The 288,358-nt window shown below is 39.7% G+C and overlaps 1 protein-coding gene across 3 annotated transcripts; it reads right to left on the reverse strand.

Annotated features, from left to right (window-relative positions):
* Positions 1-17,997: 17,997 nt before the first annotated feature.
* On the reverse strand, positions 17,998-240,768 carry ntrk3a (neurotrophic tyrosine kinase, receptor, type 3a). Of its 3 annotated transcripts, XR_013196618.1 has the most exons (18): positions 240,209-240,768; positions 199,173-199,247; positions 196,260-196,331; positions 167,499-167,567; positions 144,566-144,720; positions 143,663-143,805; positions 143,130-143,271; positions 139,503-139,799; positions 137,251-137,265; positions 135,520-135,581; positions 133,526-133,628; positions 83,398-83,586; positions 44,604-44,734; positions 39,887-40,059; positions 32,814-33,057; positions 21,497-21,673; positions 18,541-19,543; positions 17,998-18,386 (listed from the first exon to the last, which is right to left on the reverse strand). XR_013196618.1 is itself a non-coding variant. In XM_077210425.1 (17 exons), the coding sequence occupies exons 1-17, from the start codon at positions 240,451-240,453 to the stop codon at positions 19,358-19,360; spliced, it is 2,460 nt and encodes an 819-aa protein (XP_077066540.1). In that variant the 5' UTR covers positions 240,454-240,768; the 3' UTR covers positions 18,414-19,357. The 3 variants fall into 3 exon arrangements, 2 of the variants coding, with proteins under 2 accessions (XP_077066540.1, XP_077066539.1); XM_077210425.1 differs by lacking the exon at positions 17,998-18,386 and having other exon boundaries at positions 18,414-19,543; positions 21,497-21,655; XM_077210424.1 differs by lacking the exon at positions 17,998-18,386 and having other exon boundaries at positions 18,414-19,543.
* Positions 240,769-288,358: the final 47,590 nt, after the last annotated feature.

Raw genomic sequence — 288,358 nt, forward strand, 5'->3', positions numbered from 1 at the left:
TTTAAAAAAAACTGTGAGTCTGTATGTAAAAAGGGTCACCAGCATCTGTTTTGCCTCAGAAAGCTGTCCAGATTTCATAATGATAAATCTATGATGATCCTTTTCTACCATGCTTTTGTTGAATCGGTCTTGTCGTTTTCCCTTGTATCTTGGTTTGGAAATTTGTCTTTGAAGAACAAAAATTCTTTGAACCAAATTGTTAGGTGGCCGAGTAAGATCATAGGTGAATCTCAACTCAACCTTGTAGGTCTTTATTCCAATCAGGTACAGCATAAGGCAAGTTTCATTATCGGAGACTGTTCTCACCCTTTACATGCTGAGTTTCAGCTTCTCCCCTCTGGACGTCGGTTTGCTGCCACTAGGTGTAGAACCAAACGATATGGGAATACTTTTGTTCCCGCTGCCATAGAATTAATGAATAAAAATAGCAGTAGATGACACTCTTTGCTATGTATGGCACCTTATGTGTTTTAACCAGGGGGGGTCGGGCGGGTGGGTGGGTGCATAGGGAGAGTGGGGGGTAGGGGGTGGTGGTGTAGTGGTACACTGCCATGTTCCTCATAGAAGTTTTAGGCTGTGGATACTTTATTATCTTTTATGCTTATTGTTTGTTTGATGTTTTTATTTATGGATTGCCGAAATTCTCCTGTCTGCACAAAAATTTTACCCTCGGGTACTAATAAAGACACCTTGACCTTGACCTTGACCTTGACCTTGACCTTGACACACACACACACACACACACACACACACACACACACACACACACACACACACACACACACATACACACACACACACACACACACACACACACACACACACACACACACACACACACGCTCACTCACACACACAAAGGATCTCCTGAGTTGCTATTCAAAGTTTTGCACTTCTTACTGTCCTAGAAATATTTTTTTCCACAACACATGCAAGTTACTATTTTTAATATTAATAATACACATATTGCATTTCCCACAAATATAGCAAGTAAGAACTAGTGCCTGATATGAAATGGAGTTCGGGGCAGCATAAAGTTAAATCAACATTAGGAAAGAGCGTAGGAACGGGAGTCTTGGGAGAACAGCACAGAAGTCTTGCTGAGAGTCTTAATTAAAGATTGGTGTACTCAGGTGTGAGGCATCAACAGCTCAAGGAGAGTAAACAGCAAGCTAATACAGGCAAGGATTAAGAAGATCAGTTTCTTTATGGGAAAATGTCAGATATTTGCTATTTGGACCATCACCGGTTGCAAATCGCTCACACTTTGTAGTTTAGTTTCAGCTTGAAGGCGTATCGTATTGCTGGAGGCGAGCCAAACATACGAGGAATGAGTCCTCCACACCTGTTCGCTCCTGCTAAAACATACAAACAGATTTAGAGCAATATGTATCCACGTTGTACCTAGTGCAAATGTCTCTAGCAGAAGATCAATAAAGATTAACAATGTAGAGAGGTTGAAACAGCAAGTGTCCTCTTGGGAATAAAACACAGCCGTGCTCTCTTTGCCAACGGACATGAGTTTAACAAGCTGGCGCCGTCATGCCAATGGGTTGTCGATACTCAGGGTATTGAGGCCAGCCAGGATGACCTCCTATGAGTTTTCCTTACATCATCTCGCTCTCTCACCTGGTTCACTGTCCATTCCGGCAATGAAACCGGACACAGCAACAAGGACTCGAAAAATAACTACAGAGGAACCTCTCCAACCATATCAACTAATAGGGCTGGAGGAGAACAGAGGGCTCTGCTGTCTGATGAGTTCATATCAGACTGAAGCCGACACGCACTTGTGACATATCAAGAGACATCCAGATCAAAAGCAGAGATCTGAGATGAGAGGTCTGCTCTGAAGCCACCAGTCTTCAATCTCGAGGGTTGTTTCAGGCAAAGCTGCTGGTTTGGCAAAGATGAGAAATGAAATTTCGGGAGGAGGTGTTTATCATTGTAAGCACATTTTAATCACATTTCAAATCTGCTATCGACCATGTTTCCCTGCTACATTATGTGTGTGGGCTTTGAGTTTACTCTCTCTATCTATATTTCATCAGATCCCTCTCCTGGCCTTCTGGGCCATAAAGTGGAGTTTATATATTACCCATGATGCACATCACTAGAACCCTGTTATTAGATTTATGCCGTTTGAAGTGGCCTCAGGGAATGTAAATTAATAGAGTGAAGGGTGGTTTGCGTCTTATATCATACTTTTTCTTCAAGACCTCCTTGACATTCAGATATTCCACTTGCATTTCTAAGATGCCACCCTGTTCCTCCATGAAACACATTGTGTCTAAACACATAATCCATAATCATCTAAAAATATCCACTTCAATTCTAGCAACTAAGGTGGAAGCTAGCAAAATAGCTTTTTTGAATTGTCAGCGTGGAAGATCACATTGTGCTCTTATCCCAGAGTCAGCAATAAGTAATTTGAGAGTAAATTTCCCTCCAAAAATGTAAATATTGTGACATTCCGGACCAGCTACAAGCAACACTGGCTCATCCAATAGCATGCGTTGGGGGTGTGGCTATCTGTTTGTCGCAACCAGTAGTAATCAAGGTGAGTAAAGCCTGTTATATATATGGGGGGGGGGGGGGGGGGGGGTGGCTTACAGGTTTCTAACAACATGAGGGAAAGTCATTTTGACAGAATTTTCTTTTTTGGCTGAACTATCCTATTGATAGATCTTTATTTATTTATTTATTTATTTAATTTTATTTTTTTACTGGAAATCAAATAGAAAATACAAATTCCCAAAGTCGTTCCTTTGCAGGGTAGGAACTCTGTAAATTTACATGTAGGCCTAAACAACACACTACCTCAGTGTAGCATTATGTAAGTTGTGAAGTGTCCCACCTTAGGAGGTAGAAATCCATGGTTTACCTTTGACTGCACCATCGCTAACAGTAAAAAGTACTTTGTTTTCCCGTTGATACCATGTGCCATGAGCCCTTGGGGGACGTGCTGAAAAGGGACTGCTTTATAGTGGATGAGAAACGACAGCATCCCTAAGCGTATGCCGGGGGTCCATAACCAGATGCATTATGGTGCGGCTGTATTATTTTCCTGATATAAAAGCGTGGAGGACCCATATTGATCATGGCACTCAGACAAGCCTGCTCTCTCCCCCTGGGGAACTCCAGCGTCTCTCTTTTTCATCGCTTCTGATAAGGGGAAGATGCTCTCACTTGTGAAACACAAGAAAGCCTAGAAACACAACAGCACTGAGTAAGTGGCCACAGTTATACGCCCCATTTAGGTGTTGGACGCAATCCTGGCATGAAGGAACAATAAACGGAGAAGACGATGAGTCGTCTGGAGATGAAACCAGAGCCTGCATTATTGGTGAGACCACTGTTTGATCAATTCACTGTGGTAATGCCATTGCATCCCTCATTAGTAAAACTAAGTGACCACTTGATTGAGTCAAAGACAATAATGAGGTTCTGTGTTACATCTTTAAATAATTTTCACTTGTTTGAATGGGAAACCAATCAATGCAGCAGTAGGTCATGGCACTTGCAATTTTGAAATGTACACCAAACATGAGTTGCATAGTCTTGCACAGAGAATCCAGTTATTGAGCTAATCCATTGATCTTATTAGTCTATCCAGTCTTATTCGTAACTCCGGAATTTGTCCCCCATATAAACGCAAGTGTTTTTGATACGCTTGTAATTTTAGTCGTCAAGCTACCCATGTTTCATTCTCAGCCAATTGAGAAAGCCTATAGATTTTATGGGGTTCAGCATGCTGTTTATAACACAAAAGCATAATGCGAGATTAAGCAGCACAAGGGCCTAAATCAATCCAAAATCACAATGCAACTTAAGCACCACAGTAGCCTCCATTCAATTAAAGTCCTTTCTCCATGCTAGATGAATGCTAAGAAAGCGCAATGAGCTAAAATCACACAGAAAAGAAAATGTGTCAATACTATTACCCTCACGCAGACATGGAACTTTGGTTTTCATTATAGTTTGACTGAATGAGGGCTGCCGTTCAAACCCATAACACTTTTTATGTACCCAAAGGATATTGCAGACTACATGCCCAGGAGCAATATCCAACAATCCTGACACATTTCTAGCAGCCTGGTCTTATAGTGTCGGCAGATGTGTGAACGTCATGATGTGCCTGATCTCCGCCAGCACCTGGTACTCCCATGGATAAATGCGGTGCATTAAAAGGTACATTAAAGGAGTGGAGAAAATAGCTCACTTTCTGAAATGTTAATGGGACCTCAGGTTATGCGTTTTTAATAAATCATAAAGCAGCCGTGGTTTCGGCAAGAAAGCGAGCGCTAGGAATTGCCCTGGCCACCTTAATATATAATTTAATTCTTGAAAAATAGCCTCTTTACTAACCGAAACCTGTCAGTGTACTGTTAATTGAATGCTTTGATGCTGGCATTTCATAAATGAGGAGGGATTGAATGGAGGAAAAACATTTACAGACTTTTATTTTATCTAGGCCATGAGAAATATTTGTCATGAACAGCCTTTTTCTTATCAGGGAAACTTCCAAATACAAGTCTTTCAGAACATGTATTAAAGGAATAGTTCATGAATAGTCATTATTTACTCACCATCATGTTGTTCTTTACCTGTATGACACTATTTCTACTGTGGAACACTGCAGAACTATTTCCATGCAATTACAATGAATAAGGACTAATGGTTAATGATTAACTATAGTTCATGAAAGAAGTAGCAATGCCAGATTTATGAACGAATCATTCTTTTGAGTCAAAACTTTCCACTGAATCGGTTGATCCAAACTGTACGGTTCGTTCACAAATGGGACTGATATGGTTCCTAATGAAGTGCAAGACTAGCAGTGAATACAAGCTTAATGATTTGTGTATGATTTGTTCTGAAAAAATCTGAAAAACTGATCCGGTTCCATTGGAGAGCAAGATTAGCTGTGAATAAAGACTTGAATTGGATCCATTCACATAAAGATGTCGTATCACTTCAGAAGACCTCCTATAATGCTTTTGCATTGTTTTTTTAAATTTGAAAGTTGCTAATTCATATCCTTCTGTGTTTTGTGGAAGAACCGAAGTCATAAAGGTTAGTGACAATAGGATGGGTTAATAAGACTGGGCTGTTGGGTGAACTGTACCTTTAAGAAAAGAAATAGTGTTGTTTGTTTTTTTTTTGTCTGTTGATTTTTTAATACAAAGTAAACATGTCTGGTTTTCAACAAGGGGCAATGTAAATTACCCTCCTAAAGATTGCCACAGATATTTTAAACAAAAACTATAATATGCTGTGGTAATAGATGTAATAATGCAGTAATCATTGGGGGAATAATGCGTTAAATTAAACCATCATTGATGCTCTGCACATGCCTCCCCTGTCGCTCGCACACAACACCTCAGTATCAATTGAGCAGTGTGTACCCGGGAGAAAGCCGACTTTCACCCTCCTTTCCAACCTTCAAAGACTTGTCAACACACCCTGTCTGCAAAATTCATTACCAGTTTGACTTGCATGGTGTTTGTAATGTCTGATCTGTAAATTGCACCGACGCAGGTCTGGTCTGATTCACAGTTGCCTGTCATTGCACTGGGAATTCCATGGTGAGATGAATTACCCGAAGTCTTGTTGGGAATCAGAAGAAGTGGCTGTGAATAAAGAGAGTAAATTGAAAAAACAGCAAAGGAAACAACAACAAACTAAATATAAATACCATGCAAAATTAACCTTTCTGATTAACAACACTTTATAAAGACCTTTATTATGTTAAAGCTGTTTATTTATCACTGGTACCACCAAACATAATTGCAATGCATTAACTTGAGTAGTCTGACTTTGTTGTATCTTTGTTCATGCTACAAGTGAAGCTTAGCAAATATGCTCCATAAATGATCTCTTTTCCACCACAGACTACTTTCAAGAGGTGAAAGTGAGGAACGGGGTCATTATGGATTTAGACTGGCAGGTCGGCTTTATCTTATCTTCAGTCGCCTGGTGTGCAGCAAGAGAGAAGTGTCATGTTCATTCCTCAGGACGATCTCACACTGTCTTAATTAAAGACGAAGGGCTCCACGGCCTGCATGTAAATTAGAGATCTATTAAACTGCTGTCTCTCACTTTATGTTGGGTCAGAACGATGGCAGGAGATACTCAAAAAAAGATTTACAGCTATCAATCATGCCATAAGGCTTCGGATCAGAGGACTGCAAGCAGAGGTGGAGATGAGAAGGGCGACCTCATTAACAAGGAACTAATCAAGATTTGACAGGTACCATATTTTGGATGATTCATTAAAAAAAAATGTTTAACATTTTTTAGCATTTTGTTCCTTTCGCAACACACAGTTCAGCAGTGATTCTGCCACTGCGCTCTGGCTGCAATGACCCCTGGGAAGAGAATATGGTGATGCAGTGCTGGATCATGGTGGATAATTTACTGTCCTGGTTTTATTATTATCGATTTGGATCCACAGTAAATACATTTAAACTTCTAGATACAATTAGCAACACTCAATCATACTAATAATTGCATCTTTGAGCTACGATTATCACTCTAGTCTTCCTATCTTGTTCGGGAAGCAGACACTCTCTGTCAGTTTAAATCTAGACTAAAAACACATCTCTTTAACCTGGCATACACATAACACATTATCAATTTATATTGTTAAAATCAGTTAAATAATTGTTAGGCTGCATACATTTGGTCAACTGGAACCGGGAACACTTCCTATAACATCTGATGTACTTGTTACATTATAAGAAGAATGGCATCTATGCTAATTTTAGTCTGTCTGTCTCATCCATATCCCGAGGTTACCGGCAGTCAGACAGATGTGGTCTATATCCAGATCAGATGGTGGACCTGCACCTAGACACGTCCAAAACGCAGCCCTGCATGTCAGCAGAGATCCTGTCAATTAGACAGTACCCTGTGAAGGCCTCGTCAACATGACAGCCATTAGCACAGATCCTCAGCAAAGACCACAAGAACCAGACAGGTCCTCCGCACAGACCCTATGGCCAGTTTCGGCTCCATACTGGCATGATGAATCAATCTTCAAGGAAACGGAACTGGAGGAATATTTGAATGCTACCGATCCCAAACTGAATTCTGACTTGTGATGCAGCCTGAATCATAATCACGTGTTCGTTTGTTGGCCAAAGGAGAACTGGTCCCCTGACTGAACCTGGTTTCTCCCAAGGTTTTTTCTCCATTCTGTCACCTGATGGAGTTTGGGTTGCTTGCCACTGTCGCCTCTGGCTTCCTTAGCTGGGGACACTTCATTTTCACCAATATTATTGATCTGACTGTACTGTTGCTGTAATTTGAGAACTGAACTGAGCTGGACGATGACATCATTTTTCTGGAACTGAATCAACACTGAACTGACTTCACTGAATAGAACAACAGCCGAAATTGATCATTTTTCTGTTATCACTGTAGAGCTGCTTTGAAACAATCTGTATTGTATAAAGTGCTAAATGAATAAAGGGGACTTGACTTGACACCCAACACAGCAAACAAAATGAAATCACATTAAGCACCTGGGTAGGGTTGCATCAGCCATTAATACATTCTTACTTATATTGGAACGTAAAGTCCACATTAGATGCTTTGTAACTACTAGCTATACTTTATTCGGTTATTATTTTGGAAACGCTTCATTTTACAGTACAGTACTTACAGTGTACTTACGTAGAAAGTAGTGGGTAATATAAGGTTAGTACATGGGTTAAGGGTAGGTTTAGGGGTAGGTTCAGAGTTAATACCCAGTTATTGTAATTACTATAATAAGTAAATAGTATGTACATGGGAAACTGGACTGTAAAATGAAGCGTTACCATTATTTTTAAAGCAGTACATAGCTATTAAGCTATTAAATAACAGCCTTCAAATACATGAGCAGAAGTTGTGTTTAAATACTGTGAATTTCAGTTTATTCTTCATTACTTCATACTTCTTTTGCCTCATGTAACTAACTGTTAAAAAAGTGGTAATGCTTCCTTTTACAATACGTCAATTTATGTGTAGGTTACTTTCAGTGTACCTACCTAAGAAAGTACTGGGTAATAATGCTTAATTTTACAGTGCGTTAACTTAAGTTTACTTACAGTGTACTTACCTAAGAAAGTACTAGGTAATGTAAGGTAAGTACATGGGTTAAGGTTAGGGTAGGTTCAGGGTTAGTACCTAGTTATTACCCAGTTATTGTAATTACTATAATAAGTAGCCTACATAGTATGCACATGGGGAACAGGACTGTAAAAGGAAGCGTTACCAAAAAAGTTTCCATTAAATACAATACTTAATCATGAATAACATAGGCTAATGGGTATTTTTATATGTATGTAAATAACATCCAGAAACTGTATTTAAAATGAACTCCTTACTGCACACCCCTCGTTTTGGCAAGTGGGGCATACATTACATACCTAAAATAAAAAGGTTTCTGCTCATAAGTCATTCTGAATAGACACATAACCAACATGTTTTTTAGAAAGCCAACACTTGAGAGTTTACAGTTCAAGACTCAGAATTATGCAGACTGTTATTAATATGGAGATATAAGCTCAAACATAAAAAAACAAACAAAAGTTTTGTCAGTGCAAAATGCTTGTGGTTACCAGGGTGTTGCTAAGGTGTTCTGATTGGCTCTTACATTTTATGCAGTTGCTTGCCTGTTCTGGGTCTTTGACAGGGCATTAGTTTTCTAAGTGGATTTTAATGCATTGCTCACTTGGGTGGTTGCCAGGGCATTGCTAAGATGTTGTTAGTGTGTTTTAGCACATTACTAAGTGTTTTTAGCACATTGCTTTGGTGTTTTGAAGAAATAAGGGAATATTTCAGTACAAATCTTAATTTTTTCCTCTAGTATGCAGTGCTCCAATGCAGCCCATATAAATAATTATGAAAAATAGGTCCCAGGGTTACCAGGGCATCAAATAAGGTCTAATTTGCTATTGTCTCTTAACCATGCTACTGCAGAGGGTTAAAAGAGGACGGTGCTTTACACTGCGTTCTCTGGAAAGGTCACGACTAAAGAGGTTATCGCCACACTGCAGGTAGAAGCCCTTAATGCCTCCTCCTTCCCACCCTGGAGACAGGCTGTCGGGATGCAGAGTGATTTGGGTGCATATAATATATGGCTGTGATGGCAGCAGTGGCTATATCATGTTCTCCGGCCCACTGTGTGTGAATGAGGAGACAGTTATTTCTCTCAAGGTCAGATGGCAAAGCAGCTAAAGGGGTTTGAGGATCCAGAAAAGGTGCCCTGTTTGCTCACATGACTTCAGGCCGTAATTCAGGTAGTGCACAGCTTCAAGAGTGATATTAAAATAAAAATATTGCCAAGAATCGGTGACAAAATGATGGTGTCAGCTTTTTCCCAACCCCCAAATTCCCACTACCAATTTCAAGTAACATTTTCAAATGATAAAAAAAAAATATCAATGAAATTAATACTTTTATTCTGCAAGGGTGCATTAAATTGATCAAAGTATCGTTAACATTTTTTCAAATAAATGCTATTCTTTTGAACATTCTATTTTCATCAAACATTGATAACATCAACAAAATCAACACTGATAAAATAAGAAATATTTTTGAGCAGCAAATCAGCATATTAGAATTATTTCTGAAGGATCATGTGACACTAAGATTAGAGTAATTATGCTGAAAATTCAGCTTTGCAATCACAAGAATGAATTGGATTTCAAAATATACTGAAAAGTGTGACATATTATTACAATCTGAAATAAGATTTTTCACAGTTTTTTTGATCAAATAAATGCAGCCTTGGTGATTATAAGAGATTTCTCTCCAAAACATCCTCTTAATGAAATAAACTAATTCTGAAACCTAATAAACCTAAAAAAAAATCACACAAATGGAAGTGTATTTCTTATTTTATTTATAGAATAAGTCTACATAAATCATCATAGGATACATAGTTAGTTACAGCTGTTTTTAGTTTATAGATGGATCAGTAAACGGAACACAGGTGGATTAACGATGAGTTACAAATAGAGGAACCATGAGTTTTTTTCACACCTCGTTCCTTCGTCATTCTAACGAGGGTTTGGACAAGATGATAGAAATACTCAAGAGAAATCGTAAAGTCAGCACTTCAGCTAGGACCTCTCAGATGGAAAATACATTACTGTGAATGCCAGAGGGTGTCACAAAGTTATTATATTGAAACCATACACAGCTCAATGGCAATGAAAACGCAAAATATCTGCACTCATCACACATAAATATTCAGACATTTGTACTCGACATTGCCCGACTGCTGTTCTTGCATTTGCCCAGATGAAAAAGACCACATATATAAACAGATGCGTTGCTTAAATGTCTCCCATAGTTGAATATTGCAATGGAATTTTCCGACACACAATTCACAGGAAGAGAAATATATTAGGTTGAAAGATGAATACTACAATGATAGTGACACACAAACACACATATATTGCTAATGAGTAATATGAGTTTCATTGGTTTTATGAATCACTTAGCTTTGTTTACTGTATATACTGCCCATGTGACATCAATACCAAAGGCGCCAATGAACAAGCTGTTGAACAAAGTTTTCACGTTAAAAAGACATGAAAAACTATGAAAACTTGTTGACATGGATTTGAGGCTACTGCAATACAGCCTCCCTGTAATATATTTCTCTTCCACCAATATCTACCAGTGTTGTGATTGTTACTGGAAATAGTCCAATCACATACATGATAAGGATTCTATCTGCTCTCCCTGCATTCCAGATCCCTGCCCGGCCTTTCCTCTAGAGCCTAAGCACCATGACAAAAAGATCAGTTCAGACATCTACTTTTCAAGTGCACGTCCACTACCTGGAGGGCCAGGATGTTTGAGAGATGAAAAGATGGTCAAAACAATACATGGTGAGCCATATTGTTTGGACGAGAATCCTGTTGCCTGCAGAGTTTAATATAGCTGAGGTTGGCTTTTAAAACAAGGTTGGAAATGTCAGTTCCTGCCGTGGCTTTTTAGGCATTGATTGTATTTAGCACTGCAAGAGTAGGGGGACATCATTTCCTTTGCTTCCACTGCAGTGTTTATCTGTATTATATCCATTCCAGACCCACACAATTTTCCTAATCATTTTTCCCTGTTTCACAAACAATAAAGCTAACTGGTCCGATAATAATTTAAGCATGTGCATATACTTCTAACGTGATTCCTATAACATACTTCCTCATATGGCTTAAAATACCAAATAGACAATCTATCTATGGCTTTCATTACAAGATTTACATTATTTAGCAAAAAAAAATGTTTTGATCTAAATGGTTTACACTGCTGTCTCTTCATATTATAATGGATTCTAAGATTTTGTAAGAAGGGCAGAAATTATTAATAATATAAGATTTTAGACAACATTTCCAGACCTTTTGAGAGAAAGAAAGTGTAACTTTACAGCTTTGTCACATTTCCAATTTCCATCAAAAACATCTTAAACTAGTCTAGTATGCAAAACAATAAACTTGTCTGATCAAAACACACAAAGCTTGAAACTTGATGCTAACATCTTAGCTTACCTAGCTACAGTTAAAAAAGTCAAATCCCAGTGAGTCTTAAGCTAAAATTGTTTGGTCCTGAGCAGCATCTATAACCTGAATATAGCGTCCGAAATACGTACTATGATGTTCGCTTAATATTTAAAGTTTATATTATCCCACTTTTATGAACAGAGCTATCCACATACCAACTCTTCAACATACTGTAAAAAAACCCTTGACTGATAAAATTGTCAGTTTCTAAAAGCATTTGATCTCTAAAAACATCCCTGTGCATGGTAATGATTGTTACGCCGCCACAGAAAATAAAGCAAATGTGTCCTACATTGCTACTACTTTGACCTAAGCCCGATAATTATTAATTCTGACCTTCTTCTATTGCAGTCGTCCAGCTATCAAACACTCTCTGATAGCAATGGCCTAAAAATGTTAGTCTCTAGGGTCCGCTTGTAGTAATAACTAACTGTTTGCATAATGACATTAGCATTACGTGCATCAATAAAAGAATACGAGGAGACACTGACACAGATTTCACCACATTCCTGTTTAGGTTGTGTCCTGTTCTCATGAAAATACGCTAAATGTGTCATGACCTATTTTGTCAGCTCTATCATGATAGGTTTCATTGAAACTGATAGGCCAGATGTCACACTATAACTGTGACTCAAACATGTTCTTGTTACACTGCAGTCAGAGGCTAGTTTGCAGTATTCTGATTTAAATGTATGGTGTAGTGGGTGGCAGTGCTGGTGCAGGCGAGCTGTGATCTGAAATGTCACCCAAGTTCTGAGGCAAACGTAGGCAGCATGGAGTGAGTCACAAACCTGCCACCCCACTTCTGCTCTATTCATCCTTCTCACTATTTTTAGTCAGGTTAATGTATGGGAGGAACCCTGCTAGCACCCTCTTAACTATACTGTTAGCCATGCAGTTAAGGAAGACATTTAAAGCAATCTCACAGCAGTTGCTCCTAGATTCAGAGAGCCCTGATTTGTTCATTGTTGGGTTATGGGCTCCATTAGTTAAAGGCAGTGTTTTGAACGGTGCTTTTACAATTACAACCATGCAGTAAAAAATAGCTTGCAACAACCTAAAGTTGGTATGCTGGTCTTAGTTGATCTCCCAGTTAAACTGGACCAGCTGATCGAAGAGCAGTCTGGTTTAAGCTGTTGTTTTTAGCAGGACAATCTGCTAAACAACATCTTGGCAAAGCTGGGACTAGCTAAGACCAATTTTTTTCAGCAGCAAAACCCTTATACACAAGCATACTGCATCAAAGGGTTTGGAAAGACTACAGCTAGAAAGAAAAAGTGACTTATTGGCTCCTTATTGAGTTGACAACTGGCAGTTTATTTTACAAACTTGGCCAACAAAAGGGTAACGACTAATCGTCATGCTGTTTAGAAATTGAGCTTTGACCAACAAGGTTACAGTCATTATCTGGCACAAATGAAAAGAAACAATTACAAGCGAAATAACTTTTCACTCAGAGTTGGAACTGCCTTGTAGTAATCACCTCGGTAAAACATCTTTCTCCCACAGTTTGACCAGAGAGTGGAACGAGGTTGAATAATACATTTAAGAGACTGAGCAAAGAGCTCAAAAGGAGTCCAATCCTTTTTTGTTCTGATTGACAAGTATTCTTCTGTGGAACAAAGGGCTGTAGTCTCTATTAGGAAATAAAACAGTTCTGTACAAAAAGACATGAGAGAGAGAGAGAGAGAGAGAGAGAGAGAGAGAGAGAGAGAGAGAGAGAGAGAGAGAGAGTTACATGAGAGAGAGTCACATGAGAGAGTGTTACACAAGATAGTTACGAGAGAGAGAGAGAGTGAGTGAGTGAGTGAGTGAGTGAGTGAGAGAGAGAGAGAGAGAGAGAGAGAGAGAGAGAGAGAGAGAGAGAGAGAGAGAGAGAGAGAGAGAGAGAGAGAGAGAGAGAGAGAGAGAGAGAGAGAGAGAGAGAGAGAGAGAGAGAGAGAGAGAGAGAGAGAGAGAGAGAGAGAGAGACCTAGATGTCCACCTAGACCCTTTGGCATAGCTACACTTGCTGGTGGACTAGTAAACTCGGGGAAGGGTGGCAAGGCAGGGACAGATCGCCATTCCAAAAAATATAGCATCCCCTCCCACACAGACACACATACCTCCCTTGGATCAGTGTGTATGTGCTGGCTCATGCTTCCCACTTTCCTTTTCACACAGGGAAAGAGGGGGCCAAAGTACCTTTGGAATAGAAGATCTGAGATGCTTCTTGCATCCTAATGAGAGCCGTCAGCACGCTCACAGCAGCAAGGTTAATCTAGATGTCAAAGTCTGCTGACAGTGCAGGAGATTGCTCTGGGGTGACATCCCCATCTGAAGTCTTAATGCCGCAGTCAATTTTAACATCCCTTTTAAAGAAAACCGGAGTTGCATTTGGCCAGGCTTTTCCCGAGTTAAATGCACAACTATCCTTGGAAGCAGGTTCAGCTTTTCCCACAGCTCAGGAGATCTGCCGGCCTAAACTATAGATCACTTTAGGTTCTAAGTAACAAGATTCACATGCTTGTCCATGTGCCAGGAGTGTACAGCAACTGCAGCGTGAGCTGAGTCAGGCTCTCAAAATGCAGCTGGCCCTTTCTCAGGGATATCGCTACTTCAGATGTATAAAAACACTGCCATTGTTATTTTCGTATCATCAGCTGAGTGTGACATAAATCGACCACAAGTTTGGAACGTCTTCTTTCCACAGTACATTAAGAGTATTTAAGCCGCAATGCACTGGAGGTAGATAAGGACTTGTTCTGGTAGTCTCATTTGTAATTTAGGAGTGGGGTTTCAAATCAGATAAGAATCTTTAATTAAATGTTTTGAAGGCAATGAAAATGAGTTTTATCCAGCAGGCAAAAAACGAATAGCATATTTTATGTGAGTCACAGTAGCAGCAGAAGATCTGCAGCGACAACAATTTGGGATAACAGATTCAATCAGTAAGATATTCAGCGTGACTGCATCTCTTGAAGATTAATGCTCCAGGTGGCCACATCAAGTTTCGGGGGGCCAAATGAGTTCTAAAAGCTGGTCGGCTAATTTGATGGGGTTGTTATTGGTTTTGAAAGAAGCAAAGCTTGGATTATTATTGCCTCCAAGTGCTCAAAACAGAATATATTAAAGGCAGTAATTCCAGTAAAAAAGTTAACACATGACGTCTTAAAACGTTTTGCAGGCAAATCTAGACATTGGATTTGAGCAACATTGCCGGTGATTGGCCAATTACAATTTTTCTTCTTCACTTTGCCCTAGGAAAGCAGTCTTGCATGCGCTAAATGCTTTGGTAAATCAGGCCCACAGAAGGTAGGATAAATGGATGAGGAGAGAGCTGATCTGAGATCAGCAGCGAAGCGTGACAGTGCCAAGGTTTCTGCAGCTCTTCTGCAGGGTTATGAAGTGCTGAAAGAGAGCTCATTCCAGACGTAATGTTCCAGCTTCCTGCCTCGCTTCTTCTCCTCATGATTAAGGTCTTAAACCTCTCATCAATCGCCCTGCGCCTGCTCGCTGCCATGGCGGCGGTAAGCGAGAGAGGGAGATTCTGCTTGCCTCACAGCTCTGAATGCTTAACTTAACTCTGTTAGCCTGCCAACAGACAGCGCTGTGGCACTTCTATCCACTCTGTTAGTGTGTGACCTTCACTGATTCATCTCTCCTACCCCTCTCTTTCTCACACACACCGATACAACCACACACACCTCTCTTCTCTGCCTCAGGGGGATTACCGAAAGACTGGCCATCATATTTAAGGGATATCTAAAAGCCTGGGCCAAAAACTCATTTCATTGGTAATTTCCACCCATTTCTGCAAGGTGAAGTCATTAGAGTCGCGGCAACCCCTGGAGCTGCCATATCGTCACCCTGCTGTCACAATCCCCCTCTTCTGATCCCCCTCTCCAAACCAGCTGTGGCTTACACACTCGCGTCCTTTCGTTTACAGAAACTACTAATTCATTTCGCACCTTAGTTCTCCGACGGCTTCAGGTGATAAAGATACAGCCTCCCCACTCCCCGCAGCTAATACCGCACGACCCCTTTCTCGCTGCGTCTGTATAATCCACATTTCACAGTTTGTTGAGCCACGATCGGTCTCACCAAGTAAACCACAGATAAATGTTTTACTCTTTCAACCCTGTTAGTCACAGTTATGTACCCAATGACTCAAATAATCTTCAGTAACCACTGCCGCAACAGTGAGCCACAACCTTTAGTCCTCTTCAGGAAACAGGTAGGAACTAAGTGCAGTTTATTTGTAAGAGATATATAGAATGATTTGGTTTCAGAAGTGGAAAATGCTAGCCAGTCATAAAACAAATGCCAATGTTCTAATGCATCATGATTAAATGATACATTTAATATCGATTGTTAGCATTTAAAGGAATAGTTCACTTAAAATTCTGTCATCATTTACTCACCCTCAATTCTTTCAAACCTGTATGAATTTATTTCTTCTGTGGAACACAAAGAAAGATATTTTGAAGAATATCAGTAACCAGACAGTTGATGGGCCCCATTGACTTCCATAGTAGGAAAAAAAATACTATAGAAGTCAATAAGGTACATCAACTGTTTGGTTATTAACATTCTTCAAAATACCTTGTTTGTGTTCAGCAGAAGAAAGACATTCATACAGGTTTGAAACAACTTGAGGGTGAGTAAATGATAACAGAATTTTCATTTTTAAGTAAAGTATTCCTTTAATAATATTGCTAAAAACTGCCAAAGTGGAGATTAAGCATGCTAGTGCTGATAGCATTTTCTTTTTTTAAATAAACCAGCAATGTATTAAAGGGTAAATAAACCCTAAGTTTATTATGCCATTTTTAGTTAATGGTCTGCAAGACTGGGGCTTTATTAATGCTGTTCATTGACTGAATAAATTTTTTGGCATTTGGGTATAAAGTGTTTTAATTCTACAATATATGGTGTAAAAACGTCTGAGTGCTGGCTGCTGCAGTTGAATTTTCCTATTGGATGTTGAGGTACTGCGTGACGTAAGCAGGCACCAGCTCAACACGTCCTTGCCTACAGAGAGACGCGGGTCTCAGGTGCACCAGTGGGTGGAGTCAGGCTCTGACAAGGGATTGAGTTACCCTTTAAAGAGAAATGTGAGGTGGGCAGCAGTGCTTTTTCCCCCATAAAATGACCCAAACAGAAAAAGGGGTTGACCAAGGAAGAAATAATAGCCTGTTCATGTTAACACATCATTTTCATATTTTGAACTCAGCCCTACGTGCATTCTCTAAGTCTTGTCTATTTACGGGAAAGCTGGGAATTGCTTTCATTGGCAAAAAATAAAAAAAATAAAAAATGTTTCCTTCCAAAATTAGAACCTAATTCAGCATGAATTCTCACTGCGTACTACATTTGACATGTAAAATCTGGTATGCCACATCAATGAGACATTTGCAGAAATTACAATGAGTAAAGAGGACTGTGTTTAAAATGCAGTCCCAAACTGAGGGCTCATCCAGTATGCAGGTGCTGGAGGAAAGCAGGCCTGTTAACTTAATAAAACTCAAGTCTTTTCGAGCAAGCAGTTGGGTCCACTGTTACTTTTCTACACAAAAGCTTGGTGTGCAAAATTGCAAAGTCAGTGGATATCTGCAGCAGGGCCCCGTAGCTGACGAGAATATCAAAATGAGGAGCATCTTATCACACATAAGCACATCGCTGACGGTGTTAGTGAAAGACTTTTGCAATTTCCCCCTTGTCATAGATGTGGAGAGAATTATATGGCCACTGTGGGAAGCAGAAAGAAACAACACAACAAGATCAACAAATGTTCAAGTCACTTCCTCTGAGCCAGGAACTTTTCCTGATGTGAAGGGTGAGATTATGGTTAAGTGCAAATGTGTTCTGTCGAACTGTGATGGGCAGGTTGCCTCGAACAGCAATTTAAGTCACGGTTCCTGATAGAGACCTGTGAAAAGCAGGAAAGTTTTTGACATTTTTTACTTTTGGAAATGGTTTAGTTGGGATAAAGTTGCGAGAATCAAAGTGAGCACTCGCACATAGAACACATGAAATGTTCCGCTGTTGATATATGTAAGGGTTAAGCTAAATTCAGGATGAAGTTCTAAATCGTCACTTATTGTGTGGTCAAGAACCGTTTGCACAGATAGACACACAGCTGCTGCAGCTGAACTAAAGATTACTTGGCTGATTTATTCTACGTGTAATGATTATAGCTTTATCATTAGACAAATACTGAGCCACAGATCACCTTGAATGAAAAGCATGAGCCAGCAAAACTGAGAGAATATATTACAATAAAATTCAAATGTCACTTCAGAATAAATGAAGAATTTTTCAAAGAAGCCCTTTAGTATTAGGAAAGCTCCATCTCGATTATGCAATTATCGCATTATTGTGTTTACAAGAAAAGAAGAATATTACTTGACTGAATCTACAATGCTGTTATGGATTCTCTTCCATTATATTTTGATGACTCTATTAGCAGCAACAATATTTACTAGAGGAAACTGGTTGCAGAACTAGGAATGGACAGTGTTTCTTATGGAATTTAGCGCAGACAAAAAACGTTGCTCATGCTAGTTCTTCCAGTTAGCGTAACATCTCTCTTTTATTAATCAAACTATGGGAAAGGACTATATATTATGTTTGTAAAGAGGCATAAATCACAGTTCATAAAAGCAATGAGAGCTAATGAATGGAATATGAGTATTTTCTGAGCATGATCTCACTTGGGAAACAATTCTACTGTTCCTGTTACATTCATTTCAGAAGCAAATGGTCTCTGGAATACAAGGAGCGAGGCAACATCTCATGATTTTCCTTTTGTGGTGCTTGAAAAACCCTAACCGTTCTTGAGCTCTAGGTCACATCCAAAACAAAAGAGGGGGAAAACCAAAAAAAAAAAAAAAAAAAAAAAAAAACAAGTTCATTTAGAAATATCAACATACATTCTATGGACATGTGAAAAAAAAAACATTAAAATATTATCAAAATATTTATAGAATTCACTCACCGTAACAGCACGCCAAGGAACTAAAATCATCTAATCAGGAAATGAAATAAGTTAACATACTGTTGCTTGTGACATAAATTTACATTATATACATTCTTTTTTTTAAATAAACTCCTTTGTATTGATTGGTGGTTCCTTCAAGTTATTCCATTCACTAAAAAGCTCCTCAGAATATTTAAAAGCCCTGTTGGATACTTCCTGTAGAGTCAAAGAGAAGATCCGGCCAATCAGGGCGCAGTAAGGCTTTTTTCGAAAAAAAAGTCCTTGCCAATTATCTGACATGGCAACGGTGAGCAGTCATATCCGAAAGGCGACCCTCAGCAAGAAACATGGCATACATCCACATTCGGAAGTGAAAGAAAAATAAATAAAAAATATATATATTTATAAAAAGAAAAACAAGTAACCACTGGGAGAATTGTCAGGCAGTCAGGAAACAACAACAACAAAACAAAAACAAATTTTTTCTTCATATTTAGGGGGAAATAAATGGTTTCCTTTGCTCCTTTTTTAGAGTTTAAAAGTAGGCTGTTCTTACCAAAATGAAAAGAAAAAAAAAAAGACATAAAGAAAGGAGACTCCTCTTCTTGCAGTAGAACTGTACATCTTTATATGCAGGTAAACAAAATGTAAAAGTGCTTTTTAAAGACTGTTATCCAGTGTATCGAAAGGAGTAGCAGGCACTTAAGTCCATCCCATGTTGTAGTTGTCTGACAGTGGCGTAGTAAGGTACATGTTGTTTTGGGTAAATCCCAGGTTTTTCCGTTCCTCCGTTAGATAGACGCAGACAGACATCCAAACATATTCCCAACAAACATTAGCCCAGGATATCCAGGTAGACAGGTGTGGCTTTACCCAAGGCATAAAGAATTTTCTGGATGTCTTTGATGTTCAACCTCTGCTGCGGTTCCCTCTGCCAGCATCCCAGCATAATGTCGTACACTTCCTTGGGACAAAGCCGTGGCCGCTCCAGCACACGTCCTTGTGTGATGCATTCGATTACCTGTAAAGACAGGGAGAAAGGAATAGGGAATTACTTGTTGATAAATATTTTATTGCAGGGGTCTTTAACCTTTTCCAGGCCAATGGCTCCTGTTACATATTGTATAAAATTGAGCATTGCATTTTAAGCCTGGTTTTTAAGTATTTACATACTTTATGATACCAACAATATTACAAAATCAAAAAATACTTATTAATGTAGGAGGGACAATAAAAGATTTAGCTAAAAAATTTTTTTTCAGTAATGTTAGTTTTTCAAAAGGATTTTTTGTAAAATTTCAATTCATTTCTGCAGCAGTCAGATGCGGCGAGAGGAATTGCTGACAGTCCTGACAACACAAGAACTGTCTGATGTGGGTTTTTTTTGTACAACAGACTTAATCTATCATTTAACAGTTCTCTGTTTCTGTAGAGAAACCATCTATGGCCTTTGTGATACGCAAAATAGGACCATCTCATGAAACTGAAGACATTTGCCTCTGTGGATGGCTTCGTATCGACTTTTAGAAAAGACAGATGATTGTTCGTGGTCCCTTGTGTCCACCGCGCTGACTCCAGCTTGTGGATGTCTGTGTTCTATCGACTGAAAGTTTGATTTAGTTTCTTCCAGTGGCAGAAATGACAGCATAAGTTCTGATGCAATACAGTAGCCACCAGCCCTCTGGCCCTGAATATGGAGCAGTGCATGTGATTAGCATTCAAGCCCCTTCCGTGCATAATACAAACACACATCTTTCTTGCATAAATCGCACAGCACCTATAGATTATGGTTCGCTGAGTTGTTATTGATAATCTCAGTGTGAAGTAGTGCTCAAACCCGCTGCAAATAGAAGCTTCAAGAGAATCGCTGTTGCTTTTTCACTTTTCACAGCTTGGGAATCTGAAGTGGGGAATGAAGTATTTTCAGCACATCCAGCTGTGTTTGGTCAGCAGAGAAAACATTAACACTTTCTCACAACGACTCTGCTTTAGTTTGTATTTGTCCAAGTCATGGCTGATTATATACAGTATATATAATACGACAAATACATTTATTGAAAACAAATTTCTTTTGATTTATGGGGGAGAAATATGGCCTATATGCATTATAAGGTTTCATGAGATTCATCCTTAAACTTAAATTATAAAAATCTACATTCACTCATAATCTACCTTCTTTTTAATCGTACAGAGAATCCCATTAAACATATGTGGATATTTGTTTGCAACATTTTTGTTATGAATGCATAAATTAATGCATAAAGCCCAGTTTAGTATCAGTACTGAAAACAAACATTATAAGGCTCTTGTCTAACATTTATTTCAATAGTGGTAATTATGAGATTTGTGTGAAAAGGTAAATAATAATCTTTGCTATTCAGACACAATGGAATAGTTTGGGAGCTGCATCTTATGTGTGTGTGGTTTCTGGAGTTCATCCAAACCTTAGCTGTGAAACGTTACATGGCGAACAACAATAGCCGAAAATTAAGTAGCAATGTTCCTCATTAACTCGACACACGAGGGAATATGTGTGAGACAAAAAATCCAACAACATGACATTTCAACATGTGTACTCCCTGTTCATTTCATAGGCAGAAGTCATGTTCAAGATGAGCTTGAGTTGCAGTCTATACCTATCAAAAGCCTCATGACAACCGCGAGTGATTATGTTGTTTAATTTCGCCCCTTAGTCATCCTGTCTCAAGACTGAATGAGTCTCATAATGCTACATCATTTTCACAATCCAGTATCAGTTTTTTTCGTCCAATATAGACTTTCTGTCTCCATTAAGCTTTTTATTATCATTTCATCTGGGCAAAGAGTCTTTACACCTTGCTTTCACCTACGCAGTCATACAGTTTACTAATAACGCGTGACCAAAGCTAGCCAGAGGGCTAGCAAACAGCTTAAAAAGAAGACTTCTTTCTGTCTGAGAGATTTGTTCTTATGGAATCCAATAAAACGAACATACCTCATTATTTGCCAGCTGAAACCATGGCTGCTTGCCATAGGTGAAGATTTCCCAGAGGATGACGCCGAAGCTCCAAACATCACTCTCCGTCGTGAACTTCCTGTACATGATGCTTTCTGGTGGCATCCAGCGAATGGGTAGCATGGTGTGTCCACCCACCTGTTGGAGCACCATATCCTGATTATCAAAGACAGTCAGAGACTAGTGAACTTCACAAACTCGTATTACTAAAGACACTTTATGTTAAAATACAGAGCTCTATGGGGAAGAAATTATTAAAAGACTTGTAGATGCATTTTGAGATTTTTCTTTTTTTACGAAAAGAAAATAATTTTTCATAGTATTTTGTCATTTCTTAAGTACGTCACTAAGGATGATACTATAAAGTTTCAATAATGACATTTCAATAACGTTTCAAATCTATGAGAATGGAGATGTCCACACCACAACTATAGACACATAATTTCATAATTTATTATGCCCTAATTCACACAAAGGTCAATAACTATAATGATAACGATACAAAGTTTTAATAATTACCCAATTCTTTAAAAATAGAAACAATGACACCACAAGTATACCAGAGAAACGATATCTTCAGAATCAATTTCAGATTTTTTTTTTCCAGCTGATGAACAATAAACTGACAGCCAATGAGAATCCCTTCTGACTTTAGATCATTTAAAGTGGCAGAGTATACAGAACGTTATCGTGCACTGAAGATAACGTGGAAGCTAATATAGTTATCATTATAGTCATTGCTATTCTTTATTCTTAATTTCTGCTGGTAAATTGACCTTCCTGGTTGCTGTGAAAAATAACAATATGATATACAATTATGGCTGGGCGATATGACCAAAATCTTATATCTAATATCACAATACGAGCACTAAAATGTACCTCGGTATAGTTATTCTGCATTAAATAAGGTTTTTATGACAAAGGTTTTGATACCATTGATATTTCATAATTCTCATCACCAATCTTAATATAACAAAAACTAATACTAGCAAAAAAAAAAAAAAAAGAACAAAATAACAAATACTGGCTCATGAAATGTAACAAAATAAAATACAAAATACTGATGTGAAAAATGTATTTAAATAAAATACAAGTAATTAGTATTTTGAAAATACAAAAATACTACCACAATAATCTTAAGTCTTTTTTTTTTATTACTGAAAGATCAATAACACAAATAGTAGCAATAACACAAATATGAGAAATGTGTAAATTCAAAAGAGCAAAGTAGCAAAATAAAAAAGTATGGGGATTTCACTAAAACTCTACAGGGCCTGAAATAGCTCCCTCTGACGTAAATGTCATGTATAGCTAAGTTCACATCAATGGTGTGGTAGGCTGCCCTTAATAGCAAAACGTGTTTGATGTAGGCTACGTAGCCATATTATCACTGTTACTCTACTCGTGCCTTAAAGGACAAGTTCTGTATTTTACACTTAAAGTCCTGTTTTAAGATCGTTTCTGATGAAATAGAACGCTTAAGATTGAAATTTGGACAAATGCTGCTGTACCGAGAATTTTCGGTTTCTGTATTAGCACCCCCCACCTCCACAATGGTTTCATAGGGGCACTGGAACAATCATTAATAAAACACGTTAAACTTTAGTTTACAAAGACGTGAAACTCACCGAGTGATCTGGGGTGTTCACTGATATGCTCGCACAAAAATCGCTGCAGAAGATGCTTTCCAACATGTGTTTTACCGTTCGTTGTAAAACTGTGGACCTATTTTTCCAAACGCCTCACAACCGGACATTCTTCCGTTGAGAGCTTGAATAATAGACACTCCAGGCCAGTTAGTGGCGATAATGCACCTTTGCCAATGTTTGGATGGCGTAGCCTACGATACCACGACTGGAAGACTACAGAAAGAATACAAACAACCCCATTTCCGTCTCCCGCAGCGGAGTAATAACGTACCTCACAGAACATCCTATACAAGTCAATGGAGTTGGACAAAAACTACGATAAAACCTGTTGGAAAGCATCTTTTGCAGCGATTTTTGTGTAAAAATAACAGACCGAGATTTTTCGTCACAAAATATAAATTCCATTTTAATCATAATATATATGATTAATCATATTGATCATAATATGTGTGGGCTTGTTTTACACACGAGACTCTAACTGCCCTGACCGCGTATGCCTTTTCAATAGTAGAATCGCGTTGCGTGCGCAATAACTGAAAAACAATAGGATTGCTGATTATTTTATACAAAATCAATATCAATATTTCTCATATGTAATACGTTTAAAAACGTGTAAAAACTGCAGATGGATGTTATATTGTGAACGCTTGCTTAGCATGGAGATTTCAGTGGAAATATGACCGACACGCTGTTTCATAATAGGTAGGGCCTATGATGTCCTTTTATGAATGACAACAGTGCATTGATCTCATAAAGCACAATTATTTTCTCTATAATGCCGTTCAGTGTGCAATAAGTGTGTGTGTGGACTGTATATTTTTCACAAAACAGTTTACCTTAATGCTGTTTTTAAGAGTTCAAAACTCATTCACTTCTTGGAGGGAGCCCTGTCTACAGGGTGTATTTTGAAATACTCTAAATACACTCCCTCAAAATATTTTGTTACAAACTACATTTTATTTTTTCCACACCTGCAAAATACAAATTAACAAAATACACTAAAGTAATTAAAATTGTATTTAAAATACATTTAATTGAAATACTGCCCATGTCTGCACACTGACCCACTCTGTAGTCACCTCCCTGGTCAGAGTTTTGGCTGCTGGAAGTTTTTCAAGAAAGTACTCCCGGTTACTTTCCGGGGCCTCACAACTGTGCGTTTTTATGTGAAAAAATTATTTGCGTTTCAAAGCTTGATTAATTTACCAAACAAAAAACACGCCAGACTAAATTTATACCTCAGTTTTAATCGGCACTATTTTCTTTCCATTTCTATCAATCCGTGCTGCTGTCAACGTCAACAGTGCGCACGTTCCAATCAGCTGTTCCATAGTGTTTACACAATCGATTGACAACGACGTAAAAAGTAGAAAATGAACAATGGTGCGAACTTGTAAATTCCCAGGCTGTGACCACAAGAATTTGCCGGGATCACCGTTCAGATTCCATTGTTTTCCTGTTTCGGATATAGCTACGAGACAGCTTTGGCTGGTTGCCATCAGCTACTCTGCGGGAGCTAAAATATCCAGAATCAAGGATTATCGTGTGTGCAGTGCTCACTTCAGCGAAGACGATTACATCCCCAACCAAGAAGGAAAAAGAAAAAAACAGATTTTAAAGAGTTTTGCTGTACCAGTACCACGGGTAAGCTCTATTTACTAACTTTATAATCCCATGTCTAAACTGTACGGTAAAGAAGCTGATGTTTAGACTCCAGTGGAAAACACGTGAAAAGATGTCTAATATTTAAAAAAAAAAATTAGGGATATAGATACAATTTGCTGAGAAAAGTATTTGATTGAACACACACACAATTGAGGTACTGTTGATGTTGACAGCAGCGCGGATTGATAGAAATGGAAAGAAAAGAGTGCCGATTAAAACTGAGGTATGAATTTTGTCTGGCGTGTTTTTTGTGTGGTAAATTAATCAAGCTTTGAAACGCAGATAATCTTTTCACGTAAAAACTCACAGTTTTGAGGCCCCGGAAAGTAACCGGGAGTACTTTCTTGAAAAACTTCCAGCGGCCAGAACTCTGACCAGGGAGGTGACTACAGAGTGGGTCAGTGTGTATGCACTATAGTGCTGGTAAGGATTGCATACAACTTCATGTCTTAAATGGGCGAACTAACCCTTTAACATTCAAACTGCAGGTTTATTAGGCTACTGTCACTTTAAGACTGAATAGACTGATAGAATATTGAAACACATGCGATTTCTAAACTGTTTGCATTGACTTAAGACATAAATGACTGTGTTTATGAGAATATTCACTGGCCATTTTGACACATAAGTGTGTGTTTTGACCATTCAAATCCAATAAGGCGGCAAAAAGAACTCATTCTGGTATTCGCGCTGCATGAGTATCGGCTTCATGCACAGCATGTGCATATACTGAAATTAGTTCTCTTTCAGCTGCTTATTGTGCTGCAATGGTTTAAATTCACTTGATTTTAAATAGCAATGGTTAAAAACTTATGCAAATCATAAGCTTTTGTGATTGCGTGGAGATGCATTTTGAGATGTTTCTTTTTTTACGTCCACATTTCATGACTACCGGTGCATAACCGCGATAGAGACGATACATTTTGGTAAATACCAGTTAATTTGTGTCTATTGGTATATCTCCCACCCCTACTTACAATATTTAAAGAGCTTTGACAAGGAAAACTGAGAAACCAGAAAAGATGGAGGAAGGGAAAACAAATGTATCCATTAAGGGTTTTTGACAGCTCCAAATCATCAAAGGCCATAAATAAAGTCTCCCTCCAGGCCTTCCCAATGTTAAGCGAGATATTAATCGATTAAAACAACAAGATATTAATCATCTCTGCCCTGGGCCGGCACCGGACTGGATTGGTTTAGAATCTATTTCCTCTTCGTGTCTGTTGCTTGTGTTAATTACAGCCAACCCCGGACAACTGAGAGTGACGTTTCAATGGCAGTTGCGTGGTTATTGCGGCTTTCAACTCGTAAGTGGCGACTACGTATTAATTACAAGGCTCATTAGTGGTTTGCTCACATGGGGGTAAGGCTATTGACTGTGTGCAGGAATACAAAGCAGTCTGCGGCGTACTGTACATCCACAGACTGCCTATTTTTTTCTTTTGTAGGATGCTTATTTTGCTTTTATTTTTATCATAAATGCATTTAGGTACAAAATAGTTGTGTGTTAAAAAAAATCAGAAGAAAAACAACTATAAATGAGATTATGGTAAAATGTTCTTTGGCTCTCATCCCACATTGCTTTGTCAAGAGTGTATCCTTGGCAACAGGACGTGTCTCTAAGCTCTGAGCACAACAACGACAATTTAAGAATTAGGAAAAAACGTCACAGTTTTCGATGCTCGACGATGAATAAATCTCTGTTTATCAATAAACAACAAACAACAAAAAAATGTAGGTTGCACATCCGCGTAGCTCACAACTCATTTCAATTTGCGAACGGCATATGACTCAGAATAATGAGTGCAAAAATATGAACGTCTTCGTGATTAGGAAACTATAGAGGCATTGAGATGTACTATAATTAAAGTCTGGGAGGTTTTTTCCTGGTGTAATGTCTTTAATTTGGGGAACGATAAGGCAGTAGAAGGCTGTGTATGTTAATCAACTACGCTTCTGTGGTTCTCATTCGCAGCCAGTTCCTCACAGAAGAGGAAGCTGTCCCACAGGCTCCAGTGATGTGTGGCAAATATCCCTCCCCTCGCTGGCTCGCTCTTTCCCTCCCGCCTCTGCCCTTTAGGAGGTGTAAGCAATATGCCAGTCCTGCTGCGGTCAAACAACACTCCTCTTGTTCCGTGAGATGGAGTTCAGGGTACTACTGGGCCGCTGCTAACGCTCTCCATGCGTGGGCAGGAACTGCTCCCTATGGCCATACTGAGCTGCTCGCCTGGCTAACTCAGCCCACTTTAGCGTTAGCGCACAACATCCTTGCCAGGAAAAGTCAGCCAAGGATGAAGGTAATGAAGGTATGATCACCATAATGGACATAGATAGAGGGGAGAGAGACATAACAATGTTTGGAGAGCTTGAAACAGTCAAATATGGCGCTAACTGTGTTAGCTGCAATGCTAGCGACTTTCTGCTGCCTTTCCCCCACAGCCTGACTAGAAATTAGATAGAAAATAGCTTATGAAAACATGTTAATGTCTTTTAAATGACATGTCACAAGCTAAAAATGGTGAATTGAAAGATTTATTTTCTTTGTGTTTTCAATAAGCCTTTGATTAAAAAGCTAAGAGCTTAGTCTATTAGCTTAGCATAGCACTAACTGCTTATGACTGGTTAACTAAATCTTTTGATTAGCTAGAACAAGATATCGCAATAACAGGCTATGTTTTGGATCAGGCATTGAGAGGAATAGTATCTTGTATGATACAGTTAAATATAGAATACAATATTAGCATACTATTCTTTCTATCTCTGCCATTTTGGAGAAATAGTTGTAGAATTTTCCGAATTTAGCTGTCAAAATAGCATACTATTTTTAGCATAGCCTACATTACTATTATAATAGAGTTCATTAGTGTCTAGATATATAAAGAAAGAATATATTTTACATCCCACAATTCTGACTTTATAACACAATTCTGACTTCATATCACATAATTCTGACTTAATAACTCACAATTCTGGCTTTTTTTCTTGCAATTGCGTGTTTATATTTCACAGTTATGACTTTCTCACATGCAATTATAACTTTATAACTCGCAATTGCAAGTATATATCACGCAATTTTTACTTGATAATTTGTAATGGTGAGTTTATCTCACAATTCTGACTATATTTCGCAATTGCAAGTTTATATCACGCAATTAAAAAAAAACTGCAAATGCAAGTAGAAAAACAGAATTCTAAGAATGTCGCAAGTACCTTTTTTATCTTTTATTCTGTGGTGGAAACAAGCTTCCATTGTACACAGCTTGCTTTTTCTTTATATAAAGTAAGTGAAACAGTATGCTAAATTGCATGAATTCATTACATTGCATGTGGGTGTTATTGCATGTAACTTTTTTTCCCCCATTTTTTATTCAACATTTACAAGTCAGATCAAATGATTTAAAAAAGATTACGGCTATAAGTAACAGTTAAATCGTCACATTGGAAATGTAAGGTCAAGTAAGGTGCACTGCACTGTGAGATAAAGTGTACTCTGTTTTATACTGCAATGTATCTATAGAGAAAAGTGCACTAAGTAGACTACAGTACATTTAAGTATGTTAGGATGCCTGTCCAAACACGTACATATTTAGTGTTTTTGTTTAGTGAAACTATTTGTGCTCGAGTGTTTGGGAAATTGAATCGATTGTATTGATTGAACTTCCATTCATCTGAATAGCTTCCCCCAGATTGCTCCCCCCATCTTATCTGAGGTGGAACGACGAGACTGCAGATGCATGTAAATCAGTCTGCGGGGCTTCGTTGAGATCGGAATGAGAACTGGCAGGGTGGTGACAAAAATGCCAACGCAATCTGAAAGGGCACCGATGAAAGGCAACACAATTAGCGACTGGAGAGGGGAAGAATCATAGACGAGGAGGATGGGAATCACATAGCGGTAATTAATGAATATTAAAATCAATAGCATGGTTGTTTCAATGAACAGCTGACGAGAGATGATGTCATTAAATGAGTTAAAGAGCGTTGAGGAAATAGACATATGCGGTTGGAATTGCCAGCAGTTTTCTGTCTCACTTAGCTAGTTTCAGAAGAGATGTACAATGAACCAAACAAATGTGCATTAACAGATGTAAAAAGTAACACAGTGCGTAATGCAGAGTAAAGGTTTTCTGTTCTGGGACTATTAACTTGGTTACCCATCAGTTAATGGAGTATTCAACCCCAACAAGTCCTTCATCCACATTATAGAACTGTCTAGCACCAGACATGGGTGGGTTTGAACCAATTTAACTCTACTTTGCTTTGCCAGGTCTTGCTGGCAGGAAGTTGAGGTGTTTGGTTCCTACTGTACATCATGGCCCTCAATGCAAATTTACACTGACAAACAAAACCTGAGCAACTAGAAATCGACTCCAGCTTCTCTTCCTTCTGCAAGTGAGATTATACGTCACAATCATTATATGGATGAGGAAGCCAAGCTGTTGATGAATACTGACTCTAGGCCAACTGACTGCGTTCAATCCCAGGAGACTTGTAGAGCTTCTTTCTGGAGAATGAACACGTCAGAATGTCACCGGTGTCAGAGAAGATGGGCTGTTGGATGCCATTTTGGTTTACATCTGCTCTGAGATGAGAGGCGTATGTACCTATTGCGGTAAGGAGCTACTAAGAGAGACCTTTTCAGATCAGGTTTAGCTTTATATATTATATCAATATGTGGAAATCAAGGATACTAAACTCTGAAAGGTGATAAAGGCTTTGTTTCTGAAACCTACATTAGTAATATTCTTCCTACATAGATAGCAAACTTCTAAGGCTACATGCTAAATGATATCAAAGTGTCTGATTTGAAATGCTCTACAATGGCGCATAAACAGAATTCTGCATAGCAGATTTGACTCAAAGGAATACAATAGAGCTTAACGATAATCCTTAACATACATAATACACAAACAGTGGACGAAATAGCCCATTTTATTTGTTCATCAATAGTATTCTGTATTGAATTAAATGTTTAAATAGATCTCATGCTGCTTATCTTTAGGCATCAATGCTAACTGCCTCGCAGATGCATGGACATTGAGGTTTGCTTTTGCAAAACAGACATGGTTTGGGTCACTTCCTGTTTGTAAGGAACAGTAAATTGATCGCTGACTCTTTTGTGCTGCAGAGTGCAATCAGCCATTTCACAGTGCCATTAAAATAAAGTAAGCCACAGAATATATTAAGTGAGATGAGATGCAATGGTCTATTTGACATTTACTGTTAATGTAACATATTTCCTCCACTGCATTTAGGACTGATTCTCTGGGAACAGCAACAACCAGTGTCTACTGAAGGATCTGCATTTAGAAATAAATGCTTCTGATTTTTGGTCATCAGGTTTATTTTTTTCTTTCAGTGTATTCAAAAAAATGTCTTGCTTCCGGTCACTTTTACATTGTCCACCTTGAGGTAAGCAAGGTTAGGCATTGTTTTAAGCATGAAATACGTAATTTTAAATATTATATTACTATATATTAATAAACATCACAAAATAAATGTAAAATAAATAAATACAAATATAACAGGTTTATATTAATAATACTATATTATTAACATTATTATAGCAAAAAGGTTCATAATAAAAACAAAAACAAACAAAACAACTTTTTTCTATGTATGCAGTGATGTTAGCCAATCATAACAGTGGACGTTTAGTGACAAGCCTTAAAGGAGCCGCCCCTTAAAATGGATAATTTCCAACAGAGTTTCAGAATGAGCATTAAAAATATTTTTTTTTTATGCATTTGCCTTTGTGCGAAACACGTTGTCATTATTAGTAAGTGAACCTCAAAGAACATATTAAAATAGATATATTCCATGTCATTACCCCTTTAAAAACATTAAAGCACACTTATGGCGCTTTTCCACTGCATGGTACGGTACGGCACGCTTTGGCGCTTTTCCACTGCATGGTACGGTACGGCTCGACTCGGTACGGTTCACTTGTGGCGCTTTTCCACTGCATGGTACGGTTCGGCTCGGCACGGCTAACTTGTGGCGCTTGTCCACTGCATGGTACGGTACGGTACGGCTCGTTTTAAATGGTACCACCTCTGTGGAGGTTCCAAGCGTACCGTACCGATACTAAAATGTGACGTGAAAACACTGCAGATCACTGATTGGTCAGACAGACAGAATCTTCACTACCAGCGTCATTGTATTTGTGAGACATCAAACCCGCTAGATTTAAATAGCCAGTAACAGCCCCCGCTGTAGCACCTGTTGTAAAACTACTTGCTCTACTTGCTTGAAGAAAAAAAACTTCCAAAATAATAAATGGCTAAATCGTGGTCAGTGGACGAGAGGTGCAGACATTCCTCTCGTTGGTTGACGAGGAGCGGATAAACTATAACGATCAGTCATATAAATCCCACCCACTTTGAAGCGGTACTAACTGCAGTGGAAAAGCAACCAGGCTAAAGCGAACCGAGCCATGCCGCGACGCGCCGAGTCGTACCACGCAGTGGAAAAGCGAAGCGAGCCGAACCTTGCTGCGCAGAGACGAACCGTACTGAGCCGTACCATGCAGTGGAAAAGCGTCATTACACTAAAACACAAAAGCATTAAAAACACTTTAAAAAACAAAGAAAACACCTAAATAAACCAAACTAGATATTTGATGTGGCTTGTTTGAAATGCATTGTATGGCATTTGTCTCCTCAGTTCAAAAGTCCACCACAAGCCACTGATAGAATCGGTACGAATGCTGATTGAGCTGTTTGCTTGTTTCTCATTTCACTTCAGTGCCCTAAAAATGGGAGTCACATTCAAAGCAGCGAGATGAACAATCATGTTCAAATTAACTTAATCTAGTCGAGCGATAGAGGAGCTCTGTAAATTCTGCGTTACCTCATTCATCCTCTTGTTGAGCACTAAGTGAAGACATACATTTTAATTCATTTAGGGCCCTCATCTTGCAAATTGAGCCCTCTGTCATCTAGACCAAATCTACAGAGAGGCCCATGTCTGTGTCAGGCAAAGACAAGATTTTGATTGAGGATCTTCTGTAGAAGCACAAACGAGTGTGGAGCATGCAATTGAGCCAACCAGCTTAACCAGTCAGAATTGTCTGATTCATACTTGAAATTTTAAGAAATAGTTCATCCAAAAATTCAAATTTCTACAATCATTTACTCACCCTTGTGTGCTTCCAATATCTAGCAGAGTGTCCAAGCTGTTATTTTCCCTACACTATTTTCCCTTCTCTGCATGGTCCCCTTTCATTTTCAGAACATATTCAAACAGCAGCTTGCACGTTTCTAAATCTCTCTGTTTCATGCAAGAATAAATAAAAGTCATATGAATTTGGATTGACAGGTAAGTAAATGATCACAGAATTTACATTTTTGGTGAAGTACTGTATCACTTTTAAAATATACTCCTTTAATTTAAATCTAAAATGGTTGTGAATCCACAAATTATGAATGTAAATCTACAGAATTATCTTTGCAAAACATGCATATATATTTGTGCTTTTTACATCTCAAATGTAATTTTAAAATACCCAATAAATGGTCATATATCATCAAGGCTTGTATTCAGAGCTCTGTGTATGATTTAGATGTTTAATGGGCTTTGTTTGTATTTATGTCAGTAATTTTAATACCAAATACCAAATATGATGATTTTTTAACCTTGTCCTTAACACTCAGTATGACTAATCTAATGACTGTAAATAAACAAATTGATTAAGGTCTTTTTAAATAAAAGCAGCTGGATATATCAATATTACAACTTTGCAAAAGTCATTCAAAATGAGTAATTATGCATTTAATTATGGATCTATAATACGCCAGAATTGACAAAGGGTTAATTTGTGTTTTGTGGATATTTGATGACTAATCAATGAGCTACATAGAGGTTCAGATTGTCTCGGAGCTGAATAATTAAAGACCTTATGAATGTTTTTTCCACCGACTTGCAATTTTTTTCAAACATTTATTTTGCTGAAGCATTTATGAATACAAAACTGCTCTTACCCGATAATAGTCAGTGCTGTAGATGTCTCTTGACATTCCGAAATCTCCAATTTTCACTAGCAGCCCGTTGCCCACCAGGCAGTTGCGTGTTGCCAGGTCACGGTGCACAAAGTGCTGAGACGCCAGGTAGACCATCCCTGATGCGATCTGAGTGGCTATGTGAAGCATCTGAGACAAACCCAGTTCCCCATTGGTCTGCAGTGGCTGTCCGTCAACCAGGATCATTGCATCTGGACCATGAGCTCTGTAAGTATAAAATAGACAGAATGACCCAACTGATTTCAGTTCTGTCAATTTGGACCCAAAAACTATTTGGATGCTTACAACACGCTTAAAGGGATAGTTCACCCAAAAATAAAAATTCTGTCATCATTTACACACACTCAAGTTGTTCCAAACCTGTTTGAATTTCTTTCTTCTCCTGAACACAAACAAAGATATTTTGAAGAATGTCGGTAACCAATCAGTTGATGGGGGCCCATAGACTTCCATAGTATTTGTTTTCCAACTATGGAAGTCAATGGGGCCCGTCAACTGTTTGGAACAACTTGAGTGTGTGTAAATGATGACATCATTTTTATTTTTTGGTTGAACTATCCCTTTTAAAAAGTAAATGAATTCTGCAGTGCATTAGATTAGAATTAAAGTTATATTCATGAATGCAAAAGAAAACAAATCAATGAAAAATTAAACTAATGTGGCTATTCAAGTCAATGCAAATTATCAATAGAGTACTTTCCTCTTCAAAGGAAACAAATACTGTATGATGCAATTTACATCCCTGTCAGTTTTCTCTTCCATTTCATGAATCTTTCGCCTTATAGTGTCATTACATATGAAGCAGTTTTGACAAAACCTGTTATCCCCTGTAATCCTGCTAGCAGGAAAAAGAAAGCAATTTCTGCTCTTTCGACAGAGCCCTGTCAGAAACCATGTACACCTATGTATTCACCTTGTTCAATACCTTTGTGGAAGGTTGTAAGCTATCATTCACAGTCAGATGGGCTCTGGGTTTACCCAACATTCTAATGCAGGGGTTCCCAACCATTTTGTCATCTGAACTTAAACTCTCATTTAAACTAAAATATTACCAAATTTATTTATTATACAAATTTAAAAAATGAATCTTTTTGTGAATGAATTAATTTATTTTGCAAATTATTTCATATTTGTGTATGTATGCAATTTTATGACCATATTAATTAAGAAACTATATGGAAAAATACAGTTGGTCCCACTGCAAGACCATTAAAAAAAAGGAAAAAGTCATTATAACATTAACAAACCTAAATGAAAGGGATCAGCTAATCAGTTATAGGAGCTGAAATATTCATGTTAAGCATCAAGACTTTAGATACACAAAAAATTGTGCACTCATATTACTATGAATGGGAGAAATTTTAAAGCGCAATAAAGCAGAATAGACCCATCTTCTAAAAATAAAGAGCCGATCTCCAATTGGTAAAGACATTGTGTCACTGCAGTGTAGCTATAGAAACAGCCAGCATTCTGAGACACGTGCTTATGACTGCACATGCGTATTGGCTGGTCTAGCCTGAAAAAATGCATGGGTTTTTTGTCATGATTGAGCATCTAGAAACAAAATTTATTCAAAGAGATAGGAGCTGAACTTGCACGACTGAAATAGCTGCCCAATAGGTGTTTCAAAGATGGCTGTTTAGTGAAATATCTTGCCTTTAAGGGGCTATTTGTAAGAATTTCCATGTATTAATCGCTTTTTTTTTTCATATTGCCAATGTATTTTCAGATTGTAGTGAAAAATAGAGACCTTCCCCAACTTCCTAGGTTATCTATGAAAGCCTGTAGACTAAGTTTTATGTGAAGTCCTTGGATCGATTTCGCCGGGAAAATACAAAGGATCTGAAGGTTACGCTCGCTCCTGAAAGCCTCTCTTCCGAATGTCACATGGAATGAATGCTAATACAAATGTTTATGATAAAGCCGAAAGGGATATTCTGTATTGTACATTTCTATTTATTAACATCAAGTATAAATTTCATCAAGATAGTGTTTTTATGCATATTTACATTTATTAATAACTAAAGGTACTAACAATTTAAACAATGTATATTACTTGTGAACTAATGTTCAGATTTCTTTTAATAGTCAACTTATTTTCATCAGTCATCAACCTTGTACACACTGGTCACAGACACAATGTACCTTTAATTTCACCAAGCTGATTGATCACTAAAAAAAAACACACAGTCATCATGTGTTTAGCCCCTTTCAAGTTTGATTTACTTACTTTTTAATTAGTCTTCCCCCTAGACAGCAACATAGTATTGGCCCAGATTTGGAACGGATAAGGGCCAACACTATGTTGCTCTCTGGGCCATTAATGCCATCATTACCTTCATTCAGGCTAATGTGAATGCGCACAAAAACAAGAGGTAGAATTTATCACATCAACCAATCATAACCAATCATAACAGATCATATCCAATCAAAGCACGATGGAGGCAATTTCTCCTCTCATGTGACATTCCCCAGTTCATTCTCAATTACCCCCTTCTAAACCTTATCTGTCGACACAATGCTAGTGAATCGCAGATCTGGTGGAAACATATCCGCTATTACTAAATGCTTTCTTAACCACTGCTTTCACACGCTGTTATTTTTGTTGCGTGTTTGTTTTGTTATTGGGACGAAAGTGCACAGCACATATTTACATATTCATCTAAAAGCTGCTCTCAGCAGCATGTGTCATTCATGTGTCGATGATGTGTCGGGATGTTTATTGCAAAGGTATTTCCAACTTTTTACTTCTAAGCGAAGAACAAAAAGAACTTCGCTGTGAGGGGCCTTACATGTTCAGATTAAGTGTGCAGGAGTGCGAGCACGTTGTTGGCTGCAGTTCACTTAATGGCCACAGGTGTCGCTAATTCAGGGTTTCTGAATTCCACATATGTGACCCGTCACAGAAACCAGGGACACAAGTCGGCAGCACAACTTTCGAGCAAAATGAGAAAGAAGAGTTTTTTTTCAAAATTGGTGATTTTCAATTTTTTGGAGAATCTGTTAATTGAAATCACGAAGAAGCCTCTCCATGTTTGAGATAGCAGTATTGGTATATTTAAAAGCTTACATTTTGAGGTTGAAATCGGCTTGTTTTCGGAGATTCTAGCATGCAGTAGGGGCGTGGCGTGTCATTGTCTGTGTGTATTTCCATACTGAATAACCCGGCGCTTTTGCCCCCGCCCTCCAAGTCAACCACATGGCTACTTATTATGCTGTGCTCTGGCCAGCTCTCTCTGATATCAAAATTCAATGAAGATGGATGCCGCAAAGATTGTCGCAGACGAGATGAACCGTCTGGCAGTTACACCGAAAATGTTTTCGCCGCACTTCGTGGGCTCGGGAAACTGAACCGGAGGTATGGGCGCAGCGCGCTCGCCCTCAGTGCTTCAATACGGCGGCTCGGCTCGCTGACAGCGGTGGCTGGCTGTTTCATATGTGACGGAGAATCGAAATAGAGGATGCAGTTAAGACCTTTGCTGCTGCGATGAAGGCCTGCCGTGCGTGTTTCTGAAATGTAAGTTAAGCTTCATTTGCTCTTTAGTCGTTATTTAAGATGCTGAACCTGCTGATGATATAATGTGCTTGCGGACATTTCATTTGTGTGTGTATACGCACATAAGAAAGTGGTGTAAAGAGATTTGCAACAGTAATTTGAGGAGGTGAAATGTGATTATTTGGAAAATTGCAGAAATGACTGCTTAAAGAAAAATGCCAGCAGGCATTTGCCTCCTACATAAACTTTAATATTGTTGACATTTTGGGCACACGAGCGTTGCGTACTATTTGCGCTATATGTAGGCCTATGGCTTATTGGTCTTTGTTTGTTGTTGTTGGTTTTGCGTTATATGTATATGGCATATTGGTCTTTGTGTGTTGTTGCTGGTTTTGCGTTATACTGTATGTATATGGCATATTGGCCTTTGTGTGTTGTTGCTGGTTTTGCGTTATATGCAGGCTATATGGCATATTGGTCTTTGTGTGCTGTTGCTGGTTTTGCGTTATATGTATATGGCATATTGGTCTTTATGTGTTGTTGCTGGTTTCGCGTTATATGCAGGCTATATGGCATTATTGGTCTTTGTGTGTTGTTGCTGGTACCTTGCAAATAGAGGGGCAGCACAATTGTTTTTCGCCTAGTGCGGCAGAAGTGCACTCATTCGAAGTGTAAAAAAAGCTGTAAAGCACATGGAGGAGCTTTACAGGGGGTATGGCTTATCTAAATGAGATGTAAATGAGCCCTATTGTCACCCCCAGCAGCAGAGACAGGTGAGAACTGCACAATCTTTAGCTCGTTTTCTCCTCTTTGAGCTTTTTTAAGTGCCTACTTTAAAATGGCCACAACTTCTCCAAATATAATCAGATTTCCACATGTTACACATCGTTGGAAAGCTTGGATATTACACTCTCAGAATCTATGAATAACTCAAAATGCCCCAGAACCGACTTGTGTCCCTAGTTTCCGTGACTGGTCACATATACAGTTGTGGTCAGATTTATTGGCACCCCTGGTAAATATGATCAAAGATGGCTGTAAAAATAAATCTGCATTGTTTATCCTTTTGATCTTTCATTTAAAAAAAAAGCAAAACTCCAACCTTTTATTGAAGCAAATGAATTGAAAGTGGGGGGAAAATCACATTATGAAATAAATGTTTTTCTCCAAAACACGTTGGCCATAATTATTGGCACCCTTTTATTAATTATTGCCTTTTTGCAACCTCCTTTTACCAAGATAACAAGATAACATACATTGTCTCCTATGCCTGATAAGTTTGGAGAACACCTGACAAGAGATCAGAGACCATTCCTCCATACAGAATCTCTCCAGATCCTTCAGATTCCCAGATCCATGTTGGTGCGTCTCCTCTTCAGTTCAGCCTCCTCATTTTCTATTGGGTTAAGGTCAGGGACTGGGATGGTCATGGCTGAAGCTTCCCTTTGTGCTCAGTGACACATTTTTGTGTTGATTTTGATGTTTGTTTTGGATTGTTGTCCTGATGGAATATCCAAGCATGGCCCATTATACGATTTCTAGCAGAGGCCGTCAGGTTTTGATTTTTTATCTGTTGGTATTTGCTAGAATCCATATACCATGTATCTGAACAAGATGTCCAGGACCTCCAGCAAAAAAAAAAAAAAATAGGCCAAAAACATTAATAATCCAGCAGTGTATTTAACCCTTGGCATGGGGTACTTTTTATCCCTGTTAGCACCAAACCCATCTGGTGGGTTTGCTGCCAAAAAGCTCTTTTTAAAGTTTCATGTGACCACAGAACCTCATCCCATTTGAAGTTCCAGTCGTGTCTGACAACTGAATTTGCTGGAGTTTGTTTTTGGATGAGCGAGGAGGATTTTTCTTGAAACCCTCCGAAACAACATGTGGGGATGTAGGTGTTGTTTGATTTTTTTAAGGCTTTTTGACCCCAAGGCTCAACTAATCTCTGCAATTCTCCATCTGTGATCCTTGGAGAGTCTTTGCTCACTCTAACTCTCCTCCTCACCATGCATTAAGACAATATAGACACAAGTTCTCTTCCAGGAAGATTCATAACATCTTTAGTTAATTGGAACTTCTTAATTTTTGACCTGATGGTGGAAATTGGGGATTTTAAATTCTTTAGCTATTTTCTTACAGCCACTGTTTATTTTGTGAAGCTCAACAATCTTTTCTTGCACATCAGAACTATATTCTTTGGTTTTACTCATTGTGATGGATGATTAAGGGAATTTGGCCTTTGAGTTTCCTCATATTTATACTCCTGCGAAACAAACAAGTCACAGCTAGACAATTTCATGTTCAGATTCTCTGGTTCAATGAAAGGTTAGAGTTTTATGTTTTTTTTTAATCAAAGATCAAAAGGATAAAAAATGCAGATTTATTTTTACAGCCATCTTTCATATTTACCAGGGGTGCCAATAATTCTGACCACAACTGTACCTGTAGCCCCTTTAATGGGACTTTGGCATCAATTACCCATACAATATCACAGTCAAGTGGTATATTTTGTTTTTATTTAAAATATATATTTAAAAGAAAAAAAAATGTTTTAAAAATAATTTGGCATTTCTATCATAACCCTGGCCCACTGCAACTCCTGAGGATGATTTGTATCATAAGACTCTGAAATTCCAAGAGCATCACAGTTACCCCTTTTCCACCAAAGCGTTTTGAGAGCCGGTTCGGAGCCGGTGCCTGCGCGCGAACCAGTTCTTTGTGTTTCGACAGCCAAAGAACCGGTTCTCGGCCAGGAAAACTGGTTCCAAAGCGGCACCAACTCTTTGCTGGACTAGAACCAGAGAACCGTTCTTTTACCACGTCATGCTTACGTCGGGGGCTGGGGGCGGGTTTAGATGTGCTCTAAACATCTTTTCTGACCGCAAAGCCAGGAGAAACATTTGCAGAAACACGATGTAGTCCGCCATTGTAATTGTTATGCTTGAAGTTGGCGCAAGCGTTTCTAACTTTTATTTAAATTTTTTTTATTGAAAACATTATGTAAGCAAAGAAGAAAACAGTCACAAAATAGAACAAATAAATGGAGAGAAAAAAAAGACAAGACAGGTGTACATAACTAATCAGAAAATATTACATATCAAAGGAAAAGATTAAAAGACTTACATATTTCAATTGTTTTTAAAGCCTTCTTGGTTCACGAGTTAGAGATAATCCCAAAGTAATGTTGTACTTGCAAGCGTTTCTAGCTGAGACGTAAAGCGACGTACACAGTGACGTAACGACGTCGTTCGCTGGGCGCTCTAGAAGTGGAAAAACAAACAGGTTCTGAGGAGGTTCGCAAGTTGAACCAACTCCGAACCAACTTTGAACCAGCACCAGTTCCGAACCCGTTCTTTTTTGGTGGAAAAGGGGTAATTGGTATTCAGTGGCTGTATAATTATGTTCAACAATGGTCTGTGACCTCAATCAATAATAACTGATTCCCTTTGTATTTGAGATCATTTTACAAGCAAAGCATAACGATTACTGCATCATGACATAATGTGTGTGTAGTGTGTTGATTCCATCCACACACCTGAGGAACTTGTTGAGGTCTCCGTGTTTCATGTACTCGAAGACCATAATAAGCGGGTCACCGTCCACGCAGACGCCGTAGAACTTCACGATGTGGTCGTGCTGAAGGTTGGTCAGCAGCTCGGCCTCCCGCTGGAAGTCTTTCCTCGCCGCAAGGGTGGGGTCCTTCAGGGTCTGAAGGAAGAAACAGAAGACAGACCGTTTATTTTCTAACAATCACAAAATTAGCTACTCAGCCAGGCACTTTTTTATGCATTGTGGGCAACAACAAAAAAAGGGTAAAGTTAAATTAAAATCCATATTTCAAAGACAAAACATTAATATTAGAGGATATCCAGGAATGAAATGTGCCTTTGTTTTTCGATCAAAAATTAATGTGGATTGCATAAGTCAAACTCATCTGCATAGTTTAGGACTTGGAGGAACCTAAAGAGAAATGAGTTTGAGATCTCTGGAGACTCTAGCATCTTGACTAATCAGAGACAATTTTGGGATTTATTCTGAAACATCAGACATTTTTTGACAAATAAACATGTTAATGCATGTTTAAAATGTTCAATTACAAACAAATATATATATATATATATATATATATATATTAATTTTTTTTAAACAAATCATTAATATCAGAGTTGTAGATTTAGAAATTATCCTTTCCCCCTGTTGTTGTTTCATTCATGGGACCAGACACCAGTTATTTTGCCAAGACCCATCATTTTGATCATTATATGAAGACATAGGAGAGATTGACAATGGACCAAACAAAGGTCTTCATTCCAGCATCTCGGTTATCTCTGTCCTCTGGACAAAGAGGTCCGGTCTTATATGCCACTGACCAAAAAACCTGCATTACCAGAGGTACATATGGTTTCTATTAACATGGAATGTATATCTAATCCCTATGCTTCAGAGAAATCTACATGGACTGCACACACATTTCATGTCTCTAACTCTTCAGCACAAACTCTCTCACCCCCTGTTCATGCAGTCTAGCTTGTCCCAAAGTCTCTCTCACACATATATATTCAAGAACACTATGATTCACAATATACAATGATTACAAATGACAATGGATATTAATAAGAAGTAATATTAATGCTGAAAACAATATTAAATGATGAAATTTTATTCTTCAAGAGGATATATTGTGTATATACAGAAATGAAATGTGACTTTGCTATTATTTTTTCCTTTATCAAAATGTACATGAGTTGACAGATATTATTTTGTAGACATCTAAAGTGCTTTAAATCATTCAGGTAACATCAGACTTTTTCACAACATTTAAATGCATGGACTAAACCTAGGGATGCTAAGGAAGATGCACAAATTGACCAGCATGACGTCTCTGATTTGCCCGTGCCCTTCTTTGTCTTTTCTGGAAGATTAAATAGTCGCCTGTACACATCCGTCTTTTTGTCATTTTATATCCCATCATTCAAAGAAAAATAACCCCCTTTGTGGCCTTGGCCGTGATATGTCAATTGGTTTCCCAGACACTCTTGCAGCCAGATGCAGCATCACGTTGTGTTTGTGAGGAATCGCTCCTTCAATTATGTTATAATTGCATTTCGCCCTCAGAGCTCGCAGTTTAATTTTAATTAGAGCTACCGTGGGTTAATCCATATCAGGAATTGCAGAGAGGTTCATGCATTCAAGATGGATGAGGAAACCAATTCGCAGATGGCGAGGTATCTATCCCTATCCATAATGCTTTATTACCTCTGTGTTGCAAAATTGGCCACCTGCACAGGCTGGAGAGAGCAGAGGGACGAATCCAGCACCACCTGGGGGGCTGTCACTCGTAATAAGGGTCTGGAGGTCTTGGGCATCAGGTGGAGATGAGGGAGAGCAAAGGTATGAGAGAGACGCTGGCAGCTCTTTGGCCAAAATACAAGGAAAAACTTGACCTCTCTGAATTTGAGTTGGATGGCTTTCAAACAACAGCTGCTGTGATGGAGCTCCATGAAGCAGACGAAGCCAAGCATCTTCCCAGAGGAACGTTTTATTGCTCCGAGGTTGTTCTGTCAAAGCTGAAGAGACTCATTTAGATTTCATTTAAGTATCAACTTTGCCTCAGACTAGATGTTTCTCCTACAATTCCTAGATAAAAACTACACAATTTCTGAAATACAGTGGGGGTATAGAGCTATAAAATGAAAGTGGGTTGTATAGCTCAAACTCGTGTCTCATTAGATTCTTCAAAAGAACAGCATGGTTTGCTCTTGGAGGAACCTAATGAGAAAAGAGTTTATTGAGATCTCTGGCTTTTGATTGAATACTATAATATCTTGACTAATCAGAGACATTTTTTGTGGTTAATTCTAAAATCAGACAATTGTAGAGTCTTTTTAATGGTGGTCTTGGACTGCAAAATCGACAAATAAATAGACATTAAAAATAAAATAAAGCTAAATTTAATAAAAACAAGCATTGATCAGCTGGTTTTCTTGATGGCCATCTCCGTGAACTTTGTGTGTCAAAGTTAATTGGCTGCTCCCATGTGAATAGTCCAATTGACAAATGGATTAAAAAATGGATAAACATTAATTAAATATAGTTTTTAATTTCTATTTATGCCACAGTTTGGAAAGGGAGTTATTCATCTATATCATAGTTACATATAACTGTTTTAAACATGATTTAAATAAACAAATGTATCAATAAATTTTATTTAGATTTCTTTTTAGATTCCTTAATTTTAAGTAGCCCTCTATTCTTTTTCTCTATTTGCTCTCCAAGTAATTGCATTTCTGTTTAAAAGAAAACAAATTAGATATCAGAGAGATCATTTTTGATGTTCTTCCAATGGGTTGGTGGTAAAACAGGGCATGTGGCTGCTTGTGTTGTTCTTCACATGAGAATCTTCTTCAGACACCATTACAAGATTCTAAAAGAAACAGTCAGCTCCATCACTCTTGATCACAGCATCTCCAGAATGATGTGCTTTGCTGGATGATAAACCATGACTAGCAGACAGTGTTATTGCCCCAGATTTATTTCTCCAACCATCCCGGACTAAAGCGCAACACCATGAAAGCCAACAAGATCTCATAGATGATGAAAAAAAATAAAAATAAAAAAATAAATAAATATATATATATATATATATATATATATATATATATATATATATATATATATATATATATATATATATATATATATATACGTATTTACGTGGCTTGATTCATGCGTCTTCACAAAGACAAATCTGCCTGATTGCAGCCTTGCTGAAGCACCCCCAGATTTGTCTTTGTGAAGGACGCATGAACCAAACCACATACAAGGTTGTCCTGTAAGAAAACTTGCTTCTTTCTGCTCTGACAATGTTCCCCAACTCTGAGGATTTATTTTTCCAGCAGGGCAATGCTCCATGCCACACAGCCAGGTCAATCAAGGTGTGGATGGCCAGCCCGATCTCCAGACCTGAACCCCATTGAAAACCTCTGGAATGTGATCAAGAGGAAGATGGATGGTCACAAGCCGTCAAACAAATCTGAGCTGCTTATATTTTTGCACCAGGATTGGAATAAAGTCACCCAAAAGACTGGTGGAGAGATGTGATTGAAAATCAGAGTTATTCCACCAAATATTAATTTCTGAACTCCTCCTAAGATAAAACATTAGTATTGTGTTGTTTAAAAGTGAATATGAACTTATTTTCTTTCCATTATTCGAGGTCTGACAACACTGCATCTTTTTCGTTATTTTGACCAGTTGTCGTTTTCTGCAAATATTTTTTTTTTGTATGCTCTAAATGACAATATTTTTATTTGGAATTTGGGAGAAATGTTGTCAGTAGTTTATAGAATAAAACAAAAATGTTAATTTTACCCAAACACATACCTATAAATAGTAAAACTGATAATTTTGGGTGGCTGATTAAAAATAGGTGGGTCGGGCAGGTAGGTAGGTGGGTGGGTGGATGGGTTAGGTGGTTTAGGTAGTTAGATGGGTGGGTGGGTAGGTAGGTAGTTCGGTGTGGTGGATGGGTTAGGTGGTTTAGGTAATTTAGATAGTTATGTGGGTGGGTGGTTTGGTAGGTTTATAATATTATTTCTTAAAATTATTAATATTATAAAATAAAAAAGCTGATAATTCTTCTAAATTTTTCCTCATGTAAAAAACTCCATATACCAAGTATATGTTTGACTTCATACTTCAACATGTCAGCATCTGTGAAACCTTGAAACTTTGACATTTCTAAACCGACAGACAAACTGACACACTTATAGATCAGCACTGATCTGAAGACCTCCTTAAATAGACTGCCTCAACTCACTGGATGGTGAGTTCCTTGACCTGGGTGAATAGTCCCATGTGGTAAACCATGTTAAGGCATTATCCAGGAACTGTCTGCCCACCGCGATGACTCATTCCACTCCGTCTATGCCATGAAGACAAAACCACAGCACTGCAATATCTTAATATCCCCTCAAACCTTATATCAGTGCCAAATATTAAACACCATTGTAGCTGATCTCCCCTCGGAGCACAGCAGAGCTCTTTCCATCATTGATCTTAGTCAACAAATCCTCCACCACCAAGACGTCTAGCGATTGTTCCCTGAAAGAAACCCTGCTTTAGCAGGCACAGGAGGATCAACTTTATATGTCATTTGAGGGGGGCTGGGAAAAGGGGCTTGACCTTTCAGATGAGTCCTGTGTAACTGGAGAGCGCTACGGCCCTGCTGGAATGGAGGGATCATCTCTTACCTTGACAGCCACCAGCATCTTGTCCTTAGTGGGGCTTAGGTTATAGCACTCTGCCAGGAACACCTTCCCAAAGGCCCCTTCGCCCAGTTCCCTCTTGAGCACGATGTCTCTGCGCTTAATGTGCTGTACATCTGGAGGGGGAAAGAGAGAGAGAGAGAGAGATTGAAAGGATTGCATAACAGTCTTCCTGCGGGCGGTGCTGCAAAACAGAGATTGAGAAATGTTTGAATTTCCTAAGTCGGATTGCTGTCACTCAGGCTGATCAGGTAACTTAAAGGAATGTGGCACCAAAAACCAAGTCTTTTATGACATATGGAGTGAAAGAAAAATGAATTAAAATAAACCAGAGGAAATGAAGAACAATTTGTAAAAATGGTACAACACATACATTTTGGGGAATATATACATATATATATATACACACACACACACACACACACACACACACACACACACACACACACACACACACACACACACACACACACACACACACACACACACACACACACACACACACACACACACACACACACACACACACACACACACACACACACACACTAATTATAATCATTACAAATATATTTATTATCATTGTTATAATAATATTTATAATAATAAAATAATATTAAATATAAATTAAATAAAATTAATAATAATAAAATAATAATATATTTATTTAAAAATTAATTATGAATATTCCAATCAATTAAAAACCACCAATTACACCATTTCCTAAATATGTCACATAGAAGGCAAATGTATTGTATATACTATTTGATTTTGCATTTACATTATAAAGGTTAATGCGAGGTAATGTAACCATGCAAAACATGATGCACTGAGGCAACCTTTCGATGTAATTTTGTTTTTGAGCATTCATAAACTTATCACTTTTAACCTAAAATGTTTCTGTGATCTCTGAAACCATTTCATTTAACCTGACTTCTAAAACGTGTGCCTGTGTGTATATTTACGTAAAATACACACACATTTGCATTGTTTTACACCAAAATCTTTGTGCGAGCTCGTATTGGGAACCTCAGTATGAAACAATCTAAACCCAAGAGATCAGGTGGATTTGCCACTGAAACAGAGATGAATGAAGTCACGCTTGGTCCACTGGGCAGGGTAATGGAGCAGATACCAGTATGCTGCCGGTTCATGTCCCCGCTGAGCCTTACTGCGTCTCTGCCCTTGAGAGAGGAATGTAACCTCAAACACCCTAATAAATATCGCCGCAACATTAAAGACGGCAGGTGATAATCTGCAGATCATCTCCTGTCTGATTTTGATGTACAGATAATCACTGGATGTTATAAAGAAATTGATCTATAGAACAACATATAATGGGTCACCATGAGAAATAAAAGCAAGAAAAGCTTTCCAGAATGTGGTTGTTTTTAGAGCACTGTCAATGGTGCTGTATGTTTGAGGAAACTCAAACAGGTACAGCTGTTGCATACAAACTAGATCAGGAAGACAAAATTGTCCACAGCAAAAGTAACCACTTTAGATATGCAAAATAAATACATGTATAAAGAAATTGCAAGCTTCCATTCTGGAACCATTAGAGCCTTGGCAACCTGACAATAATACAAAAGTAACTACTACTTTTACTTACAATAGGCTTCATTCATGAAACACAAGCAGAACCAAGTGTAAAAAAAAACACATTCTTATGTAGATGGTCTGAATTGAATGTGACAACTTGTGAACGAATATCTTTACAAACAATTCACACATAAATTCTTTAGTATGTGAAATTTGTGTGAACATGTTTTCCAAATACACTGAAATAAATGAGTAAATAATATTTATCATTATAGTTTATTTGTATAGTAAAATCGTACCTGCAAGAATAACAAAAATGCATTGTACATAGACATTACAGCACAAGCAATTTGAGACAATGATTTTTGTACTGTACAAACTTTATATTATATCCTCTTACCCTGCCCCCATCACAGAAAACATTCTGCATTATTTTATTTTCAAAAAATATAATTTAGTATTATTAATAAGCTGTTTTCCTCATGGGAGCAAAAAATAACCCCACAAGGACAAGGATTTCGGATATTTCCATCTCTGTGGGGGGACAAACCTTTGGGGGCTAACCTTTCCTAAAGTTGACCCATTTACAATACGAATAGAAACGTCAAAATGAGCAGATTTAAATGTGGCTACCAAAGCGCAAGTCACCATAATATAAGGCAGCCTGAGCAGGTCTTTAATCTCTGTACTTTCCACCTGTTTCCATTCCCAGCTCCGAGTCTGCTGCGAGGCAGTGAGCTCCATATGGCCGACCAAGACAGCATCTGGTATTTACTCCAAACAAGAGTTTTGGATAAGCCACCGTCCAACATCAACACTTACTGCCCAAAGTTACGAGTCATTCTATTTTTTTTTTCAAATATTGATGAATGGACAGCACTCAAGTATAGGCTTTTAATACAAAAGCAGGCAAACACCGCATTCTTCGTCTAAGCAGAGCACCTAATCAGCAGAAACATATTAGGGACAATTTCATTAGGGATGACGAGCCAATTGCACTTTGTGGCAGGCATCCAACGACGATGGTAAATATTTCAGCACACTCGATTGTACGAGTCTCCGTCGCAGAAGGTTTTTTCCACAATGGCATTGGTGGAGATTAAGACAAAGGACGGCGAACACATGCATTACTTCCAAACTAATTATAAAGCATTTATTTAATCAGGACAGAAAAAGACGATGGGAGAGAGGTTGAGACAAAGATGGAGAGAGAGAAAAGGCTTTGTTTTCTCCATTTCCTGTCCTCCATTTTCTTGTGAGCGATAGGTTCACAATTAGCAGGTGATGGACGCACTGGAAACGTTTGCAGCTTACAGCGCAATTAAGAAAGTTACAAATTGCGCGGGCTAATTGTCTTATTACACCAACTGTTGTGTTGCGTTCACCTCACAGGCTGCATTGTGAGAGGGCACTCAGGAGAAGAGGTTACCCGCGCTAGACGTCGTCTGTCTAAACATAGCGAGCAGCTGGGAATACAGGACATCGACTTCATCCTAATTAGGCCGCCCCCCCTCACCCCCCACCGCTTTCCTGCAGATGTTTACTTGGTGTCGCTGAAATTGACACAACAGACCAAACCAAAGCTGATTTGGGTTCAAATGCATGTAAATCGCTGCAAGAAAACAAAAACAGGATTATGCTGGACTTTCCTGAAAGCAACGCTAAATGAATCTGAGAGAGCACCTGTTCATTTCCAGTCAGCCACAAAGTCATTTCCTCCTGCGTGATGACTTGATGCACTTACAACCGTTTTGTAAATGGCTCCTTTTTAAGATACTACACTCTCTGAAGTCTGAGGAAAAAAAATGATGAACAAACAGACCAAAATAAAAATAGTTGAGTACAGGGAAATGGGAAATCTGGAGCATTGTTGGTGAGAACCTGAGATGTTTTAAGAATATATTTTTTAAATTGAATATTAAATTCAAATTCAATCAAATTCAAAATGAATCTTGAGGCACCTGAATAATCCATTCTTAATTCCTGCTGGACATTTTCGGTTTAAATCAACATTTTGGGCCTATTTACACCTGATAGCTTTATTTCTGTCATGACAACAACTCACAGGAGATTGGTATGGTAATGGATATGGCAATGCTAATGTATTTGGTCTGGGTAGAATAGATCTGCTACGCTGCTGCAGAGCCTTGCTATTGCCAATACATTCAGAGATTCACATTGATGTGAGCATGTAAGACATGCTGCTGCTGCACATGTAACATACATGATTTATCCCTAGAAGATCTATACAGGTGGAGCTGGGGAAGGTGGAGGGTTTCTGAAAGCGAGCTGCATACTGCTAACAGCAACACTACTGGTATTTATTTGAATGTTGAGCCGTAGCTCATTGGCCACTGATGCAACTCCAGCAACCAATCAACTGAGCTATGTAGATAATGACGTGATTGCTATCAATTAGTTAAAGACCTATCAGCCTGCATCATCTAGAGCCGGGCTATTCAATTGGCGGCCAGCGGGCCAGGTCCGGCCCGCCAATCATCTCCATATGGCCCGAGGCCACCCCCTCCCTCCTCTTCTTTTCCTGGTGGTGCGGCTAAATTTGGTTAGAGATGCGCGAGACCGCAGTGGCGCCTGCAGCTGTAGCTATACGCACTATGTGTGTACCATGAGCGTTCCGATTGACCTGAGAAACACTTTTTTCAGTCCGAATATTTCAGCAGTTATTATGTGTGTGTCCCGTATTTCTGTCGACTGAACCAGCGCAGCAGAATTCTCTCTGCACACGACTGGCCCACCAGACTAGCGTATTGCTCCACTTCTTTCTCGTCGTTCGAACCCTTCCGATCAATCATTTCTGGTTTAATCATTTGGTTCGATTATTTCCTTTCCATGAAAAGGCCAAAGGAGTTGTTTACTCCCGGTCCCGGACACTATTATTAAACATTGCTGCGACATCCAGTGAGAAGCGTTTCAGTCTGACACATCTCTCTGTTACAAACCAAAAATCACTCAATGATTTTAACTTTTAAATCGGATGAAACAGCCTCAACATTCCCAACACGACTGATGAGGTAAATAGCAGAAACATTCCATGAACGAAGTTAGAAGACTAAATCCCTAATCACAACCCTTACAAACATTTACCATGAATGTACTGTAGTAATTTACCATGGTTTGGGGAGAAATGTGGAATATTTATATTGAATACTATGTTATAGTCATTTATATTTTATTAGCTTTATTAGGGGGCTAGAGAAATGTATAATTAATTGTGTGTATAGTTTTTACCTGTTTAGGCATTTTTTATTCAGTGGTAGTGAGTGAGTAGCCATGCATGGTTTTACCTTTAAATATTCTATGGTTACGAAGTCTCACTGTCAGAATATTTTAATTTATAAATATATATTAATAAAATAATTCTAACGAATAGAATATATGATCTTGTATAATTCATATATTTGTACATAGCTGTAAATAAGTTATTTATTATGGTCTGATAAATCTGCATACTGTTGGCTACCACATTTCCAAGTAAATAGCCTACAATACTTTTATGTTTACTTTAGCTTACTTATTGATACTGTTATATTTCAATAAATAAGCTAAACCCATCAGCCCACCTCAAATTTTCGCTTTAATAATCCGGCCCTCGAATTAAACTAGTTGAATAGCCCTGATCTAGAGTTTCATGACAGAACTAGGTATGTGTTTTTACTGATTTGTAAAAATGGTTCCATTTACACTTGACCACATAAATGTGTCTCCACAAAACAAATATAAATCCAATCTTCAATTCCTGCACAACATCCCGCTTGCTGGAGAGATACTCATCTACTCATCTACTCATCTACGGCGGTGTGTGTTGCAGTAGCGCTGTCATATCTGGCTATAAGGATATCTGGCATGTCATATAGCCTATAACATGCTTTTGCACAGATATTTGTTTTTACATTTTGGGAGGTAAAATTGACATGTGTGGCTTCAACAACCAGATGCATTTACATTTAAATCCATCTCAAAAGTGTTTTGGAGGGTATTTACACCTGATGATCAGACAGATAAATAAAAAAAATAAAATAATGAAACCTATTTTTAAAATCCTAATTTTAAAATAATCAATATTTATTTATGCTATAATCTGACCCATACATTGTGGTAACATTTGGATAAATTATAACCCAGATATTATTATTTGTTCTGAGACTTACCAGAGTCTTTTACTTTTGAATAAAAGAAATAATTGGCTAATTGATTTATAACAAAATAAAACAAATAAACATGAAAGCAAAAAAGTAATGCATCAAGAGATATTGTTCGCCCAATATTTTAACCTAATTAAAAATAACTTGTGCCTTGAGAGCAACACACCCACATTAAATAGATCCCCTGCATGTGACAAGGCCACATTGTGTTTGAAAAGATATCCAAGTGTTATTTTTTCACAGTCTCTGTTAAACGAGCACATGTGCTATAGCACCCTCAAGATACTATTAATAAAGCATGGGGGTGTGCAGCCATTTACAGGCAAGGTTAATGCGAGCCTGTCTTCTGCGGTGTCCCTGGTTGCATGTTTACATCCTTTGCTTACTATCGGGACTGTCTGTCAGAAGAAGGCCCGCTAGGATTGTCGGAAGGGGCCGTGGGACGTGTTCCTGTCTGTAAATGCACACACACACCCTCTCCCTGTCCATCAGAAGACAGACTGCAGTGCATAGACACGCCCACTTGACAACCATGTGTCCTACATACACACGACTGTGCCACATGCCTCACTCTCCTTCAAGAACACATAACAAAGCATCTCTAGTTCATGAATCAGGCCTATTGTGAAAAAGAACATCTCAGATGACTAAATGCAGGTAGGTGTATGCAATTGCCACAACTAAAGTATATGAAAAGCTATATAAATATAAAGTATATAAATATAACAATTTAATGAAGATTTGTATACATAGGATAAGAAAGTGGATAGATAGATAGATAGATAGATAGATAGATAGATAGATAGATAGATAGATAGATAGATAGATAGATAGATAGATAGATAGATAGTCAAGTCAAGTCAAATATATTTATATAGCGCTTTTCACAATACAGATTGTATCAAAGCTGCTTCACAGTATCAATCAAAACAACTTAATGTTTGTTTATTACTGGAAAAAAGACATCCAAGTTTGGTAGAGCTGATCGATAGATGATAGATAGATAGATAGATAGATAGATAGATAGATAGATAGATAGATAGATAGATAGATAGATAGATAGATAGATAGATAGATAGATAGATAGATAGATAGATAGATAGATAGATAGATAGATAGATAGATAGATAGATAGATAGATAGATAGATAGATAGATAGATAGATAGATACTGTAGTATAAGTACAGCGTATAAGGATACATTTTTCTCATTTTTGACTCCTGGCACATTTTTAATCTAAAATGTAATCTATATGTAATCTAAAATATAGCAGACATATGTAGGAAAAAATATATGGCTCATGACTGTTAAAATCCGTGTGGAAGGCATGCTCCATGTGGCTATTCGCTGGCACAATACCACATATATCAGGTATGCATTATTATGATAAATATCTTTCCCCAGGTCTTTCCTACAGGGGCATTTCAAATACAACATGGTACGATAGATCTAAATACCATTTTAAAGGCCTACATGTCCAATGAATTAAAAAAAAATGCCTGCAAGATGAATTACCTGCTTCCTCTGTTCTAATGAGAATACAATTGTAATGCATAATGATTATATTGTCTCATACAATAAAAAGGCAATAAAGGCAATAAAAAGGCATCATTGTTTCATATATATATATATATATATATATATATATATATATATATATATATATATATATAGATATATATATATATATATATAGTTGTGGTCAGAATTATTGGCACCCATGGTAAATATGATCCAAAATGGCTGTAAAAAATAAATATGCATTGTTTATCCTTTTGATCTTTCATTCAAAACATCTAAAATGTAATCTTTCATTGAAGTAAAAGAATGGAAAGTGCGGGGGAAATCATATTATGAAATTAATGTTTTTCTCCAAAACACGTTGGCCACAAATATTGGCACCCTTTTATTAAATACTTTTTGCAATCTCCTTTTGCCAAGATAACAGCTCTGAGTTTTCTCCTATGCCTGATGAGTTTGGAGAACAACTGACAAGAGATCAGAGACCATTCCTCCATACAGAATCTCTCCAGATCCTTCAGATTCCCAGATCCATGTTGGTGTTTCATCTCTTAAGTTCAACCCACTCATTTTCTATTGGGTTCATGTCAGGGAACTGGGACAGCCATGGCAGAAGATTCATTTTGCGCTAATTGACACATTTTTGTGCTGATTTTGCATTTGGTTTGGATCATTGTCCCGATGAAAGATCCAACCACGGCCCATCATAAGATTTCTAGCAGAAGCCGTCAGGTTTTGATTTTTTATCTGTTGATGTTTGATAGAATCCACCATGCCATGTATCTGAACAAGATGTCTACGACCTCCAGCAGAAAAATAGGCCCACAACATTAAAGGTTAAATTGTACACATGGGTACTTTTTATCCCTGTTAGCACCAAACCCATATGCGTGTTTGTTGCCAAAAAGCTCTTATTTTAGTTTCATGTGACCACAGAACCCTGTGCCGTTTGAAGTTCCAGTCGTGTCGGACAACTGAATTTGCTGAAGTTCGTTTTTGGATAAGCAAGGAGGATTTTTCTTGAAACCCTCCTAAAAAAACATGTGGTGATGCAGGGGTTGTTTGATTTTTTTTTTTTTTTAGGCTTCCGACCCCAAGACTCAACTAATCTCTGCAATTTTCCATCTGTGATCCTTGAAGAGTCTTTGGCCACTCAAACTCTCCTCCTCACCATGCATTAAGACAATAAATCCTCTTCCACATCCTCTTCCAATCCACACGTCCTCTTCCTGGCAGATTCGTAACATCTTTAGATTATTGGAACTTCTTAATTTTTTCCCTGATGGTCAACATGGGGATTATGGAATGCCAAAACTGACCAAAAAATAAATAAATACATAAATAAATATACGAATAAATGTAAAAAAGCAAAAATACATAAATAAATACATAAATAAATATACAAAGAAATTTAAAAAAGTACAAATAAATGAGTATTTATACTTTTATTTCCTTTTTTATGTATAATTGTATTTTTTCACACATTTTTTTATTTATACATTTATTCATTTATTTATTTCCACTTTTATTTATTTCCACATTAATTTATGTGTATATGTTTTTATGTCTACATTTATTTATTTTCACATTTATTTATTTCTACATTTATGTATTTCCGCATTTATTTATTTCTACATTTATTTATTTCTACATTTCTTTGTCCGTATGCTAATGAGGGGGGCGTGTTTAACCTCAGACATCAGCAATCAAGCTCAGAGTGGCAGTGCTGGAGCTTTGAGGCCACAGTGACACCTTGTGGTGTGTGACCAAACGAAACGCAAGAGGTGTGCGGACAATATCACATTTTAAGTCATGTATATCACCCTAACTGTATGTAGGGTAGGCTATATAGGGTTAACACACATGGCACACATGAACAGAAACTGCATTTCAACGGGTCTGATAGCAGACACTTGGACATGGAAGCGCATGAAAGTATTCACTATTAATAACAATGTAAACGCGGTGGATAGGGCTGATAAGAGCTTGCGTTTATTGTCGATGAGACTCGTACACCAGCGCAGAACGCGGAGAGAAACCAGCGCACATTTCACTGACTCCTACGCAAGCATATTGATCAATGAGTTTGAAACGCGATTCAATACACAGTTTACATTCGCATTTCATAATTTCTTATGCATAACAGGTGACAATTCAAATGCTTAGGTTAATGCTTAAGGTTTGGGTAAATCAATTTATAGGGGGAAATATCACAACGACCATGGGCACGACAGGTGCTGTTTGAATTGGCATGATGATGCTTCTGTCCTCTACTGCATGGGGTGAGATGCGTGGCTCACTATAGCTGCGTTTACATGAGCCCCTTTTGTTTGATTTAAGAATAATTCCAAATTGATGACTTGTGATTAATCATCTTAGAGCAGCATCTATGAAATATGGGTTGTGTTTTAAGCATTTGAATTGTCACCTGTTATGCATACGAAATTATGAAACGCGAATGTAAACTGTGTATTGAATCGCGTTTCAAACTCATTGATCAATATGCTTGCGTAGGAGTCAGTGAAATGTACGCTGGTTTCTCTCCGCGTTCTGCGCTGGTGTGCGAGTCTCAACGACAATAAATGCAAGCTCTTATCAGCCCTATTCACCGCGTTTACATTGTTGTTAATAGTGGATACTTTCATGCGCTTCCATGTCCAAGTGTCTGCTATCAGACCCGTTGAAGTGCAGTTTCTGTTCATGTGTGCTATGTGTGTTAACCCTATATAGCCTACCCTACATACAGTTAGGGTGATATACATAATTATACATAAATAAGGAAATAAAAGTTATAAATACTCATTTATTTGTACTTTTTTACATTTCTTTGTATATTTATTTATGTATTTATTTATGTATTTTTGCTTTTTTACATTTATTCGTATATTTATTTATTTATGTATTTATTTATTTTTAATTAAGTCAGCTTTGGGATTCCATAGGGGATTTTCAATTCTTTATCTATTTTCTTGCACATCGGAACTATATTCTTTGGTTTTACTCATTGTGATGGATGATTAAGGGAGTTTGGCCTTTGTGTTTCCTCATATTTAAACTCCTGTGAAACAAGAAGTCATAGCTAGACGATTTCATGTTCCTAGTCAATCTGGTGTGGGTTAGGGTTAATTTACTTGTAAAAAAAATCTAGGGGTGCCAATAATTGTGGTCAACGTGTTTTGGAGAAATGTTTATGATGTGATTTCCCCACCCACTTTCAATTATTTTACCTCAATAAAAGGTTATATTTTTGCAAATGTTTTTAATGAAAGATCAAAAGGATAAACCATTTTTATCATATTTACCAGGGGTGCCATTAATTCTGACCACAACTAATCTATATATATATATATATATATTAGTTGTGGTTATATATATATATATATATATATATATATATATATATATATATATATATATTGATAGATACTATTTAGATACTAAAATATAAATGTAAAAGCAGGAAGGGGTGGTTGTAAAAAATAAAAGACTAAGCAATTCGAGACTGCATCAGATTCCTGAACGACAAAAACAGGGTAAGCAAACATGACAATCACATGAATAAGAGATGAAGCTTAACAGCGAGTACTGACGTGCGAAAAAGCTTGTTGATGATGTGTATGGAAAGGATGTGCTCAAGAATGAGATTTGAGCTTTGTGGTGGTGCCGTACATATAGGAGAGGTAAAACGTGAGCAATGATAGTCAATTTGCCACTATGAGTTAGTCATTCATGCACCATAAGACAGGGAATCATAGACCAGGCTGAGATGTTCATACATGAGTGTCTATTGCCACTATTCAATATGAAGCAAAAATGCATTCTGCGGCAACAATACTAATCAGTCTATTGTGACACAAAAGACACTGCTGAATGTATATTTGAATTTTTTTTATGAAAATGCTTACATGATAGAGTTGTAATCATCTGCTAGGGCTGTGATGCTTTTCAAACTAAATAAGAGTAAATCAGGATGTTTAAAAGGAGGAAATAAATTAAATGGCGAAATGCTAGCATCCAACAATTGTTTTTAGCTCTTTAGTTTATAAGTGTATATTGTTTGACAATTTTAGACTATCATACAACATACAGTAAATAGCTTTATTTATGCTTTCTCGTGATAAGAAATACCAATCAATATCCCAATGTTCAAAGCTGTCAGAGCTTGTCCATTTTCCAGTGAGGACTAGGGCTGATATCGTTCTGTATCGATAATTATTGACATTTTCTATAATCTTTTTTTACAAGTAGAAACGTTCGAATTTAAACCATTGTTTTTTTATCCACATTCTTTAGGCAAACAACAAATTATATTAGTTTTAGCAGTCAAAAATGAAAATAAAATGTAAATAAAAATATCTTGTTTATGTCTTATATTAAGATAAAAAAGTAAGTGTTAAATAAACTCTTGAACTTAAATAGAATGTTACAAAATGTGTGCAATATCTTGTTTATGTCTTATATTAGGATAAAAAAGTAAGTGTTAAATAAACTCTTGAACTTAAATAAAATGTTACAAAATATGTGCAATGTAAAAGTGTAAAAGTAGAACAATCAAGGCAAACTTTGAGGTAGATCGGGCTGTTTGTTCTGTTAATAAGGATAAATTTGAATGTTTCTCACTAGATCTCGCAGCGATGTTATTACTTCTGTGGTCAATTCAAATGCTTTCTTTACTGGATCTCTTAGCGCTGTGTAGTAACAGTGTCGCTTGATCAAGATCAGCTTGTGCTGCAATGACATTGGTCCAAACTGAGCGTGAAGCACAAAATAATGAATAGCGCAGTTTTCGTTCCGCTTTTATTAGGCCTACGTTTGCCATTTGATGTTGGCAACGTCGTGGTGGTCGCGCCATCTTTAACTTTGCAGTCCACTTACGAATCACGCTCGAATGGAACGCACCATTATGGCAAGCCGTTTTAGCTTAAATTGTACCCAGCTTTACTCGTTGTAATTGCATTTTTAATAGTAAGAATTGAATTAGAGAGCTCTCTAATTTAATTCTTACTAGTAAAAAGGCAATTTCGACAAATAAGGCTGGGTACAATTTAAGCTAAAACGGCTTGCCATACACCTTCAGTCACGCGCATTCCACGCATTTTTAGACGCGATATGTGAACCGCTCCTAAGATCTACGGGCGATGCGCGCACATTTTAATTAAAATATCAAGCGCTATATCGAACATTTTTTATATCATTAACGACAATGGTGTACCGTCGATAAATACAGATACCGATTTATTGCCCAGCCCTATTGAGGACACTGTGCAACAGAGGACCCTCTATTTCCTTCCTTCCTTCCTTCCTTCCTTCCTTCCTTCCTGCCTTCCTGTCTGTCTGTCTTACTGACAGTTTGAGGTTACAAGGTTTAGTCACAATCTCTTTTTAATACTTTTCATTGGTTAAATATTTGCAAAACCCACAGACAGACGTAAAGGGTGACCAATAGTGATGATTTATGATAAAAAAAAATGAAGAGATATGAGGTTGCCGTAAATTATGAAATTTTAAGTTTCAAAAATCCTGAGAGTATGAGAGATTTCTAATACTGCCTCAAAGGAGTTTACAAAAATCCCAACCTGAATCTAATGTCCTGAAGCTTACCCTGGAAGATTCATTCATTCATTACATATGTCATCCCTTGTTGAGTATGCATGAACGAGCACACGCGTATACACACACACGGGTCATTTAGACCCAGTGCTCTCAATTATCTTGTACCTGAGAGTACATTTGTGTATCAGGGTCTGTGATAGGCTTTTTCAGACGAGCTCTTGAGAGATGGAAAAGCTTGAGCCGTGTCTCCGAAAATAATGAATGCATTACTATTGAAAACACACCGGGCCAGAAGTCAACAAACTTAATTCAACCAGATTTATATACAAACCAATTTGTGTACCAAACAAGGATAATCCACAGAGCACGCATACCGTTCGATGTTTCGCCCCAGGTAATTGTGATTTAGTACACCGTCTCTCGGGCGACAGTCGACGGAGGTCGATTCATAAAAGTTACAGCATCAAAACAGTGATGTCAGTCACATCCCTAAGAGCTAGGCCTTTATTTATAGCTTTATTGGGTTAATTAATTAGGTTGCAGTGGCAGCAGGCTAATGATTTTATTATGCTGCATATTGTGGGAGAACGGACGGGGAAAGGGAAGGATGATGAGGAGATGTGATGAAGGTTATACATTGTTGGCAAATGACCGTTACGCCACTATGTTGCAATTAGAGTGTTTTAATGAGTTGGAGGGGGATGCATTAGCATTTATAGTGTGGTACAAGGTATCAACAGGGCAAACGACACAAGAGAGAGCATGGCATGGCTAAAGCTAAAGTTGTTTATATTAGCAGTTTTTTTTTCAGGGGCAATTGTAGGATTTCAGTTTTACTTTCAGCCATATTTTCCTTAAATGCATAGTTCACCAAAAAATGTAAGTCTGTCATCATTTACCCATGTCATTTAAAAATATGTATGATTGACTCTCTTCTGTGCAAACACAAAAGAAGATATTTTGAAGAATGTCCATACAATGAAAGTCAATGGGATTCAAAACAACCTTGGATCCCTTTAAACATCATTGTATGAATGGACAAAAAAGTATTTTTTCAAAATAATCATCTTTGCGTTCCACAGAATTAAGAACAACATACATGTTTGGAATGACACAAGCATGAGAAAATGTCCATAGAAAGTCGATGGGCTCCAAAACAACCTTGAATTTCGATGGGCTTCAAAACCTTGATCCCATTGACTTCACTGTATGAAGAAATGAATTGATGAATTGATGGATTCAAGATGGCGCCGCGGATGGCTGCCTCGGTGTGGAGCTCTCCAGCTATTGTGTTGTTTTTGTTCGTTTGTTCTGCGTTTAGTCATTCTTTTCCTATCAGTTTCACCAAAGACGAACTACTGGACATTAGGAAACACACACCAGAAACCTTTTCTACAGTTTTTGATTATTCAGACGTTTTGCTGGACATTCTCGTCGGAGGGGCAGCAGTGTTGTTCAAACACTCGTTCAGACGCAAACGCGGGAAGCGTGCCGGTGCGCTGGTTAAACTCCGCGAGCGCGGCCTGCGCACTGCACTCCCCAGTATTCATCTCGTGAATCTCCGAACCCTTCCTAACAAAACGGATGAACTTCTTCTCCTCACCCACACTAACAAGGATTTTTTAAACTCTGCTGCTTTGTGCTTCACTGAAACCTGGCTGAGTGAAGCCATACCGGACAACGCAATACATCTGCCGGGCTTCCAGCTGTTCCGAGCGGATCGCATCGCGGAGCTAACGGGGAAAACGAGAGGTGGTGGATTGTGTTTCTACATTAACGTTGGTTAATGTAATGGTGTTCAGATGTGACAACACTGAAGAAGATGTGCTCTCCTAATTTAGAGGCACATTTCATAAACTGTAAACCCTACTCGCCTCGGGAATTTTCCTCTTTCATTCTCGTGAATGTTTACAACCCTCCAGACGCGTGCGTGAGCGCGGCGCTACAACAGCTGGCTGAACAAATAGCTGAAACGGAACAAAGGTACCCAGACACTCTTTTAATCATTCTTGGGGATTTTAACAAAGCAAATCTTTCCCGTGAACTACCAAAATACAGACAGCACGTTACATGTCCCACCAGAGACAGTAATATACTGGACCACTGTTACACCACAATAAGAAATGCGTATCACTCGGTCCCACGGGCAGCTTTGGGGCTCTCTGATCACTGTTTGGTTCATCTCATACCGACCTACAGGCAGAAACTGAAATCAGCTAAACCTGTAATAAGGACTGTAAAAAGATGGACTAATGAAGCAGAGCAGAATCTACAGGCCTGCTTTGATTGCACTGATTGGACTGTTTTTGAAGCTGCTACCAACGATCTGGATGAGCTCACAGATACTGTAATATCATATATAAGTTTCTGTGAGGATACATGCATTCGTACCAGGACATTCTTATCATTCACTAATGATAAACCATGGTTTACTGGGAAACTCAAACACCTTCGTCATGCCGAAGAGGATGCTTACAGAAGTGGGGATAAAATCTTGTATAACCAGCCCAGAAACAGATTGACAAAGGAGATCAGAGTTGCTAAAAGGAACTACTCTGATAAACTGAAAAAACAGTTTTCATCCAACGACCCATCATCAGTCTGGAATGGCCTGAGGAACATCACCAACTACAAGTAACCATCCCCTCGATCTGTGGACAATCAACACCTGGCTGACGATTTAAATTCATTTTACAGACGGTTTGAAAAGCACTCATTCACACCACACACCCGGTCTGATCTGCACTTCACACATTCACCATCACCTCCTGCACTCCCACTACCCCCCCTTCCTGCCATCCAACCGGAGCTTAAGGTCTGTGTGGAGGACGTGAGCAGAGTCTTCAAAAAACAGAAGACTAGGAAAGCCTCAGGCCCAGACGGCATCTCATCTGCTTGTTTAAAAGCCTGCGCTGACCAACTGGCCCCGGTTTTCACGCAGATCTTCAATAGATCATTGGAGCTCCACTATCATTCCTGTCCCCAAAAAACCCAAAATCACTGGACTTAATGACTACAGACCTGTCGCTCTCACGTCTGTGGTCATGAAGTCGTTTGAAAGACTGGTGCTGGCCCACCTGAAGGACATCACCGGACCCATGCTGGATCCCTTTCAGTTTGCTTACAGAGCAAACAGGTCTGTGGATGATGCAGTCAACATGGGACTGCATTATATCCTGCAACATCTTGACAGACCAGGGACTTATGCAAGGATCCTCTTTGTGGACTTCAGTTCGGCCTTCAATACCATTATGCCTGGTCTTCTCACAGCCAAACTGTCCGAGCTCTCCATGCCATCCTCGATCTGTTAGTGGATCACCAGCTTCCTGACGGACCGGCAGCAGCGAGTGAGACTGGGGAAATACAGTTCCAAGACACTCACAATCAGCACTGGCGCCCCCCAAGGGTGCGTTCTCTCCCCACTGCTCTTCTCCCTGTACACTAATGACTACACTTCTAAAGAACCCACTGTCAACCTCCTGAAATTTGCAGACGACACCACTGTCATCGGTCTCATCCAAAACGGTGACGAGTCTGCTTACAGACTGGAGGTTGAACAGCTGGCTGTCTGGTGCAGTTATAACAACCTTGAGCTGAACACGCTCAAAACAGTGGAGATGATCGTGGACTTCAGGAGGAACAGCCCAGCACTCCCCCCACTCACCATCATGAACAGCACTGTGGAAGCAGTGGAGTCATTCAGGTTCCTGGGCACTATCATCTCTCAGGACCTGAAGTGGGACAATCACATTGACTCCACTGTGAAAAAGGCCCAGCAGAGACTGTACTTCCTTCGCCAGCTGAGGAAGTTCAACTTGCCACAGGAGCTGCTGATTCAGTTCTACTCAGCCGTCATTGAGTCTGTCTTATGCACTTCCATCACTGTCTGGTTTGGTTCAGCTACCAAATCAGACATCAGGAGACTACAACGGACAGTCTGGACTGCGGAGAGGATTATTTGTGCCCCCCTGCCATCCCTCCAGGACCTGTACTCTTCCAGAGTGAGGAAGAGAGCAGGTAAATTCATCACAGACTCCACTCACCCTGGACACCACCTGTTTGAACTGTTACCGTCAAGACGGCGACTCAGATCACTGGCCACTAGAACATCTCGGCACAGGAACAGTTTCTTCCCACATGCCATCTCCCTTCTGAACAGTTAACATATCTCCCAAGGCATATGCCTGTAAGCGCAATACTCCCACTGTTTAGTGCAATATCTTAAAAATTCAGGTGATATTTATATTTATATTTATTCATACTATACAAAATACTGTAAATATGTTCATTATCTGTAAATGTTTATTCTGACAAAACCCAACTGTGACCATATATTTTTATAGTATTTTCATATTTTTTATAATTTTATTTGTAGAATTTGTATTACTATTTGTATTACTATTACTTGTTGTATCTGTATTTGTATATGTGCACTGGAAGCCTCAGTACCAAGGAAAATTCCTTGTGTCTGCAAGCACACTTGGCAATAAAGCTCTTTCTGATTCTGATTCTGAAAAGAAAAAAAGATGACTTTTTACATAATATCATCTTTTGTGTTTCACAGAAGAAAATGTCATACAGGTTTGGAAAGACATAAGCAAGAGAAGATAACACAATTTTTATTTTTGGATTAAATATCCATTGTTCCTCAAGACATGCCACCGTTTTTTTTTTTAGTTTTTTTTTATAGAAAAAATTTAAATAAATATATTCAATTTATTTTACTTGTAGAGTATTTACTTTCAAGAAATAAAAACAATTTTAAATAATGCACTGACATAAGCTTTTCTCAAATGAACGATTTAATGCAAACAAAAGGGTCTTTCTAAATATACGATCATGTTAAAAAAATGTGTACTGTTTATTAAAATAAGGGGTTGGCACATATAATAAGGGCTTACCCCACTACCCACTCTATTTTATGAAATCAAAACTCAAATATTTATTTTTATTTAAAAACAAACAAATCAACTTTGCAATTGATGTCGCTGGATGTTATAACTTTGGCACCACTTTGACTTTACGTACAAATATAAGGCTGAAAATAAACTTTTCCATTTTAGTCGATTACTTTTTAATATTAATTAAGGGAAAATCACATAAATCACAAATTTTCAGGGGTCTTAAGATGAAAGACACTGGGTTGAAGTCCCCCTTAAGAAGGTCTCGAATTGCCTTTGGAGTAACATTAACGAACTAAACTAAATTCAACATTCATCATGTTTGCCAAACACAACTCCAGCCAACTGGATCCAGAACTGAGAACGTCATTACTGATGCAACTTAACACATCTGAAAGCCTCAAACTCTCCCAGTCTGCGTAAACATTTCATGCTATGACGACTGGGGCCCGAATGGAAGAGATTAAGACATAGATGGATGAGAGGAAGGGGGCATGACATCTGGAGATGGGGTAGAGCGCTCAGATTCAAGTCAATCTTTTGATATTGATTGCATCTGGGGCAAATTCATTTCCAGCCCATGATCTGAGAGCAGAGAGCGGCGATTGCTCGCCGGTGGGATATGGGAGGGTGCGAGGAGGTACCGTCCTATCAATTACCCTGAAGTGTGTGGCTTTTAAACATCGGGATGCTGCCTTAGATGGCCCTAATCATTGTGTCCTTTCCTTTGATGATTTGGCATTTGGCTCTGGATGGGATGTGTTATGGGTTCCTGGCTCCAAGAAAAGAGCGTGAGGGAAGGGATGAAGGGAGGCACACAAGGGAAGGAGGAAGAAGATGAAAAGTGAGAGAGTGTAGACGGGGAGGACCGAGATGACCTCATCAAGAGGACCGAGCGATTCGAGTCTCATTCAGATATGGCTATAAAGAGCTCATCTGTCATAGTTTGTCTGATCATTAAGCGATTTAAAACTCAGCTGCCTTCGATATCTCCTGCCAGCCCTCAGGACCAAGAGCTTTCTGACAGGTGGTACAGACGGCTAAGCTTAAACAGTATTTTGCTCGACAGCAAAAGTTTAATAAACACATTGTGAGCTCTGTGGAGAACAAATAGGTGTCTTTTGGTTATCACAGATTAGCTTTGTTAGAGCACCGCTAGAGATGCGGTGCAAATTGGTTTTCTGAGGGCTTCCCGTTTTCAGGTGATGCATAAATCTTAAAATGAAAGATCAAAAAAGTCTGCAACTCGCACGCTACAAGTGCAGAAAACTAACATCTCAAGTCAAACTGTGTTAGGAAGAGTGACAAGATGAGCTCTAGTAAAAAATTAGGGATGGCAATCAAACAAAAATGATAAGTAATTACATAATATCACAAATAATTGCATACATCAATACTAGCTAAAACAAATTTTTTATTTAAATTCCTCTCACAGTAAGTACATCACTTTATGAAATATATGTAAATATTAAGTCAGGGGGCATAACAAAGAAATATTAAAATTGTAAATAAAAAATTTGAAGATAAGATGTTATGAACAATCAGACACCGGTAGATCCAAACGCAGCGTGAGTTTATTCACAGGGTAGTCAGACAGGCAATGGTCACAGACAGCAAACACAGTATAGGAGACAAGGCAATACTCAGAGTCCGATAACCATGCGGGAAGTCAGAGGCCGGCGGCAGACGAGACGGAATCCGGGAAACAGGCGATGGGTCAGATACACAGAATGGAACAGACTAGGCAAAGAAACACTCGGAGATGTACACAACAGTGAAACAAGACTTCGCAATCGGTAAAAATGTGAGTCGGGTTTTAATGTGTGTGGAGCTGCGTGTGGAACTAGATGCAGGTGTGAAGGTGATCAATGGTAACAGGTGTGTGCGTAATCAGTCCAGGGTGTGTGCATGAACAGTCCAGGGTGTGTGCGTGAACAGTTCAGGGAAAGGCAGAGCAGTAGTGGAGCGCCCTCTCGTGGCACTCAAGGGCAATCCAGCCGATAATCATCACATAACCCCCCCCCCCCTTTAAGGAGCGGCTCCAAAAACAATCCAGGCGGGGGGTAGAGCGAGGGCGACCCTGGGGGAGGTACGGAGGGCCAGGCCCGTGCTGGGGAACGGGACCAGGACATAGCCATGGCGGGCCTGGGCCGCAGAGCGTGGGCGGACCCAACTGGACCGGTGGCCAGGGCGGAGCAGGATGAGGCGGAGGCCAGGGCGGAGCAGGGTGGCCCGAAGACCACGGCGGAGCAGGAAGAGTCAGTGGCCAGGGCGGAGCACACTTGGCAGGGAACCAGAGCGGAGTACACTTGGAAGGGGACCAGGGCGTATGAAGCTTAGGACCGGACGAGACCAGCGACATAGGAAGCTCGGGACTGGACGGGACCAGCGGCATGGGAAGCTCGGGACTGGACGGGACCAGCGGCATGGGAAGCTCTGGTGGAGATAGCAGCTAGCAGGTCGGTGCCGCCTCCATGGACCCCTCAGGATACCTACTGCCCCCCCCCCCCCCCCAAAATACTTGGGGAAATCCACGGGAGGAACATCCGGGCTGTAAACGGGTTCAAGAGAAGCCTCCCGGAGCTTAAAGGGCGCAGACAAGGCAAGGCGGGGCCGGCAGGGCGAGGCGCAGAGGCGGGGCCAGCAGGGCAAGGCGCAGAGGCAGGGCCGGCAGGGCGAGGTGCCTGGGAACGCCCTCCGGAGCCTGGTGAGCCAAACGAGTCCTCCTTCTCTTCCTTCTGCGAAGGCGCGTCACTGGGCTTGATTCACTCACTTGGCTAGATTCACTCACTTGGTTAGATTCACTCATTTGTTTTGATTCACTTGACTCGGCACTTGACTCACTTGACTCGGCACTTGACTCACTTGACTCGGCCCTTGACTCACTTGACTCGGCCCTTGACTCACTTGACTCGACCCTTGACTCACTTGACTCGGCACTTGACTCGGCACTTGACTCGGCACTTGACTCGGCACTTGACTCGGCACTTGACTCGGCACTTGACTCGGCACTTGACTCGGCACTTGACTCACTTGACTCACTTGACTCGGCACTTGACTCGGCTGGCACGGGCTCGGCTGGGCAGACGTGAAACTCGAGTTCGTCGTGGCTGACATGGAGCGCAGGCTCGGGAGAAAGAAGCCCTGGAACGGCGACCTTTATTTACTTCCGCGTTGAGATCAGTGGAGGATCAGCCATGCTGGAAACCAGTCCTGGGTAGCAATAGACCGATCCGATGGCCGCTTTGATGGTAGGCGTGACGTGGAGAAACTCAGGCTGGACGGGCGAGACGTGAATTGACTCAGGGGGTACTGTGAGCTTGCGGGGTTCTTCATCAACCTTACCCACAGTAAAGGCTTAACCACTCAGTTGCAGGGCAATGTCAATATACTGCTCTAAAGTACCGTGAGGAACAGGGTTGGGCATCAAAGACAGGAGCGGTTCAGATAAACCTCCGCGGAAAAAGATCATCAAACATTCGGTGCTCATTGCCGTGAGATGCGTCAGTTCAACAAACTCCTCGACATACCTCTCAATCGATCGATCTCCCTGACAGTGTCGAATGATTTCCACAGCTGTATCATTGTTCGACATCGCTGCAGGATCTTGTTGTGATACCTGGCTGTCCAAATCATTTCCGAGGTGGCTGGTACCAGTGGAGAGTGAAACCTCACCTCTGTCGAACTTCACCGGGAGAGCTAGACGTGGAGTCGGGATCGATTCAGGGCTGACAACTGTGGAGATGGGTTGAGTCTGCGATGGTCCCGGTGTAGAAACCTGAAGACCGCGAACCATCTTGGCCAACCTCTCCAATGTCGAGGTGAGTTGATCCAGTTGATCCTGGCGTACATATATATATATATATATATATATATATATATATATATATATATATATATATATATATATATATATATATTCTAAAAAATACTTTTTTTAAGAGACTATTAAATTAACTTGTCAATTCAGTGCTATTTTCAAAAAAAATGTACATACATAAAATATGTAGAATAAATTAAAGCTATATTAAAACTGTAAACAATGAAAAATAAAGATATAAACCTAATAAAAAATATGTTTACACTTAAACTATATGAAGATACAAAACCCTCTAAAAGTGCGTCTGACATTTTTCTGACATTTGTCTTTTAAATTAGCATATTTTTGTTTTTAATTTTACTCTATCAGTGACATTTTAGCAAATAAGGTATTTCAATAACTGACTAATAAACTTTTCTTTGCCATTAAAGTGAAATTACTCAAACTAAGCATATGAGCCTGATAAAAATGCTAATTTAAAAGAAAAATGTCAGACAGACAGATTAAAATGTACAATTTTATAGATTTGTGCTTCTAACACTCTAATGCATAGTCCACTTCCATTAGAGTCTTAACTACATCCATCAGCGCATAGAATGCAAATATCGTATTCCATCTGTATGAGTCAGGCCGGCCATAACTACAGTACTGTCAATTTAAAACAGCCCAGGGAAGCAGTTTAAAATATAAAAACTTGTGGCCTCTCCAAACATCATGCAAAATGATTACCCTTGACTCAAGCAAAAGAGCCTAGCGCACTGGAAATCTGTTCCTTCAATGCTCGCATTCCATCATTCCTGCTGCACAGTGCTCTCCCATTACCAAACAGGCTCTCCGTTAATGTCCTGCAGGAAATCTAAAGCTATCATCTAATACAAACTGACAGATGATAAAAATACAGATTCATTAAAACGCCAGCACCGGAGCACCAGGAGGCAGAGCCAGGGCTGAAGGAATAATAGGACCTCGGGCAGATATGTATCTGTCATTAGGCCAGCAGAACAGTCCAGAGTCTCACCCCCTTCAACGCTCCCTAATAAGGATTAATTTCCTGCGGTGGTTACACCTGCAGCTAATGGGACAAGGCACGCTTATTGTCAGCCAAAGCTCCCCATGGTTCACAGGAGAAGGTCATCAGTCTTTTAGACGGGTTTGATTCTTTCAAGGGGGGAAAGTCAGAGAGGAAAATATTAATAAAGTGCTGTGATTTAAAAATCATTTGATACGCATGTTTTTTTTTTAGAGAGCCCACTAGGTTTAGGGTACTGTAGATACTGTTCAAAAGTTTGGGGTCAGTAAGATTTCTTCTCTTATGCTCACCAAGGCTGACTCTATTTGACCAAAAATATAGTAAAAACAGCAATATTGGAATATTATTAACATTTAAATAACTGTTTTTTTTATTTGTAATAAACTGTAAAACATAAAAACATGTATATAAATAAAAAAAATAATGTATTCCTGTGAAGGGGATGCTGACATTAGCAGCTTTCAGTGTTACATGATCCTTCAGAAATAATTATAATATGTTGATTTTGTGATAAAGAAACATTTCATAGCAATGTTCAAAACAGTTGCGCTCATTAATATTTTTTATGGAAACGTGATGTTTTTTCTAGGATTATTTGATGAATAGAAAGTTCAAGAAATAGCATTTATTTGAAATAGAAATCTTTTTGAAATATTATATTGTCTATGTCCTAATTTAATGCATCCATGCTGAACAAAAGTATTAATTTCTTCTTCTTTTTTTAAGTACTGACATCAAGCTTTTGGAATGGTAGTGTATATATACTGAGGTATTGAATGATTATTTATTGGCTTTCATTGTATGGATAAAGCAATTGAAAATATCTTCAAAATATCTTCTTAAACAGGCATCCACCGTAAAGACATCATACAGTGAAATCTTTTTACAGCTATGTCCTGATTCACCATGCTCAAGAAATAAAAACGTATTCATCTCTATAAACAGCATTTGTTGCATCCTCAGAGCTGTTATTGAATCTATTGCTATGGTGCATCATGCTATTTCCACTGTAACAACACAGGATTGCTTCCAAGATAGACACTATTATTTGTCCACCATGATGTATAATTCTATAAAGGTAAACCTCTGCCTCTGGATGTGAACAAGCCCAAGGTTTATCATTCTTTTTCGTGTCTGGAGCACAGAAGCAGAGAAAATAAGGACATATCTTTCAGAGCATTGTGTTTGTATTGAAGTTGCTTGAAGTAAATAAGTTTCTAAAAGGCCCTCAAGAGTGCCGTTATACTCAGGCACTTTGGCAATTTCAGACTGAAATGGTTTCTTTCTAAACTTTCTGAACTTCTTTCATGGAAACAAGTGGAAGAAATAGTTTCTGGTATATGTCACTTATGTCACTTTGGTACTGGTTTAACACAGTTTTGCACTTAACTGGATGTTGCTTGACATTTTTTGACTAAATGGTTGGAGCTAAAAGTCCCATGCAGATCTATGCTTGAGGGCTTTCTTCTGGGCTGACAGAGTTTAAATATGCATCCCAGTAAAATGAGATGGAACACAATTGGGGCATGAATTCCTTGACAGTTTTTCCTGCTGTTTTATAGGTAATTCTGGCTGTTCTTACATGCAGATCCAAGTGATTACATGTGAAAATTACAAAATGGTTCCTGTTGAGCAACTGAGCTCTACTTTTTGGTTTTTAGTTTTACTTAAAAACACGATCACTTGATATGGAAGCAAAACCAGTTGGGAAAACCAATGGTGGGGATTTACTGCAAAAAATCAGCTGAGATGAAATAAGCAAAGTCAGTCTACATAAAATTAGTCCACACAGAACTTCGCTTTGAACCTCTCTGCACCAAAACAACAGCAGCAAATGGTCTGTAACTTTTTATAGCACTCTTTTTCTCTTATCTTGCCAAGAAACAGAAGAGAAAGATCATAATCTTTAATACTGTTTGAAAGAAAGGTGCTCTGTCAAAACAGATAAGGCTGTTCTTTTCTCTTTTCTTGGTTTCAGACAATAAAAGCAATCCTTTATCATAAAAAAGATTGAAAACAAGAATGAAAAACATATATCCTTTAGCCCTTGAATGTTCCATCGCATGTAACAAAATATTTGATTTTAATGTATTTTAAATGTTACCATGTACAAAAATTATGGATGATGGATTGCTGGGATGGATGGACGGATGGACGGACGGATGTTTCATTGCCTCACATGTATCTCAATGCTTTCAGTAGAGATGCTTTGTGACAAATCACATATCGGTTACCTATGTAACCCTCATTCCCTGAAGGAGGGAACGGAGACATAGTCGACGTGTCGACTGATTGGGATCACGCTTAGGGAGCCTGTCATCTTCGAGTACTCTTAAAACCAGCCAATGCACATCACACACTAAATACGAAAATACGGAAGTGGATGCACGCACTAGTTGTTTTTAGCTGAGGAGCCGAGCATAACTCGGAGTCAGTGGTGGCACAGCAATAGTGGTGACAGGACTACGTCTCCGTTCCTTCCTTCAGAGAACGAGGGTTACATACGTAACCGAGACGTTTCCTTTCAGTCGCTCACGTTCGATTTGTAGTCGACTGATTAGGATCCCAATTAAAACGCCACTATTGCTGCCACCTTCCAGTGCCTAGACAAAAGCCTTGTGATCCCCCTGCATTATTAAGTACCATTAAGAGAAGGGACAGGGTTAGGGTTGACTTAGGCCAGGGAAATCACTGCTGTTCCACAAGACCACTGGGAAAGCGTTCTCTTTCGTTGGAAAGGAATACGCTGCGGAAGCCACATCCTGTGCCACATCCTGTGCACATCCTAGCCACAAAGGGAGGTAATATGTGGAGAATACACATATGGGATCTTCATAGGGATCACAACATATGGACACAGCCTAACACAGGTTCACCAGTGCATACGAGTGAAAGGTCTGTCTTTGGACACTTCGCCACATCCGTTGCTGAAGGATATGGAGTAACTCGACAGGGTTTGACTAATAAGGGGAACTCACTGGAGCAAGAATTGCACACTTATCCAGTCCATAGGAGGGGAATGGCGCGGCAAGCCCACGGGAAGCAGCGGTTCGACACACAAGCTAGTTCTCTAGCGAACGTGATAGGTGTCGCCCAGCCCCCAACTCTATTTATCATCTGTTCAGCGGGGCACTGCCTCGGAGGGAGCAATGCACTCACTTGGGAGGAGCTCACCACCCAGGTGGGCACGTGCACCTTGGGAAATCACCAAGATGAAGGCAACCACATGTAGTGGGCCAACCCCTGCTTGGAAACAGCCTTCCATTCTACTTGTCTCCATAACAGACAAGAGCTGGTCTGAGGTCCAGGCTTTGCATTCTGAGCATGTATAACCACAATGAAGCGAACGGACAGGGAAAAGCCAGAGCTGGGTCTGCCTCCTCCGGGGCAGCGCTTGCAGGCTCACCACCTGGTCCCGTAGGAGAGGATGGAACCTTGGGCACATATCCAGGCCGGGGTCTCAAATATCTTGAGAGTTAGCCGGCCCGAATTCCAGGCACGATTCGTTGATCGAAAATACGTGCAAGTCTCTACCCTCTAGAAAGAGACCAAGCGAGCAGGAGAACTGTTTCTCTAAAAACAAGATTTTTAATTCATTGCCTGCAGGGTTCAAGGGAGGTCACTACAGTGCGGTAGCACCAGAGATAAGTCCCAAGAGAGTAAAGAGGGTGGTGATGGCGCAATGGATAAGACACATACCTTTGGTGTGAGAGACCTGGGTTCGAATCCACTGTGAGACACCAATGTGTCCCTGAGCAAGACACTTAACCCCTAGTTGCTCCAGAGGCGTGCGATTGTAAGTCGCTTTGGATAAAAAGCGTCAGCTAAATGAATAAATGTAAATGTAAAGAAATTAGCAGATTCAGTCTCCTTGCTCCAAAAAAAAAAACTACTGGCGGAGGGACGAGTCCGGAGGGGCAACAGATGTAACTGTGCGTCCCCGAAGTGGTCCCAAACAGCTGGACCACCTGGGGGATGGTCTCTACTCTCTATGGGCCAGAGGCTGTCGTAAGACTTGTCAGCGGCCCGATTGAGCAGGCCAGAAGTAATAAGTGAAATGAAGCAACCTCAGAAGCTTCTGACTCCAAGGAGGAGGTGGCGGGCGAGTTGCAACATGCGAGGGGGGCATAGCTCAACGGTCGCCATGTTGTCTTTTCAGACCAGTGAGTTTTGTCATGTTTTAAAGCAAGGTGAACTGAAAGTAACTTGAGGCAACAGATGCAGTCGGAGGGCCGCCCAGACCTCCGTCACTGCATTCCCTTTGTACCTGGCCCCTGGGTTTGGTGGCAGGCCAGGGTGCTTTCAAACGGAGCGTGCCGCTCTGCCACGGCCACCTTGGGATTCAGCCATAAAGTCAGTGCTGAAGCGGTCTTTATATGGAGGATCAAGCGGCTGCATCTACCATATGACCCCAGGAGCCTCTGAAGAGTTTAGGTGGGACACTTTCTCACTTTTATACAACATTAACCATCCACATACTCTTTTTCAGAGATGCGGTGAACCGAATCCATCTCCAAACTAGAAAAGAGATCGCTGTTTCACTGTCGCTTGCCTAGCTAGAGGCTGCTGTGGAGGCCCAGCGGGAGCGGCGGCAGGGGAACGCCCTTGGCAACGAGCAGGCGAAGGAACTGCCACCGGCGGCAGGGTGGAGGCAGCAGCGGACCGCCGGGGCAGGATTACAACTGTTGGGCGCAGTTCTCCACCGCGTTGCCGACCAGCCCAACCTGGGAAATTGGGGAGACCAGGAACTGAACCTTGTCCGCATCCACCATATCCAACAGGCTGAGCCAACGATGTTGCTCCTGAACCACCAAGGTGGACATCGCCAGACCGATCGTACACGCCATGACACTGTGCTCACCTATGAGCGCATGGTCTGGGCTACCCTCGTGCATATCCATGAGTGCCCTGGCCTGATAGACCTGTAGTAGCGCCATGGAACGCAAAGAGGAGGCGGCTTGCCCACAGGCTTTGTAAGCTCTGCCCATCGGAACGGATGAGAACTCACAGGCCTTAGGGGGGAGACGAGGATCCCCCCCGTCCAAAAGGCAGTGGCCTGCCGGACACAGGTGCACCTGTGTCGCGACAGACCGCTCCACTGGAGGGACAGCCTCGCAATCCTTCACCGCTCCTCCATCAAAGGTAGTGAGGAGGGAAAAGCTATTCAGGCAGTTTCTGGCAGAAAAATGTGACGTCCACAACCTGGTAAGCTCTCCATGCACTTCGGGAAAGAAAGGCACTGGGGCGGTGAGCTGAAAATCAGCGTGGCCCGACCCGAGATACCAATCCTCCAACCGAGATTGACAGGACACGGTGGAAGACTCCACTTGAGCCCGGCAGCCTCAGCAGCCCATTTCAGCATAGCTGACAATTCTGGATCCGTCTCGGGCAACGTTACAGTGAGGAGCCCACAGGGAATGGTTACCGGGCGAGACTTCCATCACTATCCTCCGATCACCCATCCCACATGGCACCCGGGGGTGGGACATTGTAATGGGGACTCCAGCTTCGCGGACGAAGGTGAGTCTCGATCTCAACACCGCGACAGTCATAATCCTGCAATGGGAACATGAACCATCCACAAAAGCTGCTTCAAGCCCAATCATGTGATGCAACAATTGTGACCATCAGAGAGGAACAGGGAACGACCGCATCCAGAAACGCACGGGTGGAATGACATCTTGAAAAAGACGCAATCGCACCGGTGTTGCTCTTTCAGGAAATTAAAAACTCTCACCAGTGCCGAGGCACGCCAGGGAATGATCACGGCAACACTGACAGGGATAGTGCATCTAGCACCAGTGAAGCACTCACTTTCTTCGCCCTAAACCGGCCGTCAGAAAAACAAAAACAATTTTTACACCAAATTGTAATGCTGTTAAAACAGCAGTTGAGAGCTTAGAAGGCTCGCAACCACCGCTGCACTTGCGCCATAGAACCACCAGCACCGGGAGAGACTTCCTTAAGAAGCGCAGACACACTCGCTTGTTGTAATATAACAACACTCTTCAGAGACATCGACATGAAGACCGATCGTCTCCGAAGCGAAAGACAACTAGTGTGTACATCCACTTCCGTATTTATACCCGTGGCATGGGGGTGGAGTGTGTGATGCATTTCACGCATGCCAATGTGCATTGGCTTGTTTTAACAGTACTCGAAGATGACAGGCTCCCTAAGCGTGATCCCAATCAGTCGACACGTCGAACGTGAGCGACTGAAAGGAAACTGCTGCTAGCTGATGTATAGACTATTTTCTTCAGTTTTCGAAGTTTGTATTTTCAAATGTGCTGTGGAATTATGGGTAATTGGGGTGGAATGAGTTTGCTGCTAAAATGCCAGAAGGTTCCGGGTTGAAGTCTAGAGAGAGATGATTACAGGGAAGAGGCTTGGGTAATTGACGGCCATTGAACAAAGGGATCACTGCTTTCACAGAGTTTGGCCAACATTGCTACAGGCCTTGCATTTAGCCAGCCTGTAATAATGAATCTGTGTGTCTTTGTTCATACTGTAGCCAATATATCTATCTCAATACTTTTATGGCCCTGTTGACCTGACAAGTATGGTTTAACCTAGAGCAGAATTTTGTCTGGCAGTGCAAGGTACTTTGTATTAAAACATTTGTGGATCTTCCTCTAAATTACTTCAGTTAAAGTTAAAGTTAAACATAAGCGTAATAATACTAATATACCAACTTTCCGATGACACTTTTGTCAATCAAGACTAAGGGGCTGTCTACACAAAACCGTTTTCAATTAAAAACTGAAACTTTTTATGCGCTTGGGCTGTTCATTTAGGGTTAGGGTTAGGGTAAAACACACTTTTGAAAACTTTTTGAAAACGATTATAGTCTCCATGTAAACTACATAACCGTGAATTTGTGAAAACGGTGGCGTCATGCACATGCATATAACGTGTTCAGTCTATAGGCGTGTAGTGTTTCTTTACAAAGTGAGATCGCCAACTACTGGTCTGGAAGATGAATACAGCATTCATAGTCACTTAATTGTTACATTTTAAAGGTGTAGCTTAATGTCTGACAAAAGACTTTCATTAATAATGACTCATGCTTGCATTAAGTTCGTTTTTCTATTCTCAGTTCTGGCTCATTTCAGCCCCTTGCATGTGAAAATGAAGAGGTAATGGAAATAAATAATTATAATAAAGAAAAATAATAGTATGCTATTAATCTATTACATTGCATATTCTCAAAACCCTTGCTGTAAACACCCACAAACACAAGCCTGGCAGATTATGAATCAGTCATTTTGCCATTAAAGATTCATGCAGTGCATAAAGCATAACTCTGGGTGTTTATATATACATATGTTTTTCCACACTTAATATGATTTTTCTGGCTTACTGGGTTAGCCTGTGCCTCGAATGTAGTATCTTTCAAGAGGGGTTTAGAGAAACAGGGCCACTTATTATTTTGAGAACCATCTGCTAGTCGAGGTACAGACAGCAGAAGGATAAATTTCCTCTTCTACTCGAATGATCTCCTGTAACTGCATTTGAACTTGAAATCTTTTGGTTATCAGCCCAGCTTCTAAACTACTATGCCACCACATCAAAACATTCAAAAGAGGGAATGAATCTAATTAAATTAAACATTTCATGGTCTACCAACTAAGCTACACTGGCTCCAAAGTCACCATCCACAGCTAGTCATGCCTCATTCCCTCCACGTCCTCCACTATCCAAGTACAAAATGACAAATCAAGCAGCTTTACAACCCATCCATGTGCTTCTCAATAGCTACCAGGCACTGTTTGATTGTGTATCAGCTTCATGGAGCAGCGGATATTGGCTTTGTTTGCCTACGGCTTTGTCGTTTTTCATCTGGGTCCCTTTTTTTCCATTTAGTGTCTGAGTTCACTGAAATGTGTACAATTAGGATACCCGGAAAGACTAATAAACAAATTTGACAAATTGGCAGTGCTCAAAGTAGAATGAATATACAAAAGGAAAGAAATATATCCATCCAATTTCTAATCCGCTTGTCCCATGTTGAAAACTAAAAATCAACATATACAGAAAAGTCAAATTACATTATATATATATATATATATATATATATATATATATATATATATATATATATATATATATATATATATATATATATATATTATTATATTATATAATTATTATATAATTATATATATATATATATATATATATATATATATATATATATATATATATATATATATATATATATATATATATATATATATATATATATATATATATATATATATCTTTCATTCTCTATACTTTTTATAGAGAATGAAAGATTCAGGATTCGGACACGACACCAACACCTTATACAATCAACTGCGTTGTTATTGCTTCGGCTTAGATTAATTAAATTATTCTTCTTGGTCGCCTCCAGGTGCTTCAAAAGCGATATCTTGCATGAGTTGCATTTCTCAGCCCACAAACAAATCTAATTTATTTGATTATTAGGCAACAAAGCAGCAAAATATGACTGATGATATTCCATTGCTTTTTGTGGATCAAAACAGGCTGGAGAATCAGAATTGCATCTTTAGAGGCCTGTAAAATTAAGCTGATTTAACAAAGCTTGCTTAGTTCGAGATTGTCTCCACATTGGAGATAGAACGGGCAAATCAGAGACAAACAGTGCCCGGAAACACAGGGTAGCGCCATTTCCCCCCCATGCACGCCACTGAGAATCCAATTTTGGCTTGATTTGGAAGTCATGGAACCGTTCATAGGAAGTACAGAGAGAATAGAAAAGAGAGAAAGGATGCATTGAGGGAGTACAGTCTGCCAGCTCCGGAATAATGTAAAACCCTAAAGACAGATAATTCACAGATTAGTCCGGATCAAGAGTGTGTGGAAGAGAAAACCCATCAGCGCCCCAAAAGGACTAGTGTGAATCCTTTTCTCAGGTGGAAATCAGAAGGTTTGCCAATTGTGCAACATATTAAAATTACCATATGAATATGGAGTCTTTTTAATTCTGGTTAAAGCAGATTAAAATCTATTTGGGAAACTAATCATCAAAGTTCACAGTAAAAAGGCCACTGAGATTTTTTTTTTTTTTTTGATATTTACATAAAATACAAATATTTTAAATGAGTATAATCTTATAAATAACGTCTCGGTTACGTATGTAACCCTAGTTCCCTGATAGGGAACGAGACGCTGCGTCAAACGCTGCGGGAACGCCCCTGCGTTGTGCGTCATGAAGCACGTATGGAATCAGCCCAATGGAGAGATGAAACGTCATAGGCGGGTGACGTCATCGACCAGGAAACTATAAAGCACCCCAAAAACACAAGCGCATTAGCTTCTGATAGGCTTGAAGGAAGCGCTAACGGGAGTGCCGGGAGTATGGCGGAGCGACGCAGCGTCTCGTTCCCTATCAGGGAACTAGGGTTACATACGTAACCGAGACGTTCCCTTTCAAGGGAACTTCGAGCTGCGTCAAACGCTGCGGGAACGCGAATACCCACGTCGCCATAGGACCAAATGACCGTCATGTGAGACTAGCGCACAGAGGACGAGAGCACCTGTGCCCCAGGGGTAGAGCTTAAGTCTAGGTCATAGAACTTAATAAAAGTATGCGGTGAAGACCATCCAGCCGCATCACAAACATCACTCAGGGAAACCCCCGACAAAAGAGCTTTAGAAGCAGCCATACTCCTGGTAGAGTGAGCTCGGACAACCAAAGGTGAAGGCTGGCCAGCCGACTCATAAGCAAGTGAGATAGCCTCAACCACCCACTTGCTCATTCTCTGTTTAGACGCCGGACACCCTTTCCTGGGTGGCCCGAAACATACAAAAAGTTGTTCTGATTTCCTCCACAGGGCAGCTCTGTGGACATAAGCGTCTAATGCCCTAACAGGGCAGAGTGAATTAAGTTTCTCCTGGTCCGATGACATAAATGGAGGAGGACAGAAAGCCTGCAGAACCGTAGGTCTAACAATATTAGTAGGAACCTTAGGAACGTAACCTGGTCTAGGATGCAGAAAAGCTTTAACCATGCCAGGTGCAAATTCCAGGCACGAGGGTGAAACCGACAGAGCCTGCAAATCTCCGATTCTTTTTAGTGAAGAGATAGCAAGCAAAAAGATAGTCTTAAAAGTGAGAAACTTCTCGGGAACTTCTTCGATAGGTTCAAAAGGAGCTAGGGAAAGACCTTCTAATACAATGGCCAGATCCCAAGTCGGCACCCTCGTACGAACTGCTGGCCTCAGCCTCAAAGTGCCACGGAGGAAACGAGTTATAAGCGGGTGTCTCCCAAGAGAAACTCCACTGAAAGGGACGTGGTAAGCAGCTAGTGCCGCCACATACACCTTTAGTGTGGAGGGGGATAACCCTGTGGAGAAGCGCTCCTGCAGGAATTCCAGCACTGCACCCACTGGGCAGTTAACTGGGTCCTGCAGGTGTTCTCCACACCAAGAAGTGAAAAGTTTCCACTTCAAGGCATAAAGCTTCCTCGTGGATGGAGCTCTGGAGTTAAGAATGGTCTCAACAACCTCGGTTGAGAGACCGGAGTCTATGAGCTGGGCCCCCTCAGAGGCCAAGCCCACAGTTTCCACAATTCTGGGCGGGGGTGAAGTATCGTGCCCCCCGCCTGGGAGAGTAGATCCCTCCTGACCGGGAGCTCCAAAGGAGAACCGTCCAGGAGAGAAATCAGGTCCGCAAACCATACTCGGGCCGGCCAGAACGGGGCTACTAGTAGTAGACTGACCCCGTCCCGGCGGACCCTCTCCAGAACTCCTGGTAACAGAGCAATCGGGGGAAAGGCGTACAGACGTGACCTCGGCCACGGCTGCACCATAGCATCCAACCCCAGGGGGGCTGGAAGAGTGATGGAGAACCACCGATGACAATGAGTGGTCTCCTTGGAAGCGAATAGGTCCACCTCGGCGCGACCGAAACTCAACCAAAGGAGCTCCACCACCTCGGGGTGGAGTCTCCATTCCCCTGGCCTCGGCCCCTGCCTCGACAGGGAGTCTGCTACCACATTCAAATACCCAGGGAGATACATTGCTCTCAGAGATAGTAGCTTCCCTTGGGACCACAGGAGGATCTGACGGGCCAACTTGTAAAGCCGGCGAGACCGCAGGCCCCCCTGATGATTTATATAAGAGACCACCGACGTGTTGTCTGATTGAACTAACACATGATGGCCTCTCAGGTCTGTTAGGAAGTGTTTCAGAGCCTGAAACACAGCCAACATCTCTAGACAATTTATGTGCCACGAAAGATGATGATCCTGCCACAGACCTTGGGCTGGGCGACCACTCATGACCGCCCCCCACCCTGTGAGGGAAGCATCCGTCGTTAGCGTTATGCGACGACAAAGAGCCCCCAGCACAGGACCTTTGGATAGGAACCAAGTTTCTCTCCACATGACCAGAGCACGAAGGCAGCGCCGCGTGACTTTGAACGTGCGGAGCGGATTTCCCCTCGGGGAGAATCCCTTGGTCCTGAGCCACCACTGTAGCGGTCTCATGTACAACAGGCCGCAAGGTATAACGTTGGACGCTGCTGCCATCAGACCCAACAGTCTCTGAAACTGCTTGACAGTGAGTAGCTGGCCTAGCTTCACTTGTTTCACAGCTGAGAGAATCGAAGCGATGCGGGTCGGAGAGAGTCGCGCCCGCATCGATACCGAATCCCAAACGACACCCAGAAAAGTGGTCTTCTGGGAAGGAGATAATACACTTTTCTTTGCGTTCAGCCTCAACCCCAACTTTCTGATATGAGCGAGGACGACATCTCGATGCCGAACCGCCATCTGCTCGGTCTGAGCTAAAATCAACCAATCGTCGATGTAATTGAGAATACGAATGCCCTGAAGCCTCAGAGGCACTAGTGCTGCATCCATGCATTTCGTGAAAGTGCGGGGAGATAAAGCTAGGCCAAACGGAAGAACCCTGTACTGGTACGCCTCGCCCCCGAAGGCGAACCTCAGGAACTTCCTGTGTTGTGGAAGGATGGACACATGGAAGTATGCGTCCTTCAGATCTATCGTGACAAACCAGTCCTCGGACCTGATTTGAGACACGATCTGCTTGATAGTGAGCATCTTGAATTTTAGCTTCCCTACCGAGCGATTCAATATGCGCAGGTCTAAAATTGGACGCAACCCCCCATCCTTCTTTGGAACGATGAAATATCGGCTGTAATAACCTGACTCCAAACTGGGAGGAGGAACCCGTTCTATAGCCTCTTTTTGAAGGAGCGTTTTCACCTCTTGTTCCAATACCAGAGCCTGCTCGGGGCCCACCACTGTGTGCAGAACCCCTCTGAATTTTGGTGGACGACACCTGAACTGGATAGCATAACCCTTCTCTACTGTCTGCAGGACCCAATGAGATATTTTTGGAAGGCTTTTCCACTCTGCCAGAAATTCTACTAAGGGTACCAGCCTCTCGAGACTGGCCTCTGGTGTAACTTGAGCAGCAGACGCAGCGCCCTGTAACGGCGCACCGGCAGGGAACAACTGGTCTGACCGCTCTGAGACCCTCCTCAGAGGGAGCGAGCGTCCCTCGGGAAAGCGCTCGCTGGGATCGTCTGTGCCCCGGCATAAAGGCGGGGTTGGCAGAACGAGCCCCTGAGGGCACCGAGGAGGAATGGGCACCGTAAAAAGAGGTGAACACCTTTCCGCCTCGGTGGGGACCACCCTCAGCATCCTGAACGGCTTGGCGTCAGGACTTCTTCTTAGCCGAAGCCTTCTTAGCCAATATAACTGTCCTCAGATCAGTTCTACTGGGAGAAGGCTTCGGCTGAGAGTGTCGCGGCTGAGCCCACTGTCCAGCAGGGGGAGCACGAGACGCGACACTCTGCCTCTGCTGCGCTCTATGTGATGAGCTCGAAGACGGCCGGGGCTGCTCCCGCCCAGCAGCCCCAGGGACATGAACTTTAAGGGGAAGAAACTTTTTAAAAGCTGCAGTTTGTTTCTTTTCTTCTTGGAATTTATCGATAACTGAATTCACAGCATCACCAAACAACCCCATGGGAGAAAGAGGAGCATCTAAAAGAAAAGCTTTTTCTCTCTCTTTAATATTAGTCTGATTTAACCACAAATGTCTTTCTGCGGCCACCAGAGCTGCCATAGAACGACCCATTAATTTGGCCGATTCTCTGGTGGCACGCAGGGATAAATCAGCAGCCTGACGCAGTTCGCGAACTACGTCAGTACTGACCTCCTCACTCTCACTCATGTCCCTTAGCAGATCAGCCTGGTATGCCTGCAAGATTGACATAGTATGCAGACATGACGCAGCCTGACCTGCTGCCGAATATGCTTTACCCACCAAAGCCGAAGTGTTTCTTAAAGGCTTGGTGGGTAATGCCGGTGCCTTAAAAGATGATGCTGCTTCGGGGGAGAGATGGCTCGCAAGCGTCTCTTCCACACGAGGCAACGCACCATAACCATGAGCCTTGGCTCCCATAATATTAGCGTATGTTGAAGTCTGGGGACTAAACACTCTATATGACACCGGTTTTCTCCATGATTTCGACACCTCGGTGTGGAGATCATGGAAAAACGGCAGGCACCGGCGTGGAGGCTGCACACGTGACGGCAAAAATCTCTCATCCAACTTTGATTTAGAAACAGACTCCTGTCTAGTCACTGGCCATTCAATATTAAGTTTTTCAACAGCTCTTGTTAACACCTCCATAAGCTCATCACTCTCAGGAGTGTGGGGTGGCGAATCCTCCACATCTCCCTCAACACTAACAACATCAAGTTCCTCAGAACTGGATAGCATTGGTGCCTCAGCCCGAGCGGAAGAAACCGCAGCGCGTGCTTCCGAACCCGGGACTGAGGCACTGGATCTCACAGGTGAAGGGAGAGATAAGGCAGAGCCCGTCTCAAACCCCGCTGTGAGATCCATCTGCGATCCCCACGATAAGCGCCGCCGCTCTGCCTCGGCAGAAGCGGGACCCGAACCGCGGGGAGCGCGCACCGAACCGCTCTCCTCAAAGAGCGACCGGCGGGAGCGGAGCGTCCTTAACGGCAAACGCTCGCAATGCTCACAGTCTGCTCCCTCGAGAGCAAACTGGGCATGCTGAACTCCCAAACAAACAACACAAAGATCATGTGTATCCCCGCTCGTTAAATAACGCGAGCAGGGAGGAACACACTTTCTAAACTGCTGTTCGTCCGCCATAATCTCTCAATATATATATATATAGGGATAAATTGTTTGTGTGGTGCAGGGTATGTAAGACAGACAATATCACACAGGGACAGATTCACATGTAGCGCGACTGAAAGCACAGAAGCTAATGCGCTTGTGTTTTTGGGGTGCTTTATAGTTTCCTGGTCGATGACGTCACCCGCCTATGACGTTTCATCTCTCCATTGGGCTGATTCCATACGTGCTTCATGACGCACAACGCAGGGGCGTTCCCGCAGCGTTTGACGCAGCTCGAAGTTCCCTTGAAAGGGAACTATAATTGATAAGCTTTAGGAAAAAATTTTATATATATATATATATATATATATATATATATATATACATATATATATATATATATATATATATATATATATATATATATATATATATATATATATATATATATATTGATACAGTAACTTTATTTTTCAAATGAGCATTACATAGTTAAAAATACTCAACTAAACATTCACTTCCTTTATGTGGCTGAAACCCCTTTGAGAACGCACACAAATTCTTCTTAAATGTGAAGTTATCGACTCAATTTCACACCCTCGTTTCCTACTTCACATTTTCTTTCTCAAGCATATGCTTTTGTCTAGAATTCAATCTGTTAGGGACATGAGGGAATTTGCAGCCAACCTACATTTAAACCAGAGTTCAATCTACTCTGGATATATGAATATGATGAAAATATGATGAGTCTTGCTAAGATTTACGCACTCCCTGAGCACACTAAAAATTTAGGCAAGGACAGAAACACCACAATTCACAGTCAATGTCGGTGTCAATCACTGTAATAAGTATGCTTTCATCAGCTTTAAAAATGGCAGCAGTCTTCAGACTTTAATTGAATCAGTTCTGTTTGGAATGGTACTCAAGGGGGCAATGAGGAGCTTGGGAATGTCTGCCACCTTCTGTGTGGAACAAAGTCGGATTAAAAAAAAAAATGTCTATTGGTAGGCAGCAGGAATGGGAATCGTGAGTATGCAGTGAAATAATGTGTATTCAAATTTTAAAAACAGAAATGGCAACATTACAGTGATCCATGATTGATATGATTCATGATTCAATTCATGATTCATCAATTTTCTAATTCACCAATTAATTGATTCACTGATTCTTTCCAAGAACATTAACTATAACGATAAAGATAAATATATTGTTTTAAAAGTCATCACCACAACAACAACAACGATAATGATACAATATAACACTAAAAACACTTTCAAAATAAACATTTTCCAGCTGATGAAGGATAAAAAATTGACAACCAATCAGAATCCATCCGACTTTAAAGAGACCAGGCATTTAAATCAGCAGATGACAAAACTTCAGTGTGTGATTATGATAAACAGAAAGCTATCGCATGTTGGTGTGGGCGCTAATATTGTTATCATGGTAACAGTTTACAATTAGTTTAAATAGTTAACATTTGTTAACTACCTAAGTTAGCATGCACTAAGAATGAACAATAATCCTTCAGCATTTATTAATCTTAGTTAATATTAATTTCAACATTTACTAATACGTTATTAAATTCAAAGGTTGTATTTGTTAACTTTAGTTAATGCACTGTGAACTAACTTGAACAAACAATGAACAACTGTATTTTTTTTTTTTGACATTAACAAAGAAAAATAAATATTGTAACACATTTATTGCTCATTGTTAGTTCATGTTATTTAATACATTAACTAATGAACCTTATAATAAAGTGTTACCGTTATCATTATATTTGTTAACGGTATGAACAGACCTTAACAGAACACAGTAACCATTCTTGTTTAAATGCAAGTCAAACATGACGAAATGAATGACTTGCGGTTCAGAAAGTGAATCTGAATAATTCAGTAACCAGTAATTCACTTTAATTTCACTTTCGAACTGTCTCTCAAGACTCATTTGTTTGGAAATCAAAGTACACTGCTAGTACTGCAAGAATGCATACTCATGAAAAAGAACTGCAATCAAAAAATTAAAAACATTTTTAGCATTAAAAAACATCTTGGTGCCCATTTGGTACTCACAAGTACTCACAAAAAATAGACTGGTGTCCATTTGGTACTCACAAGTGGTGGGCTTGTTGCAGTTGTGCCCGTGCCGGAAATACTGTGGGTTCTCGATCACTGGGATACGGGTCATACCGATCACCACAGCGTCTGGCCCAGCGTCCAGGGTACACGGGGTTATGATGCCATGATTGACGTGATGGAGGGGGCTGGCGGAGTCTTCTTCACCGCTGATCACAGCCACGGGTCCTGCAGAGAGAAAAAGAGAGCCATCACACAAAATGACATTGGTTGCTTAATGGAAAATGAATGCAGCGTAATACGTCTGAGAGGGAAAAGCGGGCAGGCTCATTTGTCAGAATAAACGTTATCTCTTAGAGCTGCGACTGGCCTCTGAGCTCTTCTCTGTCATTTGGCCACACATTAACCGCCTCGACCTGATTCAACCCCAGAACCCTCAGCTGCCGTGGCCCCGGGCCACGATAAATACTGACTCCCCAAGTTTCCCAAAGTCCCATCATTAGCTCATTTAGTGGCGTCAACAAACATACGCCCACATTCAGTTTGGACCTCTAAGCTGGCAATAAATAAGTGACAGGCCTAGACAATAAAGAAGGCCTGACAGGTGCCTATTTCCCAATAGGGTCATTGCTGCATTTATGTTATCAATTTTTGCATCATATCTTCCATCATTGTTCCTGATAAATAAATAAAAATAAAAAAAAACATTAAATAAACCTTATTTATTTAATGTTTAAATACAAACAATGTTGTATATCTTTAAATTTGTATTTAAGTTGTTGTATAAATATTTAAAGCAGCACTATGCAGTTTTTGCTCTCGGGGTCCCCCTACAGTTGGGAAACAGTATTGTCTTCTACTACTGTCATAAAATCTGTCATGGTTACACACCATGGGATACACGTACATTTGTTGACAAGCCGATACCGCCTTGAGTTCTTGCGAGTTCTCACGTCTTGGGCAGACTGCCAGCGTTGCGTGTGAAATGTCTTCATCCTAGGTACATTTTGGCATATATTTCAGCATGTCATATGAATATAATTTCATGGGTTTTATTTTTTTCAAATGCCAAAAGATCGCGTAGCTCACGTTTACAAGCCTGCGTCATTATAGTAGCCTATTGTAGACCAATATTGATCCTCGTCCGGCCTTTTATTTTGTCACTCTCCCTTTTTCTCTTTCTAGTCTCCTCAGACAAAACCTTTGCTTTCTTCGTTTTAGTTGCTGCTTCGGCCATGACAACAACATACAGACGGCAAACAAACGCTAGTTGGGCTCTCACGTCAGAATTTGAGGAAGTGGGGTGTGGTGGGGGAAGTGAGGTATGCCGTAAAGCAGGCGATTTTTGTAGTTCTTTTGTGCTCGGGTTACTACCCGAACCCCGAAGTTACGTAGTGCCAGTAAAAGCGATACAGACACTGACTACGTTTACATGCAGCCAATAACCCGTTCAAAACCGGGATATTAGCAATAACCCGGTCACGCATGGCCATCTAAACACCGGCAAAAACCCGAATATGCTCATATCCCGGATTTTAAAAACCTGGGGTAAAAAAACAAACCTTTGATACCTGGGGTACCCCTTTTCTATCCCCATAATGATTTGTGTTCTGCGCATGTTCTATTCGCAAGGAATCTTGGTCTTTTGAGTAGAGGAACTTCTCGGCGCATACAAAAACCCGCGTGCAATATACCGAAGTAAACATGGCGAGATGCAGCACAGCATACATTTGGAGCGAGGTCAGTACCAGCACCAAAGCGCAAACAAAGGCGATCGCTATCTGCCCCGAACTATTCATTATCCGCATGCTGCTGCTGTTGTTGATGTCTTTGGATACAGGAAGAAGAATCGGAAATTACGCATATTGCGTTTTAAGGTTGTCCGTACGTCCAGACGCTAACCGTGCGTCGCCGTTTACATTGAGATGTTGCAATTCAATGTATACAGGAGTAACTCTCTCTGCTCACGTATGTAAACGGGTTATTCCTAATGTTTCAGAAACCCGAATATTGACCTTAACCCGACCATAACCCGAAAATTGGCTACATGTAAACGTTGTCACTGTCAGGCTATGGCAGACGTGTCATTCAACCTATTGTAAGTCGATGTACCATCTCTAGGGTCTTGGAAATATATTATGAAGGTTGAAAAGCTACATAGTGATGCTTTAATATACCAGACTGTTGAGCTCTGAACAAAGTGAGCTGACATTTGAATGCTTTGAATGTTCGACAACATGATATATTGTGAGAGCATACAGAAACACTCAGGGTGTCATTCAAGGCTTTTTCTTAGAGAGTTTCAGGGTCGAACTGAAGATTCACAGGGCTATTTAGTTCATAAGGTCAGACATCTTGACACAAGGTCAATGAGTGAACTGGATATAGACAGAAAGAGACAGTTATTATTGTTAATTGATATTTGAGTAGGTCATAGTACTCAAAGAAAGGTTAATGTTACAAATAAGCATAGCAGCTTCAGTGTTAGAGACACAAAAACTCATGAGAAAGTTGACAAGAAAATTATTATGAAAAAACATGTAGAATATGCATTGGAATTGTTTTTCCCCTCAAGGATTTTCCCCTCCTTTGGAAGGTATCATGACAGGAAGACAGTCGGTAAAGTAAGCCATACTAAAGGAAAAACAAGTAAACAAATATATAAATGAGCTGAATATTTTGAAATATCTACCAAATGTTTCACTAATTTGAATGACTCTTTTATTAGGAAGCATACAAGTCATCATTAAGGTTTCATTTGGAATTTAGTTGAACTGCAAAATGAAAAAGACTTTTATCTGATCTTATTCTGCTCTTTGTGAACTTCAATCAGAAATCCAAATGTAATGAGCAGCCACAATCGCATTTCTGGCTATAAATTGAGATTATTTTGAGACAATAACAGTGGTCTGCAGTGACATATTTAAGTGGAAATCTTGGGGAAAAGAAATCTTAATTAGTTTTAGCCTTTAAGACAGGAGGAGACGTTCAGTGTCAAATGACCCCTGCAGCTAATTGGGTCATTAAAATACTTTTTTTTTCTTTAATTGGAAAGTCTAAAAGCCCCAAAAGAACCATTCAAATAATCGTTGTAAATACCAAAAGTCTTAGCAAGGTGAAAAAAGAACTAACACGAGTACTCCTGTTCTTTTAAACCAACACCCTGATAATAGTAATATGGTCATTACTATTATTATTATTATTCATATCATTATTATTCAATGGTTCAAGTCATCCATTCATTTTATCCTCAAAATTAATAGATGTTTTTCATTAGCTCAGTTTTTCTCCTACGTGCATTAGTAATATTACATATTAAGCCTAAAACTAAAAGCACTCCTTAAAATCCCTCTTTGGTATCTTCGGGTTATACTTAGAGATGCGCAAGGTCAGACGCAGCTGTTAATGCGCTTCAAAATAAATACATAAAGCATATCAAATGGCACTTTCAAAATCCTATTATACAGCTGGCACGATGAATTGAAGATCGCATTCACTCGCTGTTGCCTTTTGGCATTTTGAGTTAGAAACTCCATCAATAAGGTGCTGGAAACAATTTAGGTGGCCGAACAGAAAATGGGTAGCTTCCTCCTTTTTTTCATCATCTCTATTGACCAAGACAACTGTGTTTTATCCATAAGTTTCATCATCATTCTCTGTCTGACAAAAAAGACAAAAAATGTAATTATTATTATCACTATATCCCAAAGGATACATTTTCAGAAATCATAAAAATAACAAAAATACATATATAAAATAAGCGCATGTATCATTAAGCTGCTATAAGTGTACTTTGAGCTCTCTGCTGGGACTGAGCACTACATAAAACGCTTAAAAAAAACACATTTCAGTGATGAATTACGTTTTTATTCCTTCTTCCCGTACAATGAAAGCCTCAAGGCCAATATTATTTAGTGCCTACAAGGAGACGTTATTTGATCTTTTCTTCTATTTATGCATCGGAAGAACAAAGTCAGTTTAATAAGATTGTGAGATGGGAGGAGGAGAACCAACAAAACCTCCGTAAAGACAGTTTCTATGGGGTGGGAGGGGCTAGAAAGTAACTGGAAGTGCCTGAAATTAGACTGCTAATGACGGCTGTAAGGATAATATTAAAGAAATAATGTTACATTTTGGTGTGTTCCTCACCTTTTAAATGCAGAAGAGAGCCCCCATTTCCATTGATATTTATTATATGCAAAAGAGCAGCCTAGACATTCTCCTAAACATTTATTTTTGTGCTTGACTTAAAAAAACAATAATTAAAAGATACAGGTTTGAAACGACATGAGAAAATAACGACAGACTTTTTATTTATGGATGTAAACAATTTAAATCATTATGAATACCTGCAGCCATGTGTAAAAAAATGCTTGGCTTCTCTTGTTTTTTAAGCGCAGATGATGTGCTTCCCTTTTCTCGGCTGATTATCATACAGAATTCCACTTACAAGAAGTTCTCACACAGTTGTTAATTAGTGCTGAAAATAACTGCAGTAATCCTGCACGAGGACATGCATTACACATGCAAACCTCGTACACAAATTATCCCCTTGCTGTATGTAGCACAGCAACTTCACACAATTTGTGCCATATGAGTGACAGTACTGCATGATAGACGTGTGTATTGTAACCCAAAATTACATTGAACTCACTTTTTGTCATCGCAATGATTTTTCCGAAGTATGATAATAGTGGAGCTGTCTATCATCTAAATGAGGCAAGAGGGACTCATCAAAACGGAACGGTTTCTGGAACGTATGGAACCATCCTAACCACAAATAACTGATTTGAAACCACATTAAATTTATAAATAATTATAGTAATAATAGTAATAATAATAATGTATCCAATAGCAATGTTAATAATAATACAATAGTCCTATTTTTATTATAATTTTTATTATTATTGAATATATGCACTGATATTTTATATATGACGACAATTTAATACAATATTATTATTAAAGTATTAATAATTATTAATAATTAAATTACATTTTTAATTAATTATATTTTATTTTATTATATATTATACAATTGTTGTTATTAATTTTATTTAATACATTTTGTATTGATATATTAATGATAGTTTTAATAATTGTAATACATTAATAATAATAATAATAATAATAATAATTTATTACAGATGTATTGCAATATTATATTATAATAATTATTATGTAATATTATTTTATATAATAAATATACACTTTAATATATATATATATATTCCAAATTATTATTATCATTATCATTTCCCATTATCATTATATATATATAAAATACATTATTATTATTATTATTATTATTATTATTATTATTATTATTATTATTATTATTATTATTATTATTATTATTATTATTATTATTATTATTTATCCAGCTTAATTTCTTAATTTTCAAACTATGACAAAGTGTAACATTTTACTTTATATTTGAAATTTATATATAAAAAAATAATAATAATAATCAACAACCCAAGTAAACAAAATACAAAAGTGTTCTGAGCAGAATTACATTTTGCGATTGGGTTTTGGAACAGGGCAAAAACAATATAAATCAGGTTTATCTTCTTACTCACGTTTCTGATATGATCACAGATTAATTTTGGAGTGTTTACACATGCAAAACGCATAGATAGCTAAACATTGGTTATCGTGACAAATCCAGAAGGAAACACGGTTTATCATGACTGAGAATCACACTGCACGCAGTTAGAGACGGGTATATCAAAACTGATCTCAATCGCTCTGCTCTTTTTTCAAACTTACACTTTTAAACACACACACACACCTGCTGGGACTGATTCTGCGCAAAAGGTGACGGGGACGATTGATCCTGTTTATAAAGGCATCTGAACCCTAGCTGTCTGAATGCCATTTGCCTGGAGTTGACGTGGCTTCCTTTGATGTTGAAAGTCCACTAAGCAGTGTATCTCAGATAGCTATAAAAGATAAAACAGGCACTATCCATGCCCAATTCTCTCTTATGGCAATTGTGCGCTGATTGCAATGCAAAGCAACCATGGAAGACCAGCACGAATAAATTACTCACATTACTTCCTCTGATCTCACCAATGTGCATTGAAGTGTCTCCTTGACATCAAACCACCTCGTTCGAGAGGGAGAGACAGAGAGAGAGAGAGAGAGGGGTACAGACATGGGCAAAGAGGATGATTTATACTTTCCTTAGCATATGAGCCTGATTGGAAGTGGTAGAGCTGGAAAATCAGCCATATAAAAACACTCAAGCCAATTCCTATGGCCGTAATTGCACTGTCCCTCCTGCTCATTCCTGTGCAAACCACTGTAATGGCCTGAAGTCAGTTGCTTTTCTTGTTTTCCTGATCTGTGAATTGCCCAGATATATCTGTGGTGCCCCTTGGTGTCAGCGGCAATGACAAAACTCTTTTGTTGGGTAAACAGAGAATATGAACACAGTGAATCGGCTCCCCGGTGTTCTGATTGCCTGCAAGGCAGACAACAACAATGCAGTCTTCATCTCGCCACTTTTCTCTCCGAAAACCTTCTTCAGTTGTGTCTCAGTAAGCATGTCTGGACTCAACAGTTATTTACACAAAATATCCTCAAACATAAAGAAACGTTGGGTGTGAAAAATGAGGCGTGTCTCAAAGAGCCGTAAACACGTAGGACCTTCAAACTGAAAGGATTTTTATTTTATTATAGGATTTATTTTTATTGGACTTGACATGAATTAGGAACAACATTTGATTTTCTTCCCTGAGGTTATCTATCTATCTATCCATCCATCCATCCATCCATCCATCCATCCATCCATCCATCCATCCATCCAGACAGACAGACAGACAGACAGACAGACAGACAGACAGACAGACAGACAGACAGACAGACAGACAGACAGACAGACAGACAGATAGATAGATAGATAGATAGATAGATAGATAGATAGATAGATAGATAGATAGATAGATAGATAGATAGATAGATAGATAGATAGATAGATAGATAGATAGATAGACAGACAGACAGACAGACAGACAGACAGACAGACAGACACAGACAGACAGACAGATAGATAGATAGATAGATTTTATTATATAATTTGGTTGTGTTATGCTATGAATTGTGGCAAATATTACATTTGTTATTGTTATTTTTATAGTAATACATTCATAAATTAACAATTAACTGAATTTAAATTCAGTAGAATATCTAAATCGTCTAATACAGTTGAGAAAGTCTGTTTAGTATATTAAACTATTTTACAGACATTTGATGCGTTTAAAAGCACCGTTCACGCAAGGTTATTTTTAAGTGATCTAATATCTCTCGAAAACAAAAAAAACATGGGACTTAAGCCTCTTATGCTTTTTTTTATGTAACTAAAGTGCACCGTACAGAAAGTGCCTAATAGACCTCATTTGCTGCTTATTTCCTCTTCAGTGAGGACGGCCCACTACAGTGACAAGCGCAGAGGAAAAATGGAACGATTATGAGGAGAAATTTTTCATAGAGTGCCTCCTTAAGTAATAAGCAGCTCGCTCGCTCGGTATGAGAGATGGAAATGTGGAAACGCTTTGAAAACAGCAGCTTACTAGTTATCACAATTTCATCTCTGTGAAACAGATTAATAGCACAGCAGCTCCTGGAGCCTCAGGTGTACTAAAGACTCGCCGCATCTTCTAATATGCATATCTAATACACTTTCCTTGAACATTAGCTACATTTATTATTGCCCATACTCCGGTTTAGAGATTTTAGGGAGTGCAACGAACACTAATAATACCTCACATTGTGCCATTTGTTGAGGAAACTAGTGCTATTTCTTTTCAGACTTACAATTCTTACTTCAACCAGACTTGAATTTGCATGTTTAACTACATGCTAACCGCTAAGCCTCAGTTCTGATGCTTTTATGTGCCTATTTTAATCATTTTTTCCCTCACAGCTTGTCACAGTATACCGTTTTCTTCCAGCACAAATCAACAATGGCATGATTAGCTCCCTATGTCATAAAACAACGTTAGCACCTGTGCTAGTCAACAAAACAGAGTCTCGGTACAGGAAGCATTGATATCCCCTGCCAGCACCTCTGCAGTCGGGCCAAACAATGAAAAACCGGCTGGAACATAAAGGCAGTCAGTCATCTTTATGTTCCTTAACAAAGTAGGCCATAGTCACAACATTCGATGTGCATTTTGTTTATAGCTGTATAAACGCCCGTGGAGCTGGAGGGGAAGGACAGTACAGCCACTTCGTCCTGAAGGGACAGATGAAGAAGCAAATAGTGACCAAATCTCCGCAAACATAAATCAGTCAGACACACACACACACACACACACACACACACACACACACACACACACACACACACACACACACACACACACACACACACACACACACTAGCAGGATAAAGGACAGTAGCACAAGACTGAAACCTCTTTATAATAAGAACCAACCTTTAGCTGTTCAGATACAAAGGAGAAAAAAACGATTCTTTGCTACTATGATGGCAGACGCTATTTATTATTTAGATTTTAGCAAAAATAAGATTGTGAAGAATAGAAGTGCAGCTCAATACACTTTCTTACAAAGGCTTACACACAGTACCGGCACTGCTGAAATGTTTCACACTCCTGGTTCCCCTGGTAAGGACACAGTACTGCAACGCTCTGAGACTCAAAGGATCCTCATAGCTTATAACTTTCTCGGACATAATTATCTCTGAACATAATCAATTAGACAATCAAATCAAAGCAGTCAATATTGTGTCATGTATTATTAATTTGAAGTAAATCTGACGAAATCTAATTTTAAATTAATAAAATTGTGCTAATAAAAATCCAACCGAAGAAAAAAAAGAAAGACAAAACAATCGCTGTCCCAAGTGACTAGCTGCTAGCATGAGCGCACATCTCTCCATCATATGAGTCACAGCATTGCTTTAAAATTCTGCCTACGGGTATCGCGGTTTCATTCTAGTCCATTATGTCAACTGGCACCCCTAGGGGACTGGAGGTCTGCGTCGCATGTAACCTTGTAGTGACCCTGCGACGTCTTGAGCATATCGCAATTGGCAACTGACCAGCTTGTGTCCTAAATGTAAAAATGAAATATGGCCATATGTTTGGGCTGCCAATATTCCTACAACTCCTGGAGCGTTTTTGTAAAGTGACGCAAGATCTGTGACAGTAAATCAGAGTGCGGTATCGCTCAGGTGCACCTGAAGCCTCTATGCGGTATTTTACCCTCAGAGACCCCCTCTGGTGAATCTTAGATAGAGGAATGGAGGAACCGGAGGATGGGAGGGAGCAAGAGAGAAAGAGAGCAAAGAACACATATATCAACTGGAATGGTGACAGCCACACACATTCATCGCACAAGGAAAACATTTGGCTGATTGTGCTCACCGCAGTGAGGCTTCACATGGCTGGCAGGTGTTTGATTCCTGTGGAATGCTAATGACCCTGATCGAGAGAGATCGAGAGAGAGAGAGAGAGAGAGAGAGAGAGAGAGAGAGAGAGAGAGAGAGATAGAGAGAGAGAGAGAGAGAGAGAGAGAGAGAGAGAGAGAGAGAGAGAGAGAGAGAGAGAGAGAGAGAGAGAGAGAGAGAGAGAGAGAGGCTGATTGATTGTTGAAATGGAAATCTGACTTGAGAGATGAGCAATAATGTAACTGACTACAAAACCCACCCACAAAAAGTGCATTGCAGTCTTTTGGCGTGTTTAGGTCATGTCAGAATGATCATATTTAGGAGCTGAACGCACATGAGCTCCACCAAGTCGGCATGAAATGGAAATTCACCCAATCTATTTTTGAAATGCATGTCATTGATCTTATTGTGAATGTTTAATCAACACATACATTTCATTTTTATCCTTTTTTATCAAAAGGACATGACTCAATCTTGCTCAATCTTTGAAAGCGTCGCGAAATGTACAAGAAGCAACATAATATCATTTTGCAGCCTGGGCTGTATGTTATATCGCAACTTTTAAGTTAATACCACTGCGAAACCTGTAACTTTCTTTTCAATTATAGATTTGTAACAAGTTGTAAACAAGTTGTACATTTTTACGGTACCATTTAGTTTCTAGCTTGACAGACATAACTCATATATAGCTGGTTTATAAAAGACATTACCAAACTACATTTCCTATAATGTTCATTTTTCATTAGGCTGCATTAACATTAAACAGCTTCCTGTTTTTCCTGCTTCCGAACAAAAATAGAAGAACAAAAAATTTGAAACTGTCCAGAGAACCTATTTTATTCAGACTAAAATCACAAAATGTGTTTTACGATTCTTGATATCACAAGTTTCTTTAGAGTTACATGATTCATAGCAATCACACTATGTTTCGGAAATAGTTAGCATTAGCAATTAGCCATTCTCAGTTTGAGACCAGCAGGTTTTAACGGCCGTAGCAGAACTAATTTCTCCGGTCTGCCTGCCTTTTGTGCAGATACAGATGCAGAACTCTGGTGGAAAGGTGTCTCTATATGGGGTGCGTTGTCAAAATGGAATCCTGCCGGTAAACTGCCTATCACATTTTAGTAAGAGAGAAAAGCTGAGACGAGTGCTGTAGAAGGGTGTAGAGATAGGCAAACAGGAGTAGAGGCCACGGGGGAGTTGAGGGGACAGAGAGATGGACAGAAGGAAGATAAACTATCAGACAGAGGAGAGCTGAGGGCCAGGAGGGACCACACAGGGCCAGACCCCTCATTTGTTAGACACCCAGGCAGACGAGACTCTAGTGTGCTTTTATTGAACAGTGTCTTCCTGATAGATCTCTACTGCCCATGTATAGGGGATGGGAGACAATGACCTTAACATCACCCAGTTCTGACTATGAGTCGTGCAATCCACTTCCTGTTTTGGTGCCGCCCACCCCGTCACATGTACTGCCTCTATGTTCCTGTATTCTCTCTCTCCTACTGTTTGGAACGGACTGCTTACTCCACACTGTATATATATCTATCTATATATATATATATATATATATATATATATATATATATATATATCTATCTATCTATATATATATATATATATATATATATATATATATATATATATATATATATATATATATATATATATATATATATATATACTGTATATAAAATAATATATGACAAAATATAATAATCATAATATATGCATAAACCACAGTTAACCAAAAAAAATCACATGAAGAAATAAGAAATATTTTTTTATTATTATTATTTATAGCATTATTGTAATGGCAATTAAACCCTAAATAAATAAATAACACAGTATTTATAGTATTTAAACTCATGGAATATGGAATTAAATTCTAATGGAACATGGTAGTATTTGTGGTTTCAATTGGGAATTTATTTATATATATATTTAAAATTGTTTTATGATAAACTTTTATTTTTCATTTTATTAAAATGACTTAGTTATGCAAACCATGATTGAGAATGGAATATCTGCATGAATTACAGTGATGGAAATTTAGAGGGAAAAGGTGATTAATTCTGAAAGCAAAAAATGGTCCTAAAAACATGCTTAATTTTCTTTATATAATTATAAAAAAATCATGTTTTTCTCTCTCTGATTTTTGAGTGACCTGTGACCTGGAAATTTTCTCATGTGATTAATACATTTAGTTCACGAATTCACCCCCCCCCCCCCCCCCCCCCAAAAAAAAAGTTGCTGCCTTACATTTTTAAGTACAATCAACTTTTATGTTTAAGTAATTTCAACTTGAATTACTGACTTTAAAAAATGAGTAGAATCTTGGATAACTTGTAAAAAATGCAAACAACTTTTAATTTATAATTCAACTTAAAAAAATATAAAAAACATCTGATCATATAAGTCAATAATAAGAAAACTCCTGATTGGCATTACTTTTAGTTCATTAGTCTTACTGGAAATGGAAGGTTGAGTCAAGCATGTTGCATTATGGGATATACAGTACCTCAATATATTCTGTTGTTCACTGCAATTTTGCAGGGTGTACTATATAGGTCATTCAGGTATTCAGAATATGCATACATGCATAATATACACAGTAGACATGTTCTATACAGCAGGATAAAAAGAGTATTGTGGTAGTCAGCTATTTTGAACCAAGAAAAAGGAACATCTTCCTCTCACCTGTCTGTAAGATTCCCTCCCTTCCTCCCTCGCTCCCCATCACGCCCGTTTCTCCAGTGTCATTGAGCTTTTCAAAATCTCCTCTCTCTTTGCTTTAGATGGCAGGTGCATGACCAAATGAATACAGATTCTGTGGATGTCTCAGCATGACGGCGCCTAATCAGACGGCTCACAGGCAGTGTGAACACTTAAATACACCTTCTCCTGCCCTCTATCAGCTCCATCCTCTGATACAAGCTTTATGTGAAACGTGTGTATCGCCGCCATCAAAGAGGAAGACGGAGAAAACAGAAAGAAAAGCCAGGTACATTCATTTCCTTCTGAATGCAGGAAACAGGAGGTGACCCATGATAAACATGAATGTCGTGTCGCTCCGTTCTAGCTGGTTCATGGATCTGCACAGACCTGGATTCTCAATTGTGTCTCATGGGAATAATGCTGAATGTGACTCTGTCTAGCGATAAGAAAATGTGCAATGTCTTTTTGCTTGGAAACACTGATACTAGAATGTTCTTCAGCTGTGAAAATGCTTATCTGAAAGGCCTTAACAAAATTCCCTGACCAACAAAACAAAAACAAGTTCAGTGAAAATTGCTGCTGATGTTATTATGGAACCTTTGACTTATACTTTTAATTTTACTGCTGGGCTAAACTCCGTCCCAAAGGCCAGAAAGCCTGCCTTCATTATTCCCCGCAAATAGTTGTTTTATCCCCTAAAGGATGTTATACACCAGCTTAATGTGGTTTAAACAAAAATATAAATGTTTTTCAGCCAGGAGAGTCATAAGAGATATTTTAGGACTTTACACTTACAATAGTTGAATGTTTCTTTGTTTGTGTATATTGCTGATCACACCATTGTAATTCAGATAATTAAATAAATCAGCAGTTTACAGAGAACAGACTGTCCCGTCAGACTCTTTAGAGGAAAATAATATGGACATATAAATAAATAAATAAATAGAACAAAGGCAAAATTTATACATTTGTATGCTGTAGCTTGTCAGCATTTTAATTTATTTAGTGTGACAATTTAATTTGATCAAATATTCAATTTAGTCTCACAATAAATATGATCAGCCATGAGTCCGTCACAGAACTAACGTAATAATAATAACAATAAATGTTATTTTAAAATATTATTAATATAAAAAAATATAAATAATGTTCTACTGTGAAAAATGATTCATACAATAATAATAATAATAATAATAATAATAATATTAAATATTACAGAAAATATAATTATAAATAATGAATAAATAAAAATGAAAAAAGGAAACAAAATAATAATGATGATAATACATTTATTTAAAAAATATTAATAATAAAAAAATAAGGATAGTAAATAATAAATATGTAAGAAAAAAATAATATGTTCTACTGTAGAAATAATTCACATTATTCTTATTAAATAATAATAACAATATTATTGTTCTACTGTAGAAAATAATTCACAATATAATAATAATAATGTTATTAATATTATTAAATATTTTTTGAAAATATAATTAGTTATACATAAAAAATAAGAAACGAAGTATGTTAATAAAAAGACATTAATACTAAATAAAAAAGAAAAAAAGTATGTTATACTATATATATATAGTATAACATACTTTTTGTTCTTTATATATATATATATATATATATATTATATAAAATATTTTTAATATTTTTTAATTTACAATTTTTTTTTTTATAAAAATTAATTATTTTCTGTAGACAATATAGGCCTAAAGAATAGATGTTCTATACTGTGGTGTGTGTAAATCTAAGCCAATTTTTTTTTTCTTAAATATGGATCTTAAAATTGGATCTTAAATCAGTCAATTTCTCCCAATTATGTAAATCTACACAGTGTTTCAGTGATATATTTAGTGTTCTGCACTCTAATAATGAAGTATTCTTCTTTATCCAAGACTATAGTATACATCTCAATGATTACAATCCTAAATAGATGAGCGTTGACTAAACACAATGAAATGGTTCATAGCCAATATGCGGTCAATGTCTGCATAGTTAATTCATAGCCTGCTAGCACAATGAGCCACAAAACTAGCCAATTTCAAGATAAGGTGGCACTATGAACCTGTTCCCTTCGGATTGCTTTTTCTTCCCACAATGCTTTGAGTGTCGATTAAAGCAACAGGGACAGATAAATGTGATTCATTATGCATCGTTAGATAAAGCCTGCTAATCCCAAGAAAAGCTGCGATAACATGTCCTTCCTCTTGTCAGCAGTAAAAAGGAAACAAAATTCAACCTTCATAAGGGTGTTAGCGCTTATTTGTGTGTGTAGACGAGCTGGTGCTTTTCAAAAGATGGAAAGCACAGATGCCGCTTTATTTTGGTGTCTGAGATGTTGCTCCTAAACCTATTCTAAGCGGTTAATTAAGGAAATAAACCGATGCTCCAAGAATATGTAACATATATACAGATTATTAATAAAGTGTGTTTCCGAGCACTCACAAAGCAATCTGAGGTATGCTGATTGTTTCAGTGAGCCATGATGGCCAGACAGAAGAATAAAAAGCCGACACTAAACTGTTCAGACAGGTCAAGGTTTTTCATTTCAAAGCCATCAGGGTATTGAGATTGACATGACCTTTGTGGTGGCCCTCCTCTCTCCTCTCTCCTCGTGTAATTGGTTTACATGCGAGTGTGGCGGTGAGTGATGTCAGCACTATGACAGAGCGAGGCGTTGAGGAGACATCAAACACACAAACAAACCACTCTAAATTCACATCTACTTCTCTTTCCTCTCTTTACCTCGGTGGGCTTTGATGTTATCCGTTTTGCTGTCTGGAATGCTTTTGGATGTTTACGTCACATTTAAAAAAAAAAATAATAATAATAATTCCTAGCAATAATAGTAATTATAATAGTACATTTCATTCATTTCATTAAATAAAAGCATGTTATTTGTATTTTAAAATTTTATTATAATTTAAATAAAGTGTTATATGGTAATTGATAAACAACTGTAATCAATACTACTGCTATGAATAATAAAATGAAACAATAATAATAATTATTATTATTATTGCTTTTGTTAATATCAGTTGTGTATCATTTATCATGTATAACCATTTAATAAGAATAACATTAAAATACAATATAATAACAGTAATAATAATTGGTATATTTTATTAGTGATACTATTATTATTAGTTTATAAATATTATTCTTAATAAATGGTTATAAATGGTAAATGAAAAAAATACTATTATTACATTTATTATTACTATTATTATCATTAGTAGTAGTAGTAATTACATTTGTTAAACAGTTATGATTTAGAATATTTATAATACTATTTATAATGATATTAATAATAATCATATGCTTATTTAATAATTAAATGTATTATTATTAATAATAATTGTTTTATTTTTATTCACTATTACAGTAGTAGTAATTACAATTGTTTATCATTTAACATTGTGAAAGTGAACCTACCTCAATTAAAGGCCAAAAAATAGAGTATGTACAATCATACAAATACCTTGGGACTATTATTGATGAGAAACTGAATTTTGAAGAGAATTGTGAGGCTCTGTGCAAAAAGGGGCACCAGCGTTTGTATTGCCTGAGGAAATTATCTGTGTTATCTGTGACCGAACAATAATGAAGATTTTTTATCATGCGTTTATTGAATCTGTGTTATCCTTTGCCACGGTAGTATGGTATGGTCATATATCTTTAAAGGCAAAAAATCAATTAGACCAGATAGTAAAATGGTCTGGCCGTCTGATGTGGCATCCTTATATACCAAACAGTTACAAAGGATGGCCTTTTCCATTTTAAATGATGACTCTCACCCCCTGAACAGTGAGTTTCAGTTATTGCCATCCGCGAGGAGGTATAAAGTCCCAAGGTGTAGAACAAAAAAAGATATAAGAGCAGCTTCGTACCAAATGCGATTAATAGGATTAACAAATTGTAGAGGTGGTTTTTGGAAGTGTTGTACTAGGGGTTTTATGATATTACAAAGGCCATATGTAATGTTGTGAGAGCACTTTACTAAGTATGATTATTCATTTTCTTGTCTTTATGTGTTGTGGAGTGTTCTGTGTTGTGTGTCTTTGTATTGGATGCCATAGAATGTCATTGCACTGCAAAACAAATTTACCTACGGGTACAATAAAAGTAACCTAACCCAATTTATTATTTAGAATATTTAGAATAATATAATATTTATAATTATTATTATTAATTAATAATTTGTATTATTATACTGTATATGCATGCTATTCTTAATAAAGGGTTATAAATGGTAAATTATAAACAATGATTTTTTAAATTATTATTATTACTATGATTAGTAGTAGTATTATTTATAATATAATAATAGTTATAATGATGATGAATATAATAATAATAATAATAATAATATAATAATACTTTTATTTAATAATGAAATATATAATTATAGTAGTAACAATAGCTTTTTACCATTTATTACCCTTTTATTATTATTATTATTATTATTATTATTATTAAAGTCAGTTTGTATATATATATATATATATATATATATATAAAATACAGAATGTTTAATCACATGTTAATGCCAGACGTAAAGAAAGGCTATGTTTAATATTTTGTTATATCATGAAAAAGACATTCAAACATTTAAAAAATGTGTCCTACAACTTTTTGGAGTCTCTGTACAAAATCTGCAGGAATTAAACTTGAAGTGGGATTTAAAAAATGAAGCGTTCTTATAATAGCGACAGTAAATTTTCTTGACAAACCAGTGGCCGTGTGTCAAGCTGTCCACCTGCCAGTCAGAGCCAGACAGGACGTCCCGCTTGCCAGGACTTCTCTGTTTACAGCCAAAAGCAGACGGGATGGGGACGGACATTGCGGCAAACACACAGACAGGTTCCTTCTCCTTCTCCATCATTAGCCTGTGAGGTATTCCGGCGAGACGAGAGGAAATGAAGGGGCTGGATGTTTGCACTTCCACCTGAGGATGTTGGTGGAAATGAAACCTAGCAGTGATATGAGACGAGTCGCAGTCGAGCTCAGTGTTCTAGCTCAAATGAAAGTCACTGAGACGCATGTGTTATCCTTATTGAAATGCAATGAAAAATAAATGTCGCAATGTGACGCATTTCATTTTACGCAGTTCTTTAAACAAACTGTACGACAGAGTACGATGCCACTGTCCTCAACGCGTTGCCAAACACCAGATCCTATTGCGATGAAATTATCCCAAAATCAAGATATTATGGGCAGGCAGATGGACAAATCTATATTCATAGCATTACGCAGTCCATCCCTGCGGTGCTTAAATGAATGGTAATGGATACCTCTGGCAGAAATGTATCAAAGTAGGGGACTGGTGAGGCACAGAGGTGCTGGCACTGGAGCCAAGTGACTGCATTAGATGTGGTGCTCTTGTGTACATATAGCCATCTGCCTCATGGGCTCATTGAGAGGCGGTGTGTGTTGTGTCCTTTCTCTCGACTGTGACGGGTTCACCGCTCTTATTTTGTCATATTTGTTAGGGCTGGTCTGGTGGCGGTCATGTTTTATCAGTAACTGTGCAATGCTTCGGTCTAAGGTTTCACTTGGTTGCAGACCAATGTGTTTGACAATGACAGGGGACGTGTTCAGATGAAAGTTGATTGACCACCCAAATAGTATGAATAAAAACTAAATGCATTACAGCAGACTGCAAATCATTCTGTTTTAAAATAACAAGGCATGAAGTACAAACCAAATTTCACATCAACAACAATGATGATAATAATAAACAACATTATTATGATTATTATTATTTATAAAATATTTTATTCATGTTTTGGTTGTGTTGTAATAATAATAAGAGATGATGATAATGACAACAATAATAAATCATTATTATTTCCATCATTATTATTATCATTATGACAAAAGAACCAAAATAATAAATATAAAAATAATAATAATAATAATTCAATATATAATTTATTTATTGTTTATTAATGATAGTATTATTGTTATAATTATTATTATTATATAATATATATTCAAGGAATTTACTGTAATAAGAAATCTTAATTTTCAAGTTTAATTCCTGCAGATTTTGTACAGAGACTCCAAAAAGTAGTTGGACACATTTTAAAATGTTTAAATGTCTTTTTCATTATAACAAAATATTAAACATAGCCTTTCTTTACATCTGGCTTTAACGTGATTATAAATTCCATATTATACATATGTACAAAAAATGACTTTAATAATAATAATAATAATAATAATAATAATAATAATATATTAATAAAATAACTTATTCATGTTTTGCTGTAATGATGATGATTATGATAAATCATTATTTATTATTATTATCAAATTTATTATTTTGGTTCTTTTATAAAACAATTTATTTGATGATATTGATGAATTTATATGATAATGAAGATGATGATTATAAATCATTATTTATTATTATTATTATTACATAAGAACCGGAAATAATAAATGTAAAAATAATAATAAAAAACTCATTATATATTATTATTCATTATTATTATCATTAGTAGCAGTATAATGTGGCAACAGAATCAAAATAACAATATTTTAATTCATTTATTAAAAAAAACGTAAAACATACAAGTCCACGTGGAGAATTTGACTGCAAACCCTGGGAGCTGTGTACAAACTTTTTTGAAAGATCTAGATGCTGTCTCGAAAGGGCATTATTGATAAATGTGGGGCATTTCTATTTCATGGGAGAGTATCCAAAATTCTGACCTTCTTTTGAAGTGATTGCAGCAACATTTCCTCTGCAACCCCTTAACCTATAATCATGAGCTTTTTGCTGCAAGGGAGCATTTCAAAGCCTCCACTAGCATTGGAAATAAATTATATATGTCCTCTCCTAATGCCTTGTTATTCTGAGGTGATCCCTGTAGTCGAAACAGGCCACGCGGGAAGCCCGGGGGTTTCAATCGCCCCCGCAGCCCAGTCGGCCCTGGAATATCACACAGATAAAACGATTCTCCTTTTCCTGTTTCGAACAAAAGAAAAACAGACAAATTTCCTATAATACAGAGAAAATGGGCTTTCTTTGATTTGATCATCTATACTGTTTTTACAGCAAGGAGAGAAAGAGAGGAAATGCAAACATCTCAATGCTATTTCAGCATCCAGTGTGAGTCAACAGCCACTTAATGTATGCCCTGACCATCGGCCCAGGACTCCCTGTCTGTTTAGGAGGGCTGATCTTTTGGTTATTTGTCCAGATCCCACAGGAACTTGGTAGTGCTGATAGTTTCCTGATATAAGTGGTTCCAGTCAACATGGCGCGGGGTCATTATATATCCTGTCCACCCACTAAGACCTGTCTATCTTAAGTCACAGGAGGGGAAGGTTACGCTTTGAAAAATAGAACCTCCAGGAATCACAATGATTTTTTCCTCTCTCTCCTTCTCCTGTTGTTTCACTATCTTACTTCCTTCTCCTGACAGTTGCTGTCATCAGTATTACCGTTATGACATTGTAAAGCTAACTTTGAAAGATATAGTGTTCTAGCTGTCATAATCGCTTAAAAAAACACATAGCCGATGCTCCTCTTGTCCTTGGCTGGCACTTCCATAGCACTCATTTTGTATGATGTCATTGTGACAATAATTCACAGTCGAATGGTAAAGCTCCATCTTTAAATTGTTACAAAGATCCAATGTGAATAATAATGCAAATAAAAAGTTGGTATCCTTTCACCATGGACCATAAAACTGTTAATACATTACTAAAATAAATGCATTACAAGTTGTAGGGGGCCCTTCAGATATTAATATTAATATGAAAGAAAGAAAGAAAGAAAGAAAGAAAGATCCATCCATCCATCAACCAATCCATATCAACAATGGACTGCGGGGCAGTCAACGCCTAATGGTAACAGAGTTGGACTGGTGACCCAAAGGTTGCTGGTTCGATTCCAGTACCGGCAGGAGTATGACTGAGGTGTCCTTGAACAAGGCACCTAACCCCCAATCGCTCCCCGGGCGCCACTCAAGGCTGCCCGCTGCTCCGGGTGTGTTTATCCACGTTTGCAGTGTGTGTGTGTTCACTACTCACTACTCTGCTCCTAATGTGTGTGCACTTACTTTGATGGGTTAAATGCAGAGGTCAAATTCCACGTATGGGTTACTATAATTGGCCATCACGTGTCACTTTCATTTTCACTTTCCCTTTCAAAGATACATCGATTAATATGTAATTTTTCCACTCCTAGTGGACATTCTGTCAATGTTATGGAAAATTATGAGGAAAGAAATTATTTTCGTATCTCTCGTACTGCGTAATATCTCACGCTACGGGGAAAACCTCTTTTCCACGAGATATTGAAGCCAAAAATTATCCTTAATTTTGAATTAATGTAAAACGCTGTGCAGCAGCATGCAGACATAGGCAAGACGGCTTGCGCGCCTATTGGCTGGCCTGCGGCAACAGCAGCAGCCTATCGAGAGTGGCCCTGCGTGACACATATCCAATGGGGGCATTTCGCACCCACTTCGTCACGTCCCGCCAGAAAGGGCGTGGTCTCACCCTATAAATATAGCTCGATTAGGCTGGTACACTGATTTTCATCTCTTCAGCGAAGCATCACGCATCGTTGGATCCGGAGTGAGAAGGCACGCCGTCTGAGAAAAAGCACACAGCGGGACAAGGCTTTCAGTCTGAAGTCGCTGGCATCGCCGCCTTTAGCCGCTGTACCTGCTACGCTTTCCGGCGTCATATCCTTTTCAAGTGTGTGTGTGTGTTCGCCGCTGCGACACACATTTTTTCACTGTCTCTCCCTCTCTCATAAAAGAGCTGCGGCTTTTTCAAGATGCATAGATCCAGCAGCTCGTGACGAGCCACGATCAGTGAAGAGGATCGCCATGTCATCTGCGTTTCCTGCCTAGGTGAGGATCATGCGGCTCTCGCTCTCGTCGACAGCGGATGCCCTCACTGTGAGCTACAGCCGATGGTGACTCTGAGGACTCGCCTGGAGCCTGCACTTCAACCCGCTGTAGCGCCGCAAGAAGCGCCGTGCTCAGCGCGGCCCCGAGCCTTCTCCTGCCCGCCAAAGCTCGCCGGTTCGCCAGCCAGCTTCGCAGGCATCACTCGAGTCCCTCCCCGACGGACAGTGGCCGCCGTCCGCCGCCGCTTCCCCATTGAGGTCGACGAAACAGCCGAGGCCTGTTCTATCCTGGCGTCGGATACTGAGGATTGGGTGAGCTCTGTGGACCACCCCTCTGCTATCCGCGAGCCTTCTGGGAAATGAGCCGGCACTGAATCGGAGCTGATGCGTCTGCTCTCTCAAGCCGATCGACAACCTCGGCCTCAACTGGGAGGCGCCCGCGCAGCCTGTGCGCAACCGACTTCACGGATGTTTCCTCAAGAAGGACCACACGCCGTCACAATCCAGGCCCGCGCCTTTTCTTCCTGAGCTTCACGAAGAAGTCGCGAGGTCCTGGGGCGCCCCCCTCTTGGCCAGGGTGCGTACCTCTGTCTCGGCTGCATTCTCCACTGTGGACGGTGCGAAAGACAAAGGATACTTTCTCTTCCCCCAGTGGAAGCAGCGGTAGCTTCCCATCTCTGCCCGCCCTCTGCTGGACGACGAGCAGCGACGGCTCTACCATCTAAAGTGACGTCACCTGCCGAGTGACGTCAGCCATGCACGGTCGCGCATACGCCGCCACTGGGCAAGCCGCGTCAGCACTACATACGATGGCTATCTTGCAGATCTTCCAGGCCGACCTTCTCCGAAAAATGGACGAGGAAGGCGATGGGTCGATCAGCATTGCGGATTTGCGGAGCGTTACAGACCTATGCGATGTGATACAAAATCAACTGCACAGGCCATTGGGCGAAACATGGCCTCTCTCACCGTGGCTGAGAGACATCTGTGGTTGACGCTGTCTAAAATGACTGAAGCGGAGCGCTCTGTATTCCTCGACGCGCCCATTTCGTCAACTGGCCTCTTCGGATCTGCCGTCAAAGATTTCGCGGACAGATTCCAAGAGGTTCAAAAGACATCGCAGGTGATGAAGCACTTCCTTCCGAAGCGCTCTAGTTCCGCAGCAGGTCGCTCTAAACAGCCGTCTGCCCAGAGCTCCCAGCCGCAACCTGCACCACCCGCCGCCGCCGCTTCTCAACGCCTGGTGTCAAGCTCGTCGTGGGCGTGGTATAGTGTGGTTACCCTGCAAGATATCTGTACGGCCGCGGGCTGGGCCTCGCCGTCTACATTTATAAGGTTTTATAACCTAGAGGTTCCCGCCTTACAAGCCAAGCTTCTGTCGGTATAGAATTCAGTGCTATCTGCCCCGCTGTGCCGGCCCAGAGTCTGAGTTTTGCTTGTGCATCGCTCACTGAGAGATAAAACAGCTCCATGGGTGGTGAATAACCCGTACTATTGCCCAGTTCAGGCTGAACACGTTCACCCTGTCTGTGTGAAACATTGTTAACATAACTAGCTCCTGTTGGATGCTATTTCGTGGGGAATGATGCTTGCAGCCTCTCTTCTCCGACTCTCTGTGAATCTACGGTGATTATGCACTATATGAGCCCCGGGCTACTGCCCTTGGGACTTTGGTGTCGGATCCCAGTACGCACGGCGTTTTGCATTGTGTTCCCCATAGTGTAAGATATTACGCAGTACGAGAGATACTCTCGTAAGAGAACGTACTCGGTTACTAACGTAACCTCGGTTCTCTCTAGAGAGGGAACGAGTACTGCGTATCTTGCCGTGCATACACAGCTCTGGTTCGCTTCGGCGATGAAAACCAGTGTACCAGCCTAATCGAGCTATATTTATAGGGCGAGACCACGCCCTTTCTGGCGGGACGTGACGAAGTGGGCGCGAAATGCCCCCATTGGATATGTGTCACGCAGGGTCACTCTCGATAGGCTGCTGCTGTTGCCGCAGGGCAGCCAATAGGCGCGCAAGCCGTCTTGCCTATGTCTGCATGCTGCTGCACAGCGTTTTACATTAATTCAAAATTAAGGATAATTTTTGGCTTCAATATCTCGTGGAAAAGAGGTTTTCCCCGTAGCGTAAGATATTACGCAGTACCCATTCCCTCTCTAGAGAGAACCGAGGTTACGTTAGTAACCGAAAATTTTCCAAAGAATGGAAAAATTCTTTGGAAAATTTTCGGTTACTAACGTAACCTCGGTTACAAAATATGAACTGATGAATCACATTAAGCCCAGGATCTTGAACTAAACAGGGTTCAATGGCCTCAAAAGGTGTGTTAAAATTCAAATGAAAAGACCAAATTGTGCCTTTTTTCTTATTTTGTAGCAAATGTTTCCTCAGAAATCAATGGCCTGTTAAAGAGGCTTTTATTTTTATCTCGGTTCTGTTTAACCAGAATCCTTTCAGCAGATGTTTTATGCTTCACATCTGGCGAGTGGCATGCAAACAGTGCAGTGAAAAGCAAAGAGCCAATTACGGAGAGCGACTAGATCAATATCCTGCAGAGAGGGCTGTTTTTGACCTGGTGTCTGTGTGCGCAGGTGTGAAAGTACGGCTCTTGCAGATGGGCTAAAGGCTAATGATGAGAACAATAAGGACTTATTAACCACTGTCAGAGAGAGAGAGAGAGAGAGAGAGAGAGAGAGAGAGAGAGAGAGAGAGAGAGAGAGAGAGAGAGAGAGAGAGAGAGGTTCAATTCAGTGGTCCATGGGCAGGATTCGTAATTGATATCAGCAAACACCAAAAACTACAACCTGTAATGTTCTTCACACAAGACTAGGCGTTAGTAGCTATCAATTAAATTGCAAAATGTAACAAAAAGTACCAAAATGTGTACCAAAAATACCATACATGTATCACAATTGTCATATGAAGGAAGGCTCTCTGCTATAGTATTACCACCTATATGAGATGAGAGATTGTTTATCTATAGCGTTTTTGCAGCAAAACGATTTGACATTTTTGTTGTGCTGTTTTGTGGAATTGACAGATTACAATTATTATCCAACAGCTGAGATCAAAGGCAGGCAAAACTCCTGACTTTTATTTTCCAACGAGTGCGCAAGGCTGATAAATTCCCCTCTGTGTGGGCTGCTATCTCTAGGCCTTGAGGCACTATAGAGATTGACAGAAGCAATGCTCTGCACCAGGCCTGATCCTTCTGCTTTCATAATGCTGATTTCCACAACATTTATCAGGCAAAACAATGGAATTTGCAGCTGTAAGCTGAAGGAAAGTCCTCCAGGGGCATTTGCAACTGTTGCTGGTGTCACATTCTATTTATTGAATTCGAGTGGGAATGCAAATAAGAGTTTAACTATTTTTTGGTTTTGTGGTTCATAGAATACACTGAAAATTGATTAATTACAGCATGTTTAAATATATAGCCTGATGTTAGTATATAGCCAGTATTTCCAGTTCTGTCATCACAACTCTCGGGAGATTGGTATGGTAATAGATTGGCATGGTATTGGGTATGGCAATGCTACTGTATTTGGTATTTGCATAATAGATGTTATGCTGTTGCTGCAGAGCAAATAAAGAGACTTGCTACTGCCAATACGTTCATAGACATTGCCTTGAGCATGTAAGACATGCTGCTGCTGCTGCACATATAACATACATGATTTAACCCTCGTAGCAGATCTATACAGGTGGAGCTGGGGAAGTTGGAGGGTTTCTGAAAGCATGCTACAGACTGCTAACAGCAGCACACCGGTATTTGTTTGAATGTTGAGCCGTAGCCATTGGATGGAATAATATCATCATCAAGAACAAGAATTAACAAAATTGATAAAATAAAATAATCTGGACTGACAATTACCAAATAACAATAATAATAATTTCATGAAGAACAAGAAATTCTAAATATAAATAATAAATCAATAAAATAAAAATTGAAAGAGAAACTGAATAATTATTTGGAAATCATGTAGGGTGGATCCAATTAAATTCTAATATACAGTATATTCTTGCACTATTTTCTGCAGGCTGACTGTATTTATCCCGCTTATTACATTTATTATTTATCCACACATTAAATAAAGACTTAAATGGACATGAAATACTGATTTATATAATATTAAGTTGTTTTATTATGCGAGAAGAAAGAGCGTAAACGATACGACTAAAAACTGTTACATCAGCAGGCACTTCAGAAGTGGAGAAAGTTGATGAATTTTGCCAAATAAGAACAGAGACAACTGCTACATTAGAATCACTCTCAGTTTAAAGAATGAAAGTTCCCTATCTGAAGAATTCTTGCTTCCTGTGGCATATTGCATGAACTCCTTTGACTTAAAAGAACACATAAAATGTAGATTGGTCCAATTTGAATACAAAAAGTAAGACTGATTAGCACTAACTAATTACAAGTTGGTCAGACTAGTTTACAAGACGCTGTCTTAACTTAACGGTAATGTTTATGCAACTGGCTACTGTAGCTCAACTGGTAGCATGGCACTAATAATGATAAGACCACATGCTTGACTGATAAAAATGTATGTCTTGAATGCGTGGCAAATACATATTTGCATGGGGGGCAAAACAGCAGCATCGGATACCCTGCTTGAAATATTACCAATAATGAATTTGATCCCTGCTGCAGATAAGACCAAGATTAGAGAACATTCTGTCTACATCCTTTTTATTCTCTCTCTCCCTTTATTTACGTCTTTGTTCAGCTGGAAGTGATAAAATCCGCCCGCCCGCACAGTCGTGCACCACCGGTCCCCACCAACTGTAACTCCAGCCATTCAAAATCAAGCATACACGCACCCCCTCCTGCCCACACATACACACGTCTTGACAGATTTACAGCCATTTAGAATATACAAAATGCAGTGAGATGTATGCGAGGGCTGAGGTGCCATCTAAATATGACAGAATTAGATTGCATTAATGCTAAGAATTAGTTTTAAATGAATCACTGTTGAGTATAAGTCTTGGATTGAATTAATGCTGTTACCATCGACATGACATTAACAACAAGAGCTTATTAAGAAAGATTTGTTGACCAGTCTGCGTGATGTCAGTCTAATTCACAGTTGTCATGGAAAATAGAGGCTAGACACAGAGCTGGTATTCCTTGTATGGGGTGGGCGGTTTGACGATGGCATTTTTTATAATAGATTAATAATGCATCGTGAGTGCCAAAGCATCCTGTAACAAAACAGCACTACAAATATTATAAAACAGATAGGTTAGGAATCTTTCTACAGCCACAGTATGGTATATACCGTCATACCGGCCAGCCCGACATGAGACGTATTTGTCAGCTGCTTCAGATCAGAGATCCTTTCACAGATTTTCTCTGCCCTTTTCAAAGTCCTAATGAAAGTCTGTGTTCTAACGCTGGATCTCCCAAGCCTCATTACTCCAACCACACATCACCTGCTGCACTACCAACCTCTCCGAGACAGAGAAAAAAAGAAAGTAAAAGAGGAAGGATACAGATGTTGACAATGATAGAGGGAGTGAAATAAATTGAAGTGTGAATCTTAAAAAAAGCCTGTCAAGAACATCTTCAGGATGTATTTCACCTCAAAAATCAAAAGAAAGAAAGACGTTTTGCTTAAAAGTAAAGTGTGTAATTTCCGCACCACAAGCGCCACTATTCAGACATGCAATAACGACTGAATAGCGATATTCAGACAGTCTTCAGTAGAGCTGCTTATTGCTGAACTGAACTTCTCTCATGACAACTCTTGGAGAGACTGGCATGGTAATAGATATGGCAATGCTAATGTATTTGGTCTTGCTGGAATTGATCTGCTACGCTGCTGCTGCAGAGCAAGAACCGAGACTTGCAAATGCCAATACATTCACAGATATTGCTGTGAGCATGTAAGACATCCTGCTGCTGCTGCACATGTAAAATAGTCAAGTCAAGTCATCCTCATTTATATAGCAATGTAGATTTTTTCAAAGCAGCTTTATAGAGATAAACATATAATTTAAGGTAACAGAGATTGGTTTGGTTTTATAGTGGTTCTTGAAAAATGTTTTTTCCAGCTAAAGTTAGTTTTGATTGATTCACTTCCGTCTAAATGATCATTTGTTATTAAATTAGGGGCCGCTAAGACGACACCGTTCTCTCTAAACAGACTTTAAGCGTGAACCTGTGATAGACGCTGATGGCGTTCACATGCGCATTAAGAATTGATTCTAAAGTTATGTACGTTTGAATATAAGTGCGCAGGTTTGTAATTCCTTACAAACCATGCCTAAACAAACTACTTGTCTTGTCTATAAATTTTGATGCTGAATTTTATTTTATCTTATCACTTTGGGTAGGTACGCGAACCGAAAAATTCCACAACGCTTTATCTGTAGATTGGTATATAGGGATCCTCCATAGGGAGAGGCTAGTTGGCACTTCAGCATTGCATTGTCATCAGGTCCAGGCGAAAGTCCTTCGTCAGATCTGGAAACGGCCTGGATCCGGCAGGCTGCGGGTAAAACCTCGGGATGAACAAAGACACTAAAATTAGCTTAGATGCCATTCTTCTTATGATGTAACGAGTACATCATTTAAGGGAAGTGTTCCCAGTTCCGGCTGACCTAATCTAAGCTGGCTAATATTGAATTATAGAAGTCTATAGAGTGTTATGTGAATGCTAGGTCAAAGAGATGTGATTTTAGTCTAGCTTTGAACTGACAGACTGTGTCTGCTTCCCGGACAATGTTAGGAAGATTGTTCCAAAGTTTTGGTGCTAAATTGGAAAAGGATCTACCGCCAGCAGTCGATTTATATATTCTAGGTATTATCAACTGTCCAGAACTTTGAGATCGCAATAGACGTGAAGGACTATAATGCGTTAAGAGCTCGCTCAAGTACTGGGGAGCTAAACCATTTAGTGCTTTCTAAGTAATCAGCAATATTATAAATATTTATACGATGTTTAATAAGGAGCCAATGCAGTGTTGACAGAACCGGGCTAATATGGTCGTACTTCCTGGTTCTGGTAAGAACTCTAGCGGTTGCGTTTTGAACTAGCTGTAGTTTGTTTATTAAGCGTGCAGGGCAACCACCCAGTAGAGCATTACAATAATCTAGCCTTGATGTCATGAACGCATGAACTAGTTGTTCCGCATTTGTCAATGAGAGCATATGACGTAATTTAGATATATTTTTAAGATGGAAAAATGCGGTTTTACAGACACTACACATGTGACTTTCAAATGAAAGATTGGTATCGAAGAGCACACCCAGGTTCCTAACTGACGACGGAGACTTAACAGAGCAGCCATCAAGTGTTAGACGGTATTATAGGTTATTACGTGTGGAAGTTTTTTGTCCAATAATTAGAATCTCTGTTTTTTTAAGAATTAAGTAGTAGTAGATTACTAGTCATCCAATTTTTGATATCAACTATGCATTCCGATAATTTTGTGAATTGGTGAGTTTCGCTAGGTTTGGAAGAAATATAGAGCTGAGTATCACCAGCATAACAGTGAAAGCTAATTCATGAAATGAAAATACATGAAATAACCCCCGTAGCAGATCTATACAGGTGGAGTGGGGAAGGTGGAGGCTTTCTGAAGTGTGCTTGTACAAAGCGCTATAAAAATAAAGGTGACTTGCAAAAATATCGATTTAACCCTCCTGTGCTCCCCCCTGGCGTTCAAAAATTACAACTTTTTTTAATGAAATGAATGTACTGTACTTTAGTTTGATAATGTTGTTTTGTGTGTTCACATAGCAAGTGCAAAAAACTTTACTAAGTTTCATACCATTCTGATAAAGTAAAAAGTTCTAAAAAAAAAAACTAAACATAAAATTTTTCAGTCAAAAATGACTGAAGAGAACCATGTTTTACAATCACTCCCCTTATTGGCCTTTGACTGTATTCATAGATAGTCTCGCCCCTAAACTCACTCCATTGTTTGAGGCAGTAGCTTTGTCAAGAAACATAACAAAAAAGTCATATAAAAAAAACCAACACAAAAATCAAAGGGGTTGCTCATGTATCCCTGTTAGAACAGAAAAAAGGACCATGAATTATAAAAAAAAAAAAAAAATAGGATCAATTTATTTAAGCCAGATATAATTTCTTATTTCGTCTGATTTTGAGGTGAAAATGACCTCAGGACAGGAAGAAAAATAAATAAATCATAAATCTGCCTTACTCTCGCAAAGTCTCGAGTCTCTATGCTAATTACCACCTCCCTATTTCTCCTCCTCCTCCCTGTGCTTGAAACGTTCCCCTTCCGCCTGACTGTCTGCGACGTGTTTATCCAGACGGCACCGCTGTGTGAAAAAACAACACATGTAGGTGCCACCGCAAGGTTCTCATCCTGCTTTAACCTAGTGACTAGCATTATGCTAGTTTCTTCCTCTCTCTTTCGAACCAAGTCAAAGCCTTTTTTGTCATTGTACAGGTACAACAAGCATTAAAGGTGCAGTATGTGAGATTGAAAGCCAGAGGTTAAAATTGGTACTGCAGTCCAAATTCAAAATATTGGAGAGAGTTGTTTCCCCCGCGGCCTCGTCCTCAGACTCGACGCTCACGCAGGGTGCCAGATTGAGGACACGCCACAGGAATGAACGCAATTGTCAATGGTATGCGAGGAGACTTAAACACTGTAAGTTGATGGGTTTTAAAATGCTTCTCTTCATAGAGGCTTTTTGGGTCGGGGAGAATCTGCGATCTCTGACCCAGTTTTTTCGCTGGATTCCATGGCTGCAATATGCTGTTTTTTCCACCAACTGGCAACCTGTGGTGGCAAAAAAAACTATTGGATAAATTGGCAACGTGCGAAATCGCACAGACCAGAACAAAAACAGACATTCCGACACGGAACGCACATTTCAAAGTAAAATAATTGGCTGTAGAAGTGTTTTTCAAGAAACAAGTATGTGAACTCAGCATGTTTCCTAAATATTTGCAAACATATCATGGATTTTTTTATGGTTTGGTACAGTCAAAAACTCACATACAGCCCCTTTAAATTTGAATTTATAACCCTCTCAATTTCTGTAACATCTATACTTTCTCCTAAAATGTACAGATCGACTCCAATTGGTCTCAGACTCTGATTAAGCGCTAACAGAAAAACAACACAACTCTTTAAACACTACAACCCCACATCTTCAGCTTTCATTTCACACTTCAGTTTGATGCCGTTTTGTGATGTTCCACAGATAGAGTGTTAATCAGATTTGTTCCACGGCTGTCCTCTAGAGTCAGTGTCACACGTTTGGCTTCATCTCTTCCTCAACATTCCCTCTTTCTTTAACCAAGAAGGGCTCTTTTGGAAATGAGGTCGTTCAAACAGCCACGAGAGAGCGTTTCCCTCCCTTCACAATGTGAAGCAGGATGTACTTCCTGCACTTGTCTTGGCTCATTTGCATCCCGGGCTAATTGGCAACATTTGCTCATCAAGGTTCCTTGAGTTTGTAAATGACTTGTACAATTGAAGCCAATTATCAAGCTCAATGATTTAAAATCGACACGATCTGTCCCTGGCAGAGCAGGAAAACAGCAAAGAGGAAGGAAAAAAAACATAAAAAATACTGGCAACACCAAGACCATTAGAGGGAGAATTTTTTTTTTTTAAGTTTAAAGAGAAAGGAGGGGGAAAAAAGGTGTTGGACAGTGTACAAAAATTACGAATAAAACTAGCATGATGCAGAGATGTTAGGAAAGGTTGCTCTTCAAAGTTATATTGGAATGTTGCTATATGGTTGCCAAAGTGTTCTTAGTGGTCCAAGTCAAAACAGCCCAACTCAGTGTTTTGCAGTGTTTGCAAAAGTGTTTTGAAATTTTCGTCTCTAAATATAGAGACTCAATTATCTCTTACAATGTAAATATAATGGATTTTTCACTCGTTTTGCCACAAGAAAGAGCCTGAACACTTACAAACGGTTACATTCAAAAGTATAATACTGTACTATAAGTTTGAGACATCTTTTTAAAGTGTGTGCTCTCAATGTAACAATGTATTTGTCAAATTATTTTAGTCTTGATTCACTGAAATGTTTCCTGTTAAGAACATTCAGCATATATTTACACGACATTTAAAGTTTAGAATACATATGAATGTGCTCACAAGTTTTTAGACGTTTTACATGGCACAAAAGTGCATACGATATTAAGACTTGTCCTTATAGACTGTATTGAGAATATAAGTTTATTTTATCTTTGCATTGTTCCTTCTCAAGAAATATATATATTTTTTTAAAGTATTTTTTTATACATAAAGAGCGCATTTGGCCCTGCACACAGCATTGTTTTGGATGTTCAGTAAATTGTCACATAAAAATATGACATAAACGCCATTTTTTATTAAATTGTTCTTAAATAGTTGTTTATCTAAATTTTTGTTATTTTGTATCTTATTTTGTAACATAATAGTTATGTTTATGCAACTGGCTCCAGGACTAAATGCATCATTTTCTTGTTTGGTCCGGACCAAAAGAACCAACAGAAAAACAGAACTACAAGTGTGAACACACCCTAAATCCAAAACGTTGCCTAAACATTTGCTGAATGTTGTTCCAACATCCAACTGAAAACTACTTAGCGATGTACAAATGACAATATTTACAAATACATTATAACTATTTTACTGGAAAGTAAATGAGACACTGTTTGATCCACTTACCCCACTTTTGCTTATCAGTCTATTTCATAAAAAATAAAAAATAAAACTACAACCAAGACCTTGGGTACCTGGTAAATGAGAGTGAAACTACAGTATGTGAATGGCACACGTTGCCTGAACACGGTGCATCTACGTTTTTCTGGTTGTTTCTGAGTATCGATGGGAAAAGATGATACTGATGAACAGTGATGCGTCCTGTATGGATCCACGTGGACCCACACACCCACGAAACACCCGGATCCAGAATCCTTATTTGAAATGGCCTCATTCTGTATAAAACATGATTGACAGGCAATTATCTCTCCTAAAACTGATTCTTTTTTTTTTCCTTAGCTGTCCTAAAGAACTTTTCCTTTTTTCATAATCTTAAGGTGTCTTTCGAAAAACAAAGTTTCATCAGACAGCCAGCTTCACAACGCTTCGGGTATCACATGTGCGCGAGAGTGGGACTTTAAAAAACGTTATGACGGTGAAAGTAGACCACAAAGTGACAGCTATCTCAGAGGGAACTGAGGGAACGCTGTGCACACACACATTTCTCATTCTAATTGCCGCCCATTTATTTATAGGATGTGATTGCCTGAAAGAATGATGGGCTTGTTTTGCCCGTCTGCTAGTCCTGATACCACAAGAGAGTTAAGACGGGAATTAGGCAAGACGTATTCCCCCGGTAAGTAGGTAAATAGCCCAGAGAGATGGAGGAGAGGCATCATTTTGCCTGAATTTTATTAGACAAAGAGTATGAACAAGGCTAGTTGAAAGCTATTGATTTAGCTCACAAAACTAACGAAGTAAATGCTGTGTGTGTGTGTGTGTGTGTGTATGTGTGTGTGTATGTGTGTGTGTGTGTGTGTGTGTGTGTGTGTGTGTGTGTGTGTGTGTGTGTGTGTGTGTGTGTGTGTGTGTGTGTGTGTGTGTGTGTGTGTGTGTGTGTGTGTGTGTGTGTGTGTGTGTGTGTGTGTGTGTGTGTGTGTGTGTGGTAATGTCACTGATCGAGAGTTGTTTTCTGATTTCATTGCTGCAGTCCAGCTGCCCCGAGGTCTCTAACTCATTCACTGGAGACAGGTGGAAAGATACTGCTTGTCACAGCCAAAGATGATTGGTGACCTTCCAACTTTGACCGTTGCGAAATCAATACGAGAATTTTTCACACATAATTTTACCTGCCACTCCTGCAAACTGATGCACGTCAAATGTATGTCACCTAGAGAGGGATGCCTGCAGCTGGGACGAGAGTAAGCTGTTGGAACTGCCGTGCGGACAAATTAAATGGATCGTTTATTCAGAAATGATCACAATAGAAGCTTTGTTTAAACTTTTTTTGTCCATGCAATGGAATAATTTTTGAGGGATTTACCAGCATTGATAGATTTTGTTTTCCCCACTATCAAAAGTTAATCTACCAGTGTAAAAAGACAAAATACACCATGCAAAAAAACAAAAGCCTGATCAATCACTTCATACGACACCATACCCTGATTTCACAGACAAATCTTAAGCTAGTCCCAGACTAAAATGCATGTTTGAGCCGTTTTAACTGAAAGCAACTTGCTTGCAACTTTTTTCATATATTAAAATATGTCCGTGCCATTGTTTTGTCTCAAGATGCAGACCAGTAATGTTTTTTTTTTTCTAAGGCACATTTATAAAAGCTATTTAAATGTCCTAATTTAACTAAGGCCTAATCTTGGCTTAATCTAAACCTTGTCTGTGAAACCAGGCTATACCGTGTAAAGTAAGAGAAATAGCAAAACTAAGAAGCCCCGCTAAATATCCAGTATCTCTTGATGCCAACAGTCAATAAAATGCAATATTACAGTTCTGATGCTGCATTGTCAAAACTCCATTATCAGACTAAATATTCTGCATGTTTTGACACAGGCTAAATGGAGAGCATGCGAACAATGGCAAGAAGCAATAAATGCGACAAACAATGCCAAAACAAAAGCACTTAATTACCGAGATTTCAATTTAAAAGGCTCTTAGTTAAGGTATTATCCACTTTGTCCCCACAGCCTTCTAGATTAAATGAATGCACGACGTGGCGAGAGGAAACTGCTCCAATGTGGTCTGCTGGCGGGCCGTGAAAAAGCACTTAGGGGCTTCTCAAATTCCACATCTAAAATGCAAATCATTTAAATCAACTGCAACAAGGTTAATCTGTAACTGCTCCAGTTACAGCATATGGGAGTGGATTGGATTTTAGCAGCTGTATTAGTAGAGATGTGTTTGACATTATATAGAAATCGCATATTGGAACCACACAAGGCTAGTTAGGCTAACGTTCCCCAAGGAACAAAGCATATGTGACCTCTTATGGAAGCAACAGAACATGCTGTATAAAGGATGCCGCGTGAATCAAGCTAAATGGAACGTCTGCAAATCGTGTACGTTCTTTGCATGCCTATGCACAGCCGCACAGGTGTCTAATTGCTGACAAGAGGCTAGGTCCTTCAAATGTGTGCCAGCTAGCCCATTAGAGAGAGGGAAAGCACAGGTGTTTTTCCACAAGCACAGCTCATGCTTGGACGAGAAACTGTTCTCCCAACTGCGTCTGCAAAGACCAGCCTGAGTCCATGTCATTATTGCAACTCGGTTCCAGAAGCAGCTAGCATTGTGTGGATAGCTCTCAAAGGTTTCATGCTATGGTATCACTTGTAATTTTCCCCTGAGAATCAAGTGTAACTGTGAGGAACCACTTATGCTCCCCTTGTACTGCAAAATACCATAGTAAACAAACATTGTTGTTCCAATTCCTTGGCATCAGTTACGTTTGTATGCACCACTAGAATATTAAAGGGGTCATGGCATGAGAAATCACATTTGCCTTGTTTATTTTGACATGTAAGAGGTTTTTGTACCATTAAAATATCCTGCAAGCGTCATAGCTTAAAATGTCATCCACATAATAAACAAAGCATTTATTTAATCAAGCTCCAAAAACAGCTCGTTGTGATATTGCAGGATCTGTGACTTTACACAGGCAAATATATTTGCATATGACTGCCTCCAGAGGAAGACATTGACGAATAGATATACATCATCCCATCATGATTTGCTTAGCGGCTGACATTTACCAAATATAACCACTGAGGCTCTCAACACTGGATACAGTATACAGATGCACGTTCAGTTTCCGACATACTCAAGGAACTTGAGTCTGTGGACAACAGGACAAATGGAAGAGTGAAAGAACATTCGCTTTGAAGCGTCCAGTTTAAACAGCTCTTTTGCATCTCTGTACAGACTTCAGAAGGATCCCAGTGTCGGAAACAAGTGGATGGTTTATTTTATTGGAATGCTGGATCACGTCGGATAATGTTTATCAGAGCATTTTGTTTTGTAAACGAGGCACAGTGTATCAGAGTTTGCAAAGAAACTTTTGTTCAAAGATGAAGCAGCCATCTGTATGGGATCTGACAGCAACTACATCACAAACAATAAGTAAATGATTTATAATGCTTTGTTGGTAAATGACGGTTTTATATGGAGAATGTTTTCACCTACTCACGTGCAATAGCAAGTGGGCCTTTTCTGCAGAATATAGGTTGATGTGATACAAGAAGGGTCAATGCCAAAACAAGAACATGTTGACTTTCAAAGGATGTGCTTTATTTAGAGTTACCGCTATTTGCTCTATCTTACTTTTAGAAGAAGATCTTAACCCTAGTTTAAGACCCAATTAGTAAACATCATGCACACAGGGCTGGAGTCACCACTTTTACCCCAGAGATAGCTTAGTGTCCCAATAAAAAATGGGAAGGAATCTTTGTTCATTGACAACCTGCAGTGTCAAGCTTTAATAGGAAATCCAATAACGGGAAAAGTCCATAATTCCTTGCCAGGTTTAAAAATACAGCAAAAAAGAGTTAACGGCCCCCTGGCTGGCTGGGGGCCATTAAAGACAGAGCTGTGAACTGAAGGCGGAGCACAGGAAGTGGCTCTCAGTGGATTCATTTATCCTTATCCATCAACCATAAATTGCCACTTTTTCTATCCCTCTATTTTTTCCTGCCCTCCATCCCTTTCTTCACCAGCTCCTTTACTGTGCCTCTCTTGAACTTCACAAATGAATAATTAAGGAAAAGGGCCTGTGATTACACAACAATTATTCCCAGCTAGTTAAAAATTGAAAGATCTCCTCATGAAACATTAAGAAGCCGGAGTTCTCATTTGCGAGGAGCCCCAGGGAAAGAACCATCCAGAGGCCCCATTCAATGAGGACACCGGCCCAGTACGCAGGCCAGTCACTGGAGAACTGAACCCGAACCTGAGGGCATCTACTCACAATGATGAAAACACTGCAGCTAAAATATACTGATGATGGCAGAAAGCTCTGCAGATTCACAAAGAACCGTGGCCACACTTCTCTGCTGTTGCTACTTCAATAGGTTGGAGTTGGTAAGTTATTTTTGAAATAAGTCACTTATGCTCACCACTGCTGCAATCATTTGATAAAAATAAAAAAAACTACAGTTAAAACAGTAATATTGTAAAATATATTTACAATTTTAAAAACAACTTTTTTTATTTGAATATATAAATGTAATTTATGATCCAAATAAATCATTAACCAAACAGTCAGTTTATGTTCCTATATTAGCATTTCTGAATTAATTAGTTAAGTCAACAGTTCGTTGACTAAAACTTATTGTATATACCATATACACTGTATGTATGTAAAAAAACAAAAACAAAACAAAAAACTGCAGTGGTCCAAATCTCATATGGTACATATAGCATATACTTTATGGAATACTTTGATTTCAGCAGGAAATAATTACTCAATGCAGGAAACGTTAAGCGGGTTAGACATAGTGTGGGACATCCCTCATGTTACTCTCATGGTTTAGTTGTCAATGTTTTAGCCTGAGGTAAGAGTGAACATAAGATATACTTGTATTATCAGCTGAATATAATTAAAAACTGTAGAAATCAACACTCAAATTTAAAAAAAAAACACTCGCTGCACATCCAAACACTTTCATTACCGTACATGATGAAACAGCATTAGCTCTAACTGAGGGGAGCTGTCTGAAAGTTTCCCCCAAAAAAGCAAACGCACAGACCAATCCAACATGTGGAAGTTCCTTTGAATATAGTGTAATTAGTTTCATCAGACATTTCTCCTAAATTTCCCGTGTGCCCCCCACCACTGGTCTGCTGCGAAGCGGCACCATGTACAAGAAACCGAGGGGCCTGTAGAGAACTACAAAAACACACCATCAAAGCAGCCATTGAACTTCTTTATGAGGGAAGTCAAAACCCTTTTTCTTCGTTAAACAACATTCAGACATTAGCCAAGCTTGGGATATTCACCAATTAGCTTGCTGTCTTGACAGCTGAGGACTGTGGATTCTTTTGGGTTGCTACAGGCCTGCCTGTTTGAAGCTTCCTAAAGCAGGGCTGAACAAAGCTCACAAATCAGATCTCTCCACATAAGAAGAAACGTCTCTGGCCAAGGATCTACCATTTTAACTGTCACTGTCATAGGATTTCGAAACCATCTTAGGCTTTTACCTTGTCTATGTGGGACCAGACATCAACAGAGCCACTTTTATATAGTCGCATGTCACTGCGGTGCCAAGAAAACTTCATGGCTCATTATGTATAGTTAGCTCTATTTGTGGATTCAAAATATTAAGTAACTTACATTTTAAACACAATATTGTACATTACTTTGCTTGAATCTATTTTTGAAAATAAATTAGACAAAGCCACATCAGAATTAATCCACAGTAGTGGTGTTACCGAATTAATCAGTGACTTTGAACAAATTGGACAAATGAATGATTTAGTGACTCAATCAAAGACAGCCACTTGTTGATTCAGTGTTTTTGAAAGAATCAGCTGAGTGAATGCTTCAAATGACTCGCTAAAAAGAAATTCATTGACACTTGTAATAATGTAATCTGTAGAAAGGGTCGCTGAAAAATCCCTTCCGCTAATGAACAGATTAATATATATACATATAATGCATGTGTGCTTTTATATATATTATATCAAAAAATCATATACACACACAACACAGTTATGCTGTAGCAAAAACAGCAAGGTAAAACTGTTTACTTATCTGCATGGTGAGAAAAAAAACATGCTTGATGCAGGCAAAAAAAACAACAACCACAAATTATGACAAACAGCATATCAAATGCAACAGCCACACTGCTTACACCATAAGTAAACTCAAGTGCCTCATTATCCACAACATTTTAGCATTGCAAAAATGTGCAGAATTTCCAAGGCCATTCATCTGTCCCAACTACCTGTTCCTGACTCAGCTCCACCTTTACATAGCACCAGGGAACACTGATCGTCTAAGTACTAGTGGGTATACAGCCGTTTAGCACTACAAGACAGTACTTAAACATTCACTTTTCTGTGAGGGAACTTATAATTATGTATATCTTTAAGCATCCAATTAAAATGCTAATGAACATTTGCTGAAGACTGCTTTCCTAAGGGGAGCGAGTAGAACAGCCTGTTTTATGCCCATATTTGGTAGAAACTCTTAACGCATGGCCATTCGAATCCTAGTGACAACGCAAATCTTTAGCCCGCCTTGGGCCTTGACTTTTTAGAACATAATTCTTTGAGCCAAACTAATTTAGTTTGAAATGAAAATCAATCTCATGCTTTGAGTTCAACTAAATAATAACAGTGTTGGAGAAGCTACTTTTGGCGCTTTTCCACTGCATGGTACGGTACGGCTCGGCACGGCTAACTTGTGGCGCTTGTCCACTGCATGGTACGGTACGGCTCGCTTTAAATGGTACCACCTCTGTTGAGGTTCCAAGCGTACCCTACCGATATTAAAATGTGACGTGAAAACACTGCAGATCACTGATTGGTCAGACAGACAGAATCGTCACAACGTCATTGTATTTGCGAGACATCAAACCCGCTAGATTTAAATAGCCAGTAACAGCCACCGCTGTAGCACCTGTTTTAAAACTACTTGCTTGACTTGCTTGAAGAAAAAAAACTTCCAAAAAAAGAAATGACTGGATCGTGAGGCTGACGAGGAGCGGATAAACTATAACGATCAGTCATATAATCCCACCCAATTTGAAGCGGTACTAACTACAGTGGAAAAGCAACCGAGCTAAAGCGAACCGAGCCTTGCCGCGACGCGCCGAGTCGTACCACGCAGTGGAAAAGCAAAGCGAGCCGAAACGTGCCGCGCCGAGCCGAACCGTACTGTGCCGTACCATGCAGTGGAAAAGCGCCATTTGAAAGTGTAGCATGCTAAGCTAAATGCTAATCAAGTAGTCAAACTACTGTTTTGTAGCAAACTTCATTTAAGCTACTTATGGAGGACTTAGCCTATTTTTATAAAGAACTATAACAAATATATAAAATTATATAATTTATAATTTAACCATTTGTACTTGCACAAAAACATTAAGCGGTTTTGAACAGATTAAATGTAAGGTGACAGTATCAAACTTGAACAGCTAAATATTTACTAAATACCACAAAACCATCCTATTTACATAACCAAGTCAAAAAATATAGTACAGGGACTTGAATCATGGAATCATTTGTTGTGGATCATTTGTCTTATTTTTCAACATTCCATAAGAGAGAAAGGACCATTTTGGAGAAATTGATTCAACACTTCAAGTGAGAGAGTGGACCATTTAGAACGAACCGATTCACAGTAAATCAAACTGTATAATACCGCATATAGAATGATAGAGAGGACTGCATGCTTAGGATGAATTGATTCATTAATCAATGAGAAAGAGGACCTATAGGATGAACCGATTCCGTAGAACGAATCAAACATTCCAACACCATTTGGTGAGAGAAGGGACCGTCTAGACCAAAACGATTCACTAGAATGAATCACACATTTCAACACTACATATGAGACAGAGGAGAATTTAGATTAAACCTATTTACTAGAATGAATCAATCTTTCCTGTGCTACAAATGAGAAAGTAGACCTTTAGGATGAACCGATTCACTAGAATGAATCAAAAGCCGCTTTTCCACTGTTGAGCCAAAGCGTTTTCTTTGCCCAACCATTCCATTCTTTGCTGGCCCAGTCTGTACGGCTATGGTTTCAAAATGTCCAACACTATTTACTAACACTACTTTAGACAGATCAATGTACTACTAACAAACTACATCGCTAATTGGTAGAATTCTTGGAAAATGTGCCAAGTTAAGCCGACTCACAAGTTTTGTGACTACTGATGCAATTCCCTCATCTGTGAATGTCTAATGGGGTGGAAAAAACCCGCCATAGTTGGCATCCATCAATGTTCCAAATCTTTTTTGTTGTTGTATGGATGTACTAAGATGTAACAAGCATTCAAGCCCTGCGAAAGTCAACCCATTCCCAGGACGACCCTGGCAGAAGCTCAGATGGAGTAGCTTGCCTGAGGAGTCCCATAAGCCTCCTCGGTCGGCCTTCTTTTCATCAGGGTCCTGTCTTTGATACTGCGGCGATTATGAAGGCTCTGCCCCTTTATCGCTCTGTTCTATTTCTAGGACTGTGACAGTGGAGGGGAGCCAGATTCTCCAGGGTTCTTCTCATCTATCTTTAACTGCCATACAGTAAATAAATAAAAGGGTCTGAGGGGCTCCTGTTTTGTTTCAGAGCAAAGAAACGATGGCAGATGGGAACGAGGCCTGCGGGCGATGGAAAACAGTGCCATTTTCTCCTTCTTAAGCCCTGCACATGCAGATAGAAAAGAAGCTGATCTGAATGCAGCATTTTTCTTGTTTCGTACAAATGTATATCTGGCTTTGAGGAGCTTTTCGCAGTGATGTATAAAACAGGACATAGTTTAATACATAGATTCTTGGCAGCATGCTATCGATGTTGGCTAGCTGACCCGTACGTCTGGGTAGATAAATACCTCCTGTTTGCATTCTATTGAATAAAACATGGATTATGCATCTGTTTGGCCACTATGACATATTCATTGATTCAAAAATACGATATAAAGGCATGTCAATCTTTAATAGGCTGGATTAAATATCCAGTAGATGGCCATTAAACTGCATTAAGGTGGCTGCCAAAACAATATGAATGCCTTATAAATAAGCAAAACAATTGTATATAAGTACACACACACACACACACATATACAAATGTTTATTTCATATACAGTACAGGCCAAAAATTAAGTTTATTTTTTTTAAATACAGTAAACGACAATCTTGTGAAATATTATTACCATTTAAAGTAAATGTTTTCTATTTTTATATATTTTAAAATGTAATTTATTCCTGTGATGACAAAGCTGAATTTTCAGCAGTGTCACATGATCCTTCTGAAATAATTGAAATGTGCTGATTTGTTGATCAGTTATTATTGGTACTCAATTATTAATAATGGTTCTTATTATTGTCAAATGTTGAAAACAAACGTTTTTGTTACTCAATATTTTTTGTAGAAACTGAGATACATTTGTTGCAGGATTCTTTGAATAGAATAGAAATAAACAATACACAAATTAGTATCAATTAATATTATAATTTTCAAGTATCAAATTGAAAAAAATCATAATGAAAAATAAAAATATTAAATAAACTTTTCAAATAACATACATTCTAAAAAATGCAGGGATGTTTTAACCCAAATTTGGGTCAAATATGGATGTACCCAACTGTTGTGTTAAAAAATGTAACCAAAAATATTTACCCAACGGCTGGGTCTGTCCATATTAGACCCACATTTGGGTGAAAACAACCTCTGAGCAGTGCTGCTCCTCCCTCCTCTGGTTCCATGGCTGAGAGCCAGTCAAGAGTGATATACTTTGTTTCACTGGTGTGTGCTAATCGCCCTTCGGCGCTACACAGGTAATGGTGCACAAAGGAAAGGAAAAACCCCTGTGACAGACGTTTGGGAAGGTGGATGTGGGGAAAGGGGAAGAGAGTGCACCCAGCACCAGGAAGTGTCAGAGTGATAGAGGCCAGAATAGACTGTAGGCGACCGAAGCGGACAAGGTGGAGGTGCTCGGGCTGAAAGTGGTTGGTTAGTCACAGAGGAGAGGAGAGAGAGTCGTGGTGTGTGTGTCAGAGTTTAATACGATCCCTGTCAGGCCCCGCCCCTGATCTGGCAGCTTCAGTTCACTGGCTGATACGTGGAGGCTGGTTCTCGGAGCGCAGGTGCCTGCTCTCATGCGGCGGGGGTCATGGGAGGTAGAGGTAGACACCGCAGAAAAATGGACAGTGACAAATGACAGTGCAGTTCAGGCCATCACTGGCAACTCCAATCAACTGTGAAGAGAGTGAGATCCTGACTCTGTAAGCTGGCTAAGGGGCAGGTAGAGATGGCAGAGGATTGAATGTTGTGTGATATTGATCTTGATTTTTAAGTAGTCCGGCACAATTAGTCTCATGATAAACTCATCAAAGCCAGCAAGTAAAGTAAAAACAAGCCATCACTGCTAAAAAATGGAGTAAGTACTGGTACCCAGGTGCAGGCCAAAGCATTGCTTTTTGCACCCCAATAGTCCAATGGAGTCAACTAAACCTGAGACAAACCTATGCAAATGTAATTACTAATAGTTTTAATGACTAACTATATAGAGTAAAAACTTCAGAATGTCTTTAGTGACCATGTTGTAGTGAGAAATAGTGCAAAGTGTAAGGGATCATCTGTTTCTGTTTGGGGTGGGTTGTGCACATGTTTAGTTCAGTTTCTAGTTTGTTTCCATTGTTTTTCATTGATTAGTTTGCCTGGTTATTTAAGCCCTGTGTTTCTTACTGTTTATTGTCTGTCCTGGTCGGATATTGTTTGGTTGTTCTGTTCGAGTTTTTCTAGTATTCTGAGTATTTTGTTATTTCTTTTTAATCCCATAAAATAATTGTTGCTTTTAGATCCGGTCTTTTTTATCACTGCTGCGACCACACATGCGACCACACACTGACACAAAGTGTGTTTGGTGTGTGTGTGTGTGTGTGTGTGTGTGTGTGTGTGTGTGTGTGTGTGTGTGTGTGTGTGTGTGTGTGTGTGTGTGTGTGTGTGTGTGAGAGTGTGTGTGTGTGTGTGTGTGTGTGTGTGTGTGTGTGTGTGTGTGTGTGTGTGTGTGTGTGTGTGTGTGTGTGTGTGTGTGTGTGTGTGTGTGTGTGTGTGTGTTATAGTGCATACTTGTATAACTTTTATTCCAAAGAAAAGCCAAGCACATTACACTCAGTGCTCTGAAAACATTGCCTTTATAATTTCATAATGCTAATATCGTTATGTTGTCCTGGTTCAAAGTTAAGCATCACCTAAAGCTTCCTGGGCAAAGGATGAGATTGTATTTAGATACAAGGCCACTGCTAAGAGGTAAAAAAAATATTCCATTCGCCCTTTTGGCAGGGAATCTATCGTTGAAGGACGACAAGCAGCGGATGCTTAATAGAATCATTTGTTCTCGTGTCCTGTTCTTTTTGTTTTAAAAGCCTCTTTTTCCTCTCTTCTTCTTCCGATGTTATATCACCAGATGAATCTCTACATTCCCTAAAGGGAATGTGCTGAACTCTGAAATAGCACAGCCAGTTTCTTTACATCAGATAAAAATGGATACAAGTAAAATATGAATGTGGTTCCAAGCCCACCAAGAATCACAAACAAATGGATGAGACCTGTAGTGTCTGTAGTCTCCACTGTGCAACCATAAATCAAGTAGTTTTCATGTGCTTGCACAAAATGCAAGTAGGTTTACAGTGAAAGGAAGGAAGGAAAACAAACAAACGGGGAGAAGGGGGGAAAAGGCAAAAGCTGATAAAAAAGTTACTAAGCAGGAAGGAAGGAAAAGGAAAGTAGTAACCGTAGTTTCACACCACCGCCGACTTGAGCGGCAAGGAGCTATAGACGCCCTGTCAAGGACGCTTGTCAAAAAGTACGGGGAAGCTTGTTGACGCTTTGGTCGCTCTGACGTAGCAGGGAGAAGAGAAGTGTCACAACATGAAATGTCACATGAGATTGGTGATTTTGCGTTCCACTTCACTGCTTTTCTATTTAACTATGTAAACACGCGCTAGACTGTGTGCTCGAGCTTTGTGTCTTTTGCCGCGTCTTGCGCATGTCATAGCGTTTTAAAAAAACGCGTCATTCAAGTTAAAATTAGTTCAACTTTAAGAACAAAAATGTAAACTATCCTAGCTATTTTATCCTATGCCTTGTTCTTTTGTAACTGGTCCCTATAAGCACACAACGTCATATCATAAATGACAGGAAACCCAGCAACGGCGATTATTAGCTTCTCCTCCATTTTATCTGAACTAATGTTTTGGTAGGAACGAAAGTTTACATCGTGTGTTTCTCTGGAATCAGCAAGCGCGGAGGACGTCTATATTCCGATTGGTTGCTGGCTTTTGCCGCTGCTTGCCGCTGAACCGCGTCATAGCTCATTACCATAAAGTTGAGCTACTTTCAACTTTCTGATTGACGCTCAAGACGCTCAAAACGCGACGCCGATGGATTTGACGCTCCTTGCAGCTGAGAGAAGCCAGCTTCCATTGAAAATGAATGACTTCCGGTAGCTTTGGAAGCTCAAATCGGCATCGGTGTGATCGTACAGTAAGGAAGGAGATAGGAAGAAATTGGAAAAATGGGAAGGAAGGAAAAAAATAAAGGTGGGAAGAGAGTATGGAAGGAAGGAAGGAAGGAAGGAAGGAAGGAAGGAAGGAAGGAAGGAAGGAAGGAAGGAAGGAAGGAAGGAAAACAAAGAAAGAAGAAACAATAAAGAAATTAGGAAGCACGTTAGCAAAACAATGGGGCAGGTAAAAAAAGAAGGGAAGGATGATGGAAAGAAAAAAGGAATGAAAGAAGAAGAAAAAAAAACATAGGAAGACAGAAAGTAAGTTCCAAGTAGGAAGGAAGGAAAAAAGAAAGAAAGTAGTAAAGTTGTAGCAAGAAAGGAAAGGAATGAAGGAAGGAAGACAAAGAAAGAAGAAACAATGTAGGAAGCACCTTACCAAATAAAATTGGGACGTTAAAAGAAGGAAAGAAATTAACAAAGGAAGGGAAGGATGAAAGAAAGAAAAAAGGAATGAAAGAAGCAGACAAAAAACATTAGACAGAAAGTAAGTTTCGAGTAGGAATGAAGGAAAAAGTAGGAGGAAAAGTAGTAAAGTAGGAGGAAGAATGGACAGAAGGAAGGAAGAGGAAGGAAGGAAGACACACAGAAAGTAGGAAGACAGAAGCTAAAGAGAGCACCTAGAGAAAGACATTTGTTTGACGGTGCGACAATAAAATGGGTCATTTCCAGCTACAAAGGCGGAAACCTAAAAAAATGCTTTATATGGGAGATTTCACAGTAAAGCAAACTCAGCAGACTACACCTGCTGAGGTCAGAATCAAATCAACTGAGGAAAGCTGAAGAGTGTGTGTGTGTGTGTGTGTGTGTGTGTGTGTGTGTGTGTGTGTGTGTGTGTGTGTGTGTGTGTGTGTGTGTGTGTGTGTGTGTGTGTGTGTGTGTGTGTGTGTGTGTGTGTGTGTGTGTGTCTGTGTCTGTGTCTGTGTCTGTGTCTGTGTCTGTGTGTGTGTGTCCACTGCAGGTTGGCCATCTATAATCGATCACCGATTACCACCCTTGTCAATGAGAACAAATGAGGTCGCACATGGGTCCTCTTTCCTCATCTCCTCTTCATTATGCTGTTCAAAAAGATCGGTAATTATAACCCGAAACCTCAACACATAAATAAATCAAGCGTGCTGCGCGTTAGATGTAAAAATACAGAATGAACAATATCCAGTTGGTGTCACACTAGCCTTGCTGGAGTTTAATCATGGTCCTGCTAGCACATTAGATGCACTGGAGCTGTATAGATGAGGGAAAAGAAACTAAAAACAACCTAGGGAGGATTGCTATGGGTTAATCTCTGCAACAACTAAAGCTTGGAGATGAAGGTATTGGCTTGCTTTGTATCTCAGTGCTGCTAGCATAAATGCTAACGTTTTAAAAGGGACCAAACAACTGAAGAAACCACTTTGAACTATTTCTCGCCCATGGAACAGAACCCATGACCAAGTAGGAGCATCATCCTCATCATAAGAGGATACATTTATATAAAAATATCTATCTATCTATCTATCTATCTATCTATCTATCTATCTATCTATCTATCTATCTATCTATCTATCTATCTATCTATCTATCTATCTATCTATCTATCTATCTATCTATCTATCTATCTATCTATCTGTCTCTCTGTCTGTCTGTCTCTCTGTCTGTCTGTCTGTCTGTCTGTCTGTCTGTCTGTCTATCTATCTATCTATCTATCTATCTATCTGTCTCTGTCTGTCTGTCTGTCTGTCTGTCTGTCTGTCTACTGTCTGTCTATCTATCTATCTATCTATCTATCTATCTATCTATCTATCTATCTATCTATCTATCTATCTGCATAATAGCTCACATTACCATTATTGCTGCACAACAATTAAGCATCTCAAGGATGAACTTCTAAATCATTCATTACAAGAGATAATAATCCATGGCTCATGAATTCATGCCTTAGACTCGTAAAAGAGGTATTTTGGGGTTAAGTAAATCATTCTTTATTGTTGAGTGGAACGCCATCCGTTTCATTCACACTTTTAATTGACTGGCACACCATGGAAGTCTTGAGGTAAGAACATCACCAAAGAGTTGTGACAAAAACAATCAGATATAAATCAAAGGAAGTGTGATGTGCTATTGATGTTTTCAGATAACTTATTCTTTAATGAGCAATATGCTTCGAGTCGATTAAATAGACTGCCACGAGTAACCTGAAGCAAAGCAGTCGAGCTCCATATCCGCAGAAATTAAGTCAGGGAGTGGAGAACTACTACGGCTGTCTATTTTATTGAACCAGAAGGATGAATGCAGGCACTGGAGCTACAGATCTCTCATACACACACACGCACACGCACGCACGCGCGCGCACACACACACACACACACACACACACACACACACACACACACACACACACACACACACACACACACACACACACACACACACACATTTTACACACATATTCTCTCTAAGATGTAAGGACTTTAAAGAGAGAAAAAAAGCTTTTCCATTTGTGTGAGAGCCCTGCTGTCAGATTTAAGATGGTAATAATGGGATCTCACTGCGAGCCCTCAGAGAAAGTTTAACTCAGACGTAAGATGCAGGCTGGAATAAGAATCAGGAGACGGGGTGCTTTAAACACCCTGCGGTCCTGCTATAGAGAGCCGGTGGAGCCAGGTAGCACTTGCAGATTAACAAAGACTGGACCAAGATCTCTTCAGATATCTCTCTCTTTCGGTCTCCACCAGGAAGCATTTGAAACAACATAGAAAGTGATGTACCTCCAAAAACATCCAAAATGGAGGCAAAAGCGCTATCTGCCTGAACAGCTTGATCTACAAGTACTTCAGAGAAATACTAATGTTTTTTAAAGGACTTTTGTGCGTCCCCTGGACCAAATCTTTCTCTCACCACAGGAGTAGATTAAGATTATTTGCGCCTCAGTTCATGTGAACAACTCTCATTCATCGCACTGGATGAGAACCAAAAGAATAATGTAAAGTCTCAATACCAGAGCACAAACAGCTTTTTCCACAGCTCACAGCCGAGACAGTCGGACAGAAAGGACTACTGTTTGATTTTGAATAAAGGAATAATAAAATCGCTGGATAGGATGACAGAAGGCCACATTTTATCCCGAAGCACTTACGGCTCTGAGGTCAGACTTGAGGGCCAAAGTAGAAACAAGGCCAAGAAATGAAGTCTGATACTATAGCAACATTTAGCAGAATGCGGGAACTGTGGTAAAACTGCCTTCAAGAAACTAACAATTTCAAAAACTCAAACGCAATTATTCAACAACAACAAGAACAACAACAACAACAAAAATCAACAAATAAATATAAATATTTATCTAAAAACAAAATCTTAAGGATAAAAATCTATCTCTGCTAATGCTGTAAACTATACATAGGGAGCCCTTATTTACACATTACTATAATATTAAAGGTTACAATTAACAACAGAGCCTAATTGGTTAAATTCAGTTGTTATTTATTTTTTAGATATAATAATCAACACTCACATAAAAATGTTATAAGGCAGGTTTTGCATTGACTTCTCAATCTAATTATACAATTATGTTTCTACTCCAAATTGTTGCTAAAATATATTTATTTACACAGTGGCCATCATAACTTGTTTTCATGACAGATTTATTTAAACATACATTAAACGTATACATTAATCAAGGTAATCAAGGTTAAGTAAAATATATTGAGTATATTGGCTAATATAGTGCATATATTTAGCAAAAGAGTTAATTTCTCTAGCAAACTAACAAGCTGTGTGACTTGCCTGACATTGTTCACAACCCGTTTTATTGGCGTCTTTCCGCTGTTAAAACTTGTTGAGCAATTGCATGAGATAAGTTGAAGTAAGTTTACTGTATCTTTCAACATACCATCAGATGTTCATTCATGTTTTTTCTGTAACTAGCATTAAAGAGGAAGAGATAATCACGTTCACTCGCACTCCACGCTGCCGCTTCAACTGAGGTGAACTGGGAGGATCTGTCACGCCACATCGAAGTGCGTCAAAATGGCATTTATTGTTTGAATTTGGTGATAAAAATGGACAGAATTTGAAAGATGAGACTTTGTTTTTTATCAAAAGTAAGAGAAAACAGAGCGTATAGCGATTATTGGTGGTTAATAGTGGTTAATGAAGCTGCAATGGGTTATTCATCGGTACACATGCATACCAAACTGAAAGACACATACCAAAAATTCTCGGTTAACATGTTTTCATACAATAAAAAAAATACATATAAAATTGCATAATGTCTACCAGCACAATAGCACTCACTGTCATGATTGTTACACAACAATTAAGCAACTAAAGGATATAAAAAAATGCTAAATGCAAATTATCCAGCTAATATTCACAAGTTCCCAATAATAAGCCATGGCTCATGAATTTACCCTTTAAATTCTTGTAAAATAAGTATTTTACTAGAGTATATGGATGCTCTTTCTTTTATACTTTCTTTCTAGAGTCTGAATATCGGGGTTCAAGCAAACCAAAGCACAACAATCATCTTCCTGTAATTTGCTGGAGACCCAAACAGCCGGAACAAGTCGAATCGAGCCGGAACAGGCTGCCGGTCTTCTTCCAGCACCATCCAGAGCTCTCCTCCCTCCTACATTCTCTTGCTTAATTCCACATCCGTTTAAGTTATCGGCTTAATCTCCAATTAATTAGCTTAGTTAAAAAAGGATTGAGAGTTCTCGCTTTCTGTCAACAAGAGTGGGGGGTAACAGACGGAAGAGGGTGGGAGGGTATAAAGGGATTGGTGTAGAGAAGAGACAAGGGTAGCGGTTGTAAAACACAGTAGAAAGAGAGGAGAGGGAAAAAAGAATTTCCCCGTGGGAACCAAAGTGCAACGGAGAAAGTCAATGAACGTGGCAATGTGCCAAGGCAAGAGTCAGCCAACACGGCACACATTCATTTAGAGCTCTGTCTGCGCTGTAGCAAGGTCTTATGGGTACTCTGACACCACTACCACTAGACAGAACCAATGATTAGATTCCAGTTGATGTTGAATGAAAAATACAACATGGCAAGAGGCTCCAGGGACTGAAAGCATCACATTAATTATCCCTTTGATACATGAGCATTTGTGTTGGTTGTATTGTAATTGGTGTTGCATGGTTCCACACGAGCCTACATGTCACATGCAATGTTCATTGCGAAGGCATTATATGACATCTGGATGACTCATATTTACAATGATTGAAGTGTCAAGGGGGAAAATGAGAAATTTCTAGTTTTTATGTCAGAGCTGGGATACAAAACAGGGTTGTTTCCCACTACTCTGGCTAAAAAAGGAGCCAAAATGCATCATGGGTAGCCAAACCGGTCCCGCTTTGGAGGATTCTGAGAGGAGAGAGGAAAACAACAACACTGCCAAACCCAGTGGAGAATCAGGAAAGCATGACTGAGCCTAGCATCCCGCCATCCCAGCACGTAACCAAGGCGATGGCTAACTACGGCGTCCTCTAACTGTTCGCCAGCAATGCATAGGCTTTGGAACTCGGACAAACCCAAGGGTCCATCCAGCACAGTGACATATGAATCCTATTTAGGGACTAAAAGCGTGGCTGAAACTCCATCAGGCTCATTATTTCTTGAAATCGGTAAACACGACTCCCATTTTGATTCAGTTTAATGAACAACTAAAAATGTATATACATGTTCGAACTCCCACCGATAAACATTTCCAAAATACAACCTGATATTGCCTAGCTGAACACGCTTAAAATGTAAAATATCCAGAGATGCTCAACTCAACAGTTTGAGTCAGAACAAACAGCTAAAATGGAAAGCATAATAATTAGCATATCATTTTTCATCTTCCCACAAACCACAGTTGTTGGTACAAAAAAGATTGTCAGTTGATGTCACACTTATTCACTAATAAAGCAACATGCCAAGTTTCCCGCTGAATAGTTTACACTGGCTTACCTTTCATGCCAAACTTTGAACGTCTGCCATATTTGTTGATTAGCACAAACATAACGACTAGGAGAACGCAGGCAAAGCCAGCCAAGCCAACTGCAATCGACACCTAGAGAAACAGGAGACACAACATTTCATTTATTTGAAGAACCAAAATGTGAAATGAGAGCAAGATTTCAGCACAGTCAGGTTAGCGCTTATCTTAACTTTAGCAGGTTTAAAGTGAAACAGGATACCATTTAGAAAATAAAACTAGCAAATTGCTTACTGCACAGTATAAACTGTTTACTGCCTACTAATTAAAATAAAATTGTGTAATACTACTCAATATGGAAGGATAAAACTAACATTTGCATGCTACATTGTTGTCACGTGTTGTCTCATAACGCTGCATGTTAAATTCACACAGTACATTTAGACTTTGTAATCAAAATTTTTACAAAAATAATGTCTTAACTTGTGACAGCCGGATCAAAATAATGGGTAGCATTTACTAAGTGTGTGCACACGCATTTGTGTGTGAAATCTGTGTATGAATGTTTTCATGAACAAATCCTGACAACTTTCATTCTAAATTTCATTCTAAATGTATGAAAAAAATGTAGGAACAACAAACAACACGTGTACAAAAATCACATATTCTGGGTGTCCTTATAATCATGTGAAGATGAAATTATAAAGGAAAACCCTTATATGGAGACAGGTTGTGCGTGATTTATGCAAATTACTAACCTTGGCCATTGATTAGAATTTTCCAAATTAGATTAGAGCGAAGTTAAGAATTTTTTCATGAGAAGTTCTCCTGTGCGTACCAATACTAAATCCACACAATTGTTAGTGAATGAGACACATTGAGTCTGGTAAGAGATATTAAAACTGTAGATATTAAGTTGTTTCCGGCTCATTAATCACACCGGAATGAAAGGTCAAGTCAAGCGCAATGCATTGTGGTAAATAGTATGCTTACAGTAGGTACACATTTTGGCAAACATAGCAGGTCATCTGGCTATTGTACATGTACGCACAGGGCAACTTTGCATGCTGTTTACATTCTACACACTGCAGAAATAGTACTATTAGCATGCTAGCTATGACATTAGCTTCATTCTTAAAACATGTCTTTAGCATGCTTGATTCTCAAAACATGTGTCAATACAATTTAACTGTTGTTTTAAAAGCTTTTTACAAGAAAACTACAGTCCAGGAATGGCATAACTAGCAACCTAAAATGTGTCAAATAAATATTTCTGTCTAATCTTGAGTGTCTCGCACAGGGGGGAAAATAGCAATTTTACAGCAAACCTATGAAGCGTGTCTTGACTTGTTTATATGATTTATATTGATGTTGATGTTGTAATCATGAGAGGTTTTTATAATTGGAGTCATAAGTTGCATATGTCAGTAGTAGCTTTGATAAATTCCATGAAAAGGGAAGAGCAAAGCGTGTAAAAGAAAAAAATTATGATATTAATAATAATTCATGTTAGGTATTCTAGGAGAGTGATAGCGGTTAACTTGCAGCCAAGATACACTTTCTTTTGAGAAAAACAAAGTGTACAACTTAATATAATGTCTAAATGCTCCGGATAAACACAAAATATAGATAATCAACAATAAATCAAAGCAGTCAAAGTGCTGGAATAAAGCTATTTGAAGCAAAAAGCTATCCCCCGTAATTAGGAAATCCAAACAATCGAGGACCAAGCTTATTCTTTGTGCCGTCGCCCGAGTCCCTATTAAAATCTTCAGATGAGAAAATAATCTCTATTCAGTCAATCACAGCACAGAGAAGAACAAAAGTACTTTTTAACAGAAGCTGTGAAACACGCAAGCCACAAGGGAACCTGAAGATAGGAGGTACTATGTGAGAAGGAAATTGAACGAAAAGAAAAATGTTTTAGAATGGGGTTTGTTTTCAACACCTTTACCATGTGTTCTTGGGAAACCTCATTATACTTCATATAGGTGCTTTCGATCTCAGGAGAGAAAATAACACTCACGCCAAACGTGTCCTCTTCAGGCCGATGTGTCATGGTTGGAATAGCGGTCGGAGTAGGACTCACTAGGAAACAAACAAGAGCCTAGTAGTGTTCAGACTCAGAGAAAACATTTCTGAAACTTCTGGGGTAAAAAAGACCACATGGACATACAGAACTGTGACAGATATGTTCGGGTAATTGACATGTCTTGTTAAAAGTCTTATGTTCAAATTTTGTTAAATTATGTCAATTTTACGTTAAAATGTATATAGGTGTAAAATATATCTTTTTTACCATCCCAACAGACATTTGCCATTGTTTCTTGTTTGCATGACATGTGGAATTAATAAATCCTTATCTTGAGCAAAATAAGTAAGCTAACAATGTAGTACAATCTATATTATTTATTTTGAAAATATTCAAAATTTTATTCAAGTTTCTTTGGCCTGGTTTCTCAGACAAGGCTTAGATTAAGCCAGGATTTGGCTTATCAATCAGGACATTTAAGTAGCTTTTATAAATTACGAGGACTTGAACACACCATAAGACAGGGGTGTCAAATCCTGCACCTGGACGACCAACGTCCCTCAGAGTTTAGCTGCATTTTGTACCTATCTGGAAGATTCTGAAGACCTTGATTTTCTGGTTCAGGCATGTTTAATTATGGCTGCAGCTAGACTCTCATGCAAGGTGGCCCTCCAGGAACAGGAATAGACAACCCTGGTTCTAAGAGAACTGCTAGGCATTATTCACTAAACATGTCTTAGGGCAAATACTGTTTTATTAGACTTGTTTGTTTTTTTTGCAAGGATATTGCCATTTCGACAGGGAGTCTGCTCCCAGATTAATCTGCCACTATTATTCATGTAGTATTGAACAAAAGCCTTAGGCTGTTCTTATTGTTTTATTTATTTTTTTTACCTCGAAAGAGGACCCGTGTGGAAAACCTGATAACATGGGAGGATTTGAACTTGAAAAACTGAATATACTGACGCCTTTCCGCGGTTAAAACAACATTCCTTCTTATGTTCATTCATGTTTATTTGATGCTATAAATGAACTAGAAGGAAGAGATGATCGGTTCACGAGCAGCTTTAACTGAGGCTCTACAGCGATCTGTCACGACACATTAAAGAGCCACAAAACGGTATTTATTGTTTAAATTTCTTTTTAAAAATGACCAAATTTGAAAGGCGAGACTTTGTTTAATATGTTTAGTATCAAAAGTAACCGGAAAGTAACCTGGTCTGTCCTGTCTGTCAGCGTATTGTCAGTCTCCTCTCTGATCCGCGATGTATTTTTCACTGCGTGAGAACATGGTGTGTACGTGAGAGCGGCGTAGCTTGTCGGACATAGCGACAGTAACTAAGGGGGGCGGGTCTTTGCGAAGGGTCAAATAGGGTGGAATCAGTGTAAGAAATGTTCTTACGAAGGTAAGTGACTATCCTCTGGACACTGTCCTTGATCCACATTAAATACATTTCTTGTGGAAAAGGATCTGATTTTTCCCACATACTGACAGATATCGGTCACTTTAAGCCAAAAATACAAAACAGGTCTAATAACAGCATGCCCAACTATGGCGGCCAGCCATTAGAGAATAAGGCCAAGGTAATTGTTTGGAGGATATTTGTTTCTTCAGTGCACAAACTAAATTGCTTCTTTCTAAATCATTCTTTGTTTTATGATAAACAAAACTAATGAATAAGTTACAAAAATGCATGCAGCATCCAATTAAAGGGAGAAACTCACCATAATCGGGGTAGTCTACAGAGAAAAGGAGAAAAAAAAAACACACACATATAATTACCAGATATGAATATGTCGAGATCAGCTCTAAGGACTCATGTAAACACATTTTAAAATGATCAGCATTCACCCTTCAGTGCATTCCTTGTGCAATTATGGTAATGTTCAAATTAGTCTTTTAGAATATAATATGGGACAATAATTACAATATTTATCATATATGTAATATTACATTAATGTGGAATCATGCATGAAGTCATCATATGATCTGCATATAAAAATAATTATATATTAAAAGTCTCTTAAGCTCACCAAGGCTGTATTTATTTGATTGGTTTTCTTATTTTAACATATTTTAAAATGTATTTTATTCCTGTGATGGCAATGCTACATTTTTAGTATCGTTACTCCAGTCTTCAGTGTCACATGATCCTTCAGAAATCATTCTCATATGCTGATTTGGTGCTCAAGAAACATTTGTTATTGCTAAATCAGTGCTGATATGTCATAAATGCGAGTTTTTAAATGCATCTATAATTTCTTTGGGAAAAAAAATCACTTGATAAAAATATTTAAAATGAATTGTATAACATTTTAATATAAACAATGTTTTTATATAAAAAAAGGTGAAATTATATGATTAATGTATTATACTAAAGATATACATAGAAATAGTGCAGAATCTTTAGTAGATCAAATATACAATTTGTACTGTATATACATTTGAATGAAAGTAGACAGACAGACAGACAGACAGACAGACAGACAGACAGAGAGACAGATAGACAGATAGATAGATAGATAGATAGATAGATAGATAGATAGATAGATAGATAGATAGATAGATAGATAGATAGATAGATAGATAGATAGATAGATAGATAGATTTTTAGTGATGTTTCATCTATCAATTTTAAACCTAACTCTACATATACTTACCTTTTTTAGCACAGACTGAACTTCAGAATACACTCTAATGTCTGCTATAGTATCACACCAAGAAATGTACACTTTCCAATTGAGGGTCTGTATCTATATTTATCTATAATCCTGGTGGATTCTCACCTCAGGTGTTATTCAGGCGGGCCTTTAAACGACATCCAGTTGGTTCTATTTCTCAACACAGAGTCTGCAACCTAACAGCTGAAATCACAGAAGCCCTCCTCATGTGCTCTTTAGAGGACACACCAGTACCAGAGAATTTGACTACTTTTGCACAAGCAGAAGATGAGCGTTTAAAGTAAGATCTGCTGGTACACTAAGCGTCATATGTTGTTTCCTTTTGCATTTCTTTGTCCCACTCTTATGAGAAAAAGAGATCTTTATATGTATTTGACAGTTAAAGGGGTGGTAAAATGCCCTTTTCACAAGATGTAAAATAAATCTCTGATGTCCCCATAGTGTGTGTGTGAAGTTTTAGCACAAATACCCCATAGATATTTTTTATATAGCATGTTATAGTTGTCACTTTTTGAGGGTTAGCAAAAACGACCCGTTTTGTGCCTGGCCCTTTAAATGCAAATGAGCTGCCTCAAAGGGCGGAGTTTCAAGAGCTCTTGTGTGATAGCAGTTGCGATTACCTCACGCAGACACACTAAAATGACAAAAACTGTTCTGCCTTTAATGTTAAAACAGAGTCAGACAAAGATGGAGAGACTCAAGAAGAAGTGACTACATGTAGAATGCAACAGGACGTCTCTGAATGGTTAGTTGATGAATATATGTTGCTGATGTGGAGTTAACTATCTTCAGTTGGCATTTTCTGTCATGATAATCTATAAATCGCTGGTATAGGAACTGTTGTGAGATGCACACAGAGTGACTTTTTATTCCATGTGAAAAGAAGGATGCTAAAGTTTGAGCTGACTCACAAATGTACTCTTATACAACAACTCTTCCTCTTCTCAAAATGGACTGCGTGTCCCGGGGGCGGGGTTTATGTACATTTTAGAGTTGCTGATGTCTCTAACCCCGGAGGAATGTCGTGTAGTCCCTATCAGCCGTTTGTTGTAGTCCTTTTCTTTAAAAGCAAATATCTCCCTTTGCTTTGAACTTTGAGCATTGTAACTTTGCAGATGTTGTTTATGCTCAAACAGCAACATGACACACTAGCTAAAGTTAGAAAAGTTATATCGTGTTTTACCACCCCTTTAATTAATTAAATGAATAGAAAATGGTAAAAACATTTAACTACTGATTTCAGGCTGACTAATACTCAGCTAAATCGCACATTTCAGTCTTAGTCAGTCACGTACCATCAAAAGGTGGCTGGAGGAAGTGGGCGTACACAGTTTTGACAGCCACGCCCAGGAAGTTGCTGGCCTCCAGCGTGTAATTGCCATTGTTGTGGTGTGTTGGGTTTTTAAACATCAGGCATCCCTCCAGGTTGTCCTGATAGATCTCCACATCTGGACGAACGTATTCATTGGTCTTGATCTCCTCGCCCTTATAGTACCACCTCAGGGTGGGCAGGGGGTGCGCACGAACCGTGAACATCATGCATGTGTCATGCAATTTCTGCGGCTCCTCAAACTTAATGATGACAGGAGGGACTGCAGGAGAGAAACAAATGACTTTTTATACAGAAAGGATTAACTACCTTGTGCTACCGTCCAACATAAATCCATAGACCAATGAGCACGGATAACCATAAACCACGTTTATGCATGAGTGGGACTTTGGCCGCTGTGGCACAGGTGGTCCGTACACGGATGTTTGTTTGATCCGCTATCCTGCCTCTTGGACAGAAGATCCCAAGTTAACTACCTGGCTGGCTATCAAGCATGTGTGCGAGCGGACATTTCATTAAATGGAGGCGCTGAGCCAAAGGTGGGAATCGATAAACGTTTCCATTATCTTCTCCACCCACCATGTTTAGTTAGACGGTAACTGTCAGCAATTATGATGCTGTAAATATGTCAAACGTCCATATTAAACATTTCTTTAGGGATCAAATCAGTGGTTAATTCCCTCAAATGTTTCTATTCACATGAATACAGCTATTCATGTATTTATTCTAGAAAATGTATTTAAAGTTATTAATATAAGTATATAAAATATAAATATAATACAGTATAGTTCAAATGTTTGAGGTATGCATGATGTTTTTATTTTTTTATTTTTTTAAGAAATTAATACTGATATTAACCTTGTAAGACCCGTGGTTGTAAAATTACATCATCACTTTTAGCTCTTCCAAAAACACATCTGCAAATTTTTTTTTTTTTGAAAGACCACATTTACATAGGCAATGGGTCCTATTGTTTAGCCTCGCAATGCCATTGGAAAGTAAATGTGTATATAGGTCATTGAATAAGGTCATGAACTCTGAACTTTCCTGGAAGTGCATCTCCTCGTTTCATTGGACTGGATACCTCAACACTGAAATAAGTAAAACCCCAGAATTATTCTCTTGTGATTGTTAGAATGTCTAGTTCATGTAAATACTTGGTTATTGTGGAATGCATGCATCAAGTTAAATATTAGCTAGTTATGTCTTTGTTGTAATTTTACAACGTTGGGAGAAAATGGTAGTCAAAATAGCATGTGCACCTTGCACATTACATGGAGGCATTGTATTCTGAGAGAGAGAGAGAGAGAGAGAGAGAGAGAGACAGAGAGAGAGAGGGGGAGAGAGAGAGAGGGAGAGAGAGAGAGAGAGAGAGAGAGAGAGAGAGAGAGAGAGAGAGAGAGAGAGAGAGAGAGAGAGAGAGAGAGAGAGAGTGACTTACTCTTATTTCCACAGAATTTGCCACTCTAAGCAAATCTCATGCGGTCAATAGATATGGAGTGTGGGAAGAATCATCTTACATTGTTGTTGGCCAACACCGTTCAGTATAAATGTAAATACAGACTCAACACGGCGACCTCACATTACGTTGTAATTGTAGCTGTGTTCATATAAGGAAGTCTATAATTGCCTTACTTCAATCCAAGTGGGCGAAAACAGCTGCTGTTTGATGGTGTGATGTTGTAGTGTTGTTGCTTACTGTGATTTTTTATTTATTTTTCAATTTATTTTAATTAATGGCAATGGTGGAATTAATATTTAAATCACTTTATTTTCTGATTGTGACAATTTATGCCGTAAGCTCAAATAGATTTAACTATGCACGAAAGACAAGCACATTCAAAATTGTCTTCATTAAGTATACTAGCATACAAAAGGAAGCACACTTCTAGTTAGTCATTACATCACCTAGTTAGTCAGTTCTGGAGTTATCATTAGTTTTCATTTTCATTTTCATGCATTAGTTTCATTTAATTAGATCAACCAAAGTTGTATTACTGGATGTCAAAATGTGATGGGTAGAGACACATCTTTATAAATGGATACTTGTTTGAGGCAGAATATGTCTTTGTTCTTGGCTTTTTCTTTGTCTTTTTGCTATTGTTACTCAGGGGTAGGATTTATATGTTTGATTAGAGGCATAGTTTCTTTTTGCCAATTTTCATGAGTTGCTAAATGCCTCAGGATTGTTGTTTCTTTTATTTATTTTTAATTTGGGACATTATTTTTTGCATTCGTACCCCTATATGGGAAAAATTTAATGCCAAAAATGCAGCATGCATTGATTTTTTTCCAAGTGTAATATAAAGCAAAAACACATTTTAAGTGAACAAAAAACTGGAACGTTTCCACGTTTCTGATTTCTAAGACCCGGCATATCCTTGCCAACACACAAACACAGAAAATACACCACCTAACTCTGCCACAAAGCAATCACATGTAGCCTTTTACACACTGAAACATGATAACATTGACAAATCTCTCTAATATTTCACTTACAGCCTTTTTTTGTGTGAAAAGTCCAGATGAAGAACAGCTCTCGCTTTCATAGATCAATAAACTACACAAATGACTTCCCTATAACACATAGGGTTGTGTAGGACCTTAGTTCTTGTTTTTTGTTTTTGTAGGAGTAGGATTGTTTCTGGTGAATTAATTTATCATGACTTCATAACCAATTTAAATAGCCTCACTGTGATTTATAGAATTTGATTTGACAAAGAGAGACAATACAAAATATTTAAAAGGTGAAGTGTGAACTAAAATCACCACACGAAAACAAGCTTAAATAATCCAACATGATCTCATGAGAAAACGTAACTATTTTACAAGGTGGTGATTTCATATGAATTTGTATGATGGGAATTGTATGTTTTTTTTAGAAGAAGAAAAAAAATACGCAGATCGTATGAGATGGTACAAATTCATATCAATTAGCCACCACTTCACCAAAATATAAAAGGGTTAAAAAATAGCCATGAAAGTATGTCAAAACAATCTGTTATCAAGCAGGTTCATGACACTCTCTCTCTGTCATTGGTTGGTCAATCAGATAGCCCCACCCCAAACACGTCCCATTGGCTGAGCCAGTTGCTATGCTGTGCTGGTCAGAATGCTTAATCAAACAGCAATGCTTTGAAATCACCAGAGCCACAGTGGTTACACTTTTCAGCAACATCAACTGACACAACGACTTACTCAGAGTTACCTACATGTTAAGCTGAAATAATAGTAAGTATTTTAATGTAAAAAAATTACACACTTCACCCCTACCTTGTTCTAGCATTGATTCTGCATTCCCCAGAGCTATTTCAATCAATAATACTCACTACTTCAAAGAAGAAAAAAAGAAATAATGCTTTTTGGTAATCTTCCCTCCCTAAATGCCTACCCTTTAAAACAAAAGGCAATAAAAATTAAGAGTTGGTAGCCGTGAGGCACAGTAGCAATTGACGGTATCAAGCTAAAGAGGCAGACACAGCCAAGTTCAGTGAGCTACTCTGTGGCAGAAAGGTAAAATTGGCGCGTTAGAGGAAGTGAGGCTGAATGTAAAGGCATTCGAGAGGCACAGAAGCAAAAAAGAGGCACTTACACTGCACTGAAAGCTGTATTGAGGCATTAGTCATCCCAACTATATTCTCTGCAATGCAGGTCAGCATGAAGCTGTTATCGTCTCGGCTGACATTGACCAGAGTTAAGTTGATGGAGTGGACATTCGGTGGATATTGATTGGACTGGAAGAGAGGAGGACACAATAGCTTCTGAAAAAAACAACCAAGCTTGCACAGATTCAACAAATGGTTTATGGTCTAACTAGTCACTGTAAGGCTCAAGTGGATCATTTAATAGATCAGAGTCTTGGTAGACACCATATTTTATTTGAAACGAATAAAACCAGGCTGTAAGGGATAAGTAGTAAAGTCCTTTTAAGGCTGTACTGCCCATCCAGCAGAGAGAAAAAAACACAGCTTAAGCACAGTTTAGTTTAAAGTGGTTTAAGCTGGTTTAGCTGGCCTCCAAAAGATTGTGATGACTAAATTAAAAATGACATCTACCCTGACTAAAATACATATAAGCTTAAAAAAAAGGGCATGTTTACTTCTAGTCACCAAAAGTCTGCCTTACTTGGTGTGTGTTTATTGAGTGCAGTTCACCGACAGTCCAATCCACTTCCGGTACAGGCACCCCTGACCCATTGCAGGTGATTGTGACCCTGTCACCTTCTATCACCGTCAGGTTACTGTGACTTACGCTGATTTCCGGCAAATCTTGGTTGGAAATAGACAAGCAGTCATTTGTATGAAAAATAAACTGCAGGTAATTTATTGTTTTTAATATAAATATGTACAAGGTAATCTAAATAAGTGAAATAGCTGAATTCTATTGACAGCATTTGTGGCAAGGATTAAGTTAAATTCATCAATGTGGGCACAGAAAATAATTTTGACTCATCCATTCTTTTAAAAACAATAATACTATTTCAGTTTACCAGCTTTTTAAGATAATGGCATTACATGATGGGGTATAATTTTACACAAACAATATCAGAAAGCAATTTTACCACAGTAGACTAACATTTATAATTGTTTAAGTTGTAAAGCTATATTTTGTAGCCTTTTTTCCACTTTGAAAATTAGGAAGAACAATAATGCTGTGGTAATCACCATTGCCATAAATGCTGTTGAAGAACCTTTACCCAAAAATTACAATTCTGTGATTCTTTCCTCACTCACAATTTGATTCAAACCTGTATGACTATCTTCTGCGGAAAATAAAATGGGATATTTTGACAAATTCTTTGTTTTTGTCCATTCAATAATGGTCAATGGGGTCCAAAACAACATTTGACCATTTGAGTTCTATACCGAAGAACAAAAGTCATGTCGGTTAGGATGACATGAAGGTGAGTAAATAATGACAGAACTGAGAATTGTAATTTTGGGGTGAAATATCCCATATAACTTGTATTGAACCCGTCCCAAACCATTCTTTTCATGACTACCACAATTTACAGAAAGTGTCCCATACCACACTGAGAGATGTTCATGAGCTGTAGAGGGATCTTGGAGACTCCGTTGTTGCAGAACAGCTGCTGGTTATGGAGTCCGGCCTCTCCTCGCTGCTGCCACAGCTGGATCCAACGGATACTGCAGCTGCAGTTAAACACCACTCCTTCCAGTTTCCTGCCACAACACAATAGAGTTCTTAGTGAGGACTCACAATATGCACACAATGCCAAGTCGATCCATTCAGAGAACCAGAAGCAAACTAAGTGAAGGACACCGTTATTCAAAACATCAACTTTTCCAGCGCCCATCAGTCAACCACAGCCCAAAGAGCTGCTGGCATTCTTCCATTTTGCAGCCAGAACGAGTTCTGTGCCCAGGGCTTTGTGTACGAATGTTTTCTGGACTGCAGCCCTTTCCTGGCCACGTCTGTCCAGCTATTCGGCATGCCAAATTCACCACTGGTCCCAAGGGCGATCAGAGTCCCGCAAACGAAGTCAAACAAAACACGAGCTTCTGGGTTAAGGCAAAAACTACGCTGCAAGATGTGATATAAATGTGGCATTTTATTTTGATAGTCTAAAATTTATTCTCGCAAAATAATGCCATCATATATTACAACTGATTGTAAGAACAATCTTTATCCTGCTGATGTACATGCCGTGAGCAAATTGAATCAAAGAGAGTGAATTGAAGAATAGAAAAATCAGGAGTTCAAGTATAACAGCTTTTACCTCAATCTTGAATCAGCTTTTATGACAAACAAAATCACAATGTGTGTTCCCGTTCTTGTCCAAGATAGAGAAACGAAGATGGACTCATCTTGCATATACCTGCACTGTTTGTCACATTTGTAATTTTAATTTGGCAGAGTTTTTTATCCGAAATGACTTAAAATGCAATCAAGGTCCACATTTTATTATTTTAATCAATTTAAACCCAAAACATTTTCTTTGCTAGAGCCCAGCATGTAAAAGCTGTAAAAATGCAAGTAAAAGACTGCAAAATAATGCACAAGTTTCATCGTCAAGATAAAAATTTAAATATCAGAAAGTATATATTATAAATATTTGCCTGTAATATTTCTTAATTAAGCCCAGATTAGCAAGAAGTTGGATCTTGTGTGCGAGTAAAACATATTAGGCAATAGGCATTCTAAAAGGATCTTCTCGGTGCTCAGTAACATATGGGATTATAATTGCATACGTTTAACTGGACAGACGGAAGAGTGTGAGGTCAATCCCACATAAAACCTACACCCACAACTACATCACTTGGCCTAATGAAGGGCTTCCTTTCGGAACCATCTCAATGCCAATGACTCCAACACCTACTCCCAGAGCAGCTATATCACTGCGAACAACAACCATCTCTAGCCCTATCAGTATCGCATTTCACGCTCTTTCAAACAACCTTTGAGCGCAAACACCCCCACTCCTGCACCAAAAACAGACATCATCTACATCAACCTCCTCCAAATGTCTAAATGTCAACTCTGACATATCTCCCCGCGATCATGAAGGCTCCACTGAGAGTTTAGAGGGTCTTCAACTTCCTGGAAATGTTGAGTCAGGGGCGTCGTTCCAGTACTTGACACTATCCTCTTTCCCTTCTCATATCTTCTCTTACACTCCTTCACTTCTCCTTCAGTGCTTCACAATCAATTTCACTTCAAGTTCCTGATTTGACATTATTCAAAGGCCCTCATTTCTAAGCGGATATGTACCTCTGGTGATAATATACAAAACATATAAAATATCAACTAGGAGAGAAAACATACTAATAAACAGAGCAATTCCAATAGGGTCCCCACACCTTCGGTGCTCGGGCCCTAAAAATAAAATATAAAAACCTCAGAAATAGACAATTAGATACAGTGCTTAGCATAAATGAATACAACCATGCTAAAGTTGACTAAAAAAAGGAATAAAAAAATTCACCTTTTGGAAATTGATCTAATGCCTTAATTAAAAAAAATCCAACCTTTAAGGACACCAATTTTCTTTGTGAACGAATAATGTATCATAAATAAATAAATGTTCTTCCTTAAAATACAGGTTGCATATGTCAGGACACCCCTATGTTAAATTCCCAAAGAGGCAGGCAGATTTTTATTTTTAAAGGCCAGTTATTTCATGGATCCAGGATACTATGCATCCTGATAAAGTTCCCTTGGCCTTTGGAATTGAAATAGCCACACATCATCACATACCCTTCACCATACCTAGAGATTGGCATGGTTTTATTTCAGTTAGCCTAATAGCTGGTTTGATTTGCATTGAGAGATGATCTTATGGAAAGTACCCCATGCCAATCTCTAGGTATGGTGAAGGGTATGTGAAGAATGATATAAAATTAAATAAAATAATTGGTAAAAGATCTAGAAGAAAAAAAAGTACACCAACACACAACACTATATTGCAATTTAGGCTTTGATTAATTCTTTAGGCCAAAAACAGTGTAATCCATGTTCAAACGCTCCCAAAAAGAATATAATGGATTAATAAAAAAAAGAAAATGCTAGCTTTAATATATAACATTAACTCTTACAATAATCCTTAATTACACTTTTTGTCAGATTACTGGCTAATTTGCCTCTGCAGTCCCCAATTGTAATGATTTAGTAAATTGTATGAAAACTGCTTTTATACTTTTATCATAGTTACTGAGAGCAAAGAACAGGGTGTAATCGCCTTTGTTCCGTTTTACGCTCACTCCTCGCTTAAAGGGCTTCCAGCAGGCAGGATCCTGCAGCGCTGCGGAAGGTTCTGGATCTGATCTCAGTGGGAGTCTCTCCCCTTTAAGAGTACGAAATATTAAAACCCGCAGGATATGTCTCACCTGGCCAGCAGCCTGGCGTAGCATGACGGCCTAAACCTTTGCATGCTCATTCATTCATCAATTGGTGCGAGCGAGATAACCTTTCTCATTTGCAATATAGGGCTGGAGATAGAGGCATATGAGCTGTAACCCTTGCATATGAAATTGGCCGAACTGTAAGGTCTGGGAAAAAGCATTGTTGCTCATTTGCACATTTTTTTTCGTGAATCTTTAAACACTTTAGTAGGCACGTTCCGCACAAGGACAAGCGCTACCTGCTCGTGCATTTTGGAGCTTTGATGAATAATGATCAAAGGAGAGTCTAAGTAGTTTCTCCACCCTTTAAAACTAAATTAACATGTCTAATGAGAGGAGTTCACATTTCCTTTATACTAAGCAGTGTCATGAACAGTTCATAATGGATAAAGAACATGCACGACATGTTTAATTTATAGCCCACAGTCTTACAGACAATATGATAATCTAGGTTAGTGGTTCTAAACTAGTGGGTCACAACCCAAAAAATAGATTGCAACAGGCCTGTTCCGATGGACCACAGATAGCAGGGAAAAATAATGCTAAACGATAGCAATAAAATGCAACTAAATATAATCTATAGCTAAGAAACCGCATGCAAAACCTCTCTGCACCTACAAAACAAGCAAATCCAAAAATAAAAACAAACCGGTAATTCAGTCCAAAACCTGTTCTAAAAACATGTCAAATCAACAAAAGACCAATCTAGGGTAGACAACCTAACCATCTTAGGCTGATTTAACTGGTCTCACAGCATGGCCAAGCTGGTCTTTAGATGGTTTCCCAGCCAGACCAACTGACAAGTGCCAAAATCCATCTAAACAGACCAGCTTAACTGTTTTGGCCAGGCTAAGACACCATCTTACCATATTATGCTGATGTACCTCCAACAGAAATTCAATTATTGCTGGTTTTACCTGGTCTTCCAGCCTTTCCAAGATGATGTAATTTTCTGGTTTCCCACTGTGGTAAATCTGGTCTTTAGCTGGTTTAGATGATCTTAACCAGCCTGACTAAGTGTCCAAAGTTAATCTAAAATAGTCAAAGTACATCAACCTAACCAATCGTTCTAAGGTAAATAAGCTAACATCCAGATTTAAGTGCACTATTACATAAGGCTAGTTAAATCTATTTTTTCATCAAGGTGCTCTTAGGGGAGCAAATTTACAGCTAGAGAGAATAACTATTTTCATAACTTGCTAACTTGAATAAAACATCAAATTAACCTTTCGAAATGTCAAGGTGACTGCTAGCTAGAGAAGAAAAAAGAAAAAAAACTCAGGGGACGTTGATGAATCGAGTCTGGGTGCTTGAAAAAAAAAGCCAAAATAACATGGTCTGAAGTACATCCGCATAGTAGCCATACATTATGCATGTGCTTCTGTATCCGCACACAGTCAAACGATGGGAGACCATTGAATAAATCCACTGGAGCATTGAACAGTGGGCCAAGGAACGCACGTACTGATAAATAAATGGTAATATACAGACACATCTCATGCCTTAATGAAAAGTGTCATCGCAATGGAGGTGACAAACAGCGGTTAGCTTCCTAGCTAAGACGGAGAGTATAATTGAGCCTTTATAATATGAATCAATTCAAAAGCACTCTAAAAAATGCTTTAATCATTCTTCCTCTTATAAATTGTTCATCTGCATACAGTAGGGCACACAACATGAGCAGAATTTATACATAAATAATCAGAAGACAGCGTTAGCGTATGTTCAGGGAGCTCTCAAGACATGCTGGGTAAATGTCAGCTATGCATTGTAGATGAGTTAAACCCATATGTACTAACTCAACTAATGCTTTCCCTGGAAACACTTTTCTAATAAGAGGAAACCTGGAGGATGAGAAAGACGGCATAATCCAGATTTAATGACAATTGAGAAATAGGCTACACCTGCTGCAAGTTGGCTTATTTTGGTGCCGGTTAGACTCGAAAACAAAGTGAAGCAATGCAGCAAATAGAAGGTTAAAGCCAGAGACAACATGTGCAAATAAAGAGTTAGAGGGCAGCTAGGTACACCTGTAATGTTAGAAAGCACTTTGCCTTAGGATAAAATGGCTGACAGAACCAGCTTTAATGCAAGGTCTGGATGTAGACTGACAGATCCATTCAGATTCATTATATGGAGCCGATGAAAGGTTAAGCTAGGGGACACGGCTCTGGCGGGGTTCTCTACAGTTTCAAGCAGCTGGGGTCATACGTTGTGACCAGTGTTGTGCAAGTTACTTCCAAACTGTAATACATTATATATTACTTGTTACTGTTATTTAAAAGTAATTCATTACCTTACAATATTACTGTCTCAGAATTGTAATGCGTTACATTACTCCTGTATTACTTTTGAGTTACTTTCACCAAAATAACTATACAGAAGTAGAACTTAACGTTCTAAAATGACCAGGGCTGTAACGATATGCGATATGAAACCGAAATCGCGACACTCAGATTAACGAACCTGCAGAATCGCGACACACCCCTTCCAACTCCCAGCGTTATCCATACCGTCCAGATCCAATGCTACGTACCACATCTTTAAATTACTATTAGTATTATTTGAAGTTAATTATAAAATATGTAGACCTACACCACAAAACTAGTTGAGGATAAATTATTTAAAATTTGGGAATTCCATCCTTATGGACATGACATTTGCAGACTTGCAGTCAAAACTTATATAATTATATAAATTCTCAGAAAATGCATTAATACCAAAATATTGAAACGTCTGTTTATCCATAGGCTCCTCCCAGAAAGGAGTCCAGACATTAGAAAAATATCAGTCTACACATGCGTTTTTTAACCTGTTAAGTGTCACCCCCCCTTTTTTTGAATAGACATGAAAATGCACATTCCAAACTTAAATGGTATAGGATAAGAATCCTTTGGAATATAGACATAAAATTGGTCTTGTTTTAAAGAAGACATTTGGCAGATTTTTGTAGAAGTGAAATAAATTAAGAAAGTGAAACAGAAAAAAAGTTACAGAAGTTTGAGTTTATGAAAATGTACGATTTAAAAAATTTATTATTCATATTTTATATAAAATATATATTTTCAAAACCTGGACAACTCTTAAACTGCAAAAAAATCAAAGCCAAAAATCTGAACAAGTTGTTTTTCAAATTTTAGGTTGATATCTCAAGAAATGAGCTTTCAGTAAGATTTTGTTTGGGCGCAGTACCAAACTTTTTCACTAGGTCACAACCAGACTCCATTACTGCCCATATAAGGGCGCCTCCATTTCCATATGTGGTTTGAGTGATCTGAACCATCATTTTCACAATTTTCATACAATTTATAAAGTAGACATCCTATTCAGAAGTAGTATTGGAAGTTTGGCAGATTTTGATATGAATTAAACCTTGAATAAACACATAAAAGAACACATATGTGCGTTATAGCTCGCGGCCACATCACAAATGGTGAATCTATTATTTTTTCTTTATATTTAAAACATTTTCAGACCTTTTTTTCTAAAATAATTGAATGCTTGCCATCTTTTGAACTCTTGTCATGAAAACAAACTGGTTTCTACCCTTGTTTCATGATTTTTCATGTTCATTGCTATTTCAAAATAAAGGTCTGAACACGCCTAGGAGTATGAAAATATTCTTGTTGCAAATTAATAAATTACGGCTCCTCTGTAATTTGTTTTGAGAATCAGTAACCAAATATGGAAACTAGAGATTGTAAGCTTTCAAATGATATATAGTTTGTCAAGATTAGTTTAGGTTTAGTATAGGTTATTACTGTTTTAAATATGTAATGGATTTGGGCCCACCGGTGGGCCCATGACACTTAAAGGAGAACTCCGGGCAATTTTTAAGTTAATCTTGATCGTTAGACCTTTGTGAGTACTGACTATAGAAAAAAAACGAACCGGATTGGTGCTTGCTACGCGGAGCTGCGACCGCGAATGCCCAGAGCTCCCACCCAGCTAAAACGGCAGTTATGGGGGCATCGACATAAAGAGCGTTTTTGAGCCTCTTAACAGACGCAAAATGCAATTAAAATGTCTGTCCAACATGAACAGGGACCCTACATGTGAACAAGATGCGTTTAGCAACTTAGCCATTGTTTCAACTCACCTAAATAGTCTTTTAGACGGCAAGCTGTAGTCTCGCGCTGCAGTCCCGTGCTGTAGCCGGAAAAGGTAAACAATGTCCAGGTGGGAGGAGCGTTGATCATGTGCGACGAGTCTTCGTACATGAATGGCATTTTTCTTCAAACGGCCCCGCTGTGTTGAGTGTGTGTAGTCATCCTTGTCAAAGTGTTCACTGCAAATGCGGTAATCTTTAGCGCGTAGTACTTCTACGGGAGTTTGCACATCAAGTTGAAATACAACTAGCCACAAACTGCAGAATCTCGAGGTCATGGAAAGGAAGACGATGAAAATATAAGCTCTTATATTTTCGCATTCTGTTGTCACAATTCGGAAAGGCACAAACACGAACCATTTCTTCTTCACTTGTAAGCAACTCTGATCATAACTCGTCGCACATGATCAACGCTCCTCCCACCTGGACATTGTTTACCTTTTCCGGCTACAGCACGGGACTGCAGCGCGAGACTACAGCTTGCCGTCTAAAAGACTATTTAGGTGAGTTGAAACAATGGCTAAGTTGCTAAACGCATATTGTTCACATGTAGGGTCCCTGTTCATGTTGGACAGACATTTTAATTGCATTTTGTGTCTGTTAAGAGGTTCAAAAACGCTCTTTATGTCGATGCCCCCATAGCTGCCTTTTTAGCTGGGTGGGAGCTCTGGGCATTCGCGGTCGCAGCTCCGCGTAGCAAGCACCAATCCGGTTCGTTTTTTTTTCTATAGTCAGTACTCACAAAGGTCTAACGATCAAGATTAACTTAAAAATTGCCCGGAGTTCTCCTTTAAGAGGTTTTAATATAGGGAAATCGACAGTCATGTGTGACAAAAAAAAATCTTTAACTTTTAGGAGGCAACGATTTTTTGGTTGTAATTCTGTGAATTACACTGCGCAAATCTAATGAAGAAGGGCTCTCCACAGAACATAAAATATTCATTTTATTTTATTTTTCGTGTTCGCATTTATGAGGAAAAAACAATGTTACAGACGTGACAGTTCTCCGTTACGGACGCGACCGCTCTGAAGCGGCACTAAAAGACTGCTTTAAAACTTTCACAGACACCTTACACAGAAGACACGAAGCCTTTCTTTAAAGTGAATTTCGTTTTGTATTAATTGTACGGACCTGAAAAATATATCTATATTGAAATGTCTACTTGTAAACAGAACAATTCAAAACGAAAGAAAACAGACTGCTCTCTGCTTATGAAATGAAATGTGCATTTCTCTCTGGTGCATTCACTACTGCGAAGATCGCGAGTCAGCATCGTCAACTTCATCTTGACTTTATTAATAAACAATCAACATGTCTGCTTGCTATATTTGACATATTCATAATCATTGCTTTTGCCGGTTCTTTGTGACAGCTTTTAGGTGCTTCATCGGCAGCGCCGCCGCCCTTACATGAACGCGTCACCACGGCATCAAAAACATGATTGCGTGATGAAAACATGAAAAATACCACATAAACATAGCCTAACTGTTTATAAAGAAAACACAGAACGAATAGCCTAATGCTCATACGTCCATCTCGCGAATGTATAGTCTTCTTCATGCCACCTTCACCATTAGCCGCTTTTCCTCTGGTCAGCGTGAGCACAGAGGCCGAAATCATACCTCACGGCACTCCTGTAAAAAATAAATCGCTATACAAATATATCAGCCGCTGCCATTTAGTCTTTAATTACAGACTTGGACACCACACGCGGCTATTGACTGACCACGAACAGGTAATTTAGCCTACTTTGCATCTTTCATTCGTTAATGTCTGGCGGTCTTGCTGTTTTTTTTTGTTTGTTTTTTTGTTTGTTTTACAATTAAAACTAAAAGTCTGTTGTAACGCAAGCCTTACCGAACATGTACCGAGTAAAATATTACTGAAAATTGATTAGTAATGCCTTACATTACTGCGTTACAGCAAAACGTAATATGTTACTGTAATGCATTACTTTTGTAACGCGTTACTCCCAACACTGGTTGTGACATATTACAGTGGGCGGCAGTTTAAGCTCCAGCCATTGAGGTCCTAACCTGAGAATCTAATACTTTCAGAGAAGACAATTTCAAGTACATGTCATGTAAATTTAGGCCATATCGCTCCAGGTGAAAATCCAGAGACGGCATCCCAGTGGGTATGGAAGAGGAGGAGAAGTTGACAACATACAGAACAAAAATCTCTAATACACTCATAGAAAAAAAGGTACAAAAGCTGTCACTGGGACGGTCCCTTATGTACCATTTAGGTACTTATCTGTATACTATAAGTACCAATATGTACCTTTGAAGTACTAATACAAACTCTATTAATACTTTTGAACTTGTACCGTCCCAGTGACAGCTTTTGTGCCTTTTTTTTCTGTGTAAATAAATAAATGCATTCACATATACAGTATATAAAGTCAAACAGATAAAATAAATAAAAAATAAATTATATTATATTATTTAAAAATTACACAAAATTTGACATAATTACATTTATTATTATATAAAATTATTTAATAATAATAATAATAGATCTTAGTATATATACATGTACATTAAAATATAATGAATACATACAAAATAAATATGACACAAATAAATACATAAATAATAAACAGATTAATATATAATAAAAATGATTAAAAAATAACAATAATAAGAATGTTTATATACAGTATGTAAACAAAAATTACAGTTAAATAATTTAGAATATCAAATAAATTCATAAAAAAAATGTGCGTGTGTTTATTTTTACATGGAAAAAATAGCAACTGCAGTTTAGACAAAATATGTTCCCAAAAAATTAAAAAAATGTTCCCAATGAGCGAAATACAGTAAAGACAATAATTAGCCATTGTCTAAAAAAAAGTAGTAAGCTTAGGGCAGAGTTATCTGAAACACTTTAGTAAATGATTCTATGAACCAAATTGGATGTCAAAAAAGTGACATCCAAAATGTGCAGTGTTGGGGGCCATTACCTTTTATTAAGAGCAATGAATGTAAAAGAGAAAGTTTCCCATTCAAGTGTGTGTGTGGTGACTGCTCGCAGGGAGACAGAGCCTCATGCGGTGGATATTAGGGTTCTCTCTGCAAGCTCTCATTACCGTTCCTGTGATGCTCAGAGTCATTCTTACAGGGATTAAATTGGCTTTTCTGCATCGTTAGCCTGATCTGTGAGGGGGGCATTGTTTAATCATATTATAATTAAACTTTTAAGTCCCTCCAGTCATCACAACCTAATTATCAATCAAACAGGGTGTCATATACAAATCACACGGTACCAGACAGAGGGTAAAAATGAATGAAAAAAGACAAATTGTTTGCTTAACTCTCCATTAAAAGACAATGAAAGCCATTTCATACCTAACTTTCTCAAACAAATCCGCGAATAAATTCTCACGTAGACATTGAGACAAACTTGATGAGAAGCGAAATGGTGTTTGTGGGGCTCTCACACCTTCTGCATCATTACCTTCACAATATGCCTGCACTGCCAGCTTCAAAGTATGGAAATCCACATTCGTCTCAATCCATATGGATTTTCTGGATGAGCTCCAAACAGCAGGTATCATTTCCCAACCTACACTTCTCCACCACATCTTGGGACTGACTCCATTACCATTTACGGTAGCAGTAGGCAGTTTCCATTAAGCAGCTTTGGTGTTTTTCATAAGCTCTAGACTGGAAGCTGTCAGCGGGCAGTGGGAGCGAAGGGAGCGATAAAGACTTGTCATTGACCACAGCTCTAAATGACACACGTCAATATGGATTGGATGGGAGCGAAACATGCAGCGCTGCTCTGTCAGGCATGAGTAGTGTTTGCACAACAGAGAGCGAGCGAAGGGGAACGACAGAGATTGATGGTGGTCTGCCGTGACCCGAGAAAGCGTGAGTGATGCTGAAATATGCCTACGAGTGGGCAGGGTAGTATAAGATTGTGTTACCGAATGAGCTGGTGACATCAGATAACAACAGACACTCTGGTAACTTCCATTTTCTGGCATGGAAAAATCTGGAAATGGCAGGCAAGTTTGTGTGTGTTTGTGTGTGTGTGTGTGTGTGTGTGTGTGTGTGTGTGTGTGTGTGTGTGTGTGTGTGTGTGTGTGTGTGTGTGTGTGTGTGTGTGTGTGTGTGTGTCTGTGTGTGTCTGTGTGTGTGTGTCTGTGTGTGTGTGTGTGTGTGTGTGTGTGTGTGTGTGTGTGTGTGTGTGTGTGTGTGTGTGTGTAGCAACATGACGATTAATTACTGTAATAACGTATTTTTACTGTATTTTAGTTCTTATATTAAACACTTTTAATAATTAAAAATAAATAAAAAAATAAACATTTTTAGCCATTTCAGACCAAACAAAGAACCAAATTATAAAAAATAAATAATTAATCAAAAATATTCTTATCTGCATCACCCAGCCCTGAACAGCTCAGCTCCCTCACTGTCTTCCTGCTCTAGTTACCCACAACCCTTTGCGTTGAGTATTCCATTGAAAATCCATATTTCATAGAAATATATTGCCCCCATCAGTCTTGGATTAACATCTTGATATAAAACGCATTAGGCAAATTGTGAAGGATGGACATTGCTATTGCAATAGATACATGGCGCAAAAAGACTGAACAAATGTTTTAGCTTTTTAAAGTGAATTTCATTAAATATGTAAACTAATCGCCAGGGTAAGTGGGAAGTAATAATCAATACAGGGGGACATCATTACAAGTGCATGAACATTTTGCCAGGCATCAGTCATGTTCCTCTCCATAGTTCTCTGCTGAGCTTATTATCTTCATCTTCTGAGTGATTACCTCATACTAACAATCAATATGAAAGCCTCGTTCCTATTATTCCACACATAAAGGGCCTAACACCACAAAAGAAACAGAGAGGGGCAGAGGGAAAGAGAAAGAGATAAATAAATAGAAGATATAAATAAATAGCAAAAAGAGCATGCATTTGCCTCTTTCAAAGGTTTGATCTTTTGAGATTTTCAAAGCATTAACATCAATGTGGCACTAATTTAATTAAATTTAGTTAAGCAGAACCCCCCCAAAAATAGTATTCTCATACAGAAACACATGGCATATATTATATCATATTATGTAAAACAAATCTAAATAAATAATTATAAAATAAAATAAAAGATTGAAAAGTGTGTGCTATCAGTATTGCCGCTGATCTGATTTTTTCTACCATTGATGAACTGCAGATGTAAAAATACAACAAAACTATTCATAACTAAAATACCATAACTAACCCTAATTATTTCTATATATGTTTTCTTATATATAACTAATCAGTGTTGGGGGTAACACATTACAAGTAATGTGAGGTGCACAGGTGTGATTTTGCAAACCCTTCAGCCTGAGGCTTATTCCTTTCACTTTTGCTCTGAAAGGTACGGAGCCCCTAAAGGGACCTTTGCAAAAATAAAAATATACAGACTTTCACTATACAGAGAAAATATCGTTTATCTCGTGCTCACGCATTACAATTTCCAGATTGCATACAATTGGCGTCACTGCCTTCTTACTATGAAGAAAACAAGAGCATGGATGTGGATGCGCATGAATGAATCGAAATCTATTTTAAACTAGGAATTCAATACAAAGACATTGTTTCTGTTCTTGCATTTCGACACAGATATATAATCACTGAGCGACATTTAAAACGCATTTTAAGGTCTAGAAGTCTGTTTTGACGAAAAGAGTACTCAAGTATGCTATTGTATTTATTCAGCATCGAACTTGGTGAAATTCTCATTTATGAAAATGAAGCCATCCAATTTCCAGTCGTCTGGTCTCTTTAGATGCATGTTTATTGCCCATTCCTGAAAGTTTGTTTGATAAAACCCCGTCATTTGCAGATGTACTGGCACCTTTTTGCATCTTATCTCGTAATCTATGTAGTACAGTGGACAGTGGAGTTTTTGACGGCAAAATGCTCTAACTGCAAGACGATCCCCATATCTGACGATATAGTTTCCCAGTTCATCTTCAGTCATGATCGCAATGACACTTGTAATAAGGTCAGCTATATTCATTTGCAACAAACAAATATGAGTCTCATGACAAGGCCTTGTGGATAATTATATAATTACTGTTACACAATTTACCTTATCCTCTTTTAATTTCTCAATTGTAAGTCGATAGTTTCTCGTGAGCATGCGATAGTTTCTCGTGCGCACGCGAAAGCCAGTATATTTAAATTTTTGCTAAGGTCTCTTTAGGGGCTCCGTAGAAAGGTCCTGTACATTTACCAAAAATATACTTTTTTTATTATTATTATTACAAAAACAAGCAAGCAAGCCCAGGAAAGAAAAAGTGTAACAAAAGACTTTTCCATAAAAATTAACTAAGTAATGCAGTTTGTTTTTTAGGGAGTAACGCAATATTGTCACACGTTACTTTTAAAAGTAACACAGCAGCCAATACTTAGGGTTAATATTTGGTATAGTGCGTAAATTCTTCAATTTTTATTTTCATATCTGCATTTCTGTTAGGTACTGCTATGAACTGCACATTTCCATACTGCTCCATGATTCAAGAATTTTGTTTGGTCTGCATCAAAAGTATACAGCCATGCACACAGAGCTTTGAAGTAGCACAGCCATGGCATACCGATGACTTTTTAGCTTCTGAATTGCTTATGACTAATTTTCATCTGGAAAACTTTCAGAGTGCTAGTATATGCAGGTCTGTGTTCCTCAGAGCAGCGCGTTACTGTAAATGATCAGGAAATTACAGACAGATTTCTGTCAAGCATCTCTGTTTTCTTCTCACACTTTCACTAGTTGGTGTGACAAAAGCCTAGCCTTGTCATGATAGATAGACAAGATGACGTGTAGTCATGGTAACAGGTGGGGTCAGAGGTCAATGCGAGAGACAAAAGTACCTCTTACCCGCTAAAATCCCTCAGCTCGGTTTAAAACTGTCAAAACACTTTCTTCACAGTCCTATCTTGCTGTTATATTGTGAAAAATCACAGCTTTTTTATGCGTCAAATATATTTATTTGATATTATAGTATAGCCTACCACTAAAAGCAGTGCAAATATGCAGTGTTTTTTTTATTCTTCTGTGATGCTAATTAGCATTACGACATTAAACAAGCCGTCTTTAAAGCGTCACAAATGCTGCCAGGTTTAATAGGAATCAGAAATGTTGTAAGGAAGTGAAGGGAACTGTGAAAAATGGATTCTCAGCAATATAGCCAAGTTCTGTTTAACAGTCCCAAGACTAATGAATATATGCATTTTAATATTTTTCCACATGCATAATGACTTAAGCATCCTTATAAAACGAGGATTAATGTACGATCTCCCTCCACAATGTGTCACCAGGCTTAACAGTTTTCTCCCAATCAGTAATCTCATTATGTTGCAGACAAACAAGATGAGTGAGTGCTGTTTTTTTACCGCCCTTTTTTGTCATGTTTGACAGAGACTTAAAAGTGAAATCGACCCAGGATCTTTACCTGCACAATAAATTGGTATTTGTTATATGGCTGGGCATGGTTCCATTCAGCTGATGGACACTACCAGCGGTGCAATCACTACTAAAACGGGCACCGATTCCACAGGTTGCGACGCTGGAGTCGAGGAAGGTCAGGTCCCTTCAGAGACAACTTTCAAATCATCCAAATTATACCATAGACTTCGATCTAACTTCAAAACTATTTCTTCCAAAAACGGTCAGTTCCTGCAGTTGAGATGGCTGGAAATTTTATTAGAGCTTTAAAATTTACTTCTGATAGACTGATGAACTTAATTGCAAGATAGATTGCTATGGAGTGTAAGTCACTTGTGCAAAATGGAAATAAAACACACCACATTGACTTAAAAAATACTTTTTTAATGTCTATTCAATGATGACAATATCTATTCAATCTGAAGACAATAATTTAAAATATGCAATTAATAGATATTCATTTGATAAATAAATCATCATTACATAATTAATTTTAATCAATTGTATTTTTTTACAAATATATATATATATATATATATATATATATATATATATAATATTTTGCTTATACATAAGCAGTTCTCTACAAGATTTCTATTTTAAAATGATAAAATGCTAAACTGTTACACATTTATTTAATATTCAAGTTCAAACCCTGATAATTAGCATTCTCTCATCAATTGTTTACATAACTTTTTATCCATGCAATTAAAGCTCACATTGGGTCATTCCTACATCCCGGAAAACATAATTACTTTGTTATATTATTTAACTACCTTGGCTCATTGACAACACTAGGCATGTTAAATAATCTGATTAAATTGTTAACCGGCTCCCTGGCTAAACACAAAAATTGCAGTGTTTTGTTTCTGTTTTATTTTTTTAATACTTTATAGACAGCTGTAAATGTGGGAAATAAATGCCTTAAAATAGACTCACCCCGCAGCTTGTTTACTGTCACTATTACTCTTAGTCTTTTTTTTTAAACGGTGATGATCCTTCGAGCGATGAGCCAGACATGAAGTTCGTGTCTGTGGGAGCCGCTTTATACAGACTGAGATTAGAGAAAGGTCAACAGAATAAAACGGATTGATGGTGCTCGCAGCTGCAAGCCGGGAGGCTGAAAGCGGCGGCTGAGTGACTAAGTCTGCGGACTGTGGCGAATGCGCTTTTGTGCTTTGGCCGTAAATAGGCTTGTATCATATCATCATCCTCCGAGCGGGTACAGAAGATTTACCATTTGTCGCCTCACTCGCACTTGAAAACTCTCAGAAACAAGGGGGCTAGCTAAAGTCGCTAGGTTCCGCACCGCAAATCAGCTAACTTCAGGTAAAGAGGAAAAAGTGAAAAATTAGGTAAAAGCAGCTGTTCTTAGCTAGTTTTGTCCTTTTTGGGGGTATGTCACACAACTGGTCTGTTAGCATCCTGCTAATCTGACTAGTTGCTATCAAGTGACCATGAATTTGCACCAAATTAAATCCGTTTTTTTATATCATAACCAAAAGATAAGGAAAGAGTCAACTCATCTCTTCTTATTTTGCTATCTATACGCATTAATATGGCTAATTTTATTTAATTATTAGCATTTAGCATAGTTTTTACCCTGCTGTCAATGAGTGTTGTCAGATGAAACCTGCTTGTGACTCATTTTTAGCCTGTATCCTACTAAAAGTATAAAAGGCTCACAGTGGTCTTGAAGGAATATTATTTTAAAAAATCACTTCCGCTAAGCACGGTAATCTAGAAAATTCTCAGAATCCTGGCTAGATACAGTAAAAGGCACTAGCTTGCACTGCTAACCAGCTATCTTCAGGTAATGGTGAAAAAATAGGTAAAAGAGACTGTGCTTAACTAGTTTTGTAGTTTTTGAGAATGACGGCAAGCCACACGGGTCTATATTAGCATCTGGATAATTTGACAAGCTGCTGCTTAATAGTGACCAATGAATTTTTACCAAAATACCGTTTTGCATTTATCATTAATTTTGCCCAGTTGCCCATGACTGTGTAAGATCAAACCTGCTGTAACCCATTTCTGAGCAGTAACCAACCAGTTGAGAAGTTTATCTTTATGAGAAAAATATATAAAATGACATACAGTGTGCATATAGAGGTCTACATGAACTATGAAAAGAAAATCCCTCCTTAGAACTGTTTATCGTTTTTAATCTGAGTCTGTAATGTGTCAAGCTCCAGCCACGTGACTCTATGAGATACTTTCTGCTTTGATTTGCCCAACAATGACTCTCCATGTCAATAAAATTCTGACAATACGAGAGATATCAAGGACTTGTCGTGAAGGATCAGCGGACATCTTTAAAATCAAGATCACCTCAAGGGCAAGCTGACAAACATCCAGGCATACTTTACGCTTGCCTTGAGATTGTAAACTAACAAAAAAAGGGGGGGATGGGAGTAAGAGGTTAAGGTATATTCTGTCAGAGAAATGTTCAATCCAACAATGACATCCCCGTTACAGTCGACAGGCCTCAATCTCTTCGGTTCTGCGGTAAAAAAGCAAAGATGTCAGAAAATAGATAACTGAGAAAATGGAAAACTACAGCGCTTCCTGCTGTTCCTCTCCAAGCTAATTTACGATAACTGGATTTGCAGCAAATAAACATAAATGAGACACTTGGCCTACATCTGCACCTCAGATTAGGCTACTCCACTGTCCTCTGCTGTTATTGTACAAAGCAGAATAATTATGGTCATTCACTTTGTACAATATAGTCTGGGTGAGATATCTGATTTCCTGCTGAATGCAGTTTTCTCCATCTCACTCTATATCTGTCTTGATTACTGCAGTCCTTACTGTTTCTCTTCATTCTTTTTGAGACAGCTAGTGCCCGATGAGAACGAAAATGTAAACTACGTAGAGTATGTACGTAAAATGCAATTTTTGCCACAATTTTGTCATCTAGGACGAAATTTCAGGGATCATAAAAAAAAACACATAAAAAACGACAACATTGTTTTGGAGGCCTGAAAAAGCAAACTTTTGAAAAATAAAAACTTCTCTGTGTAAACTAAAAATTTGTGAAACCGGTGACATCAACGCTCATGCGTATTACCTGTTTAGGCTATAGGCGCGTACTGTTTCTTTATAAAGTGCAACCACCAACTAGTGCTGGGCGGTATACCGGTTCATATTGAAAACCGGTGTATATTTTTGTTATGATATTAATTTTGAATATACCGCCATACCGATTTATTTAATTACACAACGTTCGGAGCGAACGTTATGCTGCGCGACACTGTTTACTGTTTACGACTCTCTTTACAATGTTGCACTTCTAAAGCCTGTTTTATGCTTCTGCGTCGAATCGACGGCGTACAAGAGCGCATTATTGTAGCGCGAAAGTACATTAATATAATGCGCAAGCGCGAATCTCTCTGCTCGCGCGCGGAATATAATGTGCCGCGCTCTCAGATACACGCTGCTCTTGTTAGAATAGGTCTATTTTCTCTGGGCTCGCTCAGAGAATCCTGCACTTAAAACGTGTTCAGTGCAATCGCGAATCTCTCCTCTTCCCCAGCTAACAATTTTAGGTTATAAGAACGTTTTCATAACGTTCCCATTGTTATAAAAACGTTAACCTTATTTCTGAATGTTCTAGGAACATTCAAAATGTCCAGTTTTTTAGACGTTGTATTAACGTTATTTCTTGGTTATATGAACTTTATTCAAAACATTATAAGAACGTTCAATTCTCCCGTTTTATAAACGTTGTATTAACGTTCTTGCTTGGTTATAAGAACATCATTCAAACGTCATTAGAACGTACAATTCTCCCGTTATATAAACGTTGTATTAACGATATTTCCTGGTTATAAGAACGTTTTTAGAACTTTAAGAAATAACAATTTTAGGTTATACTGGGCGCTATTCTATCCTACAATATTCACTAATGACAATAAAATAGACCATCCTAAGTCAATTTACTGCAGTAATTCCTCTCTCAACCAGTAGAAAATGCTTTGAACACCTGATTATGCATGAAAAAAAACCCGTCATAAACCGCAAAACTGGCATAATTTTGAAAACAAAGCGTGATATAAATTTTTGGTCAAACCGCCCAGCACTACCACTACACCAACTACTGGCCTGGCAGCATTATACTGCGTTTTTAATCGTTTTCATGGACAATAATTTTTATTTTGACAACGCTGTCACAAAGGAAGAACTTTTCCATTTTTAGCATATCGTTGTCATCATGTAAACTTATCCTTAGTTGCATTTAGAGGTGTACTATTACTGATCACACAATTTTTGTTTGTCGTATGATTAAACACAAAAAAAAACGACATAGACGTCAGCAGACTAGGAGGGATCTGCAGACAATATTGGGAGACTTGATGGGGCTCTTTTGACCTGGACTAGCAAGTACACACTTGGCAACCACTCATAACACCCTGGCAACACCTTAGCAACCACAGACAATTGATTCAAAAACAAAACAAATCAATTACATAATATACCAATTAATGACCAAATGAATTGACAATTCAGACCTTGCATTCTTGTGGCATGGGTTTCCATAAAAGGCATGGGTAATTGGCACATTTCCTACATGCTACTGCAGTGATAAATACGTTTTATTATAGGCTGGCTTTTCTGCATGGGTCGTTCCACTACACAGTGATTATACCCTCGGTCCTGAGCCACACACACTACGCCCCTATCACCTCCCGGCCGTCAAGAAGAAAAACTGACAGCAATTACATGTGTGAGCACACTTGAGCGTGGGTGTGGACAAACACTCACATTGGCGGTAAGACGTTTTTACAGGTGTTCGCATCAGTTCTTATAGAGTGACAGTGCTGGCACTGACTGCAGACATTATGTTTGATTCCCACAGCCTGCATCTCAAATTTTGGCAGCACTGTGGCAGGTGCATCAGAATCTTCCAAGAGTGCATATAAAAGTAAAGCAGTAATGTGCTTAAACCATTATGCTAGTTATACAGGCCTTTGTACATGTAGAGCTGAATGCTTAGTAGCACTGAATGTGCTTCATATACCAAAACCATCGTTGAAATCAATCACACTGGCAGACATACTTATTGCTTAAAGAACAGGTCATTTAAGAGGACAAAGCGGTATTTACAGTAAGGATTAGCTTCCCATTCTTGATATAGCTTGATGTATATATATTTTTAAAGTCTTCGTTAAAGAGTTATAAGCCATGAACCAACCAAATCAGCTACGAGGTGAATCATAACATTATAAAGTTTGATTTGAGGTAAAAAAGTATTTCAAAACACAGTTTAAAAAAAAAAGTACAAGACTGTGTACTTCATGGGATTGTAGCTCTTTCCATCCCTAAAGCAAATAAGCATTACAAATGGTATAATCAGATTAAAAACGATGGCGAAATATAAAACTACTCATTTTTAAACGTTGATTATAATTAAAAACAATATTTTTGTTGTTATAAGTTTATTGCACAATATGCATGCAGTACCAACATTTAAGTATTTTGAGAGCGTAGAGAGATCGACTCGATTATGTCATTCGCAGTGCTTCATGGGAGTGGGCGAAGAAGACATTTTTTGGTGGGCGTTGTTTTTTTCGACTCTCTTATTGGTGGAATTTTCTCTACAGCATCCTAGGTAATGTAGTTTTTTCCACCAGGAATTCTGCTGTTAAACACAATTACTTTAAAAAATAAGTTGAAATAAGGCAAGCTGATGGCTTCAGCAGAAGCCAATACCATCGATTAACAATCTCGTAGCTCACAATAGGCTGTCTTTAAAGGTTTATAAGTTATCGTTCAAAATAAATTTCCCTATAGAGTATTTTTACTTCTGGAACCCGACTGTTGCTCTCCATTTAAGCTTCAGTGAAATCAGCCATTGTCCAATTACACTATTACTTGTTATAAAAAAAAAACTTTTTGCATGCATATTAAGTTGTTATATGGTATTATAAAAAATTAAATACAGTAAATAAAATTACATGATTATAATGTTGGAACACAGATTTTTTAAAACATAAGTAAAAAGTCTTTATCTAATTTAATCAAATTCCCATTTTGTATTATATGACAAAGATCAAGTACAACTAAAACCAGCAAAAAAAAAAAAATGTGTCCTCTTTTAAAGAAGGATGATTTTGGCTCGATTGATGGTGTACCATTGATTCTTGTTCTCCTCCTGGACATTTATGGTAAGTTCTACTTAATTTAAAGGGAGATGGTTTGCTCAGTACAAGGCCATAAAAATATGACTTCATTTCATGGCACTTTGCTCGGGTTCCAGAAGTCAAAATCTCATTAATTTTCTCCATAAAGACAATTGATTTTTAAAGATAACCTATAAACCTTTCAAGAAAAACTGACCATGGGCTCAGAAATTGCTAATCAATCATCTATGTAAGTTGGTGTGATTTCAATTTTTTTATTTTTTATTACTGATATTCACCGCCAAATTCCTAGGGAAGAACTACACTGACTTTAAATCTGAAGACCCTCTCCACCAATTAGAGAAATAAATGAAAATACGTCTAGAAGAGCTGAAAATGATAAATAATAATGAATATTTAAGAAATTATAAAAAAATAAAAAGGAAATATATATATATATATATATATATATATATATATATATAACAAATAGATCAATAAGATTTAAATATTATTCAAGCAAGAAAATACTAAATACTAGATACAATAGACAGCTTTCCGAATGTGCCAAAATTCACTCTTAACAGAGGGATTTGTCCACACAAAACCAACGAGAAATTATTAAAACATCAAGAGACTTGCAGATGGCATTTGTGCTAGTATTACGTAACAGTGTACATATGTAAAATGGTTGTGTTGTCCTTTTGGAGAGGGTGTCTCACAATCATTATCGCTTCATGGCTCTGGTATTACCCATATGACCTGCGTTATGTCACACAAAATGAATTTACCCTCAGTCTAATCACATGACTTGCCCAAAGCGCAGCTGTGAATGCTAGGAAATTTGTCATTTTCTTCTGTCCAGCAGAATTTGAATGAACCAAGAAGCTAAATGCCATAATATGATGTTAACTGCACATTCAAATGATAAACAAGAACATATTTAACCCAAGGTTCACTGAAAAAGCCACTAGACCTAAAGGGCCAAGCCAAACATGCTAACTAGAAGGCTGTCTCTTGAATATGTAGCTAAATTAGGATGGTTACCCACCAAGATAGAGGAAAGTACATTCTTTTGTTAGCACTTTCCTTTTTCTAAGGACAACACATGTTCAATATCTCACAGGAAATCCAAAAGTACTCCTCTCCTTGGAGGATCTCCAAAGGCATGCTAACCCTGCAGAGAAGATGGGCCACCTCAGAGGAGCTGTCCTGCTTCCCTGGCTTAAAATATCACATTTAGTCATGCGCGCACGAATACACACAGACGCAGATGCCTGTATGGATAAAGCCCTATGCACTCAGCTGATTAGTGTTTGCTTGTTGGACAGGACTGAGATGACACCTCCGCTATAATTATGAAATTGATTTACTTGATCTGCTATAATCCTGAGACAAAGGCCCAACGACTAGCTAACACTGATTTCACCTAATAGGCAAATAAACAGGTAAACACGTTAAAACTGCTAAACCAAAACTTTTATAATGATAATATAGAGGATAGCGCGGAGACAAAGTCTACATTGGATACTTCAACACTCACAATGATTTTATTCATGTTATTTTATAATGTTTTATATATGTAATGTATATATATATATGGAAAAGTACACTTGGTCTTTTTTTATTTTTTTATTTTTTATTTATTTTATATTTAGTTGTTTTATGCCATGTCAGCTTTCATCTCGGGTTATTTTCATGGCGAGAAAAAAAACTGTGAAAAAAACAACTTAATAACAAATAAATTAATAAAATATATTTAAAAGATACAAGACTGAAAAACATGATGAATAATTTAGAGACAGAAAAATTCTATTTGAAATTGTTTTGGTGCACTTAAAAAAATTCTAGTAGTTTTCCTGTTGATACTTACTAAATACATCCTTTAGATGGCAAATACAAATCACTGTCCATTGACATTAAAAGCAGTAGAGTTTCAAGTGTTCCAATCAAGTACAATCCGATCATGGAAAGACCATGTAAATGCCCTTTACATCCAATTATTTGCATAATTCGTGTAAAATGTATTGTGCATTCCCAATCGGATCGCAATCCGCTCGATCAATGAGGTGTCCCAGTGTAAATGGCTCCACTGAGATGACGTGCAACTTTGAAACCAACAGACATCCTCACAAAGCCAAAACGGTGATGAGCAACAATAATATGCTTATTATAAAAGGTTTTCCTCACATTTTGTAAGTCAAATATATTGCAGAGCGAAAGTGGCTTAATGCGCTTTTATGACCTGATAAAAGAACATTCAATGTGTCACAACAAACACATCATGGTGCATCCTTGGTTGCTTATGGTGTTAGGTATGATATTCAACCCTGCAGGGTGTCTGTACGGCAGTGTGAACCACAGCTAAAATCAATAGAGGCTTGAGAGAATAAAGAAAGAAAAAACACATTTAACTTACAGCTCGAAAAGTTGGAGATTCTGAAAGAGTTGCCATGAGAGAGTTGTCAGAGGGTTCCCGGACAAGTTTCTGCAAGGGAGAGAAAACAGAGAGAGAGAGTTTAATGATTTAACACTGACTATTTGCGATAAGGTGATAAAGGAAACACAGGGAAGCCAAACAACGGCAGTGCGGCGACCAGCCCAAAGTTAAGAGAATAAGGGCAACAGTATATGGTCCCTTGCAGCCTGGCAATTCAATAAACGGAGACTTGGTCATTTTGAAGACAACAAATTAAATCGAGGAGGAGGCCTGGAGCCTTAAAAGCCACTAAACTCAATACAATGCGAAATGACTGTGAAGAAAATAAGCCATGTTTTCAGAACAGAGCTTTCAGATGTAGGAGGCCGAGAAAGAAGCGTTACTCGAAAACAGAAGGGAGGGTCTCTAAGAACCTGTTTACACCTGGCATTAAGATGCGTTTTGGTCAATCGGTTCACAAGTGGATGAGCTAAATACTGGTGTAAATGGGGTCTAAAACGTTTTGAGTTTGTCCACTTTCGACCACTTCCAGAGGTAGTCGAAAATGCTTTAGACCGGATTGCTTTCGTAGTGGTTGGTTTGAAGACGAAAAACGTACCAAGCACAATGTTCTCTCACCATTCCTGATTTCTCTCACACACATTCGGCATGGTCTTGCGGCTGTCAGAGCAGAAACCAAAGCTGCAGCTCTTCGTATGATTTTTCGTTGTCTCCGGCTGCTTTCATATGTAAATTGTGCGAGCTTATTTGTCCATTAGATCGAAAGATCTAAAAAAAAAAAAAACATACATGTACCCGCCCATAAAGCCTCCCTTCAAAGAAATCAGGACAGAATTGGTTGAAAGTGGACAAAATCCCCTGATATGATTGTAAAGCACTCTGGGTGTACAGTAGTACATATGAAAGCGCTATATAAATGCCTCATTCATTCATTCATTCATTCAAAAGAGACAGATTAAAACACCAGGTGTAAAAGGGTATGTGTCTCCCTCGTCTACTTGTGATCTGATCAACCAAAACGCATCTTAATACCAGGTGTAAACAGGACTTAAAAAATGTTTGTGTCAAGTCCAGTAACTAATACAGTGGGACTACAATACAGTGGGACTGGAAAGGTATTATGCATATGTAAGTCAAGTAGGAGCTTCGAACCGGTGTCACCCGTGTGGGAAGCGACGGCCCACTAACAAGGACGCTAAATACCCCATCCGGGTCACGGCACCAAATTTAACCGGTCCTTCTCGACCCACTCAGAGCAAGATTTAAAAAGGAAAATATTAGTATTTTTCATTGACACACCTATAATTATCTGGATTTTATATGGATTCGTATGGATTACTGTCACAATTGTTGTGTGGCTTTTCACGAGTCAACCGAACAGCACCTATTCATTTGCATATTTTGGGTGACCATCCCTTTAAACTAAAAGAAAACATCAGTTCAGCTCTTAGATCTTTCCTCTTGCATACTTACATGCACAACACATTGTGTGACGGCAGCAAGCAATGCCTCTCCTGGGGCTGAAACAAAAACCCTGGAGCTTCACTAACAGGCCTTCATTATCAATATTTATTGAATACTTCAGATCACTTAATACCCCCAACACTGGCCCGCTCAGATCCTATCAGTAGCAGTTGACAAATAATCAATGCACCCAGATCCATCCTTTCGCCCCAGTGCTGCCCAGGGGAGCGGAGCGCGCAGGCTACCCGTCCCTGACCCGTACCTTCACCTGCATTTTTTTTCAGCATCTACTGACAGCAAAACAAAAGATCATTAAAGCTAACTAGAACAACTGTTCATAGAACAATGGAAGTCGAGTCCTTTCAGCCTATAGATCTATGCATATAGATACATTCAAAGATTTGGGGTCAGTCATTTTAATTTTATTTTTTGAAAAAGTGTTTTTTGGAAGAAAAAAAAGTGATAGTAAAGACTTTTAAATTGTGACAACTACAAAGATTCAAATTTTTAGATAACAGCTGTTCTTTCATTAAAGAATCCTGAAAAAAAAGTAATTGTGTTTTCCACAAAATTATTAAGCAACACAATTTTTTTCATCATTGATCATTCTTTTTAATAATCACTTTGGCACCATAAGAATAAATTACATTTTAAAATATATTAAAAATATATTACATTTTCAAACTTATTATGTCAAACTGTAATAATATTTCATAATATTGCTGGTTTACTTTTACTGACATTGCTTCCAAAAAATTTTTCCAACCACAAACCTTTGAATGTGTGTGTGTGTGTGTGTGTGTGTGTGTGTGTGTGTGTGTGTGTGTGTGTGTGTGTGTGTGTGTGTGTGTGTGTGTGTGTGTGTGTGTGTGTGTGTGTGTGTGTGTGTGTGTGTGTGTGTGTGTGTGTGTGTGCGTGCGTGCGTGCGTGTGTTTAAAAAAAGTTACAAAATTATTGATCATACAATTTTTGTGTCAATAAAATTCTAAAATAATAAAATATGAATACTATATTCAAATGTGGATGTTCAAATGTTAATGAGCATTTATTGAATCTCATGATTATGATGAGTTATTAGAAGAAGAAAAAATGTACCAAAGGTTTCCCAAAATGCCTTTTAAAATGAGATTTTAACTAGAATATAGAAATGATATTAGCCAGGAATATAGATATTCAAAATTTAATTAGTTTTTATTCTGCAGCTACATAATGGTTCTTCAAATATGTTAACTTTGTTTAGCAACCCCAGCATGCATATTTTTGCAGGTAAAAGTCATGACAGGGGGAAAAAAAAGCTTAAAGGGCCCTTTTGGCACATCATGGAAGAAAGTTTTAAGTGCCGCTGAAAACAAGGTGAGCTTCCTGGAAAGCTCTTGAAAGGAACCAAGTGAAACGAAAACACCCACTTGTTAGATATTTTCAAGACAAAGTCGCTTCAACATGCTAATGTGCCTAATCTGAATCTGCTTAGCCGGTCCCTAGTGTGGTGCTTAAGGAATATCCAGCAGCAAAAAATATATAAATAAAATAAAAATGTGCTTGCTGCTCTGACTTGTTGCCATAGCAACTTCAGCCTGTGAATCCTCACACTTTCTTTTCTTCCCATTTCCTGTGTCGCAGGATCGGAGGCAGGGAACCAGCTAACCAGTCAAGAAAAGCGTCCTGACACCCACCGTAGACACGAGAAAAAAGACTGATAAAAATTTATAAATCGACAAACAAAATAACCTTCGGTTCCTCAAACGAAAGTTTCTCGGTAATGCGCCCACTCCTGCTCCGCTTGCCCTCGGTATTCTAATCACCTCATTAAATTGATAATGAGATTATTAAGGTGGCCTCCACTGGGACACTCATGGGCTCCAGATTTTGGCGAGGACATTATTATTCTCAGCACACAGAACTGTTCATCTGGACAGTGGGCTTTAAAGAAAAGGGGTCTAGGGGATCAGGACAACTAAATAACCCAATAATGATTCTATGGGGTTAGAATTAATGCATTATTCCAAATAAATAGATAAAAATTCTCAAATAAAAAGATTAAGATCTACAAATAAATGTAAAGAGTTTCACAAACGTTTATAAAATTCACAACCTGATAAAATGAGATTTGCAAATAAAAAATATTTTGAAATGTTTTAGTATTTTACAAACCACTCTGCCTGGCATTTATTTCTGAACCGCTTTCTGTGCATAACGGCCACATTGAGTAAGCCAATTGTAGCACGTTCTCGCTACCACCATTCACGTTTGGTTTTACACTCGGGGCAGGAACTGATTATTGCACCCTTGAAAGGAGCAGTAATAATCTTTGGGTGCTTCGTTCAAATTGAGCTGAACTGTTTGTGTGGTTAAAACACTCTGTTTTGAAAAGATTGTTGGAGTTTAAGGCCTCTTTATATTTTCATCAGGATAAACTCAGGGAATTATGATCATCACAGATCCCGAGCATCATGATCAGTAACACCCTCTCTACACCGGCAAGAGGCGCGACACAGCGCCTCAAAAGCAAATAGTGCCACATTATCTTTTCACTGCTGCCGTAGCAGTTTCAAATACTGTAAAACTAGCATTTTTTAAATGTTAAATCATTTTTCCCTATGTCACGTCTGTTTTCCAGATATATGATTTGTCTGTATAATCGTACTTAAATTGACTAATGCTGGCTACTTGAAAATTAGATTTAGATTGGCTAGCTCAATGTGGCCGTTATCTGATTGGCTTGACTAAACGGTTGTGTTTGTAAAATAATAAAACATTGGTAAATATTTTTTTATTTGCAAATCTAAAATAAACCATTTAATTTATTTGTGAATTTTATACATTTTTGTGAAACTCTTTACATTTCTTTGTGGATCTTAATCTATTTATTTGTGAATTTAATACATTTTTGTGAATCTCTTTACATGTATTTGTGAATATTAATAATGATGGAATAATGGAACAATTCTAACCCCATATGATTCCTTCTAGACCCTCACGCAATAGCAAATCTTCAATGAAAAAATAACTTTCAAGGACTTCAACAGCTAGGGGAACTGGATCATGACAAACAGAAGATTCTGAATATTGCATATTGACGAAGCAGTTAGTCAGTTTGGCTTACAAACAGAGATTATAATAGATTTGAATGTTTAAGTTAAGACTGTTTCACTAAATCGCCAATACTAAATATGCCAAAAATCCTTAGAAATATGCATATAATATATACTGTATAATAAAGCATGGCAGAAAGTAAATAATCTCATAAAATGTTTCAGTTTTTACACAAATTGTATTGTTACCAACAATAGTCAAACTCAGCAAGTCAACATTTTAGCAAAGTTGTGTTAAAAAAACTTGTATTTAAAAAGTCTATCAATAACTACAAAAAAACATGCGTTTTGGCTGAAAAAAAGAGTAAATACATAAAAAATGTATTCTTTATTTCTTTAATTATTATAATTAAATTAAATCAATATAATGAAATTAAATAAAATATGTTAAAAAAAATTTAACCAGTAGGCCTATAGTATTTCATATAAAAATTATCAATCTTTTTTTTACATACAACACCAAAAATATGACTAATGACAAAAAATCTCGTGTAATATTTAGTTAAATTGTTTTGAAGGTTATGCACCTACTTTCACTGACAATTTAAAAAAGAAAAATAATAATTCCAGGATCTATTTTTGGATACTATTCATGGATAATTACACTTATTCATAAGCAGAATAACTCGCCTCTGTGTTCATGATTGTATTCTCATAAATTGTAATTCAATGAGAATACAAAAGTAGATTTTCAAAGAACGGAAAATAAATCACATACACGCCGCTAGTTTGAAAATAGAGCACAATAAACAAAGTTGTGTGTGAACCGTCTTACTCCCTTGAGGGAGTTTAGCTCCCAAACAAACCCTTTTCAGATTGTCGCAGACTATCAATTATGGTAATGACTTTCAGAGAAGTACGAGGCATGTGCGAGTGGTGAATGAGAACAGGAGTGCCTTTAAACATTCCCTGTTAGCTGGATAATGGCTGTGCGCATATATGTTTACACGTCCGTTAGCAGGCCTACATGTGCTTGATGTGCGTGTAAAGGCGGAGGGGTCTCGATGTGTGCCCTTGCATACGAATGATGTCATTACCGTGTCATCCATTCAGAGTCAGGCACATGTGGGACGTGGGAAGGAGGGTTAAGGGCCTTACTGAGACAGATCATTCACCCGCATTAGCATAGAGAAAGAGGAATTATTGAGTCCCTCTGAAAGCTTCATTAGCTCCTAACCAGACATTGCACTCGGCAAGCACACGCTTCTGTGCACTCGCTTCTGCTGTTCTCAGGGTGTGTGACGGTCAGCCTCGGAGATGGTGATGAAGATAGAAACATCAACAGAAGCTTCAACAGCTTCAAAATATAGGCCTTCCCATCAACCAGCGCAAACACATGAAAGCGGAATCGGGCCTTCACTCGTCTGTGGCGTAGCAAAGCTGCCCAAACCTCCGTCCGCGTGCAGGAAGTGTCCTTTTCAAAGGTCATACTTCGTTACAGTCAGAAGAAATGTCAGCTAAAATTGGATTTGGAGAAGAGGCAATAAAGAAATAAATAATCGAATCACACATCAAACTTGACATGCAACCTCAATACAAAGGTTGAGATCATTATTACAGATTGAAATAGACAATATTTCTGAGAGTACTTTCGGAAAGTCAACTTAACAGGTGATATTTACCGTGATAGCAGCAAATTAATTCATATGTTAAACGGACATGGCTAATAACCGTTTTAAGGCAAGCTACTCAAAAAAATAAATAAATAGCTAAATGTTAAGCTATCAACTTCTGTACAGAAAAATGAACTGGGCTAATTATTATTATTATTATTATTATTATTATTATTCAATAATGTATTATTAAGGGCAAGATACTACAAAAATTGCTAAGATGCTAAGCTACCAACTACTGTACAGTAAATAAGCTAAGCTGAAGGCTAGCCTCTTAGAGAAGCTACAGGGCAAGGCTGAAGTAGCTTTCTACATATAAAACACATGAAAATAGTCAGCTGTAATCTGAAAACAAAAACGTATAATAAAAGAAAAAATATACCCATGATACAGAAATCTATTCTATCAGCTAAAAAAAAAAAAAAGAAGTTAACTTCTAATTATTTAATTGATTTTAAAATAGTCAATACAAAATAGCAAAATCTATTTATTTTTTGGGGAATATACAGTAAGATTACAATATGCCAAATTAAACATTGTTATAAGTATATCACAATTTTTGGTCCCCATGAAGAAGACAGCCCATAAAACCGAAGAAATTTCGGAAGAAATTTTTTGAAAATGTACAAATGGAGCAGGTTTTCTCTGATGGGAAGGTTTAGGGGTTGGGGATAGAGCATAGTTTGTACAGTTTAAAAAGCATTATGTTTATGGAAAGTCCCAATAAAACATGTAAACCCCAAAGTGTGTGTGTGTGTGTGTGTGTGTGTGTGTGTGTGTGTGTGTGTGTGTGTGTGTGTGTGTGTGTGTGTGTGTGTGTGTGTGTGTGTGTGTGTGTGTGTGTGTGTGTGTGTGTGTGTGTGTGTGTGTGTGTGTGTGTGTGTGTGTGTGTGTGTGTGTGTGTGTGTGTGCGCACGTGCGTCTGTGCGTGCGTGCGTGTGTGTGTACATATTATTGATCTTGAGAATAATTTATCATTGCATCTGTTTTTTTTTACACCTTACTGTAATTCTTAATTAAAACCACATAACTCGATCTTCCGGTGAATCAACAAACTTCTCTCTCACTGTATGTTGCACTTATCTTGCTTAATTTCTGTCAGAGAAAATGTAATGCTGTATTAAGTGCAAAGCTACTCCAAGCCACTCAGAAACTTAGCTCTTTTACCCAAGTTAATCTCAAAAAGTTTATCAAAAACACCAGCCCAGACTAGGCTACATTTGTACTACTTAACAATTAGCTATGCTACAATTCCACTACTTTTTATGATGCTACTGCTCAGTTCCGCCTCTAACATCGTATATATACTTGATACATTTTTTATTTCCTATTTCTTAGAAATCCCGTGACCAAATGGAGTCAGAAAATAAAGAAATAAATGTATGTATGTCCCCACTGCACAAACCTCAGTAATTAAATTCCAAATCTCTGATTAACACCTCAATTAAATTAGAGCATCTTTGTGAAGCTGAAAAAGGGAGCAGACACAATGGAGAGTAGCAAAAAAAGCCATATTATTTTACCTTGTTTTCCATACGCATATCACTGCGCACAGCTGTGTTCTAATTAGCCTCCATATTCACGACAACCGTGTTGTCCGTGACCAGCCATGCCGTGGTTTTGGCATATACACACTTGGAGACGCATGAGCCTCACAATGACGTGAAAGAGAGCTTGGCTCTCAATGCCCGAAAGCATTTGGTGAGCTGCTCTGGGATGGCAGCGTCTCATCAATAATACACGCCGAAGGAGTTACGGGGAAGGCAAGGGCTAAACGGTCATAAAACGACAATTAGATACATAGCCTGCAGTCCCAGGTAAGGTAACTATGCATGAAGGGGTAACCGAGGGCCAGGGGCAGGCTCCGAGCTTCCCTCAAACAGCCAGCGGACCATGGGAAAAGCTTTCTACCTGTAAACAACAGACAACAGGTGTCACTCCCTCAGGAGAACAGTGTTATCTTTGGGACACCGCGGACGCTAGACAGGCACCAGAACGGACTGGCAGCTCTGATGAGAAAATATCTTTTATAGTTGACACCTGCAAGACAGTAATTGCCGCTTTGGAGTTCTTGGGGGACCGTGATGCCTTTTATGCTCTTCAAGGTTTATTTGAGATCGCAAAAGGCAGATCTTGTAGCTCTACAGTGTATTTTCCATATTTTGTGCAGTCACAGGTCCGGTTTTGAAGGATACCCGGCATTTGGCTTAATATACGTATAGTTTCTTGGAAATGAGCTGCAGACATGCACAAACAAAACCAACACCTACAGTACATCAAAGAGTCCCATCAAAAATAAATCCATATAAATATTTCACCAGCTTCTCTGTGACTATTTGACCAATACACATTCACCATATGCGTCTTCAAGGTCAGAGTTTTTTCTCCAAGGCAAGGCTGGCCTTACCTTCCCACACATGTATATTCCAGTCCCCTCTGTCAGCAATGTATCGCTCCGTTTGCTTTGTTCAGACTCGTTTCTACGGCTGCCTCATCCTCTACGCTTGTCTGCTTCCTACAGCTGTCAGTTATTCATGGCTTTTTGCACTGTCCCAGATACTGTAAGCCTGCTTTAAATGCTAATTCACCCAGACTTAAACCTCGGCAATAAAAATAAATTAAAAGATAAATAAATAAATAGCCTACATACAGTTAAATGGGGATACATGCATAGCGAAACACTCTTTGGGGATTTAGAGTTTTGAAATAACAGATTTCTCTGCATACAGATATCAAAAATATAACAAAAAATTGCTTTCTCATTATATGCACTGCAGCATCACCCCTATTCTCACAGTATCTGAAATGGTTTGATAAAGAATTCGGTCTTCCTAAACATGCATGTAAAAATGCATGTAAAGTGAACTTGCTTTTGCAGCACAAAAAAAATGTGTCTTCTCAATGTCGATTACACAAACAAAACTCTTCCAGGTCTCGGCTACGACTACAGTGTTTGAGGGCTGGTCGAAGAAGACGTTGTTCACGGGCAGCCAATGAAGACAGGTGAACAAACATTATGCAAATTTGTTCCAAACCTACTTAGGTTTGTCCAAGATGTAAGACCGGAATTTCTTTTAGCAGACAATAACTCCATTTGCCATGCACTTTGATCTTTGAAATTTGCAGACATTTTACATTCACAAACAGCTACTATATTACACACGACATGAAAGGTTATATCCGAAAAAGAATAATGGGGTACTAAAAAATGTCTACTGTACTCTTATGAAATTCTACTTTAAGACCACTTTTCAATAACATACAGGAACCAAAGGAATGTTGTTGCTACACAAATGGCCATGGTATTATGCTAATAAGTCGTCAAACTCAAAAAGGAGAGATGAGTTTCATCAGTTCATATCGAAGCCGTAAAATTGGTCAATTATATTAGCCGTTACAGACAGCACACTACAATTTGAAACAGGTTTTATATAGAACCCACATCATGTGGGCTATTCTCATGAGATGGCTTGCCTACCACCTTAGGTCATTACCACTGCAGTCACATCCTTGATACATCGTAAATCCCTTCCCACAATGCCGCAGAGGCCTGAAGGTGCTTGTGACACCACTGTCCTTACCTTGGCCTTCAAGGACTGAGGAGAAGGACACTAGACAGAGGGACACGAAAGACAAATCTTCTTCTCCACTCAGTAGGGAGCAATTAATCAGTTCAAATATGTATTAGCGCCCCCAGAGATGGCCTATGAAACTACACCTATAGCTGTCATAGTAGCGGATAGAAGGACGAAAACCGAAAACGATATACTCGTGCCGAGCAGTGGGCCTCGGGTCTGTGCGCTAACTGTCTCTTTAATGATCTCTGACCAGTGCTTGTCTCAGATTCGCACTTCACAGTGAAAGATTTATGACTTTTCAGGAATAATCCATTCAGTGCGTTTCTAGCGCAAGGAGTATGAGATTGTGAATTCTCCGTTGGGTCCTGGGCAAGGGGCATCAATTAGTGTTGTCAGTGTTCAGAACTGTGAAACAGTGGGTTATGGTTTACTATGGTGTTTTTGACATATGAAATTTATAATTAGGGGATAATTGGTGCTACAAGAACTAAAAAAAGGAAAACAGTTGCTCATAGGAGACATAACCCGACACAATATGAGCACTGCGGTGAAAATTAATGTGTGGATGTATCACACACACAGACCCACAAGGATGTTCTCATAATGAACAGTTAGTATGAATAAGATAGCGCTTAGCCACAGGCTATCAGGAATTTGTGTGTGTGTGTGTGTGTGTGTGTGTGTGTGTGTGTGTGTGTGTGTGTGTGTGTGTGTGTGTGTGTGTGTGTGTGTGTGTGTGTGTGTGTGTGTGTGTGTGTGTGTGTGTGTGTGTGTGTGTGTGTGTGTGTGTGTGTGTGTGTGTGTGTGTGTGTGTGTGAGAAGAGAAACCAAGGAAGTAATTGACAATAAGCAGCTGGTAAAATGCCAGCAGCACCCTGTTTCTCTTGCCCTTCTCTCTTGGTCCGTTGGGAACAGTTGGCAGATCAGAACATTATATATAAAAACACTGATCTGGAAAAACGAGGATTACGGTAAATATATCACCAGCAGCAACAATTGTTTGTGCTGAGAGGCTGGACACAAAAATACACAGTTTAAAGAGATAGTTCAGCCAAAATTTAAATATTGCCATTATTTACTTGCACTAATGATGGCATGAAATAAAATGTAAGCTTTGTGGCTTTTAGTCATGAACGTTAGTTAGTTAGTTAGTTAGTTAGTTAGTTAGTTAGTTAGTTAGTTAGTTAGTTAGTTAGTTAGTTAGTTAGTTAGTTAGTTAGTTAGTTAGTTAGTTAGTTAGTTAGTTAGTTAGTTAGTTAGTTAAAGATGTTTCCAAACTTTTTTTTAAAGTTGACCAAAATATATTGCTGACTCATCCTTGATGCAGGGGCGTAATGCACATTTTTGTCTAATCAAATACTCAAATGTATCCATCATTACCACCTAATAACAAATAGCAATAGCAAGTAGAAGGTCATGAAATTCCAGGCCATGACATACAGACTACTGACTTGTTTTTTTTAAATATGGTAGCATTTTTTTCATCCTGGTCTCATTGAAAAAAACATTTACATACATTTTTGATAAACTAAAAAAAACAATCCAACTTTACAGTTGAAATGAACACTGGAGGAAATAAAACACCAAATGAAATTCTTTGAGTACCACTTCAGATTTTGAATCAATAAAAAAATACACAAATAAGTTCTAATTTAACCTTAAAGTCTCAATGTAACAAAGTAGTGACAGACATTTTCATTCGTATTGCGATGTATATACGAATGAAATGGATTATCGGAAAAAAAAAACAGTGTTGTTGATTGAGCGGAGGCAGATCTCAGTGCGAGTTTGCAGTCGATTGTATTAAAGGGATGGATGGGTATGCAGATGAAATGATTGAAGAAGTGCAACATACAGAGCATCAGAAGAGATAAGTTTGTTGATTCACCGGAAGATCGAGTTATGTGGTTTTAATTAAGAATTACAGTAAGACAGTTTACAGTTTACAGTTTAATTAAGAATTACAGTTATTTATCTCACATGTGTTAAAAAAAAAACACATGCAAGGATAAATTTGATCAATAATCTGCATTTAGAAAATTGATTAGGTGAATCTCGATAGTTTAATTTACTGTTAGTGAATCAAAGCAGTGTGTCCAAAAAAGTAAGACCGGTTGGATCACAGTGTCTTGTTTACAGGCCAGATTTGGGCTTCAACGTACACCCATTCAGATCTCTATTCTTCTCTTCCAAATTTGTGTGTCTGCACATTTGTTTTGGTAATGAAATGGGTTTTTGAGCTACATAAGCTTAAGTGAAGCACAGTCACGTACAGCCTGGCTCCAACTCGCTCATATCTCTCAAAACAATGAGCTGTCTGGCCTGGCAATGCCCCAGACAATGGACATTTGGGTCAGGGGAAATACAGTCTTCCAATGTGTCCAATGCGAGACCAGTGGAGCCATCCACTAACACAGCTGCTTTGGGCTGGAAGCAGGTAGAATAACACGTCTCCATTGCTTCCTTCCCCTCCAGTGCCATGTTATCTTTGCTAGCAGACCCAAAAGGTATTGTAGGACGATGGGGCCCAGTTTCTCTCAGGAGCACACTTGACGTTATTGGCTCCTTCTGAAGGTATCAGATAAAAAGATTGATGGAGCGTTCGAGAATTTGTGAGATCCTAAACTGCAGGGTGAAGTCTGAGACTGAATGCCCACAATCAACATTCACAGGGAACCAATCAAAGAATGGTATCCAAGCGAACAAAGTAAACAAACATGCTTCTTTCTCATTCAAAGCCGCCGTCTTTTTTGTTTTTGTTTTTTAATCCCTGTTTCCATGGCACGGGCCGCCACAATCAGAGTGGCAGGAGATGAGATGCATTTAATTAGGACTTAATGAGATGACAGAGAAGGGATATGAGTCAGTTGCAGGGAACAACACGGCGGTATCACACTCCTCAGGTGACTGACAGGCTTGCGGCAAACACGGGCAGTGAGGGCAGCCATGCCGAACCACAACACTCTTGAATCGCAGGCCTTAATAAACAAGGATGCAAATCACGGCCACCTAGCTGGAGTGGCTCTGCCTCGGGGCATTTCCTGATAAATAGTGTTACTGAGAGAGGTTACACGTGTGCCCTGTCAATCAGTATCGTGAGTAACGATATGGCTAATGTTAGTATAGCACAGGCAAAAATGTGATGTAAATGCAATTTCACCTAACGCATCCTGATTCAGTATATAATTGCGGTATAATTTGTAAAGTGCAAAGCAGGTCATGTAGGCAGGCAAACGTAGAGTATAATTAGCTATTAATTGGTACTTCCTGTTTATACAGACAGGAGAACTGAAACATTAAAGGAATACTTCATGTTAAGTTTAATCAACAGCATTTGTGGCATGAATGTTGATTACAGTTTTAATCATAAAAAGAATTGTGGTTGATGTAATATCAATACTCTCCGCTTCTGATATTAAAAAAGTAAATATTGTTTTGGACAAGGGGGCCCCATGAGACGAAAAAAATTTGAAACCAATGCTTTAAAGGAATAGTTTACCAGTTTGTTCATTTAATAAAAGTCAAAGGGGTCCAAAACATCACTGATGACTTCAACTGTATGGACAAAAACTACACCGAGACATACAGTAATTGAAAATAAAAATATATTTTCATTAGTGTCTGAACTATCCCTTTAAAAGCAGCAGATACACTGGATGTTACAAGGAGACCAATTGACACCCAAAAAAATATCTTGCTTTATAAGAGATCTGATGGAAGATGCAACCAGGCAGAATCATAATCAAACGTATGTAAGGACTGCAGCACATGCACCAAAGTCAGAAAAATAATGAGTTGACTGAAGCAGAAACCATTTCTCACGGTAAAGGTGAGAGAGGTGCGCTTTGCGAAGATTTATAAAGAACAGAAGGGAACAAATGGTGGAAAAGACAAAAAAAGGATTGGGAGAGAGACAAAAGAGGGACATAAAGGTGGATAGATTGAGTTATCATTTAGATACAGACCATTACCATCTCTTTGAGGTTACAGAGTGACCGTGACATTAGTCTGGAAGGAATATATACAGTATGTCATCTACCTGTCCAGGAGATGGGCAGCACCTATTTGACAGTCCAATCAGAACTCTGGTATATTCTCACTAGGTTTCAGGTGACTTTCCAACTGCGGTGCAGAGCAAATCAGTCATTGATGGTCAAGGAAGCCCCAAAACATTCTTGCGAATTTCAGGAACAAGGAGAGAAAAAATCCTGTGAGCATGTTCGTCCCGGTCTAAAATCATGGCTTTTACCTAAGTGAAGCAAATGTGGGCTGATTGATTATTTTAAAGCACTTTCAGGAACTCTGTCAATCTGATCTCCCGTATGTCTGCCTTTTGATCTTTCTCAACAGCCTACTTTCGAAGAAAGAGCAAAAGCAGAAAAATCAAACACTCAGGCACTTACTGACAGCCGCAGACTGTGTATACGAGGCTGGTGTAAGTGGTATAATCTTGATTGAACGATCCAATCCACAGAAGGCACAACAGGGCCCCATTTACAGGCTGTGTTCTATTCTAGTGCAACACAATTGTTGGTAATTACTTAAACAAGCCGCATTATTCAGAGTAAGAATAGTCCATAAGAGTCCTTTTTCATGCACAATAACAGCAGATTACAACTCTGCGTTCCACCTTCTACTGTCACCGCCTACCAAAAGGGCACTACACAAGCAAAAATAAATAGTCTAATAGTTTTTAAGTGTGTTTCCTCATTTTGCTGATGCTTTTTTATTTTCACAAATCAATAAGTTAGTATTTAGGTGAGTATTCTGGTATTTCTTGGGTTGGTGCTGTGCCACAGAGACAGACCAGCCTAGTAGGAACAGAGATTTTAAAGGATCAGTACTAGTACGTTTCTAACTGTCCATCCATCCATCCATCCATCCATCTATCAATCCATCTATTCATCCATCCATCTATCTATCATGCAGTTTATTTTAATTTGTGTTCATTTTCTGAATGTTCGAAGGCAGGCTTATTCATTAAGCTGTATCAGGAAGGTCGAAAATTTGGCCTGAGGATCCATTCACTTGTGTGTTCCTGTGAGACTGGGTTTTATGTGACATATGTCATCCAGGCAGGTGGCTCGAACAAGTGCAACATAACAACTCCAACTGGAGGAGACTCTGTCACTTCCATGACCTCCTTTCATCCTCACACCCTTGATTGACTGCATGTAACATGAGTCCTCAGCATGATGTGTCAGGGTGGCAAAGCCCACACCACATGTAATTCGCAGCATTGGTCTGGGACCAAGCATCCTGTCGGGCTCAGTGATGAAACAGCGGCTGACATGAGTAAACGGGGTGTAGAAGAACTACGCAAGATGGTCATGCCTGCAGCTTTCACATCTGATGCCGACATGTGGGACTCTTTCTTTTGCCAACATCAAACACAGTCAAGAGGTTGCCCTCATTCTAGACAGCATGAAGATTTTTGTCTAAGAGCCTGTTCTTGAAAGGAAGTCCTGTCATCTTGTCCCAAATGTGCTAGAGTTTTATTTAGTTATACTTTTATACATATGTACTTTTATATAAATTAGAATTTCATATAAGCTTACATATGTAAAAGTACATAAACACACATTTATACACTTTCCATCCTCTACTCGCAATGACCGAAATCACAAAAACCCTCATTTACTCCTTAATTTTTCTATAATCGCTTATTTATCTCACAGCGAGATACATTTATCATGGGCATTTGATAAACGATCTGTCACAACAAAACGTCTACTTGTGCAAGCAGCCATTTACTGGCCTACGGTCCGCCCACTCTATTAAAAGCAGGATTTTCAAAGCTGTTCAGTTCACAGCTGATTAAGGTCATTAAATAAGTGGGCTGGTTACAGACACGCCATGGAAGCGTTTAGGTAGAACAACATCTCTTGCTGAGCGACGAATGTTCAGTGAAGATGCAAACCTTTCTCATTAATGCCGCTGTATATTCATTGGTGTTCTCGGTTAGATTGTGCTGTTCTAAACCCCCCTGAATGAGAGGAATTTTAATGGTTATACTACCTCTGATGGCATGAGGCATTAACTTCCTGCCAACTGGCCACCTTGGTTTTTTTGTAGATGCTTTACTATTGCATCCGAGGCAACAGGCCAGAGGGAAAAAAGCAGCAGGTCCGAGCACGCATTGGAGGAGGAAGGGGCCATCTTGAACTGTTTCCGAGCTGATACATCCTGAGCGGTAGGCACAGATGGTATCTTGAAACTGGCATGTGTGAGCGTTTGAAGGCGTAGCGCCAGAAACAACATCGGGGAACACCTCTGCCGCTGACGGGACCAGGGAACTGGTAGACTTGGCTACCTCTTCCTCAAGCAGAGGTGAATCTGGCTTAAATCATGGAACACACTGCATAGACTTTGGAAATATGATGATCCCCTAGCAAGGGACATGGGATCTACTAAAAAACGTAGTCACCATGTCCCTTTAGGGGCTCAGTAGAATGTCATTTCCTTTCCGAACATAGTATTCGGCTTCGGGAACATAGTATTCGGCTTCGGGAACACAGTATTCGGCTTGGTTTTGCTTTATTTTCTGTTCCTGAATGAACAGTTAGAAATGTATTTTCTGTTGTTAACATTTGTTTCCATTGTTGTTTATTGCTTGATTATGCACCGCACCAGTTTCTCGTTTATATCATTGGTTTGAGTTAGTATATATTGAGTCTGTTTTCAGTTAGACTTTGTTCAGTCGTCGTCCATAAATGGGGGTTGTTTTGTTCGTGTTTTCTTTTTAAATCTTCTAGTGTCTTGAGTATTATGTCATTTTTGATTTTGCTATTACACACTACTTGAGTTTTAGCAATAACTGTGTTGTTTAAAAAATAGATCATCTGGAAAATATTTACTTTGTTTTAAACTTGATGAGTATGTCTATTTTCCATACATTATTAATGGAAGACATGTAATCTAAGAGAAACATATTCAATGGGAAAAAAAATCCGGCACTTTTTAGAAATACCACTACATAAATAAATAAATAAATAAATACCAATGTTCTAAGTTAAAAAATGTGCAGACCCATGGCACTATTAAACTGATAAAACGCGTTTTATACAAATAATAATTAAATGTAATAAAAAGTCATTAAAAATATCTCTCTAAAAGTTAATATGATCAAAATGGGTAAAATAATACAAAATTATGCACTCTTAACTTAATACAAAGTAAATATTTTACAAATCATAATAATCATTTGTTTTGGCTTTAGCACAATGAAACAATATACATAGAGAGATATAATTAAATTTATAAAATGTATAAATATTATAAATTAAAATGATAGAATCCTATAAATAATATCAATGACTTATTTTTGCACTTTTACCTTCCCACATATTTAATAGTTTTCAAACACAGTATTTTTCCTCACACAGTATAAATGTATAAAGTATAAACCTCTGCTTTCCCTGTTTAAAGATGTAGTGCTTTTGGATGTCGGTACCTGTTTTTAACTGTTTTAATCAGCAAGATAGACCATGCTTTTTGAGTAACTTTTTTTGTTGGTGAACAATATGTCTACAGCTAGACCAGCGCTAACCAGCATGGGACTAATTTGCTCTTTTCAGCAGGTTAATGACTTATTAGTGTGCCTAACTGGGACACTTCAAATTGGTGAAGACATTTTCACTGCCAGCTATCTTCTCTGTAAAGAGTATAGTAATGAACTGTGAGATGGAGGCTTCCTCCAAGCTCATACGGCCTGGCAGCTTTTGACAGAACCCAAAGGGACGTATTTCTACAAGCCAAGCACAAGAGCACACAGCCCTAACCTAATACTCAATTTTTCCCCACCCTTTTTCCCCGCTCTTTTCTTTTTTCAACCCAAACATGTTTTGTAAGATAAGCCTCCTTAACCACAGCAGATTCTGCATGCTTTTTGTCTGTGTGAAAACGGATTAGAAGAGGAAAGCAGAGCGGGAAAAGCCATACAAAGTGAGGGAATGAACAACTGACTTTTCTTTTTTTCCACCAAGTTCTTTCAGAGATTTGAGCCCGATGATGTGCCCAATGGGCCCCCAACCGAGGGAACGGCCTGTATCGCGGTTTGTCGAGCTCACGAGAGAGGACAGCGGACTCCAGTGCCAAAGTTCTCCAGCCTTCCGTGCCATTACTTAATGAAAGTGCCGTAGTACTTTCTTCAACTTACTGTGGGTTTTAATTAGATCATTAGCAGAACAGATTTAATTATAGCACAGGCAAGTGCAAGGCGTATTAGAGGTACACCTGGCAAACTTGGTCCATCATCAAAATACTGTGTGCAGAGAAGCCCGGGCTTTCCAATGGTTGGCAGCAAGTTTGGATGCAGTGGCATTCTGGGATTGCAGAATCATAATAAAGTATTATATTCATACCGTGCTAGGAGCTAAACATTTCCCTGAGAGCAGTAAACCAGCACGGATACTAATCGTGGACCTAACTGGCCTGCTTGACTTGGCTGGATTTGACTTGAACTGACATTATTGTGTTTCTACATTATTTTTTGGCCTTTTCAAACTTATTGTGTAGGCATAGTAGAGAGATGGCAGGAAATAATGGGGGGGGGGGGGGGGGACAAAAAGGCCTGACCTAACCCATATTTAAATTTGCATTGAGCAAACACAGCTCAGCTTCGAAAAAATTATTGTTTTTTTCTTGCAAAACAATTCCTGTGTTCAGCACCATTTCATGCTACTATGTAAACCACTAGATCTAATCTTTGTCTGATTGTAAGTTTCTTTTAGACCAGGGGTTAAAGACTTCTTTTATGCCAAAGATGGCCAAATTTGATGATCCCTGAGGGACTCCCTTGCTAAAATATGGAGGCATATAGAAAGACCCATTTGTAGACATTTTACATATATTATTTATAAGTAACTTTGCAACTACATGTCAACTACCAGTCATTAGAGTATTAGTAGAACATCTGTTGACACTTTATTTGGTTTCACTTTATTTTGATGGACCCTTTAACACATTCTGTTGACTATAAGTAACGTTGCATCTACATGTCTACAAACTCTCATTAGAGTGTTAGTAGATTATTAGTATACTGGTAGGGTTAGAATAAGTTGATATGTAGTTGCAAAGTTAATTATAGTCAGTAGAATGTCTGTTGGAGGTCCATAGACAGTTATAGTAATTTTGCAACTACATGTCAACTTATTCTACCATCCCAAATCCTAACACCTAACCCTAACCTACCAGTGTACTAAAACTCTAATAATTGTCAGTTGACATGTAGTTGCAAAGTTACTTAGTAGAATGTCTAAAGTGGACCATCGAAATAAAGTGCAACCCAATAATGCTCGCAATTAAATATCCAAAATACACTATCATGTTTTCGTCAGGCAGATGTGCTGGCATATTAGTTTTGCTCTAATATTTTTCACTAACTTTGCAGGCTGTCGTAGTCTATTTACCAAATGAATACACACGGTTTACAATGAAGATGCAAATGGAGAAGAGAAGTGTTTGACTTTCCGCCCTGGCACCAAACTAATGTGAATTGCGCATTCTGAACATGGCAGACAGAGAGGAACAAACAAACTCACGCAAACAGTGATATTTGTGTACGCAGAGCTGTCAGTTCCTCTGTGATGTGACGGTGTTTGTATGCATTTGCGTATCTCTTTCTGTCGCTCCCTCTCGCAATTCTCTCCATCGCTGTGCTCCTAACTTCATTCTCTCTTCCTCCATCATCTTTTCTTTGCATCATTTATTCCAAGCCACTGTAAAATGCTAAACCATCTCCCTCCGTATTTCTATTACTGTTGATTTTTATACCTTGTGCTTACCGACAGCTTATGTGGATGCCAAAATACAGGGCTGTGAAAAAAAAAGGCTGCACTGACATTCCTTAGGATTGGCTTGCAGGAGGTAACAGCTCAGCGGCCGCAACAGAGGTATTGATCCGTACAGTGTGAGCAGGGTTGGCGTGCCTCCCAGGGGAGAGCACAGGCTGTGCCCAGCGCATCTGAGCATCACAGCCCATTAGCCCGGCTGATATAGGGAGCACCGCTCTACCGGAAAAGGAATGTAATAGGGCAGGCACTACAGTGTTTTTTTTTTAGTCCAGTGACAAGATTGAGATATGCATACTTACATCCACTCACATACAAACATTCACCGAATTTGAAAAATTATGACCATAACCATACTGGTTTCCTCCAACCAGTTTCGACTGGTCAACAAACAGTCCCGCCCCAAACTCACACCATTGGTTGAGGCAAGGTTGCAATGTTAAGCTGCTCAAAAAAATGAGTGCAATGTTTGGATAACACATTGGCTCGTTGGTTGGCTCAATTACAGTGACTCTGCATATTAATAAATGAATAACTTTGGAAATCTGACTTTGGAAAATTGAATGCAATACATAATATAATTGAATTAATACAAGTAAATTATAATTAAAATATTAAAAAATAAAAAGAATGCAAATAAATTATTTAAATGTATTATAATTTGCAATAAATTAGAAAGTAAATAAATAAATAAATAAATAAAGTGGGGGGAGATCATTTCAATAAAAAATTATTATATAATTTATCATTTGTTTGTTTGTTTGTAAGTAAGTAAGTAAGTAAGTAAGTAAGTAAGTAAGTAAGGAAGGAAGGAAGGAAGGAAGGAAGGAAGGAAGGAAGGAAGGAAGGAAGGAAGGAAGGAAGGAAGGAAGGAAGGAAGGAAGGAAGGAAGGAAGGAAGGAAGGAAGGAAGGAAGGAAGGAAGGAAGGAAGGAAGGAAGGAAGGAAGGAAGGAAGGAAGGAAGGAAGGAACATTGATCTTAAGTACCAACATAATATTGTGGGGAGAAAAAGAGCTGCACGATATGATAAACTACAGTATAAGACCCCAAAGCAACATGCAATTGTCAGGAAAAAAGAAGGGGAATCTGTTTGGTATTTGTTGCAAATCTTATTTGAACCTTTCTCTCCTGAATGAGCGCCACAGTTAATATCATTCCACACTTTCTCTCTTTTCACCCTGAACTTCTAGACTCCTGAGAGGGAAAACCTCAGACAAAAGGATGACAAACCACCAAACAGTATATAATGCCATGCAAGTCAATACTGTGGTTTTGACATACAGCACAAAACCAGACAGTGTTACGCAGAAAGTGACTGACAGCTCAAAATGGGAAGGCCAGACCCCAGCCTCACAACTACTACTCTCCTTGTATGATCGACAGATTTAATCGGTGTCACACCGCTCCATCACATAGACCCCAATCTATTTCAGCCAAAAAAAGTTTCATGTTTTATAAAGGCAAGAAAAGCATGGTCAGGTGTGACATGCATGCTGATAAGTTGAAGATGGTTTAGTGGTTTGTTTCATGCAAATGAAACAAGTCAAAAGTGAAACTGAAATAATTGAAATAGAAAATATTGGTAGACTTCGTGTTAAATGAAACTGGAAAAAATAACCACCCTTTCAATCAACAAATCACTATCACTGTAGAGAGACGTTATTGCTTAAAGCATCAATGCAATCCTATGAAAAGTGATCGTATACAATTTTACTGCCACATCCCAACGGGACAGGATATTAGGAAAAAAGAGGGAGAAAGGGATCGAAACATTTTGCAGGCAGAATTTACACATGCAACAGAATTTTAAAAGTTTAAAGAAAACAAATGCATAAAAAAGAATAGAATAGAATAGAATAGAATAAAAAATATGGATTAAACTGACTGGCTTTAAAGGGATAGTTCACCCAAAAATGAAAATTCTGTCAGTAATTACTCACCCTCATGTTGTTCCAAACCCGTAAGACCATCGTTCATCTTCGGAACACAAATTAAGATATTTTTGATTAAATCTGAGAGCTGGATCACTCCTCCATAGGCTTCTAAAGGATTGAAACTTGTTCCCCGAAAAATTATTAAAGACAGCGTTAAAATAGTCCAAGTGACTACAGTTTATCAAGCGACGAGAATACTTTTTGTGCACAAAAAAACAAAAAAATAACGACTTTATTTCAACTATTCATTTCCTTCTCTGTGGGCCTCTAGTCAGTTGGCGTAGTTTAACAGCGTAGTGCTTCTGTGTTGTACGTCACATGTAGGCTCACTATTGGCCGACGTTGGTCATGTGTGTGATGCGTGTGATGTACAACACAGAAGCACTACGCTATCACACTAGTGAGCTGACTCGAAGCCCACAGAGAAGGAACTAACCCTTTAAATACATCTTGTACAGCTGTTACTTTCACTTTTGTTCAATGTAATGCATGCTTGCTGAATTCAAGTATTAATCTCTTTAAAAAAAAATCTTACTGAACCCAAACTTTTAAGTGGTAGTAAGGACGTTTTTATGGCAGAACGTTTAATTTGATTCTGAAATAATAATAATAATAATAATAAAAATTTGGATGAGGACAAAAAAAATTGCGATTGGCAGCGATTAAAAAAATAAATCTGGTCAAATAAATGTTTGATAGTAATACATACTAAAGTAGATGTTTTACAGGTGACGAATTATTTATTTGAGCAATAAAAATATATGTATAAAATGCTGTTTTAATTTTCAAATAAATTATGTTATTTTCTTGCTGCTCCCGATAGGGTCCCAGGGCATTAAAAAAAAAATCAAAAATAAATAAATAAATAAATGTATGACATATAGAAGATTTATGACATTGTGTTTGGTTTTACTCGTAGTTCAGAACGTGTAAAAAACAACAACACACATTTTGTCCTGGTTCGCTTAACATTCACCCTGCCATTTTTAACACCGAAACTAAAGATACAAAACAAACAGAAAAAACTGTTCTGGGCTAAATGCGCTCGCTGTATGTGAGTACATATGATGGAGCTGACAACTCGTGAAGAGCTTATGAAACACAGCGGCAGGAATCCCTCCGTCACACACACAAATGAAGATCTGCTGCGAGGAGATGCGGTTCTGATGCCTGTACCGAACTGTGATGGGCAACATCACGACTATGACAAGAAAAAACTTGCTTGAGCATTCTGTCCTTTTTAGGGACTCATCTTATGACATCATGTCCTGTTTTTTGGTTTTGTTTACATGTCTGTACCGTGTTGCATTCATATATCATTCGAACCGCACCAGAGGTTGTTTTCAGCGTTCTCGGTCCGCTTGTTTGGTGCGCATCAGGGTTCAGATGGCAGAGTTCACACAAATGAACCACACTAACAGAGCAATCGCACCAGGGTTCACTTTAATCCAAACAAACATGCCAAGTGTCGACACACTAAATGTTGTGTTATTCAACCAGAGTGGTTCGCTCTTGACTTCAAAATGGAATCAAATGCATGAAAGCTAGTATATAATAAATATTAGCCAGTCCTTTTTGTATGCTTGTACTTATTAAAGCTTCCTTCCTGCTTTTTGCTTAAGATCAATGCTGAAATCTGTGAGTCAGCTGCCATCAGACCTTGCTTGTCACCACAACATGCTCTTTCTCTCACGTGTCACAGGGACACTATCAAAAGCCTTGGCTATCAAAAAAAGAAACATCCTCTTTTGACATCTCTGACAAAGAAGCCAATTAGTTGGCCCTCTCATGGCACAGACCTGTTCTGGTGTATGCCAGAGAGAGCTTTTATTCAGCTGTACAAGGACATCTCCCCATGGAGAGATGACGTTGATGCTGAGAGCTAGTGGCGCGAGGGTGTGAGTTTCACGGGGGCGAGCTGAGGTTGGTGTGATGGACCTTTTTCTGTGTCTTTGAACACCGATCTATACTGAAAAACCAACAAACAGGAAGTTATAAAAAGGATAACCTGCCTGTCCACTCCTACACAGTTTTTCCTGCACTGCAACGTGACTCTGAGAGATGATTCAAGGAGGCTGGTTCAGTCTGACAGTGAGCAAAACATTCCCTCATCATTCAATGAGTAGTAGTACACCACCATTTAAAAGATTTTAATGTTTTTAAATAAGTCTCTTATGCTCAATAAGGCTGTCTTTATTTGATCAAAAATAGAGTTAAAATAAAACTGTAATATTGTGAAATATTATTAAATGTATTATAACTTTTCTATTTTAACATATAAGCGAAATCACCTTATTGGAATGATTTTTAAAGGAAGTAGAAAGATTACTGAAGAGTAATGATGATGAAAATTCAGCTTTGCATCACAGGAATAAATGACATTTTAAAATATATTCAAATAGAAAACAGTTAATATTTCACATTATTACTGTATTTTAGATCAAATAAATGCAGCCTTAGTCAGACTTCATTTAAAAAAAACAAAATCAAACTTTTGAACTGTCGCCTTACTGAATTAGTGCCCTCAGTAGTCTGCTACCAAATGAAGAGATCATGTCAGATTTCTACAGAACAGACATAAGTCAAATATTATAAAAATATTTCAATAGTTTAAAGTCTTAAAGTGACAACTGCTCGGGAAATTTGGAAATCCTTTGCTATCTTTGCATGAATTTCAGGTAGAACTACCAAAGCACCCTACAGCAACCTGTGGCCTGTTCTCCTGAACAGCGAGTGTGTAACAAAGTACATGAAACAGTGAGGAATGACAGCAAGTGACAGAGAAAGTAATAGAAAGAGAATGACTGGTGCAGTGACAGGATGACAGAAATGCAAGATTTGGGGCCAGTCTGTGCCCCACATATTTAAGAAAATAACTTTACGACCTCTATAGACAACTGACTTCATCTGGTGCCATTCTGCTGCTCTGAGTTTTATGGAAGCTGTCTTTCAGAACTTTGTAATGTGGCATTGCAATGCATCATGGGTCATGAGTGAGTGATGGTCTCATTGCCTGGATTCATTGGCTGGATTCATTCTGAAGGCGCAGTTTCAATCACGATCCATAATGCATGGTAATGTACTGTAGCTGAGGCATTTGGCGATATCCAGTCCTAAAATTTACTCAATTTGTATAGCAATCATGTCAGACATTAGCTTTGGCTTAGCCAACCACATTCCTTAAGCTTTACATTTCACCTGACACAAATGAATAATGCAAAAATGCTAATAATGTCTCCCGGAAATGCGATTAGTCATTCCGCTCTGATGTCAACATTTCATAAAGCTCATCAAAATGACTAACAGGCATTATCGTTAATATCCTATTCATATATTTAAATGAGAGAAGAGGACACGTCAACACATTTAATGTGTTCTCTCAAAGCACTCAACTTTCATCAAGCCAAATAAAGCTCTCATTGGGGCTCAGGGGCCTTCGGAGCCCACGGAGACAATGGAGCATCTCTCCTTTACTGATGAGCATCCTATCAAATTTCAGAGAGGGAGACATGGCTGACTGACTAACCACAAAGTCAAAGGCTCATTTTGGAGTTCTTTCACAGAGAAGGAAAAGATATAAGCTGTTTTAAGCGCGCTCCTCCCGTTGCGAGGGGAATAAAACAGCAGCCACATCAACGGTGGAATGAATAATAAATAATGTCATCTCAGAAACAAAGAGATAGATGGATGGAGCCAGAGAGAATGATGGAGGAAGATGAAAAAAATGAGTTTGCATGCAAAGGCCAGAAAAAAGTAAAAAAAAAAAAAGAGAGAGAAAAGAGGGGGACGTCTATGAGAGAGGGGTTTTAGAGAAGGACAAAGACTGAGAGAGGACGCAAGAGAATGAAAAAGAGAAAATTCAAGAAAAATTGGCATAATGTATAAATTTAGAAAGAGAGACGACCACCAAAACTATCGTCAAATCAGTGTAACCCTCTTAAATAACATTAAACACACACACACACACACACAAAAATCTAAACAAAACCAAAGAAAAACTAAACTAAACAAAACAAAAAAAGACTAGTTGGTTTGTCTGGCAAATGAGTAACTTAAAAAGTAGTTAATATTTCAGCTTATAGTTGGCATTAGCCACTTATTAATATTTTACAGTACTTACAGTTTTCATATTTTTTATATTAGGGCTGTGCAATTCATCATAATCGTCTTATGTAATTGTTTTGAGGACCTTTTTCCTACATTAGTTAACCTTGTATTAGTTTTTGCTGAAGTATCTATAATTGTGAAAATTCACTAATATTTAAAATAACTCATATTGTGAAATATGTCTTTGATCATATACCAATAAACCAATAATCGTATTAAATAATCATGATTTCAATACTAACCGAAAATAATCGTGATTATGATTTTTGCTATAATTGAGAATCTTTCATACCTGATGAAATAAATGTTTAAATTATTGTTTGTTTGTTTTTCAAAGATTTTTTTGTAACTATGTTTCTGAGAAAAATGACTAAATATAACAAAATATAACATGTCGTCATTATGGCACTGATTAAATTGAATTGAAATTTTCATCAAAATGCAACAAAAAGAAAAACTGACAAATAACAGAATGAAAGTGGTTCATATAAAGGAAAAGTGACATTTTCTTGCAAGGTGATGCAGTGAGGGACTGGGAGGTTTTAATGAGAGTTACTCTGCTCTCCCTCTGCCATTCCTCATGGGAATAACCTTTACAGGATACCTAGGAAACCCATTCCAAGATATATTGAGTCCTCTCCTCCATCGTCCAATGAAAAAAGATGCTCTTGTAGAAATCCAGAAGGCAACCTTTCATTTCGCCACACATGGCCAGTAGACACATGAAAGCAAATGCCCCTCTTCAAAAAGCAGGTCGACCAAAGCAATGGGCCCTCATATTGATTTCTTTGTCTTTTATCTAAAGCTGCTGAAAACAAATTTCCTTTGCTGGTTGGGGTATGAAAACAAGGAATAAACACAAGGAAACAGGCCCCTCGACACCAAAACTCTTACTGCATGAGTCACAAAGCTTGGTGAGTCTCCAAAACAAGAGATTGCCAAAAATTATGAAAAATTCACAATTCGCACTATTTAGCTTGATGTTCATATTCTTGGGTTTTATTGTGTACGATTCACCAATATAATAATAATAATAATAATAAAGTTTTCTAATCTTTCATCAATATATAATTACCTACCCCACTGACAGTTTATTTTCAGTTTTTCAACTGAAAAGTTGAAGTGAAGCAAGATACAATATATATTCTCTGAAATAAGTCTAATCTCATGCAGTTACACAACACTATACTAATGCCGTTTTCAGCTAGTTTAGATGTAAACAAAACACAAGAACTGACAATAAAAAAAAAATTTAAATTGAGTTTGTTGATCCAGAACAGCAATGGTGCATTTCTTAATAGAAATCGAGTTCCCTGTGAGAACAGTGATGTATGAATTTTCCACGTCAAATGTTTGGGTCATAAAAAGAAATGGGAAACGAATCAGAACACTGGCGCTTTATTCCCGGGCCCTGACCTTGTGTGTGTTGTGAATGGCATGTCCGGAAATCTCTGGGATTTTTTCGCTCATAAAAGTCAGAGCTCTTTGAAGACCACACATGGGATGGATAATAAAAAATAGCCCAAACAGAGACACTGGCATTACTGTACTTATCTGCCTGCCTGATGACTCTCAAACACACACAGACAGACATTGAGTTAATTGTGTTCTCAAGGGAAAAACACACTGATATCTGTTGTCTTGGTAGAGAGCATTGGTAGCAATTGTTCTATGATCAACTTAGGTGTCTTAAATATTGGGGCATGTTATGTCCAATGGATTATTAAATTCCATAAAAATATACAATATTTCATTAAAAAAAGATTTATATTTACTACTATCAAAAGTCTTTTTATGTACAAAATGTATTTTTTCCCTTGTTTGAAATCCAGAATTTCAATCTTAAACTATGAAAATCCACACAAAAAAAACATAAATTATAAATGTTTTAAACTATGATAATATAAAACAAATATTTAAATCATCCTAAATCTCTTAAAAAAATATCCAACTGATGTACATCAGTTTGTTCCTCATTTCTTCCACAACTAACAATTTTGCCCCTAATAGTTACTTTATGAGACAAAAGAATATACTGCATATATATATATATATACACTATGGTGGTAATGTTTCAGAAGAATTACAAAAACGTGAACAAAAGTGTGCAAATTCTGTGTAGCCTAAGCCCTCACATAGTTTGATCTGGACAGACTGCTACTGTCCAGGTCGTACCTGAAGCTTGACAAATAAAAAATTATATCAGACCACCTACTGAAGTCCTAACAATGGACATATGTAGTGACAAATTCCTGAACATTCTATACAGAACACATTCACCGGGAGCGCTCACCAACACAGAATCGCATAGGCGTCGGTTTATGACAGAGAAAAAAAGGTGCATTTTCAGGCTGTGATGGACAGCACAAATTGTGTGTGGAGGTGACTGTGTGATTCCATGTCCTTTCCACAGCTCACTGCAGGAAATTGGGAAATAACAGTCCTGTCACACTCGTCCAATTCAGCCTTCATTAAGTAAATCATCTCTCTCTCTCTCTCTCTCTCTCTTCCCACATTCTCCACCATCTTCTTCCCCGCAACTCAGGCAGCTCTACCTCAAACAAACTTTGTTTATTTAGAGCACACAAAAGAGGGTCTTTGCTGACTGTCGATACGAGGAAGTGAGCGTGCAATCTAACACAGAGAATTTCAAGAGGCACACATCGACGCTTTATGGCACAGACTGTTAAGCCAATTATCGAAAGGAGTCATTTCGGTCAAGCAATTTTAAACCATCAAACGACCATAGACAAAGACGATATGTTAACACGCGCACAGCAAAGCTGCTCTTTAGAGATTAAAACCAACGTATGTTTCTGCTGGCCTGCTCGCAAAGCTCACTTTTGAGAAATAGCTGTGGGTGGTGCTCAGTAACACATTGAGGAGAACTTTATCATCATAAATTATGCACGGGGGGCCGAGGCATCTCTCGATTAAGAGCAGCCATGATACTGTGAGAGTAGCCAAAGATGGAAAATGCATTGTCCCAATTTGCTAAACATGGCCTACTTAAGAAGATCTATTACGTGGTGTAGATGAACGAGTGAACCCAACTTCATGATCCATCTCCAACAGTACGAGTCTCGAGGAACAAACAATTGACTTTCAAATGAGGTGTTTATTCAGAGGGTGCGAGAACATTCTAGTACACAGGACTCACATGTAGTGCAGGTTTGGGTTCTGAGCGAAGGCTCGTGGCTGAATCACATGTAAGTTGCAGTTCGCAATGGTCCTGAAATGGAAAGGACAAACAAACAGGCATTAGTAGTTTCCCAACTATTTTGACAATGTTTTTCTTGCAGGGCATTTTTTCAAAGTTGAAACACTTTTAAATGTTGTCATTCAATTTTGAAAAACATGCAAAATGCTGAAAAATGGTCTTTAAAGACACCTTGGACAGACTGACAAACATGATTGCAAATTAATTGCTGTAGATCGTAGGTCACCGAACGGCTAATTAATCACATGGACATAAAACAATATATTGCCTTTTAAAGCCACTTTTTGTAATGATTATTCAATTTTGTTTATATTTGAATTATATTTAATTAATATAAAGAACATATGTATGTATGCATATATGTGTTACCGGTCCTACTCGACCCGCTTCGAGCAGGATTCGAACCGAGGTGTCCGGCGTGGCCTCCCAAGGGCGCGCTAACAAGGACGCTAAAGACCACAGCCTCTAGTGTCAGATGCTAGCCTGCCTCTTGAGGCCAGGGGAGTGAGGTTTACACGCACAGCTCGTATGGCTATGTTCCTTTCACAAAATACACTCACTATGTATTTCTATAAATAAAAAAATGCACACACTGGAAATCATTAATTTATCTCTGATTCTAGCTTTTTCCACACAAAATTTTCATCTGCATGGGAGCAAATGTGCAGCCACTCACACGCTTAGCTTAGAGAAAATGTTTGTTATGACAAATATGTAAAACGAGTGCAAGATGTGTGATGGTATCTTGGGAAACTGTAATTTTACTTGCGCTACAAAAAGACATTAACCACCTGCGGCAAAAGACAATTAGGTTATGCTAATGTCAAATGCTGCACTAAGTTGCTCTGATTAGCCTTAAAGATTTAGCAAAAAAATGATCTTATTTGAGCAAATCATAGGTCTAAAAAGAGGTGAGCTGGTAAAAGAAGAGTGGAAGACCAGTTCACGTTCTTCATTTTAAATGGATCTGACAGCAGCTAAGGGCTAAACGGGCTGCTAATTGTCTAGCCGTCTTGAAGCAGTGTCAAAAGGGGAAATGTGGACGTAAAAGGAAAAAAAAAAACATCATCTAATCTTCACTTCCAGTCGGTCTCCTCTCCTCAAGTAACATCATTAAGGGCAGAATATCATCAAGAGCCTGCATCCATGCTTCTGGAGTTATTTACGCTGGCAGCTGAAATCAATTATGTATAAATATTTTTCATTGGCATTTGTGAGATGTTTATTTGCACGAAGCACTCTCAGCTCTTGTTATTAGGGGCTTATGCGGGACCGATTGCAGCAAAGTATTTCTTTTACATTAGGTTGGAGACTTAAGCCCGATGAACACTATGCTTAATATACATTATTATCGACTGCTAATTTTGAATCATGAATGGTGGCCCGAATGGATGTCTCAGATCAGACTAGACTCATTTTAAGACACAAGATTGCTGAGCAAATTATTTAGAGGATAGGAGCTTTTAGCATGTATGCCCAAATCCTGTTGGCTCCTTAAAATGCTGATATTCGACTGCAATATTCAAATGCTAATTAATCTTCAATGTCATTTCATTAATTACTGCTACCTTGATCACTAGAAAATGTAACAAACATGCCTATTAAGATCAGTTCTCTCCAAGGACAATAACATTTTAATAATCATTTTAATAATTTAAAAACAAAGAATTCCACAACACACCTATACAATTCATGACACAGAGGAACCATACCATTGTAATCAGTTTCAGAACGATTTTTTTTCCCCAGCTGATAAAAATATTTTAAGACAATAAAAACATTAGAATCCACTAGAATTTGAAGAGAATTAACCTTTATAGAACGTCATTGTGCGTTGGTGTGAAAGATTATATAGTCATCGTTCTTGTTGTGAATGGTAAATGTTCCTATGATCACCCTCATGTTGTTCTAATCCGATCTGATTTTCTTATGTTTTGAAAAAAGTGGTGGTCTAAACAATAATTGTTGACAGAATATTCATATATGGGTGAACTATTCCTTTAAAAAAGTATGTTTACTGCCTGCTTTACACGGGCAGAAATAGTGCAACATTAAATTTGTCAAACAAATATCACTTTGGTTTTACGAATAAGGTGCAATAAGCCAAATTTGCATCAAAAGTTCAAATAATGAAACAATTAAACAATGAAAAAAATTACTTTTTGGCCAATAGAGCATCTGAAATATCGGAGATTGACTTCTTGCCTCAATGCGAAGAAGTCCTAGGAGTAGCTGCTTATGCATTTTAAATGTTTTACATGTTATTTATTAAAAAAACAAGCCCCAGCGTGTGACTCATGTTGTGGACTCCGACATAAATTCAAATGCTAAAAGCCTAGAGTAATCACACATTCACTGTGGAGGAGGGGAAAAAAACAGAATTTCTCAGCTCAAAAAATCCCTCCTGGGCCAGACCGTGACCAGGTTCTGCCACGTCACCTTAATAGTCCGGGTTACAGTTAACTGCTAATGAGAACCTTATTAATCATTTCTCCTGGCCTCCATTAACCAGTAGAGCTGTAATAGGACGGAAGAGGAGGTTTGAGTGGCTCTTGTGAGGGAGGAAGCCCTACTTATGAAGAGCCAAGTAAAGATATGTGCATCACCGTAGCAGACTGAATGAGGTAAAGCAAGTCTTGACCAGATGGAGGGTGTTGGGGGATGTAATTAAATTTTCTGGCTACATCAGCAGCATTATTTGATCATTTCAAAGCAGGCCTTGGGGAGACACTTTTTATGTGGGGCTGGCTAGAAAAAGCCACTGTGGAACTCGCCCATGCCAGAATGCCATCGCTAGCAATAGGTTCCTGCAGATGTCAGATTTAAAAGAAGTGGTAGCAATGTGGTACTCACAGTCTCTGAAGCCCAGTGTACAACTCCATGTCAACGCCCCTCAACTCCTGCAAGCCTGACCAGTTCTCAATGTGTCTGTAAAAACAAATCCAGAATATAGAATTAGAAGATATGCATCTAGAAATTCTCATTAGCCTGCAGAGAAAGGAAAGATGTTGTAATTTGTTAAAAGAACGAAAACTAATCAATTTTTCAATTTATCATGTGGTACAAGTGGATTTAGCACATCAAATGTATTACTATCATCATACAAATGCACAATATGTAAAACAGATTATCTTTTTTAGATTTGCTAAAGACTACATTGTTGCAGTGTTGTTAAATTTTTAGTATTTAATTTAATTAAGAGGGTGTTAGTTCAAGGAAAACATAAATGTAAAAAAATAGTATAAATGAGCATGCACAATTATCCACTGAGAAATAAAACAAAAGCTCCAACTGATGAAGAACATCCGATAAAGGCATAAAACGTTTTATTAGATCCCGAAGAACAAAAATAGACAGTGATCATGACTTTTTATCAGTACTGGTGCCAGTAGTTGACTGAAATAACTAGACCTCTTCAGCGCAGCTGTGAAAAGAGCCAGCTGGCATCATCACTTTGTGAATTAGCACCCATTACAACACAAGACTCTGATTAATAAATGTTTTCAGAAGTTTCACCAACGCCATAACTATGTTTCTAGAAGTTTCGCCAGCTTGAACACTTTGGGCATCTGCTGCTAAACGCTGATAAACACAGCCGCTCAGAAGACAACGAGGGCTTGTCGGAGAGTATAGACACAAATTAAAGTGAAATGAAACTTTGAGTTCTGAGTATCACATTTTAGTGAAATATTAAAACCTTTCATGTCAACACCAGTTAACTATAACTATTAATTTCATTACAACAAAATATCAAACAAAGAGGCATCTGCAAACAGACTCCCTTTGATTGACCAGGCTGTTAAATGGCAAATACAGTACAGGTGGTCATATCCCATTCAGCCAGTTATCAGAAGCATAACATATTCTCGGCTCTTAATTTTTATGTTACCTACGTCACAAGCTGGCACTTTGCATTCTGTGAACATCAGGATCCAGCAGAGTAATTAAGTCCACATTGGCAATTCAAACAGAACCAGTCATATGCAATCCAAAAATTAGCCTGGATAGATCCAGGCACAGAACATCTATGGTGATTTCCATAAATAAAGGAGAATGGGGAAAAAAATAGCACACATTTCTCATTAAAGAGACTTATTTCAGTGGGAGTTGTATGACTTGTAATGGTGATGTTCAAAGCAGGAACACATTTACAGATGTTTCAAATCGCTAAACAACTTTTCTAGTTGGGGGAGAGACCGAAACGCAGAGAAAAACTGTTTTCCTAATCAATGGCGTACTGTGAAATGTGGTTTTTGGAAGCCCTCGGGTTTGAAGGACCCTCTTGGCTGCAGGAGAGTGTTTTCCAGTGTCCGTGACAGAGGGTTGTAGATGAACAGCAGGAGGCTTCTGCCTCACCAGCATCTGTCTTCAGCAGCCTCATGTGCCATAGAGGACAGTCTGGAGACATATGTGGATATACTGTACCAGATCCTCATTGTAAGCGTAAAAAAATATCAATGAGATAAACTATTACAAAGAGAAGAAGTGGTGCACTAAAGGAATAAAATAAATATAATGAAGAACAATAAATAAAAGAGAAATTCATGGTTCTTTTGTTATTGGCAAGAAATGCAGGCAGGAATTTATTACATTCAGTGTTAAATGGTTCACAATTATCCCCCGGTTTCACAAACAAGTCTTGCACTAATCCCAGACCAAAATGCATGTTTGAGCTGTTTTAACTGAAAGCAACTTGCACTGACATTTCTTAAAATATGTCAGGGCCATTGTTTTGTCTCAAGATGCTCACCAGTAATGGTTTTCTTCTAAGGCACGCTCATAAAAGCTACATAAATGTCCTAATTGAACTAAGGCCTAATGCTGGTTTAAGCTAAGCCCTGTCTGTGAAATCAGGTCTAAATGTTTAATCAGTATATGCTTTTTGGCAAAACAAGTTGTCAAAATTTCGTCATGTCATATTGATTTTAAACAATTTACTCTGACAGAAATGGCATTTCATTGTTGTCAATATTGTATTTCTTAATTTGATGATTACATGCAAAATTATGAAAACCTGTCAACAGTAAATGGACAAACTTTCAGAGAATATTAAAAACACTTAGAAAATGTATAAACATTCATTTAAAATACGTAATTTATAACATTATAGAATTTGTATATTATAAACTATTATTTCTGTCGTGACAACAACTCTTAAAATGTTTGGCATGGAAATGGATATGACAATGTTGATATGTCTGGTCTTGGCGGAATAGATCTGCTACACTTCTTCTGCTGTTAATGCTGCTTCAGAGCAATTACAGGACGTACTACTGCCAATACATACACAATATGCTGCTGTGAGCAAGTAAGACATGCTGGCTGCTGCAGCTGTACAAAATAGCATGCATGAATTATCCATAGCAGATTTATACAGGTGGAGCTGGGGAAGGTGGAGGCTTTCTGAAAGTGCGCTGCAACTGCTACAGAAAATGCTGACCAGTATTTGAAGGTTGAGCAGCGAGCTCATTGGCTACTGATACAGCAGGGACCAATCAGCTGTGCCCAATAGAGAATGATGTGATTGCAAGCAGATCGAGTTAAGGACCCATCAGCCTGTGCCATCAAAAGTTTCATGACAGAACTTTTTATGAATTGAATCACCACTTATAATATGTATTATTTTATATATAATTGTAGTAGGCTATAATAATTTTAGATATTATGGATAAACATTTAAAATAATACAAAATATTTATATTTCAAATAAATACTGAAAAAGTATACCAGATTTCATAAAAAACATTAAGCAGCACAACTGTTTGCAACATTTCTTATAATAAGAATGTTTTTTTGAGGAGCAAATCAGCAGATTAGAATGATTTCTGAAGGATCATGTGACACTGAAGACTGGAGTAATGATGCTGGAAATTCAACTTTGACAACACAGAAATAAATTAGAAATATATCAAAAAATAAATATATTAGAAAAAAGTTATTTTAAAAATTTGAATAATATATTTCACAATATTACCGGGTTTTACTGTATTTTTTATAAAATAATCGCAGTCTTGATAAGAATAGAAAAAAAAAATCGTCCATTTTGTTTTCATTATTATTATCAAACCCAAAAGAATCTTTCATCAACAAACATTTAATTTCATTGACAAGAACAACATTGACTGTAGTTCACCATTACTCGTTGTCTGGTGCTCCCAAACGAGTAGTTTAAATTACCCACAATGCAATTACATCTAGGCTAATGACAAAGCGTTTAATTGAGGAGAAAGCTGCCACATCCCTTGGAGCATTTGGCTCGTCAGCGATGCAAATTCGCGCACTTGTAGTTTGCTGTCATGAAAATACGATTCCCAGAGGACTCCCCTCTCGTCCGCTGACAGGAAGTGCCGCTTGGCATCTGGTGGCGAGCGAATCGAGCGGTGTAGGCCATTTTGCCACACTCCTAAAGGAATCCCGATTCTTAATCGCTTACTTATCTCTGGCACTTAACGACAAATGATTTAAAACTTCTGGGATTTGCCACTGTGTCATGCTCTCGATACTGTCAGTTCAATCATTCAGTGGCTCAGGCGCTTCTCTCTCCCGATCACTCATTCGCTCACACATACACACACCCAGATGCTGTTTTTCTTGACACCGCGGTAAGCAGCTGCATGACACACATCTCAGATAGATGTGCCGGGGAAATTACGAGCTGCACTCCATCTGTTGCTAGCATCAGGTTTTCTGAGCTCGGCTTGCACATATTTACATCAGCCGTAGAAATTTAACAATGTCCATATCTGGTCTGAACATGCCGACCGTCTACACTTGATCTGTGTCTGTATGACAGGGCGAGTGTGGGTGCATTTATGAGAAAAACAGACCAAAACCGGCACAGAGACGCCTCGAAGCTCATCCCGATTAGTTCCTACGCAAGATTCTGCTCGTAAGTGATATATATGACAGGTTGGACTGTGGTTCTTTGAGCTTTGAGAAGATTGAGGGGCCGTCTTTTCATTGCATGAATCTTATGATATGGCAATCGTACTAAACCAATTCTACAAATGTGCTGATCTCAAAATTTTACCCAAAAATAACATGTCATCATTTACTTACCCTCATGTTCGTCCAAACCTTAGCACAAAATGAGACATTTTGAAGAATGATAAACTGACCATATAGTATAATGTAAAACACTGTTGTTAACTAAAACTAAAACTGCTTTAAAAAAAAAGGTTGTTAATTGAAATATATTTCATTAATTAAAATAAATAAAATGTACATATTGGATAAAAAAAACTGAAATAAACTAAAATTAAAATGAAAACAGACTATGTAAAAATAAAAGCTAATTCAGAAGCTAATAAACACAAACATATACTGTCCTTACAGTGTTCTTACCACAAAGTAATGAGTAGTGTAAGGTAACTACATGGGTTAAGTTAAGGTTTAGGGGTAGGTTCAGGGTTAGTACCAATAGTTAGTGTCATTACTACAATAAGTATATAGTATGTTCATGCGAAACAGGACTGTAAAACAAAGTGCTACCTAAATAATAATAAAATAGCCAATGCTAAAAAGCACCATATTGTAAGGGCATATTTTATTCATTTATTCATTCATTTATTCATTTCATTTAGCTGACGCTTTTATCCAAAGCGACTTACAATTGCTATATTTCAGAGGTCGCACGCCTCTGGAGCAACTAGGGGTTAAGTGTCTTGCTCAGGGACACATTGGTGTCTTACAGTGGATTCGAACCCGGGTCTCTCACACCAAAGGCATGTGTCTTATCCACTGCGCCATCATCAGCCCTATGTACGTATTTTACCCAGAAATAAAAAAATGATATCATAATTTACTCATTTAAATATCTGATAATATGTATGATCTGCATGCATGTAATTCTTCTGCAGAAGACACAAGATATTTAGAAGAATGTTGATGAAAATTGACTTCCAATGTATGAACAAAAAATGTTTCAAAAAAGTAATCTTCATACAGATTAGGAACACCATGGGGCTGAGTAAATGAAATGACACAATTTTTGTGTGAACTATCCCTTTAAAACATAGCGCACAGGTCATATTGGACTACATTTTTGGTGCTTTTACAGCAAATGTCTTTTTGGAGCTTCGCAGTCTCAGTACCCATTCAAGTTCATTACATTCTGAGAGAACAGTATCGCACAGAGGAAAATCATACAGGTTTGTGACAACATGAGGGCAAGTCACACCTGGCTATCAGGATGATTTTTCACAGTTCTTTGAGTAATCATCAGCATTTCTTTAAACGCTGACTATGATTCTGCAGATTGCGCTTAAATCGAAAGTTGAAGGCATGGAGAAATCGAAATTTGGAGGTGAAGTTGGCGGATGGACTAGACAGATCCGAAAGTGTGAGCTGGGTTTTTGCCCCTGTGACTAACTGACACATCGACTAATTGATGGGTCCATTGATTGGACTGTGCAGTTTCTAAATGACCAGTAATGAGTCAAAGAGCAGACCCCGGATGTCTAAAGAACAAGTATCTAAAGTAAACACGACTTCCTGTGGATCCTGTACACTTCCAGACCCATTTGGCCTTCTTCAGTCCTCATATTATAATGGATTCATAAATCTTTCTAGTAAGCACACATAAAACAATCTTAACAAGCATTCTTGTGAGGATTCATTAAATATGTGCAACGGTTTTCCACAATAAACATTCATGAGAGCTAAAAGCTTCTGCAGAAGGCCACAGAATGACTTGAATTAATCACAATTTGGTTTATTGTAGAGATGTAAGCATTACTTTTATGGTGAAACTGTCTTTTGACACTTCAAGACTGCCTTAAAAAAACATGCTACCATAAAACTTTTCAAATTCACTCAAATACTATGGCTTATATTGCTGTCATATAAGGAAATGGTTATTGTAAAATAACCCGTCACACTTGAATTTCCTCCGTCCATAAAATTTCCAACCATAAAATAAAGGATGTTTTCTTATCCCTAACACTGTCTCCTCAGCTCTGTTCTGTACGACACAAAAGGAGATATTTTGTTGAGAGTCCAAGCTGCTCTTTTTCATCCAAGAAAAATAAAGGTCATTTGGGTTTGGAAAGATGTGAGGGTGAGTAAATAATGACCAAATAAATACACATCCATCTGGTAGAGAAGCTGTTATCTAACACAGGTCCCTACAGTGAAAGGGAAGCCGTACGTTTTGCATTCTCCCCAGATCAAAAAACAATATAAGATATCTGTTTTTTGTGAAAAACAATGCAGAGCTGCAGATAACAAGATAAGCATGTCTTGTTTTAAGTCCCAAGTTATCATTCAAAAGCTTGAAGCAACATGAAGCGGATGTCAGACACAAGCATATTGCTTTAAATTTGCATTTATCACTATCCACACAAATTCTTGTCTGCCATTGCATTACATACAGTAAAATGCTATTAACAGTGTTTTACAATATCGACATGACCATATATCTACAAAACAAAGCAATGGAAAGTAGTGTTGTCACGATACACAAAAAAAGAGATTTAAGATTTACGCATTAATTAATAGTACAATAGTACAATAGTCCCATCAAATTGACTTGAATAATCCTTACATCCTTACAAAAAAACTAGAGCGTAATAAAACATTTAGTTTAAATCTTAAATTTAAACTTATATATATATATATATATATATATATATATACGGATAATATAAAAGGACCCCATTCCCTTGTTCCATTGAGATTAAGAATTTAATTAAACTTCTTGATTCATAATATTAATCATGTGTAAGGATTATTCAATTTAATTTGATGGAATTTTATTATTAATTAAAATGTGTAAATCTTGAAAAAACAATTTTTTATGTACCAAAATTATGACTTCGATAGGATACCTGACTAAAATATCTCGGTACTACTACTGAACGACAAAAACCTAAAACAACAGGAAAAGGTAATGGAATTCTAGATAACCCACATGGAACTTATACAATTCATTATTTTATTTATAAATAATTTTAAAAAAACTGAAATCTCTCACTTGACCAGCGTGTGCCTGTTTTTTTTTTTTTTTGTTTGTTTTTTTGAGTATTTCTATTTTAATAGACAATAATCTAATATTTAAGAGCAATTTTAAAAAACGAATTGCTGTAATGTTGTCCAAGTTCTCAGCTTGGGAAAAGTGCATGTATATATGACCTCTGATCCAGTTCATAACAAAATGCTGATGCTCATGAGAAAGATTTTCATCAGGCAAGCCCTTTCAGTTTCACACAGAAGAATTTCTTATGACATTAAATTTCACTGTAACAAAATTACGACTGACCACTGGTACATTCTCTGCCATGAGCAGATTGCTCTATGAATGGCTAAGGAAGTACATCATCACATCCCAAACCTCAAAAAACTTCTAGTCCCATCTCTGAAATGGCGTCGCAACAGGAGGGATTGGTCTGCGTTTCATAAATATTCCAGTATTGGAGTTCTGCATATGCGCTCTGTTTGATGTAGGGAACCTGAGAGACGGAAAGAAACGCTGGGAGACTGCCAGCTCTAAATCTTCCCTTCACTTCAGCTTTAGGTGAAGAATGAATACAAAGTCATGGTGAGTTACTGAACCATTCCAATAATTAACTTCATGTTGCAACACGCTGGTGTAGCGAGATCTGACAACCCCACAAAACTTCATTTCTCTTTCTATTGTTGTTCCTTCCCTTCTTTCCTTTCGATCGTCAACATGACAGATGCACAGCCAAAGCTATAAGAGTCAAGATCATTTATTTTACACATCAATGATCCAACTTCGTTGCACACTGAAAGAGAATGCGAAGAAATAAACAAGGAGCTAGAAATCAAACTCCAAGCAAGCATATTCCAGTAACCACGGATGCTGATGTTTCTGGGACCAGCCTTTGATGAAATATAGGACTATAATAGACTTGTTGACATTACATAAGCAAAGGTAAAGAAAAAAAAATAGGGAAATTTTTTAATATTACCAAAGCCAAGTCTAAAAAGCTTCCATTAACCTTTAAAACACCACTTTTTTACATCGACTGACAGAGAGTTCTTTTATTTTCATTTAGATGTTATAAAAATGAGTGCTTCCTATAAAGCTGGATTGTGTCAGGGTTTGCATGGTTCATAGCATCATGCCTTGCTAAAAGAGTTTAGCATGAACCTGAAATGGCCAGACTCATGTCTTGCCAACATATCCCTCAAATAGAACTTGAATTTTCAGTACTATGGCATTCACATAGGGAAACTCAGACCACAAGGTAAAAAAAAACAGTTTTAGCTAAGCTGACCCTCCACTTTGTTGCAGAATTGTTGCATAAAAAGCGCCAGACTTTATGCCCACAGACAGTCAAAAGTCTTGCTTGCATTTCAATCATACAGCAGAAGTATGTTTTACATTTATGCATTCCACAGATATTTTAAGGTATATTTATCAGTACGCACAACTGCTGGGAATCAGTATCATTATCTTTCATAAAAACTAAATAGACTAAAACGTACTCGGTTACTAACGTAACCTCGGTTCTCTCTAGAGAGGGAACGAGTACTGCGTAATATCTTACGCTATGGGGGAAAACCTCTTTTCCACAAGATATTGAAGCCAAAAATTATCCTTAATTTTGAATTAATGTAAAACGCTGTGCAGCAGCATGCAGACATAGGCAAGACGGCTCGCGCGCCTATTGGCTGCCCTGCGGCAACAGCAGCAGCCTATCGAGAGATACCCTCTGTGACGTGACACCCAATGGGGGCGCTTCGCGCCCATTTCATCACGTCCCGCCAGAATAGGCACGGCCATGGCCTATAAATACGCTCGACAGGCTGATACAAACTGGTTTTCATCACTGAAGCAAACCAGCGCTGTTGTATGCTCGGCAAGATACGCAGTACTCGTTCCCTCTCTAGAGAGAACCGAGGTTACGTTAGTAACCGAGTACGTTCTCTTACGAGAGTATCTCTCGTACTGCGTAATATCTTACGCTATGGGGAACAAAATGCAACACGCCGTGCGTACTGGGATCCGACACCAAAGTCCCAAGGGCAGTAGCCCGGGGCACATATAGTGCATAATCACCGTAGACTCAGAGAGTCGGAAACTGGGTATAAGTACGGGTTATTCAACACCCATGGAGCTGTTCTATCGATCAGTGAGCGATGCACAAGCAAAACTCAGCATTCTGCGCCGGCGCAGCGGGGCAGATGGTACTGAATTATAGACCGACAGCAGCTTGGCCTGTAAGGCGGGAACCTCTAGGTTATAGGACCTTATAAATGTAGACGGCGAGGCCCAGCCCGCCGCCATACAGATATCATGCAAGGAAATCCCGCTAGACCACACCCATGACGAGGCCACGCCTCTCGTGGAGTGCGCTCTGACACAAAAAGGACACTGCAGGCCCTTAGAAGTGTAAGCCAGCGCTATAGCATCGACTATCCATCTGGATAGGCTCTGTTTTGATGCAGCCAGTCCCTTGGAGCGTCCGCCAAACAAAACAAAGAGCTGCTCAGTCTGTCTGAAGACAGTCGAGCGGGACACATAAGCTCTCAGCGCCCTGACGGGGCAAAGGAGATTAGCATCCGCCGCCTCCTCATTATTCACCGGGAGGGCGCACAGGCAAATAACCTGGGCCCTGAACAGTATGTTGAGGGATTTGGGCACGTACCCGTGCCTTGGTTTGAGTATGACTTTTGAGTCATTAGGCCCAAACTCCATACATGACGCGCTTACTGAAAGCGCTTGTAAGTCCCCTACGCGCTTCATTGAAGCAAGAGCCACAAGAAATACCGTTTTGAAAGACAGGTGTTTCATGTCTGACAAATGGATTGGCTCGAATGGGGCACCTTTCATGGCTTCCAGAACCGTTGAAAGGTCCCACACAGGGACTCAGGGGTGTCTGGGAGGATTCAGCCTCCGAGCTCCCCTGAGGAATCGCATGACCAGGTCGTTTTTCCCCAGTGACTGGCCAGACGTCGGTTTTGCAAACGCCACTATGGCCGCCACGTATACTTTGAGCGTGGACAGGGTTCTACCCTTATCCAGCAGCTCCTGAAGGAAGGAGAGCACTTCCGTAACCCTGCAGTCTACGGGTGAAAAACCCTGAGCTTGACACCAGGTAGAGAACATTGACCATTTCGAGGAGTAGAGCCGTCTAGTAGACGGGGCCCTAGCCTGCGTGATCGTGTTCAACACTCCCTCCGGGAGGTTAGCGGGTACCCGTTGATGGCCCATGCATGTAGCGACCATAAATCCGGGCGAGGATGCCAAATCGAGCCCTTTGCCTGAGAGAGGAGGTCTCTCCTCACCGGTATAGGCCACGGGGCAGTGCTGGTCAGTCGCATCAGGACTGGGAAACCAATCTGGTTCGTCCAGAGCGGAACCACGAGCAGCACTGGGCATCCGTTTTCCCTGATTCTTTCCATCACTTGAGGCAGGAGCGAGACGAGGGAAAAGCATAGAGGGGGGAGCGGGGCCATAGGTGGGCCAGCGCATCCCTGCTGTTGGAGAAAAATTTCGGACAGCGAGCGTTTTCCTGGGACGCGAACAGGTCCACCTGCGCTTTGCCGAATGTCTCCCGCAGCAGTTGGATCGTCTGCGGGTGCAGCGACCATTCCCCTGCTGGGACATTGTCTCTGGACAGTCTGTCTGGTCCCAGATTCAGTTGACCAGGCACATGCGCTGCTTTCAGTGAAAGCAGGTTGTGCTGAGCCCAGACCAGGAGGCATTCCGTCATTCCGGCATTCCGGCTGAATTGTACAGGCCTAAAATATTGTTTAGTAATTCTGTGAATTACACTGCGCAAAACAAAGTAGGCTAATACTACCCACCGGTTGAAGAAGGGTTGGCTCTCAGTCTCCACAGAACAAAATATTTATTTTATTTTATTTTATTTTTAGTGTTCACATTTATGAGGAAGAAACAATGTTACGGACGTGACAGTTCTCCGTACGTGAGCGCTCTGAAAGCGGCACTAAAATATGCTTTAAAAGATTTACAGAGACATCAAACAGAAAGCACAAAACCTTTCTTTAAAGTGAATTTCGTTTTGTATTAATTGTATCTTAATTTTAATCAATGTTTCATCAACCAATTGCCTGGATTTAATAAATAAGAAGTAAATATAGCAGACGATAGATAATCACGAAACGGAGGCGCCAGCGTGTGAACTGGAGCTTATCTCATAAATGAACCGAAACTCTGCGTATAAGGTAACCTACTTGCCTCACAGACATGTCCACTTTTAAACAGAACAATTCAAAACGAAAGTAAAAAGACTACAGACTGCTCTCTGCTTATGTAATCCGTATGAACTGTGTATTTCTCTCTGCCACGTCTACTGCGAAGATCGCGAGTCAGCATAGCGAGTCACCTCAGAAATCCTTGTGATATATTCAGTTTGTGCTGGTCTGACTTAAATAAAATAGTGTTTAAAAAGTACTTTCTGTTTAAGTCAGTTTTGTGTTTGTGTAGACCATAACGCATAGAATAACATTAATGGGAACATTAAAGAATGTTTTTTTTTAAAGTAACTAAAAAGTTACTTTTAACAGTAATGCATTACTTTTTGGTGTAAGTAATCAACAAAGTAATTGAGTTACTTTTTGAATGAAGTAACTAGTAACTGTAACTAGTTACTATATCTTAGTAACTAGCACAACACTGGACGTGACGCAATCTGTATTTGGAAATAGGCGTCTTTCATATCTATTGACATGAACCAGTCTCCATGGCAAACTTGCGCGAGGATTTTCCTGGTTGTCCGCATTTTGAACTGGCGCTTCAAAAGCGCTTTGTTCAACTGCCGCAGATCTAGAATGGGTCTGAGACCCCCGTCTTTTTTCGGTAACACAAAATAGCTGCTGTATAGCCCCCCTTTGCTCTGACCCTGAGATAAAGGTTCTATGGCCCCTTTGCTCAGTAGTTTCGCTATTTCGGCTCGAAGTAGATGAGATACTTCGTTGTTTACCGTGGTTTCGACACGCGCCGTGTAACGGAGGGGACGTCGAGGGAACTGTAGCGAATAGCCTCTTTTTATGGTGTTCAACACCCATTTTGATACCCCGCGAAGCTTTGCCCACGCATTTGAGTGAATAGCTAGAGGTAGAATGAGATCCGGGCTCCGGCCGCGGCACAGCGGCGGCTGCAGAGCTTCGATGTGCTGAGACATAAACACTGTGTTTAAAGTGTGCGAGGCGGGGGGCGCGCCGATCACGGCGGGCAGCCTGGTCGCGCTCGATTTCTCTATGAAAGATCCGCAGTCACACAGAGCCGAAGCACAATCAAAACAACGTTCTTCTGCAAAATGCTTGCAGTTTTGTTTTTTAACTGCTAGGGGGTCAAAAGTGACAATGTTCCTTAAAAAATAAAAACTGAACTAAAATAAATTTGTATTACTCTAAAACTAACTAAAATTAAATTAAAATTGTCCAAAAATAATTAGGAGTTTGATCCATGGCATATAAAACTCGAAACCTTTACAACCCATCTGTACATTAAATTACAGTGTTAATTGAGTATTATTAATATATTATTTGGCATTTATTAATATGTTAAAATCGATTTTTTATAAAATTTTTCCCTTTTGTAGTAATTTTATGTACTTTTGTCATTTTTTTTAGTTCTATATATTTTTAAGTCAGTAATTAATTTGAATCAGTTTTAATTTTAGTCATTTTAGTGCTTAAACTTTTCAGTTAGTTGCCCAAGCAAAATTTTTTCACCTAATGTATATCTTTTGCACCTTCATTTATCTTTATTTCAATTACAAAAAATGATTTATTTCCTTAAAGAAAAAAATTAAACTGAGAAAAAAAAAAAAACTAAAACTAACAATGATAGACTGAAAACTAAATTGAAAAGACAAATTGAAATTAAAATATAAATATAAAAAAAACCTTGAATACCCCTGTTGGGAACTGAACCTATGACCTTCGCTATCCATTAAAAAATGGAGTAGGATTTCCTTTGAAAAATGTTCACTCAGAAATTTTGAGTAAATTTAACAAAAAAGTATCAAATTGAATTAAACATGAGATTATGAAGCAGAAAGGCTGAAATCTTGAACAACTTTTAAAAAAAAATATTTGAAAATCATGCTAAAGCCACAGGAACACGCTACACAGGAAATAGAGCTATAATATAGTTAACGGTGACAAAAATGACCACGTATGGAAACATAGTGGTAAAAAAGATTCAAAGATTGAATCCCAGCCCTGGTTCGAAGATTTTCGACAGTGCAATGACCTCAACTCAGCTGGGTGCAGAAATGACAGGGGTGACACTGAGGATCGGAAAGCCATCAGACAAACTTGCACTGCTTCTCAAAGCCTCATTTACTGCTTGAAAGAAACACAGAATGCTTTTTTGGGGTCGGACCCCTGTGGCAATCCGTGAGGCTAAGCCGATGACTGTGCTTTAGCCAGAGATGGAAGAGAAGGCACAGGGAGGTGCAGAAGAGCCGAGGGAGGTCGTTTGGCCTTTTCTTTTTACTCCCTCCATCTCTGCCGCCCCTGATCTCAGCAGTGAAGCCGCCCACTCACTCAGCTGTTCTGTGGAAGCCGCAGGCCGCAGCTTTCAAGACTGGTTTTGCAACCACCTACAGAACCAGCCTACATGAAGACAAAAAAACAACACCCCTTCCCTTTCTCAAAAAAAAAACGTTTAATCATAATAGTTCTATCCTGTAGTCCAAAAACACACGTGATGATTGAAAGTAGGAAGGTGGTATGTGCTGTAAATATCACAGGAAACGGCTCATGCACACGAACGCTAGGCATATTAGCATACTGCTTTTATCCCAGCGCCGCTGTTTTAGATCAACAAGCCCTCAGCAGCATGAGGTACGGCCATATTGTGCTGAGTCTGCAATTTATTCCGGCCCGGGTTGTAAAAGCAAGCACATATCTGAAAGCAACGATGCAATTCCAGCTTGTGCTGCACCAAACATATTCATGCTAAGAGGGACAAAACACAAAGACATGCGTTCACCAAATGCACACGACTGATACTTACTTGATTTGCAAATATTACTTGATTCAAAAGGTTAAATGTTCCTAGCAAAAGTGCTTTGTACTGATGTATTGTAGTTACCATAAAATACTGTAAATAAACCTTAATGTTAGTTATTTTGGTAAAAAAAATGTACAGTAAGGTTCAATTTGTTTATCTGTTAAAACAATTTTTTAATTTTTTTAAAAACATTTTTTACTTTTATTTTGCATGGATGCTTAAATTGATAAAAAGTAACAGTAAAGACAGTTAAAATGTTACAAAAGATTTATATTTTAAATAAATGCTGTTCTTTTTAACTTTCTATTCTTTAAAGAATACTGAAAAGAATGTATCACGGTTTCCACAAAAATATTAAGCAGCACAACAGTTTTCAACAATGATAATAAGAAATGTTTCCTGAGCACCAGATCAGCATATTAGAATGATTTCTGAAGGGTCATGTGATACTGAAGCCTGGACAGCTTTGCCATCACAAGAATAAATTACATATCAAAATGTAAAAATAGAAAACTTATTTTAAAATGTAATAATAGTTTACAATATTACTGTATTTGATTAAGTAAATGCAGCCTTAAAGAATATAAAACACATTATTAATAAATGCTGTAAAAAATGTTAACATAATAAATAAATATTAGTTCAGTCATGAAACTCTAGAGGGCGCAGGCTGATCGGTCCTTTACATGCAATATGTAAGCAATCACAACATTACCACATGGCACAGGCTGATTGGTCTCTGCTGATCCTTCAGCCAATGAGATTGCTTGCTCAACATTTAAATAGTCTGGTTCATTGTTTGCTGTAAGCTAGTCATGCAGCGCTCTATCAAAGTTCCTCTGAAACTCTCCCCCTCCCCAGCTCCACCTGTCTAGATCTGCTACAGGATTTATGTATGTCTATTTATGCAGCATCAGCAGCAGCTTATCTTACATGCTCACATGCGTCTGTGTATCTATCAATTCAGTGAGTTGTAATAATTGAAATAATGTTCATTGCATTTGTTAATCATCATAAAGTCATAATAAATGAACAAACAAATATAACCTTATTTGTTTTCTTGATCATTTAAAATAAGCTGAAATAGTTTGTGATGTTATGTTATGTTGTGGCATCTGAAAAGAATACCTAATGCCCATCATTTCAGCATAAAAGAAAACATCAGAGCAAAAAAATCCTCCTGCTTGCTTTTGGATCCTCAGGTGGCTGAAATGACCGGTTGGGTGGGTCAGCTATAGTTCAGTCAGTGCAGGCTACAGGTCTGAGGCAAATGAAGATGTGTAACACACTTGCAAACTGGATTAAGATGGCCTCATGTTGTCATCAGCATTTCTGTTAACGCTGAAATAGTCCAGAGCATGGCATGCCACTAGAGCCGTGCTGTCAGGAGAAAATAGGGGATCATATCCTTCTGGCGCCAGGCCACATGAGCCCGGTAGAAAGAAAAAAAGGGGCAGCCCCTGCTTAGTGTAAAATAATGGGTTTGAAGTGCCTCCCATCTGCGAGGCCCAGATAAATAGCCATTGAAAGAGAAACTTAAGTCAGCCCTGCTGAGGGCTGAAGTTATTGCTGTATCATTTAAATATTAGATTTTAAAGCTTTATGATTGGGCTTTATATTTTATCTCCAGGTCTTTTGGGTCTTTTATGAGATTTGTATCACACACGCATGTTAGTGTGCAAGCCCGAGTAGGTTATCTTTGAACCTCAATGTAACAAAGCTTTTAAAGCAAAGCTATATCATAACGCTTAAAATTACACTTTCATATACGCAAGTGTATTCTGGAAGCTACTGGCTGAATACAGGACTGTAATAAGAAACTGCATTACAGTATCATAAATGTCATCAATTTTCTTTGCATCAACAGTAAAGGCCATTACAAAGACATCATGGCACAAGGGTAGAAACCTGACTTCACAGAATAAGAAACCACCTAAACCAAACTGAATCCACAGAGGTTATGCAAAAGTAATCTATGGCCCTGTTTACACCTGGTATTAAGATCACACCTGGTGTTTCGGTCGATTGGGTCACAAGTAGAACAGGGAGATGACGGAAAGATGAAAGAAAAACATACAGAGAGCATCAGCTTTCGGTTCTCCTCTAACAGGCGTAAGACCAGCCGAACGCTGAGTGTGTGTTAGAAATCAGGAATGGTGAGAGAACATTGTGCTTGGTATGTTTTCGTCTTCAAACCAAAACTACAAAATCAATCCAGTCAAATGCGTTTTCGACTACCTCTGGAAGTGGTCGAAGGTGGAGAAGCTCAAAACATTTTAGACACATGTTTCTAGGCCTACATGTGTCATCAAATCTGACCTGGACCAGAAGGCCCAGTAGCGGCTTCATTTCATCAGGCTGCTAAGGAAGGCATGACTCAGTTGCAGCCCCATCACCCAGGCCTATAGAAGACTTGTAGAGAGCATCCTCACAAATGACATCACTGTCTGGTTCGGGAGCACCACAGAAAGGAAGGCTCTCCAAAAGGTTACTGAATCTGATCTCCCATCCATGGACACTCTATACACAATGCTGCAGGGGGGAAAAAAATCACAAAACAACCTCAGGGATACATACCATCCAGCTTACTCTCTGCTCAGGCATAAACACTTAATACAGTAGACCAGACAGACTCATTACAGATAAAACACATTTTATAACGGTTACTTTCCAGCCATAGTCAGACTGATGGCAAAAAACTTAACAGAGGGGTAAAATCTCTCACTTCTGTAAGATCACAATGTTTTAAAGGAATAGTTCACTTAAAAATTAAAATTCTGTCATCATATACTCACCCTCAAGTTGTTTCTGTATGAATTTCTTTCTTCTGCTGAACACAAATGAAGATATTTTAAAGAATGTCGGTAACCAGACAGTTGATGGACCCCATTGACTTCCATTGTAGGAAAAAACTTGACAATGATTACAAACCTTCCTTTTTCCCCATCTACTCTGTGTAGCGCACCATACTCACAGAAATGTAGCATGTAGGCACACTAACAGTCAGTAAGCTAAACAGCCCTGCTAGCCTTACTGTTTTTCACTTTCTCTTCAATTTCCGAGATAGGTTTGTCACTGCTAACAAAGCTGCTCTTTAGTCACTTTTAATTCTAATAATGTGTCAGACACCATACTCGTGCTTGTTGGTTGTCTCTGTGCCTAGCGGGCCATGATTTATTTGAAGTCCCACTTCAAACAACGGCTAGCCTCTGGTGAAGCTAATATATGCAATGTCCAATGTCATTGTGATTTTTACAGATTGGAAATGAGAGCTGGCATTAGCGTTCTCCTGGCCGAAGAGCCCCGTTCAGCTGTAGCTAATGTTTTAGATTAACACTAAACCCAATTACCATTTCAGGCCAGAGAAATCAAAGAAAATTGTAAAAATGCTCTCATTAGTCAGAGCATATGACATTGTTTAATCCTCATTAAAGACTTGGGGCCTCTTAGAGCTGTTAAAAAAAAAATTATGGTAAGATGTACCGAGCCAGCCTAAGAAGCACATTTACAGCAGTATGTCACAAATCTCCATGAGTTTATTCACCGTTGAAGACCAGCTGCCGTAATAGGAAATGAGAGGGCACCGCTCATCGAACAGCACTCAAAACACTCAATTGTCTTTTTATGAGGTTCAAAAGGCCTTTGAAATTAATAAACGTCACTTTCAATGAGTTCAGCGGATCAGTGATGTGTGCATGTTGCAAACACAGACACGCACACTCCTTCTGTTGTCGTACTCGCGGCCAAATTCGCCCCGTCTCTGCCAGCGAATCCCACCCTAGTCTCAAACTGCTTAATTAGATCTACAATAAAAACACAAGCTGATCTTATTGATTTGATCTTGTTTAATAAATGTGATGGAGCTGATTGGAATAAATCAACCCAGGCTTTGATATGACGTTGCTTCTTGCACATATTGCAGCACATTCAAAGTGAAATTTCCAGTGAGTGGCGCTAAAAGTGCGCTTCATGGTTAAAAGTGCGCTTCATAAAAAAAAAAAATGTTGTTACTTGAAATAAAATGAAGATAGCTGAAATAAAATACACTAAAAACGTATTTTATTTCAACGATGCTAATGTAACACCACGTTCAGTTTTATCCAAAATGGATGAATCCGAATCTGGCAACTCTTGTTTTAAGGGTATACTCGTATATTAGCTCGTATCCAAAAACTACGCATCACAATTGCAATGTGTACCAGTTAAACTTCAGAGCAAGTTTACTCCAGTGTTCATTTCAGCTGGAAAATGCAGTAAATTGCATGTATAGATATGTGTATGGAGGTTTGAAAATATGTAGCCTACTATAGGTAGAGGCCTTTTTTTCCAATGGACCCTTTTCACATTTCCAGGGTTCTCAGAAGCAGAAGTCATCATAGTTGGGTATACTCTAGCAGTGAACAGAAAATACAACAAATACAAAAAAAAAAAGAAGAAAAACATCCATGATAGCATTACTGTTGGGGCTGCTAGATATTGGAAAAAACGAACATTGCGATATTTTGTTTTTCTGCAATATGAAAACAATTTCATCAGATAATTTGAATACAGAATGAATCATTCTAGGATGTTTGGGGTGATTTGGGATTGTGCATCTGCGTAGAAAATAATAAACTAATTGCAAGCATAGATAAATAGAACAAAGATTCAAATAAAATAAGCAGTGCTTTATGTTTTTCAGGTAAATCTAACTGTATTCAGGTACAGACATTGAATATTAAAATGTGAAATAATGCTAGTAAATATAATTAATGAATTAGTTAATACAGTTTATCTTTGTTAAAGCTACAAAAGTTATTTTCTCTTTCTCTTTTGTTGTTTGATTAAAATTGGTGACAGACAGCAGCAGGAATATTAGGCTGCTGTCACTTTAAGACAAATTAACGGATCCTATATAATAATACACATCCTTTTATTTCTCTGTTGTTTACAACACATAACCGGCTGTGTTGGAAAGGGTACTCGCCGAGTTTTGACTTGATTTTGCGTGCACGTGTCCGTTCAAGCTCAAAAAAAAGGAGAGCTGAATTCGTTTTTCACGTGTTGTCTGTGCCAGTCTTCTTGTGCTTGATGTTTAAACTGACAGGACTTAAAAACACATGCAAATGATAAACTTTCACTCTATGAGGGTTAAACTTTGCAATTAATCAGAGAAATCACAAGCGTTCCGAACCGGAACCGATCAACTATGATCCCTATACTTGACACCACACATCCTATCTATGCTAAAACGATAAATCATGCAGTCCTAGTTTCTATGACTTTCCAAAAGAGGGAAAAAAATTATGAGAGATTGATTACAGCGGACAGAAGAGAAAAATATGTCAAATTTGCCTCAGCCATTGTATTGCAAAAACCCAAACAACAGCGTTAACTAGTTTTCTGTAATTGAATGCACAACCGAAAGTATAGTGTTATAAATGCATGTTAAATTTAAAAAACATTGCTAGATTTACGATGTTAATAACTGTGGGAACACATCATCACAGTCTGTGAAAAGGTTCCATGAGCCTATGTTGGAATGGCGTGAAACACATGGTCAGCGAGTATGGACGAGCGCCTCCGCTGTGAGGTGGCTAATCAATGCCACGCAATTCAAGTTCCGACTGGGCTCAGCAGGAGAGGAGGCGTAAGATCGTAGCATTGAAAATGACGGTTTTCACAAAACAGTCTGCATTCTCCACCTCGGAGGTCAGGCCTGTCTGTGACACAAAGCGAGCTATAAACAGCAAGCAAACATAAGGCATCACGACCCCTTTCATTTTATTCGTCGTAGAAGCCTTAAGCACCTCGCAGTTTGTGTCCAATATCATCAGTATTTTCTCTCACCAAGGCCGCGCGCTTCCTGCCTCCAGTGCGCGGCGAGGGGGAGAGCGATTGTGCGCCTCGTGTGTGTGTGTGTGTGTGTTTTAGGAGAGGTGGGAGGACGGGGATGAGTCATGAGAGCAGAAATGATCGTGGCAAGAAATGTAAAAGAACCCATCTGGAGGATCTTATGATATGCATATAAGTTGTTGAAATAGGCCGGCTGAGAGCGTGTGATTGAGAAGCTCCCCGGGTCTGCTCATAGCTGCGTGTGCATGGCGTGATTGAAAGCTCACCGACAGCGCACAGGCACCTTTAAATGATTGATTGTGCATCCAGACTAACAAGAGGACCTCGTCAGCGCTGCGTAAGCTTGGCTTTGATTGACAGCTTTCACAGCACCTCACTCCCACCCTTGTCCACCCCTGCCTGTATGACCGTGACCACACCGTTCATTACCTTTATGCTGCGAGTAGGCAGACTGGTTGCGTTTAGAAGATGAGGAGAGACCGGTGTGCTGAATTTTATTATTTATAAGTCCTCAATATAGGTAGGCTTAGGATTAGTGATTATTATGTTTCTAGCATGTTACATGTTTGGCAACAGTTCTACTAACCCTATTTGATGGAGTGTGTAGCTTTTTTCATTTCTTAAACAACCGTGTTGGAAGACATGGCCATATTCCAGGATGACAATGTCTTGACCAAAAATGTATGCACCTCTTGATGGAAATAAATGTTGTGATGTTATTTCCATCAAGAGGTGCATAGATTTTTGGTCAAGATCTTGTATTGACAATGCAAGAGTCGAGCACTTTGTAAAGTCTCCTTCAGCACAACCCAAACACTTTCAATTAATTTAAGGTCTGGTCTCAGATGTGCCAATTCATGTGTGAAAATGATTCTTCATGCTCCCTCCCAACAGTTTGATTAATCTTGACACTGTGATTCTGGAATATGCTGTGTCTTCCTACATGGTTGTTTAAGAAATGAAAAGCTACACATTCCATTAATTGGGGTTAGAAGTACTGTTGCCAAACATATAACATGCTAGAAACACAATAATCACTTATCCAATCATAGACTCTAAGCGATGTCAAGCGTTTTTTTAGGCCAAAACTTTTTTGTCACATACAGCAAACATCTACTCACTATCCACTAGCTGCCTGTCCCCTGAACACACTGTAAAAAAACACGGTCTCTGCAGACACCCCAGGCTCCACAAACGGCAACAACAAAAACTAACCCACTAACCCGCACCGCGAAACATAAACTGTTCCAGCCAATAACCGACAAGAAGGATTTGGGGGGTTAGTGTGCGGATGAGGAGGATGGAGGGTCTAGCTAGCCTCTGTTTTGTTTGACATTACTTTAAACGTCAACAAGAAATGACGTCACCCGACATCTCTTAGAGCACCTGTAAGCATTTGCCTATTTAAAATCAAACAACGACTGTTTTTTGTTTGATTTTTGGCCGCGCAGTGTACACTCATACAAACACGCACTATAATTATATGATGTTTTAGTCTAGGTAAAATTGCCTAAAAGGCTCTTTTCTTTTCCAAAAGACAAAAACTATGATTTTAAGCAAACAAAAAACAATACTGACTTGTCTGACTGCGTTACAACCCCCCTAAACTAGACTGGCTTCTTTCAGTTGCCTGATCAACTGCTGCACTTTCAGCGTCAAGCACTTACATTCCATTGAACGAGGATCAAAACACACTGATTACATCCCCCACACATAAATACACACACACACACTAAACCCTGGCAATGCAATCACCCTTGTTAGTGGCCACTGCAGAGATATGGCATGCATTTCAGCGTAAGACATTCTTTTCTACTCCAGCTCCAAAAGCAGAATGAAAAATTGCATTTCATAAACTCAATCTGCCCTGTTATTGCTTTATGGCATGTGCACTAAATCGTCTATTATGTGGATCTTAAGGTGGCACATAAATTCCATACATTACAGCGTGTTATTTTAGATTAGGGTGACTGCAATAACGCATCCTCAGGGCTGTCGGAGACAACGCGTTTCTCATTTCCCATCTTTTATCAACATGTGGCTCTACGAGAAAGACACACAAGATTTAATTCTCCTGAAAGGAGACACAGGCCCAAAATTGTCTGTTCACATTATGTAAAACATGTCTAAGTGATCGACATGGGAAAGATATGATTATGTTCAGAACGTATCTAGGTCCCGATTCGACAGGAAAATAAGTCTGCACTTTTTCTTATGTAATATCTTTCGTGATTGGCCAGATCTGCATTCTATGCCCTGTCTTTGTTCTTTTAGCGTGGGCATCGTCTTTCTTCTCTTTCCCCACAGTCGTCTCATTGTTGGGTCTTGGGTGGAGTTGTTTGGAGGGGAGTTTAGGAACTGATGGTGGTTCCAGCTCTTTAAACTAGATTAAGCTGTACTGACGACATTCTCTGAAGACTCTGTAAACATGGGAGAATTGTAACGGCCCCAAAAACCCAGTCACAGAGACTTAAAACATAAATAAAAGGAGTAGAGTACGGATTTGGGATTAGGGGACCAGTGAGCCGTGAGAGGGTTTGTTGATAAAAGCCGTCTGTGTGAAACAGCACTTCTACACACTCACTCAATGTTAATGTTAGTGTTGCAGGCCAAATTGTGTACAGGATCTGTGCTTTTCTGTTGTTATTTAGTGACTACCTTATGCTAAATTAGCCACGAGTCTGTTTTAGCCAAGTGCCACATCCAGGGTGACCAGACGTCCTGAAATCTAAGCTGTTGTCCCGAATCTTGAATTCTGCCCTAATTGTCCCGAAAATTATACTAAAGCAAAATCTTGAGTAGTTATTGTCTGATAAAACATTAAAAACTGTCCGTGGAGGTTGAGTCGTCCTACAGCCAGCCCCCGCCGGCTGCTCATTGGCTGCAGCATCTTTTTTGTTTCTTTTTTCGAAGTTCTACAAAGATACCATAGGCGCGAATATAGATATACATTGATAAGCTAATTTTCATTCATTCGTTTCGTTGACATGGCTGGTGTAACGGAACCCCAACACACCGCTTTTTTGTGGCAGACTAAAGACTAATGACAGACTGTTGATCTTTAAATAAAAATAATTGGTTCAGGTTTGAAATTCATTATCTTTTATTATAGGCTATGTAGACTAATATCATAGTAGGCCTTAATTTCACATTTTAAGTATCTTTTCATTTTTTAAATCATTTCAAATAACAGTATTTAACGTTTTATATTTTCAACATTTCAAAACATTATTTATGCCTTTTTCTCTGCTCTTCAATGATTAACTTCAATAAAAGTTGATCTAGTTACACACATTGCATCTGATACATTCGATTACAATTTCTGTACCTGAAAATTCCGTTTAAACCTACATGAAAAACCTGAAAAGCACCGTTTATTTCATTTAAATGTTTGTTCTGTTGTATTTATTTGTGCTATTGCTCATAATTTGATTATGTGTTTCTATTTTATAACTTACTGTTTAAATAAGTTAATCTAGTAGCTTTTGGTGTCATAACCTTATTCATTATACATACATACATACGGATATATATATATACGTATATATATATATATATATATATATATATATATATATATATATATACATACAGGTCCTTCTAAAAAAATTTGCATATTGTGATAAAGTTCATTATTTTCCAAAATGTAATGATAAAATTAAACTTTCATATATTTTAGATTCATTGCACACCAACTGAAATATTTCAGGTCTTTTATTGTTTTAATACTGATGATTTTGGCATATAGCTCATGAAAACCCAAAATTCCTATCTCAAAAAATTTGCATATCATGAAACCTAATCTATTAGAGAGCTATTAACCTAATCATCTGAATCAACTAATTAACTCTAAACACCTGCAAAAGATTCCTGAGGCTTTTAAAAAGTCCCAGCCTGTTTCATTACTCAAAACCGCAATCATGGGTAAGACTGCCGAACTGACTGCTGTCCAGAAGGCCATCATTGACACCCTCAAGCAAGAGGGTAAGACACAGAAAGAAATTTCTGTACAAATAGACTGTTCCCAGAGTGCTGTATCAAGGCACCTCAGTGGAAGTCTGTGGGAAGGAAAAAGTGTGGCAAAAAACACTGCACAACGAGAAGAGGTGACCGGACCCTGAGGAAGATTGTGGAGAAGGACCGATTCCAGACCTTGGGGGACCTGCGGAAGCAGTGGACTGAGTCTGGAGTTGAAACATCCAGAGCCACCGTGCACAGGCGTGTGCAGGAAATGGGCTACAGGTGCCGCATTCCCCAGGTCAAGCCACTTTTGAACCAGAAACAGCGGCAGAAGCGCCTGACCTGGGCTACAGAGAAGCAGCACTGGACTGTTGCTCAGTGGTCCAAAGTACTTTTTTCGGATGAAAGCAAATTTTGCATGTCATTCGGAAATCAAGGTGCCAGAGTCTGGAGGAAGACTAAGGAGAAGGAAATGCCAAAATGCCTGAAGTCCAGTGTCAAGTACCCACAGTCAGTGATGGTCTGGGGTGCCATGTCAGCTGCTGGTGTTGGTCCACTGTGTTTTATCAAGGGCAGGGTCAATGGAGCTAGCTATCAGGAGATTTTGGAGCACTTCATGCTTCCATCTGCTGAAAAGCTTTATGGAGATGAAGATTTCATTTTTCAGCACGACCTGGCACCTGCTCACAGTGCCAAAACCATTGGTAAATGGTTTACTCACCATGGTATTACTGTACTCAATTGGCCTGCCAACTCTCCTGACCTAAACCCCATAGAGAATCTGTGGGATATTGTGAAGAGAAAGTTGAGAGACGCAAGACCCAACACTCTGGATGAGCTTAAGGCCGCTATCGAAGCATCCTGGGCCTCCATAACACCTCAGCAGTCCCACAGGCTGATTGCCTCCATGCCACGCCGCATTGAAGCAGTCATTTCTGCAAAAGGATTCCCGACCAAGTATTGAGTGCATAACTGAACATAATTATTTGAAGGTTGACTTTTTTTGTATTAAAAACACTTATTTTATTGGTCGGATGAAATATGCAATTTTTTTGAGATAGGAATTTTGGGTTTTCATGAGCTGTATGCCAAAATCATCAGTATTCAAACAATAAAAGACCTGAAATATTTCAGTTGGTGTGCAACAAATCTAAAATATATGAAAGTTTAATTTTTATCATTACATTATGGAAAATAATGAAATCACAATATGCTAATTTTTTGAGAAAGGACCTGTATATATATAGATATATATATAGATATATAGATAGATATGTATATATATATATAGTCATTATTACTTATTCTAGGCCCTGTGCCAACTGGCTCCCTCAGCCCTCGCAAAGTCGCAGTTCTTCAAGTCCACTATTTGATTAAGTCCACTTAAATCCTTTTTCTGAAGAGGCTATTCGGATCACAATCTCAACCTGGGCTTCATTCTCCTCTCCGAATGTGACGAGATAGAGCACAACACCATGCCCTGTCAATAGCACTCGCCAGAAATAACTTTATGAATAATGCAACACAGGGTCTGCCCTCTCCTAGTGCAAAGGCACCCAAGAGAGAGGGGGCTTTGACTCTTCTCTTTCCCACTGGGGTGCACATACATATACACACACATACTATACTAGACATACCTTTGGGACACAAAGCAGCAACAAAAGGCAGAAGACACGCAGAACCATGAGTCTACACCACCACCACGTGTAGTTCTCTCTACATGCCCACAAGCACGCGCTCTTCAATTATTCCACAGACAGCTGTGAAATCATCATGAGCCGCTCCGCCCCTGACGTCTCCTCACAGAGCAGCTACACAAGGAACTACTCTCTCCATCTTCCTAACTAATTCTGAAAGGTAAAAGAAGAGATAAGACGGGCAGGGAGCACATCAGGGTTCCGCCATCAAACCCCATGTGTTCTTCACCCGCTGATGGGAAAGAAAGCAAGCATGCATTCTGGCAGACGGATCTTCTAATTTTAAGGAATTCAATTAGGTGAGATAGACAGATATGGGGTCGCACTTAAAGACGTGATCCAGGGTCTCGGCTCGTTCTAAGGGTATTCGTAACAAATGGGAGGTGGTACGTCTTTCAGCAAAGAGAACTAAGGAAGGATACATGCTCAATCCCTGAATTCATCCACTCTCGAGAGATGATTGTTGAAATCTGTCATCTTTCTTTCACAGTCTCTCACTGTCGACAGATCTGCAATTAAAGCTTTGGATCAAGAGAGTCCATCAGCAAAGGCTTTATAATTTAGGCTAGAAACGGTTAAGTCCTTACAGACAGAGACACAAAGTCTGACATTCAGAAGTTCAGAACAAATGTCAATCAACAATTCTAGCATTTCTTTATGTTGCTTATGGTGCGTTCAAGTGGGAAAGATCATATTTATAAGTTGAATGAATATGAACATCACCAAAAAGTCATAAATATGAGTGGGAAAGCTTCTGAGAATATATGGCAGTATGAAATTCATGCAGTGGGAAACTTGTTGAAAAGAAAGAAATAGCTATTTATCTTTTCTTACAAAAATGAACCATGGTTTTACTACAAATAAAACAAACAAAAAACATGGTTTATATCGAAAAAAAACACAAATGAACCATGGTTTTGCTACACTAACTAGAGTTTAACCATGGCATTTGTAGTAAAAATGTCACTAATTTTCAGTTGGTAACTCTACAAAACAGGAATAGGCCTATACTTGTATTGATGCTAATTACTTGCAATATGTGTGGTAAAAATATCTACTTCATTAAACTGTAAACATTACAAAACAACTTTTAATTTTGATGTTTATGCTATCACACAGCCAATTCAGACGATTCACAATGCAATTTTCTACACAACACTGAAACAATTACTAACCTTAACCTCAGTGAAGTGATAGTCGGTAGATAGCATTACTGTTCGTTGCAATTACTGCATGATTGATTTGACCAATTAAATCGTCAGCGGGGTGGGATTTGACTTAACTAGTTTGGGAAGCATAAACAACAAAATCACACACAGTTACTACTGTAACCCGCATAAACAGCAGCTTCAAAAAATGCTTTCCGACAGCATTTCGGCATTTGAACATTTCCCAGCCTGGTTAGATAGCAAAGATCTAACCACATCAAAAGCTATTTCCAAGCAACAGCAAATGTCTAAATGGTTTTACGTTCCCGCAGGAAATGCTGGAAGCTCTGATATACCACCACACAGAATGTGTCATACACATCCGCACCGCCTGTGGCCGGTAAAGATAAACCAGACCTATTTCCATTGTTGTTAGTCTTCTTATTACTCCTCACCAATGTTGGCAAATCAAATTTAACACTCCCCATAATTGTTCAGACCTACCAGGGTATTAAATGTTCAGTCTTTGTAAATGTTCTATTACGTTTTATTCTTTGGGCTTGAAATATTTTAAAAGTCACTTTAATCAAATTCCAATTACCAATCTAAAACATCCCATTGGGTGACATGGTTGTAATTATTTAGGGAAAAGTAACAGTGGTGAGCTCTTCAAGTTTCCAAAGCAATTATGAATTAATTAAAACAAGATATCCTCATAAATTAGTGATGAATGTACGTGAACTACATCTCCTTTGTTGATGTTCTTTGCTCGTATCAATTTTCAAGCTTTAATTATAGCAAATTACTGTCATATAAGTGCACGTTTTTACTTAAAAGCATGACCTGCCGAGGCCAATTGTGCTCGACAGATAAAAATACACTAGAGGCTTTAAAAAGGAGCCACCCTGCAATCCATGCTAACAATATAAAGACCTGAATAGAAAGGAATTACGTGTAAAGCAGTCTCCTTATTCTCTCTCTCTCTCTCTCTCTCTCTACTCGTAGGTGTCTTAGCTTGATGAAAGCTATGCGAGACAGGAAAGTATCTGATGTGCTGGAAAGAATACAAAGCAAGGTAATAAAACACTAGCATAAGAAGGGAAAAAAGAAGAAGAAAAAAAATCAATGAACCTTACGAAATTGCTACAAACACAAATTTCGATCTGAAGCATGAGTCAAACCCAAAATTTCTTTCCCAATCTATTACTCGGTAGCACCCAAATTAAACCGTATGTATATATATATATATATATATATATATATATATATATATATATATATATATATATATATATATATATATATATATATATCATGTATCATGACAACTCTCAGTATAGTTTTAGCATGTTGGAGGTGGAGGGTTTCAGAGGAAATTGGCTTTAGGGGTGTGGAAGAACATTTTCAAGTGATCATCTTCACATTTACCTTTCTTGAAAAGTTCAAAGGGGTTAAATATCCATCCTCAATGCGGACATGCGTTTAGGTTGAGCACGGATAATTCTGTTAAATGTCAGAGTGACACGCGCCAGGCAGCGAAGGAACTCCTTGTTCCCTCTGTGGGTTGATGTTACTGTTTTACAACGTTTGCTGGATTTTGATACCAGCACCGTGGGCCGGTGGATGGAGTATGAAGGGAGTCTGACGGGGGTGGAGAGCTATTTATGAATGCGCAGGACATGCATCGCCTGTGCGCTCATTAAAACTCCTCTCACGGTGGAGGAGGAATACGGCCCACACCCTCTGCTAGGCTTTCCTCCACTGCAGTCAAGGCCAGAATTCACAAACCAAACACTACTGGGAGCCCTGATCCAGGATCAGGCTGTTCCTTATTGTGCGTATAAGCAAATAAAACCAGTCCTAAGCGGTCAAGCTACTGATATGAACTAGAGCTGTATGATTTTGGTTAAATTGAGAATCAAACTGAGATCACGATTCTCCCACGATTGTAAACAGACAACTAAACAAAATAAATATTCACTAGAGGTTCTGACAAAATGTTAATTGCTGCAGTCTATTTCAAATGTTCAGCTACTCTGAATGAATTACTTTAAAATCGGTTTGAACGAATGATTCAATGACTCAATACTTGTTTCATTACTGGATAAATCAGGGTTTTTAAACAATCCTCTTGAATGAATAATTCAATGACATACATTTTTAAGTCACTTGTCACCAATAATATAATAATTGTTATTTGAAGCGTCATGTTAATTCCAAAAGGTGATTTACTCTATTTTGATTGCTACTGTTTATGTCCGAACTAACTTTTATCTAAGTTCTTCTGTGATAATTTGAAACTGTGTGGTTGAAAAGCTGTTGCATACCTTTACTGAACATGACAACTGCTCTCTTTGGCTCAACCCAGATTTGAATGTTTTTCAAAGATTTAACAGACACAAGCGAATCATTGTCATTTAGGAATGAGATTGTGTGGGGTGTTTGAATCGAGATTGTAATCTTTTAACGATTATTTGAGCAGCTCTGAAATGAACTACAATATGACTTTATATAGACAACTACTCCAAATCTTTGGTCAATCATGTTGAGGAAAGGCAGTGAAGAAAGCCTCTGAATGACAGATGGAAAACACAGATTTGCCATTAAAACCAGGTGCAGGAATGTTTCAATCTTTTTCAGTTATAGGAAATTAAAAAATCTTCAGCGGCAGCTGGGTAATTAGGCCTGTAGATCTTGGATCTTGGCCACTCTCCACTCCTCGCCACAAACTGATTCTCATAAATGAGATCGCCAGGTCAGAGCACCTGTTAGACAGATTGAAAACTTTTCGTTATCAAAGAAAACAGCTTGGCAACATCTTTTCAACAGCAGTACGCCAACTCAGGCCTCTAACACATAGGTCAGGAAAATGACCACTTGAATCTGAAATGATGATAATGGCCATGTCTACGAATCTGCAGTCTTGTCTGTTTTTCTTCTTTTCTGCACAGCAGGCATAAATACTTATTTTCTACACAATTATATGACATTAGCCAATTAATTAGGAGTGTTTGCTAACAAGCTTAACTATTATGCCTACTTCGGGTTATTATTACACTTCAAATCATCTGACTTGTTGGAGATGTTAGGTGTTATTTTTTGTTTGCTTTTCAAAGTGATCTGAATCTCAATATTTCACTTTGTAGATCATAAAAAGGGTGAGGGGGACTTAACACATACTTAATGTGCGGTCATATTACTGAAATTTCACAGGCAAAAAAAAAGTATATTGTGAATAGTATAGGCTAACTATGTATGAAGCACAGCTCACATTGAACCTGTTGCCAAATCTGTGTGGGGAAATATTGCGTGGATTCCTATTGAAATGACTGGATTTCGCCAGAGGAAATTTGCTAAATATGACACCTGAGACTTATATTACATCTTGTAAAAATGGGCATAATAGGTCCCCCTTAAATTATATGCGAATGAAACCTCCACATTATCATTTTTACAATCCCCTTCAAGTTTAAGATTTACCACACTTTGGTTGGGTTACTTCACATCTAAGAATAAGCCTGATGCAAGCTTGGCGGAAGAGGCAGTCCATTTATCCCATCGACTTGGATCCAAAACAAGTTTTCAAGACACCATCACAATGACCTTATAGACTCAGCCACATGCAGTTGAGGAGTAACATTTCATTACACAGAGAAATGCCCGAGATAGGAGGCAAAATCCCACTTAGCCTTTCATCACAGAAAAGCTCCTCTGGAATCCTAAACAGCCCCACAAAAAAACAATGTGCTCTCAAGGCAACAGAGATACACAGCTAAACCCAACCTGCATCCGCCTGGCGCAGGTGCCCTCTAAGACGCTCAATCCTATTCTTGACGCCCACTCTTGTTTTCCTATCACTGCGGCTCCCTGTGAATAGCAATGAGTATCAGAGAGAACTAGGACCCTCTGGCACCATGGAAGCCCTTAGCCTTGTGTTTACACCTCTTATAACACCTCTTTAGCTTTAGAACTTCAGTCAAAGTTAAAATGTGTTGAGTCTGCCTGCACGGGCTTACTACCTGCTATAAACTCAACAGGTGTAAAGCTTAGAGAGATTTTAAACATGGTGGAGGTAGTGCTGAGGATTTTCAGATACATTTAAAGGGGTGGTTGATTATGATTTCACTTTTTTTAACTTTAGTTAGTGTGTAATGTTGCTTTCTACATGTTGTCACTTCTTCTTGAGTCTCTCCATCTTTGTCCGACTCCGGTTTGAACGTAAAAGGCTAAAGGTTTTTGAAATGTTGTGTATATATATATATATATATATATATATATTTATTATGTATCATGACAACTCTCAGTATAGTTTTAGCATGTTGGAGGTGGAGGGTTTCAGAAGAAATTTGCTTTAGGGGTCTGGAAGAACATTTTCAAGTGATCATCTTCACATTTACCTTTCTTGAAAAGTTCAAAGGGGTTAAATATCCATCCTCAATGCGGACATGCGTTTAGGTTGAGCACGGATAATTCTGTTAAATGTCAGAGTGACATGCGCCAGGCAGCGAAGGAACTCCTTGTTCCCTCTGTGGGTTGATGTAACTGTTTTTCAACGTTTGCTTGATTTTGATACCAGCACCGTGTGTCTGTGTGAGGTAATCGGAGCTGCTAACGCAGGAGCTCTTGAAGCTCCGCCCTCTGTGCCGGGAGCAGCACCTCATTTGCATTTGAAAGGGACACGCACAAAAACGGTGCGTTTTTGCTCACCCTAAAAAAGTTACAATTTTAACATGCTATAAAACATATCTGTGGGGTATTTTGAGCTAACAATTCACATACACACCCTGAGGACATCAGAGACTTATTTTACATCTTGTGAAAAGGGCATTATAGGACCCCGTTATGACACTGGCGGGAAAAAAACACCTATATAAAAAAGTTTGGGATTAGTAAGATTTTCAATGTTTTGAATGAAGTCTCTTATCAAAAAAATAAATATAAAATATTAAAAAAAATATAGTAAAAAAAAATAGACTCAATTAGCTAGACCTTTAATAACCCGCATCTTAAACTAGCCAAGAAACGACCACTTAGGGTGATTTTGCACTTGGTTCGATTGCTTGGTCTAAACCAGAGTTTCTCAGGGTTCTGCATGTTACACTTATTCAAATGAACCGCACTAACAGAGTAATCACACTAGAGTTTGTTTTAAACCAATCCCAGTTTTTAATACACCTTCTATCTTTCAAAGATTAAATAATTTTGAAAACTTAAAAGTGCTTACTATATAAACAGGTTACCTTGTGTTACACAACTTGCAGTACAAGAATAAAACAAAAATAAATAAATGTGTGCTCTTACTCATGTATGTTGTGCATTAGCCAGCCAATCAGATAAGAGTTAACCAGACTGAGAAGGGACTGTGGGCGTGCAGTCAGAGACTAATTCTGTCTTTCAATGCTGTCAAGTGCTATCTGATGAGATCTCATCAATGGAAATGCATGTTACTATCAGGTGTAAAGGGTCTGGTATGAAAGTCCTTTGTAAAGGCAGGCAAGCATGAAAACTGCAGGGTATGCGTTTAAAGATGCCGCTACTGCCTACCTGTGGACGCCTCTCTTCCAGCTATAGCAGGGAAATAAACTGCTGCAGATCATCCACACTGTTCTACAGTCTATCAGGCGCTTCATTAGCCATGCAATGAATAAAAGATCAGCGGCAAGGAGGAGGAATAAAAAAAATAATGAAGGCGAGGATGGGAGAGCGAGAGGAATAAGAGAAAATGAAAACGAAGGAAATCTAAAACAGCAGCGGACAAAATTACCTCCAATATGTCCATGATTGAAGCCCAAAGCTCCCTCCTTTTAGTTTTCCACTATCTATAGTGGTGAAGATGTTAGATTGGAATGTCACTGTCGCTGTGATTCCATTACTTTCAGCCCAATCAATAATTTTCTATTAAATTAGGAAAAAATCGCTGTGATGTGCTTGTGTCTCATTAACTTTCATCATCGACAGTGGCTAAAAATTGCCTCACTGGCACACAAAAAGAGCTGCAAAAATTGTCCATTTACAATTTTCCTAGTCATAAAGAGATGGAACTTTTTTTCTGTCTTCTAAAGAGGCAAGGAGGTAAAAGGCTATATCATGTGCTGAAAGGAGAGAGTGATCAATATTTTATCGTAGTCTACGGTCACTAGTACGAATCCTCTTTGGATGTCAGGACGATGGCATTAAGACGAAAAAGTTCCATCGTATTAAACCAGCCGCTCGCAAATAATAATAATAAATTATAAATAAAATAAAGTACAAGCTTCATGACCTGCTTACCCAAAATATCTACAAACATACATTTAGCAACAGCCATGTGACCTTGAGATCTCTTGCTGTCATTTTTACAACTGAGTGCATTCAGCTAAATTTAGGGAGCGATTACCCATCAAACATGCAAACAGAAGTGTTCACAGTGTGCGGTCTGACAAAGCGTTGTGTAACTTATTTGTAGAAGCAGCAGGAGGGGGGGTGGCATGTACATATTTTTGCACCACACTGTTTCGACGCAACAGCGGCAATCATTTTGCCTCAACTTCCTACTGTTATTTAGTGTCACATATAGCCAGAAGCTAGAACTACATTCACTGATAAACTTGCTCATGTCTCATCATGACTTTGTTTAATACAATAACAAGAGAAAAATATATGACACTGTACATTTAGTGCCTAAGATGTAGCGTATGTTATTAAGGTGATTTGTATGTGTTTATTATTATTATTATTATTAGAATAAATCAATTAAAAAATTATTGTTATCTTTATTTATACATTTATGTATTTATTTATACTACTTCTATTGGTACTATATTACTACTACTACTACTAATAATAATAATAATAATAATAATAATAATAATAATAGTAATAATAATAATAATAACTATCATAATAATTATTTATTTATTTAAGTGCTTCTCCATTTCAAATACAAATATAACTAAACTACCTGAAAACGCTTAATTTCAGAAAACCAAAAAGATTTAATACAGGTCCACTGGTGTCACGATATGCAGGTCCATTCACCAGATCTCCCACTTTGGATGACTTCCGTCAAACCCCCCCCCCCATCCCCCCCCCCATCCCCCCCCCCCCCCCCCCCCCCCCCCCCCTTAACAAAAACTGGCCATTTCAATTTTACGGAATGAATCTCCAATCGATACCACACGGTAAACGCTGCCCCATTTCAAATGACATGCCGGAATTATTTATGACTGAAGGCAGCCACCCAATACAACATTTAAAATGGAAAAACGCAAGCAAACACGTTATTGGGACAGTCTCCCAATAACATAGCATATGTCACACATTCATATCTGCATCCACACCATGAGGGTCTTTGAGGTTAGGCTGTTCTCTATTGATCTTTCTGCCATTATGGTTATCATAAAGAGGGCCTCCAGACACATTATGAACATCAGGGGTCACACAAATAGACACTTCCCATTACTTTATTAGGGACAGTAGCGGGTCAGTCCATACAGCGCGCCCCGAGATCCATCATGTGCTCATTCAAAATCCATAATTTGCACATTAGCAAGAGCTTTGCATACTTTCAGCTGTTTCCGTGAGTTATTAAAAGGGTGTTGTGTCTGAAATATTATTGAAAATAATAATGTACATGACATGCTTATTCATGCGTGTGCTTATGTCACCGATATCATAGTGTAATGATAAACAAAAAGCTTTTTAAGCTTTGAAGGTCAAAGAATAGGTCACAAAAAGAGCTTTTAATAATAATGCATGCTACACTGGCAGAGTTTTCTAGATTAAGAATGTCAAACATGACCATTTCTGAACAGACAGGCAGCAGTTTTCTTTTGATCAGACACCCAAGGCTCTCAAAATTGTCAAATTGCACCTGTGCTTTGTGTAAATAAATAGACAGTAAATGAAAGGGAGACTTTGTTTCAACTTCACAAGGCCCATAACTAGTAAACAAGACTCTTTTTTTATCATTGAGAAGGCCTTTAAGCTAATAAGCCTGTCTTCCAAATAGTTTTCAAACAGCAGTAGTTTTGTTATGCATGAGGTCAGGTTGATTTTCTTGTAAAGAAGATAGAGCTAACAATTACTAAACCTAAAGCAATAGAAGAGAAGAGGCAATGCTGATACTATTGGATTTTATACGCCTCTTCGAAGATGTCTAGCTTCTAGTTGTTAAATCACGTAAAATGAGCTTCAGGTAATTAGGATAAAAGAAATCGGATAGCTGATTTCTAAATCAATGGGTGCTTCTGGGTACCCTTCTTTTAATATCCGTTTTGTTAAGAATGACTGTAAATCCTGTATGCTTGGGGGCTCAGAAAGTGCAATGTTGTATATGTGCCACAAATTATTAACAATAATAATAATAAAAATAATAAACCCTTTTATAAATACAATTAAAATTAAATTAACAATGAAGAATTGTCCATTGTCGAAGATATTCACCCTTTTATAAATAAATAAATAAATAAATAAATAAATAAATAAATAAATAAATAAATGTTGAAATTAACCTACAATTTGAATTTTTAATTATTTGAATTTTCCTCTGACCAAATATGAATCCAGTGGATGGAAATTAAAGATATTAGTATTAACCCCTAAAGATATTATTATTAACCCTTAAAGATATTATTATTAATCCTTTGACAGACAGACGATGATAGATACCGTGCTTAGCACAAGTGAATACACCCTTCCTAAAGTTGTCTAAAAAGAGGAATAAAATAAATAATCTTTTGGAAATTGATCTTAATGCCTTGATTAAAAAATGAGGAAAAATCCAATCTTTAAGGACACCAGTTTTCTTTGTGAATGAGTAATGTATCATAAATAAATAAATGTTCTGGCTCTGACATGTTCGTGTGACATCTACAAACCCAATGAATATTCCATGCATTTCAGAAAGGCCACAGTAAGCATTTCCATAGCATCCCTATCTCCATGACCTTTCCCACACGGATACTACAACCAGGGCATGAGACAATAAAAAAAAAGGCTGATGCGGATTAGATTCCATTGCATTTCCTTAGATACGCAACTCTGATAATAACCCTCCTCACCTCTTTCAGCCTCTCCTAGCACAACATATGCCATGGATGATTTCACAGCTTCTAACATGGTTTCCAGCAGCCACTGCCAGACAGACTGTGCTGAAATGAGCTGGCCTTGCACAGAACCACACCTGCCAGAACAAAAGGCACCTTAGGAGTCACAGATCGTGAAGCATAAGAAACCAAAAAACTGAGTATTGATGATCCACAAATGCTTAGTCAACGTTTTGCCAAGGGAAAAGGCAACAAACTTTCCCTTCTCGGTTCCTGCTCAAAGAAGAAAGTTAAGGAGTGTCACATAACCTCTCATCACATGAGGAGTGTAATTATGAATCCATTTGTGCCCTAAAACTATTGTTTGATTACCTAAAAGCATCAATCAAGCAGGCAGGCAAAAGAAGTAAAACGAAGAGAGAAAAAACACATCCTTCTTACGTACAGCAACGAGCACAACATCAGTATACAGTAGACGGCGTTTGAATTTCCATTAAAATGTTCTTCAATGAGCAACCTATTTTTCATACCTTTTCCATCTATCAGCAGGTACGTGACATTGCTGATGGCTTTTATGGGTGCCGATTTGCAACGGGCACTTTACACCAGAAATCGTTTTCAAAGTAATTGAGCTTCGGAGGTCTTTGCAAAGTACCGCCATTTAGATCTCGGGGAGTCATTTTCAACTAGGCCAATCTGAGACTGTTGCTAATCCACTCTTTTTTAATCACACATAAAATTAGGCTCTCAGACGCCGGTCTATAGACACAGAAACCCTTGGGATGGCCAAATGGAGACTGAATGGTCAATCAACAATAGCGAGTGTGCTGTGCGTCTTGTTTTATAGTGCTAGATAAATTCCCCCGTTCCATTACCAACACTGCACTCAGAATTATTAATAAATCTCAGCTTTTGAGGTGTGAAAATCATCTGTTTTTAAAGGGGACCTATTATCCTTTTTTACATTTTCAACTTTCTTTAGTGTGTAATGTTGCTGTCTGAGCATGTTGAGCATTGAACAAATGTCTGCAAAGTTACAAAGTTACTCCAAAGGGAGTTATGTCTCTATATCAGTACTGTTTCGGAACTCCCTCGAACGGCTTGATTGTAGTCTTGAGTTTTCTTCAAGGAATGTTTCTCACCCAAGGCACATGCAAAAAAGGGGCGGTGTCTGGCTGAGTTGCTTTAGCAGTGTTGTGGTACCGTTATGTTAAAGGGCGTGACATGAAACATGCTAAAAGCGGTTGACCAATCATAGCACACTTTTCCATCCGACCAATTAGAGCACACTGCGCTTTTCAGAAGGAGGGGTTTCATAGAGACAAGAACTAAACAAGGGTGCGTTTCCTTGACAACTACGTAACTCGCTGCTTAACTAGCATAGTACGATGCATCGTTGAAGAAATCAAATAGCTAGTCACGACTGTTTCCCTAAACCCTATTGTCGCATATTGGTCGTTCAACTACGTTGGTTAATGATGTCACGCAGGTGGTGGAGTAATAACTACTTTTAATGAATCTGTTTGAGATCGAATTAATGTTAGATGTTTTGCTATAATTACGGACATGGCATCAAAGGACTATTTCTCATTTTTTTCAGTTATTTTGCTTTATTTCCAGATTCAGTCTAGGCTCATTCATACGTTCTAGAGCACGTTCGCACATGTAATAGACTTAAAAAACAAAATCAATACTTTGTAAAAGCGCATAATAGGTCCCTATTAAAAATAATAAGCAGTTATAAATGCAATGATAAAATAGTAGTCTAGTTGCTTTGTTATTGTCTTCAAAAGCATTTTTGCTGTAGCATAAAGAGTTAAAATAAGAGGGGTCTGGCATGTTGTTCATATTCTGGCCATGCATTATGACATTCCATTAGCAAAATAAAAAAATAGTGCTGCTAATACAGAAATACCATTATTGAGAGTACAAAAAAAGACAATTAGCGTAATGGATAGGCTTGATGCAAACAAATGATCAACACTAAAGGGTCCTCGATTACTCTGATGCACAACAAAACAGAAGACTACAGCAAAGCTGGGGGGAAAAGGACAATATTGTAAAAGCTGCGAGCACATGAGAGCATGACAATCTCTACTTTAGGTTATTCTCTCTCAGAATTCAAAAACCCACTCAAAAATGTGCAAAATTGCCAAAAATGGATGGACCTCAACCAGCTGTGATGCCAACAAATACTAATCCACATTAGTTATATACAGTGGCCCCCAAAAAGTGTTTTGGACAGATTATAAAACATGTTTTGGTGGATGTATGAAATCAGTTTCCCTCAAGTGTCATACCAGAATCACCAGAATCTAAACAGTTGTTTAAACTTAAACTTAAAAGTTAACACCTCTGTTATATCTAAAAAAAAAAAAAAATGCAGCTTGCTTTGCTGTTATACATGTAACAAAATGATTTTCACACTTGTTTAAGTGTGGTTAAGGTTTCCAAACACTTTTTTGGAGCCACTGTAAAATCTAAAAAGTAGTAATATTCTAAACACAAAGATGCTTAATAATAATACTATTGCATTACCACTGCTAAATGAAAAAGCACATGTATTAAAGCTACACTACCATAACAAAACTAAATTAACTTCCGTTTAAGCTGTAGAAATGTAATAGAATTTTTTATTATTTGCATATTAAATCATTTCTGTCCTGGAGTTTTCTGCATTGCACAAATCATGGTGGTAAGCACTTTTCAATAAGTAGAGGATGCCGGAGATAGTTGTCACACTTTTTAGTAAACAATTCCAAAAAAGTTAGTTAATTTCTTTATAGATATACAATTAAAAGTTTTGCTAAAATAGCTATTGAATGGTAAGAAATGAATAATGTTTCTTCAACAACGACGTATTAAATCATTCAAAATTGACAGTAAAGACTTTTACATTATAACAAAGTTCTATCTCAAATAAATGATGTTCCTTTGAACTTTTTATTCATTAAAGAATCCTGAAAAAGGGTATAAGGGTTTCCACAAAAATATTAAGCAGTTGAATGATGAAAATACTATGTTTTCAACATTGATAATAGGAAATATTTCCAATAAAATCAGCATATTGCAATGATTTATGTGACACTAAAGCTTTGTCATCACAGGAATAAATTGCATTTTATGTATATTTGACAAAAAAATGCAAATAAACAAATCAATCCCCCAATATCACTCTACTGTATATGGGGTAAGTTGTCACAACGGAAACCTGCATTTAAATAGCCTACAGTATAACGGGCAATTGAACTGCCTTCAAGCTAAATTTGAACATTTAAACAATTGTGAAGTACATGAAATGGCAAAAAATTCAAATTTAAAAAATATATATATATGGGGGGGGGGGGGGGGGGCCGATTAATGAACCGCATTAATAAATATAAAAACCTGTCCTGACTCGATATTTATGCACCTTTTTTTTTTTAACTCAAAAGCTAAATGCAATGCTTTTATCAACTTCCCCGTGTGACAACTTGCCCCGGGTCTCCTCTAAATGCCCTCGAACTGATGAAAGGTTTCAGTTGGTCTTTCTTTCAGTTGGCCTGTCTATTAGTTAGCTCTAATAGAAACAGTGAAGCTAGTTGGCCTGAAGGAGCATCACCATAATTTGTAAATTGGTCAAGGTCGAGCGAATACAATAAAAGTGGGTTGATGACTCGTCAGGGACTACCAAATAAAAATGTAAGCCTCTTTTTCAGGAAAGCTCTCAATCCTGCTCCTGAGGTACCCCACATCACATTTTGGATGTTGGACATTTTGATTTATATCATGAATTCATTAGTAGAGGCTCCAAGACCCGAACTGGGTGTCAAATAAATAAAACCTCCAAAATGTGCAGTGCAAGACAAGAAACTGAGTTACAGGAGCTGTCCAGCATCAGGGGGTGCTGAACTCTCTACAGCTGCTACACAAAATGAAATATTTAAAGCAAACAACTAGTGAAAAGCAAACAAGCGAGTAAGGACATGCACACTTTCGAGACATGTTCCCTGATCGGTGCACGCTGGCTTTCCAGTTTAGATGTTGGAAAAGGTTACCACTATCCCCTCTAGTGGTCTTACAAAGTGACTGGAGACGGGGCTGTAAAAACGTCTCCCTGAGAAACTGTTGAGCTCATACATCAGTTTGCACACACTATTATGGAGTTCGCCTGATACAATGCGATGGGAAAAAAGTGAATCCGTCACAAAGCGCTATAGGGTTGTCATGGCATCCCCTTGTAGGCAATTCCCAACAAAGAATCAAATCATCAATCGGGTTTTTGTTCCACCAAAATGCACTCTTCTATTCGCAGAGTGGCACTGGCATTGAAATTATTTCAAAGGGAACACGATCGGTCTTGCTTTTTGCACATTTGTAGCCATAAATTATTGCTATTGCATAATGAAAACATCATCCAGACTGGTGTCGTGTCCAGGAGAACCAGGGCTGAACCACAAGATGGCCCATACGAGAAAAACTTTGAGAGAGAGAGAGAATTGATGTCTTAATATGGCAAAACTAATAGCTTTTCAAATGCAAAATGCCATTATTTGGCATTCAAAGCCGGATGAAGACAACAATGTTAATGTTTGGCATTATTATTTATTTGCTCGGATCAGTTGAGGGTCATTACGCAGCTCTCTTATCTATCCAAAAACATCAGAGACCAATAAGACCATCATATAGCTATTACAGCATTAATGTTTCTGTCTTCTATTACTTATTTGACTTGGCATGCACTGAAACATCAGCCTAGAAATGAATGCAAAAATGAGATGTGATTTTAAAATCTTGATGACTTCAAACTCATGCAAACCTTTTTTCCTCCCTCTCTCTCTTAAAATCTCACTTTAAGAGAACAATGCACCTTTCACGAAGCTCACGAATGTGACAAAATTCCTTTAGGGATTCCTGTCTTGAATACAAAGCAGCCTCAATAAAGACTCCTCTCTGTGAAGCCAAAAAACAGATGCATTTAAGCTCAGATGTAGCAATTAATTGTCCCCAATGCACTTGGGAATTTTTAGCATGCACAGTATACTTTGAGTAAATGGAGTAGCAAATATCCAACAACTTTCTTTTCATTCCTGATTTTAAACATTCAATTCATGCATAATTGATCTTCTATATCCATTTAAGATCGTTTTAAGCTACTGCCCATCATCAAAACCCTTCTAATCATCCCACACACCAACACACAGCCTGGAGTGAGTGGGAGGCTGAGAGTTGATCACAATGCACACATGGACTCAACATGTGATGGACACTTGTGCGCTTGACTTACATGGAGGAGATGTTCTCAAACAGGTCCGGGAGGCTGTTAGTGGTATTCCCATCGCTCACAGTGTCCTGTAGTGCCAAGAGGGGAAGGAAATTCCCTTGGTAAGACTTATTGCAAAAGATGTCAGTGGTAGAACAAGTGCAGGTCGGTGGGCAGTCTAGCATGGAGCTCATGTAATTTTGGAAGATGCTGAGGAGAAACAGGATCCTCCACCAGCAAACGCGAGGTGGGATGGAGAATAAATCCATGTTTCCAGGTGTTTCCCTTAATGTTTTAGCTCCTTGAGGTGGGTTAGTGTTCAACTGCAACAGAATCGAAAGCGCTCCGGGTATCCGTACAGTGATGCGAGAGCGCGCGCGGGTGCGTGGATGAGAGTAAAGGTATGTTAGATCAATGAGATCGCAATAATGTCCCCAAGAAAAGAGGGGGGAAATACTCCGTCAATGTAGAAAGGGCTCAAAAATCAACGGTCCCAGTCTGTCCTCCTCTACGGGCTGCATGGTACAAGCTTCCCCGTCTCCACGGTGCTGTTTGTCGCGCAGTTCCAGGTTGTTGGAGCTTCGGCTTGAAGACTAAAGCGTCAGAGCGCAGTCGAGAGAGAGAGAGAGAGAGAGAGAGAGAGAGAGAGAGAGAGAGAGAGGTCCACGATCCGAGCTTCAAGTCCCACCTACTGGGCAGATTAAAAACTGACGCACCTGCATAACAGCAAAAGCGATCAAGTCGGCACTGGAAAATAACGCATTTTGCAACAGGCAAAACACTGCTGCCAAACACAGTGTTGGCACATCGTCTACAAAGCAATAAATATAACCATTATTTGACAAATACTGATGTCCAAGATTATAAAAACGGTCACATTTTCGGAAAAACAAGTTCTTAACATAGCTTATATACGCATTGGTGAACATTTATAGCCTAAAAAAACAGAGTGTGTGATATTAAAATAAAATTGCAATTTCACCTAAATAAATAAATCTGTAACTCCTTACAATAAGTCTCCTTACTCAACAAATAATATTATATTATATATTACACAACAGATTATTAGTTAATTTACACTGAATGCATTGAGCTCTTGTCACGTAGGTTATTATGAGGTATTATGAGACTGGGGGCAAATTCTAATTGGAAGTGAGCATCTATGCCTTATTCACACCGAAGGGCAGACCAACACCATAATAAATTAAATAACTTCCTTGAAGTGACCATTGCATGTTCCCTTCACTAACGGACCTGTGGAAGGGCCCTCGTAAAAGGGATTCTTTTGTTCGCCTCGTTTGGAACACGCTCCTGCAAATGGCGTTCCCTTCCCGAAGTGCATCTCAAGGGTGCAAAACAGCTGCTTGGAATGTGCTGGGTGGCTTGTAGTCTTAAACGGAAGTTGGCACAAGGACTGAATCTCAATAACACACACAGGTTTTGAGTCATAAGTCCAATTAATGTATTTCTGCTGTTTCAAGAAATATTTTCTAAAGCATTTTATTGCCATCAAATAGGCTAAATACATATTATTTTCTTTTTTTTTACACACACACAAACACACGCACACTCATATATATATATATATATATATATATATATACACACATACACACACACACATACACATTTCTCTCTCTTTTTTTCTTTTTCTTTTTTTTTACATGTAGGCCTATGTTTAAAAGTCTTGGTTACAAAAAGTATACGGAAACCCATTCTGAGAAATACTGTAGTAAAAAGTGTCCCGGTCTCCAATACATTAATTTGCCTTCATGAACTATTGATCGGTTAACCTGTACATTTTTGCTAACAAAATGTAAGTGGTAACAAAATATTTGTTTGTGAGCAGCAACCAATGGTAGAATTTGGCATTTTATAAACACAAACTCCTTAAACTACATGAGAAAAACAGCCCTTTGGGGTCACAATCATGAACTCTATTTCTTCTGCTGGGGAATCAGGTTTTTACTCAAATGTAAGCTGATCTCTGATGCTCCTGCTCTTTGAACTCTGAGTGGTTCAGAGTCAAAGTGTCCTGCCCCACCAGAACCTCACACAATTAATGTACAAGCAGCCATCTGCACATTACTAAATCACCACCACTGCGTGGCTGACGTCTTCATGTACTGTTGCGGCAAGTTCTCTTATTACTTAAGCTGAGAGTTTTGGAGTCCAGAAAACAAGAACTACAAAGACATCAGTTCCCTGTAGCCCACGCTAAGTATGCCAACGTTGTGTTTACACTCCTATCCACACCTGGGCATTTCTAAATCAGTACATGGGTATTTGAAGACCTACCAAACAAGGAAAAACCAACATGCAAGAGACGTCTCAAACATATGGTTCTTTAGACTTCATTGGACTATTGGACTTCATCCATCCTTAGAGTATCTGTGATTAACTGTATGGTCTGCGGTTAAAGCTACCTGGCAGGATGAAATAATTTACGTTACACTGCTGGAGATCAAATAAAATAAAATAAACCGTATACAGTTGTCCACCATGCTGATCGTAAACTCATATCTTTCGAGTGCATGCATGAGTCCATAACAATTTATAGAGTGGGAAAACTGTTTATAGATATGTAAGCCTATAGATGTAGGTCAACATATAATGGTGTATCTAAGGGATAATAAATATAAACACAGACGGACGGACTAGTTTATTGTATGGCTACTTAACAATATATTTTTTATTTCGTTGCCAGAACTTGTTACAGGTATTACGGGATGGCATTTTGTGATATGTGATAACATGTCATTCAGTTATATAAATTGAATACACTATTTATAACTGTTTGTTGCTGATCATACCACATTTTATACAAAGAAAGGTCACACAATGACTTTCATCAAAAGTGGCCCCACCAGCAACTGTTAAATGCTGAAATAAATCAGATAAACACACAAGAGATAAACACAACACCAGTGCAATACAACAAAAAAACAATGCAGTTGAGTTAACTAACTAAATAAACACATCAATGCACATAACTAATATATTCATATATAATTTAAATAAAATATAAACAAATTACATTGTTTAAGCATGCACTTCTAAGAATGTCCATTGTCCAATAAATTTCCCCTTACATTATAAGACAAAAAATATAGAAACAAATCTTAAAATTATAAAAAATATATTTATAAATTAATGTGAGTTTCAACAAATTATAAAGTAACCCATTCTTTATTTACACTAAAAATATACAGAGTGCCGGCTGATAGGTCCTTAACATAAATCTGTAAGCAAACACAGTATTACCGCATGACGGTAATCAAGCCTCTGCTGATCCTGCAGCCAATGAGATTGCTTGCTCAACATTTGAATAGTCATTGTTTGTTGTAAGTTATTCCTGCAGTGCGCACTAAAGTCCCTCTGAAACTCTCCACCTCCCCCAGCTCCACCTGTCTAGATCTGCTACAGGATTTATGTATGTCTATTTATGCAGCATCAGCAGCATATCTTAGATGCTCACTTGCAGCGTGTCTGAACTCTGTTGCAAGTTCATACTTCCTCTGTAGCTGCAGCAGCATAGCAGATCTAGTCTGCCAAGACCCAATACATTAACATTGTCATATTCAATAATATGCTAAAACTATTCTGAGAGTTGTCATGATTGAAATGTGGATACATACTAGGGCTGCACGATTAATCACAATTTATATGTAATCGCACTTAAAACGATTTGGCTTATTGCGATTTTGAAATCGCAAAGGCTGCGATTATTTTTGATGCGCAGCTTGTCATTGATGTACGGCTCTGTAAAAACGCATCTCAATCTCAAAGCACTGCGAGTTTTGAGTCGCTTATAACGTGCATTTGAAATAGCAACATGAGAAAAACCTTTTAAGCAAAATCAAAAAGCATTTATGAACCTCTTGTCCAACAATAGACAACATTTAACAACATGCTTTTACTCCAAACTCACTTCATATCGCCAGTTGAGCATCCTTCTGTGAGATGATGCTTCTTACACACAATAAGGCAGTTATGTGTTTATTAGTCATGTTTAATCAAAGCATAATCTGTGCATAAAATAATCACAGCCTTTGCCAAATCGCATGTGGTTTCATTGCGATTAATCGTGCAGCCCTAATACAGTATACATTCACACAGACACACAGACACACACAATATTTTATAGAAAACTTATTTATAAAATATTTGGTAAGGTAACATATTTATCTAGCAAAGTACCTTGCAGTCAAATTAAGTGGTTCACATTGTAGCAATTTTATAATCCTTTTTGGTAAAATACTATTTAAAACGTTAGTGCATTCTTTTCCTTATACAATTAGAAGCATAAACAACACGCATCCTGCTTTAGTTTAGTGTGAAACCTGTTTTATCCGTTGAGAGCAATGTGGTCCATAACACAAGAAAAAAAGAACCCCATCATTTCCTTCACAATCTCATTTCTACAGCTCTCTCTTCCTTTTTTTATGTGACATATTAGACATTTCTGGGTCTCCATAAACATGACAAAAGGAACAAATTTCTCATTAAAATTATCGTATAATGTAATGATGACTGGCACCAGTATCTATTGTTTTTGAGAGTGTCATAATCAAAAAAAGGAAAACAAAACAAAACTTTTACTAGACAGGAAGTGTTTGCACTGCAGAGAACAGAGAAGGGAATGTGAAATGGTGAAAAGGATTTTATTTCTTCAACAAATTGAATTGATTTTATTTTAAGCATTGTTAATAGCTTAATTAAAATGTTGAATATTCCATTAGCATTAGTATTGATGGGACTTAATATAAAGGTACTGAAATTGTGTAGAGACTAAATTTTACATTTTAATTACATCATATTTTATTTTCAAACTGATTCACTCCAAAATTGTAGTGGAAGTGTCTCTAGCACAGGGTTTGTGGTGGTACTATTTAGCGTATTATCTCAAAGTAACCTGTGGGGGGAAAAAGTTCAGATATATGTTTCATTATCTCTCCCACAGTAAAACAGTATAAAACAAAATTAAAATTTACAAAAATAACTGTATAAAATTTTAATGAGGGGTCAATAAATCCTTAATCCTTCAACAAAAGAGTTTTATTTTACCCTGATTCACCGTACGGAGCATGTGGGGAAAAATGTAGGCTACTGTATATCATGGCCACAAACTAAAGTAATAGATCACACAAAATTGAAAATTATCCCATAATTTACTCACCCTAAAGCCATCCTAGTGTATATGACCTTTCTCTTTCTGCCAAACACAATCCGAAGCACAACCAAAACAATGTTCTTCTTTTTTTAACCACTACGCAAAAAGTTACATAGTGTATACCCTTAAAATTAAAACAGAAATTTTACAAATAAAATCAATTTAAAATATTAATAAAAACATACCAGAATAACATTGCAAGAATATCATAGATTATAACACCATATGCATGCAATATAGGCCAGAAAGCAACACTATTTTTTATATGTAAATGATGGTCTCTATCCACCAAGGGATCCTTGGCCTGAAGTAGTGTTTCAATGTGCAAGTATTACTCAAATATAGTTTAATGCATAAAAATAACACTAGTACAAATGAAAATGATGCAATATTACCCATTTTAATGAAGTAGGCAACTAAGACAAATGGATGAATAGTACTATGAAATAGTGCTTTAGCTACAAATAACCACAGCTAAAAGCATGCAGGCACATCAGGCCACACTTTGTTTTCCCCACAATTGCCAATGTGGTCACATGATAAATATTTGATGCTGAATCACTTAAGCTTCATCCACTAGCTTACCTTAATTTGGCCGCATTCTGGTAGATGAGCAAACATGTTAAAAGCCCTGGTTAAAACAGCAATGAAGCATACTGGATGCACGCTATCTTTTAATGCAGAAGCAACTCCCCTTCCTGTAGAAATAAACCATTTCTAATTTACAGAAACATGAAGTATATTCCCCTTAAGAGATTGGGACCCACAAAATCAATTTCAACCGGTTATTTTTAAACATAAGGTTAGTGTGAAACTAAAAAGTATTCTAAGAGAAAAAGTCAAATTAGGTTACAAAAGCAGTTTGTTCTTATTTAAACTATTTATGTGGGTACTTTTTTTGCTGTATAGGCTTCTTGAGTTGGCTTAATGGTTCTTTGGAGATTAAAAATATTCTTGATGTTACATTATAGATACTTTAGATCAGCACATTGGTTCAAATATCATTCATTAGCAGAGGAAACTCCATCAATTATTCCGTAAAGCACCAGTACAAAGATGCAACTAAAATTTGACTTGGTAAATCAAAATGGACGTAGCCTACTTTAATACACATTATTTTTTTTATTATATACTCTTTTTCCACAATGATTGATGATAATGATGAGGATGATTCAACTATATAATAATATTAATTTAAAAAAAACACTGTTCAAAAGTTTAGCATCAGTTTTTTTTTTAAGAAATAAATACTTTTATTCAGCAAGGATGCATTAAAATTTTACATTGTTCCAAAAGATTTATTTAAAATAAATGATGTTCTTTTGAACATTCTATTCATCAAATAATAATGGGGGGAAAAAACTATCACGATTTCCAAAAAAAAATATTAAGCAGTTTGATATTGAACATAAGAAATTAGATAAATAATAAAACAAAAATTATAAAAAAGTTAAAAAAAGTTGTTTCTGAAGGATCGTGTGACACTGAGGACTGGAGTAATGGCTGCCAAAAATTCAGCTTTGTATCACAGGTATAAAATACACTTTATACTACATTAAAACAGAAAACAGTTATTTTAAATCGTAAAAATATTTCACAATACTACTGTTTTTACTGTATTTTTGAGCACAAGATTCATTTCCAAAAGATTTAAATAATAGTGACCCCAACTTTTAAATGTTAGTGTACCGTATATAAACCTTTTTGGTTTTGCAATAATGTGCCATGATTTATGAAGACCAGACAACAATGAAAAGTAAACAAGATTATTTAAAATAAGGAACTTAAAAAAGGTACTATAAAACCCTGTTTGGTTCTTACTGAAATGTATTTTTAAAAGTTCTTATAAGAACTGGTTTGGTATTTAATAAGAAATTACTCCCGAACTTTTTTCTCTCATCGTTTACAAGAGCCACAACATTTCCACCCATTAATTCAATAGTCTTTCTCTCATACAGACAGGAAGGTGTCTGTTTCACATTCCTCCCTTCTGTCAAAGCGCTGACCTGCCTCATCTTTCCTCATCATGAGAGATACAGAGGAACGGAGCCACAGAGCCGTGGGGTTTGAAGCCGGCTTGACAGAGCGGAGGAACAGAACCATCTGTCATTCTCACTTCCTGCGTGTTTCCTATGCAGGACCCCGTATATGAACCATGTGTGCACATACAACATTTAACACTGTGAAACGCAACATCAACGCCAGCTCTGTGTTGTGGTACCGCAACATATGCATTTATGAGCCCTTTGATGTTCTTTTAATTCATTTTCTAAAGATCCACCTGTGTGCTTAATGTGTTGTGTGGGGATAATGCGATACACACAGTTTCAAAGGTGTGAAATTTAACTTAACCTTACTGAAATAAACATGCTATTTCTCTCTAGTCACTTTATGTGGCATTCAAAAAAATTGCTTCCTTTTGTCAAAGGTCCAGCTTCAGTATTTAGCCCCATGGTGCTTTATATTGACAGGAAAAGTCATTTATGTACAATCTCATGTCTGACGAGATTGTGATAAACCTTGACAGTATATTATTTTGCCAGCCAGCCTCAGCTGTGAGCCTACGCACTGTATACACTCTGAACCACAAAATGGTTCTAAACAGTACCAAATTAGGGTTCTTCGGCTTGTAACAATAGCACAACCCTTTTTGGTGCTAAGTCGAACCATTTTTATAAGGTTCCATAAAGAACCATGCTTTGAAAGTGCTATATAGGACCTTAAAGGTGGAATAAATAACCTTTTCAACAATTTTTATTGTCATGAATATTATTATATTAGTATCTTATTATTATTAATATTACAATTATATATATATATATATATATATATATATATATATATATATATATATATATATATATATATATATATATATATATATATATATATAATTTATTAATATTGTTTTTAGTCCCCTAACTGCCTGGTCTTATTATTTTGTTGCCTCTATTTGGGTTTCACATTTAAAAAAATAAAAAACAGTTTAGAGTTACATTGTGTCTCTTCCATATGCTTATGTAAAAACAATTATGTTCATGAAGGCCAAAATTAGCAAAAATGGACAGAATTAGGCCTTTACCATGTTAAAAGGAAAAAGTGATATAAAAGCATGAGATAGCTTTAATGATTTTTGTAGCTGATATGTTTAGGCATAAGGTCATAATTATAAAAAAAAAAAAATCAAACAATATGAATCATAAATTCCATATCTCTGTTACTTACTTTGTTGAGAAGAGAAGATGAATATACTTAACTGAACAGAGCTGCTCACACTTACATGTTCAATTAATCTAAAAAGGGAAAATGACATGATTGTTAGGAAATGATTGTTACAATTTTTAAAGTTATAATTTATAGACATTTTAAGAACACGCGAGTCCCGCGGATATGAAGGAATTTCATTCATTTAATTTCATTCTACCGAACTACCCGCAAGTGCTGAATTAACTCACACAGGTCAGTTTATTAGATGAATGAAACTTGTGAGGTAACGCAGCGCTGTTTCACTTGGTTTACACTATCACACTAAACTGCATATGAGTTAAAAGTTATAATGTTATTCTATGTGTTAGTTTGTCTGTATGAGACTAGCAGCAAGCTAGTTCAACATTAGACTAACATACTGATCATATTCTAACATTTCATCATGCTGAGCTATATAACATTGATTAGTTGTATGTACATTTAATCACCTGTCTAATAAAATGCATGCAAGAGTGGCATCTCTGTCAAGTCCAAGTTAGTCGCGGACGTGGAGCTCTCGGCATCTCGAAAACGTCACGCTGATATTGATCCTCGTTTTAGTTCTCCTTTTGTCCCAAAGTCTGCTTGCCATGGTCCATAATGTTTTATCAAAACAACAACAGTGTGAGCGTGCCGCTAGACGTAACGCAGTTGTCAACGTCTGTCGCCATGGTTACTATGGCAGTACGAACGGAAACCAGGGATAACGCGGATATTACGTCATTGACAGGCGACAAGGGAACAGGGTGTCCTGGACGAGCCATTATTTAAAACTGGAATTTCTCTGAAATTAAAAATCTTTGGGAACTTTTGGGATATTGTAAGTACAACTGCAGGAAATATATCACACCGTGCAAGTGATTTTTGGACTTACATATTGTAGCTTTAAGGAGATAGTTCCCTTTATTTAAAAATTAAAATTAATTTACAATTTTTAAAATTTAAAATTTACAAATTTAAATTCTGTCACCCTCACCCTGTAAGACTTTCATGTATCTTTGGAAAACAAATGAAGATGTTTGATGAAATCTGAGAACTATCTGTCCCTCCATTGACAGCAACACTATCACTTTTACACTTCAAAAAGTTAATAAACAGATCATAAAACTAATCCATATGAATTGAGCGGTTTAGTAAAAAAAAAAAATTCTGAAGAGACTCGATCACTTTATATGATGAACAGATTTAATTTAGGCTTTTATTCACATTTAAACATTGATCAGCGAACATAATCAGAAGACCAGAACCTCACTGGTTCTTGAAGAAGCTCAAACGTGCTGCGTAACATTCGAGAGTGAACCTCATTGGTTCTTGTAGAAGCTCAAATGTGTGGCGTAAAACACGAGAACCTCATTGGTTCTTGTAGAAGCTCAAACGTGCTGCGTAACAAGAGAATGAACCTCAATGGTTCATGCAGAAGCTCAAACGTCCTGCTTAAGGTGAGAATGAACCTCATTTGTTCTTGTAGAAGCTCAAATGTGCTGCGTAACGCGAGAATGAACCTTATTGGTTCTTGTAGAAGCTCAAATGTGCTGCCTAACACACAAGAAGGAATCAAATTTTGTGCACATTAAGCGAACATGCTCAAACTTCCCTTTATCACAACCTGTGTGAGTTGGTGAATGTTTATGTGAATAAAAGCTTAAACTAAATCTGTTCATCATATAATGACTTTACCACAAATTTAACCATAAAGACACAGAGAAACGATATCATTGGAATCACTTTCAGAACGATTTTTTTCCAGCTAATGAACGATTGAAGAAAACGTCTCTGGTTACGTATGTAACCCTAGTTCCCTGAAGGGAACGAGACGCTGCGTGACAACGCTTTGGGAACGCCCCCGCGTGAGTGCGTCATGAAGCACGTATGAAATCAGTCCAATGGCGAGACGGAACGTCATAGGTGGGTGACGTCATCGACCAGGAAACTATTTAAGCACCCCAAAACACAAGCGCGTCAGCTTCTGATAAGACTGAAGCAAGTGCTCACGGGCATGCTGGGAGTATGGCATAGACACGCAGCGTCTCGTTCCCATCAGGGAACTAGGGTTACATACGTAACCATAGACATTCCCTATCAGGGAACTCGAGCTGCGTGACAACGCTTTGGAAACGCTAATACTAACGTCGCCATACGAGCAAGTGTCCGTCGTGTGAAGTCAGAGCGCACATTCGGACGAAAGCACCTGCGCCCCTGGAGTGGAGCTGAAGTCGAGATGATAAAACTTCACGAATGTGTGCGGTGAGGACCAGCCTGCCGCATCACAAACATCCTGGATTGATACTCCTGACAGGATAGCCTTAGAGGCAGCCATACTCCTGGTTGAATGAGCCCGGACAGCCAAAGGAGAAGGCTGACCGGCAGACTCATAGGCAAGTGAGATGGCCTCGACCACCCACTTGCTCAACCTCTGCTTAGATACTGGACAGCCCTTCTTAGGGGGTCCAAAGCAAACGAATAGCTGTTCACTCTTTCTCCACAGGGCAGCTCTGTGGACGTACGCATCTAGGGCCCTAACAGGGCAAAGCAGATTTAGTTTCTCTTTGTCCGACGTCAGAAATGGAGGAGGACAGAAAGCCTGCAGTACAATAGGCCTGACCACATTGGTTGGTACCTTGGGAACGTCTCCACAGGGCAGCTCTGTGGACGTACGCATCTAGGGCCCTAACAGGGCAAAGCAGATTTAGTTTCTCTTTGTCCGACGTCAGAAATGGAGGAGGACAGAAAGCCTGCAGTACAATAGGCCTGACCACATTGGTTGGTACCTTGGGAACGTATCCCGGCCTAGGGAGGAGGAAAGCCTTCACCATGCCTGGTGCAAATTCCAAGCACGAGGGAGAGACCGACAGAGCTTGGATATCTCTTATTCTTTTTAATGAAGATATAGCCAGAAGAAAGATGGTTTTAAGAGTGAGGAATTTCTCCGAAACTTCTTCAATGGGCTCGAACGGTGCTAGAGAGAGACCTTATTGAACAACCGCCAGGTCCCAGGTCGGCACCCTCGTGCCAACTGCTGGCCTCAGCCTCAGAATGCCACGAAGGAAACGGGTTACAAGTGGGTGTCTCCCGAGAGAAGCACCACTCAAAGGGACGTGGTAATTGGATAAGGCCGCCACATACACCTTCAGTGTGGAGTGGGATAACCTTGTGGAGAAACGCTCCTGAAGGAATTCCAGCACTGCACCCACCGGGCAGTTAACTGGGTCCAGCTGGTGTTCTCCACACCAAGAGGTCTACATTTTCCACCTCAAGGCATATAATTTCCTAGTGGCCGGAGCTCTGGAGTGGAGGATGGTCTCCACGACCTCAGTCGAGAGACCAGATTCTATGAGCTGGGCTCCCTCAGAGCCCAAGCCCACAACCTCCATAGATCTGGGCGGGAGGGAAGTATCAATCCGCTCGCCTGAGAGAGAAGGGCCCTCCTCATCGGAATCTCCAGAGGAGAGCCGTCGAGGAGAGAAATTAGGTCTGCAAACCAAACTCGGGCCGGTCAGTACGGGGCTACCAACAGTAGACTGACCCCGTCCCGGCGAACCCTCTCCAGAACTCCTGGGAGCAGAGCAATCGGGGGAAATGCGTATAGGCGGGACCTCGGCCACTCCTGTACCATCGCGTCCAACCCCAGAGGGGAAAACCACAGTTGGCAGTGTGATGTTTCCCTGGATGCAAATAGGTCTACCTCGGCACGACCGAAATGTTTCCATAGGAGCACCACCACCTCGGGGTGGAGTCTCCACTCCCCTGCCTCGACAGGATGTCTGCCCCCTGATTAAAATACCCCGGGATATAAATCGCCCTCAGTGAAAGAAACTTCCCCTGGGACATATACAGACATCACCAGAGCAAAATATTCCGTTACAGTATAGTAGTAATGATTTTATGAACTACTTTAATGAGAAAATAGAAAGCATCCGTAACACAATTGTAAATGTACACTCTTTTATGGTGTCTTATGATTCAGCCTCAATTATCGCCCCTCTAGAACAACTACACCGCTTTACAACTATAGGACAGGAAGAGCTAAATAAACTTATCATTGCATCGAAACCAACAACATGTTTATTAGATCCAATACCCACTAAACTACTGAAAGAAGTGTTACCTGTAGTGGAAGAGCCTCTTCTCAATATTATTAACTCGTCTTTATTTTTAGGTCATGTTCCAAGAATATTCAAGCTGGCAGTAATAAAACCTCTCATTAAGAAACCGCAATTAGACCCAAATAACTTAGCAAATTACAGACCAATTTCAAATCTTCCATTTATGTCTAAAATACTAGAAAAAATTGTGTCCGCTCAATTGTGCTCTTTCTTGCAAGAAAATGAGATATATGAAAAATTCCAGTCAGGATTCAGACCGCATCATAGCACAGAAACTGCGCTAGTTAAAATTACAAATGATTTACTTTTAGCTTCTGACCAAGGCTGTATCTCAATACTAGTTCTACTCGATCTAAGCGCTGCGTTCGACACTATCGATCATAAAATACTCCTGGATCGACTACAAAACTACACTGGTGTTCAGGGACAGGCATTAAGCTGGTTTAGATCGTACTTATCAGACCGTTATCATTTTGTCTGTTTAAATGGGGAAAAATCAAAGATAACGTCAGTAGAATATGGAGTGGCGCAAGGATCGGTGTTAGGCCCTCTGCTATTCTCAATATATATGCTGCCACTTGGTAATATTATAAGAAAACATGCAATTAATTTCCACTGTTATGCTGATGACACTCAATTATATATTTCATCACGGCCAGATGAAAACACTAACTTATCAAATTTGACAGAGTGTCTCAAAGATATAAAATGCTGGATGACACGTAATTTCCTGCTACTAAATTCAGATAAAACGGAGGTATTACTTATTGGTCCAAAAAACTACCCACAAACTCACTTACAATACAACTTTAATATAGAAGGATGTCCAGTTACTTTATCCACTACAGTAAAAGACCTGGGTGTTATACTAGACCGCAACTTGTCATTCGAAAATCATATTTCATATGTTACAAGAACAGCCTTTTTCCACCTTAGAAACATTACAAAGCTACGTAACATGCTATCTGTTTCTGATGCAGAAAAGTTAGTTCATGCATTTATGACCTCGAGACTAGATTATTGTAATGCTATATTAGCTGGCTGTCCTGCATCCTCAATAAACAAGCTACAGTTAGTGCAAAATGCAGCTGCTAGAGTTCTTACTAGGTCAAGAAAATATGATCATATAACACCAATTTTATCATCTCTACACTGGTTACCTATTAAGTTCCGTATCAATTACAAAGTACTATTACTGACCTATAAAGCCCTAAATGGTTTAGCTCCTGTGTATTTAATGGACCTTCTATCGCCCTACAATCCATCACGTTCTTTAAGATCACTAAATTCGAGGCTTCTGGTCATTCCTAGGATATCTAAGTCCACTAAAGGAGGAAGGGCGTTCTCACATTTAGCTCCAAAACTCTGGAATAGCCTTCCTGATATTGTTCGAAGCTCTGACTCGCTGTCCCAGTTTAAAACTAGATTAAAGACGCATCTCTTTAGCCAAGCATTTACATAATGCTTACCTTTTATACCACTGCTGAATAAGATCAAATGCATTTAATATTATAAAACTTGAGGAGTCTGTAGGTTATTTGTATAAGTTGCATAGTATTTACAGTCATTACGTTCCTTTGTATATTGCGTGAATGACGGGTGGTTGGGTAGATATTGTGTTTTGCGGTAGTTGGTATGCCATACGGAACCGTTGCCACTGAACCTGCATTAACGACGACAGTGGGGCTCGACAGCCTTAGTCAAACGGGTCGGCGCGTATGGTTGGGTTGCGGAGAGATTGTGAGATTGTGGTTGGGTCTCAGCAGCAGGAGGGATGTAGAGGTCAGTAAGCAGGGCTGAGTTGAGTGGGGGACGGAGGGGGGTGACTCTGGGACGCAAGAATCACTGTCTTCATGTTTTTTATCATTTACGCCCGTGTTATGGAAATCATTATGAACAGCAGCTACGCTAATTATTTTCCCTTTTTGCTTTTCTGCTGTTATCTCGGGACGCGAGTCCCGAGAAAAACGGCGTTCGTCAGCTCCAGTTTGTATCCAGCCTTTCACAGAGACTTCAGATACGCCAATCACAAAGCCTGTGAAGAGACGACGCAACACCGGCGAAATGGACCCTCTATGGTGGACGGCACTGATCCTCAACAACTCGTCTCAACACCGGCGTGATTACTTGGACTTCCAAAAGATGGAAATGGATAAATATTCTAAATGTTCCGATCCAATCTGACTTGTAATGCTGCCCGAATCATAAATCATGCACTGTTCCTTCGTTGGCCAGAGGAGAACTGGCCCTCCGACTGAGTCTGGTTTCTCCCAAGGTTTTTTTCTCCATTCTGTCACCTGATGGAGTTTTGGTTCCTTGCCACTGTTGCCTTGGCTTTTGGCTTGCTTAGTTGGGGACATTTAATATTCAATAATATTATTGATCTGCCTTGCTTAAGGTGGACGTTGACTCAATTTTCTTTTAGAAACAAACTCTGTTATATTATTTTCATGTTATCACTGTGAAGCTGCTTTGATACAATCTGTATTGTAAAAAGCGCTATATAAATAAAGGTGACTTGACTTGACTTGACCATAGAAGGATCTGGCGAGGCAGCTTGTATAACGGGCGCGAACGCAGACCCCCCTGATGGTTTATATAAGAGACCACCGATGTGTTGTCTGACCGGACAAGAAGATGGTGACCTCTCAGGTCTGGGAGGAAGTGAACCTCAGGAACTTCCTGTGTTGTGGAAGGATGGAAATGTGGAAGTACGCGTCCTTTAGATCTATCGTGACAAACCAGTCCTCGGACCTGATCTGTGACACGATCTGCTTGAGAGTAAGCAGCTTCCCTGCTGAGCGATTTAACAGGCGCAGATCTAAAATTGGACGCAACCCCCCATCCTTCTTTGGAACGATGATCGGCTGTAATAACCCAACTCTCTGCTGGGAGGAAGAACTTGTTCTATAGCCTCCTTCAGCAGGAGAGTTTTCACCTCCTGTTCCATAACCAGAGCCTGCTCGGGGCCCACCAATGTGGGCAGAACCCCTCTGAAGCGAGGCGGGCGTGATCTGAACTGAATCGCGTACCCCCTCTCGATAGTCTGCAGGACCCAATGAGATACATTTGGAAGGCTTTTCCACTCTGCCAAAAATTCTACTAAGGGTACCAGTCTCTCGAGACTGGCCTCTGGAATATTTTGAGTGGCAGACACAGTGCCCTGTAACGGCGCACCAGCAGGGAACAACTGGTCTGACCACTCTAAACGCTCCTCAGAGCGGGCGAGCGTCCCTCGGGAAAGCGCTCGCTGGGACCGTCTACGCCCCGGCACGCAGGCGGGGTTGGCAGAACGGGCCCCTGAGGGCACCGAGAGAGAATGGGCGCTGTGTACTGCAGCGAACACCTTTCTCTCTTGGTGGGGACCACCCTCAGTACCCTGACGTTTCTGGCGTCAGGGCTTCTTCTTCGACGAAGCCTTCCTGGCGACAATAACCGTCCTCAGATCGGCCTTGCCCCTGGAAGACCTCGTCTGAGAGCGCCGCGCCTCGGCCCAGTCTTGCTGGGGAGGAGCACGAGACGCAACACTCCTTTTCTGTTGCGCCCGGTGTGAGGAGCTACTCGACGGCCGGGGCTGCTCCCGCCCAGCAGCCCCGGAGACATGAACACGGAGGGGGAGAAATTTCTGGAGCGCCGCCGCCTGCTTTTTCTCTTCCTGAAACATCTCAATGACCGAATTCACGGAGTCACCGAAGAGGCCAGCAGTTGAAAGCAGGGCGTCCAGGAGAAAAGATTTTTCCTTTTCTTTCATGTTGGATAAATTCAACCATAAGTGTCTCTCCGTTGCCACCATGGCTGCCATAGAACGGCCCACTGATTTGGCCGTCTCCTTGGTGGCACGGAGAGATAGATCTGCTGCCTGACGTAATTCTCGAATTCCGTCAGCACTAATTTCATCCCCCTCACTCATATCTTTTAATAGGTCTGCTTGATATGCTTGTAATATCGACATAGTATGTAAGCACGCTGCCGCTTGACCTGTCACCGAGTAAGCTTTGCCCACCAAAGCCGAGGTATTTCTTAATGGCTTTGTGAGCAATGCCGGTGTCTTAAATGACGATGCCGTATCTGGAGATAGATGGCTTGCTAGCGTTTCTTCAGCCTTAGGCATCGCCCCATAACCATAATTTTTAGCCCCAGAAATATTTGAATAAACAGATGTTTTCTGGCTAAATATTCTGGATGACACTGGTCTTTTCCATGACCTCGACAACTCGGTGTGGAGGTCAGGAAAGAATGGAAGACACCGGCGTGGTGGTGCAGCACGAGACGGCATAAATCTTTCATCTAGTTTACTTTTTGAATGAGATTCCTGTCTATCAGCTAGCCACTCGATGCTTAATTTTTCTACAGCATGAGTGAGCACCTCCATAAGCTCCTCACTAGCAGGAGACTGAAGTGACGAGTCCCCAGTCTCTGCTGTATCAATACTTTCAACATCCAGATCCTCAGAACTGGATAATTGAAGTGATGGTGCCTCAGCCTGGGGGGAAGAAACCGCAGCGCGTGCTTCCACACAAGGGTCAGAGGCACTGGATCTACCAGGTAAAGGCTGAGATAAGGCAGAGCCTGTCTCAATCCCCGCTGATAGATCCATTTGCGATCCCCACGATTGAAGCCTCCGCTGTGCCTCGGCAGCAGCGGGACCCGAACCGCGGGGAGCGCGCATCGAACCACTCTCCTCGAAGAGGGCGCTCGGCGGGAGCAGAGCGTTTTCATTGACATACGCTCACAATGCTCGCAACCAGCTCCCTCGAGAGCCGACTGGGCATGCTGCACTCCCATACAAACAACACACAGATCGTGAGTGTCCCCACCCGTGATATTATGTGGGCAGGGATGAACACACTTTCTGAACTGCTGTTCGCTCGCCATATTATATATATATACTGCTCTTTATAGTTTTTTTATATGTGAAAAACTCCTGCCTAGCAATTTCTAAGGACAGACAAAAACAGAATCAGAATCCATCCTGCTTTAAGAGCTCGAGCATTTAAAGAGGCAGACGGCAAAACGTCTACGGTTACGTATGTAACCCTCGTTCCCTGAGTAGGGAACGGAGACGTTACGTCGGATGACGACGAATGGGGTTTCGCTTAGAAAGCCTATCAACTTCGAGTATTACAAAACGAGCCAATGGCAAAGAAATGCCATGGGTCTGCGGAATTTGCATGTCGTAACTCCGCCCCACCTCGTGGGTATAAAAGGAGGAAGCCGGCAGCAAGCAGATATGTTTCTTCGCTGAGGAGCCAAGACTGAGCTCAGGCGATCCCCGCGGTACAGCGGAAAGTGGCAGGCAGACGTAACGTCTCCGTTCCCTACTCAGGGAACGAGGGTTACATACGTAACCGTAGACGTTCCCTTTCGTTGTCACTCCGAGTTACGTCGGATGACGACGAATGGTGTTACCAGTCTAATCATGCCACCTTCTCAGCTGTCTTCCAGTGCCCTGCGTAAATCGAGATCCCTGTCAGCCTGGACAAAGGACTCCATTTATCACAGGAATACCAAGGTACACTGGGAAGCATATCCCAAGCTTAGGGGAAGTATGCAATTAATGCCAGCCCGGAGGGGGGGGGGGGGGGGGGGCTTAGAGAATACACATATGACCCGAAGGAAGCATATGGAAAACACTGGGGTGTCCAGCCGCAGGTGGAATATTTCAACCCCAGGGGTGGCAAGGTGGCTTGCCAAGGGAAAGACACACGCTCAGAGAGGCTTACAGTGGAAATACACATGTGGGGGTCGCTCAGAGGAGGGACCATGCACACGGGAGGCACCTAGCCGACGCGCAGGCAATAGACACTGGCGCCGACGTCAGGAGTGCTGGAGGAGCTCAGGGCTTTCGGAAAAGCTCACCTGAGGAAAATATCGCACGTATCCAGTCCGTGGAGTGGAATGGCGAGCAAGCGAAGACACCTGAGCGGGTCCGGTACTAGCTGGTTGAAGCGAGTACACGAGAGGACACAGGCTCCACTCGGAGATTATAGAATCTGGCGAATGTGTTAGGTGTCGCCCAGCCTGCAGCTCTGCACTTGCTGTTAGCGAGGCGCCATGCGCTAGAGCCCAAGAGGACGCCACACTCTGGGTGGAGTGGGCAGTCACACCAAGGGGGCACGGTCGACCTTGCTGCTGGTAACCCAAAGCAATGGTGTCCACTATCCAGTGAGACAACCTTTGCTTGGAGAGAGCCTTTCCCTTCAGCTTCCCACCATAACAGACAAAGAGCTGGACTGAGGTCCTGAAACACTGCGTTCTGTCTACATAGGCGCGGAGAGCGCGTACTGGACAGAGCAGTGCCAAGGCTGGGTCTGCCTCCTCCGAGGGCAGCGCTTGCAGGTTCACCACCTGGTCCCGAAAGGGAGTGGTTGGGACCTTGGGCACGTATCCAGGCCGGGGTCTCAGGATCACGTGAGAGGAAGCCGGCCCAAATTCCAGGCACGCTTCGTCAACGGAGAATGCGTGCAGGTCCCCAACCCTCTTGATGGAGGCCAGTGCAACCAGGAGCGCTGTCTTCATAGACAGGAACTTAAGCTCGACTGATTGCAGGGGCTCAAAGGGAGCACTCTTCAGGGCAGTTAGAACCACTGAGAGGTCCCAAGAGGGAACGAGAGGAGGACGAGGAGGATTTAGTCTCCTCGCTCCTCTCAGGAACCTGATGACCAGGACGTGCTTCCCCACCGACTTACCTTCGATGAGGTCATGATGTGCGGCAATGGTGGCAACATAGACCTTCAGGGTGGAGGGAGACAGCCTTCGCTCCAGCCCCTGTTGAAGGAAGGAAAGCACAACACTGATCGAGCATCTCCGGGGGTCTTCTCGGTGAGAAGAGCACCAGTTGACGAAGAGGTTCCACTTCAACGCATAGACGTGTCTCGTGGACGACGCTCTAGCGGAAGTGATGGTAGCCACCACCGCTGGTGGTAGGGTACTCAAACCTGCCTCGTGCCATCCAGGAGCCACACGTGGAGGTTCCAAAGATCGGGACGAGGGTGCCATAGGGTGCCCCGTCCCTGAGAAAGAAGGTACTTCCTCAGAGGGATCGGCCAGGGAGGTGCTGTCGCGAGGAGTACTAGTTCGGGGAACCAGGTCCGGTTGCCAGTAAGGGGCAACCAGAATGATCTGCTCCTCGTCCTCCCTGACCTTGCGCAAAGTGTGCGCAAGAAGGCTCACTGGGGGAAACGCATACTTGCGGCCCTGCGGCCAGCTGTGCGCCAGAGCATCCGTGCCGAGCGTGCCCTCGGACAGGGAATAGAACTGGGCGCAATGGGTCGAGTCGTGAGAGGCAAACAGATCTATCTGCGCGTCCCCGAACTGGTCCCAAATCAGCTGAACCGACTGGGGATGGAGTCGCCATTCTCCAGGGAGGGGCTGAAGCCGTGAGAGCTCGTCGGCTGCACAGTTCAGCGCTCCGGGAATGAAGATGGCTCGAAGCGACCTCAGATGCTTCTGACTCCATAGGAGGAGGTGGCGAGCGAGTTGTGACATACGGCGGGAGCGTAGACCACCTTGATGGTTGATGTACGCTACAGTGGCGGTATTGTCTGAACGGACTAGTACGTGTTGACCCCTGAGCAACGCCCGGAAGCGGTGCAGGGCAAGGCGTACTGCCAACAACTCGAGGCAATTGACATGCCACAGCCGCTGGGGTCCTGTCCAGGAGCCCGCAGCAGCATGTCCATTGCACATGGCGCCCCAGCCCGTGGTGGAGGCATCTGTTGAGACAACAACATGCCGGGAAGCTCGTGCCAGGGGGACACCGGCCCTGAGAAAACTGAGGTTCGCCCACGGGGTGAAGAACTGACGGCAGGTCGGAGTAACTGGTACTCGGAACGTGCCGTGTTGCCATGCCCACCTCGGGACTCGGTCGCGAAGCCAAAGCTGAAGCGGTCTCATATGAAGCAATCCGAGCGGCGTGACCGCGGCTGCAGATGCCATATGCCCCAGGAGCCTCTGAAAAAGTTTCAGTGGAACCGCACTCTTGCCCTCGAATTGTCTTAGGCAAGTCAGCAGTGACTGCGCGCGCTCGCTCGTAAGCTGCGCGGACATGGCGACCGAGTCGATGTCCATACCGAGAAAAGAGATCCTCTGCACGGGGCAAAGTTTGCTCTTCTCCCAGTTGACCCGAAGGCCCAGACGGGCTAGGTGCCGAAGCACTAGGTCCCTGTGTTCGCAAACCTGATCTCGAGAGTGAGCTAGGATCAGCCAGTCGTCGATATAACTCAGGATGCGAACCCCTTGTTCTCGAAGGGGAACAAGGGCCGCCTCGACGACCTTCGTGAAGATGCGAGGAGACAGGGCTAGCCCGAAAGGGAGAACCGCGTACTGGTATGCCTGCCCCTCGAAAGCAAACCGGAGGAACGGTCTGTGTCGAGGAAGAATGGAGACATGAAAGTAGGCGTCCTTCAGGTCGATCGCTGCAAACCAATCCTGGGGCCGTATGCATTCGAAAACGCGTTTGGCGGTGAGCATCTTTAACGGCATCCTGTGAAGGGAGCGGTTCAGCACGCGCAAGTCCAGGATTGGCCGTAACCCACCGGTTTTCTTGGGGACAAAGAAGTAGGGGCTGTAGAAGCCGGACCTCATCTCGGCTGGAGGGACAGTCTCGATTGCACCCTTCGCCAGCAGGGTGGCAATCTCTGCTCTCATGATAGGGGCATTGCCACCGACCAAAGTGGAGCGGACTCCCCTGAAGCGGGGAGGAGACCGTGCGAACTGAATCGCATAGCCGAGCCTGACGGTACGCGCGATCCAGTGGGACAGACGGGGAAGCTCTAGCCAGGCTCCCAGGAACTGAACCAACGGGATCATGCGAGCCACAGGCGTCCCCCCGGAGGGGCAGCGAAGCGGAGTAACTGGCCCAGACGTGGACGGCATAGCGGCCCGATGTGGGGGCACAGTTAGCAACCGCGCCCTGGCAGAGGGGCCAGGGGAGGACCAGGCTGGTCGTCCCGCGGGGGCCTGCTCTGCCAGGGGTCTGGCGACAGAGGGGGACAGGGGCGAAGCGGTCCGTGGACGGCACGCCATGTCAACCACCTCAGGGACAGAGGGGGACGAGGAGAGCACGGCTTGTGGGCGGCGCTCTGTGACGTCCGAGAACTCTGTGCTCAGAGACGGGAGAATCAGCTCTTTGGAGAATAAGGATTCTTCCCCGGCCCTCCCCGGGGAAAGGAGTGGTCCTGCTACCAACTCCTGGAAAGAACTGAGTCCCATCTCTGAGGAGCCCAACTCAAGAGCGCCGCTTAACCCGGCGTGTAGCGGGGTGCGGGGCTGGAGAGGACTGTGGCGTCCGACCGCGGCCTCCAGAGCCGACCCGGGTGAACGGGCGGGGTGGGAGCCCTCGGCAGTGGGCAGACCGAGGGATCTGAGCGGACGGCGGGGCCGTCGGGACAGAATCAACCTCAGTCTGCTCCATCGCCGAGGTGCCCGTCTCACGAGCGCCGCTTAACCCGGCGGGGGGCGGGGCTGGAGAGGGCTGTGGCGTCCGCCCGCGGCCCCCAGAGCCGGCCCGTGAACGGGCGGGGTGGGAGCCGCGGGAGGGCGCCTTCGGCGGTGGGCAGACGAGGGATCTGAGCGGACGGCGGGGCCGTCGGGACAGAATCAACCTCACTCTGCTCATGGGCGGCTGAGAGCTGTTGGGCAAGCCCTCAACCGCACCGCCGAAGAGGCCGACCTGGGATATGGGAATGTCGGACAGACGGGTCCGCGCGACATCCAGCACATCAGACAGGTTCAGCCACAGACTGGTGAGCATCACCTGACCCAGGGAGCGTACGGCCACTTTCGTCGCTCAGAGAGCAAGGTCAGTGGCGGCGCGCAGCTCAGTGAAGAGCCCTGGGTCAGTCCCGCCCTCGTGCAGGTCCATGAGCATCTGGGTCAGGTGGACCAGCAGAATGACCATGGCATGCAGTGAGGCGGCTGCCAGTCCCGTGGCGCTATAGGATCTCGCCACAAGCGTAGACGAAAAACTACAGGCCACAGGCGGGTGCTTAGGATTGCGCCGAGAAGAAGCACTCTGAGGACACATAGCATCGCAACAGAGCGTTCAGCCGGGGGAACCCCAGTGTACCCATGGGCAGCGGCCCCATCGAGGGGAGGAAAGGCGGATGAGATCAGCGAGCGGTCCCGAGAAGACAAGGGGGTCTTCTTGGACTTCGAGATCTCATCATGCACGTCCGGGAAGAGAGGTATTGGGGTTTGCCGTGGACCTTCGGGTCGGCGGCCTTACCCAAAACCCATCGTCCCAGGAAAGCATGGTCGTCATCTCCGGATCAGACTCAGGCACAGCCGTATGCACACCGGAAGGTGGCAGCTGTGACGAGCCCTCACTTCCAGAAGACTCAAACCCACCTAGTGATGCTGCAACAGACATGGCATCTTCCTCTGTAGCTTCAACTGAAACACGCGGGCCACCAGAGGGTAGACTCGCGGGAATCAGCAGTTCACTAGCGGGCACCGTCATTGAAGAGGGGGGCTGGGGTCACGGACACATAGTCGGCGGCTTGATCCAGACCGTAACCCTCAGGTCACCCTGGCCACCAGCCGAAGATCGGGGGGTGGATGAGGGGACTCTCACTCTTGCGAGTTCACCGAGTCTCGACCTATATATGACGCGATGATCACGTTCCCAGCGAGAACATGAGTCACCCACGAGCGCTGTTCAAGCATGATCAAAGCCCAAACACACTAGACAGCGCTCGTGCCCATCAGAGTCCGATACCAGTCCGCTGCAACCAGAAATGCACGGGCGAGCCGTCTTTAAAAAGACGTGCCACGTGTAAGCTCTTTTAGTGAGAGAAAACTCAAGTGTTGAAGCACCCGGGGAGAAACGCACCGACTGGCAGACCACTGCAACAGATCAGCAGGAAGCACGCTCTCGCCGTAGATCGCCGTCACACCAACACTCGAGGTACTCGTTTGTAAAGCTGACAATTCAGAGATGGCTTGTGGAGAGAAGAATACACTTGGCTCCGAAGCGAAAACATATCTGCTTGCTGCCGGCTTCCTCCTTTTATACCCACGAGGTGGGGCGGAGTTACGCCATGCAAATTCCGCAGACCCATGGCATTTCTTTGCCATTGGCTCGTTTTGTAATACTCGAAGTTGATAGGCTTTCTAAGCGAAACCCCATTCGTCGTCATCCGACGTAACTCGGAGTGACAACGAAAGGGAACTGCAGCATGTGCGAAGAATAATCAGAATTTAATTAAAATTATCTTTATTGTTCTTGGTGTGAAAGGGCGACATGGTGGTAAGTAAATGACAATTTCTGGAGAACTAAAGAATTGTTAGTGTAGGAAGTGAAATTTAAGGGTTATAATGTTCTGTGACTTTAAATAGGTTAATATCGCGAGAACGGTGCCCCGCGATTAAGATCGCGGGAGAAGAGGAAAAGTGGGGGGGTTGTGTTCGGATTAAAGCTTACTGGTTCAGCATTTGCATACTGGCAGTCTCTCTCCCCTGCGGTGAAAGCTGACTATGAGTTGACTAAAGCTAGTTTGAGCACTGTTTTTGGACGTACAACTTTTTTGGCCACATTTCAGACATTTTTGAATGCTCGTCCGCGTAAACCACAAGAACCTCTTGAAGTCTATGCTGCTGAGCTTACAAATCTAGTTACTGAAGCATTTCCTCATTACGATACAGCAGCACGGAATTGTGAAATTTTTCGCAGATTTGTGACTGGCCTAGATCCATCACTTCAACTGAAAATTCATGAGCACGGGGCTGCTACTTTAGACAATGCTTTGAAAGTGGCCACACAGTGTGAACGTGCTCAGTTGGCCATTAGTGTTGCCAACCCTTCAGCTGTTATGCCTGTGACAGTAAATTCACCACCATCGGCCAACTCAGTGACTGCAACTCACGTCACTGAATTAACAGCAGCCATTGCTGAACTCCGAACCGACCTGCATGACTTACGTCAATCTCACCTGCGACGAACTGATGAACGCATGGACCAGCTCTCGAGGCGGATTTCCAGCCTTCAAGACGAGGTGACGTCTTCCACACACTCTCCACATCAGACATGCGCAGCCGTGCACTACGACATCACAGCACGCCATCGCCAGCCTGATCGGAATGATCATCACTACCACCGGGATTGCTGCTGTTCTTCACAACGCACACAGTGAGATCGACAACGACACTTTGAGGATGACTGTTGTCCTCCACGACGCTACCAGGGCCGGGCAGAAACTGATAGAGCACTTCCAAAGGATGACTTCTCCGGCCAAAGACATTCCAGCTACTCCCCTTCCTCCCGAGGTCGTGAGTCACAACTTCCTCACACTACACAATATGACCAATACCCCCCCCCCCATAGACATCATTATGGTAGCTCTAGCTCTAGCCGCTCGCCTACACGAGACCGCCGGTCTGATTTTGAATATGAATACAGAGACCGTTATGCTCGTTCCCCCTCACCAAACCCACAGTACAGAACTTCCACTTACCACAGACACAGCTCTCCATCACTACCCCCCCATTCCCAAAGTTCACCAAGATCACCCACACGACATGTACATTTCTTCCCATCTCGCAAGGGGACAGCCCCTTCCTCACCACAGCGGGGAAACGAGTCGAAGCTGTCATTGGGGACCAAATGCCAGCTTCATCCCCTATAGTGGTCCATTCTAGTACAGTCAGTCTTAAATCTTCCCCACCTACACCGTTCATTCAAATTGCACTGGCGGGTACAGACCTTCATGCTTTGGTCGATACTGGGTCAGTTCTGTCCCTCATTACAGATGACTGTCGTAGGTCGATTCCAGCTTTGTCTACCCAGTCTATCAGTAAGTCATTCGTGTTAGCATCATCTGTAACGGGACAGTTATTGGACATAATTGGCTCTGTGATAGCGCCCATACATATTGGAGATGTAACATTTTCACATGTTTTCCATGTGGTACGCACAGCTACTCATCCTGTTCTAATAGGATGGGATTTCTTGATTGAACACACCGTCACTGTTGACATACCACATGCACGTTTACATCTGTACAACACATCAGTGCCTCTTTCACCGCCCCAGTCACTGATTCCGGTTCAAAGTTCTGCTATCAGTGTCGCTCAGGTGACTGTTCCGCCGATGTCAGAGATGGCAATCCCAATTTCTGTCAAAGATAATGGTGTAGCGAATCCTTTCACAGACACGTATCTGGGTATACTGGAACCTCAGCCCCCTCCAGTCGTGACTTTAGGCATCGCTCGAACACTGACATCAGTTCAAAAGGGGAGGGGCATTGTTAGAGTTGTTAACCCGACTAACGAAACGGTCTCTCTTGAGGCTGGATGCCCATTAGGTCAGATTTTCTCTATCACTGGCAATACACTTGATGAGTATGCATGAGTCTCAGCTGTGTCTACTTCCACAGAAGATGTCCCTCCAGTGCCTGATGTGCATTTCGAGGACACACACCTAAACGCTGAAGAACAGGCACTGCTCAAAAGCCTGCTGACAGAGTTCTCTAACATTTTTAGCTCCCATCCGTATGATTATGGTAAAACCAACCTGATTACACATAGTATCAACACGGGTGACGCCGCTCCAATAAAACTGCGCCCTTATAGAACGTCACCAGCTACTCAGGCTGTATTACAACAAGAGGTGTCGAGGCTTTTGGACCACAACATCATCGAGGAATCTCACAGTCCGTGGTCAGCTCCGGTTGTGCTTGTCCGGAAAAAGGATGGCACACACCGGTTCTGTGTAGATTACAGACGTCTTAATGATGTCACAATCAAAGACTCACACCCTCTTCCGCGGGTGGATGATACCCTTGATAGACTTTCTGGGGCCAGAGTGTTTAGCACAATTGACTTAACTGCTGGTTACTGGCAAATACCACTCAATCCAGAGGACAAAGAGAAAACGGCTTTCTCCACTGGTACCGGCCTGTATCAATTCTGTATGATGCCAATGGGGATCTCGAATACTCCACCCAGTTTCCAGCGCTTAATGGAGCTTGTGCTTCGGGGTCTGCACTGGAGTATTTGTTTGATCTACTTAGACGATATTATCGTCTACAGTGCTGATTTCACACAACACCTTCAGCATCTGCGTGAAGTTTTTCAGCGATTTCGTACTGCTGGACTCAAACTTAAGCCGTCCAAGTGCCATCTGGCATGTTCTTCTGTTACTTTCCTGGGCCACCGTGTTTCGAGTGCCGGTGTCGAGCCAGACCCATCTAACATAGACAAAGTCAAGACATGGCCAATTCCAACATCAGCCACGCAGGTCAGGGCTTTTCTGGGTCTGTGCTCATACTATCGTCGATTCATTAGAAACTTTGCACGCACAGCTGAACCCTTGTACCATCTCACACACAAAGGAGTATCATTCTCTTGGTCAGCAGAAGCAAATGAAGCTTTCAGTGTACTGAAGTAGGAACTGACGTCACAACCAATTATGGCATTTCCAAATTTTTCAATTCCCTTCATCCTTTACACTGATGCTTCCCTTCATTCACTGGGCTCTGTTCTTTCACAACAAGTGGAAGGAAAAGAGCATGTCATTGCATATGCCAGCCACGTGATGTCTGCTTCAGAAAGAAAATGGTCTACATTTGATCGGGAATTGTATGCCATTGTGTGGTCGGTCCGTCATTTCCGACACTATCTTGCATGTCATCCATTCACCATCATTACTGATCATAAGCCTCTGGTCGGTCTCAAGAAACTTCCATTAGACCATGACCCTACAGGTAGAAGGGCACGTTGGGCCATAGAACTGGACCTTTATGACTGGCATGTCATTCACCGTAATGGCGCTAAACACCTTAATGCAGACGCCATGTCCAGACGGCCATAGACCGTTCTTCAGGAACCAGACGGGTGTCTTCAGAGTGACGCGTCTATTGTCTCTGTAGCAACTCAGACTACATCAATAGCTTTGCAGGCTGAACCGATGTCAGCACACTCCCAAACACTGTCTAGGGATGCGAATGCCCCTTTGCCCGGGATTGTTCCAAACCACACAACATCAAATCTTGTGCAATTCCGAAGTGAGTGGAACGTCATGGGACAACAAAGGTCAGACCCAGATTTAGTTGTTGTGCTCTCTTGGATGGAAACAGGACGTAGACCACCCTTATGGAGGTTACGTGACGCTTCATCATACCTCAGGAAACTATGGGCACAGTTTAGTCGCCTAGTTATCCATAATGGAGTGTTATGCAGACATTCACGCAGCTCTTTTGGGGACAATGCCTTACAAGTTGTCATTCCTACTTTGTTGATTCCTGAAGTCCTCAATCACGTTCATGGACACCCTTCAGTGGGTCATTATGGGCTGGCCAAAACTTTGGACAGAGCCATGCGGTCCTTCTACTGGCCTTACATGTCGTCAGACGTTGCCAAACATTGCTCCCAGTGTGCTGCTTGTCAGTCAAGGCGTTCTCCGGTGCCCCGACCTCAGGCACCACTCATTCCTATCTCTCCTGACCGTCCATTTCAAATAGTGGCCGCAGACATAACAGAGTTACCTATTTCTACCAAGGGCAACCGTTATGTTCTGGTAATAATGGACCTATACACTAAGTTTGTCAATCTCTACCCATTGAAGGATCAAACTGCTGTCTCAGTGGCAGGCTGCATCTTTGACCACTATATTCCACAACATGGTGTTCCTGAGGCCCTACATTCTCACCAGGGCAGACAGTTTGAATCCGACCTCATAAAGCACCTTTGTAAATTGTTATCAATCAAGAAGCTTCGTACGTCCCCTTATCACGCTCAATGTGACGGGGCTGTTGAGCGCTTTAACCGTACTCTAAAAGATGAACTTTCTAAACATCTTTTTGCATCGGGCACAGAGTGGGATGAGCACCTCCCACAGGTTGCATTGGCTTATAACACCACCAAGCACACTAGTACGGGATTGACACCCTTCTTTTTGGCTCATGGCCGTGAGGCGCGCATTTCCCTGGACACCCTGCTCCAGGATAGTACTGCTGTCAGTCCAGCGACAGCGGGCACGCCAGCAGCATATGCTAACATGCTGCGGAAAAGATTGACCTCTGCTTACCGTTTTGCAACCGCTCACAGAGACAGGGCACAAGATCAGCAATGCCTGAACTACGATCGTCACTTAAAGTACACTCCGTATAGCCAGGGTGACTTAGTGTTAGTGGATGACCCCGCCCGCCGCCACAATAAACTGTGTCCACGTTGGGTGGGTCCCTATGAGGTTTTGCAACCAATATATACCCCTCAGGTATTTCCACCCCTGTTAATTTTGAAGTTCGTGATGTATCCAGACCGTGTGCGAAAGCGAAAATCATTCATTACAATCGCATGAAACCCTACATCACAGACTCAAAGAACTCACTTGCTTTCACTCCCCCTTCCTCCACTGTTAAACCGAATATCCTGACCACATTATCAGGGCTCCTCCCACCCCTCACTACACCGGTGTCTCTGGGACTTACTCCTGGACCCCAGGTTCCATTGGAGCCCATACCATTGCCCCAGTTGCAACCTCACATCCAACAACATGGCACTCCACAACCCTCCAGCACTATGCAAAACGCACGGGACAGCCGTGTTACCCTGCACTCTGAACGGTTTCCTCTGACACGGTGCACACCGGAAGCTGGACCGTCAACAGGTGTTTCTGAGTTTCCTGACACTCCGGTGTCCATCGGAATGTGCCCCCCAGGACACGTCGGTTGCCTCACCATTTGAAGGACTTTGCACTTTACTGATTTGCTAAATGTTCATTGTTCTCATGTGTTCTTTATTTGATGTGCAAAGTGGAATCAATGGGACTCTCTCTTTAGAGTATGATCATATACTGATGTCTTTAGGGGTCTATTTCATTTGTGTTTCAGTATTGCTAAACATGTTTTTGTTAATTTCGACCCCCTTTTGATACAGATGTTGGGAAACATTTGATTGAAATTGTTTTGTGTCTTATACTGTGTTATAGAAATGAGGACATTTCTTGTTGGGTAAGGGAGTATTATGTAGGAAGTGAAATTTAAGGGTTATAATGTTCTGTGACTTTAAATAGGTTAATATCGCGAGAACGGTGCCCCGCGATTAAGATCGCGGGAGAAGAGGAAAAGTGGGGGGGTTGTGTGATGCAGTATGTAATCGGCTGCGGCCATTTTCACGATATTGAGATGTTCAATAAACAAGTGTTGTAGTCACTGGAGCTCCTTGTCAGTGCCCTCCCTATTGTGGTCATAACAGAACGACTCGAGGCCAAGAATCCACGGAACAGCGCTGGGTAAGAACTAAAGGCAGAGGATAACTCACGCGCGTTACACTAGCATACATCTTTAAAACAAGTGAAAATATCACAAATGGGCAACTAAAAAATATTTTAAGAAACATTCACATTTAAGAGTAAAAATAAATATGCTACTGACACATGAGCTCATTCATTCCCGAAAAGCCTTTTCAAGCTTTCCTTTTTCCTCTAAAAAACGAAAATAAAAACAGCAGAGAACAATCAATTAATCGCAGAGGATTTGATCTGCTTAACTGTCAGCTTCATTTGGACTCAGTACGCCAACATAAATAAACGCACTTGCGGTGGGAAAACAAAAAGAACACAAGTCCTCCAAAACGCAAGGGGCCTTTTTAACTTGTCACAGCCACTGATGGCGAAAGCATAAACGCTAGTCTAATTGTCGGTCGGATGTGGAGGTTTTCAAAAACCCACTCTTTCACCTCTACGTCAGTTTGCACCTGCCCCTTCACAGAGGGCGAAATAATGGCTAGACTCGTATTTATTGATTCCGTTCCCTCCTTAATTGCCTCTTCACGTTGTCGTCTCATTCTGCTTGTCAGGAACTAGTTTGTTCCTCTCTCTCATCACTCATGTCTGTTTGAAGACGTCGAGATAACTGTTATGCCTATCTCTTTTCTGCTGTATTTAACGTCTCTCTTCAATGTGTGTTGCATTCAACGTCTTCGTTTCCCTCTAAATTGGCACAACAATTATACATATTTTTTTTTTTTTAAATCTTATTTACATTGATGAATGTTTTATTTCATATCAGTCAAAAGACAGAAATAGCAATTTGGCTGTTGCAGAACTAAAAAATATGGGTAACACTTTATTTCGATGGTCTACTTTAGACATTCTAACTTTGCAAATACATGTCAACTATCAGTCATAAGTGTATTAGTAGACTATCTGCTTAATATTTTTTAATACATTGTCACATGACCACACTGCATTGTACATCCTAATTTGGATTGGCAGCTATTTTTGTATTTTTATTTTCTTAAATTTTGGAAGTCCAATCAAATAATAAACCAAGAAAAATATGAAAAAAATGTTACGGATTTTATTACTTAAGGTTCATTCCTCACACTAGTAACTTTGTATCTACATGTCAACTTATTCTATTAACTTGGCCTAATATATTTGTTGACATGTAGTTGCAAAGTAGTTAGTAGAATCTAGTCTAAAATGGACTAGCGAAAATAGTGTAACCAAAATATGTATTTATTTCCATTTTTTGATGGGAGCACATCTTGCACAACACATCTTAAAGGAACATTTAATGTAAAAAAAAATCTAAAATAAAATTGTATTAATTAAATGAATAACAAATAAATTCACATTGTTTGAAATCTATATGAATATTTATTTTATGGAATATCAGACTGATTTTGTTAACTGGAGGATCCATTGATTAATTGAAAAGACTCAAGTTATGGTTCGCTTAATCAAACATTATTCATACCTTATACAAACCCTTATTAACACATCAAGGTTTAGAAGTCAGGAATTCATTGAATTATAAATGTTTTAAAGTAAATGATATATATAAATATAGAATACTAAAAAATATAATAAATTATATTATATAGTTTAACACACACTACTGTTCAAAAGTTTAGGGTTAATAAGATTTATTCAGCAGGGAAGCATAAAATGTATCTAAAGACTTTTACATAATTACAAAAATGTATGAAGCCCCAGCATACTGTTCATGAATATGTTTTTTCCATTAGCATAGTAATAACGCACAATGATTCTGTAAATGCGCACTTGCAGCAATATTAAATAGATTTATATCTCTTAAACGGATGTGTAAATAACATCAGACTCTTGACTGTAATGCATATTGTATACGGTTGGGTCATTACACTTAGAAGAGGCCTGTACTAGCGGTATCTTGGTGTACTTAAATGCTTTCATGCCTGATTGATGAGACAAGCTCTTAGTTCTGGGGTTTTATATCATTAATAACCTTTTGTCTGAATCGGTTCTTCTTTTATTTATCATACAGTGTCTGAATCCAATGCATTTATATAGGAAGAACCAATGCAATTCACATAAAGCCCTGTGATTTAAAACCAAAAAGGGTTTAACAGCATAAATGGCTTAAATTTCAGTCTACTCCTCACACAAAGAGCATGACTACTTTCATGGTAATGTTTATTTACCTTTTTTGGTTTCAACAAGGAAAGAAAGAAGAGAGAAGCGTTTGGAATGACATAAGTATGAGTAAATCAGAATTTTCTTTAATTTTAGTTTGAACTGTTCCTTTAAAATCATTGTGTGTGGTAGCGCCGGGCTAAATAAGTCCTGGCAGTGAACAATCAATATATGTCACTCACCAACCACCTCAAGACTCATGCAGCCTCTGTATCAGGATTAGAAGAGGTAGAGGTAGAGGAAAAGAAGAATGAACTGAGTCTTAGTATGTGGCTGTAGAAGGAGTCCATACACGAATCTGCCCATCATCAGTCTTAGATCAATCACAAATGTGCATAGAAAATCATTTCACAATCTGAAAGAAATTGTCTAAATTTTAAAATATATTTTCTTTTCTTACCAACAAGTTAGCCAGATTGCTGCTAAGTGCATAGACTTGCCTTAAAATGGATGTTGATTCTACTAGAGATCAAGCAACTGAACTGCTGAACTGTCCTACACCATGATTTGTTGGGCTAATTTATACTTTGCTGTCTTGATTATTATAAATCTTAAAAGTATTTCCTTGTAGACTTCATATATAATAATCCTGTTAACTTTTAAATGATGGGTGGGAAACTGTCTGATTTCAAACACTGTGCATCTTTCCCTGACAGTTGACTATTCAATTGACAATTTATTTGGATGGTTTTTACACTTAAATGGGCCATATTCAATGCTTTGATAGCATTTTAATTTTTCCACTTTAGATAGTCAATTGTTTTTCAAACAAAACTATTCAGAACCATTGTCACTACTCTCCAACCGTAATAATTAAACAACCCATTTTTGCTACTCTACTTTAAGACTTATGTAAACATGCTAATGGTTAAAACTACTAATTTACACTGACATTGATCAGGAACTGCCAAGCTGTTGAAAACCAAATGGTAATACACAAATGGAGGCTGCCGTATGTTAACGTGCATTTGGTAGTGATGTCATAACCAGTGTTGGGTAAATTACTCAAAAAAAGTAATCCACTACAAATTACTAATTTAAAATTGTAATTTGATTACATTACTGATTACTGCATGTAAAAAGTAATCAGATTACTAATTACATTACTTTCAAGTTACTTTGAAAACCTATTAAAACTACAAGAATACACTACAAAGTGAAACTCAGTTTCTTTCCGTAATTTAATATTGCAGAATACAGACATCCCAAGTCTCCTGGAAGTTCTAGGAGTCTCCCGCATGTTGATAGCGGCTCCCTGATGCCCGAAAATTAGTTCAAATCTCCCGGAATCTAGAGCGAGCGAGAAAGAGCGCGCATGCGAGACAGAAGAGAGGGCTGTTTCTCAATATGTTCTTGTGGACTTGTGAAACGTCATCAGTCGCTGCCCAAGTACTGTTCCAATTCAGAGTTCACATCTAGCCAAGTCCAGTTCAAGACCACTGATGTGTTCCTGATCCGCCCCTTTTACCCAGGATGCATCGAGAGGTGACTTTAACTTTGTAGCCTATTAGAGAGCTGACTTATGTTTGACTGAACTGTTTGCTTTATTTCTAATTGTACAGCTTCTTATATGTTTTAGGCTACTTATACTTTTATACTGGATATTATTGAGCATTAAAACTGACATTTAACAAAAAGAGACAGGGTTGTGTAATTGTATTTTATATATTTTAAAATATATAGAATATTTTTTATATTTATTTTACTATACATTCTCTTCACTGTATGTACATGTATAATAAAATAAAATGACAAGTCTGTCTCTGTTAAATGTCAGTTTTAATGATCAATAATGTTTCATATTTTTAAAATGAAAACAAAAAGAAGCAGGGTTGTGTTTTATATATCGTGTTGTTATAAATATATGCAGTGAAGATAATCAATGTATGCGCACATTTGTGGCCATTAGCCTAATGTTTACGATTTTTTTAAATGAAAAGAGGCAGAGTTGTGTTTTATAACATATTTTGTTTTATTGTTGACTAAAAGAGGCAGAGTTGTACTTTATACCATATTTCGTTTAATTGTTGCCTGAAATATAGCTACATAAAGAGATAACCGGAGTAGCCAGAGCGTGCTGAGTGACGCGATCAAGAACGCCGCGGTTCCGTTTGCAGAATAACCGGACTTGCGCCCTCTCGTCCTCGGGAGTTCGTTCTCCTGAGTCGAACTTGGCAAGTCAGTCTGAACTACCAAGGACGCAAGTCCGAAGTTTTCGTAGGCTACTATTGAGAAACGGCCAGACTGTGCTCCAAACCGTGTAGCGCTGCGTGTGTGTGTGTGTGTGTGTGTGTGTGTGTGCCTCATGAAGCGCGTTCTCCGGTAATTCATTAAAGCGCATGCTGACGCAGCCGGCCAAACGTGATTAGAAGAAAGGCATTTTACTAAATATTTTTTTCTTAACAATACATTTGTAACGCAAGTAACTTAATTTTATTGACATCAGTAACTGTAATCAAATTACATAAATTTAAAATGTAATGAGTTACATTACTGCGCTACCACGAAAAGTAATTAGAATACAGTAACGCGTTACTTTGTAACGCGTTATACCCAACTCTGGTCATAACATACAATTCCCTTTCAAGGGAACTTCGAGCTGCGTCAAACGCTGCGGGAACGCCCCTGCGTTGTGCGTCATGAAGCACGTATGGAATCAGCCCAATGGAGAGATGAAACGTCATAGGCGGGTGACGTCATCGACCAGGAAACTATAAAGCACCCCAAAAACACAAGCGCATTAGCTTCTGTGCTTTCAGTCGCGCTACATGTGAATCTGTCCCTGTGTGATATTGTCTGTCTTACATACCCTGCACCACACAAACAATTTATCCCTATATATATATATATTGAGAGATTATGGCGGACGAACAGCAGTTTAGAAAGTGTGTTCCTCCCTGCTCGCGTTATTTAACGAGCGGGGATACACATGATCTTTGTGTTGTTTGTTTGGGAGTTCAGCATGCCCAGTTTGCTCTCGAGGGAGCAGACTGTGAGCATTGCGAGCGTTTGCCGTTAAGGACGCTCCGCTCCCGCCGGTCGCTCTTTGAGGAGAGCGGTTCGGTGCGCGCTCCCCGCGGTTCGGGTCCCGCTTCTGCCGAGGCAGAGCGGCGGCGCTTATCGTGGGGATCGCAGATGGATCTCACAGCGGGGTTTGAGACGGGCTCTGCCTTATCTCTCCCTTCACCTGTGAGATCCAGTGCCTCAGTCCCGGGTTCGGAAGCACGCGCTGCGGTTTCTTCCGCTCGGGCTGAGGCACCAATGCTATCCAGTTCTGAGGAACTTGATGTTGTTAGTGTTGAGGGAGATGTGGAGGATTCGCCACCCCACACTCCTGAGAGTGATGAGCTTTTGGAGGTGTTAACAAGAGCTGTTGAAAAACTTAATATTGAATGGCCAGTGACTAGACAGGAGTCTGTTTCTAAATCAAAGTTGGATGAGAGATTTTTGCCGTCACGTGTGCAGCCTCCACGCCGGTGCCTGCCGTTTTTCCATGATCTCCACACCGAGGTGTCGAGATCATGGAGGAAACCGGTGTCATATAGAGTGTTTAGTCCCCAGACTTCAACATACGCTAATATTATGGGAGCCAAGGCTCATGGTTATGGTGCGTTGCCTCGTGTGGAAGAGACGCTTGCGAGCCATCTCTCCCCCGAAGCAGCATCATCTTTTAAGGCACCGGCATTACCCACCAAGCCTTTAAGAAACACTTCGGCTTTGGTGGGTAAAGCATATTCGGCAGCAGGTCAGGCTGCGTCATGTCTGCATACTATGTCAATCTTGCAGGCATACCAGGCTGATCTGCTAAGGGACATGAGTGAGAGTGAGGAGGTCAGTACTGACGTAGTTCGCGAACTGCGTCAGGCTGCTGATTTATCCCTGCGTGCCACCAGAGAATCGGCCAAATTAATGGGTCGTTCTATGGCAGCTCTGGTGGCCGCAGAAAGACATTTGTGGTTAAATCAGACTAATATTAAAGAGAGAGAAAAAGCTTTTCTTTTAGATGCTCCTCTTTCTCCCATGGGGTTGTTTGGTGATGCTGTGAATTCAGTTATCGATAAATTCCAAGAAGAAAAGAAACAAACTGCAGCTTTTAAAAAGTTTCTTCCCCTTAAAGTTCATGTCCCTGGGGCTGCTGGGCGGGAGCAGCCCCGGCCGTCTTCGAGCTCATCACATAGAGCGCAGCAGAGGCAGAGTGTCGCGTCTCGTGCTCCCCCTGCTGGACAGTGGGCTCAGCCGCGACACTCTCAGCCGAAGCCTTCTCCCAGTAGAACTGATCTGAGGACAGTTATATTGGCTAAGAAGGCTTCGGCTAAGAAGAAGTCCTGACGCCAAGCCGTTCAGGATGCTGAGGGTGGTCCCCACCGAGGCGGAAAGGTGTTCACCTCTTTTTACGGTGCCCATTCCTCCTCGGTGCCCTCAGGGGCTCGTTCTGCCAACCCCGCCTTTATGCCGGGGCACAGACGATCCCAGCGAGCGCTTTCCCGAGGGACGCTCGCTCCCTCTGAGGAGGGTCTCAGAGCGGTCAGACCAGTTGTTCCCTGCCGGTGCGCCGTTACAGGGCGCTGCGTCTGCTGCTCAAGTTACACCAGAGGCCAGTCTCGAGAGGCTGGTACCCTTAGTAGAATTTCTGGCAGAGTGGAAAAGCCTTCCAAAAATATCTCATTGGGTCCTGCAGACAGTAGAAAAGGGTTATGCTATCCAGTTCAGGTGTCGTCCACCAAAATTCAGAGGGGTTCTGCACACAGTGGTGGGCCCCGAGCAGGCTCTGGTATTGGAACAAGAGGTGAAAACGCTCCTTCAAAAAGAGGCTATAGAACGGGTTCCTCCTCCCAGTTTGGAGTCAGGTTATTACAGCCGATATTTCATCGTTCCAAAGAAGGATGGGGGGTTGCGTCCAATTTTAGACCTGCGCATATTGAATCGCTCGGTAGGGAAGCTAAAATTCAAGATGCTCACTATCAAGCAGATCGTGTCTCAAATCAGGTCCGAGGACTGGTTTGTCACGATAGATCTGAAGGACGCATACTTCCATGTGTCCATCCTTCCACAACACAGGAAGTTCCTGAGGTTCGCCTTCGGGGGCGAGGCGTACCAGTACAGGGTTCTTCCGTTTGGCCTAGCTTTATCTCCCCGCACTTTCACGAAATGCATGGATGCAGCACTAGTGCCTCTGAGGCTTCAGGGCATTCGTATTCTCAATTACATCGACGATTGGTTGATTTTAGCTCAGACCGAGCAGATGGCGGTTCGGCATCGAGATGTCGTCCTCGCTCATATCAGAAAGTTGGGGTTGAGGCTGAACGCAAAGAAAAGTGTATTATCTCCTTCCCAGAAGACCACTTTTCTGGGTGTCGTTTGGGATTCGGTATCGATGCGGGCGCGACTCTCTCCGACCCGCATCGCTTCGATTCTCTCAGCTGTGAAACAAGTGAAGCTAGGCCAGCTACTCACTGTCAAGCAGTTTCAGAGACTGTTGGGTCTGATGGCAGCAGCGTCCAACGTTATACCTTGCGGCCTGTTGTACATGAGACCGCTACAGTGGTGGCTCAGGACCAAGGGATTCTCCCCGAGGGGAAATCCGCTCCGCACGTTCAAAGTCACGCGGCGCTGCCTTCGTGCTCTGGTCATGTGGAGAGAAACTTGGTTCCTATCCAAAGGTCCTGTGCTGGGGGCTCTTTGTCGTCGCATAACGCTAACGACGGATGCTTCCCTCACAGGGTGGGGGGCGGTCATGAGTGGTCGCCCAGCCCAAGGTCTGTGGCAGGATCATCATCTTTCGTGGCACATAAATTGTCTAGAGATGTTGGCTGTGTTTCAGGCTCTGAAACACTTCCTAACAGACCTGAGAGGCCATCATGTGTTAGTTCAATCAGACAACACGTCGGTGGTCTCTTATATAAATCATCAGGGGGGCCTGCGGTCTCGCCGGCTTTACAAGTTGGCCCGTCAGATCCTCCTGTGGTCCCAAGGGAAGCTACTATCTCTGAGAGCAATGTATCTCCCTGGGTATTTGAATGTGGTAGCAGACTCCCTGTCGAGGCAGGGGCCGAGGCCAGGGGAATGGAGACTCCACCCCGAGGTGGTGGAGCTCCTTTGGTTGAGTTTCGGTCGCGCCGAGGTGGACCTATTCGCTTCCAAGGAGACCACTCATTGTCATCGGTGGTTCTCCATCACTCTTCCAGCCCCCCTGGGGTTGGATGCTATGGTGCAGCCGTGGCCGAGGTCACGTCTGTACGCCTTTCCCCCGATTGCTCTGTTACCAGGAGTTCTGGAGAGGGTCCGCCGGGACGGGGTCAGTCTACTACTAGTAGCCCCGTTCTGGCCGGCCCGAGTATGGTTTGCGGACCTGATTTCTCTCCTGGACGGTTCTCCTTTGGAGCTCCCGGTCAGGAGGGATCTACTCTCCCAGGCGGGGGGCACGATACTTCACCCCCGCCCAGAATTGTGGAAACTGTGGGCTTGGCCTCTGAGGGGGCCCAGCTCATAGACTCCGGTCTCTCAACCGAGGTTGTTGAGACCATTCTTAACTCCAGAGCTCCATCCACGAGGAAGCTTTATGCCTTGAAGTGGAAACTTTTCACTTCTTGGTGTGGAGAACACCTGCAGGACCCAGTTAACTGCCCAGTGGGTGCAGTGCTGGAATTCCTGCAGGAGCGCTTCTCCACAGGGTTATCCCCCTCCACACTAAAGGTGTATGTGGCGGCACTAGCTGCTTACCACGTCCCTTTCAGTGGAGTTTCTCTTGGGAGACACCCGCTTATAACTCGTTTCCTCCGTGGCACTTTGAGGCTGAGGCCAGCAGTTCGTACGAGGGTGCCGACTTGGGATCTGGCCATTGTATTAGAAGGTCTTTCCCTAGCTCCTTTTGAACCTATCGAAGAAGTTCCCGAGAAGTTTCTCACTTTTAAGACTATCTTTTTGCTTGCTATCTCTTCACTAAAAAGAATCGGAGATTTGCAGGCTCTGTCGGTTTCACCCTCGTGCCTGGAATTTGCACCTGGCATGGTTAAAGCTTTTCTGCATCCTAGACCAGGTTACGTTCCTAAGGTTCCTACTAATATTGTTAGACCTACGGTTCTGCAGGCTTTCTGTCCTCCTCCATTTATGTCATCGGACCAGGAGAAACTTAATTCACTCTGCCCTGTTAGGGCATTAGACGCTTATGTCCACAGAGCTGCCCTGTGGAGGAAATCAGAACAACTTTTTGTATGTTTCGGGCCACCCAGGAAGGGGTGTCCGGCGTCTAAACAGAGAATGAGCAAGTGGGTGGTTGAGGCTATCTCACTTGCTTATGAGTCGGCTGGCCAGCCTTCACCTTTGGTTGTCCGAGCTCACTCTACCAGGAGTATGGCTGCTTCTAAAGCTCTTTTGTCGGGGGTTTCCCTGAGTGATGTTTGTGATGCGGCTGGATGGTCTTCACCGCATACTTTTATTAAGTTCTATGACCTAGACTTAAGCTCTACCCCTGGGGCACAGGTGCTCTCGTCCTCTGTGCGCTAGTCTCACATGACGGTCATTTGGTCCTATGGCGACGTGGGTATTCGCGTTCCCGCAGCGTTTGACGCAGCTCGAAGTTCCCTTGAAAGGGAACGTCTCGGTTACGTATGTAACCCTAGTTCCCTGATAGGGAACGAGACGCTGCGTCGCTCCGCCATACTCCCGGCACTCCCGTTAGCGCTTCCTTCAAGCCTATCAGAAGCTAATGCGCTTGTGTTTTTGGGGTGCTTTATAGTTTCCTGGTCGATGACGTCACCCGCCTATGACGTTTCATCTCTCCATTGGGCTGATTCCATACGTGCTTCATGACGCACAACGCAGGGGCGTTCCCGCAGCGTTTGACGCAGCGTCTCGTTCCCTATCAGGGAACTAGGGTTACATACGTAACCGAGACGTTTTCTACTCATTGCAGTTTAGTTTCAGTATTGTCTGGGTGGACAGTAAACTGAAGCTTTGCTCTGCATGTGAACAAACCTGTACACAGAATCTCTTAGAATACAATTTTCATTTAGAGATGTATTACCTCATCCTCTACATTTAAAGACCTGGGAGTTATATTAAACAGAAACTTGTCTTTCAAAAATCATATTTCATATGTTACAAAAACAGCCTTCCACCTCAGAAAGATCGCTAAGCTACGGAACATGCTATCTGTTTCTGATGCAGAAAAGTTAATTTATTGAAAATTTCTGGTACAGGATATACAATCCACTATTTCAGACTCTAAAAAATATATAACATATAATTTCACATTTTAATTTTATAAAAAACACATAAATTTCATAATTGAAGTTTTCCTAACAATACTAAATAAATTACGTAAAATTAATTACATTAGTTATTGGCAAGCTTTATAATTATACATAAAACCTTTTGATAGGCAAAATGCATCCAACCAGTTCTAAGTTAGTTCATGCATTCATGACCTCTAGATTACTGTAATGCACTACAAACTGGTCGTCCTGCATCCTCGATAACCAAGCTACTATTAGTCCAAAATGCAGCCTATTAAGTTCCGTTTCAATAATAAAGTATTGCTACTGACATAAGGCCCTAAATAGTTTTGCTCCTGTGTATTTAACTAATCTTCTATCACCTAACAATTCATCATGCTCTTTAAGGTCACAAAACTCTGGGCTTTAGGTAGTACCTACTAATGAGGGAGAGCGTTTTCGCAATTTGGCTCCTAAACTCTGGAATAGCCTTTCTTATACTGTTCGGGGCTCAGACTCACACTCCCAGTTTAAATATAGATTAAAAATGCATCTCTTTGGCCAAGCATTCACATAATGCATCTCATAACCTTGTACTCCAGTTATATCAGATCAAATGCTCATAAATATATTTGGTTCATGTAACGAACAGCAGCTACACTAATTATTTTCCATTTGCTTTTCTGTTTTATCTCGGGATGCCCATCCTGAGCTAACTAGAGAGTACCATCAGCTCCAGTTTGGAGGCTCTTATGAATACTTCAGATGCCCCAAGACATGTGAAGAAATAAAATAAAGAAATGAAATAAATGTAAATTGAACAAAACTATGCACATGCATCGACTCCCATTTCAAGAGACCAAGGAAAATCCATTATGTGTCCATTAAGACATTCAACAAAAACGTTTGTCCATGTTCTTTGTCCTTTCCAGATTTTTGAAAAACAAGAAAACAACCCAAACTCCAAATGATGCTGGACTTTTCCTCACAACCGAGAAAGAGAAGAAAAAAAGAAAAAAAAACCTCTTGCATCAGTTCCAGTGTGAGGTCAGATGTGTGAAGGTTAGCTCATTAGTTCATAACTCGCCACATTCGTAGCTGAAGTGTGTTAGCTGATTAGGTATTCCAGAAGAGTTTACGCTGTGCATTATGGAAAACAAACAACAGAGTGCCTTATCAAGCATCTCTATCATTTTCAATCTCTCTTATATTACTGTATATTGCTGTTCTGCACCTTCCGAACATGCAGCAATAGCAAATGACTTGTCAACACAGCCTCACTTGTTTTAAGGGCTCTCATCATGTGCTTACTATTCTGCTAAGAAGTTTCGAGGCTTTTCCATGGCAGAACACTGTTACAGTGACTGGTGGGTGAATAAAAAAAAAGTGTATTAACTTAAGTTTGACATTTGTGCAGCAATAGTAATTAAAAGTCATGCCCAGTAAGTTCAGCTACATTTAAATATAGCTGCTTTTGTAGCATTTAAAGTTAGCATGAAATCACAAGTTTTTTTAAAGAGATGGTTCACCCAAAAATTTAAATTCTATCATGTTGTTTTTTCATTGTGTGAACCAAAAAAAGACTAAATTTGGAATATTGTTAACTGTTTTTGTCCATACACTGAAAGTCAATGGGGTCCAAAACAACTTTCATTGTATGGACCAAAAATCTTTTCAAAATATCATACCATGTCAAAACAGGTTTGGAACAATGAGAGGTTGAGTAAATTATGACTTCTTATTTTTGGGTGAACTTGACTGTATATTAACACGTCTTTTTCTAATACAGCATTCAGACCATAGCTATTCTCGACATTGCAGTACAGAGTTGTTACATTTATACAGAGTAAATCTCTCCAGAGAAGCTCAAACAACTCCACCATCCCACACTGTCCCATCTCCTAAAGCCTAGATCAAACCACAGTCTGATCCGAACTTGCATGAAACCGAAGAGCCTTGCATGAAACCGAAGGGCTCCATCTTGTCGGCACGTCTCTACTTTTGAAGTGAAATACACATTAATGACCTCTGTCTGGCATCACTCGCTTGTCATTCTAAAGCATCATCCACTAGACACACGGGGGACCCCCTCCTCCTGCTAAATGATACATCAAGACAGTTCATCCATCAGCATTGATTAGAAATTGATTAATCAAGAGTTGATTAGAGCCAGAAGAAGGGAGGTCATTCAATTCATCATCCTAGCTTGCTAGAAATTAAGTGTAATTAAGTAACAGAGGATTTAGTACTTTAAATCGCACACAAGGAAAATGAAAGTATTTCCAATTTGAGTGATCTAGATATAACTGACCTTTCCAGATCAGATTTTTCCCAGTATTTTGTTCATACAAATTTGAATTCTAGTGCAATAATATCTAAAACAGAACGTAAAGGAGAAGTTTAATGGTTAAATCATGGACAAAAAAAGTCTATTGAAATGAGTGATGTAGCTACTACCCTGACAACTGGTGCATTTAGCAGTGGATGTGATATTATGGCTAATGTTATAATCATTTTCCTTCTAGGGAAGCCATAAGAAAGTATTCACTTGACCATTAGCAGTTAGCATTTATCCAATTTATACTGAAGTATTCTGTGGAGTACAAAGCAGTTGTTTACATTTACAGTATGTAAGTGATGTGACAAGTCCCAGTTAGTCTAGCACAGTAAATGTAGCAAGGTTTTTTTTTTGACAAAAAATGTTACCTGTTTCTTGAAAAATGGCTAAAGACTCAGCTGCTTGGGTCGAGTTTGGCAGGTCATTTCATCAGCAGAAGATAAAAATTGTTTAAAACAATGACAAAAATAAAAGATTCACATCCAAGATCAACCTACAGTATCTGTCAATATTTAGGAAATATGCATTTGAGAGCATTTTCTAAACATTTTAACATTCCTGCACTAACTGAAGCAGCTCAGCAGTTCACCTTTGATACTGCATCGTCTTTGAACATGAAACAGTCACGCATCAAGCTACAGAACAAGCCAGCACCGAATGAATAATAATAATACGCAAAGAGGACAATGTGTCATGTTAGGCAGAAACACAGGAAGCAATCGCGAGTATAATACAATATTTATTTAGCACAAAACACACAAGTCCAGGGTGCAGTGAGCCAGGTGGAGATAGGTGACGCAGGGACTTCGATGGTCAATACCGGTGACGTGCAGACAAACGGTGAGACGATCCAAATCCACACGGAAGACGACGAACAGGAAACACCAGGCAGGAACACGAACCAGAAGACAGGGGAACATCAAACAACGATCTGACAAAGGTGAGAGAACAGCGGTGAGTTTAAGAAGCGTGGTGAGATGAACTGCAGCTGGTGATTGTAATGATGAACAGCTGGAGTGGATCAGGTAATGACATACAGACACGCCCCTTGCACACGTGCACTCATACAACAACATAAACACAAGACTAGAAGGAACCAGCGAATACATCTACCGTGACAGTACCCCTCCTCCTAAGAACGCCTCCTGGCGTTCTCAGACTCCCTTACCTGCCGATTGTAATCATCGATAAGGGAGTGATCCAGGATGTCCCTAGCAGGAACCCAACTTCTCTCCTCCGGACCGTAACCTTCCCAGTCCACCAAGTACTGAAATCCGCGTCCCCTCCGCCTAGAGTCCAGAATACGGTTGACCGAATATGTGGTCTCCCCATCTACGAGCCGCGGTGGGGGAGGAACCGGGACAGGCGGATTAATGTGAGAATGAAAAACGGGCTTGATTTTAGATACATGGAACACGGAATGAACCCTCCTGTACGCAGGAGGTAGTTTGAGGCGGACTGCCACCGGACTAATAATCTTGGTGACAGGAAACGGGCCAATAAATTTGGGAGCAAGTTTATTAGAAACGGTGCGAAGAGGAATGTTCTTAGTTGAGAGCCACACTTTTTGACCAACGACGTATACGGGAGGCTTTGACCGGTGGCGATCGGCCTTGGCCTTGGTGCGCGCCCCCACCTGGAGTAGAGTCTCCCGGGCTCTAGTCCAGGTGCGGTGACACCTCTGGACAAAGGCGTGAGCGGAGGGAACCGCAACCTCGGATTCCAGACTGGGAAAAATTGGTGGCTGGTAACCTACACTACACTCAAACGGAGATAGGCCCGTCGCTGACACTGGCAACGTGTTGTGTGCGTACTCCACCATAGACAGTTGTTGACTCCAAGACGAAGGATTTCTGGAAACCAAACATCGCAACATTCTCTCCAAATCTTGGTTGGCTCTCTCTGTTTGACCATTGCTCTGGGGATGAAACCCAGATGACAGACTAACCGTCGCCCCCAGTAATCTACAAAATTCTCGCCAAAATTTGGACACGAACTGGGGTCCCCGGTCGGAGACCACGTCTATCGGGAGGCCATGTAACCGAAAGACATGATCTACGACCGTAGCCGCTGTCTCCTTAGCTGAAGGTAATTTGGGTAAGGGAATGAAATGTGCTGCCTTCGAGAATCGGTCCACCACAGTTAAAACTACTGTGTTACCCTGGGAGGGTGGGAGGGCGGTAATAAAATCTAGAGCGATATGGGACCAAGGTCTCGAAGGCACCGGCAGCGGTTGAAGTAGCCCATCTGGAGGTCGATTGGAAGACTTACCCGTGGCACAAACAGAGCAAGCCAAAACAAAATCGCGAATGTCACGAGCCATAAGTGGCCACCAGAATCGTTGCTTGACTAGAAATCCAGTGCGATTAATTCCTGGATGACAAGCTACGTTGGAGCTGTGACCCCACTGGATAACGTCAGACCGTAAGCCCTCCGGCACAAATAATCGGTTCGGTGGACACCCGGGCGGAGGCGTTACCCCTTCCAAGGCCTCTTTGACCTTCGCTTCGACCTCCCATGTGAGTGTTGAAACAAATACGGTTTCGGGTAAAATACACTCGGGAGTGGACGGGCGACCGGAAAAATCAAATATACGAGAAAGTGAGTCGGGTTTGATGTTCTTAGAACCCGGACGATATTGGAGAGAAAAATCAAAACGACCGAAAAAAAGTGCCCACCGAGCCTGCCTGGAGTTCAATCTTTTAGCAGTTCTGATATATTCGAGGTTCTTATGATCAGTCCAGACGATAAAAGGTACCCCCGACCCTTCTAACCAGTGTCGCCACTCCTCCAACGCCAACTTGACTGCCAACAACTCTCTATTACCAATGTCGTAATTACGTTCGGCTGGAGATAAACGATGGGACAAAAACGCGCAAGGATGCATCTTGTCGTCTACAGGTGAACGCTGAGATAACACCGCCCCTACTCCCACCTCTGATGCGTCGACCTCCACCACGAACTGACGTGATGAATCAGGGGTAATTAGAATGGGGGCTGAAACAAAGCGGCCTTTGAGTTTCTTGAACACAGTCTCGGCTGTGTCGGACCACCTGAACGCAGTTCTGGGGGAGGTCAAGGCAGTCAGAGGCGCGACCAGCTGGCTGAAGTTGCGAATGAATCGCCGGTAGAAATTGGCGAACCCCAGAAACCTCTGCAGGGCCTTGCGGGAATCTGGACTTGGCCAATCCACCACAGCCTTAATCTTCTCAGGGTCCATCCGCATCCCCTCAGACGACACGATGTATCCTAAAAAAGGAACAGACTGTGCATGAAAATCGCATTTCTCCGCCTTGACAAAAAGCCCATTCTCTAGCAACCTCTGAAGCACTCGTCGGACGTGCTGCACATGCTCCTGGAGAGATGCAGAAAAAATCAATATGTCATCCAGGTAGACATATATGAATTGATCGATCATATCTCGCAACACGTCATTGACCAGTGCCTGGAAAACTGCTGGGGAGTTGGACAGCCCAAACGGCATGACCAAATATTCAAAGTGCCCCCTAGGGGTGTTAAACGCAGTCTTCCACTCATCACCCTCCCTGATGCGGACCAAATGATAAGCGTTACGTAAGTCCAATTTGGTGAAGATGGATGCTCCCTGCAACCTCTCGAAGGCTGAAGACATCAACGGCAAAGGATAAGTATTCTTTACCGTGATGTTATTCAGCCCTCGGTAATCAATGCAAGGTCGCAGAGAACCATCCTTTTTCCCCACAAAAAAAAACCCCGCCCCCGCTGGAGAAGAGGAAGGGCGAATGAACTTGGTTGCTAGAGAATCAGAAATATATTTCTCCATAGCCTCTCTTTCAGGAATCGAAAGCGAATATAACTTGCCCTTAGGCGGAGACTTACCTGGGAGTAAATCTATTGCACAGTCGTAGGGACGATGCGGAGGGAGAGAAGCAGCACGAGACTTACTGAACACTTCCTTCAGGTCCAGATACTCCGCGGGCACGTTAGACAAATCCCCTGCTTCCTCCTGAAACACAGAAACAGGTACAGACGAACAAGCAGAGACGAGACAAGACCTATGACATTCCTGACTCCACTCCAGCACAGATCTATGTATCCAGTCCACTCGGGGGTTGTGTTGAATGAGCCATGGGTGTCCTAGAACAACGGGTGCCAGGGGTGAATCCAGAATAAAAAATGAAATAGTTTCCGAGTGATTGCCAGAGGTGATGAGAGTGATTTCTTCAGTGGATAATGAGATGGTGGGAAGTTCTTGTCCGTTGAGTGCATGAACTGCAATCTGCTGTGGGAGGGGTTTGATGGGAATCTGAAATCTGCGTGCAAAATTATGGTCCATGAAATTACCTTCGGCCCCCGAATCCAACAGTGCTTGACAATCGTGCTGGTGGACTGACCATCTTAGTCTTACCGAGAGGAGGGTGGAGGTAGATCTTGTCGTGGATGAGGTCTTCCTGGCGGAGATCCCACCCGATAGTAGCCTCATGTTTACTATCGGGCTGGGCCTTTTACCGGACAGTTGTAGGCGTAGTGTCCGGCTCCTCCGCAGTACAGGCAAAGGCCCTGGGACCTCCGCCTCTCCCTCTCCTCCCGGGAAAGCCGAGCTCGACCCACCTGCATGGGCTCGTGATCGTAGACGGGGCTGACCACGTCCCTGCCGCTGGATCGTAGCCCGTTGGCTGCCTCAAGTGTGCGGGTGGGCGTGGCTCGACGCTCGACTCTGGACAGCCGAGCGTCCACCCGCAGGGCCAGATCAATGAGTCCGTTGAGGGTAGTGGGAAGATCCAGGGCGTAGATCTCCTTCTGGACGTGGTCAGCCAGCCCATGCAGGAACATGTCCCACTGCGCCTCCTCGTTCCATCCACACTCTGCCGCCAAGGTCCGGAACTCGATGGAAAACTCGGACACTGATCTTCTTCCCTGCCGTAGCTCGACCAATGTTCTGGCCGCCTCTCTTCCAGTGACCGCACGGTCAAAAACCAGTCTCATCTCGGCGGCGAGGGTCTGGAACGAGGCACAGCATGGATTTTGGTTTTCCCACACCGCCGTTCCCCAGAGTGCCGCTCTCCCAGTCAATAGCGTGAGCACAAACGCCACTTTGGCTTGCTCGGTCTGAAAAGTATGAGGTTGCAGGGCAAAGTGCATAGAACATCGAGTCAAAAAGGCTCTACAAAATGACGGTTCACCTGAGTATGCCTCTGGGGTGGGTAGCCGGGGTTCTGACTGGGAGGGGCTTCCTGATGATGCGGGAGGAACGGCCGGTGTGGGTGGCGCAGTGGGAGGTCGTAGGCGCTGGATCTGCTGGGTGAGCTCGGACACCTGCGTCACCAGGGCTTGAACTGCACGGCCCGTATCTCCAATCTCCTTCTCTTGCGAGTCCATTCTACGGATGCTGTGATGGATGAACTCTTCGAGTGAGGATGACGAGGCGCTCGCTGCTTCCATACCATGGTCAGATCGTTCTGTCATGTTAGGCAGAAACACAGGAAGCAATCGCGAGTATAATACAATATTTATTTAGCACAAAACACACAAGTCCAGGGTGCAGTGAGCCAGGTGGAGATAGGTGACGCAGGGACTTCGATGGTCAATACCGGTGACGTGCAGACAAACGGTGAGACGATCCAAATCCACACGGAAGACGACGAACAGGAAACACCAGGCAGGAACACGAACCAGAAGACAGGGGAACATCAAACAACGATCTGACAAAGGTGAGAGAA

This window comes from Siphateles boraxobius, unplaced genomic scaffold (genome assembly GCF_051911475.1).
Source record: "Siphateles boraxobius isolate OS27281-9 unplaced genomic scaffold, OSU_SipBor_1 65, whole genome shotgun sequence".
NCBI classification, from domain to species: Eukaryota; Metazoa; Chordata; class Actinopteri; order Cypriniformes; family Leuciscidae; genus Siphateles; species Siphateles boraxobius.

What these genes read in the sequence shown, in the direction of transcription:
- ntrk3a (XM_077210424.1), bottom strand. Translation starts at nt 240,453, where the DNA reads ATGGATTTATTCTCCATCCCACCTCGCGTTTGCTGGTGGAGGATCCTG. An exon ending in CTGAAGAGGACACGTTTGGC is followed by an intron (nt 133,629 to 135,519) that starts GTGAGTGTTATT and finishes CTGTTTCTCTAG; the next exon opens with GTGTCGATTGCAGTTGGCTT. An exon ending in TTCAAAGTTTGGCATGAAAG is followed by an intron (nt 83,587 to 133,525) that starts GTAAGCCAGTGT and finishes TTCTCTCTGCAG; the next exon opens with GACCCGTGGCTGTGATCAGC.